The sequence below is a fragment of the Lissotriton helveticus genome, chromosome 5_1 (assembly GCF_964261635.1).
Source record: "Lissotriton helveticus chromosome 5_1, aLisHel1.1, whole genome shotgun sequence".
Classification (NCBI taxonomy): domain Eukaryota; kingdom Metazoa; phylum Chordata; class Amphibia; order Caudata; family Salamandridae; genus Lissotriton; species Lissotriton helveticus.
Window position 1 is genome coordinate 437,448,278 of NC_136065.1, and position 233,858 is coordinate 437,682,135.

The 233,858-nt window shown below is 44.2% G+C and overlaps 1 protein-coding gene and 1 pseudogene across 2 annotated transcripts; one reads left to right on the plus strand and one right to left on the minus strand.

Annotated features, from left to right (window-relative positions):
- Window positions 1-15,959: 15,959 nt before the first annotated feature.
- On the minus strand, window positions 15,960-20,163 carry LOC144754623 (WW domain-binding protein 2 pseudogene; annotated as a pseudogene). The gene has a single exon (XR_013594752.1). The product of XR_013594752.1 is annotated as a WW domain-binding protein 2 pseudogene (transcript).
- Window positions 20,164-20,768: 605 nt separating this feature from the next.
- On the plus strand, window positions 20,769-211,296 carry LOC144754622 (inositol 2-dehydrogenase-like). The gene is made up of 10 exons (XM_078642640.1): window positions 20,769-20,975; window positions 30,059-31,058; window positions 80,301-80,906; window positions 99,016-99,086; window positions 103,221-103,329; window positions 109,846-109,976; window positions 149,211-149,318; window positions 154,499-154,617; window positions 183,335-183,491; window positions 210,338-211,296. Exons 2-10 carry the CDS (start codon window positions 30,814-30,816, stop codon window positions 210,484-210,486), a joined length of 1,695 nt encoding a protein of 564 aa, XP_078498766.1. The 5' UTR covers window positions 20,769-20,975; window positions 30,059-30,813; the 3' UTR covers window positions 210,487-211,296.
- The last annotated feature ends 22,562 nt before the right edge of the window (window positions 211,297-233,858 follow it).

The window sequence follows — 233,858 nt, forward strand, 5'->3', positions numbered from 1 at the left end:
CACCAAAGCTTCCTTCATGGCTTGGACCGGGGGGCGCCTGCCTAACATGGTCAAGTCATTACCTCCCAGGTGGATTATGAGCATGTCAGACCCCTGGGTTCCCCAGACATCACTTGACGCAATTTAGTCCTGAGGTTTGCCCATCACATGCCTGAAAAACCCATCCACGTGGGAAAAGCCATGGCTCCAGTTCCTCATCTTAGCCCGTTGTGCCGTCCTTATGACGAAGGTGTGGCTGATGGCCCAGACTCCGACCCCTAGCAAGACAATAAGCAAAATGGGAAATGTGTCAAACTTGTTTTAATAAATGGAAGCCAACACCATCACATCGTTAGTACACACTGCAACCTACAACACATCTGTTAAGTCAGCCAGCGAACACAGCAACTTCCCTGACATGCCAAATGAATACTTGTGCACAAGACAGAACACTACAAACCTATTTACACAGCGTGTGCTACAGAAAGCCCTCTGCGTGTCGCAACTTTCATTGGACATGCTCGTCTGAAGTTCTCCCACCTTGAATGGGTTGCCCCATTCGAAGGTCTAATGTATAGCTTGTAGCAGTCTGACTCTCCCGGGCCAGTTTGTTTATGCTGTCAGTGGGGAGACCTGCTTTGTGGGCTGTGGTACCTGCTCCTATCCTAAAGATATAGGTGGGAAAATGTTTGGTTGTATGGCCCGCCAGGCACAGGCAAGACACCATAACCTGGCTGAACTGGTGGCAGGTGAGCGGGTGCCGTCCACATGGCATAACAAATAGGTCTCTGCGGGGGGCCAGATCACCAAATGTGCTCTGACCAGTGCCACCGGGCAGTAAACTGATTCACCCAGGGTGGGCAGCCCATTGGTCGTGCTCAGCCTCCTTTCATCAGTCTTGGAGCTGCGAACCTTTATCTTCAATGACCCTTCTCTGACTGAGATGTCATCCAGGGCCAAGGCATGCAAGCTGATGCCCCCTTTTGACCTGGCAACCAGTTTCCCGCACCTGAATGCCTCAAAGAAAGCTAATGCAAAGACTGTCGAGAAAAGGGCCTCTTTGTAGCTGAATACGTGCCACTGTGTACCCTCTTCAATATGTCCTTCAAGATGTGGAATTCAATGTTGGCTCAACTGTCTGCTTTTCTGTGCTCAGAGTGCCACTAGCCCTTCAAGGCAGCTCTGAGGGGCAAAGCAGTGGTAGGGTCTCGGAGACCTTGTAGCTTGGCCTGGTAGGCCACTGTCGCGAGGTGACTTGGTACCCAGGAATGGTTCTTTACTTCCTCCCTAGCCGATAAAACAAATTCCTGTACCTTTGTCACCAGCAAGGGGGGGGGGGGTGCTACTGTCACTGCTAAGGGACACATTCGTGAATGTGCTGACATAGTTCCTGTACCCAACCCGCATTCCAGGGCCAAGCGACAGCTCACTCAGGCTGGCAAGCTGCAGGTTCTTTGCAGGAGATGCCAGAAGAGTGGCGGGAAAGGTGCCATGGAGATGTTCGCCTGCGCCATGCAGCCTGGAAACTTTGCCACTGGAATCGAAAAAGACCATCAGCTGCATTATTTTTGTCACCTTCTCTGCATTCCTATATAAGCAACATTTCACCAGCTCCCTCAACAAACTCAGTACCATGGGGCAGGAGGCAAAGTGCGAGTTGATGGCCTGCACCACAGCCATGTTGTCAGACCAGAAAATGACCCTTCTGTCAGCTAGGTCAGTGGGTCACAATTGGAGAATGGCCACAATGGGGAACAGTTCTAACACAATAATGTTTGCTGTCACCTTCCCCTTGCGTCAGGTTTTGGGTCATTTCTGGGCACACCATTCTTTTTCAAATATGATACCAAACTCTCTCTACCTCATGGATTTGTGAATAGGGACAGTTCAGGACTCGATGCCCAGGTGCCCCTCCACACCAGAGACCCATGGAATTTTCTTAGGAACTGAGCCTGCATTAGTAGGTCTTCCTTCAGCCGTTTGTGGACTCTTACTCGATGGTGTACAGTTCAGGACTCGATGCCCAGGTGCCCCTCCACACCAGAGACCCATGGAATTTTCTTAGGAACTGAGCCTGCATTAGTAGGTCTTCCGTCAGCCGTTTGTGGACTCTTACTCGATGGTGTTTTCGGGTGATCTTTGAGGTTGCCTAGGTCAATCTCCTGGCAAAGACCTTCCCAGACGGAGTGACTCTAGCTGCAAAATTCAGTTTACCCAGCAGCCCTTAGATGGCACTTAAGGTTGCCTTCTCCTTTGCCAAAACCATTTCTATATCAGCCAGCAAAGCTCGGACTTTCTATTCAGGGAGCCTAGGCCCACCCCTGACCATGTCAGGTCTATACCTACATAATTCAGTGTTGTGGCGGGACCTCCGTTTTTTCGGGAGCAGATGAACCCCCCAGTTCCCTGACTAGCTTGTGGAAAGCATGCAAGAAAGACCCACTGTTGGTTTTGCCCACTCTGCTTATGAACAAGAAATAATCTAGGTAGTGCATGGGCCAGCCCTTTGAATGTGCTGTGGCCAACGTGCAATCCAGGAAAGTGCTGAAGGCCTAAAAGAAGGGGCATGAAACAGAGCAACCCATGAGCATACATTTGTCAAAGTAGAATTCCTCCTGCCCACCTGAGGAGATTGAAACAACTAATGTGGATTAGGAACAGCTAAAACGCTGAGTCAATATCCGCTTTGGCCAACATGGCCCCTTCCCCTGCCCTCTTTACCAGGTCCACTGCCTCATCAAATGGTTTGTATGATACCTAACAGGCATCGATGTCTAGCCAATCGTTAACAGTCTCTCTCATGGTAAGACAGGTGGTGGATCAATCGAAATTTGCCTGGCTCCTTCTGTTGGACTACATCTAGTGGTAAAACTACAAAGTCACGGAAAGGGGGGGGCGGAAATGGGCCTGCCCCTCACCCCAGGCCTAGTTCCTCGTGCTGCTTCTCTTCCACTATCAGTGGTTGCTCAAGGGTGGACTTCAGGTTCCAAGCACTGAGCACTCCTGCTTACCATGGACCCGGTGTAATGGATGGTGAAACCCTACAATAACACCTTTGCGAATTGACCCATCTCATTAGGGCTCAGGTACTGCCTCATCCAGTGACATTTGGCCAGCAGATTAATGGGGAGGGTCCCCTGCTTAATAGGGATGGGGTGGATCATGTGGGCCTTTTGGGGTTCTCTTGCGAGGTGAAGCGGAGTGTGCGGGCCCCACATTTTGAATAGCTGTGGCCAAATTTTCATGCTTTTTCCCAGGAGCCTGCATTAGAGAGCCTGCATGTGCCCCAAGTGAACCTTCTGAAGAAACCTTTTTGCCCAGCATCCCCCCTTTTGGCACCCCAAAAGGGCAGCTTGAATGCTCGATCTGAGCCTGGTTGGTGGGCTTTTAAAAGAGGCCTGTCCCTGAGCGGCCTTGTTGTAGACATCTTTCTGCGTGGGAATGAATTTCCCTATATACTCCATCCATAGCTGAACCTCCTTCTGGTCCCAGTCTAGGTCAGGGCACATGGCCATCTTCTTCCTGAATTCCCTATCATAATAAAACCAACCAATCCCCCCACTCTAGACTGCCTCGCTGAGTATTGTCCTAGAATACTGCCGGGCCTTGATCAGGGTGCTTTTCCATGACTAACGCTGACAAAATGGAAAAGGCCTCTAGTGATTTGTCTGGCCATGTCCGCCCTTCTTCTTGTCCCCTCCCTCTGGCCTCTACCCCATACATGCTGTGGATGAGAAGTGTGAGTATGTCGATAAATTCCCACCTCCTCATGCCTTCATTCGCTGCTACAGGTACCTGTCAAGCTAGCGAACACCAGCCTGATACCAATGGTGCGATGGTTATGAGGGGCGTGGAGCTCGCGTGGGGTCTCGAGGCAACCTGCCCTGCTGTCTGGCTGGGCGGTGGGCAGGGTCTTGGTACAGATACTGCTGCCCTCTGTTCCGAGGGGACCACTGCAGGGGTGGGCGCACCTGCTCCATTTGTCGGATTTTGGTGGGGGGGCCTGTTTGGCGTTGCCCTCTGCATGGGGTGGCGCACCCAGCCTGCCACTAACACTGGGGCAGCCTGTCAGGGTTATGGGACATTCTTTGAGTTGGGACATGTGGTGGTGTTGCTGGTTGGCCCGCCTGGTCGTGCAAGCTGGCTGGTAAACGTCGAAGAACCTTGCTCCACCTCGGAAACAAGGGGACAAATGAGCCAGGTTAACCACAGCAGGCAATTGCTCTTCCACCATGCTAATAAGACCCCAGTTATCGTCCGCAAGCCAAGGCCTTCCCGCCTGTGTGATCTGGTCCCACCTGACGTGTCAATGGCACCTCCCCTAACTTGATTACCTGTCCCAATGACTTACCTTTCCACTCTTACTCCTCCACCATGGGTGCAAAGAGGCTGTGTGGCTCATGAACGATCTCTATCTTGTTTGTCACGATACCCAGTGAGACCCTACCCACAATGAATCCTGGTGCATGGAACGGGTGCACCTGTGAAGAACTATGGGAGAAAATTATACATTAGCGCGCCGCAACTTGATAAAGGATGAATTGAGAAACAAGAGAACAGTAGCACAGTGCCACCCGGTGGCCCACATGATTCCTAGCACTGGGAAGACACACGCTGGCGGGTAACTAACGGGTTACTCTCTAAACAATTAACCCCCTGAAGCCGTTCCGGTCTGTGAGCTCATAGTATTCAGACAACCGTTTATCCCACCCGCCCCTTGGCTGCCCCTTCCAGCATTCGACATTAATCACCCTTTTGCAAGGTGGCCCAATATTTCAAACCTTCATGAAATTAATTACCATTGCAACCGGGGCTCACAGAAAAGAGCAGAGGTGTTTCCGCACACACTATGTTGGAGTGATAAGGCACATACCATTGTTGCCCCTCAGTGGCATCTTACCTCACGCGTGCTCCCTCTGGGGTCCCTTTAACCTTTTGCCTTCGAGCACAGATATCTAGTAGGTTGTACCACCTTCACTGCACAACCATTGAAAGAGCAGGAAATGAACACTTAACATCGAGAGTTAGCGTGTAAGAACTTCACTGCTAGGCCGCTGTGGCTACTCTAAGGACCCCACAAGCACATAGCGAACCACCAACATTCATCTGCCAAGGTGCCCCAGCCACCCACCTCCTTGCCAGCATAAAGGTAGGCAACAGAGCAGACCGGCATCACTCCAACACCAGCTTCTTAATTCATACATAAAACCATGCCAGGAGCACTACACACATTTTTAGGACGAGCCGGCGTGGGCTGCGCGCATGCGCAGTCTCGCTGGCGAGATTTTATGTTTTTGGTGATCCTTCCATTACGGGTTTAAGCTCGCCCCTCGTTCCCATTGGCCGGCGTCACCGTTTATGCTAAACGGTGGCCAGCCATTGGGAAAGAGCATACTGTGACGTAGACTTTTCTCTTTTTCTGCCGTCCCACTTGGACGGCCTGGCCTGCCTTCCTTCTGGCGTAAAAGGTTTCTTATCTTTATGGGGCCAAACACATGGCCCCATAAAGATAAGAAACCTTTTACTTCAGACTGAAAGCAGGCCGAGGCCGTCCAAGTAGGACGGCAGAAAAACAGAAAAGTCTACGTCATGGCGAGCGCTTGTTCAGTTTGACAGCAAATTGGCAAATTGGGAGCAGTCCTTAAACAAGATAAGACAACGTTTCAGAAGCAGTGCTCCCCGTGCTCTGCTCAGCTATCACCGGCAATCCAGTGCCCAAATAAACTGAAAACCTGCCCATCTTCTTTCATTGACTCCTGGTAATCGAGCCGGGTGTTTGGTGGCGTGGCCGTGGGCACATGCATTAGAAGTCTCCTTTGCAAACCTCCAACATTTTACTGTTTTCACAATCCACGCTATTGTGGCCCGACTGCCGTCGCATGCACACAGTACCCATTCAGATGCACTGTTGGCGGGGGCACGCCCAGCTTACCTGGTCGGATACGCTAATCCAGGATATTCGTTATCTGCAGACCTTTAATTGAGCTTTTCATCCGACACCTCCGGTGGAAGCACATGCCAATAAGCCTAACAGGAACCATTCCGAAGATAAGCCATGAAATCAGATGCACCGCGCGCATCTGTCTGCGGTGCTCTTAACGGGTGATAACGCTGCACTCATGCAAATGAATGAGCAAAGCCACTGGCATCCTGCCGGCACTCTCGTGCTGCCCGGAAGAAATGAGCTTGCGCCCGCCGCCATCCAGTGTGCCTGGACCCTGTTGAAGAAGGACGTGCCCCCCGAAGGAAAGGGGCCCTACTGTGCCTCTGATCGCGCGCCGCCTTAATCCCCCAAGTGCCCCTATTAACAACTTTTCTAGTGTTTATAGGGGCACACAGTACTCCGTCCTGGCTCTTTGCGTTTGCTCAAGGTGTGGTGGGAGGGCCGGCGGTGTCAGATTGAGCCCTTCACCCCTGTATCGGTTTCCTGTGCTGGCCCTCTGTCCTTTAACCCTCTCCCCCCACATGTTCCTCTCTAGGACTGCCAGCGCAGAGCCTGCGGGAAACATGAACCAGCACCAGAGAATGGACGCAGTTGGGACAGACAAAGAACTCAGGGACTTGCTGGACTTCAGCATGGTAAGCATTTTTTAATCGCCCAACTGACAGCTCTCGATGTGCAGGGCACGGTGTTTGCGCGTCCACATTATTGGATGGGAGGGGGCATTTCCTCTGACCCCTTTTCACGAATCCTAGCGGCTCGAAGGCTTATGTTGTGCTTCCCACCTTTACTCCATAGCACCAGTCAGACTGAAATATTGCAGTCAGCATCCTTGGTCTAGAGTGTAGAATAACAACATCACTACAGATGTTAGTTAATCGATCACAACTTGTAAATAAGTCTAAATTGCAAGTTGTCATACTTTAAAACGGACAGAAGTAGGATGACTTGTTACCGATATAGTTTTACGTTTGCTTCCAGAGTTGTATGTTGTATTTTTGTAATTATCAATGACGTTTGTAACGAGTAAAACGCGTAAGTGTTTTGGGTGAAATAACTCTGTATAATGCGAGCCCGCTGGTGAAAAAAACAGAGGCCCGGATTTGCAAATCTTTGAAGCAACACTGGTTGGAAATGTGCGATATCAATGTCGGCTCTGGGATACTTCTTTTCACTTCACAGATATGTCAACACTCTGGCAAATTTAATATATCTTGTGGCCGCATTGGTGTAAAGAAAATAATGCGCAGTGGTCAAGGTTTTTGTGACGGTTGTATGTAAACCTCTGGGTAAGAACATTGTGTAGGAGTGGGAATCCTAGGAAGGCTCATCCATACCCGGTACAGTTACTTGAGTCAGGTAATGTTTTACCAGTAAATGCTCCCTAGTTGACTTGTCTCATCTAGTTGACCTTGTTTTACATGTTGCATGCATCTGTTCCTGTCCACATCACGGTTAGTCTTTTTCTTCTCAGGGGCCTAACGCAAGTGGTACGGGGGCCCACAGCCCTCATGGTCCCCCTTTCTACCCAAGGGTAGGAGTAGCTGTGTGGGGGTTTGCAACATTCTGCAGAGGCGAGCATCCTGTTTCGTTAAGATACTGTTTGTCCTGTTTTCCTCTCCCACTCATCTTCTAGAATAGTTTATTCCGCCCCCATCAGCGCATGCTTTTAGTGTTGTATTTGTGTACTCATCAGACACCATCTAAACCACCAACTGATGGGGGCCGGTCTCATTTACATTAATAACACAAGGCGAGGATAAGTCTTTGTTGTTACTGTTAATTTTTTAAGCGTAGCCCAGCGCCCGCTTGTTATTTCAGTCGTCCTCAGCCGTTGCCTCGCCATAGAAAAAGCAATCTGTTGCTATGATAACTAAAATAAGCAAACATGAACAATCTGCTGGCTAACAGGAGTTTGCTGTGCTGAAATCTCTCCGAGCTCGACGCTCATTGCGATGGCCTGCTCTTAGAAGGAAACCAGACATTTCCTAAAACAGACGCTCTTTGCAGCAAGGAGCCTCGCAAAATGTTCAGGGGACATTGCTTTGACCCTAGGAGTGCAATTCACAGATACCTGCAGACCAGCACTGCAGGTCAAAGGACTGGAGGCAAAAGCAGCTGAGCTAACATATGGCTTGTGCAAACTACATCATAAGCTGGTAAGCCACTCGACGGAGGGGATCAGACAAGTTATGCAAGCATAGCTAATGCCTACACTTAGCTATGGCCACCTTGTCTTCCCTGGTCTGCTGACCAAAAAATTGGAGGGCCTATACACAATGGCGTATAGAAAAGTCTTCAAGCTCCCTCACACGACCAGGCGTTCACTGATCCGATTGGAGTTTAACATCACAGCAATGGACATCGAATGCAAAAGAGACATAGTCAAACTCCAACACAATGTAATCAATGCTTGCCCAGGTACAATCAGGGCTGCCCTACAGGTGGTCTTTTTAGATAACAACAGTCGTTGGGCGAGGTATCTCTTGATTGCCAAACAAACATTGGGTCTAACAATCGAACCTTCTACAGATACACCACTAACAAAGTATAGCTTAAAGATTCTGATAAAAAAGTGCGGCAAGAGCATCTCGAGGCAACAAGACCTTGAACGGATCAGGCCAGTCCTAGGCACAGAAGGCCTTAGTAACTCACATGAAAGTACTACGTCAACCCTACCTAAAAGCAGGTCTTGGAAGGCAAGCTTTACAAAATGTTATGAGAGTGAGGCACTTAACTTTGCCTATACAAGTCTACAGAGCCCACTGGAAAAACTGGTCATCAAGTGGCTACGGCTGTTGTCTGTGTCAACATCCTACATAATTTGCGGAACATGTCATTTGCTGTTGCCCAGCTTTGCTGCACCCAAGGCGCTTGTATCTAAGAACTATATTTTTATGCCACGGTGTTAGATCATGTAAGCAGGCTCTAAGGCACATCTACACCACCACAGTCCCAATGGAACTGGCACTAATTGGGAAGTTTTATGCTGCTGCTGGAATGCTCATACGTTCAGACAGACAAGTGACAGTTTTATAAATCAGGCTCCAAGCACTATTGACACTCGATATCACTTATAACTGTACTTTCAATAATATACATGCGTATTCTAACTTTTGGTTGGAATCGAATGCCCCAGAGCAGTTTTTGCACACCCCTCGTTTGACAACCTCTGTATGTGTTGCGTTTTTTTCATATCCCTGCATTTTAAATTTGTTTTATTCCTCAGATTTTATGGATTTTATTATTACCTTTTCTAAACATGCACTTTCTGCCATTTTTGTAAAAGATTTTAATTAATCATACAATAAAGAGTATTCATTGCTTTGACCCTACCTTTAAAAAAAAGCACTTGTTGCTGGATTGCATTCACTTTTGGGTTAATTTTTTTATTAATGGCTTTTGTATTTACTTTACAAGTATCATAAAAAATGTTTAGCAACCTATAATGTATTGTTATACGTTTGGTGCTTCTTGGAAATGGCGTTTTTTTATTGTTGAATGTGCAATTCTGGTTGTTGCGTATATTTCAGCGATGCACAGCAAAAGGTAGGTATTTTTGCTGGAACGCATTTACTTTGGCAGATTTAGTGGTGCAACAGAAGTTTTGCAGTAATGGTAGTTCAAGAATACTTACAATTAACAGCTACTTTCCCGTATTCAACCGTTTACTTCACTGGTACGCCGGCCAGTGCTCTGTCATGAAGCACCCTAATCCATACTAATATTATAAAGAGAGAGCCCAAACCTTTGAGGCGGGTAATCTCAGTAACCACAGCACCAATCACGACACCCAATACAGCGTTGGAAAGGGCAGTTGCAGCAGAAGGACAGCCGGCCACCATATATTTTTTTGCAGAGTTTTATATAGCGCGAACTTGACCCAAACTGAATCAGGTATCAGAGCACTTTACATAGCACCAGTTATGTTACATGAGGACACACATTCATTTTTGTTAGGCACGGGGAGACTAAGTGATTTGCCCAGAATCACAAGATGTTTGGCGTCGTTACCAAGACTCGAACCCAGATCCCCAGGTCCGAGGTCGAGCGCCTTAGCCGTTAGGCCAACTCCTCTATACATTTAAAAGGTAAAAGAACCGTGCCAGCAAAGTAGTCCCTTGTGGGCCAGTCTGCGTTGTGCTGGGGGCGTGTGGTACAGCCATCACATCGTGGGCTGTGGGCTTGTGCTGGGGGCGTGACAAACGCTAGGGGCGTGTGTCCGCCCTTCATGCCATGTGAGTCGTACATACAAGCGCCAATTACATTGCTGCGCAGCAACAAGGGGCACGTTGGGGGTGTGACACGCTGGGGGCGTGTGTCCGGCCTTCATGCCATGTGAACGCAATTGCACCGCATCAAGGGGCATGCTGGGGGCGTGTGCTACGTTCCGCCCTTCATGCCATGTGGGTCGTACATTAATCAGAAGATTGTCTGCTATGGCCGTGTGCTGGGGGCGTGACAAACACGTTCACCTGGAGGCCTGGTAAGTAACGTTACTGCAGCCTCTCCTGCGCGCTGTTACTGCTCTCATTCAACGAAATTACACGCGCCTGCTACCATCAACCAGGGCTCTAGCCGGGCTCAGGCGGCGGATCAGTACACTAATTACACGTGCCTGATAACATCAACCAGGGCTGCAGCTGGGCCTCAAGCAGGGGAACACGCGCCTGCTAACATCAAACAGGCCTGCATCTGGGCCTCAAGCGGGGGAACACGCAAATGAGCGTGCCTTCGGGGACAATTACTGCAGCCTCTCCTACTCGCTGTCACTCAACTCTCTCATTAAACGGATTTACCCGCGGCTGATAACTCTCTCATTCAACGACATTACACGTGCCTGCTAACATCAACCGGGGCTGTAGCCGGGCTCAGGCGGCGGATCACTACACCAATTACACGCGCCTGCTAACATCAACCAGGGCTGCAGCTGGGCCTTCTCCGTCCCTATTCTAATGAAACAAAAGATTTTGTCTACAGCGAGATTTTAAAATAAATTGCCCTTGCCAAATACACACATTCTATTTCATACCCAGACAACGTCGGGACGGGCTGCTAGTTACACATAAAGACACTCTGTGCTGGGATACCATGTCAATGGACACTGCTTAGCTTTCACGGCGCTTTGTTCTCCGGTGGTTTTCCTTTTAATACGCACACACAAGTGTATGTTTATTAATTTGTTTAGCTGCTTACTTTCGCTCAGCACTTACATAGCCCTAGCTATAACACACAGTGCCGTGATACCATTTCACTGGGCTTACTCACCTCTCCTCCTTTTTGTTTTTTTCAATTCTATGTGTAATCGTTGTAATAAGAAGTGGCCCAATTTGTACAGCGCTTGCATCACATCTGGCACTGCTGTGCTTTTCAAAGCGCTTTGTTCTGCGGTAGATTTACTTTTTTAAGAAGCACACATCAGCAAATCTTTTTGAAATTGTATAGATGCCGCAGAACACTGCTAAGCTTTTCACGGCGCTTTGTTCTCCCACAGTCAACTGCAACTGTATACAATTGGGTTGTATGTTTAAAGCTGTAATAAATGTTCTGTGCGGCAATATCATTTCACCGGACAGTACAGATCTTTTCACAAAGCTTTGTTTTCCGGTAAGTTTGCCCTTTTAAATGCGCATACACGAGCATATGTTTTATACACTGCTGAGCTTTTCACGCGCTTTGTTTTATGGTAAGTTTTTAAAGATGCTCACACACGAGCATATGTATTTTGTATTGTTTAGGTGCCGCTGTTTGGCCACACCCCTTTAAGAGACACCCCAGTTTTTTCATTCCACTCAAAGACCTGCTTAGGACCATAAGGTAACATACAAAAAAGTGAGAGACAAGGGGGAAGCAGCGCACATAGGCTCATATACGTGCAGATTCCTTCAGTTTATCAGCCTCCCAATGTCAGTAAACTTAACAATGCTATATCTAATCACTCTGCCAAGTCTCAAGGGGTGCGTGTGTTTCTCAGCATGTGCATGCATGTGTGCCCGTTTGTAGTGCACTTTCTATGAAGGTCTGAATGCGTGGGTCAACAGGGAGTAAAAAAAATTGTCATTTACAACACCATTACTGGATTAGTGCTTAACTAAGGGAAAAAAAAAACATTTACAATGCCAATAGCAAAAAACAATGTAATTGCGAGACCACTTGCATTGTAAATGATTGTTTGTTTTTTGCAGGGGAGACAAGATGCCTGCCAAAAAGTGCTCACCACTGAATGCTTGTTGTCGCTGGGAGAGTGTCAAAGAGGATGAGGGGCTGTGGCAACCTGGTATATATGACACACTGCAGCCCCTCCCCCCAAAGGAGCGCCTTGCCTCGGAAGAGCTCACCTTGACCTCGGGGCAGGCTGGTTGTAGCCCTCCAACTTTTTGGACCCCCCCCCCCAAATCAGATGGTCTTTAGAGGGGGAGGGGAGCAGACTGTGGGGCATAGGGATGCCCCTACCAGCCGAGGTGGTCCGCCCCGGGAAGCCCCTGTGGCACCAGAGCACGCATATAGCTGCGTCTGCAGCTGTGCCTACGTTGCCCGGTCATTCTTCTTTCCCTCCGGATAACTGGAAACTCAGGCCGAATAAGAAAATCTGGCGGCAGTTTTCAACAATTACATGAGCTTTGGGCAATTTGCAAAATCTACAAGGAGTGAAGGGAACGTTGTACAAGAACTCAGAGCGCGCTACTCTTGGCGATAAGAACATATTAATACACGGCATATTACTAACTATACAGTCTACCGGCAACGTTACTCATTTATATCACCTAGGAACAATTAAATACTGCTTCATCTCTGTCTGCATATATAGAACCTGTTGCTTGCCTATCACATGTTTCATCTTTTACAGTTTATCTTCTGGAAACCGAATAAAGATTATTTTACTTGATTTGAATGTCATCTATACTACTATTATAAAGCGAGAACTGGGAACCTTTGAGGCGGGTAAACTCCAGAAGTACAGCACCAATATACCGTTGGAAAGGGGAGTTTGAGGAGATGGACATAGGCTATATATCTGGCCACCATATACATTTACAAAGGTCAAACAACATTAGGGGTAAAGTAGTCCCTTGTGGGCGTTGGCGTGGGAGTGTGAGTTCAGAGACGTATGCAGCCTCACAACGTTGTCCGCGTAGAAAAAGGTGGGCATGTGCGTTCACAGGCGCATGCAGCCTGACAACGTTGTCCGGGTAAAAAAACATTGAGGTGGGCGTGTGGGTGGGCGTGTGTTCAGAGACCACAATGCACATGCCCACACACAAGAATGCTAAACAGCACGCACACCTCACGACGTGCACTAACGCTAATCTCACTGTGATGAGATTAGCGTTAGTACACGTCGTGACGTCTGCATGCCCTTCAACGTTGTTGTGTGTGTGCGTCTGCATTGTAAAATGCCTACTTCATTGTAAAGCGCGGAGGGGGGTGAAGTACAAAGGTAAAAGACGACGTGCAATATCTTTGGTGAACAACGCCTCTACCACATTATACAATTTCTAGAAACAAACAAACACCATTGCACACATTCTCTTTATTCCCCGGACAACGTCGGGACGGGCTGCTAGTCTTCTATAAAGATGTGAAAATTGTACCATTTCAAAACAGCCACATACATAAATATTACATTGTAGCCGGCATGTTTAAACAAAGTAACCCTGAAAACATTAAACAGCACCCCTAGGGGTGCCGTTTAATATGTTTTCAGGGTTACTTTGTATAAACATGCCGGCTACAATGTGAGAATTATGTACGTGGCTGTTTAGAAATGGTACATATGTAACATTAACCTCATATTCCCATAGGTGAGCTGAAATAAAGCAATTGGACAAAATATACAAAATTAGCACATGCCATATAATCAGGCAATCCCACATTGCCAATCAATGGCTCCTCAGTACCATCTCCCACACCAATTTTACGTATTAGCCCAAAAGGGGACTACATCTAAGAATCCTGAAGGGGACACAACAAACCAACATAATGTACATCAAATATTCTACCACCCCGACATCTCTAACTTCTCATGAAAACCATCCTTTTCTTCATCTATCATACTATTATGACATATCAGCACATAAAAAAAAAAATCAAACAAGTATTCCAACCAAAAGGAAAAAAACAAAACAAAAAAAACACACAAAACATCACAACACAGCGAGTGCCCTTTTTAGGTCTCGCCTAGGCAGCACTTGTGCTGTCTCTGCGAGACATTCTGTATTCGGGACATGGGCTTTAAAAGCTTCACCCATTTTCAAGGACTGCCCTGGTTACATATGTTGTTACTCAGTGCTTGTGAGCACTATTTCAGTCTTTAAGCTGGAGCACTCGAGACCAGTGCTCGTGAATTACAGAGCTCTGTTGTAAACAGGGCTATAAATTTTGCTCTTATCTTGCCACCTTTGCTGTGCTTCAAAGACTGAGATCTGTTCTGGCTGCAGTTGCCTCCTCCTCCTCCCTCCTGCTTTTTAAATGCACGGACTGGCGTCATGGTCCCTCCCTTCCTATGGTTGCTGCCGCCTCCGTCTCAGACCCCAACAAGCATTTGCAATGCAATAGGTCTCATATTTGAGAGAGTTTGATCTATTGGCATTGTAAATAACAATGCCTTTTATTTATGCATTTTGAAATCCTGCAAGCGCTGCGTGAACACGCACTTTGTACTTCTAGTCGTTGCTTACGAGAAGCAAGTCCGGCACTAACTGAGCCTCTTTTATGGTCAGCCTTGCTTCTCATAAGCAAGGACTAAAGTACAAAGAGCATGTTTACGCACCACTTTCAGGTTTTCAAAAGACATAAAAGGCATTGTCATTTACAATGCCAATAGATCGAACTCTCACAAATGTGAGATCTTTTGCATTGCAAATACTTGTTTCTCCAGGCTGCCATTATTAGCAAAAAAGAAGAGTGGATGTAGGTGGTGGGGCTGAACACAGCCACAAAGAAGGAAGGGCAGTTTTACAAGGTTAACCATAGGCAAGCAGACTCAGCAACAAAAAAAACCATAGCTGGAACTAATACACTAAATATAAGACTAGAATGCCCACAGAGAAGGTAACTGCGAAGGTAGAAACAAGCAGATAATCATGAATTGCAACACTAGCTGTGAGGAAGCAAGAATGTAAGATCACAAGTAGTAACAAAAGCACTCTCCATGTAGGCAGTTGAAAGAAGACCAACTGCAGACACTACGCAAGCCAAAGTCAGACCTTCCAGCTCCTGCTGACATGAGGTGAATATGTTTCAAAGCAGAGCATCAGAAATCAATTAAGGCCTTCTTCTAAATGTGATACTCAATTAATACAAGAGTGCAACAAACAACTGCAACCAATGCCGGAATGGAAAATAAGTAGCCAGCTTCAAATCTTGGCATGTTTCAAATCATTGTTTAAGGTAAAGCATCTCCTAGTGAGGACCACAGGCAGTTTAGAGTGGCAGCCGGATGATAACATTCTGACACTCAGCATAGGAATCCATACTGGAATAGTATTGTTACTAAGAGGTTAGTCATGAATGTAAGAATTAGGAGTAGCAAACCTGGTGATATGCTTCAGTCAAAAATTGAAGGATAATAATGTCAGGTCCCCAAGCACACAACTGTCACTTTATAAAGGTCACATTTAACAAGACCTGCTTTTTCAGCCAACAGCACAAAGCATGCTGGAACTTATAGATCAATATTTATAAGGAGACTAGTTAACTCACAAAATACTGTAAAGTTAGCTTACAGATGGAAAAAAAACAGGAAAGGAGTCAATTACATCAGATAATCAAATTACCAACAACACGTTATGGCTCATGCCATAAACTGGAAACACAGACACATCCTCAGAAGCTCTACACATTGAACATGTAACAAAATGTAGATCAATTAGGAAGCAATTTTGAAATGAAATTGATTCTCCTGCTTATTCTACTGTGATTTTCCAAAGAAAGTGATTATTTAGAATGGTTTATATAAAAAAATTAACACGAATGTATTAAAATGAGAATATACTGCAGTTCTTTTAACAGTAAACAAGGGCATAAAATGTACCAGTCATTTTACACGTTTTTTGTATTGCTTTATTGAAGGAGAAAATTCAGTGCCAAATTTTGATTAATGGTTCCTTACATGTCCATAAGCACATCAGTGTGCAAAAAACGTCAAAATGTAGTATTCCATGTATTATGCTTCCAACAAGCACATTCAATTGTTCTTGCATCAAAGATTAACTGTGGTCTACTCAATATCCACAAAGGTAAATAAGTAAACATGATCTATTGCTGTGCTTCAATACAAAAGAAAAGATTATGTGGAAAATATATAAAAGATACGTTTCGGTATTGGGATGGAGATGCTTTCACACCAACTGATCTGGCCAGTAAGATCCAGATTCAACTAATATGACTCAACATGTCAAACCAGGTCACACTTTTGCCTACGTTGGTGCTCTGCGAGCCCCATATAAAAAATTGGCCTTTCTTCTCTATCTGTACACCCACAGATTAAAACACAGTGCCAGGCCTAACAAGGTTTAAAGAAGAAACACTGCATGTTGAAAGACTAAATAAATCTAGTAAATGAACGACACAGCGTCTAAATCATATGAAGCATACCCACTTGCCCCAAACAGATTCCTCTAATGAACGGTTACCTTTTGTCATATCTCCCAAAATAAATGTGTTTACAACTAGATTTTATACGGTTTATTATATTTCCATACAAATTTCGTCACGCACAGTTTATAGGCTCAGCAGACAAAACTAGGTCTACTCATACAGAGTAATCTGCATCGAATACTGTTCTTGCTGTGCAAAATATACAAACCAGGTGAAGAAAACTGCTGTATTTGATGCTGCCATTTCTAAATGAAAAAAATATATATTACGTGTATTCTCAGTTCTCATGTATAGAAATTGAAAAGTGGGTGCTTCATATAAACTCAAAAAACGTTGCTCTACAAGCAATTTAATCAAAGATTCTCGTTGCATCAGAGTAAAAACATACATCTATACGAAAATCGTGCTACCCAATTTTTTAAAAGTTTATTTATTTAGCATGCTATAATTGGAAATTCTAATAAAATGTAAAAACTATATGTCATAAGTTTTTTTCTCCATTTAATGTCTTCAAAAGCTACCCATACAATGTTCCAGTTGCCCTTTACATTCAAATGTGGGCATGAGAAAGTAGTCTAGTACTAAGGTAGAAAGGATGCTACTGTAAACTTGTATCTTCCCCTCCACAAACAATGATTAGTCAGCCTACCTACAGGAACTATCTTGGATTATCATTTGCCCAGAGAATCGCTTCTGCTGGTTATAGAAAGGAAATGTAATTCTGTACAAACCAGCCAATAAACACAATTCTAATATCCATTTGTAAAGGAGAAATGGAAAAAACAAAAACATGACCACCGATTTGAACAAATCCCCTCTTCTCCTTCATCCTGTCACAAATCACGGATTACATTTTCCAGAACTGAAAAACAAAAGAAAGGAAACCGTGCCTACATTATTTTAGGGTGCAGTCTCTTACGTCAACCAGTGGGTACAACCCCGATCCAGAATCGTTTTGTTTTTGGCTTGAAATCTAATAACAATCACACTGTGATAGCACAGAAAGCTGTGATTCAAGAAGCAGCCAGGTTGCTTTAAGTGTGGCTTAACGCTGTTCAGAAAACAGTCACACCATTGACACAATGGAAAAAACACAGAACCTTGTATAGAAATGGCAAAGAAGAGGCCACCAATGCGACTACACATTGGTCAAAAGTGTTTTTTAATGACGCACCTACTGGAATCCCACGCAATGATTACCGACTCGACCAATGAAGAATTTCATAAAACAGGGATGCACCATCTTTCAGTCGCGCACAGATTTCCAAAAATACTCAGGAATACTACTGTTCTGATAGCATCAGTTAAAGAAATAGCTGCAAACAGGCAGTCAGGAGAGTATTAAAGAGCTTGGTCTAACAGTTTATCATGTGTACATTAAAATCACATAAGCCATACTGGCTACACTTATATCTTGCTATGGTTACAATAGAATGTAATAATTTGGTTTCTTGCTTACAAAGTCCACTCATTAACTTGTGTATTGTCCAAACCCTTCTATTTCAGCCTGTGGTCAGAAGAGGTCATGGTGCCCCGAAGTGGTAAGAAAAATCCGTAGAAGCAGGAATGATCAAGTACTCTCTTTCTCCCGATGGAAGGTGGGATGGCGTGTAGGGGGTACAAAGGAGCAGATTGCATTTATAATACTCAATAAGACAGGCGGAGTTGGGAGAGGGGGGCGGGGTTCAGGTTGTATCTATTTGCTGTAAATTGTAGATAGCAGACGAGACTAGGCATTGGAGTACCTGAAAGGAGGGAGGCAGTTAGAAGAAAAAAAATCTTACTAGGCTAACTTGTTTGTGCATTCCCAAATATGTTTTTCAATGTATTGCAACCGTTGGGTACTAAAGGGTGGTAAATAAAGTTCTCACTATTGCGCTTTATTGTCTTTGACACTGAAAAAACCTCTTACGGATGAGGAATAATCAGATTTATACATTAACATATTAGTGCTTCTACAAGTTGAAGACATTTCTCAGGCCTACTTTTACTGAAGAAGCAAAACCATCAATAGGACATTTTACTTGACTTCTCTCAGTTAGAACATAAATGGATCAGAAAAGGAATAAACAACATCTGTAACAAGTACAGCGCAAAAGCTCCCATCCACACCACCCCAACGTAACAGATGGTCGCCTGCCTTTATAGAGTCTAAGAGGTAAACTGTTTTAGGAAAGAAGAGGAGATCCAGAAGCAGCAGAGGAGACTTCAGTTGTTCTTCTTTTCATTTGGGGAGTATGGGGGTGGCTGATCCATGGGCAGATAGACATTGTGTGGGTTGGCAGGATTGTAGTATGCACTGCCTGCTGCCTCTACTGCTTTGCTACCACCTGGCATTCCGGGCTCCATCCATGTGTTGGGGGCTGGTGGTGCTGATGGATTTGTGGAAGGAGGGCCAGGATAAGGAGGTGGTGGTGCCATAAACATGGGGTTGAACTCAGGTGGTGGGGGGTACATTCCTGCCGGCGGTGCATATGGGTATCCCATGGCCTGAGGGGCAGGCCCATACCCATTCATGGCTGGTGGGGCATATGCATAAGACCCATTGAGAGGCTGGGCAGGGTAGCCTCCTGGAGCTGGTGCATAACCTCCTGGTGCAGAAGCGTAATTTCCTGGCGCTGGTGCATAACTTCCTGGTGCTGGTGCATAACTTCCTGGTGTTGGTGCATAACCTCCTGGGACAGGCGTGTAGCCATAGTTGGTAGTGGGTGCTCGAGGGCCTCTGGGTGCGTTGGTGGCCATTTTGAACATGAGTTGACCAAACTCGATGGCTCCCCCGCTGTTGAAAGTCATCTTGAAAGTAGCCTGCCCTTCCCAACCACCTCCTGCCTCGGCGAGGATGGTCCCCTTGATGTGATTGGCAGCGAATACCGGTTGCTCGATAGAGCACCCTTTCACCAAGTAAAATGGCATCATGAAAGAGAGCATAGGGTCCTTCCCCTTCGTCACAAATATCATTCTGTAAGGGGTGAGGAAGAGGGTGCCCTTCTTTGTACCCTTAAACAGGTCGGCCTTGTGTGCCATGTCGCTGAAGGTAAGCTCGACATCTTTGCATTGCTTAAGCACGCTCTCCCCATTCTCCACTATTACTCCTCCGTTTTGGGAATGATTCCTGTTCACCGCCATCGTTTAGGTGCAGAAAAGTTATAAACCAGTCAAAAGATTGCGACGATGGGATTCAACGGGCCTTGGCGAGCTGGCCCTTCCTTGGGTAACTCAACTTTTCCAAACACTTTGAAAAGTTTAACTTAATTGTCTTAATAGCGTTAGATTTTGGCCCAGAATCAAGGACAGTCGTAGATCTGTCAAAGGCAACGAACTCCTTCTATTGATATACACGGCCCGTATGTCCACAACTGAGTCAGGCACTCTATACGTACAGCCAGGAAATGCAGAGGGCTGCTCCGTTTCGCTTGCAGGGTAATTGTATCCGGCCAACACAAATTATACAACCCTTTGCTATACGTTTTCTGCTTCCGGTAGACGGTGAAGGTGGCTGTATTTCGACTGTACACCAATGTTCATGCGAGACCAAACCCCGGCCTGTCTCGGATTTCTTTGCTCGCCCGTCACTCGTTACTGTCAGCCACGTACCGAGAATCACACCACAAGCTGTCAGCTGAGCCTACGCGTTCCGTTAAAAACAAGTTGAGCCCGCCTCCCGTCGACGAAGAAAGGGGACTGCCAATGTATTCCGTCAACAGCGATAAATGTGTTATTTTGAGTATTTTCCAAACACCTAGAAAATTAAAACTGTGAACACATCTCACAGCATGGACCTGCTTTTTTATATTAAGAAGTGCACTTTTGCTGCACACGAAGCTGAATGTTACTATGACAGTCGCGTTACTGGTTCCTGGGGAGCTGGGTTCGAGCCTCAGCTCAATATCCTGGGGTTTGGAGCAAGTCTCTTAATTTTCCCGTGCCTGCAAAGATGAACTGTCCTCGTGTAATGTAAAGTGTGCACAGATAAAGCGTTCCACTATCTTCGGGTCGAGTGAATACTGTATAAAACTGCATTAATAATAAATGCCCAGTCGACACCAAACCCTCAAGTCATACTAAGATGGCTGCCACTTTTACCGTATGGGGACAGCAGACAGGCTTTTGTGAAAACACTAACGACGGCCAGCGAGTTCAACCTTTCCTGTACATTGGCCGACAATCTATGTTGTGTTCCTTTGTTTCTGCGCAGTCTAGTCGTTGTCGCTTCCGCCAGAATATATGTCCCTGTCATCCATTAGTTTCCGGTTCCGGGATTGGAAACTAGGGATTTTTGTATATGAAGGGGTTTTCTCAAGGGGTCTTTACTAGCTGGAAATAAGGTATTCTCAGTGGGGGATGCAGAAAGGGAATCACGGGGGAGCGAGGATTTTCTGGGCAACAGAGAGTCGGTGTTGCCTCATCTGGAAAATGCGAAAAGGACCACATTAAAAAAAGAAGCAGGGGCAAGAGGGTAAGATGACAGATAAGACATTAGTTCTTGTAGCGCTTGCGTAAGCAAAGAGGACATCAGAGCTCCGACCATATAAAGTCATCAGATGACTTTTCTCACGATAGCGTGATGCTCCATTTCTGGGTCCATTTATTATTGGAGTTTTAGTACTGGTTCATTTAAGTTGATCCAACTGAAAAACATGCCTGTAAACCATGCTTTGTAAACGAAAAGCCCAAAGGTGATTACTGTGTCCTTTGTAATGATCACTCCAGCACCGTTAGTAGGCGAGTCTCAATATGATTTATAGGAACGCATCGTCTATGATGTCGAGCACAGACGTTTTAGTGATATGGCTTGAGAGAAATATTGATAGTTGTTTAATAGGCTGTTTTAATGAATTATATGATTTGGAAGTCTAGATGTAAACACACCTGCAATATTTTAGCTACAAAAGTAGACCAGTGATAGGACGAAAAATATTGCTGTGGTGACGGTCAGATTTAGCGTTATTGAATAGCCGTAATTTACCTCTTTAGTGAGATGTGAACAATGCCTTGGTCTATAGAAATGTGTACTGACAGAATAAGTGTTGTCCTAGGGGCAAAGTGAATGGGTGGAGTTCTTTGAAGGGAGGAAAGGGCAGAGCACACTTATACAGGTTGGGGTCATATAACACACTTAGGGAAAGGTGTAAAGTGGGATAAGAGAAAGAATGCCAAGAGGAAGTGATAACCCCTAGAAGAAGTCAAAGTGCTAAAACAGGAAGGGGTTATTGGGTCCAGATGTATTGTGCACTCCTTCATATATATGAGGACTTATTTAAGGTGTTTACTTGTCCTTTGCAATGGGAGACCCTTCCCCATTAATTATAAAACTGAAGAAAGTGCCAGAGCAAGCAGCGGTGTTTATAATCTTTTTCTGATCCTTTTTTATTGAATCCAGTGTACTTCGTAAAAAACTCTTTTCTCTTCAGAGTTATTCAAATATGTACTACATCACTGAGAGCAATAGTGTTGTAATCTTCTGATGTTGTTTATGTCCATTATGGAGTGTGGAGTGCTGTGCCTAGTGTGTTCCACATTCCAAGTAGTTGTTCATAGTTCCGCACTTTGGCAGTTGCAGATTTTTAGTACAGCCACCAACACATATTTTGCCCCCAAAAATGGCTTTTCAGCCTTGGGCTTCCTCAGGGCTGTTGCGTCAGTTGTAATTTACAGGGTTCACATGCATGTGAAGTGTACATGTTTACCGCAAGGCCATGAAACATGCTAACAAAAGTCAGGTGAAAAGACAAACATCATGCACAATTTGCAGGGTTAATATGCATGTAAGAAATACATGTTTGCAACACCACCAAATGACAATAATGAGCAAATCGTCAATGATTCAAAAGAATTCAACAAAATAGAGACAGCGCAAGTAAGTATAGAGAAAGAGCAAGGAAGAAAAGGGGAAAAGAAAAAAAGAAAAAGAGAAAAGAGAAAAAAAGGAAGGAGAGATAAGCAAAAAAGGAAGGCAAATAGCATATTTCATAACATCCATGTGTTTAAGTGATAATATACATAAAAATGTGAAAGAGAGTGTGAGCAGTGCTTAGTGCTGCCTGTCTGAGACTCACTGTGTGACGTTTAGAAGTTTCCCTCGTCTTCATTGCATGATTTTTGCTCGCGAGAAAGTGTCACTCATAATCGCTGAAATGTCACTCATAATTTTACTGAAATTATGAAAATGTCACACATGGCAATCTGAAACCTTGGCAGCAATGCCACCACAGATATGACATGGTGGAGGGAAGCCTAGCTCGCACCAAGAGCACAGACCTCCAACACCAGACTAATGATACCCTTCAAACCTCAGCAGATGTGAAGTCGAGCAAAGGGGCACTCTCTGTGCGTAATGCGAGGTGCCCCCGGCGGCAGTCCATGCCACCTCCGAGGGCGGGGAGGTAAGTCATGGTCCCTGATGGGCCGAAGCATGGGGCAGGGGAGAGGATACGGGGACACTTAAGACAGCACCACAAAAAACACAAACCATACAGTGGCACCCACTGCGCATTCCAATGCTGGCAGGGCCCTCCCTGGTGCGGGTGCCAGGGCACACGGGCTAGTAAACAACACAAGACAGGTACCTGGCTCCGGGCATCACCAGCCTTTTCATCCAAATTCGCCCTCAAAGGCATCTCTAATGGGTGGCAAAGGTACACACACCTGGCTTGGCTTAGAGAGTACATGGAGGTGACCACTGTCACCTTGGCGTGGCTTCCCACAAGACATGGCACTCCTGAACTACAGCCGAACCAATCAGGGTTTTAGATTTCCTTTAAAGTCTTGGAATCCACTGGGCACTGCCAGGACCACCAAGGAGAGTGCCATACTTTGGGGGCTAAAGCTGGCAGAGACAAAGATTGACACGCCAATGACAACGGTGCCAACTATCACTCAGAGTGCACCCGACTCCCCATTCCGTGCAGATTCACACGGCCACGCAGCTCGCACCAATGGGGCACTTCCTGTCTGGGTGCCACGCAGCCTGGCGCCTGGGAAGGCCAATGTAATCAAATGCATTTTTAGAGCTTACTGTTGAAAGAAAGAAATGTCCTTGAGAATTATTTTATACTCTTGCATATTCATTCATGACATTACAAGTTATTGAATTCTGTAGCCTGAGTCAGCCTCACTGTGTGATTGATATGGCTTTGACGGAGACAGCTGCTATCTGTTACATTGTAACAGGTTCATTATAGTAAAAAATAAGCATTTGCAATGCAATAGGTCTCGCATTAACGAGAGATTAAGCTACTGGCATTGTAAATGACAATGCCTTTTATATATTTGTTTTTAAAACCAAGTCGTAAATAAAGGCATTGTAATTTACAATGCCAATAGCTCAAACTTTCGCAAATGCGAAACCTATTGCATTGCAAATGCTTGTTTGAAAATTGGGACAATGATTGAAGTAGCCCAGGAGGTTGGAGGGACCACCCTAACTACAGTGTTTAATGTGTGCTTCAAAACCGGGGCCCAAGTATCAATGTTACTCATATAAAGATCAGGTGGGGTCCCATCAGTCTCTGGTGCCAAAATATTAGTCCTACTCAATATACCCTTTCTCACTTCATCCATTGTGAACACAAGATTCAAGATCCGTTCGAAGGGCTAAGAAACCACTAAGTGTGCCATGTCAAACCCAGTTATATACCCCTTCAAAATGAGAGACTCAACTGTCAGCAGCGATGTGGTACATTAAGAAGGGTGCATCATCTGAGGCAAAGTACAGTTTATTAATAATAATCCAGAATTTGCACTGTTCTTTAAACAGCTAGAGTCAAGCAAATTGTCCCAAGCTGCATCCCTAATAGCGTTCTTTCTCCTGCAAACTTCAAGCGTGTATTTTTTCTGACATATCACAAACTTAACTAAACTCTGGGTTGTCTTTTAAAGTCCCTTTTAAATCCCTGGACACTTGGGAGCATGTTCTGTTGAACCATTTGATCCGGCCTCAGGCTTGGTTTATACAGGGAGATTAATAGCCTCTGAGAATGTGCGTGCAATGATGGAAAAGGCACCCAAAACCTCACCTTGTCTAGATTGTCTAAGCAGTTCTAAAGCTCATTTGCAGAACTAGTGAACAGATTTTGTCTGAGGCGCTCGAATGATACCCGAGTTCACATCAACCTTTTACCTTGACTGGCTGGCTTCAAAACACCGCCAGTCCTATAAATATTCGTTTTTCCTCTGTCCCCAACAAAAATATATACAGATAGGATTATGATCACTAAATAGGCTACAGTCAATTCTAAAGTCTCAGATCTTGAGATAGATAGGGGATGATAGAAAGACAAAATATATAATTGAAGCACACCCTCTAACCTATGAAAGTAGGATTAACCTCCACCAAATTGGAGTGAACAAGTTTATCAAGCAAGAAGGAGTAATTCTACTAATTTAAGATACAATTTAGGAGGTTCTCTTGTGAGGTGTGTCTCATGTGTAAACCCTTCAGAAGCAAACATTTATGAAGTCCGGACTTCTAGCGTAGATTAGTTACGTTATTTTGTTACTTGAAGAAATGAGGAACACCCCACCAGGAGCAGCCACCCTGCTGCTCAGCCCATACCCAGCTGACACAGACATCCAACATTCCATCCATTCAACATTCCGCACCACTTTCATTCTGACTGAGCAGCAGGTAAACATAAATTACAACACATCTCCCTTCTTTACGGGGAGCAAATGCATTGTGAAACAAAATAAATGAAACAATTAAAATAAAGACAAAATGGCAAATTACATATAAACATGTCGCCAATAAATTGGATACAATGCATTAGTTAAATAAGAAAAACTGTCCAAGTGTAAATATTTAAAGACCAAGAAAAAACAATGCAACACAAAAATACATGCAAAACTAAGCATAAATAAATACATGAAAGAATACACTACAAACCAATGAATACATAGAAAAAACATCACATCTCTTACCCATTTAAAGAAGAAGCAACGTCACATCACAACAACATCACTTCTTAAACACCATCCATCCAACATCACATCACGTCACTTACTCATTCAAGCAACCATCCAACAAACCAAACCCCACATGGCACGGATCATGTCAGTTGGCCAGACCGTCACGAAGAGCAACACAGGGGGAGCAAACCTGAATGCGGTACATAAAGGAACAACACAACGTAAAAGCACACTACACATCAGCAAACCAACACTCTCATGACACTGCTACACGCACTCAACAACATAATATGGTGGCACATTACACACTCGCCAACTAACATACCAATCAAAACATAGTCACATTCCTTACCCACAAAGGGTAATTCAAACACTAAGCCAATGAGTAACTTATACACACAGCCTCATCCACTAACAAATATGTAGTAATGAGTGACTTAACAGAACACAGCCATCTCATACACGACTCAAACCGATGAATGACTTAAAACTTCACAGCCACCTCATACACAACATTAATAGTGGTTCATATTCTGGGACCTTTGTCCCCACCCATTTCCAATTATGGGACTTGGCTCTCTGTCGTGGTTCAAATTTTGAGACACTTTGTCCCCTTCCAATTCTGGCTCCATGGCCAACTTCTGGGATTGCTATCCAGGTTTTGGGCTCACTCTGGACACTAGCTACTAGAATCCCTGCCGTGCCACATGGCTTGCGGTTTATGCATGCAGCTCAACTTTGTGCAGCAGCTGGCTGTGATGTGAAAAAGGATAACGTCACAAAGAACTCATGGAAGACTGCAGGAGGCAGGTAATGTGGCGCGTGCAGACAATGGTTCGTGCCTCTGTTAAAAAAAAAAAAAATAACAGATCAACTGGCACTGCTGGCAGAAGGGCTCAAAGGGCCCCAAACAATAATAGACGTAGACTGTCTAACCTCCGACATCGTGGTTCACAACAAAAAGAAATACAACTTCTTCAGCAGAGCCAGTCGGGTTATCCAATGGCTGTTGGCTTCTAAGTTTGAATTGCTTGCCTACCAACCTCTGCTTACTTTTTAAATGTAACGCTTCACACGAGTGCCGGTTTCCTTCAACACACATTGCTGGTGCCAATTCCCAAGCACCAGTTGTTGCTGGCAATTCAACTCAGTAGGGTGACTCGCGACTGTAGTAAGGCCAGCAGGGCAGGAGTAACATTTCCTGGGACTTCATCCTTGCCCCCGATTCAAGGTGTGAACCATCGCATTGTTTAACAATACACACTGGGGCCCGGTTTTTGCCCCCAAACAGCATGTGTCAACAGTAAACACCGGGGTTCGATCACTGCTCCCGAACACACTTCTGAAGGTGTACATCTTTACAGTGTCCCACACTGATACATGGTGGGTACTCCACACCGGGGCCGATCCTTGCCCCCGATTCACAGTCAACACTGAGGCCTGATTATTTAGCCCCGAACATACTTCAACTATTCACCCTGGGACTAGTAATTTTGCCCTTGATACGCACAGCGGGATATGGCATGTTTGGGTAATGGGGCGACCGATGGCAGGGTCACTGGTGGGGTTCAGGTGCCAGACAGCCTTACATACATGTTTTTAATTTCCATTTACCTTGTGGCTTCAAAGGGCTACATTTTTCTGTTTCCATCAAGTTTCTGTTAGGTTGTTTTCAATTTCCTTCACGTTGCACACGTGGATTCTTCTTCAAAATCATCGCCGAATGTTGTAATCTGAAGCAAGTCCGGACTTCTAGCGTATATTAGTTACATTCTTTTATTAAGTTGTTACATGAAGAAATGAGGAAAACCCCACCAGGAGCAGCCGGCCTGCTGCTCAGCCCATACCCAACTGACACTCACAGGCATCCAACATTCCATCCATCCAACATTCCACGCCACACTCATTCTGGCTGAGCAGCAGGTAAACATAAGTTACAACAGAGGCCTATCAAGATGAATCTAAGTGGTTCTTACACATGTGGCAATTAGAATTATCTGCCATGATTATGTGTGTTTCCACTCGTTTTGTCCCCCCTAGTTTGCATAGAAAGGAATCTAGGATATATAAATTATGCATGTCTTGTTGAGATTTTTTGTCATTGTAAACATTTGGCAGCATAATTTTTGGGGCGTCCACAAAGAAAAGTAATAATGCTTGGAGAGTAGAGACCCCTGCGGGGAGTTCTTCAATATCTCCTTGTGTTGCAAGAGACACAAAAATAACCAAGCCACTCTTGGACCGATTTGACCTGAACTGGATTGGCAAGATGGAATAAAGATCAACTTGAACCCCTCCAGATAGCTATTAGTGGTGGCCCATGTCTTTTGTAAACAAATCACCCCAAATTGCTTCACATAGTTAAGCTAGTTCACATCATTGAGTTTCGCTGCAAGGCCCGCAGCATTCCAATTTAGTAGTTTAAAACATTGCAATGTGTTGTAATTGGGTCTACTTGTACAGGCTCACTGGGTTCCTGAACAGAGCTGCATGTTAGATTGTGCTGGCTAAGCCAATCACAAGAGTCCAGGGGACAAATGGGAGCAAATCTGTTAAAGACATTCAGTTCAAAAGGATCCATAACTCCGCTGTGTTATCCAGGAGGGTGCTGAGTGGTAGACTGGCTTTGTCCATAACCTGCCAATTCTGGCCTGTAAAAATAACTCCACGGCAGTGCCAATTTGTAGGTGCTTTTGTTCAGACTAATGAATGCAAGAACATGCGCAACAACATGGGGTCTATTGAAGTTAATGATCACACAATCTCCAGAGAAGGTTTTCATATAATTACCAATCGATTTGACTCTTCTCGCCATGTTAATCCAATCACCTGTAAATACTGCCAGGGAGGAATAAGAAACCAACCAGTGAGTAATTTTGTTTTTTAAGTTGTGTATGGCTCTCGGCAGTGTTATTCTGTAGCGGTGGCACATTGCCTAGCACCACCACATAGGGAGTTGCCTAAGGGGGAAGGTTGATAGTAGCCTCAGGGAGCAATGTGAGCTTCAAGTTCCATTAGCAAGGAGCATGTCCTTTTATGTTAACCCTTGCAAAGGTGGTTGTGGGCAAATTACATTTGCGCCCCTGTCCTGTAAAATTCCCATCTTCTCTCCATAGGTCTTAAGATCTGAATGCCAGGGTTGAATGCCTGATTAGGTAATAAACCTGAAGCCTCCCCCAACTGCCCTCATGGGACATTTGTTTCCAGGGCATGATCCTTCTTTCTCAACTCATCACGAGCCGCCATCTTGCCTATCAGTGGCTGAACAGGATAACTCGGGGCAGACCTTGCTTTGTCTTCGGCCAGTTGTTCAATAGTTCCAAGATGAATGAGGATGGCCTCTAAGTGATTTTCCATTAGGTTTTCAATTTTCAGATCAAATGTATCCAAATGCCCTGAATTCATAAGAGCACCCAGAGACTCCAGGTTAAGAGGAGGATAGGTAATAGTGTGCTTTGTTCCGAGGCCAAACCTCTCTCTTTTTTTCCTCTTAGCCGGGAGTATGTGTTCAGGAGTGGTCTGCTCCTGTAACGTGAATAGGTTTGAGGAGAACGAGTGGATTATTGCCCGAGTCTGTGTAATACCTGTAATAACAGGTGCGCTAGTGAGATCCAACTCTATAGTGCCCTCATAGCAATCAGTAGTGACAGTTATATTAGCATTATCGATAGTAGAGGTTGACAGATGCTTGGTATTTTTATAACTACCATGGGCAGGTAAGGCAAATTCTCTTCGGCTTTAAACAGCTCTTCATTGAGTGGTCCCATTGCAGATGGCAAGTAAGATAAGATGGAGGACTTATCGTGAGCATATTTTGAGATAGCCCTCTCTTTCCCCGATGAGAGTTCGGGCAGATCTGTTTTCTTCCGTATACCCTTCATGTGGGACTCTTAATGGCCTGTCCAAAACAAACCAAATGAAAGAGGGTGAGCCTGGTCTGGGCTTGTCCGGTGCGTGGATGGCCTGGTCTCTTGCCTGGGCCCGCGCCTGGGCGCATTCCACGTGCTGCGGTGACAAAGCGTGCCACAAGTGCTGCAGGCCTGTAGCCCCTCCTCCTGGGCAGCACAATGCTCTCCGGAGGTTGAAGTCCCCCCCTGCAGCTCCTCCAGCATGCGGCAGGCACCAGCTTCCATTCCTGGGAACCAGAAGACTTTTGCTCAAACACCAGCTTATTCATTTGACAAAATTGAATGATCCTTGGTGAAATGCATTATCTTTCTGCTTCCAAGTTTCCTATTTCTTTCAAAATTTGGAAGTGGCAAGCAGGAATTCAATTTGCAGGCTTGTGCAATACATAAAAATGCATTCTCTCACAAATTGAGAATTAGTGGTAGCTGGACATGTAGAGCACTTTCAGGCAGTGGACTTCTGAGGAATAAACTATACACAGAAACACAGTGCAGAGTGTGTTTGTACTTGGTGGTGCGGTGCATAGGAAGTTAATAAAGGGGTAGTGCTCCCTACTTTGGAAATGTCATCATTGATATAGGATATCATAATAAGAAAGCTAAAAAAAAAGGTAATACATTACAAGAGTCGGGACCTCGATTTGAAGGAAACAATAACAAATCTGGGCAAGAAATGTAAAGAAATTAGTGGGCATGAATATTGACGATTTATTTTTCTTTTCAGAAATCCAACCTTCATCCTTGCAGAGATGAAAAGCAAATGACCTTACATCACGGAATATGAAGTAAAAGAAGTGAGAATGGTCGTGTTTCATGTTCACCTGTTCACGAACAAAATATTGGTTGGTAACGAAATACTTAACTGGACATCAACAGAAAAAGCTAATTCAAGAAAGCAAAGGAATAGAAAAAAATAATTTACATTCAGCAGATGCTTATATTTTATTTTATCATTTCTGTTTTGTGCGTCCCATCAGAAACGAAACACTGGTAAAAATCTCAGGAGAACTGTACCAGATGAACCGAATTTATAGAGCCAGTTTAAGAAAACCCACATTCATGCTCAAATTACATAGTTGTACCAGAGTAGTTTTCAGAACTGAAATATTGGGTTTCTGCAATAGTCCTATTTACGTTATCTTAAGGGAGCACACACGCTAATGAACAAAGTTTCCCACATTGAAAGAGAAGTTCATGCTAATTACAAATCACTTAACTAGAAGCCAAAAGTATATCATTGAATTGAAGAGAGGAAAGAATCATTTTTTATACGACAGAAGGATTTTGCCCTCTATTAAAAGTACAGAATATCACAGGGAACACAACATACTTAAAGAAGGACGACATATGAGACTTAAAATGCATGACCTATTCTTCAAAACCACTTAATCCTGTTTGAAGTGTCCTGAGACTTGTGGTACTGAATCATCTTCAAACTAGCTCTGGTGTAAAGGGCAACCAGAACTGCTGCTTTCTACAATGGGGAGGAAGAAGAAGACTCTGCATGATTATGCGGCGGAGTTCACTGACCTAGTCGTGAAAAGGCACCTGATAGAGCTTAAGGAGACAGGTGAAACATCGGTTGTAGAGACCCTTTACTGTAAATCCTGCGAGTTGCCCATGAGAGTGAGGAGGGACCGGATTCTCGAGCATCTTGCGTCTGGAAGGCATTACAGAAATCGGCGACTTATAAAACAACATGGGAGCCGGGGCTCTGTTATGTTGTAAGTACATGTTTCATGTCTATACATGTATGTGTGAGGGGATGGGTGGTTTGGCGATGAACACCATGGTTAACAAGCGCAGTCAAAGCCAGTCAATTTGACGTGTGTATAGTGTGTGCACACAGACATACAACACCCTCAAACGCGGGAATACATAACACATGCAGGCATATTTTCAGACCAAGAAACATATCTGAAGACAACAATGTGCACACAGACCAATCCCCGTACAGCGACACAGGAGCAATAACAGGGGGGATTTAGGTGCAGCCTTTTGAATGGGAATACTTTCCTCAGAAGAAAGCGATATTGGGTAGTCGACTGAGGCAACTGTTGGCCAGGAGGAAGCAGGCAAGAATATTGACGAAGAATGGAGCTATTAATCAAGTGGAGAACCCAACAGTATGTTTAACCAGGGTTTGATGGAAAGTCATGAGCGGTAGACTATTGGGAAAATGCCTGGGTGGCCAAGACACCCATGTCTTCAAACTATTAGACAGTGGCTCACAGATAGTCTGATGTAACGGAGAAGTTGCTAGAAAGGACTCTCTAAGGCACACATTGAGAGATATAGGGGCATATGTATCAAGCCCTTTTCCCATTCGCAAACGGGCCGATTCTCAAAATCGGCCCGTTTGCGAACGGGAAAAGGCCTTTTGGGATGTATCATCCCAAAAGTGTATAGCAAATTAGAGAATCGCAAAATTTGTGATTCTCTATTCTGCGATTACATTTAAGTAATCGCAAATTGCGATTCCTTAAATGCAATGTATGAAGCGCCTAAGTTGTGCGAATTTGGCATAAGAAATCTCAAATTACCCCAACTGATAGTTGGTGGAAATTGGCGAATTCTTTGAAAAAAACACTTTTTTGCTTTTTTCAAAGTGCCATGTGCCTTAGGGCATGTATGTGCGCCACATATGCACACATGCATATTTCAGGGGTGCAACAGGGTGTCCTTTGGACACCCTGGCACCCTTGAAATTGCATTCTTAATTTGCGATTCTCAAGTTGCGAATCGCAAATTGAGAATGTCTTCCCGTTTATTCCTAAGGGCCTCCTAGCCCATAGGAATGAATGGGAAGGTATTCCTTAATTGCGATTCGCAATTTGCGAATCGCAATCAAGAAATGCCAAGAAATCGCAAAATATTTGCGAATTATTTATTACATCCCGTTTTGCGATTCTCTAAAAATCTCTATTTGAGAATCGCAGTGACGGTATTTGATACATATGCCCCATACTGAAGAACAGACAGGAAATGGGATGGACTGTGTGTGGATGTGGATGAAGGTTTCTTGTCCACTTACATTTAGGCTCTGTGCTGATTAAATCAATGCGTATTTGGAGGAACAATTATTTTATATGCCCAAGCAATCTTTGGCCTCTACTTGGCGAAAACACTTCTTGAGGGTGACTAAGTACTTCAGTCTTCATATCTCATCACTCCTGCTCTTTTTGCAACGACAACCTGTTGCTAACAATGCAGTGCTTTCTGTATGGCCATCTTGTCATTGGCCTCTTGCTACATTCATACAAATGTACCACTACAATGCAGTACTGTCCTTTTATTATTACTAAAATGACAAAACAGTTAGGTTTGACACATTTTTCCATCAAGTGAGAAAACCGTATATCTCGTGACCTTTCCTTTCAAAAATCATTGTGCAAACATTGGTTATTGGAAGAAACCAGGATTACAATTGCCAGAGTGTACTGCTTGGTTAAATGAAAGGATTGGACAAAACTATGTTGTGCAGCCTACACGGAGCAAGTTTACTAGAGATTTATTTATTTTCATTTTCCTGCTTTCAATCAAATTAAATGTGTCTTGACATTTCACAACAAGTTGCTCTTTGTTTATATCATTTGCATCAGGCCAACAATTAAAACAGCAAAAATCCTCGCCTCTGTGTCCTTAATAGAATTGAAAATTCTTATTGCGAATGCTAGAAATTGTTTTACTCTATGTGCGTGCACCTTTAACTGAAACTGTTCATGTCTTCGTGTGTTTTGTGCTGTCTTCACATGCCAGATGAGAAAGCCATAGCGTAAACAGGGGACTGCCCTGTATGCTAAAGTACCGCAGGTTTAATATTAAGTTACGCAGTGTTTCCTATGGTTTAGTTAAAAACATTCTACTAATTCAGAATACATAAATGTTTGACCAAATTGAATTAATGACACCAACAGCACTCAGTTATGAGTCGTACTTGAAATATTTGATCAAAAATATGTAAGTCCAAAAATATTAAATAACGTGCAGTGCACATGATTTGCAAAAGTATTAACTAAGGGACACCTATTGGTGTAGGGACCGGCCGCCAGCAGTCCGGGGTCCCGTACCACCAATTAGGATGCGACCGCCACCCTGGCGGTCCCATTCCGTATTGTCAAAATGGCAGTGGGTGCTGCTGTGAGCAGCACCTGCCGCAATGCCAGAAAAGTTGTGCATTGCCATGCACAACGTGGCTGGCACTGTGCAGCCCCCAAAGCAATTCCCGCATGCCTTTCTATGGTGGCATTGCCGCCATGGAATGTCCCTCAACGCCAGGCATCTTAATATGGATGGACGATTGCCGACCGACAGAAATGCGGCTGATGGACTTTCCGTTCACCTCGGTTCCCCCGCCATGGTAATATGGCGGTCGGGCGGGAAGTTATGGCGGGGGGATCTCCACCGCCCGACCAGCTGTGGCGATCCGCACGCCATCTGGTGAAACAACAAACCAACTCAGACAAAGAAATATTAGCTGGTACATGTAATCATTAGTCAGGGCAGAGGTATAGTGGCTAATTGCGCATGTTTAATAGTTTATTTCTGGGACCAGCCAAGGTTCAAGTTTGTTGACGTTTTGACCCTCAATTGTAGTTGAAAGTGGCATCTCCAAAAAAGATGCAACTGTAACCCGGTTTGTTTACATGCTGACCCTCAAATTTAGTTGAAAGTGGGGTCTCCAAGAAAGATGCACCTGTATTCCAATTTGTTTTCATACCAACATAACGGGCAATCAAAAGGGCCCACCCCAATCTTCGAAAGAATTCTTGCTGGAGCTCCGAGTTTGGATAATTTCATCAACTGTGCCTTAACGTGCCTTCTTCACTTTTGACTTCCACCATCAAATGATACCATGTTCTGTTTGTCTGTAAATAAGTTAGGATGAAGACTCCATTTTCAATTAAACTTTTCTTTTAAACATTCAAAAGAAATTGAGTAGTACTTATTTTTTGTTTTCGGTTTCAGTAGCATTGATTGAGAAAATAATGTAAATTTCTGGTTGTTTCCACATAGATTTTTTTCATCGAGGAAAAAAAAAAAAAAAATCTGCAGGTTTTCTCAAAAAAAAAATCCAATTGAAAAGTAGTTTAAAGAAAGCATTACAGTACACGAGAATCCTAATATTTTTCTCTTAACACTACTAACTGGTAGCAAGCAAAATTTAGTCCTTGCCCTGCAATAAATTATTTTATTCACATTTAAGTTTTATCCATGTATACTTTGAAAACAACCCACTTCATGCGGATGTCTTTAAAGTCAGAATAACTTGGGACTGCTAATTGTCTGTATATTTTTTTGTTTGTTCCAATAGCCTGGCGCTTGTATCAAAGCATAATTATAACCAGCATTACACAGGGGTAGAGTCACAATTCTGTAGGTATTCTAGCTGTCAAAGACTAGACGCTGTGAAAGTCTGTAAAAGTGAATTTATGACTGCACAAGGAAAGGGCAACTCACCTTACAGACCATATTGGTACCCTTGACTTAACAGTAAACCTGAAAGGAGGCACGTACCTCTTTAAGAGGGTCCCAATTAGGACGAAAAAGCCACAAGGGTGAGAAACATCCTGGTGATTTTGTAGAACTTGATCCAAGAAAAATATTAATGCAGAAGTAGATAAGCAAGGCACCAAACTCTTCCTGACACCAGAGCAGAGAAAAATAGCCAAGCATGACGTCCAGGAGAGCATTGAAAGAGTATTGTAACTGCAAGATGAAAAAATAGCAAGTAGGTAATTAACACAACTGACAAGCGCAATGTAGATGGATTATCTTTCCACTGAATCAAGAATTGCAGAACGCTTCGAAACATCTGAGATTCACAGATTTCTTGAGCCTCATGTTCTGGTTGTTCCTATGTCATGGTTGACTGTTCAGATACAGATCATTAACATCTGGCTTTAGTTGATAAGTATGAGGAAAAAATATTCTTCATAGTATGAGGTAACTTAAGAGAAAGGACACAGGATAAAACTGATGAGTAAAAACAAATGGACAAATTGGTATAGTCAGGATTTGATTGGCAGAAAATGAACTGGAAGGAAACGAGGATAGCCAACCATTTGCTTCAGGGACAAAAGGATAAGACGTTGATTTGCAGAATGGTCATTCATTTTTAGTTTAGAACGGCGTCCAGTTTCAGTAACCATTTGTCTTTATAAATCGGCTCATGTGATAAGGTGGTGTGGGAAACAGGATCAATGTATGGAGATTGTGAAACTGTTCGAATGAAAACCTTGCTTATAGAGAAAAGTTAGAACCTTGGTAGCACAGTGAGTTGTATTGTTAAAAAAAGTCTGCTATTGGTTGATAGGAAGCCCAGCTATCTTGAGTTCCTTTATATTAACATAGTGTATATTTTCCCAAATTTTGATTAATTTACTTTTTGCCCATCAGACCGAGGATGATAACCAGAGCTTCTTCAGTTCCTAATGCTTTACAAAGAAGCTTCCAACAACGTGAAAAGGTTCCTCTTCCAGAAATAATGGCTTGAATTAATCCTCGAAGACGAAAAATGTCTGTCAGTCTCAAAATATACTGAGCCATTTCTTCTGCTTTAGGCAACTTGTGTAAAGGAGAAAAATTTACTATCTTTGAGAAAGTGTCTAATGTAACTGTTGGCTTGCTATCTCTTAATCTGTGTGATAGCAGTGCCCGGTTTGGGGTCAGGGATCATGCTTTCCTCATAAGTAAATGAGGCAATGTGTCTCCAAGCATTAAATTCAGAACAGCATTTCAAACATATAGTCAATAAATAAGGAAGGAAAGACTGACTCAAAAAATGAGTTCAAGGTCAAAAATATAGAAAAACCATGAAGGTTTATTACACTATTAAAGGCAGTCCACAGACAATTTGAGGCTCATTTAGTTCAATAAATAAGTGATAAGGCATAGAAATAATTTACCATTAAGACATTAAACAATTTAAAATAGATGCAGGGCTGAACTGCAAAATCAGTTAAAAAAACGACTAAGTGCAGGTTATGCAACAAATCAACTGAAAATCGAGTAGACTTCTTTAACCCCTTCGACGCTCATGACGAGCTGGGCTCGTCATGGCGTAGCCTCCTCGCACGCTCATGACGAGCCCAGCTCGTCACGTAACATGCGCTTTCGCAAAACCCAGCGTACGGGCGGAATTCCGCCCGCACGCATGCGGTTAAGGCTTATAAAGGAGACTTAAAGTTCTGTCTCACCCCCAAATGTGAGGGTCTTATATACAATTTTATAGCATAGAAAGCAATGAAAACTGAAATGTAAACATGGCTCGAGTAAAAGTATTCACATATTAAATCACACTTAAGTATTAAAAACATCATATTACACTACCATCCTAACACCATTTCACTACATGAATATTGATTTACCCTTTCTGACCTATTGTCATCTGGAGGTGTCGGAACAAACCACCTACATAAACAATAAAAAGAGTCATAAATACATACAGTACTGTGTGCTGGCAGGAAGAGCCTTGGAAAGTATATAAAGGCTTCCTCCAGAGAGTTCTTGGAGGACAATATGTCATACAAAATAAACATTACACATTTTGCTATGTGTGGTGTCAGTGAGAAATATAAACACACAGTGAATATGATTAGATCAGCAGCCATGTTGTACAAGATGGATCAAGGCCTAGTTGGGCTCTAGTTAATCATAGGCTATAAAATACACCTATAAATATCCTAGCATTTGTGTTTCAATTGCAAATAACTCATATTAATATGCATTTATTTTTAGAGAAAACTCCAACATAACCATTATTACATTATAAAATCTATAGAGCTCATATGCCAGAGTTCAAGATTTATTGGTAATGGTTGCAAATAAATAAAGGCTTGGAGTGTGAACATTTATGTTGTGCACAAATTGGGCAGGCAATTACTTATTCTTGAACATCAGAATCGACAGTTTGCCACCAAAAACTTAAATTAAATCCCTTGTATCCTTAGCTCTTTATAGACCAGAAATTTCTGAATCATGACTCCTCACGCGAAGTTGCTGACCTTTTGGTGGAACAATAAGGGCTTTTTCACTCAAATGTAACTCATTCTGCTGAAGAAGTCTTGAGATGAAGATCTTTTAATTCTTGTAGATCCATTTGTTCTTGAGCTATCATAATTCCTTGTAAATCAGACTGAACAATATCATCCACATGAACAGAAGAAATCACAGGATCATCATAGGTGAGCAATGACTTTGGATAACGATTGTCAAAAGATTCTTAGTACGAGAAATTAAGTAATTGTAAAATTGAACTCTGCGAAGAGAAATACCCATCCATATTGCAATTATTTCTGCACTGAAGATTTTGTAAACCCTCAGTTTCCGATGATCATTTTAAACAGTTCTCTAGTGCAACTTAGAAGATGTCATCACTCAATAGCAGCCATTTTCATGGCTAAAAGCTCTCTTCATTGTGTGAAAAAACGTTAGAAAAATAAAAGATAGGATGTTCTTGTCCATCATCATCTTGTCTTTGTAACAACATTGCACTTACAGCTCCTTCTGGGGCATCTGTTCCTTTTTTTTTTATCGTTATTGAATTTTTACTCTTTTATTCCCAGTACCCAATCACCACCCCCAACCTACATAAGGATGAAAATACGGTATCATTCTAAAATTTAAAAAAGTCAGAAACTGGAAATAAGTAAACAAGTCAAACATTGTTCCAAAATTTACACCCTTCACAATTCATGTATACAGTTAGACTTCATTCTGTATACCCCTTAGACATTTCGCATACATATATTAAATGTACATCATTTCCCTTCCTTTTACTTTATCTAAGTGGCAAGGGGCTTCCAAATGTTGCTCCCTTTCTTTCTCACCCCATGGCCCTTACGCGCATAAATGCATTTTTCAAGTTTATAGGCTGCGAGCAACCTGGCCAACCATTGTTGATAGGAGAGGGGATTTGTATCCAGCCATGCTGAAGCAATACACAGCCGGAAGATAGTCATAGCCATACTCATCAGCCCCCTGCCTTCATCAGCCGTGCCACTTTCATTAATTCCCAGAAAAATTAGAGCCGGCGTTATAGTTGTTTCTATTCCCAGTTCTTCTCGTAAAAAACCTTCAATCTGCCCAATTACCCCCGTAAGAGCGTTGCAAGTTGCAAACACATGAATAATATCGGCCTTAAATAGGAACAACACAGGCATTGGGTTCCTTCCCTCTACCCCACTTGGCAATCCGATCTGGTGTGTAGTAGAGGAAAAAATATGTTTTATAGAATTAAACCTGTAGCTTGGAAGACATTAGAACATCCTGAGCTACTGAAATGGCATGATGAACAGCATCTACCAGAATGTTTAGCTTGTTTTCCCATTTTTCTGCAGTTTTGTCCATATCATCTGCCTTGAGTGTATTCAGTAAGTTGTACACTATGCCAATACGGGGAGGGACCACCTGCTGCAGTTTTTCTACTAGCTGGTTCTTTTTAGCCTCTTCTCTTTTCATTGTTTTCAGCAGGTAGTTCCTTATTTGGAGAAACTAAAAAAATAATTTATGCGTTAAACTGAACTTCCCCTTTGAGCTCCTAAAAAAATGTAAAGCCCTGAGTTGTATAAACGCATCCTATGTTAATAATCACCCTCTGGGCCCAGTTTACTATCCAATAATCGCCGAAGATCCCAGGGAGATTTTCATTATTCTGGAGAGGTGTAAAAGCATTTAGTTTCCCAATTCCTAATAGTCTTCGGATAGGAGCCCAGGTCTGAAAGGCATCTAGAAGAGTCTTGAATCTGACCCTTTTGTAGTATCGTAGCTCAAGTCGCCGCCATAGACATCCCCAGGCCTCCACCCCGATCAATAATTCATAGATAGGTGGACAAGTCAAGATACTTCCCTGGGGGCAGTCCCAAAGTTGTATTGAATAGTGTATCAAACAGGTGGCCCAATAGTCTGGCCTCAAATTGGCAAGGGCCAGTCCACCCCACTCTTTAGGAAGTGTTAAATACTTGACTGCTCTTCTTGGCTTGGTGTATGACCAAATTAATTGTGAGAACAAGTTCTCTAATGTTTTAAACCAGAGGGTGGGGATGATGAATGGAATGGCTCTCATTAGATGTAACATTTTAGGGAACCATATAGAGTCCGATGCATAGTATCCAGCTTACATGGTGTGGCTTTTGATTTCTTTAATACTGAGTTTAGATTCTCATTGACCACAGCATCAATATTTGCCCAAATAACTACTCCTAAATACGTTGCACTCTGCACTATTCTGTAATCATTCAGTCTACTAAATTCATTGACAATTATTTGTTTTTTCTTTATTCAGCGAATACCCAGACAGTTCCCCAAATATTGATGCTTCATCTATCATTTTGAAAGCAACGTCAGGATTAGCTGTGGCCATGGCCATGTCATCGGCATATGCCAGGATCTTAAAACTGTGACCGTGCAAAATTATTGGTGATTTATTTGATTTCTGATTTAATTTTAGTAAAAACGGATTTATATAGAGCGCAAAAAAGTAGCAGGGAGCATGAGCATCCCTGTCGTGTTCCCCTTGTAATCGTCACCCTCTCTGTTAGTTCTCCGTTTATCCCTACCCTTGCTACCAGGTTATCATAAAGGGCTTTTACAGCCCCAATAAAGTTAGGGCCTATTCCCTTGCCAGCCATTACTGCCCAGAGAAAGTGCCAGGAGACCCTATCGAAGGCTTTTTCCGCATCCAGCAGAATCGCTGCCATAGGGTCTCCTGACACCTGCCTTGCATCAAACAGTGTGATTAGCCTCCAAATATGATCCGTGGTGCTTCTACCCGGAAGGAATCCATGCTGCAAATGGATCACCATACCCGTCAATTAAGGAGGGCAAGCAGGCTGCTAGCGTTTTTGCGTGTATCTTGGTTTCACAGTTCATTAATGTGATTGGGCGGTAAGGACCTAATTCCTCTACTGGTTTTTATTTTGTTGGGGGGGATACTACAATGTTTGCCCTAAAGCAGTTTTTAGATACTGTCCTACTGCCTGTTGTTTTGGGGATTCTGAGCCAACTATTTCCTCCTGAAATAGACTTTGATAAAACCCATCACAGGCCACCCTTCTTGTAGACATATAATGTCTATAATAGGTGCATTTTCCCATCCTCGTCTGCCTGCAGTAGATCCCACTTTCCAGACTTATCCAGCCTTACACCCTTCTGTACAAAACCCCCTTCCGAATCCCTCCCCCCTAACTCCCACCCCACCCAAAACATGAGTAATCAGGCCAAGCCTGAGCGATGGCAAGTGCTCAATCCCCTGCCCCACAGCCTCCCCACCCAATCCGTGGCAAAAAAACCAAACCTTTTTTTCTTTATTCCCTTTCTTTTTTTCCCTTTTTTTCTTTTTCTCCCTTTTTTTCTTTTTCTCCCTTTTTTTCTTTTTCTTTTCCATCCTCCATTTCCTTTTTTCATAAAGCCTACCACCCCAGGCGCATTAGATAAAGCTAAAGATAAGACTTGTATGCCCTACCCAGGCAAGACATTTAGCTTGTACCTCTACCTTACCCCATGCCCTAACTGACCCATCTGAGTCCACCTGCTTGCCCCCTATGTTTTGTTTGCGCTGGCCCCTGGTTAAATACTAGATAGATATTCCTGGGCCTGGATCTTGTAGACAAGGCTACAGATATGCCCCTTAAACACTGTTTTTAGTCTAGCCGGATTCTGGAGGTAGGCTTCGGCCCCAATTTGCTGGAATGGATTGATGAGCTGCCTCAGGCGCCATCTTCGTTCCATGGTAGCGTGCCGAAGTACGGTCTAACAAAAAAAGAAACTTTTTCAAATGTCTTCTGTGAATTGGGGCCAGCCTTATCGTAAATTATTTGACTCAATAGAAAAATTGAGAAGAAAACCAGCATTGCTCTAGGTTTCTCAGACTCTCTTTGTGTGTTGGAAACCTATGCGCTTTCTGAACCTCCATTTCCCAATCCCATTTGGTCAAGTCCGGAAAAGCACCTCTCAGCAACTGCACCACATACTCTCTCGGGTGGCTTCCCTCCACCCCTCTGGTATTCCCAAGAATCGTAAGTTGTTCTGCCTCTGACGGTTGTCCTGATCCTCAAGTTTGGATATAGCATCTGCAAGTGCTGCTCCTTGGAATGTATTTTCCACTTTCAAAGTCTCCACTTGAGCCTCCAGTAACTCCGCCCATCCTTCCACCATAACTAGTCGTTCCGTGATCTCTCCACAGGCCTTACTTATTTTACAGATTCCCCCTTGCCCTTTTTTTGAGGCGATCCTAGCCCGGCGGCTCTCATTTCTATTCTCTTCTTGCATCTGTTTTAATGATGAGAATATAGTGGTTAGTGAGGGCTCCTGATTTCCTGTAGGTGTTCCAGCCGCTTCTCCTGAAACGACAATTGGGCTAGAGTAGTCCCATTTCATTTGTTGGCGGCTGCTCTCAGACCTGTTCTTCCTTCTCCTGGTCTTGGCCTTTTTTCTTGAAGATTTCTTTCTCTGGGTGAGCTGTGAATCATCCATGGAGCTGTTGGAGTCTGAAGTGTCATCCTTACTTGATGAGAGGCTTTCCTGTTTGGAGGAGTATGTATCTTCAGTGAGGGAGAATAAGTATTCACCCCTTGCTGCGTCTGGAGACAAGGGGCTCAAGCGTCTTTCACTGCATTTACCAAGCTCCAACAGACTTTTGATTTTGCCTTTGTCTATTTTAGTTAGTGTGGTTTATCCCTCCTTTTTTTTCTCCTCACTCTCACCCGCATCCACCACCTCCGCTACAATATTGTCAGTAGGGTGAGTGCCTACCCGTGCTCCATTCGACAAGCATCCACCTTGGTCTTCCCCTTGTCTGTAATTTTTGCTGGCCTCTCCTGGCTGGTTGTTTTCCTGTTTGTCTTCTGCCTCAAATGGGGAGGGGAATTATGTAGATTTCCTGTGGGGTGTCACTTTTTCCACACCCCCTGTTACCACTGCTGCAAACATAGTCTTAATCAGGGGCTGCGACTCCTCCACTGGATGCCCCATCGCGGGTGGACTTTTCCCATATTGTTTCTTGTTCCCACGCAGCTTAGGCTTACCTGGGCCTTCTTTCTCTTTGTCCTTTACCTGCTGCTAGCAAGGCTCTCCTGTCATCCCGATAGCGCTCCATGCGTTCCATGCGTTGTTCCACTGACTGCGGTTCCAGTGGTGCATGCTGCAAGAGCGCGTGCTTTGCCTCTGCCGGATCGTCCTGCCATCCTCTGCGCCTGTATCCAGTGAGTTGGCCTTTCTGCTGAAACCGCTTGCCTTCCTCCAAGGATTTCTACGAGGATCCGGAGCACGACTCGACAAACTGCCTTCCAGCACGTCCACGGCAAGAGAGGTCTCCTTGCTATCTTCGAGTCACGGATCTTCGGGGGAAAGGGGCAGCGCGACCTGGCAGGTAGGTTAAACCATCGCCATCTTCACTCCTTGGGGCATCTGTTTCCATGATAAATTTCATTGAAATAACATGATGACATAAAATTGATGCTTGGAGAAACCTCTTTGAGTGTATTAGTTGCCCTTTGAACTTGACCATGCCAGCTAAAATCTCTTTTAATTTTTTTAGAACATGAGTGATGTCACTGGGTATTTCTGCAAAGTTCTTTATAAATTCATGATAAAAATGTGTACATCTAAGACAGTCTTGAGACTGCTTTACATAAGTAGGTGAAGGACATTCCAAAATAGATGATAACTTCTTTTGATACTTGAAAAGGCTAGAAGCATTCGGTCTGAATCCAAGATACTCCCTCTCTTCCTTTTCTGATTCACCCTTTGTAGGTATTTAAGACCATGTTGGAGAGTTGATAACAGTATCTTTACACGTTCTTGATGTTCTTCAAGAGTCTTAGAGAACACAAAATGTTATCCAGATAAAGAACGCAAACTGGTTCAGAACACCAGAAAATATTGAATCCATAAAGCGTTGAAAAATAGCAGGAGCATTGCACAAGCCAAAACGCATTACACAATATTTTAAATGTTCATATGTAGTGTGGAAAGTCGTTTTCCACCCATCACTCACTTTTATACAGAGAAATTAATCATTGTGAAAGAAATTTGATTTCCAGAAAAGCCCATAGAAGTCTGACACATGTTTAATGCAAAAATAGCTGAAACTAGCAAGCCTTGATTGGACAACCCTTAGCCTGTTCTATTGCACAGTGCAAACAGACAACTGTTAACTTCAGTTGTGCCCACAGTGAGGTGCCCACAGTATGTTGCCCACAGCCACCTAATTCAGAATGCTCCATAGAGAGGCATTAACACGAAGAGTCACATGTAGCAAGTCATGAGAGTATTTCAATTAGAATGCTTTTATCAAAGATCGATTGTACTGATTAAATCTTTATTTGATCATTAATGAACATTTCATCAAGGAACATACAAGCAACATGGTTTGCTCTTCGAAAGGAGATTCTTCAGGACTGTAAATTAAAAAAACCAAAATATCTTTTAATTGGGTAGTAAAAACAAATCCGTATAAACAATAACACTACACAATTTAAAAAAAGGCACAATAAGCTTGTCCCAATTATATCCACATACCGCATGACCAAACCGCAGTCACCACATTAACCCCTTCAGTGCTAATGACAAGGGTAACTCGTCATGGAGTTTCCATTGATTTCAATGGAAAGTCAATGGAACCCCTCGCACACCCCTTAGCAGCCAAGTGGTTAAAGAAAAGAGCACTCAACACAACAAACACCCTCCTATTACTTCGCAAGTCTTTTTATATCGCTCTAGTTACATATAATGGGGTTCTGTCCATACAAGTAGGAAATCTAAAGAAAAAGGGAGAACAATGTCAAACAGAGCACTGACATAAATGTACAGCTCATATTTCCTACACTATGGCAGTTCTTCTATAATCTTACACATTTCCTCTAGTATGGTACAATGTCATGAGAACCATTGGTTATAAAATGCATCCTCTCTTCTTCTACCAAATTAAGCAACGGCATACTTAATGTTTCTACCTGTATCTGCAATAATTCTTTCTACATGCTGTCTCAATGCATATTGTTGGGCTCAGTTAAACCTACACGTTATAGTTGAAGCATTTTTACCTAATACTAACCATAACGGGTGTGTCAAATCATCATGAGTCAGGTTCTTGAGTGTAAAGTGCATGTGTCTGTAAAATAAAAATAGATCATACTCAGTCAGCATATGGCGCGTCTACAATCCCACATAGTTATCCATATCTTGAGCAATTCTCAAACAGTTACAGCCCCTGTGAAGCTGTCCCAGGTATCTACCATTTTAAAAGTTGTTGTCTGAAATTCCTTAAGTTGGCCAGGAGATCAAATAAAGCAATCCAATCCTTTAACATAACTTCCCATGTTGTGTCTCCTCCAATACAAAAAGGAAGAGTAAGACAATTGGAAAAGAAAGGCTCAATTGAATGCACTCCATTCCCTACTTTAACAAATCTAATTCAGCTACTTCAACACTGGCCACCTTAATGGACAGGCCACATGTTTACTCGCACACCACTTTTATAGAAGCATCAGTGCTCACAAACAAACTACAGAGTGTTTCACAATAGTAAGTACCAAAACTTACTAAAATGAGTGAGGCTAAGAAAATGGACATAAGGTTCCTTATTATGAAAACCTATTTCTGTATATTGCAAGTTAGTATTTAATAGATATAACTTGAGCACTAATCCCCATATTGGTAAGGCTGAACACACTTAAATGGACGCCTCATAAGTCAATCACATCAGCCCATCAACACTACCTAAGATAAAATCATTTGAATCTGTTGGGCACCATCTCGAAGTCCTGTCAACTAAACAGAAAGATGAAAAGAACACTTGTTACAAATGGGGACAACCATCATGTACCCACGACTACAACCTACAAACCACCCGATTTTTATCATCAAATGTCTTTAAAGAAAAACATTAGAAACCGGGTCAACCTTACTACCACCCTCAGCCAACATATCTACAATTTCAAAGCCTTGAACACATTTAGCAGTGCAAAATACTGATGTATTATCTTGTGAATTCTATAGTGAAGAGAAAAGGAAAGGGGAAAACAACACACACAATTGGTCACCAGCACCTGTAGGAACTGAATGCTTGTTGTGGTGCAACATACCTGATATACACATATCGACCAATTACAAGACAGTTACATCACACCTACCTGACTCTCAAACAAATGTCTACCTGACTAAGGAAATATAGTAGCCATCTTGCAGTGGGTCCAAAGGGGAAAACTTACCATTAAAACAGGTTCATCCTAATATCCTCGGGTCCATGTCATGACCAAAGTACCCTGTACGCCTAACCATACCAAAGCATTCGGTGTATTCTGAAATTCGCACTGAACATGCATCATGTCGTTTTTGAAACCACAAGTTTTTATTAGTTTGCTGTCCAAGACCAATACGGTCCACTTATAAGTTTAACTGTAAAGCAGGGTAACACCCTTCACTAATAACGGCAGCTATCTCATATGTATCTACAGAAATCACACTGTCCCATTTTTCACTAATTTTAGCACAGTGCTGTTGAACCTTCATACCATAACAATAACTTTCATATGATTATCGCCATGTCACTACATATTGCCACCAATGCCACTAAATGCGTATAAGTGAAAACTGTTGCAGTTGTATTCGGTCTGTATGCCAAAATGTGACTGCTTTACTAATACATAGTAAAAACAAACCTATCCCACCTCATCTACGAACGACTCATACTGCCAGCATTATCCAGACATAAGGGACTTGAGGCCAATCTAACATTGCACTTACTAAAGTTATATTATTCACTAGATATTGATATACTAGTGCTAATTAACTTCATATCTCTTGGCTTATATTCCCCATATGTAGCATTTATGTTTTGTCTGCGGCTCATACCGTTAAAACCTGAGACCCATATTTAGTTTTCTTACCCCATCATAAGGTCAGAAAATGGGACGGATTTCCAAAATGATAGGGCAAGTAGGCTGTCACAAACTAACACAGAAAAACAAGACCCACAAGACAAATCATAAGTCATTGAGAACCAAATGCAGAGAACTTTACTCATATAGAAAATAGTGAAATTCTTTGTCTGTACTTAGTCCTTGTTCAACAGACCTCAGTTTTCTTATCCACTGGTCCTTGGCCTGCCACAACCGGAGGCTTCTTTCTTCTCCTTTCTGATCTAACTTTATACATTAGATGCCATAGAAACTGACACTTGTATGATTTTTGGAGGATTGACATGCATGTGCTAATAATGCGTATAATGTATTCTTATTTTTACATGCTCTCAAGTATTCTTGAATCCCTACCTTTATTTGGCGTGTGGTACTGACAGAGTGTATTTTATCATACTGCGGAGCAGATAAACCACTAAGCCAATGTATATAGGAATCAATATTTTATACGGTTTGTTCATTAAAATATAACCTCTATATTTAGTTCTCTCCTAGCTTGCATACCGAACAACTCCCACATTGTAAAAGCCTTTTGGTATGCAAGCCAGCAGCCAAGCTGTGTCTCCAAGGGTGGTGTAAAACCTGGGCTTATAATTACTTTTGTTGTTTTCACTCTGCGATAAGTCACCAAAGGCTTGTCAGTGATAATCCAAGTCAGGAGTTGTCCTCAGTAAATCATAGTGTTTATTTAGGATTCTATAAATTTCCTGACTATTGTTATATCTGGTAATAAAGGCCTGCCTATCATGTAGTTATTTCTTATTGTGCACTGCCATAGTGCCATGCCTTAACACTGTTTTAAGTGTGTTCTCAGCAGACCTCCTAATCTTGGTATCCCTTTGCCGCTAGGCGAGTCATAGTTGTTGCTAAATTCTGTTAAAATTTGTGTTCCTCACTACAGTTCCGTCTAACCCTAATCATTTTTCCATATGGTGTATCATTTTTTTATTTTTATTTTACATTTGACGGATGCGCACTGCTGTAGTGAAGTATACTGTTTCACCCAGTAGGTTTGCGGAAAAGATTACAATGTGCTTTGTTATGCAATATAAAAAACTCCACATCAAGAAAGGGTATTTTAGTTTAACTCATTTCGATTGGCAATTTCACATTAAAGGGGTTGTTGTTAAAAAAAACAATAGTATACCGACATCTCTTGTTCGGTGCGTGTCCAGACCAGAAAATGTCATCAACATACCAACCTCAGTAATGGACTACTGTGTCCAATGCTTAACCTCTTTACTCCATGTATGCCCCTTCTAATACCAACTCCTAAATACATTGGCATAAGAAGGGGCAAACCTAGAGGCCATTGCTTTGTGTTGAAGTTGCTGAAACCACTCATTACTATACATAAAGTAATTATTGTCCAAAATCAGCTCAACCCTCTCCAATAACAGAGTTGTGATCATATAGGTTGGCTGTTGTTGTTGTAGATAATAATCCACTGCAAGCATTCTAATTTTATTTTAATGGTGGTATAGAGACTTTCTACATCCAAAGATACAACCAAAGTCTTGCATTCAGGATCCCAAACTAGAGCTCCAAACGTAGCCAGATGTCCATGTTTCCTGAATGTAAGATAGTTAATTTAGTGACCAGATGTTTGAGGAACACATCAATAAACTGTTATAGACGTTCCATAATAGAAGCATTACCTAAATTATTGGCCACCTAGGGGAAACGAGGGTCCCTTGTGGATCTTTAGTAGCAGACAAATGCAAGGTTATTGTGGCTGTCAAGTTTATGAATATAAAATTCAGTGTCGGTGTCAGATAGTAACCCAACCCCGCAAAAATAGGTCACATGCATCAAAACTAGTGCAATTTGCAATTACATCGAACCAGCACTCCGTCATTTGATCAGTTTGAGAACATTACCCAAAAATCTATACATTTTCAAGCTACTTTTATACAATTCTTCTCAATGTATTAAGCGGAGGACCGAATATGTGATCAAATGGAAACTCCAGACAGACACTAACGAGCAGGTGCCTGGCTTTTCTTGTGAGAAGACCTTGAGAGAAAGATGCAACAAACTATGGTAAGAAGCTGACTTCACAAAATCTGTGGTTCCTGCTTGGCTATGACAACTTCAGAATGACTCTAACCTTACTTAAACAGTCAGGCTAAATGTTCAATATAAGGATAACAAGATGGGAGTGCATTGAAAATGATCATTTTAAGCTCTAACCGTGATTCCAGCTTATATAAAAGCAAATTCACAAGTGTTATTACAAACCACAGAGCATACATAAAGTTGCATTCTCATAAATGTCTTGGAAAAAATTAAGTTTGGTGAAGATATGTGCTCCTTAAACTGGCTCTAGAATGTCCTTTTTGAGAGGTAAAGGATAATAACCCCTAATTGTAATCTGATTTAAACCTCAATAGTAAATTCAAGATCTACAATCTTTATTTCTTTGGTACAAAAAAAGAAAGATGCCGTTTAGCAAACTCTACTGTAAGTTAGCCTTTAGTAGCTGCTTCTATTATTCAAACAAGGACCCGAAAGCAACAATAGCATCTGGTTCAGTTGCTATGGTACAATCCTAATCCATATGAGGGGGAATTGAACAGACTTTGGACTTGGCAAAAACTGGAGAAGTAATGTGGTACTGAACTGGCTTTGAATAAAATTGTTCTAACAGACAAGATGATATACAGATTATGGCTAATTAAACAAGAATTAGGAGAGGCAAAAATGTAAAAGGAAATAACCCTGGTATGAAGATCAACTCGGGCCTACAACAACAAATAAACCTCTCAAAATAGACCTGAAGGTAATGAAACCATCAACAGTTTTAATCACTTAAGGATTCATCCTAACTCTGTCAGGATTATTATTCTTAGTTGTCCAATCCAGATCAATTAACATTTGACGGGCATCACTATAAAGCAATGCAGATTCATTAACAACGTTCCCCTTTTCCATTCTCAAGCTGATTGGCAAAAAAAAAACTAATGATTCTCAGTACTGTTCATGAAGGTCATATATAAGGAATTCAATGAACTCAGATGCTCCGTCCATCACCACCCCCTTTTGTACCACCAGAAAATGAATTAGGACATTGCAAACAAATCAACTCATCCTAAATCACTTCTTTCAAACCTTATTGAAATAGTCATTTGATTTCTTTCAACCGATTTAATTTCAGGTGCTTATTGATGAAATCGAGTCACAGAAGCTAAAACATTCTGCCTTGCTGAGTATCATACAATGTTTCCTCAGCGATAGGCTCCAGATCAGGACATTCAGACATATTCTTAAGTGCAAGCTAAAAGAGATTACAAGTGTCCCATCAAGCATCCAAAGTTGTTACTAGAAGAGTTTCCCAGGCTAAAGCAGGTCCAGTACCGAGCCTTTATTCGTTTTTGCATTTGTCACCCCGAGTGGGACGGGTATGCTCAGACGTGAGTCCCATGCTCTCCATGCCACTGGAATCAAGCTATCCTGGCTGATGAGGGCTGAAAGCCCGAAACCGGTCCTAGGATGCATGTTTGCAGTCCAGGGAGGACCTGGCTTGGCAGTTCGGGCAGGACTGTTCCCAATGGGGCACAGGGACAAGACTGATTTGCATATGGCTGGGTTCAAACTGGAATGGCAAGGTGAGTAAAAAAACGATAGATTTAGACCCAGAACTCTGTACTGGGGTGAATGTATGACATTGTTCTGCATTCTGTCCATCAACTGTTGTTTCTGCATTTGTCACACCGAGTGCGAGACGGGTATGCTCAGACGTGAGTCCTGTGCTCTCCATGCCACTGGAATCAAGCTATCCTGGCTGATGAGGGCTGAAAGCCCGAAACCGGCCCTAGGATGCTTGTTTCCAGTCTAGGGAGGACCTGGCTTGGCAGTTCGGGCTGGACCGTTCCCATGGGGCACAGGGTCAAGACTGATTTGCATATGGCTGGGTTCAAACTGCAATGGCATGGTGAGCAAAAATACGATGGATTTAGACCCAGATCTCTGTACTGGGGTGAATGTATGACATTGTTCTGCATTCTGTCCATCAACTGTTGTTTTTGCATTTGTCCCCCCGAGTGGGACGGGTATGCTCAGACGTGAGTCCCGTGCTCTCCATGCCACTGGAATCAAGCTATCCTGGCTGATGAGACCTCAAAGCCCGAAACCGGCCCTAGGATGCTTGTTTCCAGTCCATGGAGGACCTGGCTTGGCAGTTCGAGCAAAAAAACGATGAATTTAGGCCCAGATGTCTGTACTTGGGTGAATGTATGACATTGTTCTGCATTCTGTTCATCAACTGTTGTTTTTGCATTTATTCGCTCTTAGTCATACTGTGCAGGGTGGAAAGCAAAATGTGCTCAAATAGAATAGAAAAATTCTCTTAATTTCACAGGTGCTTGAATGAACTACTGGGATAATTAATACAAAGGCTGAATTTTCAAGGCATGCTGTGGTTAGTCTTGCGCTAGTACCTTGGATGGGCCAAACACATCATGAAACCTGTGGAGTTTTTATCAGTTCAGTCTTTGAAGGATGGACATTGTGAAGGTCTGTCTGTCAAGTTTTCTTCTTGAGTGCCTGAAGAAAGTGCACCTCCTGCCATTATTGATTGTGCCAACTTGCACTATTATTACATGTGAAATGAGTTCAGCATTTCCTTAGGGGGGCCCTAGTTAGGAAGTAAAAAGCTAGAAGGGCAAAAACCATACATCTTGATGTTTTTGAGTGAAGATAAAGATTATTGCAGACATAAATAAGCAAGGCACCAACCGCTGCCTGAGATCAGGGCAGAGAGAAGAGCCAAGCCAGACATCCAGTAGAATATCCAAAGGGAAGTCTGGCTACCAGCAACAAAAATCATGGGCAAAAATAGTAGCAAGTGACAGTAAGTGAGATGGAAAATAAAGGAATACAGGAATTGCATCTATCACTTGTTAAAGCTTCCGTCCTATATGGGTCTAGCGGGAATCATATCACAGGAAAGGTACAACTTCGTCTTTGGGGAAGGCACACAGTAATCCCTGGATAGATCACCCTCTTGGAAAAGTCATTTTATAACACTCCGCCATGCTCTTTTCTTACAGACATGGCATTGACTAGGCATTCAAAGAAGAAAACCATGTTTGACATTTTTTTATTTTTTTATTATCCATTGCCTAACACTGCAGTCCGGCCATTGGTCATTGTGTTTTCTCAATTCTTTGGCAACTCCTCTGTATTCCAATTTAAAATTCAATTGTTGACAATATGTGGCTATAATGCTTTTTATATAACATGAGAAAAATGTAGAACTCTACATAATTATTTACCATTGGAATTTCAGCCCAACTACAGAGCTAGTATGGTGGAGGCAGCAGCCGCGGCATCAGGCTGTTTCCTGCACAGATGCTACCCCCTTCTTTCTATGTACTGCTTAGCTTGTATCTTCGCTTCTGCATAGGCGACGGCCAATGCAGGATTCTGCATGGGTATTATCACCTGCAGATCTCTACTTGTTTCATGATCATCCATACTGCTCATTCCTCACCCTCGACATGCTCTTTACTGGCGGTGTTTGCATGTGCCACTGAATTGTCCAAAAGAATGCAATGTAGTAGACCCCTGTTCCACTCTCCATCCCTGTGCTTGGAGTTAGAGCCCTGAGGCGGATGCAGAGTCTCTTGGGAGCTGTATCTGCTGACACAAAATGGCACAAAGCTGCTGGCATTTGTGTGGTTTTCATTCTTTGGTGGCATGGTTTCATGTTAGGCCCAGCAGTTGCTGAAGGCAATATCACAGGGCAGACTCAGTTGAGTAGTTACAAGAAACAGCAGGTTAGTGTGATTTTTATAAAATTAAATTTTCTTAAATAAACACAGTTCAATCCCGGCACCCATCCACAACTTGTTCACCTCTTTACAAACACCAACCAATGTCCTGACAATTTTAGTTCCCTTCTCCAGCTTTTGGGTCTGTGGTTTCTGTGTGCCTCCTCTGTCCCTGGCATCCGCACCCAAACCGACTGTTACATCATAATTTGATTGTATTGTCAATAAACAATTATACTGCTATTTCTTCCTTTCCCCACCCCGCTGTTTCCTGCGCTCTTTGGTACCTCCTAGAACATTAGATTCTGTAGATTCCAAAAGGAGCATTAATATGATAATCTGTTGATTCCTACCAGCAGTGAGCTGTAAAAAAAAAAGCATCTCCCTCATCTGAAGCTTGCAGTGGACTTTTTTTTTACATCAGAACGTTTCAAAATTGGCGGCTAGTGAAGGGCTAGGTAGCGATCGCTACTATGATCGGCTGCGTCAACAGTAGTCATTGTCAGCTGGTTTTGAAGACAGCAGCTGAGTTCAGAACAAGATACCACGTGGTATCAGGAAAGTGTGAGGTGGGTGCTTTCTGCTTTGGCTCCATCCACGTTCATGAGGAGAGTTGAGGATCTACAGGTACGAAGCGCTTGCTCGCCGGAATTGATTCTTGATTGTTCCGGCTCCAACGCACTTGCACAACATTTTCCTCAGTAGAGCGGCAATCCAACCCTCACTCACATTCAGCAGCCACCTTTGTTTCTCCCATTGAATTCTTATTGGATGGTACGTTTCAGCAGAAGTGCAGCCATTTCAAAATGTAAAATTCTTTTCCACAGCACAAGGAGAGTTTGTAAAAACCAATTGCACCGAACTTTGACATCAGTTACTCATTAGTTAAAGGAAAATAAATAATAATGAGACTGTTTATCTGCACCTGCTGTCTTCGTACCTGCCTCAGTTATGAGAAGTGGCACTGTTGTCCCTGGTGTACTTTCTACCTCTTTGCTCAAACCACATAGTATTAGTATATACTCATTCCCAGACCTTTATACTAGGCATAATGCATTTTGATCCACTTCACAAATATCCACCAGTTGAGTGGAAAAGGTGGAAGGCAGAATGAACTACCTACCTCTCAGCTATAGATGCAGACAAAATGTCATAGAAAGGAAAACATTTATTTTACTTCGACTGTTAGTGTCAAAAGGCTAAGACATTTTCAGATCTTTACCCAAAGTTCAATCATCCAATTAAGAAGAGGACTAAGATTAATTTCATGAAGCTATGCCGAGACTGGAATTTAGATTCCAACCAAGTACTACCTTAGAGAGGGATCACTTCTATAGTAGGAGACAAAGAGATAATGAATGTTTTGATGAGTTTCTTATAGCCCTACGAAGCCTTTCTTATACCTGCAATTTCGGTTAAAAACAGATGAAATGATCAGAGTTCAATTAACAGTAAATATAAATGTGGGAAAGATACAAGAACATCTGTGGGTCATGGGAGACCCGTCTCTGGAAGAAGTAATAAAATCCGCAAAAGCCATTGAACAGTCTGTGTCCTGTGTGATGGACTTAAATGTGGTCACAGAACAGAAGAAGGAAGTAGAAGTATGTTACATGGAAAAGAATAGTAAATCAATAAAAGTTACATTAACAAAGACAAGAAGACTAGAAAGAGGATAGAATGTTACAGGTGTTGAAGCACGTCTCATGGTGCTAACTTCAAAGGATGTCAGCCAAGCAAAGAAAGTAGTGTCTATCATTGAAGAAGACGCTTTGCGTCTGCAAGAATGCCAAACTAGGTGGTAGTGCGAAGGTTGCCCAAATAACAGAAGAAGGTACAATAATTTGGCAACAGGATGTGAGGAATATAATATCAATGTATTACTGATGATCCGCCCAGATGGTGAGGACAATAACATGAAAAAGTTTAAACCACCTAAAAGCATGCTCCAATTAATGGAACATGAATTATCACTCCTAGCTGGTTTGGAGTCACCATTTACTAGATGTCTTTGACGTAACATGGCCAAACGAACGTATATAACTGAACCCAAGAGACATCCGGGCAGTAACATTTGATGGGAACTTGATCATTCTGCATTGATACCTCTGCACCAAGGTGGCTTTCAAAGACATATCCGCTAACATAAAAATCTACATTGCCAGTTCAGCTGTTTGTGTATTAGGTTGGAAAGAACAAAAACTCTTGAAAATAGTCCTGAATCCATGTGCAGCTGACCCGGTCATGGTCATCACTGAAGAGGATACTGGAACTTATGTCTTCAACTCGTTTCCAAAGGTTTTTAGTGATAAGATTGGAAAGTTCAAAGGTTTTATCCATCACATAAAAGTAAAGAAAACTCCATGCCTGCAAAGTAGAGAATGAGAAATGTACATTTCAGTGCGAGGAACATTTTACAGAAACTCTTACAGATATTACAGAAAGATGATATCATTGAAGAAATAGAACACTCTGATTGGATTTCTCCTGTTGTTTTGACAAAAATGGCGACATGAAAATATATGTGGATTTAGGAGCAGTCCATGCTTGCATTATTGCAGATAGTCATCCTCTGCCAAGGATCAATGATCTTCTTTCAATGCTGAATGGAGGAACCATTTTCACCACCTTGGACATGCATAATGCTTACCACCAGATTGAGCTGTCGACAAAATCCTGTCACCTTACAGCATTTATCCTCCCACTTTGGATGTATCAGTACAAAATAATGCCCTTTGGCCTATCATCTGCAGTCAGTGATTCAGGGAATGATGTTCCACCTGTTCAAAAACGTAGAAGCCAATTTACGATATTTTCAAGACAACATGCTGATCTTCACAAAAACGAAACAAGAACACACAGACATACTCAGTGAAGTATGTGATAGGCTGAAGAAGACTGGGCTGGTCAAGTGCAACGTTTTCCACAGAAAGTAGAGTATTTAGGTAATCTAATATAAAAAAAACAGAGTCAAGCACAAGCAGTCATTGGTAGATGCTATTCGTCAGGCGCCACCACCAGATGAAAAAGAGAAACTGAGATCCTTTGCTGGACTATGTGAACATTTAGCAAATTTGTCAAAAGCTTTGCTATCCTGATGAAACCTTTGCACAAATTCTTAAGGAAAGATGCTGAATATGAGTGGGAGAAAAACAACAAAGGACTTTTGTGAACATAAAGAAACAAATAGCAGAAGCCCCCACGTTGCAACCATTCATCGAAGGGTAATGGTGCATCATATTGGAGGACACTTGTGCTTATGGGCTGGGCAGTGTTTGCTCCCGGAAGTCGAGGATCAGTTTGTGGACAGTGGCATATGCCTCCAGAACACTAAGCAAAACAGAAAGGATGTATTATATGATTAAAAGAGAACTGCTTGCATGTATCTGGGCCTGTGATCATTTTAGACACTACGTATGGGGCAATAGCTTTGCATTTCAAACAGACCACAACCCGCTGGTACAAATATTTTCGCTGGGTGGTGGGGGTACATCCACAGCATGGGTTGCCAGGTTTTGCTCAAAATTACAAGAGTACAATTTCGAAGTTACCCATGTACCTGGTAAATGCAACCAACCTGCCAATTGTTTAGCTAGACTTCCTCTAGACGGACCTTCTGATTCATGTTCCTCTCTTGTTGATAAGGAACTCATGGCATATATTGGTGGCATATGCAGAGAATATAGTGAAGGAGTGAAAGAGAGTGAATGGGTCTTAGAAAATGCTAAGGATAAAGAACTTAAACTAGTAAGAGAGTATATACTCGGGGGATGGCCTTCTTCAAAATCCTTGAAAGGCACATTGCATTTGTTCTCTCAAATTGTGTCTGAATTTAGTGTTGTCACTGATTTGGTCTTTAAAAATAAGAAATGCTTTCTCCCTAAGGATATACGGGAGAGTTTATTGAAAGTTGGTCACCAGGACCACATGGGAATGTCTAGATTAAAAAATGTGTTCAGAGAATATTATTAGTGGCCAGGTATGGATATTGAGGGAGAGCGTGCAATTAGAACATGCAAGGTTGCTCCTTTGAAAAGTGTGACCTGGCCCTCTATTGCCTGGAGACAATTGGGCGTAGATATTTCAGGTCAAAAGCCTACCATTAAACATGCAGTATGCGTATGCCAGTGGTGCTTGTGGGCTACCACTCCAAATGGCCTGAAGTCAAATTCACAGACAGGATCGCAACATCCGTAGTGCCATAGTTTTTTAATGGAAGTGTTCAGTAGGAAAGGGTTCCCCAAAACATAGGTCACGGACAATGGTTTCCAACTGTGTGCTAGAAAAATCACTGAGTTCCAGCAATACCTCACACAGCCTTATACGATTCCCAATGCAATGGGCAGGTGGAATGTTTCAATAGATACCTGTAAGAAAGCCTTCACCTAGCTCTTACAGGTAGAGAACCATATATTTTGCTCAACCGTAAAAGGTTGTCAGCATACAGAATTTTACCTGATTCTGTCACTGGGGTATCCCTATTCTGTTTGTTGAAGGGAAGATGCTCAACTTCAAATCTTTGTCTATGGTGGTTAAAAACCAAATTTCTCTATGTTGGTTATTTTTGCACCAAACAAATTGTTTGCCATACAAAACAACATTTCTAATTCCCAAAGGAGAACTGTACATAGTTCTACATCAATAAACTTCCAAGTGGAAGACCTAGTCAGAGTACGCATTCCCAGGAGACCAGTAAAGGGAATGAACAAATACTATAGGCCAATGAAAGTTGTCAAAGTCAATGGGAAGAGTATTATAACCCAAGATGTTAGATGCTGGAATAACAAAAGAGTGTCAAAATGTAATTCTGACTTTGCCACTGGGGGCAGAGCTACCTTGCGACTAAGATGGCCGCTTGAGCCCGGCTCTTTGCAACGCCGTTCAGGAATCCTTTAAATATCCTACAGTACTCCTCCTGGTGAACACCCCATAACCAAGAAATCGTCGTCAGAAAGTGCCCGGATTCCGAAGAGCCGTTCAGACTTGAAATCCGCCGCCCGCAACTGCAGCTGCGACACGGCGAGGTGTGGAGTTTGGTGGGCTGTGAAGCACCGGTCTCCAGTGAAGGCTGTGGCGGGACGACGTCACTCGACGTGCTCGGCTCGGCTAGCACTGACGGTGCGTGCTGCGGGAGGAAGCCACGGCCCAGGATGGACTGGTGTGGCAAGAAGTGGCGTTAGCAGGAGAGATCGGTGCTGCCGTCCGTAAGTGCCTAGGGAAGACCACGTGTGCTGCTGTGGCTGGTCGGGCACCCTGTGAGACAGCGCAGAGGAGTTGACGCCCCCGGCGGCAGGGGCCCCTGCTGCAGAGACCGCGCTCGCTGATTGAAAGCGGGAGGGCGGCGCGGTGGTGGTAAGGAAGTGTGCGCTGGAGAAGCTCGCGGGCTAGCCATGCCGGGAGGCTTGAAGTTCCCGGCGGGGCACTGACCGGGTGGCGGTGGCCTACAGTCGCACATACGCTGTCCACAGAGATTCCTCGCCTGCCGCCCCGGGATCAGCGGACTAAGCACTGGGATCGCGCCCCGCAGCGCTCCATGGAGGTGCTGGATCCGGGTGTGTGGGGCAGAGACTGGTGGTGGCGAGCAGGGCTCACTGCATAGACACCACTCCCTGGGGGCCCCCACTGTAAGCGGGTGCACAGCATAGAAGAGCAGGCACAGACGGGCGTGCTCAGAAGCCCGGCGCAGGGGCGAGTTTACACAGTGATGGTCCATGCCTGCGAGGTGTTTAGAGGAGGAAGCACTGAAGATTGCTGGCCCACCCTGGCAATATCCGCACGTGTGCACTCACCTGCACGACACACCAACGGTCACTGTGGAACCCACCGAACTGCGGGAGGCGAGTAACGACAGAAGACACTACTGCGCAGGTAGACATAGCTGCGGGGATGCGGCCTAGCGCATATAGCTTACGCAAGTCCAGCCAGGCATGGGGAAGAGTCTCGGGGAACCCCGCTCCAAGCAGTACAACACCACAGAGGCAATGGGCAGGGGGGACAAAACCCAGTCCAAACTCTCATTTGACCAGAAGAGGTCAAAATCGCTCGATGCGGCTTCGGGCGAGGACACAGACCACAACCTCCTCTGAGTGATGACCCGGACACAGACATACGAAACAATGGGAAATCTCTGCAGAGCGGCATCGCAGCGCTGGGCACCAAAATGGACGCTCTAACATACAGAATGGCGGAACGTCTTGATAAGCACATGGAACGACTCGACATGTCAGAAAGATGCCTCACAGAGGTGGAAGAAGCGCACACCCCCCTTGACTCGGACCATAAACAGCTTGGGAAGGCGTTATGTGCACTGCAAGATAAAACGGAGGACTTGGAATCGCGTTCACTCAGATGCAACCTGCGAATCACGGGATTGCCGGAAACGACCGCCACGGGCAACATGGAGCAGTTCGTGGAGAAGCTGTTGGTGACCTTGGTGGGTGACAGAGTCTTTTCTACGATGTTTGTGGTGGATAGGGTGCACCGCTCCCTGGAGCCCCGGCCGCCGGTGGGTGGTCCACCGAGGCCGATCATCTCTAAGCTTCTGAACTACCGCGACCGAGATGCGTCGCTCCGCATAGTCCGAGAAAAGAAGTTCTGAGATACGAGGGCTCTGAACTGTCGCTATACCCAGACTTCACCGCCTGTGTCCAGGAGGCACGCAGACACTTTGTTCCCCTGAAGAAATAGCTGCGAGATCTGGGTGGGATTAGGCCATGCTGTATCCTGCAAAACTGAGAGTAAATAGACAGGGACGTTCGCACATCTTTACTGAGCCCAAAGCGCTGCAGCAGGCAATCAAAAGCTGGGCGAAGGAACACCGCAGCAGTCCGGAGAGGAGCCAACTGGACGTGGCGGCAGGCAGTGTGCTGGGTGACCAGGACTGACTCAGACAGGCTATGAGTATACGATGAGTAAGAGGGGAATGGCGGGTTGGGGTGGGAGGGGAGGTTGATGTTTGGAGGTTCCTATGTGCAGCTTCCCAGTCGCTAATATGGGGTTGGAGATCCCGGTGACCTGCGAGGGACTACTACGCCGGGAGAGAAGAGATATGGTCTGGGTTGTGTATTTGGCAGCTTAGTGTATATGAACAGAGATACTGGGGTGCTGGTGTTCCCAGCATTCGTGTACCATTACATTGGGGGATCTCATCCCGTGGGTCTGGAGGAACGAGCAGACGTACGGTCGAGTACGATCCATTGGGGGATACTGTTCACTATGTCTAACGGCGATTGTGTGAAAGGGGTAGGTAATGTGTGCATTGTTTAGCACTAGAGTTTGAAAGACGGAGCTACCTCTGCCCACGAGTGCCTTGCACACTGGTTTTCTTTGGGGAGGGGTTCGAGGGGAGGAGGGGGAAGAGGGGGCGGTTTTTGGAGTGTCTTACGACCGAGTTGGGGGAGGTCTACTGTGGGTGGAGGGGGGAGGATGCTATGGGGGCAGTTAGTAGAATGGGGTGGAGGGGGATTTCTTTTTAGATTATTACCTTTGGTGCACCACACATGTACTCGCAATGTAACATGGCACACGATTCGGACAGACATCAGTGATGATGGCACGTGACGCAGGCGACACTCGTAACCCGATAGACTCTATGCGAGCCATGTCATGGAATGTTAGAGGTCTCAACGACCACCGCAAACTGCGGAAGGTGGTAAACTACCTGAACAAACAGAATGTGGATGTGGGCCTACTACAAGTGACCCACCTCCCACAATTGATCCCCATGCTTCGTAGTAGGGGGCTGCAGGGGAGCATTAACTCAGCGGGCTTTACTTCACACGCCAGGGGGGTACTGACTTGGGTCAACCCCAGATCGCCTTTCAAGCTGGTGCTGCTGCACGCGGATGTAGAGGGGCATTATGTGATTTCCAATTGCCTGTGACGGGCCTCAACTTAACCATAGTGAATGTATACGGTCCCAACTATGATTGCCCTGAGTTCTTTTCGGCGTTGGCTGACACCACCAAACAGTACTGTAACACGCAGTTTCTATGGGGAGGTGACTTCAACTTGAAACGTAACCCAGAGCTAGACAGGTCAGCTGGCCCCCCCAGAAAGCTGGTGGCAGCGGCGCGAATGCTGGGCAGCATTATGGTCCATATGGACCTCAGTGATGTTTGGCGAGTTTGTAATAGCGACAGGGGAGGCTTTACACACTACTCAGCTTTCCACAATATTCACACACGTATTGACTACTGGCTAGCATCCTCTCCCTTGCTTGATCAGGTCCGCCACTGTGTGGTACTCCCACGAACACTCTCCGACCACTCCCCACTGTTGTTGGTACTGACCACTCCGAAGACCACTATACCGCCATTCACGCGGCGTTTCCCCCCCTATTCTTTGCTGGATCTGATATTCAAAGAGGATCTAGCAGAAGCCATAGAATCGTTCTTTGATATAAATGTGGGCTCCGTAGACAGCTTCCAAACAGTCTAGGAGGCATTTAAACTATACATAAAAGGCATTGCAATGTCCAAACATTCAGGGGTACTCAAAGCCATCAGGAAGAGGTTATCGGACCTAGAGCAGCGGCTGAAAGACCTGGAGTGACAACGGGTCGCGGGAGGGAGCGAAGACCTAGAAACAGAAATTAAGACCTTGTTAGACGAACACCATGACGCAGCAGACCGTGAAGTGAAGCACATGGGCAAATATGCAACGGCACGTACCTACGGTGAAGGTGACAGGCCGGGTTCGGTGCTTGCCCGGATTATGAAGCCGAGGTGTGGTAAGACGCAGATCACGGAGATTAGGTCCGCGGAGGGCACGGTTTTAACGGACAAATTAGATATTGCAAATCGCTTCAAACAATTTTACTCGGAGTTGTACACCTCCCGGCTGGGAGGGGCGGATGAGCAGATACTTGATTACCTGGAGCATATCAAGCTGCCGGTCCTCTCAGATACACACAGGGAGTTCTTAATGCACCCTATCGAAAAGGACGAAATTGCGGAGGCGCTGGCGGGTATGAAGGCCAAGAGTGCACCGCAGACCGACGGTCTGACGGTGACTTTCTATAAAACCTTTCTGGACCTACTGCTCCCACACCTATCTTCCCTATTTGACGATATGTGCATCACTGGTACTATGCCACCTTCGATGAGGGTGGCTTTGTTGGTTGCCATTCCCAAGCAGGGAAAGCCCCCCCGAAGAGTGCGGCTCGTATCGCCCCCTGTCTCTGCTCAATGTTGACACCAAGATTTATGCTAAGGTTCTAGCTAATAGGTTGGCCCTTCTCTCCGCTGACTTAGTGGCTCCTGAACAGGCCGGATTTATTCCGAAAAGAAATCTTACGTATAACGTGCGTGAGGACGGTGTTTGGCACTATGCAGCACGTGAAGCATGATCATGAGGCGATAGCGGTATTCCTCGTATGGAAAAGGCCTTCGACTCGGTGGAGTGGGCCTTCATGCAGCAGGTGCTGACGAGAATGGGACTGGGGACGGTTTATTTACAGCTAATAGGGGTATTATACCATCGTCCCACGGCGCGCATTCGCCTAGACGATTTAGTCACGGAGCCAATCTCCATCTCTAGGGGAACCAGACCAGGTTGCCCCCTGTCACCCCTACTATATGCCCTGGTGTTAGAGCCGTTGGCATGTGAGTTGCGCGAGTACCATGGTAATAAAGGAATTGGGTTTCCGACGTACAGGAATGTCGTGTCAACCTACGCAGATGACACACTGCTGTATGTGCGCGACCCGGAAAACAACTTAACATCAGTCATTAGAGAGGTTGTACATTTTGGTGCGCTGTCGGGGCTGAAAGTTAACTGGGCAAAGTCGATTGTATTCCCCCTCACCCCAATCACGACGGAATTTGAAATGGAGTACCCATTACAATGGTCCACTGTCTCCATTCGGTATTTGGGCATTAAACTACATACAAACTTGGAGACGGTGTTCAGGGAGAACTACGGCACTGCCATAGACAAACTTGAGGATGACATGGAGTTATGGTCTAGACTTCCCCTGTCCTTAATGGGCCGCATCTCAATTATGAAAATGGTGGTCTTGCCCAGGATGCTATTCCTTTTCATGAACATCCCAATAGTATTGCCCCGCACCTTCTTCCACAGGCTCCACCAGTCCATGATAAAATTAGAGTGGGCGGGTAAGCAAGCGAGAATGCAGTGGAAGGTCATTACGCTTCCATATCATATGGGCGGATTGGGTGCCCCGGATTTTGAACTATATTATAGAGTAGTGCAGGGGGCCCAAGTCCACTCCTGGATTCATGGGGGGGCAGATGTCCCGTTTCTTCAGATGGAACGACTGTTCGCAGACCCTTATTCGCTCCCAGCTATGATATTCGAGCCAGTAGACTGTAGAACGAGCATGTTAGACTCGATTAATTTGACCCGACACGCCTGGCACTGTATTCTGCAACAACAGGCGGCCGCATTGCTCTACTGACCATACATGCCGATTGAATGGACACTGTGGTTGGGTCCATGCAGGCACAAGGAGGTAATGCAGGCACTACGTGCAATGTCGATAGTAACGACATGTGATCGATTCCATGAGGGGATGGTGAAGACATGGCAACAGGTTGAAGAAACAGCGGGTACAAACACTATGCTAGGTAGATTCTGGTTCCACAGAGTACGCAGGGCATTGTGCAAACTGCTGAGGGAAGACTTAGCAGAGCCCCCTGAGGTGAGGGAACTAACTCACGTGATCAGGACTGCTTCCCCACACAAGATGATTATGGCTTTATACAAGTTAACCATGTCGCACAGGGAACACAGATACACAGCGGCCTGGCTAGCCTGGCAAAAGGACTTGCAGATTTCAATAGATGACACCATGTGGTCATACTGCTGCCTGAACACCAGAAAGATCTCACTCCACGGCAGGCACCGGCTCATACACTTTAAGTATATTAACAGGACTTACTATACCTCAGAATGGCTCTCCAGGTACAGCCTACGTGAAGAGGCAAATTGTGAGAGATGCCAAGCTCCATCGGCAGACTTTCTGCATTTAGCGTGGCTATGCCCCGGGATCCAGGCCTATTGGGAGGGAATTTTTTGAGAATTGGCAGTGATAGAGATGGAACTTTCCTCAGAACCTGCAATGGTATTGCTAGGATACACCAAAAAGCTACCCAAGGCTGTAAGACGGATGGTTGATATGGGGCTCCTTATGGCCAAAAGCAGAGTAGCATTGTGTTGGATGAAAGGCCCAGTGCTGACACTCAGGCAATGGTCGCACAACATGCTATACTGCTGTACACAATCGGAAAACTACAATGAGTTGCTCCCCCCCCTGTAGCCATTCAAAAAACGTTTGGGGACTATATACAACGTACAGGCTGGGAAAGGCTGAGGACTGGTGCAGGAGGAGGAAATGGTCACTGAGGAGGCGGGGTCTCATGACGAAGACCCGGAGAGTGGAGCAGAGGCTTCCTGAAGGAAGGTAATTTTCAACTGCCACATGGTGTCCAACCTCATTCGGTGTACTACTGAATATAGTCAGAAGGAGGTGGGCAGGGTGAAGTGTTGGGGCTTGGGTGTGGTCTGGAGTTTTTCATGAGAACAGGTTATACCACCGCTAGGCATTGTGGGTAGTAGGGGTTGTTTAGACAGTGGAATGCACAGGAGCAGTTAACGGTGGCTGATCAGCTTAGACCTTGCTGATAGGGGTTCGCAGGTTAAAATCAGTGTTTTATACATTGCTCGCCGCCTGCCCGTTTGAGTTGCTGGTACACAGGCTGTGTAAGGCTATCACTGACAGTGGGTTGCTGGCTGGCAGGCCGGGTGTGTGTTTCGGTGTACCAAAGTATGTTTATTTCGTGCACAGCTGTATCTAAAATTCTTTACATATAAAGCTGGAAAAAAAAAGAAAGAATTCTGACTTGGACACTCAGGGGGATAAAGGTGGCTCACAGTCTTATGGGAAGAGGGATTTATTACATTCCCAGTTGCCTCTACATCTGTCAAGCAACTCTGTTCCAAGTTCAGCCAGACCTGTAATTTCCTCAGATAATATGTCCACAAAGGAACAGCGTCGGGTAGCTTCAGAAGGTAATGCTTTTACCATAGCAGAAAGTGTAACGTGTGACCCACAAAACAGAATCCCATCTTTGAAATTTCTTCAGGATTGATAAAGTTCTCGTGCCTCATAAAGGGAGGAGATGTGTTATAATGTGATTGTGTTGTTGTTAAACACTTGTCCTATTTGTTCTCCCCCCCTCCCCATTCCCTGCGCTTCTTGGTACCTCCTAGAACGTTAAAATGATAATCTGTTGATGCCAACCAGCAATAAGATGTAATAAAAGTGTCTCCCTCATCTGAAGCTTGCAGTTGCCTTATTTTACATCAGAATATAACACTGACCCCTCAAGAGTACGAACTATGCATTAAGGCTGTGGTCCGGGGTAGTGAGTAACCCGAGTGAGTAGTACAGAACAGGTGAGCCAAGTAGTACCTATACTATCAACTTATTATGGATGAATCTTATTAAAAATGGGACTGCTTAATATGGTAGTTGCCAGTTGGTTGTTTTCTGTGTCTTCTTTACTCTTCAGCTGTCTCCTATTAAGCCAATCCTCGATTGTTTTCCTAGTGAGTAAGCACTAGGTGTTTAGTTATGTCATATTTGTTTTAGCGCACCAGGTGGAGAACCTTCCATCTTTCATTGCGCTGCATATTGAGACTAGCAGTTTGACAGTTGTAAGTTCACACTGTCTAATGCTTGGCTTCTGTAGCGTTATTCTTGTCACTCTGCACAGCATTTTGAGATTTTGAGTACAAATCACTTTCTCTCTGACCCCCTACTTTGAAACAATTGTGTCAACCAACATCTGTCTTCTTCTAGTAATGATTGAGTGGTGCATTTTACTTCATTGTGGGCTTACTGATAACTGTGCTCTCCATGAAACCAATATCTAGGGAATGCTTTCACTTTTTTGGCCTAGTGCCTTCCGTGTACTCGGTTCCTAGCAGGCACCTTTTAGTAGTTACAGCATTGTGCAATTTCGGTGGTTGTGTTAAGTGTAAATAAATGTGTACTTTCTCTTCGCATGTCCTCTTCTGCATATTTAATTTGTCCGCAGTGTCCCCACTGTCTTTATTCACAAACTATGATACCTCAATTCTTTTCTTTGAACATTTACAAAAGCATTTTGTGACGCTTTATTGTAGTCATGTAAAAGAAGCCGAGACCTTAAACGTGTGCACTGGTATTAATTTTAATGCGGCCATGTTGGAATTGTGTTTTAATCCGATCAACCCATTTCCCAATTTGCCTTCAAAGAGGCGTTCTTCAAATGAAAAAAAGGGGTCTGCAGATGATTTATGTGCAGGTCGAAACTTACCAGGTGTATTTCATAATTGAGTGTTCATTCTTTTTATTTTTAAACCCACTAGTTACCTTTTAATTGTCCTCTTGGTTTTGTTAATCTAATCATGGACTTTAAAAGCTTAAATTTAATAGCGTTGTGTTACATTGCTTTAGCAGAACGCTAACGATATTCATTTCAAATTGACCGTGTATATTTGTTTAATAGTAAAGACGGCTGTTGGAATTGCAGCAGTTTTGTGATACATTTTCGCTACTACCATTTACCATGTGTGTGGAACGAGAGATGTGCGTTAATATCCCGTGGACACATTTCCTTGTCTTCCTCACCACTGCATAGATGTTCATGGTACCTTGGTAACCTGTCTTTGGGGTTGTTGATATTCTATTTTTCTTGCTATATTGCAATAGCTTCTGTTTGTGCATCATCGGATTTGTCATTTTCCCACAATTCAGTTTTTAAATTGTTGTTTAGTGTGCTGTAGAATACATTTAATTATTATTATTATTATTTTTTAATTATTATTGAATTTTCAAGAAAAAGAAACAAACAGCGAAAAGAAAAGAAAAAAAAAAGAACAGGCATAGGCATTCACAAATTATATACCATATTACAAAATATAAATAGATGAATAATATATATAAATACATTATGTGAAAAGAACAATAGAAAGAAAAGGAAGAAAAAGCAAAAGGGGAAAAGAAAAGAGCGAAGTGAGAGCGATTATTCAAGGGAGTTATTGCAGAGGTGCATGTGAAGAGAGATAAGTTGTAAAAGGTAACGATTTATTTTTTTGGGAGAGAGTGAGAGAAGAAACAGGAGCAAATCTATGTTCATCACAAATAAAATTCCACCAAGTCATTGAAGAAATTTTGGAATTATCCTTCCAAGATGATAAAGTAACTTTGAATGCTAATGCAATAAAGAGGTCAAATAGCAAGGAGATAGAAGAGGAGTCCTCAACATCGGGAGAGGAAGAGCCTAGAAAAACATTTTGTAATGATAGAGGAACATCACAGTGCAAAATTTTCATACAAATGGTCCAAACAGATTTCCAAAATATCAATACATTAGAACATTCAAAAAGTTGATGACACAAAGCGCCAGTAGCATTAGAGCAGGACCAACATAATGGAGAAGAGGAAGGGGAAAACTTGGAAATAGAAACAGGTGTAATAACAGCTCTATTAAAAATAAAATACAAAGATTGGGCTATACGAGCAGCAGCAGAAACTTTAAATAATTTAGACCAAAATGTGTCCCAATCCGAAATGGAAAGAGAAACGGACAAATCAGTTTCCCATGCAATTTCAATAGGTGATTTAGGTCTTTCAGTAATGTGTAAGGACAATAATTTGTAATATATATAAATACATTATGTGAAAAGAACAATAGAAAGAAAAGGAAGAAAAAGCAAAAGGGGAAAAGAAAAGAGCGAAGTGAGAGCGATTATTCAAGGGAGTTATTGCAGAGGTGCATGTGAAGAGAGATAAGTTGTAAAAGGTAACGATTTATTTTTTTGGGAGAGAGTGAGAGAAGAAACAGGAGCAAATCTATGTTCATCACAAATAAAATTCCACCAAGTCATTGAAGAAATTTGGGAATTATCCTTCCAAGATGATAAAGTAACTTTGAATGCTAATGCAATAAAGAGGTCAAATAGCAAGGAGATAGAAGAGGAGTCCTCAACATCGGGAGAGGAAGAGCCTAGAAAAACATTTTGTAATGATAGAGGAACATCACAGTGCAAAATTTTCATACAAATGGTCCAAACAGATTTCCAAAATATCAATACATTAGAACATTCAAAAAGTTGATGACACAAAGCGCCAGTAGCATTAGAGCAGGACCAACATAATGGAGAAGAGGAAGGGGAAAACTTGGAAATAGAAACAGGTGTAATAACAGCTCTATTAAAAATAAAATACAAAGATTGGGTTATACGAGCAGCAGCAGAAACTTTAAATAATTTAGACCAAAATGTGTCCCAATCCGAAATGGAAAGAGAAACGGACAAATCAGTTTCCCATGCAATTTCAATAGGTGATTTAGGTCTTTCAGTAATGTGTAAGGACAATAATTTGTAAACAAGAGCTGCTTTAGGTCTTTGTATCTGAAATAAACTATATAATGGAGTAGGTGGAGTAAGAGAGGGTGTATCAACAGGAATGTCAAAAGAAGCAAGCTGAAATTGCAAAGCATCTAAGATTACAGTATATTCATTGAAGCAAGAGCTAGGTAAGTGAAACCGTGATTGCAACTCATGGAATGGAATGACACAGTTATGGTGTATTCATTGGTGCACAAAGATAATTCCCTTCTCCTTCCAATATTTGTAATAAAAGGATTTACCATTATATTTGAGAAATGTATTGTACCAAATGGTAGAGGACAAAAACATTGAAATGGAGTTAGACCACAGGTGAGAGTATCGTATATTATTTTAAAATAGGGTTATTAGAAGTAAAAGTACAATTTGACATATACACTACATTCTGAAAAGAGAATTCCTTTAGTAATGAACGCTCAAAAGCAATACATCTAGGAATAGGAATATCAGTGAAATCATAGGCTAAAGCAAATGATTGCTTAATTAAAAAGGCCGAATGATAAGCTTTAAAATTAGGGAAACGTACACCACCTTCAGATTTAGGGCGAGTAAGTTTCGTAAGAGCAATGCCTGGGTGTTTTTTTATTCCATAAAAATTGTGAACAAACGGAGTTAATTTGGGAAAAATATGACATGGGAATGCGAATAGGTAACATAGATATTGTATTTAAGACATGCGGAACAATCATCATTTTACTGGTGTCTAACCTACCCCACCAAGAGAGATGTAGGGGAGACCAGGTAAGGAGCAGTGATTGGATTTTAGTGAGTAAAACATTAAACGTATATTTAATTGTTTTAGATAAGGAAGCAGAGAAGCAAATACCAAGGTATTTAATTTTAGTGGGGCACCACGCAAAATTAGTACCAGAAAACATATATTGGTAGCACAAAGAATTCAGATGTAAAACTTCTGTCTTAGAGAGGTTCAATTTATATCCAGAAACACTGGAATACAACCGAACCTCATCCAGGTAGGGAAGTAAGGGGATTAGACATATAAACTAATATATCATCAGCAAATGCCGATATCTTGGTTTCTATAGTATTACATGAGAAACCAAAAATATGAGCATTAATACGAATGCGCTCAAGAAATGGTTTGAGACATAAGACAAATGACAGGGGAGAAAGGGGGCATCCCTGACGTGTACCTCTAGATAAAGAAAAAGATTTTTAAAAAGTGAATATTTACAAAAATACTTGCTCGCGGGTAGGAGTATAATAGTTTGACACAGGAAATAAATGTAGGTCCAAAGCCGAACCATTGTAGAGTCTTAAACATAAATTGCCAATTGATACGATCAAAAGCCTTTTCGGCATCCAAGGATAACGCTGCAAGGGGGAATTTAAATTGTTTGCCATAGCAAATGATATTTGCAAACAATCTAGCATTGTCAGTTGCTAACATGCTCTTTACAAAGCCAACTTGATCAGTCTTAATTAACAACGGAATAATATGTTCGAGACGAGAAGCCAGAATCATAGCAAATATTTTACAATCATAGTTGATCAATGATATAGGTCTGTAATTTTTACAAAGGGAGTGATCGTTGTCTGGTTTAGAGATGATAATTATTAAAGCATCCATAAAAGAGCCAGAAGCTTTAGCATCATCAATAAAGGAATTGAAAAGTTGTAAGAGTTTGGGGACAAAAATGGAGGCAAAAGTAGAGTAAAATTCAACGGAGAGACCATCAGGTCCTGCAGCTTTTGATTTTTTCAGAGATTTCATGGCATTAGTAATCTCCTGGGAAGTAACTTTACTCTCAAGTGAGTGAAATTCATTAGGCAAAGAAGGGGTCCCGAAAGAAGGTATCTAAATTTTGAGTAGAGGGATTTGTATCATCAGTGTAAAGTGACTGATGATATTGTTGATGTTTTTCAAAAATACTGTCATCTGAAGTCACTAAGGTGTTAGTAGAGCCATTTAGGATGGGTCCAATATTTTTACGCTCAGGGTTGACTTTTAAATAATTGGCTAACATTTTACCCACTTTATTTTGGCCTCCCTGATACTTAGATTTAACTTTAAGAAGAATATTGCATGCTTCGATAGTTGCGAGTTTGTTAAGTTCAGCTTTGGCTTTAATCAACTCATGAAGGGATGAGGAGGATTTGGACGTAAAATATGTATGCTCCAATAGTTTAAGGTGTTGTAATTGATCTGCATACTTTTTCTGATTGATTTTCTTTTTCCTTGAAACATATGAAATAGTAAAAGCATGGAAAGATGCCTGTAATGCATCCCAATTATTGGGAAAGGAAGTGTCTAATGGGTTATTAAACGTGAACATTTAATTAATAAAAGTAGTGGCTTCTTTAATGAAAATAGAGTCAGATAATAGAAAGTTATTAAGTTTCCAAAGACGTAATTTTGGGGAATTAATGGATAGGTCTAGAACAGAGTGAACTGGTGCATGATAGGAAATGAAAATAGAGAAAATTTCTGAAGATTGAATGGAAGGAAGTAGGGACCTGCTAACCAAAATATAATCAATCCTGGAACGAGTTTGATGAGCAGTGGAAAAAAAAGTATACTCAAGAGAATCAGGATTGCAAGTTTTCTAAACATCATATAAGGAGCGAGAGGCAATGGCCGACTGGAATGCTTTGTGGGATTTATCAGGATTAAATTTACATTTAGATTGTCGGTCAGAAAAGGGATCAATCCGTTGGTTAAAATCACCAGCAATAATAATGTTAGGGCAATCAATGGAGGTGAGCAAAGTTTTAATGTCATTCCAAAATGTAGGATCTGATTTTACTGGGCCATATATGTTCAGCAAAACCAGCGTTTTGTTTTGTATAACAACCCTGGCCATTGCCAAACGTCCATCATCATCATTTTGTGTAGATACAATTTACACAGACAATGACTTATGAAATAATATAGCAACACCTCCTTTTTTACCAGAAGCAGGGGAGTACACAACTTGGCCCACCCATTGTCTCTTTAGTTTGAGCGATTCAGCTTCATTACAATATGTCTCTTGGCAAAAAGATACCTGGGAATTAAGTTTCGATAAGTGAGAGAGTACCTTTTGTCTCTTGACTGGATGTCCAAGACCATGAACGTTCCACGTTACAAACTTACACATGATGGAGGGAAGGGAGGGTGATACAATAAATGTTGATACACATCAGAGATACGTCTAAAAAAGAAATGACACCACATATAAGATACGTAAAGGAAATATGTTTCATGAAAACAAACATTACTGAGAAGCACATGCCACATATTTAACATAATCAAGAAAAAGAGACAGATGAACATAAACAAGGGGAAAGACAAAAAAGAAAAAAGGAGCGAGAACAGAAAAAAGAGAAGATAGATCAAGGAATAGAGTCCAGATCTATAATTAAGTGACAAAAACACATGCATGGAGCGTGACTGCTCAAGCGAGAGATGACGCGACAGGTAGAAAGATAAAAGTGATAGATTAATAAACAGCCATAATGAACAAGATATACCAACAAGGCAACAAGAATGCTAAGGATTATAGGAAGCACCACCAGCTGAACCTGAAGAAATGCTCTGGAAGAATGACCTCAACCTAGTGGGACCATCAAATGAGTAATTTTACATAAGCAAGGATGAAGGATACCATATTAAATGTTCAATTGTCTCCATTTGAAGACGAAGAGCCAAGAATTCTTTTCTTCTAGCATTAGTAGCATTCGATAAGTCTTGAGATATGAAGATGTTGTGACCAGACTATTTGAGGTGACGTTTCAATTTGGCTGCTGAGAGGACTCGCATTAAGTCAATAAATTCCAAAAATAACATAATGATTCCTCTAGGTTTGGAGGCATGAAGTTGAACACGACCAAGTCTATGAGCACGCTGAATAGTTAATGAAGGCTCAGGTGGAAGGTCCAAAAGTTCTGGTAAAACATTTTTGAGGAAAAGAAGCAAATCTGGACCTTCAAGTTTTTCTGGTAGGCCATAAAGATGTAAATTATTGCGTCTATTACGATTTTCAAGGTCTTCTGTGTGAAGTTTTAGACGGTGAATTTCCTGCTCCAAAACCGGAATTTTAGTAGAGACGTCATGAAGATTACTGATGCGTTGCTCCGTATCCAACACTTTAGCTTCCATACTAATCCACCTTTCCTCTATTTGTTAAAGCTTCTCATTAGTCGTGGGCATAAAAGACTTAAGGCCTCGTACTTCATCCAAAATAATATCAAGTACAGGATTCTGAGAGGATAGAATGGGAGAAGGAGGATAATTTTTGGCTCGCTTAGCTTTGGTACCAGAAGACGATGCTCTGACAGAGAGTGGAGCTTCATGCGCCATCTTGGAATAATGAGGAGAACGAGACGCAATTTTCAATGAAGATTTCAATCTCCCCATATGCCTAAACGCCTCAATAAAGAGTGATGCTGCAGAAAAACTAGACCAAACAAAGGACATAACCCTCCGTCAGCATTGTAGTAATTGTTAATTGGCAATAAATTCAAGGCATCGTGGAAAATATAAAAGTAAAAGCCAGAACGCAGGAGGCTAGGAAGGATGACCAATATGCAGATAGAGAGCATATCAAATCAGGTTATGTTCATTAAAGTGGCAAAAAGATGAGATAAAAACAAAAAGAGGCAAGCATAAGCATAACCATGCAGGCTGAGGGCAATAATATCTTATGTTAGTGCCAGGCAGCAAAATCCATGGTAGAAGAAAGCAGGGCAGCGTTCATTTAAAAAAAATAATAATAATGAAGTAAAAACGGACAAAAAAACGTTGCTGAGCGTTATTGCATTGAAACTCCGGTTTACCTGAAGCTGCGTGAGTCGGGCGGTCTACACAAAATGGCGGCCGCCGCTCACATCAGTGATGGAAGAATTGCCGCTGCTGCCACAAGCTCGCTGTTCTCCCAGGCGGTGTCAGAGCAGTTGTAATCACTGCTCCGACCCTTTAGCCACGATAATCCATCATCGTAGTTGCTGCAAAGAGGCAAAATCGGGCTGAAAGAACAATCAGAGCTCCGCGGACGCACGGAACTCACGAAAGAGCCACCATCTGCCAGCGGCGCGAGACCACGCCCCAAACATTTAATTTATATTGGGAGTTGGGAGGTTACCTTTGGGATGGGTAGGGTCATGTGGGTTTCCTTAGGTGACAAACTAAACAATGGATGTCTATGGCTGGTAACCTTCTGAGGTTTGCAAGGCTTAGTAGTATTAATAGGAAATTATTTTTTGAACTGGAGTTTTGTGAAGAGCGCCAACAAGACTCATACCTGTAATATGCACTGTAGTGCCATTATTGTGTCACTTCGAACTTCTTCACTAATGTACTACCTAGTAAATGTGATGTTTAGAAGGTTGTCATTAGAGAAGCATTGTCTAGACCAGGATTGGATGTTAACGCTGGGATTTTTGTTCAGATGTTTCTTTAATCACACAAAGTGCATTGAGTTTGATATTAGATACCACTGGAAAGGACATTGTCAAAACTACAGGACAAGCTTCTGAAGTATATCATGAGAAGAGACTTGATCTGTGTGCTCACCTGCTTCTCAAAAAAGACATTGACAAAGTCATCAAGTCGAGATTATGTTTGTAATATATGCCTATGGTTAAATAGCCAATATATACCGAAGCCTCTTCTAGCAGAATCCTAGATCTATGAAGGTCACCAAGATTCAGAAAGCTCTCTGGGGAAATGGTGGAAATTCGGTGTAGAAATGCACTTAGCGTGCCATAACCTTGCACTGTTGTTAACCCCTTAACAAGGTCAAATGTGAAAGTGCTTCTTCATTGATTAGCTATTTAACCACATGCATAGCATACATCACAAACATGACTTGTTGATTTTGACACTACCTATTTGTGAGAATTTGGGTGTATTATATGGTTTGGCTGTGCGCCCTTACAGTGGAATACACTCACAAAAACTATCTTGGGTCCAGTCAGGCTCTTTTGCACAACCTTAAGCTCAAATCTGGGTAGCTATGGCTTCGAGCAGCAAGGCTTGAACAAAGGAACTAGTATAAAGCATTTAACAGTACCTAACAACGAAATAGTCACACAACATGAAAGAAATACAACACCAATTTATAAAAACAGATTACATATTCCAAGACGAGCAAAATCCACTGGAGGGTTCCGGTAATTAACTTTGTTAAAGAAAACGTAATTTTTAATCCAATTGTAAACAAGTATTGCTAACTACAAAGTTTGTAAACTTTTGAAAAATTTGTAAAAGTTAGTTTTACTACTCCATCCCGGCTTGAACGACCTAATCCAACAGGGAGATGGTCTGGAGGGGTCAATGGGGTTGATTTGGACAGTTACCTTGCCACCAAAGACTTTTCCAGTCCAGTTCCAAACTTAACAGCAGGACCACCATAGACTTCAGTAGAGTGGTCCTAATTCTGCGGATGCAGAAATGAAGATGCTAAAGGATGCTTTAGGTGCTGTGCAGTTGACGCCGGGTGGGGGGGGGGGCTTTGCGGTTATTCCTTAAACCACGGGTCAGGTGGGGCACCTTTGGCCAAAGAGGTCAGGGTCCCTCGAAATCCTCTTTGGGACCATAGAAGGCCAGAAGTGGCTGGGGAACCGGTCTCTGTCTACAACAGACCCAGCAATATCCTTTGGTGAGGGTGGCCAATTTGGACTCAGACGGCACTCCCAGGTCTGCCTTACTATGGTACAACTTTTGTCCATTGAGCATCAGTCTCTTGGGATGCCCAGCTTCAGCTACTAGCAAATCTTCTGTAGTGGCTACCAGCTTGCCAACTTAGGCTACTTCAGTTGTGCTGACCCTGATGTGAGTTCCAGGGGTCAGTCCATTGTTCTTTTGAGTCACTCCTTTGGTCTGGGGTTTGACTTTTCCCCAAGACAGAAGCCACAGGCACAGTCTTCTCTTGGCTAGCCAAAGGTGCAGCAGGTGCAGTCCAGCTAATGGTGCAGACCCTCTATGTGCAGTCCAGGAGGCAGCAGGCCAGTCCTTCGGTACTTGTTACAGTTCCAACATGATCTAAGGGTGCCATATATATTTCAGAAAGTACCCTGGGGAGGTCATGTTGTCACTGGCCAATGGACTACCGGGACCCCTCCCTCTGGGATACAACTTTCTGGCTGTGTGTGGCATCTGACAATCCTAGAGTGCACTATGCGATCCACTCTCAAGATGTCGGGACCCTTCCTTGGATGTTTGATATTTGATATTTATGACGTTTTTATAGCGCCTGAATCACCCTGTCAGGAGTATCTCTGTGCTGGGGCAGCGTGCTTCAGTCAGACAAACACACCTCAGAAGAAATAGGTTTTTAACAGTTTCCTGAAATGTAGGAGGTTCTGGCATTCACGTAGTTGGCAGGGAAGTTCGTTCCAGAGAGTAGGGATACGGTGAGTAAACGCGCTTTCTCCCATGCAAGCTTTTTTTAATTCTCGGGGTGCAGAGAAGTAACTTAGATCCTGACCGGAGGGGCCTAGATGGTAAATACCTTGACAGTTTGTCAGACAACTGTACTGATATATGGCTTCCCCTATCAGAGGGGAAGACTCCTCTGCGCACTGCTTTAAAGACCAAGTCTTAGTGTTTCATTTCTGGACCCTTATCTAGGGTTTCTGCAACGATCAATTAGCCAGTGAATGTAAGGTTGCTTCACTTCTGTGTTTATTTCTTTTCATTCAATGCATGGTATAACTCATTTCATGGTTATAGTACATGGTACATCCTCATGTCGACCAAAATTATATCACGTGTCCCAATGCATTTCGGGCTTTCTGGCAGCCCTTCATCAGGGGATTACTTTGGGTCTGTGAGCGCTGTCGCGTCCGTCCGTGAGGATGCAGGCGGCACGCAAGCACTACACCTCAGGAGTACACGCGTACTATCCAGCGGTGCCAGTTCCGCCCATTAAATTAGTTTGTCAGACAAGTAAGGGGGTCCCAGCCCGTTGAGAGCTTTGAAAACGGTACAACAGATCTTGAATTTCACTCGTTTTCTCACAGGGAGCCAGTGGAGTTTATTTAGAAGCGGTATCGAGGCTGTTCTGGGAGGGGCAGTCACTACTAATCGGGCCGCAGTGTTATGGGCTACTTGCAATTTGTCCACTGAGGCCTCGTTGGCCGAAGCCAACAATGCATTGCAGTAGTCCAGTCGGCTTGGCACTAGAGCTTTCATCAGTGTTTTTCGTGTGGGAGGTGGCAAAAGAGGGAACACTCTTCTAAGGAGACTGAGTATATGAAAGCATGTTCCTGCGGTGGTAGTGGGGTGTGCTTGGAGTGTAAGTTTCTGGTTAATGCGAATTCCCAGATTCTTAACCACTGTTTTCGGGGTGGGGTCCGGGCCCAGTTCCTCCGGCCACCAACTGGGTGACCAGCTTATTGCCGCACCTCCAAACAACATAATTTCTGATTTCTCGGCATTCAGTTGAAGGAAGTTGGCCCTCATCCATGCAACAATGGTCTTTAAGCCTTCTGAAAAGGTGAGTTGGATGTTATGGCTGGTTTTATCAAAAGAGAGTAAGAGCTGGGTGTTGTCCGCATAGGAAATGGGGCTGAACCCTAGGGTCTTCATTCCATTGGCCAAGGAAGTGACATATATTTTAAAAATGGTAGAGCTCAGACATGAACCCTGGGGTACTCCCTTGGTTACTTTGGTGGTCTTGGATCTGAAAGTGCCCATAGTGACTGTCTGAGTTCTATCTGTTAGAAAGTCTGCCAGCTATTTAAATCCAGCCGCTTGGACACCGATGCCCTGAAATCTCTCCAGTAGGATTTGGTTCGAGATGGTGTCAAATGCCGCCGATAGGTCAAGCAGCACTAAGAGCTTGGTTGCCCCCACTTGTGGGACACACGTCCATAGGAAAAATGGTTTGGGCCCTGGTCTCCCCTCTATGTCTCTGTCTCTAGCTCGCCTACCTGAACAAAAACGCAGCCTCTCAGGGGTGTGACCTCCATTTGCCCACCAAAGGCAGCTTCGCCTTTGAAGCTCGCCTTCTAGTCTAATGCTCTCAGTGGCTTCCTGCGAAGGGGAAGCAACACCTTGCACTGTAGCAGGTGCTATTGTTTCTAAGCCTGGGAGTGATTAACACTACTCCCTAGGCAGACAGACACTGTCTAGTGGCCAGTGACAGTGTGAGGCTACTGGACAAACTGGGCCATATAGTGGCAACTTTCTAAATGTTGCATTTCATTAACAGTTACATTAATTTCGGCTTGGGCACGAAGTCGGCTTGAATGCCACCATTCATCTGATACCTTGCAGTACCCAGCTAGATAGGTAACCCTGTTATTCAATAGAACTACTATCCCTTCCACAGCAAAACAGCAATTTAGAAGTGTTGCTGTTAAAACATATTTAAAAATGCATGTCCTGCTTAATAAAGTACTGTTTTCTGCCTTAGAGCTCAATAGGGCTTTATTAGGGGAGACATACACATATTGCTAAGGGAAGTGGGGGATTTGCCATTAGTTTAACTGGCAAAGTAGAACTAGTAGTGTTCCCACTGCCCTTCCAGTCTGCTGTGGCAGGCTTGGAGGCATTTTATACAATGTCACACACAGGTTGGTATAAGCATTGCTGCAGCCCTGAGTGGACACTCTGTGCCCTGGGTACCATATTCTAGGGACTTATAAATAAGCCAGTTCTTGCCAATTAGAGATAGCCAATTCAACATACACTTTGTAATGGGTTAGAACACTGGCACTGAGGTCTGGTTAGCAGGCCTTATTGCATTCAGTCAAAAAACAGAAGCTGGTAGTCCAAATAGGGGCAAAATCTGTGGGGGAGGACAAAAACGTGCATAAAAGCCTGTTTCCTTATACTTTTTGAGAATCCGATAAACAAACAGACCCAGTATGTTCTCATGATGTTTTTATGCACAAAGAACATATACTTCAGATGCTTGCCCTGTAGTTTTGACAATCTGATTTCCAGTGTATCTAGTCTTAAACTAAATGCACTGTGTGTGATAAACATCTGAACAAAAATCAGTTTATCGAATCCATTCCTGGTGTAGACAGTGCTTCTCTTTTGACAATCTTCTAAACATCACATTTCTTAGTAGTACACAATGTCCTTGATGATTTGTACTTTAGGGAGTTTAACATCAGTCTAAAATCAAACCTTCTGCGTTATCACACTTGGTGAGATCGCCTCGGGCAGATGGAAATTAATAACTAAAGAGCCATCACAGCTATAAATGTCATCACAGTGATTTTACTTAGCTTTGTTGCAACCACAGACCGAAAACTGCAAGCCTGAAAAAAAAGAAATTGAACGGTCCCTTAGATGTCACTGGCATCAGGGAAAGAGTTCACTTGTTATTTCATTTTTTCTCGTATTCATACCGCACGTGATGATTTGCTTTGTAATACTTCTTAAAAATGTGAAAATCAAACGCAAGTGAAATAAATTTCATGATTTATTAGGTCTGGCTGCAGCCAACCTTAGCTGTTGTTCGAAGCTCATGTCATCAACATCAAAAGCATGCATCAAGAGAGGTGCCCGGGATCGCCCATCTCCACAATGGCTTGTAAAAACTGTCACTCATATTTTGGATCCGGTTAGAGGAATATTTTATTCTCATTATTTTGTATTAGCTATTTGGTGTGTTAGTCTGATTGCTTAAAGAATGTTTCCTGTTGCGTTGCATGAACGATGAAAGGAAGTGTTTCGTAAAAGTGTTTTCACAATCCTGTTGATGATGCACCAACAGTGATTTTGCACCTAAATGTTATTTTCTTTCTAAATGTTGTTGTACCAAGTGCTGTTTTGTACCTTAAGGTGTCAACCAAATTTCCTGAGTAATGCTCTGTAGTTGCCTTTTACAGCTGTTCCTTTTTGAATCTTCTTCTCAGGCCAACACACTCCACGTTTTTTGATTGATCTTTTTCTGGCTATCAAATGTAAAACAGAGAGAACTTCGTATCAGCCCAGACTCCAGGACAAGAAGCCCTGATAGCCAACCTTGACACTTTAATCCGTGACTGATACCATAGAATCAAATAGGGTTCTCTTAAAACTAGCCTACCGTTTTTTTGATTTATAATCTATACCAATGGTTCTTAACTTGTGGTCCGTGGATCCCTTGAGGTCCACAAAGCCTACTCAGGGGGTCCGTGACTGCTTTCACAATAAAATAATATAAACAGATTATTAAAGTGTGTCTAAAAAAAGAAGCAAAATAAGCAACTGAAAATTTTAAAACGTTCAGTAAATGTGAAGGAATTTGAAATTGGAGGCTTACATCTGAGTTATTATCCTCAGATTGATTTGTGGGGGCACTGAAAGTACTTGAAACAGAATATAGTATAGACGATGAGTAGTGTCAAATGAATTTAGAAAAGCACCAACTTTCCTAGTGATTTATTTTAATTGTATATTTGTTTGTTAATTAAATTGAATATTTAATCATTTATGTATTTGAAGGTTTTGTCTGTATTTTGTGTGTTTTGTTATATGGTTCCAATCATTGAAAGTACTTAAGCAGGGTCCCCGACTTCAGTAATGACTCACTGGAAGGCCCAGATGCCAATAAGGATTCAGTGGGGGGTCCCTGAGTTCCAGTAATAATTAGGTGGGGTTCCACAGAAGTCGAAAGGTTAAGAACTACAGCTCTATACTGTTTCCTCTTTCCCCCCCAAATAACAAAAACCCTTACAAAAAAAGGTTTCAGATTACTATCTGATTACCAAGAAGTTACACTCCCCCCTTTGTCAAAATGGGAAGGTCATGAGCCAGTCCTCACATTATGGACAGGGGAGTTAAGTTTCATGTCATGCCATCTCTCCTAACTACAAGGCCATTAGTACTTCTGTTCTCTCTTTTATTTTCCATCACCCACACCCCCTTTTGTGAGTGAATTGAGACATCATAAGGCCCCATAATTCAACATAGTCTGGGCTATAATCTGAAACAGAGCCACTCCTACACAGACTGAAATAATGTGAAGGACCAAACCCACAGCCCTCCTGGTAGCCACTACCACCTCCCTGATACAAACGCTTTCTGTCATGTGAACTCTTGGCCTACTCCAGCTACACCAAAACAGCACAAAAAACTGATTTACCATACAAGGGTTTGATCGCCTGTAAGGTCACTTTTTATTGACCAGAGCACAAATTCACGATCCACTACTACCCAAGATGAACTAGTTGGATCCCCTCCCTGACATGATACAAATTGGTCAAATCACACTATCCATCTCTTACACTCAAGCATTCTCCTCCAGAGACTGCTGTTTTGAAAAGATCATGAGCATGCACACCAACCCAAACCTTCCCAAGCATTCCTCCACAGACATTACCTCGAGCACACAGAATACTCCTTGATCACAGATTTTAAAACATGCCAGTACCACATTCTCCAGAGTTAGACACCCTAACCACAGTAAAAGATCAGTCTGCCAAGCAACCGTAGAAGATTCACCTCCTTTCTATTCAGTGACCCCTCTCCATATCACATCAATGCAGATCTCTTGTACTGTAAGTCTGCGGTCTCCAATGCAGCTTCTTATCTGCCACCATCCAGCGATCTTGCAGAATGTGACGTCTATTTCTCGGCAATCTTGGAAAACAATCATTCACTGCTCAGCCTGACACCCCCACTTTGCTCTTTAAAATCTAACTTCAATTGAATAGAAATAAATTTTCCTTCATTAACTGTTTTGTTAGGTAGAGAACTGGTAATGATAAACACTTAAGTTATTAAATGCTGGGTCTCTAAAATTCATCTTTTGTTCATGGTTTGTGTGTTTTTTTAATGAAATTGGGCTTTATGAAATGTAGAAACTTGTACTCTTACTCCTGCTATGCAGATATCTGTAAAATGTTTGAAGACTCACAACATAATTTCCCATCCTAAGTGATTGCTTTTCCATTTTTTTACTCCCAGATCATCTTGTTCGGACCTTGATAACAGTCTGTCATTCCAGTTTGACCCATCGACTTTGCTTTCTCAGCCTTCGTATATGCTGTCATCCAATCCATGTAGTGGCAGTAGTACTGCTAGCACCAGTCATAACATGACCTCCTCGCCACCATCATATCCCCACCAACCTGTGCTTCCTGTTCACCACCCTAGTGCCATTAGCTCCACCACCAATGCTGTATCCTCCAGAGAAGACCAAGTGCCCTCTACATCTAGCAGTCATCCACCAGCATTCAGTTCCCACCAAGTTCGAAATCAACAGCTTCCTCCTAAACCGACTAATCAAAGACATACGGTTTCAGAAGCATCTAATAGCGTTGTGTCTGGCAATGCTGTGAGCCGATATAACAATGGTGCTTCTTCTGCAAACACAGTTGGCCTTGCCATATTTGCTGTGGGCCATGGCAGCACAGCACTGCTTCAAAGCTTGACAGAGGAAGTAGGCTGTCGGTTGCTATATATAGTTGATGACCATTTGCCTGATGTAGAAGAGGCATTCAGCTCGGAATTCCTGGCAAACACAAGAGTGGTACGAGAGCAAGACATGGACATTGTACTGAATGATCAACGGTATGTCCTGTAATATATAAATGTGAAATGTTGAAAATCAAAATGCATACAGCATGTCTGTGTTCGAATGTGATGGCAGACTGAAGTGCTAAAATACATAACTTGGGTGATTTGTCTCATTTGTCTATATACACACACTGTTATAAACATGACAAAACCTGTAATTGATGAAAGGAAACTTTGCTGTCTCTTAATTATTCACACAGATACACATGCACTCATTCTCATATTCAGTACTGATTCCTAGAACATCATTATTTTGCTATTACCTATACCACATAGGTAATTTATTCATGTGAATATAAATACATCTCTTGAGTGCTCACTGAGCAGAAGCATGGGGTGCTTTCGCTGCATTCGGAAGTGAAAGAATAAGGTAGTTCAAATCTCATTAAATTCTAACAAATATAGTTGATTGGTATGATTACACTCAGTGGCCTAGCACGGCAGTCTGGATCCTGAGAACTGCTCCAGGAATGTAGATACCACATACCAAGTTGACACAGTTAGTTTTGTTTCTCTAGGCACTCCCCAAAAATAATTTCCAAGGTGATCTTGCTGCAGAAGTAATATATTGTTAAAAAAATTCTTTAATAAATATTTGAAAGTTTTTTTCTGTTTTCCATAAATTTAAAAAAAATTTACCAGATGTTCGTCTCAGTAACATATAACCAACAATTGTATTGCAGGTATGCCGCTTATGTTGAAACTTCAAAGCATACTGGAGTGCAATTTCAGGATGCCAGCACTTCCCACAGTGTTTCCGCAGATGCCGCCAGATTGGATTTCTGACCTTAATTTGAGTATTTATGTCAAATGAAATTGCATTCCTTTATGCTTTGAAGTTTTAACATAAACCTTGATTATGCCTGTGGAATCGATGTTTCCTGTATATGTGACTGAGTGGAACATTAGTGACTAATGAGTGGAACATTGTTGTAAATGCACAAAAGTAAAACAACATTTTAAGAAATTAATTTTATGGATGACTAGAAAAAAAGTTAAATCAATCGATCAATAAGGGGGTTTAAAGCGCGCTACTCACCTGTGAGGGTCTCAAGGCGCTGGGGGGAGGGAGGGGCGCCTCTGGTCATCCAAAGAGCCAGGTCTTGAGGCTCTTCCTGAAGGTGTGCAAAGTAGGGGAGAGTCTGATGTTGACTGGGAATTCGAGAGGCTTTGACTGCAATGTAGGAGAAGGCTCTTCCACCCGCTCTGGTTCTGCGGATGCGCAGGGTTTCTGCTAGGATGAGGTCGGCGGAGCAGAGGTTCCTTTTGGGTACGTGGAAGAAGACTCATTCTTTGAGGTATTTGGGTCCGATGTTGTGGGTGTTTTGTAGGCGTGGGTGAGTAGCTTGAAGGTTACTCTTATCGAAGGGCAGACAGTGGAGGTCTCGCAGGTGTTGGGTGATGTGCTCATGTCGTGGGATGCCGAGGACGAGTCTGGCCGCGGTGTTCTGGATGGTCTGGATTTTGTGTAGCAGGGAACCATATTCCTCGCCTAATTAATACTGGTTATTATATTTGACAAGTGCCTCGAGAAATCAAAGTGTGAATATAGTTAAAGACACTAAGGGGGGCATCTGGTGCAGTGAGACTTTCTGCACCAGGCTGATTCTCTATATTTGAACGCACCAGGTCCTATTAAGCGTAGAAGAAGTAATCACCTGGGAGAGAGAGTGTTTTGCAACAAAAAATGTTTCGCTATATTTTTAATACCATAGACTACTGTTTGGATAAATCGCTGATATACCACTAATCTTATCAGGACCAGCACCTGACCCTTCCCTTTAACGCCATGGGACAAGGTGACAAATGTCTAAACTTTGGTGTGTACCTCTTTGGCATACCAGTGAAAACTGCTGTAGATGAAAGGATAGATAATTAATAATGATAAATAATTACACTGTTTTGCTGCCACAGACTCGGCCTTCTGGGGCGGCTAATGGGACTCATACATTCTTCCCAGTGAAAGATGGTTGTATAGTACCGATAGATTGGCACAAGATCATGATATTGCAAATGTCCTGCAGATCATCACTTTTTATTTTTTCAATCGTATATCAAACGCACACACTCGGAAAAGGATGATGTTATTGTCTTATTGTATTTTCAAAATAGTAAACATCAGGAAGACCTAATTAGAATGACTTCAAACAGATTGAGAGTGTAGGGCTATCTCCAACAAATGCAGTTTATGAGAAGGGGAAAAAGAATACTGCTGAGTGAAAGCATTCAAAAAGTTAGTTGACGGTATCAAAAGTGAAAGGATGCAATTGCAGGTAGATTCCTGTAATGTACATGGGAAATGACGGGGAAACAACGTTACACCGCGTTCGTTACAACGCATGCTTTTACCCCGCATGCCGTTGCAACGAAAATGGCTTGCTGCAGGGGGTAAAAGGTGTTGGATTAAGCTCCAACACCTTTCCTACTGTTGCACTGACTGGAGTTGGAATAGTAAATTATACTATTCCAACATCCAGCGCACCCCCCAACAGCAAGTTGGAGTAAAAAATTGCATTGCAACGGCATGCGCAGTAAAAGCATGCATTGTAACGTCATACAACCGGAATGAAGAGACTCTCTGTGGTAGTGGTAAAATAGTGATCACGCTATAGCAAGCTCTTTACTGCTGTGGGAGCTTTTCTGCATTTGACATTTCATAAAAGCTCATCCCTCAGGTGGTATTATGTATGTCTTAACTTAACTCATATAGTAGTAATGGGTTTGCATGAGAGACCATTTGAAATGAATGACCTGCCACAGATAATACATTTCTTCTTACAGCTGTACATGATGTTCGACTTTTAGATCGATACGCTAATTTTTTATCTAGCATTCTCTCCTCATTCTAGGCTTTTGATACTTCCTTTATAAGATGCTTCCCTTATAAGATCTGGCTGAATTACATTCTTCCTTCTTCATGCGTTGTTTCAGAATCTGACCACTCATACCAACGCTGTTGTTGGAATTAACCCCATGTTAGATCTGCCTTCAACTTTATGTTCAGGCAGCAGGACAGCATTCTTCCTGTCCTTTTAACAAGCTTTGGAGAGCATAATTTAGTGTATGGGAGCGATTAAGCTACAGACTTTGGAATCTGGGCATCTGGGTTCAAACTTGGTTCCAGCGCTTGACAGGAAATTGTGTGCTTCTTGGGAACTCCTGTTGTCTCCATTTGCCTACTATTGTAATCATCTGTAAAATGTATTACAGTTGTTAGTGAAATGTAAAGTCATTGTTAAAATCAAATATGCACAACCCTAATTGATGTATGTGATCCCAAACAGCTCTGTTGAAACCTAGGTAGGTTCACACTGTATAAATTGCAAATACAAACCTATGGAATGAAGCAGCCAGCACTGAATGCCCCCTTGGTAAGAGTGAGGAAGCAGCCGTGGCAAGGTTAAAACATGTGTATTATCTTTAACTAGGAACAGTATGAGAGCCTAATTGTTATGGGCTGTTCTGGTATGTACGCATGTACGATTCTGCTTTCATTTGAAGTACTGGCTACCATATTGATTGATGCAAACAATAGAACAAAATAGCAGATTCTGATTGACAACAAGAGACCTGCACATATGCATATGCTTAAAATGTACCTTCTATAGATTGATTTTTATTGAATTTGCATTTTCGGATAACATTTCGAATCCTAAGTGTAGTCTTTGAATCACTCACGGGCGCATATCCAGTGGTAAAAGTAAAGTGCTCTTTTCATCATGTCTATCACCACTTTAACAGCTAACTGACAGGCCCATCCCCGTCTTAAGGAGCTACCCCTTGGTCCAGTTTCATATTGCAGACTATCTCATTCCCTTTGTGTATTTGAATTTTCCTACAGCATGTTACTTATTGGTTTACCAATCTCCTAGTGGTGGTTACTCGTCTGATTTAGCTTCAATGGCCAGCAAGATACCTTCCCATGCAGGCACCGATTCACCTTTAGCACCTCTTCCTCTGTCGCCTGAAGAGCACTTAGTGCCTCCGTGCCCCATTTCCTTACTTCTTGCAGCCAATTTTTGGCAATTTCCATCCCATTGGTATATTCCTTTTGCATAAAATGTACTTAGGGCAGCGGGAATTCTGCCAGATTTCTTTAAGTCATTAGTATTTTCCAAGAGGTGAAAATGAGGGTTCCTTCGGGCGAATCATGGAAGTTGGTGCTTCGAATGTTGTGGACACCGACACAATTGGACGTTTGTAGAAATTCACAAAACAGTGCAATGATCTTTCGGGCATATATTACATTACAAACCACTCATCGTTAATGTAGAGATATGTGTTTCAACAGCCTTAAGCACCTTACATTCAGTGAAGGTAAAAAAGGAAAATGTATGTCGATTTGCATCTTTATCCTCATACTCTGCCTGATGATGTTACACTATATGGACAATAAGCAGGTGTTGGGACATGCTTTTATTCCAAGTAAATCTATGAAAATCAGAGTCTGGGGTGAGCAGAGGATAGTCAACACACATTTCAAGGGCCTTGAATTACTTTTGTGGTTGTGTTAAAAATGAGCCTGGGGGAACCATTTACCTATGTTAATATAGCAAATGCAGCATATTGCCAATACAGACTTTACAATTATAAGACCTATCTATAAAAGAACAGGATTATTTAGAATGGTTAAGCAGATTATTATTAAGCTTCATGTTAGGCCTAAGAGTGGTTCCATGGGGGCTCAGCAAACTTGGTTGTTTGATAAGAAAGCACACTAAACTAACATCTTTTAAGTTTAAAAAAGTAAAGTTTATTGAGGTATAATCATCAGAAGAGAAAAAAAAAGAGTGAGCAAATACAACAAAAGGTATACATACAATATGATATGAAAACATAAGATTATACAAGAAAGCATGGTTACATCATTTGATAAGAGCGTGGAAAAAGGAGTGGAGAAAAATACAGAATTATGAAACAGGTCTGGTTACTCATTAAAGATACAACAACATATTACTAATAAATATATTCAACAATGCTGATATCAGAAAATAGAATGTCAAGGAGGTTTTAAGACTTCCTGTGCAGAACTGGCAAGTGCATGGGAAATTTTAGCATGACAATCAAGAAACTTCGTAACTGGAGACCATATTTGTGAACGTTTTACAGCAAGAGATAGAGAGTATACATAAGCTGTGTCCAATCTATTGTTGTGACAAACCGCATACCACCAAGCCTGGAAAGATAAATCAGATAGGGATTTCCAGTGTTTGGTAATCTGCTGAAATGCAACTCCCAAAAGTAAGTGCAAAATGTGCATGTTTATATGAGAATGAGACCAATCATCAGAGAGGGAGCCCAAAAATATTTTAGAAAGTGAGAGGGGTATCGGTGAGTTAAAAATGGAGGCAATCTGTCTCCAGACACCTGTCCAAAAGTTGTGTACATAAGAGCAGGTAAAAAGCATATGTTTTAAATCAGCATGACCAGCAGGTATTAGGAGTATCGGCATTTATCTTGTGAAGAAGGGCAGGGGGAAAAAGTAATCTGTTGTATATAAAGAAAAGCGTTTGTGTGGCTGCCCTAGAGGATTCTCATATCTTGAGGCAAATTTTGTTCCATAAAAGGAGGGGAAAAGTTACATCCAAATAACGTTCCCAATCTAGTTCCACTTTAGTTTTGTCTCTAGGAGATTTTGAATTGCGTAGACCAGTATATATGCTTGATGTTTTAGGACATGTTCTGAGAAATTCACGGGAAATATTAAGAGAGGAGTTGGACACAACGGGAGTGTGAGCAGTTTGAGCAATAACTAGGCTTAATGCCGTGGCGAGCAATTGATATTTATTGCTAAATGAGAGAGGAAAATCAAGAATAATTTTGGCCTGGGAAAAAGACAAGATTACATCATTATGGATAAGTTGATTAACCAGATAAGACCCTTTTGCCTCCAAGATTTCTAATATATGGGTTTGACATTAACCAGTATGTGTTTATTATGCCAAATAGTGGATTGTAAAAATGAATCATTGTCAATGCAAGTGCCCGATATAAGTGGACTTAATAGTTTATTAGTGTATTGAAAAATAGAGTTAAAAAGTTTTTGAGGTTTCCGAGTAAATGATAAATATTCCCGAAAAGAAAAGGGGGTACGAAATGAACGCTCGAGTTCAGGAGAGTCAGATGAAAGGTCAAACAGCCAGTGAGATGATTGATGTAAAATGCAGGCTTTATGATAAGTAGGAAAATCAGGGAAATTGACACCACCTTCCAGTTTAGGACGAATACGTTTTGATAATGACATGCGGGCCACCTTTTTATTCCGAAGAAAAGATGAGAGTAGGGAATTAATTTTTTTGCAAAACGTTTGAGGTATGGCAAATGGGATATTAGAAATGGTAAAAAGAACACTTGGGGCTAACATCATTTTTATTGTATCCAATCTTCTCCACCAAGAAAGATATAAATGGTGTCATTTGTCTACCAAGGAGGATATTTTCAAAGAACGTTTATCAAGATTAATGGAGATTGAAGATTAAATTGAGGTGGAGAAGTACATACCGAAATATTTGATATTATGGATATTCCATTTAAAATTGGCAGTTTGGAAATTACCTTTAAAAGTGAATTTAGTCAAGGGTAAAATGTTGCACTTATTATTGAGTTTATAGCCGGAAACAGTAGAGTAGGCCTTTGTTTCTTGAAGGAAACTGGGAAGGGAAGATAGGGGTTGTGAGAGAAATAACAGGATGTCATCTGCATAGGCAATTTAAAATGAGAGTCTCCAGAAATAAATCCAAAGATAGCTGGATTTTGGCAAATCTTTGATTTAAAAAAGTTTGAGGGCCAAATTGAATAAAAAGGGGGATAGGGGAGAACCCTGTCTAACACCTCTACCCAAGGCATAATAAGAGGAGGTAAGACCATTTGCAACAATTGCCGCATTAGGAGAGGAATATAAAAGAGAAATTAGGTTAATGATTTTAGGCCCAAAACCAAACCATTTAAGAGTTAAAAAAATAAAAGGCCAAGAAACTCTGTCAAATGCCTTTTCTGCATCTAAAGCAATGGCTGCTAGAGATTCAGAAGCGTGAGATGAAAGGATGTCAAAGAACAAGTGTGTGTTATCAGTTGGGTTTCAACCTTTCACAAAACCCAATTGCTCTCTACCCAAGTGACTAGGGAGAAATGATTCTCATCGAATGGCCAGGGATTTTGAAAAAAATTATAATCAATATTCACTAATGAAGTGGGTCTGTAATTTTTACAGAAACAGGAGTCTTTATCCTCTTTGGGTATAAGGCAAATTAGGGCTTCCAAAAAGGAACCTGAGGAGATTCCTATGTGTGAAAAAGAAAGTAATAACTTTTGTAATTTAGGGAGAAGTAACTCGGAAAAATGGAGAAAAAACTCAACCGTTAAACCGTCAGGTCCTGGGGCTTTGTCCTTTTTAAGTGTGAATAACGCACTGTGTAATTCTTTTAAAGAAATATCAGACTCCAATAGATCAAAATTTAAGGAGGTATCAAAGTATTTGTTAATGGAGGAGTGATGTTCTGAAATGGAGCTATCTGCAGGCGAGGAAACAGGAGTATATAGAGATTCGTAAAAGCTGTAAAATTCTTGCAAAATCTCAGAATCTTTGTATTTGGGTAAATGTTGGTCATCAAGTATCGATTCAATGTTGAACTTATGTTTTTTAACTTTAAGATAATCTGCCAGCATGTTCCCAGATTTATTTTCAGCTAAGCAATCATCTGACCTAATAGTATGGTAGGAATATTCTAATATCTTTATCGATGAGAAATGGTCTGTAGCTTTTTTGCGGGCAGTCTGGCATTTTTGGAGACAAAATTGATAATAAAATCATGAGCTGTAGCTTTAAAGGCATCCCAAACCATGTGAAAAGGGAGAGCATCTGATTCATTACATTGAAAATATTCTTTAAAAAAAAAGTAAAAGGTGGAGGTAAATGCAGAATCAAGCAACAATGAGTTATTAAATCGCCCAACGTCAGGGGGCAGAAGATGTATGAAGTATGTCTAATGAAATAGACACAAGGACATGGTCAGAAATCAGTATAGAACCAATTTCTGCAGACAGTATGGATTAAGTGATATTATGAGAAATAAAAATGGGATCTATACGTGATTGTGTTTTATGAACTGGTGAAAAGTAAGTGTATTCCCTCAGGTAGGATGACCTAATCGCCAAGCAACTGTTAGGTGTCTATGTTGAAAGGAGTGTAGAAATGATTTATGTGATTTAGAGGGTATGATGGAGGTTACAGAGTTTCGGTCGATAAAGGGATCTATAATCTGATTTTCATGAGAATATAACATCAATTTTTGTTCAAGATGAGACCAAAAAAGGGAGTCATTCGTAGTAGGTGCATAAATATTGAGTAAAGAGAGAGGAACCTTCCCAATCAATAAATCTGTAAATAACCAACGACCCACATCATCATTTCCTTGAGAGACAAGTTTGACATGGAGAGATTTATGACACAATGTAATAACAAAAGAAGAGTCACCACCCAATCTCTTTTCAATTTCAGGGATTCAGATTCTGTAAGGTGTGATTCTTGAATCATTGCAATGTCTGCTTTCAATTTACATAGGTGCGTTTAATCGGTGAGTGCAGACATCGGACATTCCAAGTAACAATATTTAATGACATAAACGAATAATTTAAAGAATTATTTGAACTAGACCAGTCAATAGAATAACTGGATATAAAGAAGACCACAACATTATGTAAATGAGTAAAGATGTAACATGGAGAATAGAAAGAGTAAAAACAGAGAAAATTCAAAGAGTGTAGAATTTGAGAAAAGCCAAATAGTTAAATGAGATTTCAAGCGAGGAAAGGGAGAAGTTAGAAAAGGAGATAAGGCAACATAAGGTAAGAGGAGTAGAAAAAAAAAGAACAAACACATACCCATGAAAATCCAAATATGAGGGTGGGGGGTGAAACCACATGGAAGAACGGTGTATCCAGATCTCACGGAGGGAGGCACAGGGACGACTGGATATTACATGGTACGAGACAAGAGGATATACATGCAACGAGGATGCCTACAGGAGAAAATACATATGATTGAACTGCGAAATGGGAACACAACAAACATAAGATATCAGAACAACAAGAAACAAAAATGATTTAAGAGAACAGAGTATAGAACTTGAAGATATGGGAGATAGAGAGAACAACCTTTGGTTATATTTATAGTCCCTGAAAAAAGCAAAGGTTACAGAGATGTTATAGTTAGTCTCACATTTCACTCGCACAATGCCTGTGAAATTCAGAAGTTATAGTAACCTGAGCTAACTATAACTTATGTCCCCGCAATGCACTGTGTATGTTCTCACATATTACTTAATCGAAGAGAACCACGTCCTGGACAATCTCCCAATCTGGCTTCAGAAGCAACCCCAGCACCGAGATTGCACACCTCGCCTCCACCTACAACATCAGTTAGTTCCTCGACCAAGGCAAAACTGCAGCCCTCATCCTACTGGACCTCTCGTCCGCCTTTGATATCGTCTTCCAATGCACCCTAATCAGGAGAGTCCACTACGCCGGCATCTGCAACAATGCCCTGTACTGGATCCACTACCTCCTTAATGGCTGAACACAGCGAGTCAGACAACCTCCGTTTCTCTCAGAAACTACACAGATCAACTGCTCCTCCCTGAGGCCCACACTCTTTAAATTCTACATGGCCCGCTATGTGGCCAGAGTCAGAAATTATGAACTCAACATTGTCTCCTACGCCTTCGGCAGCTAGCTGATGCTCTCCCTCACCCACGAACCCACAGCTGCCAGAATCAGCTTTCACATCGGGATGAAGGCCGTTGCCACCTGGATGAAAGAGAGCTGCCTCAAACTCAACTCAGACAAGACTGAAGTATTCATCCTGGGACCCGGCCCCTGAGCCTGGGATGACTCCTGGTGGGCCGCCAGCCTGGGAACCCCTCCCACCCCCACGGACCACACACGCAACCTTGGCATCATACTGGACTCCTCGCTCACAATGAACTGCCAGATCAACACTGTATCCTCATCCTGCTTCGACACACTCTGTCTGCTTCGAAAGAAATTCAGATGGATACCAACAGAATCCAGAAAGACGGTCGCCCACGCACTCATCACCAGCAGACTCGGCTACGGCAACACACTCTATGCCGGCATCACCCAGAAACAGTTCAGAAAACGACAGAACGTTCAAAACGCCACAGCCAGACTGCTCCTCGACATCCCTCGCCTCAGCTACATCACTGAACTCCTTCCCGTCTCCACTGCCTCCGAGTCAACAGGAGAATCACCTTCAAGCTCCTCACACATGCCTACAAAGCTCTCCACAACGTAGAACCAGCATATCTGAACCACCGCCTCTCATTCCACATACCCGCCAGACAACGTCGCTCCGCCCAACTTGCCCTGGCCACCGTCCCACAAATCCACAAGACCAGAACTGGAGGAAGATCATTCTACATCACCGCAAAGACCTTGAACACCTTGCCCCTCCATCTCAGGCAATCCCCATCACTGACCCAATTCAGAAAGAATCTCAAGACCTGACACTTCTACTGAGCCTTTACGCTCAAACGGATCAGCAGCCCCCACAGCACTTTGAGACCCTCACATGTGAGTAGCCGCGCTATACAAACTTCTGATTGACTCACTGATGACATCTCAAATGAATTCACTGATGACATCATCCACTGAGAGTGCGTTTTTAAACATTTATGAGTGTAAAACATATATACCAAGGTAGAGCTACAAAAGTTAAAATAGTATACTTTTCATACTACTAATGAGTGATCCTATTTTTAACATATATTATGTAGGTGGCTTTGTGACTGTGTTTATCCATGTGTGAGTGGGTGTCTGAGTGCTTGTATGGGTGACTGTTTTAGCGAGTGATTGGGTGTGTCAATGGGTGAGTGACTGGCTGTGTGAGTGGTTGTAGGGTGGGTGAATGGGTGTGTAAGTGACTGTATAGGTGAGTGAGTGGGTGTCTGAATGGCTGTATGATTGAGTGACTGGCTGTATGGGTGAGTAAGTGGCTGTTTGAGTGGATATTTGGTTAAGTGAGTTGGTGTACGAGTGGCTGTATTGTAGAGTGTGTGTGAATGGATTTATGGTGAGTGAGCGGATATGTGAGTGCTTATAAGGATGTGTGGATGGGTATATAACTGGTTGTGTGAGTGCTTGTATGGATGAGTGAGGTGCTGTGTTGAGAGGCTATATGGGTGAGGGAGCGGGTGTGTGAGTACCTGTATGGGTGAGTGTGTGACCGAGTGGACCTATGGATGAGTGAGTAGGTTTATGAGTACTTGTATGGGTCTCTGAATGGGTATGTAAGTGTTTGTGTGGGTGTGTGTGTATGATATGCTGTATAGGGGTGAGAGTGGTACTGTGGCTGTTGTCATCAGTGATGTCATTTGAGATGCCATCAGTGATGTCACAGACCATTTCTTGAGTCATGTATTATGTGCGGTCATAAGCAGTGTATTGCCGGGGCGTAAGTTATAGTTAGTTCAGGTAACTATAACTCCTGAATTTCACTTTCACAATCTGAGCCTAACTAATTGTAACCTTTGGTATTTTTCAGTGAATTTCTATTCCATTTCTTAACTATAACGTCCCTGCAAACTTTGTTTTTTTCAACATCAGGGCATACAATTCCGCTCAGTTTGCAGATTTCGGCAATTCTGCGTTCCGCAGAGAATGCGGAATTACCGATAAACTTAGCAGTTGCAACAGAACGGTATTTTTTGTCTGTTGGCACGCTTGTCATGTAATTTCTCGCATGTGCACATGACAAGACTTGACTGCCGGTCTCCAGCATCCGGGTAACCGTCTGCAGCCAAAGGGGAATTCATCCCCCAACCAGTATTACACCATGAAGCCCCTTCGCAAAGTGGACGAGGTCTCAGCAGTCCCACTGTGGAGGACTTACTTGTCACAACAATAAGGATTCTTGATCCCCAACGACCCTCGGCAGCCAAAGGCAGTTCATCCCTCTACCAGTAATGCGTCAGGAGGCTCCTATGCAAAGTGTTTGTAAAAGGGGGCTGGCCTCCAACTTCTCAGCAATCCGGCTGTGGGGGACTTACTTGACGAACCAAAAGGGGGTTTTGGCCCCTGCAACCACGTTTCAGCAATCTGTCTGTAGGAGACTTACTTATCTCAATAATAGGTTCTTGGCCCCAAATGACCCTCAGCAGCTAAGGGGAGTTTATCCCCCTAACAGAAGTACGCCAGGAGGCCCCTGTGCAGAGTGGTTGAGAAAGGGAGCGGGGCCTCGACGATTTCTCAGAAGTCCGGCTGTGTAGGACTTATCGCAACAATAGAGCTTCTTGGCCCCCAACGACCCTCAGCAGCCAAGAAGACTTAATCTCCCAATCAGAAGCTCGCCAGGAGGCCCCTTTGCAGAGTGGCTGACAAAAGGGGGTGGGACCTCCTGCGATATCTCAGGCATTCATTACCAAATAGGGGAGGGTCCCACGCAGCCCACTTCATTGTGCTGATTTCTGACCCGGTGACCCCATCCCCTGCGACCAGGCCTTTAAAAAAAAAAATCTAATACAGAAAGGGAGCAGTGCGGACCGCTCCCCCGGCTGATTTCGTCCCCAGGGGGCCCATCACCTGGAACCCAGCCTTGAAAAAAATATATATTTTAATACAGGAGGGGGCCGTCCGGCCATGGTTCTCTGGGTACCCCCAGGGCATGAAGTCTGCATTGGTACCACAGGGGGTACCTCGCTCTGCGAGAGCTAATGTGATCAGGAGATTTCAGAAGGGGACTTGAAGCCCCGCTCATCATTTTCATTGGTCGCGTCAGCGTTTATGCGAAACGCGGGCTTCCCATTGAAAAGGATGCTTTTTAGTCACCGCCCTGTCTCTCTTTTGGACGACGTATCAGGACTGGGTCTCAGCTTTACGGCTGTCGTGAAGGAATTTCTTATCTAAAGGGGGTGTGTTATATAAACAAGCCGTGAAGCAAAGGATCCAGGCCGGATGGGCCATCCAAAAAGGAGACAGGGCGGTAGCATAATGACGACAGTTTCCCCTTTCTTCTGTTTCTCTTACACTCTCACAGCAGTGCATTTTTATCTTTTATTGATGACACGGCGTACCTTCAGTGATGCCACTCTCTTCGCTGAGTTTATTTTTGCATCAAGCTTTCACTTAAAGTGAAAGCGCGATGCAAATGTAAACAAGCGGTTGCCTTTCGCAATGTCGAGAACTTGTTTTATTTAACTTCCACTCTGACAGCAGTGAATTTTTATCTTTTATCGATGTCACGGCATATCTTCAGTGGTGCCACTTTTTTCCGCTGTGACAAAATCATGAGAGCATGTGATAAATTTGTTGATAAACATTTCCTCTCCATGGGTAATGTGAATTCCCTACGATTTTGACTGTTCTTGCAGGCTTTTCACCTGCCACACTTGTGGAAACCCCTTTGTCCACTCAGCCAACCACCTCCCCGACTGTGTGTGTTCACATAGCTATGTACAAGATGGTCTTTTCAAAGATTTTGACTAATGATATGTGACCTGAGGGTATGGTGACATGATGTTCCCAATAATTTGATCTGACCAGACCAGGTGCCAATTTTTGGTAATAATTTATCCTAATGTACCTGATTAGTTATTGTACGTGATGATCAGTCTCACTGTGTGTGGATCTTGTGTTTTCTTCTCTTTCTGGTAGGCCTTCTTGAAGACTTGGTATGGGTACCCTCTTGCTCGGACTCGGAAGTGTGGTTATGCACGCTTGTTTAGCCCGTAGGAGCTCTCTATACGGGATACTCCACTTCAGCTTATTCGGGTGATGGCTACTGGCGTGGAGAATTCTATTGCCTGCCTATCTCTTTGTGGAAAAGACTAGTTTGTATCTTGCTATCGATTACCTTGACCGAGACGTCAAGGTAATCCATTTCCGTTTCATGTATTTTGTTAGTGAATGACAAATTCAGGACCTTTCCTAATATTTATATATATATATATATATATATATATATATATATATATATATATATATATATATATATATATATATTTAGCATCAAAGGTTCCTTTTCACAGGAAAACACCGCACTCCAACAGAGTTTTATCTTTCAACGATTTATTTAGTGCAATTCAACACCATAAACCACCACCAACGCGTTTCAACTGATCCACAGTCTTGCTCACGGTATGTGAGTCCTTCATTACTTTCACTATTTAAAGATTCCCAACATGTCATTTAAGAGGCGTTGTGGGAGCTATAGTTACAAAACCATATACAAGTTACCAATTTCGACAAAAAGAGTGATTATTTACAGTGCAGATTGATTTTCTTATTGACTAGATTCCATGTCAGTATTCCATATTATTCCATAAGAAGGGGCAGTTCAGTACACATTACTAGCTTTTTCCAATTTAAATAGGGTTTTGGCCGATTCAAATTATAAAGGAACTTCTAGCAACTTTGCTAAACAGTGCAGCTCTCACGTCCCGTGCACCTTGGCTTGTCTGGTGGAGGCGGATGCTGCTGCGCAAGCCCAGTAAGTGGCTGCTTTAATATTCAATTTTCAGGTATATTGTCTTCCCTTAACGCACAAAGGTGAATTCAGGAGCGCCTGTACATTAAGGACTGAACCCCCCCCCCTTCTTAGATTCTTAGTTAAATACCGCTTTCAACTCTTTACCGGTTGTAGTTTGGGGGAAGTCATAGGCCGGCGCCCTTTGAAGTGGTTCACAGCCTCCATATAACACAATCTCACCTGAGGTCATTGGGTATTTTATAGATTGGATCTCATTACTTACTATGTCTCACTACTACTTAGGGATTGACCAAATCCCTCGTTTCGCAGTTCTGTTTGTAATCCGTTTGGAGAGGAGGTATTAGTTGAGAACTACTTGGAGCTCGGTAACTTCTCAAAGGTAAAATTAAGACTGCTTTTTATTTTAATTTTTTATAAAGCTGGCCTCACTTTTGTCCATTTTTTACTTCATTTTTACTGCTTTATTTAACAAGCATTAAAAATGCAATAGGTCTCGCCTTTCATTAAGTTAAAGCTATTTGCCTTGCTATACAATACCATTAGCAAAGCAAATGGCTTTAACTTAATCAAAGGCGAGACCTATTGCATTTTTAATGCTTGTTTGATTTGATTAACCAGACTCTTACTTGGTGAATCACATAGGGATTTAGCTTTTCTGAATGTAAGGGAAGGATATTCTCCTACATATTCTCTCAAATCATCATCACTCCTCAAAACTTCCCAGAATTTTTTCAGACTTTTCCTGAGCTCCTAAGCTTGACTGTTTTACTTGTTGATGAATCTAATGGGCTCTTTTTCTTTCTTGTCTTTGTTCTTGGGAATAAGCAACTCATGTTGCTTGAGTTTATCAACCTTAGAAGTGGCTTGATTAATGATGGCTTTGCTGTAACCTCATGCTCGAAATATCTGAGTCATAGTGTCTTTTTCTGTTTGATAACTCTCCTCGGTACTGAAGTTCCTTTTGGCCCTAAGTAACTCACCAAAAGGAATGCGGCAAATTAAATTTGTGGGGTGGCAACTATTAGCGTGTAACAGGCTATTACCAGCCGTGGTTTTCCTAAATAGTTTGCTTGTTATTCTCTCGTCCTGGATCTCCAACTTTAGGTCCAGGAATTCAATGGTGTTGGTATTGGTTTCACTTGTGAAATGCAAGTTCAGTGAGTTATTGTTCCGAGAGGTCACAAACTCCTGTGCCTGGGTTTCAGTCCCTCTCCAGGTGCAGAAGATGTCATCAATGTACCTCACTCAGAGGACGACTTGGTCAATGAATTGTCTGGCATTACTGACAACTTGCTTCACCCACCAGCCGAGGTAAAGTCCTGCAAAGCTAGGGGTGAAACAAGTTCCCATCACCGTTCCCTGGGTCTGTCTATACATCTTGTTGTCAAACAAAAAGAAATTGTTTTTGAGGCATATCTGGACCGTCTCTAAGAGCGTTTCTGTATGGGGAAGGAAAGACAAAGATCTTCCCTTCCGAAATTATATACAGGCATCAATGCCCAGATCTTGTGAAATACACGTGTACAGACTACTCACGTCTATACTCATAAGTAAGTAGTTCCTGTCCCAGGTGATATCATTAATGATTCTAAGAAAATCACCTGTATCTTTAACGAATGATGGCAAAGATTGGACAAGTGGCTGCAAAAAGTGATCCACGTACTTTCCTCATATTTATATATATATAATGTGTGTAGATAAAAAATGGGGGGCTTTTGGAACCTCCACAAAAATGTGCGTGCCACTATCCCGGGAGCCACAGGAAACCAATACCCATATGCACCCTAAAACTGAGGTGTCATTAAGTAAAAAATGTATGTGTGTGTGTGCACGTGTGTGTATATATACATATATAGATGTGTGTGTGTGTATATATATATGTGTGCATGTGTATATATGTGTGTGTGTGTATATATATATATATATATATATATATATATATATATATATATATATAAATGTATATATTATAGAGGATAGAGGGCCTTTGAGTCAGCTCTTTAATGTGGTTGGTCTGTGTGGAGTGTGCCATTCATGCTCAGGATCCAGCCAAGACCACTTGCTTCATGGGGTAATGGTTCAGGTCACATCAGTCCTGTGTTCTCTTGATATGTGAATGACTCAATTTTTTAATCACTTGTGTACATCATTCTAAAAATGATTACTCTTCAGTGTCTGTGCGGGTTGGCCAGTTTTCAAGTTTTCAATTTTTTCTCTTTTTATAGTTCCCTTTTCATTTTTTTGCTTCTCTTTCTTTGAAAGTTTTTTAAAAGGATACTACAGCTTTCCAGGCAGTACTAATGGGTTGCTTGATTGCCACTCATTTCATCTTCAATGTTTTGCATCCCAGGTGATCTTTTCCTCTAAACCAGGAGACCATTATGGAATGCTTTTGCCCATAGCCTATCATTGTTTTACCTTTCCAACATGGCCAATACATTTGATCTAAATATGGCCACCATGCTGGAACTTTAAAAACTACACTATTTACTATACCTCTGCAAGTTGGGAACCCACTGCTGTGTTTAGTTTTGTTCTTTGCAAGCATGTGCCCACCCTGGATCGACAGTTGCATGTTTTCTTTATTCAACTTGTGTTCTTTTTATCTCACAACTTTTGTTGAGTTTGTGTTTGTTTTTATTGTGGTTGTGTCAATGGTAGCATGAAGTAATGAGTTAGTGGACACAAAATGCATTATTGCCTGTCAAGCCAGACCTATTGGCATTAGCAATGCTTCTTGGTAATGCTGTAGTTTAACGAGGATGGAAAAATAAGCGTGTTTTGTGCCTTTAGCATCTTGCTAGTGGTAATGTCCTTGTTATTCTGAACAAATGCTATAATAAGCAGTGCACCCATGCTTAGTCGATAGTTAAAATTATGATTGCACTTCCCAGAGCAGATAATATCCGGGGTCTTGACGTTCTATGTTTAAAACATGGTTTTTGGTGTACCAGAAAAGGTTCAGCAGCAAATCTCAATCAATTCTACGAATCTTTTATTTCATCCATTTACTTGATTTACTGTCACTTAAATTATGAACAGTATTTGCACTGCATGTGCTTTCACAAGGCTCCTGTTATGAATATCTTAAATGTAATATATAGTTTCATGAACTTGTACTGCTCAACCTTTTCTGTGCAGCCATTGTTAACCTATGTACAACTCACCTGTGATCTGACATTTTGCATACACGAGAGAAAGTCAAGGTCCCAGTTTCCTTTTTGTTAAATTCTTACTTTGTTAGTAAGCTGCAATTCTGGAGACCTACGTTAAAGTCTCTTGTGTGTATGGGCATTGTGACTGCATAGTCCGCTTTTAAAACTGATGTCCTGTTTGGCTTTGCCCCACCATTGTACAGATGCTTCCAAAGGCTATGTGGAAGGTTTGCCTCTCAGCAGAAGGACAGAAGACATTAAAAGAAAAATACTACACCTCTCTGGTTCGAATGTAGTGAAATAGCCAACAATTTTTGATCTCTGGAACAGAGTTTGACATTTTAAAGCAAATTGTTTAGCTTCTTGGCTTAATACAGGGAATGTATACCTAAATCTCAAACCAGGGTCTATATATCACAACGTTTTTTTTTGTTATTATTTTCAGAGTCTCTGGAGTACTTGTTTGTTCTCCTCCAGAAGTGGCTGCTGATATAGTGATCGATGCTTTAAGAGCCGGTAAGGGATATCAATGCACAATAGATAAATGTATTTATAACACTCCACATCCCCCTTTTCCACTGAGGGTGGCTTTAATTCATGTTGTGGCTTATTAAATTGCAAATTACAATCACAGCAGATCCTACACCCAATTAATAATGTGATTCTTGCTTATAAAAAAAATTACCAACAATCCAACATGTTTTCTAAAAACGTGTGACATTCCTATAAAGCTTATATGAAAAGCTATCTCTGGAATCATGCATTTAAGCAATGTGATCCCTGATCAGCTCAAGTCTTTTAAATCTAATTTCGTGAAGAACAATTTTAGCTTGCCCGATGTCCTAGTTCTGTTTTTCCTTCAGTACTATGGTTGTCAAATTGTAAGGTTTCAGATAGATTGTATTGTGGAAGACAACATTTTTATAAATGTTTATTGTATGAATGCAAATTTACCTTCTATTGCTAACATTTGTTTTCTGGAACTTAATACTCTCTGGGTGTGAAGGGCACTGAGCAGGAAACGCTTGGGTGCATGCTTGTGTTGTTGCAGACTTGATGTTTAAAACATACTTTAATTGTTGCCACAGGCCATTCACTCTGTGCCCAGGTCGGTATTGGAGAGAAGCTCAACAAAGCTTAGATTATAGAGCCATAACTCAGATACCCAGATTCTCAATAAGAAAGAATCTGGATTGCTGAGAAGCTGCTCAATCAAAAGTCATGACCAGAACAGAAACACGAAGGTCTTGTATCTAGAAGTAATTGGTTGAAGAATCCTTTTGCTGATCAAGGGACATCCACTGATGTCATGCAGGGCTTGATGGAATGTCCTCGGAAACCATCATGGTTGGAGGATACTGAGCTCCTAGAGAGCTTTTTAAAGCCAAAAATCCAACAAAAAAAGTATGGGTCTGAAAACATTTGTATCAAGAAAGTATTCAAGTTTTACTAACCGTTTAGAGCAACTACTGGTCCTTTTGTGCTCTTTCTGCCATGTGACCGGAAGAAGAAACTAGACACAGGCAGCCTGATTCATGAAACGAAAATCGGCTCGCAAAGGGCCAGATTCTGAGAATCTGGCCCTTTGCGAGCGCAATTATTGCATTTGGGATTCATCATCCCAAATGCAATATTCGCTATTACAGAATTCGCTATTGTGCGAAGAATTGCATTTAAGGAATCTCTATTAGAGATTCCTTAAATGCAATTCATCAACCAATTTTAAATTGCAAATTCGCAATTTCGGGCCGCTATTTACCGAGAGGTCAGACCTCTCGGTAAATAGCAAAAACTTAGGAAAATGCTTTTAAAAGCATTTTTCTAAGTTGCATGTTGCACACACACATGTCCTTTGGACATGTGTGTGCGCAACACCTGTTCCAATTTGCATTTAAGGGGTGCTACAGGGTGTCCTTTGGACACCCCTGGCACCCTTTAAATCGCTATCTTATTTGCGAGTAGCAAATTGCTACTCGCAAATAAGGAATACTCCCCATTCATTCCTATGGGCCTTTTGGCCCATAGGAATGAATGGGGAGTTATTCCTTATTTGCGAGTAGCAATTTGCTACTCGCAAATAAGGAATGTGTAGGAATCGCTATTAATTTAGCAATTCCTACATGAATACCGTTTTGCGAGTCTCTAATAGCGATTCCTTATGAATCTCTATTAGAGACTCGCAAAACGGTACCTTGATGAATCAGGCTGATAGTCCCTTGTCGTTTGTCACAATCAGTATAAGATAAATCTGTGCCTCTCATTTCCTTTTCATTAGCTTCTTGTTTGAACTTCAGGTCGAGATAGGTTGAATCTAATAGGAGTGTAATGTTTGTCAAGCGGTTAGTGGTCTAATATGTCCTTCCAATGTAAAAAAAACATATACATGTCTGTGTTTTCGTTTCAGTCACTCAACATCTTATTTTCTTCCCCAATTGTGTATTATCTCAGGAACTCACATAAATGGCAATGCCAAGAAGTTTATTTTTAGCATCTGCTACAGATAGGTAAAGCTATCTGTTACTGAGCGCAAATGTCATTCTTACAGAGGGTTATAGCATTTCATGGATGGTTACATAATTACAAGCTGGCCCCGATAAAGAGCTGTGTAGAGCAAAATTACTGTATGGAATTCTGCTCTGCATATCTATGCGCGGGCCAGGGTTCCAGCACCCAGAAAATGCAGATACAGGACCCAATTTTGTCAGCTAGAAATTCCAGCTAGTAAAATCGCGTGAGGAAAGGTCTTCATTGCAACCCAGATCCGTTCCAAGGCCCCTCCTCTACCCACAGTCCAGGCCCAGGGAAGCTTGTAATGCTCCCTTATGTCCAGCGACCCCTTTCCTTCCACCCGTATCCCCACTGCCCCGCACACAAGCTCTTTCAGATGCTTACCACGTTCAGTGTACTAATTTGCCAAAAAAGAACTGGGCAGGGGACTCTTAACAGCCGCACCAATTCTATGATCCTGTGTAAGAAAGTGTCAGCTTAATTAATCTCTATCCATGAGCGCACCCTACAAGCTCCTGTTGCCACGATGCAACCTTCCATTTAAAGACATGATTCAATTCAAGATAGCGATGCACCACAACAATGATTATTTTGAAGACAGAAAGTCACTCAGCCAGATGCATCAACCTAAAAACCAGTCGCAAACGGGCAGATTATCAGAATCTGCCCCTTTGCGACCGGAATTTTTGCATTTGGGATGCATCATCCCAAATGCAAAAATCGCAATTAAGATAACTCTAAATTGAGATTCCTTAAATTACGATTGCATTTAAGGAATCCCAAATTGAGATTCCTTAAATGCAGTGCATCAAACAAAAAAAAAATAGCGATTTCGCAAATAGGAGTAGCAAATTACCATGAAGTTGAACTTAAGGGTAATTTGCAAAAACATTGAAAAATGCACTAAAGTGCATTTTTCAAAGTTCCATTTTACACACACACATGCCCTTAGGGCATGTGTGTGTGCAAGATGTACCCATATGCAGATTTCAGGGGTGCAACAGGGTGTCCTTTGGACACCCCTGCACCCTTGAAATTGCATTCTCAATTTGCGATTCGCTAATTGCTAATCGCAAATTGAGAATGTCTTCCCATTCATTCCTATGGGCCTCTAGGCCCATAGGAATGAATAGGGGGGTATTCCTTAATTGCGATTCTCAATTTGCGAGTCGCAATTAAGGAAAGTGTAGGAATCGCTATTTTGATAGCGATTCCTACATGCATAGGCTTTTGCGATTCCTAAATAGCGATTCCTTAAAAATCGCTATTTAGGAATCGCAATTCCATCTGTTGATGCATCTGGCTGACTATTTCTAATACAGAATATAATCAATCCTTCAATTTCTTTTCTTTCTCAAACGTTTCACATGTTACAGCAGAGACAGTCAACACATTTTGTTCATAACTATGGACTTCTTCAGGGCACATTCAATCAAATGATCAAAACCGTTCCATGATGGTAAAGTCTTTGATTCAGCTTACAATGGTCAAAATCAGTGTGCAGGAGATGGGACAGATCCGCCTCGTATTGGATACTCAATTGTAATAAATCCTTTAATTCTCCATGTGCTGGAACTATTAGACCACATCTGTAGATCACCATAAAAAAAAATCAATGCTTGGAAGATTAGAGCCAATGGACGTTCTGATAGGTGTTGAGAGCCTCAAGCATAAGGGTTCCTCTTGCCCCACCAGGCCCAATGGAAAAAAGATTTCACGTGAATTTGGGCCTTTCTTTCTTCAAAATATTCATTGTTGTGTTGTGCCTCTATCTTTAATTGAATCACGTTCAGTATACTGGCTGTAGAAAAACAGATCCATTCCGCTACTCTCTTTACGTTGTGGTGTAACTTGTAATTGTAGGAATTCTATTTGGAGATTCCATCAGGTATTTACAATTCTGATCCCCCAAAATATCCACATATGATCCCACATTAACTTAATAGAAGGGTACTGGGTCGTTGACTTTACATTATGGCTATCATGTGACAAATTGGTAACTACAATATCACATGCACGGAGTATTAATGGTTCGCTGTGCTCTACTTTGTATTACAGGCATACATTTAGTACGAAGCCAGCTGCATTAGCATTTTCTTAAAATTGTTTTAGGTTGTGATCACTTTATTTTCTTTTTCTTAGGAAAAGGAGTGCTTTGTGAGAAGCTCCCCAGTTTGGACAGACAGACAGCTGAAGTTTGCTTTGATGAAGCAGATAGAAGTGGCAAGCCATTAGTCTGTGGATTCTACAAGTAAGGCACGGTGTACCATCATTAAATGTTTTTACATTATTTTAATATATATTCCGTTAATCAAAACTGTATAATTATTTTTCACTCCCCCATGAACGCAACTTTATTTTTTTTAATTCCATTGTGCTCCAATAGACTTTTTTATGATTTTGTTAAGGACTCCCTGAGCATTTGTGCACCCTAATTCTGATGTACAATTTTCCAAACAAATACTGATCATCCAGTAAAATAATACAGTACAATATTACAATATTGCTCATCGATGTTTTGCTTTTTTGACTACCTGGTTTTTGGACTTTTAGTGAAAGAGTCTAGCTAACTTAGTCTTTTCCACTGTAAGCTCTTATAACGGATTGGGAGTGCTAACCACCAGTGTGCGCCTTAAGGTCCACTGCTACACAGCTAGGGTAAGTGGCTCTGGGCTGATTGCAGGTGTATATGTGTGCATGTGTGCGCACACATGTACCGGCTGAACATGTTAGACTACAGTCTAACTCAGGCCATTATCTGTGCAAAGCTAGCCTTTCAGAAAGGAGACCCTTCATGGATTAATACTGATCTGGTGAGACCTTAAAATATGTGTAAGCATTGACAGAGCAAGTTTATACATCTCTAGTGCTTTGCTGAAGTATGTAGTGTACTTAATGTATTATGTAATATGGATGAAATCGGTAAACAGCGTTTACAACGCAACTTTTACCATGCACTACCTTTACCACGCAACTTTTACAATGCAAGTCGTTACAACGACTTGCGCTGGGGGGTGCTGTAGGATAGGGAATAGTTTAATTTACTATCCAAAACCTTCCCTACTATCCACGAGGACTGGAGTTGGAATAGTAAATTAAACTATTCACTATCCACCGCCCCCCAACGCAAGTCGTTGTAACGACTTGCGTTCTAAAAGTTGCGTGGTAAAGGCATGCGTAGTAACGACATACATCAGATGAAATCTGCATCAAAGCACAGTTTTGTCATAGTCAGGCCGAGAGCCTTTGTTGAAACACCAATAGTATGGTAAATCAGCATACCAAATGCACATCTTAGTTTCCACATATCTGCATTCCCTATGGCACTTCAGGATTTGTAATTGTTTTCTGACTCAGTTCCTAATGAGATCACCAGGCTGGGCCACGTTAATTATTCTTCTGGCCAGCTGGAGGCTCAAGGGCCTATTACACCATTAGGCTAGCCAGTAATTAGCCCCTCTTCTCCTATAGGAGAGGGTGAGGACGAATCTCTATTTGCTAATTACTTTTCTCAATGGTCCTGGCCAGGGAAGGCTCAATTTCACGGAAGGAAAACAGAGCATCCAGACATCTGGAGCCATTCATAAGATGGGCTGCCTTTTGAGTTATGGAGGGAAAGTACCTGGCAACCGTAGAAGTTAGGGGTAGGGCTTAGGCTCTCGGAGAATGTCTCTGAGCAGACCATTTGATGACCCCATCTCAGAAATAACTAAAATGCTGGGCAGATATGAAGTGATGATGTGTTACCTTGGGACTGAACAGAGATGCCTAGCTTCAGGAACTTTTCACCCCGGCTCATAAACTCCTGCGCAAGAGAGATACGTTTGAAAATAGTCTAGTCCTGGGACAAGCGATGCTGGAGTAATGCCCAGCTGGAAGAAAGAATATACCTGATCCCTACTGCAAAGATGGACTCAAGTACATCTGATTTCAGTTGGCACCCAGGGAGTAGGGTTTGGTTCTACTAGGCCAGTGAAGCTGGCCTCCCTACACCCTCTGGCGAACAATACAGGGATGGAACTTTTGTAAGGCCTGGTCTTGCAGGTGTGTAACCTCCAGAAGGAGGAGGCGTTCAGCTCCTGCTGACACACAGTTGCCGCTCTAGTGGCCAGGAAGCCATAAGACCTGGTGAGTACAGGCCTACAGGGCACTTTACCTTGAGGGCCCTAGAGGCACAGCCATGAAAGACCCTGGTCCAGGAGAGGTGACCTGGGCACAAACAGGAGACAGTTCCTGTGGCAGGAGGGAGCACAGAAGGAGCAAAATCCTATACTAATGTAAACATTAAGTGGCCAGGAGGCCTAATAAACTACTCCTGGTGGCTAGGGCTAGTCACTAGGAGTAAAACAACACCAAGGTAGTCAAAAACTGCTCAACAGGGGCAGAGAAAGCAAAGAAAAAAAGAATAGTGGGCCCCTGAGGGACTACGTTTGCTAGGGACGTCTTTCACCCTGCTTTCCAAAAGCTTGAAGGCGTGAGATGACTACAACAAGCTCAGTCTCACCTCATAGACGTAACGCAGAGGAATCCATAAGTCATTTACAGGCGGAACATCTTTGCTCACAATCAATACCAGTAACCAGTTTCAAAACTGCATTGAACAACCTGACACGCAAAGTCCTATGTAGAGGACAAGAATTCAATTGCATAATGAAACCACTCCTACCAAATAATAACAAGCATTGGCATAGCCAATCGGTCTCGCCTTTGGGACCTTATAAGTGTTTAGTTATCCAGCACAATATCCTTGGTGCAACAACATCAAGTGTTGCATGGCTAAACACTTATAAGGTCCCAAAGGCAAGACCAATTGGCTATGCCAATGCTTGTTTTGGTTGGCACAGGACATTAAGTGATTTGCCCTGAGGCTCGAACCATTGGTTTTCCGGCTCCAAAGTCAACAGTCTAGTCGTGAGACCACTCAGTCGAGTAATAACACCAGCCTCGCTCAGAATAGCAGTGAATACTGTTAAGTGAAAAACCGAGAGGGTTAAAAAGAGATCATGCAATTCAGAGATGGAGAGTCCGCCGAGGAGGTCAATGGTATCAAGGAGAAAGACTCGGAAGAGACTCCAAGAGTAAAACCGCTCTCTCCGAAGCCCCAAGGAACCTCGTGCCCGAAGAGAATGATGCAATGCAAAGATAAGAGAAATAATGACTAGTGCTACCAGGTTCAGACCTCCTTGGTTCCTGGACACCATCTCCCTGGGGCCCAAAGGATGGTACAGGCCAAATAGCCGAGAAGTATGCTGGGCACTTCCCCCGCTCTCCTTGCCAGTGTCTGGGGGAGGCGGGCTTGCCCAACACAAAGACTGCCTCCTGCACTTTTTACCCTACTTCTGCTTACACTTGGGCAGGAAGGCAGAAATGCAAGCCAGATCCCATATGGCACACAGCCAGTTCTACACATGTGGGGGGGCCGGCAGGGACCAAGGAGACAGTACGGCTCCCCAGCATCCTGCATCAAGACAACCAGCAGGTTCCTGACTGGGGCCAGACACCCTTGTTGTAAAAGAAAGAAATGTTAAAATCACAGCTGTTGGGCGGGGGAATTCCTCATAAGGCCACACAACCCAAATAGCTGAGTGAAGTGCCCCATAAGCCTTTGTAAGCGGTCGTACATTTTCAAACGTTCTCCCTTTGATGCCCCCAGAAAGAGCAAGAACCGCATCAACGGAAAAAAACGTTTTGTGGGGCTGCAACCCCCCCAAACACCCTTTTTGTTTTTATAAATATTCTCTAAAGTCACCCAGGTCTAAGGATGCATGACCTGGAGAGCTGTTCCATTGTTGTCATGCACTCTTGGGCTATCACCCATAGTTGTTGAAATACGGCTACACCTAGTGGCGGCTGATAAGGCTGGGTCGCAGCAGGTATGAAAATAGAAGAAAGACTTATACATTTATTTTATTGAAATTTGTAATGTTTTATTTACAATCACAAAGTTAAAACTGAATTCTTTTTTTTTTTAATGAAGGTCACTGAAATGTTTTGAAATGATGTATTGACAATCACAACGTTAACAGTGAGCCTTCTCGTGTCCTAATAATTGTCATTACAGGATGAAACCACCCTAAGTGATTTTTTAGGTCTCGCGACCTATCAATGCGCATGCGCATTGAGCGGAGCGAGATATAAAGGGGCTTAAACAGAGGTTACCGAGATCGGGCGATTCCATGCAGTGCCCGTGAAAGCTCGCTCAATGCGCATGTGCATTGCCATAAAAAGCGCGTGCACAGACACCAGCCCCCCTCCCACAGTCATCCCCCAGCGTGCACTGTGCCAACAAGCCTTTGAAGTGAAGCTTAGCTTCACTTCAAAGGTATCCGCTACCCCCGCCCCCTGCTTCACACTTTGGCGATATAAAATGGTCCTTCATCTATTGGAATGCAATTACTCCAAAGAAGGCAGAACGCTAAGTCAACCAGCCTTTAACACCTCACTCTGTCTACCACACTCTCTCCCGCCTTCTTCTCCTGCCATCATCTCTCTCCCGCTCTCTCTCTCTCTCCATCCCCCTCTCTTCCGTCTTCATTTGCTTTTCTCTCCCGCTTTCTTTTGTTCTACCTCTATTTATTTATTTTTCTTTCTCCAGCTCTCTCTCTCCTCCATCTTCATCTCCGTGTCTTTTTTCCGCTTCCATGACCGTAATTTGTATTATTTATTTTTATTTAGACTTTATTGCAACAAACCCTAAACTTGTCTACAATAATATTTACACTTTAAGAGGAGCGCCAAATAAACGGGAATCTGCAGTAAAATGCTCTCACAGAGCCTTGATAAACAATTTCATATCAGACTGAGAAAAACTGGCTCTTCCCTGACGGGCTTTCCATCGCGTCCCCCACTCAGCCTCGGCGTGTGATAAACAATGTCACATCAGACTGAGAAAAAAACTGTCTCTTCCCTGCCAGTCTTTTCATCGCGTCCCCCCCACAGCCTCGGCGTCGTTGGTGGTGTCCAGACAATACTTACTGGGGCAGTAAGAAGGCTGATCCACTCACATGTCTCCACTTTTAAAGTGCCTCGTCTTAAACTGGCTGCCAAGATAGCTCAGTGGGCTGTGTGCCCCATCCGGATATGTACTTCTAACCTGCAGGTGAACTTTACATCGAAGTATGGCTGACTCTGCAGGTCATGCTTCCAACGTCGACACAATGTACAGTTTTATGTACACAACCCTTTCAAAATAGGCATTAAAATCAATATACACTGAAAGAACGCATTCATTAAATACATGTTTCCATTATAAAGGAAAAGAGTAAAAAAAATATTTAACCTAATACAAGTTTTCACAAGCACTTTAAGAATGCAAAACTCTCATGACTGCGCCACAGGCTTGCTATTAAAGCTATTTTTTTAAATTAATCTTACCCTTCAAGCATTATTCTAAAAACTTTGTGGGCCAATTTCTTCAAAAAAGTATAGTTTATGGAAAGTGCTTTAATTTAATAAAATAAAATTTTGATTTCTGAACATAGCCAAATACAAGACATTGAAACATTAAACAAGCATTGGCATAGCCAATCGGTCTCGCTTTTGGAACCTTATAAGTATTTACTTATGCAGCAGAATATCCTTGGTGCAACAACATGAACTGTTGCATGGCTAAACACTTATAAGGTCCCAAAGGCGAGACCTATTGGCTATGCCAATGCTTGTGTTATGTTGCATAGGTTTATTGTGACCCATTGTTTCTGTTATTAATGTGATGACACCGTGACAAAGGCAGTAGGGCTATCTTTTGGTAACTACAACCCATTATGTTGTGCCTAATGTACAGTAGATATAAGGTTCAGGGCTCACTAGGGGTGAAACCTGGTAGTATGTTCTCACCATAAGCACTTCCACCTGCCCTCGCCTATATGTTTGCAATTAAATACATTAACTTGAGTATTGTGTTCATAATAAAGTGCTTTTTTCTTTTTTTTTAAAAAAGCCCTGAATGAATAATGATTTATTGGGTGTTGTTTGTTGCTTGACGGGTAATTGCCCACACTGTCACCACCTCTCCAGAGTGAGCCTTTTACTTCTCTATCTCGCTACCCTGAGAGGGAAGGGTACTTGGTTCCCAGTAAACAAGCGGTTACGGACTTATTGCTTGAGATAGACAGTCATCCTTCCCAACTCATAACTACTTTCTTAGAGCTACACATCTGCAAATAATCTATTTAGCGCCAAAGGTTTTAGACTAGAATGTTTCTGTGTTAAGTGTAGGCATGCAGATGAAATGCATGAACGTTCATATTGTACCTTTCTTAGTGTCACATTCTGAATTGTGGATAATAGATAAAGCTTAAATCCCAATGAAGGATTCCTGTTTCCTATTAAAACAGCAATTTACACAGTGAGTGACAGCATTTTGCATGTGCTCACGTGCACATCCACTAAAATGCAGTCTATGTCGGTGCCAGGGATTGTAGGACAATCTTTGCATTAATTTCTGCTTTCTTTTCATGTTTTTTAAAATGTATTTTTGTGAAAGTAATACTTGTATTGACTATTGCACGTTTGCTAAAAAACGAAAAAAATTGCAGACTTGCTAAGGCCACAAGTTAGCTTTGCCAATGCTTGTTTGATGTTAGTAGTGGGCGTGGACTTCATTAAGCCTAGTCCAAGGATGATCTAATATAATGAGCCTTCTAATTTCTGAAAGCTTTTGACACAGAGAAGCACTGTTCAGTGTCCTTTACCTGTTAATTCTGAAGGTGCTTGATTAGTGAGTAGTACTTTTAATTGTTCTTGCGTCTGCTGTGTGTTTTTACAGGCGATTTGACCCAGCCTTGCAGTTCTTACGCAAGAAAGTCCACGACAACCGAGCGCTGGGGCAGATTCATCGAATATCCACAGTCAGTCATATATTTCCAGCAGCTTCTGTTACATCTCTGAAAAAGTCAGGTACATAATTTAGAAGGTGCTCCAAACTTTAGGGCTCTTTAGGTGATAAAACATGAGAGCTGGGCAGACAGTGATTGTATTCTTGCTGTGAGTTTATACAACTTACCATTATTGCATTTATTGTTAACTATAATAAATGGGGGTCCAGCTTAGTAAATTCATCCCACTGACTTGCGGTGTAACATTTCTACATTGCAATTACAGACTGTGTCTTCCTGCAGTGAAGTACATTGTATAGGTGGTCATCCATTTTTGACTACTGCCCTTATTGGAATCTGACTTCAAGAGGGGATCATTACTTCATATGTTGTACTTTATAATTTCACAATAATGCTCTGAAATCATCTATGTAAGAAATGCTGAACAAAATCCTGCTTCAGATAAGGTAATACTTAAGCCGGGGTGGTGGGTGACAGGAGTGAGATCCATTTGAGGAAGTAGAGACCAAGAATATTTCAGATTGGATAAGTGAGCCCTTGCACTGTTCATCTCATTTTCAAATTGGTCCTGAGGATGAGTGGGATGTAATGTGCATGCTCTGGATTAAAGAAGACTAAATGCAGAACCAAGAAATGTAACAGGACGTTCCCTGGGAAGGTCAGGCTGGTAATTGAGCCTATACTGTTGTGCAGGATGTGATAAGATTTAATTGAGAGTGTTCCTGGCAGAATTAGTGACTCTTAATATGGGAAGCAGCGAGGAAGGTATAGACCTGTAGGCTTTAAAGAGGGTGTTATAGCACAAGAATTTAATGGAATGAATCACTAGATTTGGGAGCTGGAACATCGGGGTTAGAGATAATAAAATGGGATATGTTTTGTGAGTTGATAAAGGGAGATGGGTTTTGTGATATTAGTTGTCCTCATTTTTGCTTAGCGCACTCCCTGGCAGCGCTCCGTTACAGGCAGTTCCTGAGGATTTTAAAACTTCCCGTTTTGCATCTTGTTTATTTCTTTGTTAGCGCAAACTATTTTCCCCTGATTTTAGAATTACCTGGCCCCGCTTACCTCCACGCTGCCACCCTTACTTGCACCATAATAGCGGAAGCACCGCATTTCGCGGGTCCCTCGCCAGTGTCTCGACGGCGGCCATATTGCTTGAGGGGTGAGTTTTAGCGCGGTCTAGTCCTCACTTAGGAGGCGCGACCATTTAAACTGGAGGCAAATCTTAGGCGCGCTCTCATTTTTGCTTAGCGCACTCCCTGGCAGCGCTCCGTTACAGGCAGTTCCTGAGGATTTTAAAACTTCCCGTTTTGCATCTTGTTTATTTCTTTGTTAGCGCAAACTATTTTCCCCTGATTTTAGAATTACCTGGCCCCGCTTACCTCCACGCTGCCACCCTTACTTGCACCATAATAGCGGAAGCACCGCATTTCGCGGGTCCCTCGCCAGTGTCTCGACGGCGGCCATATTGCTTGAGGGGTGAGTTTTAGCGCGGTCTAGTCCTCACTTAGGAGGCGCGACCATTTAAACTGGAGGCAAATCTTAGGCGCGCTCTCATTTTTGCTTAGCGCACTCCCTGGCAGCGCTCCGTTACAGGCAGTTCCTGAGGATTTTAAAACTTCCCGTTTTGCATCTTGTTTATTTCTTTGTTAGCGCAAACTATTTTCCCCTGATTTTAGAATTACCTGGCCCCGCTTACCTCCACGCTGCCACCCTTACTTGCACCATAATAGCGGAAGCACCGCATTTCGCGGGTCCCTCGCCAGTGTCTCGACGGCGGCCATATTGCTTGAGGGGTGAGTTTTAGCGCGGTCTAGTCCTCACTTAGGAGGCGCGACCATTTAAACTGGAGGCAAATCTTAGGCGCGCTCTCATTTTTGCTTAGCGCACTCCCTGGCAGCGCTCCGTTACAGGCAGTTCCTGAGGATTTTAAAACTTCCCGTTTTGCATCTTGTTTATTTCTTTGTTAGCGCAAACTATTTTCCCCTGATTTTAGAATTACCTGGCCCCGCTTACCTCCACGCTGCCACCCTTACTTGCACCATAATAGCGGAAGCACCGCATTTCGCGGGTCCCTCGCCAGTGTCTCGACGGCGGCCATATTGCTTGAGGGGTGAGTTTTAGCGCGGTCTAGTCCTCACTTAGGAGGCGCGACCATTTAAACTGGAGGCAAATCTTAGGCGCGCTCTCATTTTTGCTTAGCGCACTCCCTGGCAGCGCTCCGTTACAGGCAGTTCCTGAGGATTTTAAAACTTCCCGTTTTGCATCTTGTTTATTTCTTTGTTAGCGCAAACTATTTTCCCCTGATTTTAGAATTACCTGGCCCCGCTTACCTCCACGCTGCCACCCTTACTTGCACCATAATAGCGGAAGCACCGCATTTCGCGGGTCCCTCGCCAGTGTCTCGACGGCGGCCATATTGCTTGAGGGGTGAGTTTTAGCGCGGTCTAGTCCTCACTTAGGAGGCGCGACCATTTAAACTGGAGGCAAATCTTAGGCGCGCTCTCATTTTTGCTTAGCGCACTCCCTGGCAGCGCTCCGTTACAGGCAGTTCCTGAGGATTTTAAAACTTCCCGTTTTGCATCTTGTTTATTTCTTTGTTAGCGCAAACTATTTTCCCCTGATTTTAGAATTACCTGGCCCCGCTTACCTCCACGCTGCCACCCTTACTTGCACCATAATAGCGGAAGCACCGCATTTCGCGGGTCCCTCGCCAGTGTCTCGACGGCGGCCATATTGCTTGAGGGGTGAGTTTTAGCGCGGTCTAGTCCTCACTTAGGAGGCGCGACCATTTAAACTGGAGGCAAATCTTAGGCGCGCTCTCATTTTTGCTTAGCGCACTCCCTGGCAGCGCTCCGTTACAGGCAGTTCCTGAGGATTTTAAAACTTCCCGTTTTGCATCTTGTTTATTTCTTTGTTAGCGCAAACTATTTTCCCCTGATTTTAGAATTACCTGGCCCCGCTTACCTCCACGCTGCCACCCTTACTTGCACCATAATAGCGGAAGCACCGCATTTCGCGGGTCCCTCGCCAGTGTCTCGACGGCGGCCATATTGCTTGAGGGGTGAGTTTTAGCGCGGTCTAGTCCTCACTTAGGAGGCGCGACCATTTAAACTGGAGGCAAATCTTAGGCGCGCTCTCATTTTTGCTTAGCGCACTCCCTGGCAGCGCTCCGTTACAGGCAGTTCCTGAGGATTTTAAAACTTCCCGTTTTGCATCTTGTTTATTTCTTTGTTAGCGCAAACTATTTTCCCCTGATTTTAGAATTACCTGGCCCCGCTTACCTCCACGCTGCCACCCTTACTTGCACCATAATAGCGGAAGCACCGCATTTCGCGGGTCCCTCGCCAGTGTCTCGACGGCGGCCATATTGCTTGAGGGGTGAGTTTTAGCGCGGTCTAGTCCTCACTTAGGAGGCGCGACCATTTAAACTGGAGGCAAATCTTAGGCGCGCTCTCATTTTTGCTTAGCGCACTCCCTGGCAGCGCTCCGTTACAGGCAGTTCCTGAGGATTTTAAAACTTCCCGTTTTGCATCTTGTTTATTTCTTTGTTAGCGCAAACTATTTTCCCCTGATTTTAGAATTACCTGGCCCCGCTTACCTCCACGCTGCCACCCTTACTTGCACCATAATAGCGGAAGCACCGCATTTCGCGGGTCCCTCGCCAGTGTCTCGACGGCGGCCATATTGCTTGAGGGGTGAGTTTTAGCGCGGTCTAGTCCTCACTTAGGAGGCGCGACCATTTAAACTGGAGCCATGCTTACGCGCAGCGTAATCGCGCAGCAGGATCGCCTGACTTCCGCCGGAGTTACGCCTGAGTTCAGCCCGTCTGCGCCCGTCCGCGCTGAGGACGGGCTGCAGGCCGGGCTGGACTCGGCTGCTACCCCTCTTTCCCCCTCCGATCCTAGCAGACAATACTCGAGGGTCTACCTCCTTTCACTTAAACCGCGCTTGCTGTCTTGTGCTCATCGTTTTTCACCAGAAGGGATTCTATATGCCCGATGTTGCAGGGCCTGTCTCTCCTCTTTTAATTTTGTTTCCAACGATCCGCCCACGTTCTTGCCCCTTCCTACCTGTCCACCCACCTCTCTAAGAAATGGCTTTCTCATTAATGCGCGCTCACTGGTCAAGCACAATGTAGCTTTTCATGACTTCGTTGATGCTCGTCAACCGGATTGGGTGTTCATTACTGAGACTTGGACATCCGACACCTCTGGCCATGACTTATTGATGGCCATTCCCGATGGCTATTCTCTGCACAGGCAGGATAGACTGCTCCGCAGAGGTGGAGGGATTGCTATTCTTGTGAGATCCTCTCTCCCATGTAGCATTAAGCCTCTATCCGGGCCCCAAGATCGCTTTGAAGCCTTCTATTTCTGTATTGCCTGTGCCCCTTCGGCATCTTTTACAGGGATCTTGATATACAGGCCTCCTGGCCTTAGATCGGGTTTCCCTGCGGACCTATTGAGAATCCTGGAACCCTATTTTGGTAAGCCGTGTCTTACCATCTTGGGTGACTTAAATTTCCATCTTGAGGACACCAATTCAAAAGACACTACATCTCTGGTTGAGTCACTTGGAGCTTGTGATCTTAAACAACATGTGAGCAGTCCTACTCACACGGCTGGTCATATATTGGATGGGGTGTTTTCCAACGATCCTAGATTATCGACTGGCCTTCCTCTTCCACTGGTCTGGACTGACCACTTTGCCGTCCCGTTGCAATTTATTCTTCCTGCCCCTAGTTTTGCCAATCTGACGACTTCCTCTCATACACTCAGGAGAAATGTTGTACATTGATTCTTCAAGTAATATGGTTGTCTTTTGTCGTAGTCCTTTCTTTGTGTTTTCTTGTTCTCTCTCTACCACAATGCCTATGTATGTTCTGACTTCTACCTGGAGAATTCCACTAGTGTCAGTTGGTGGTCTGGTCAGCTGGCGAGGCTTGTGCTCGGCTGTGTCCTACATTAAATCTATATGTAACCAACATGAAGTATCCTGTCATCTGTTCGCATCAACTATACAACATTTTGGCGACGTTTTCTGCTGACCAGACCCGGGAAGAAACCATCAAACACAGCCTCAGCTACACCTCGCTAAAAGAACCCACAACGGTCAACTTATCTACTGCCAGTAACATTGTCAGAGGAAGCTTGAAACCAGATGATTGAGGAAAAACTCAAAGGAATTTAAAGCAACAAAAGAATTGTGAGTACATTACTCATTTCTGGCAGTACGGCGCAATTTTAACTGTGGCAAGTAGTAAGCTGTAGGAAAATAAAAGCGGTGGTGTAACCAGAAACTTTGAAGCGCAGTAAAAAAAAAAAAGTAAGAAACCAGCCGCAAGCATTTGTAGCGCCTCGAGATTTTAAGAAACCTGTCTAAAGTGGCAACTAAAGTTGAACTAAACTACACCTCAAATAGCTGCAGTTAAAACCACGTACAGAAGCAACTGACAAGGCTGTGAAACTCTTATCAAAATTAAAAGGAACTAGTAACTGCAGGTAATCCGTCCAATGAATTTCTCCTGTAATATTATAAATGAAGTGTTAGACACGGGAAACAGCACAGATTCAAACGAAGTACTTTTGAATGCAAACCAGCTGCTAAATATAAACGAGAGAATCGGATAAACGGAAACATGCTGCCATAAACGAGTGAACAATACACTAAATCGGAGAAAGGGAAAAGAAGCTACACTCAAGTTTTTTTACCGTGAGTTTGACACCCAGTTAAATGTTTGTTGACTGAGAGTACCGGTTGACTGTGGTTCTGTGTGTCTGTCTCCACGCTGATCTGGTCTTCACCATGGCACTCTCTCTAATGATGACGTGTTCGAATCTCCGTGGGACTCAGCGGAGAACCAGCCTGTTCTAAGAGGTCGTCATGACAGAGTCATTATAGTCTGTGGACGAAGCCTGGGTACATCATCACGGCAGCGTGTGACGTTTTTATGCGACGTAAAGCAGCCATTTTGTAACTCCACGCATTGTGTTCTCATGGCAACTGGTTTCGTGAACATAACGCAACGCAATCCAGGAGCAGCATGTAGTGCTGCTTCAACTGAACTGACAACAATATCTTGGTGTCTAGCCTGCTCTCAACGTGACGCCAACAGAGGGGAAAACGGTCACGAGCATACTGAATGTTGTTCAGATGGTGAGAGAAGCGGAAAGGTTGCTGTTTTGTTTAGGTATGATGCGTGTCAGAAATCATAAACACGTGGAGAAATTAGGTTTTGTCAGTTTCACGCTGAATGGAGGAATATTAATTTCAATGTGTAGTTGAATACAGTTTTGGTGTCAATTCATTAACGATAGTGCCATCTTGTGGTCTTATTTAGTATTTTTGTTGGATTTAAGATCCGAGCAAGACATTTTCCACTGCAGTTTTGTGAGTAGTACAATGCAGCGCAGAATTGTACCTGAAGTCAAAAAAAATAAATAAATAAACACAGAGAACCTATTGACAAATGCACGACTAATAACTTTTAACAGATACCGCAGGAAGAAAGTGTTTATGAATCAGAAAGGTGCCTTAGAACTAGAATGGAGTCTGTTTACCTAGAGGAGGGGAATAAAGACTTTTCCAACATATTCTCCAGCTGACATATGTCCAATAACTAACAGTGTACAGAATCTACAGGAAGTAATTAATCTATCAGAAGCGCGTTTGTTGACTCTTCCACAGCTAACACTTGTCATCGGAAAACTAGTACAAAAGTGTTCTGAAGAAGCAAGAAGTCAGAGGTAAAAGATACAGGACTGGACAAACGTCGTTGCTAAAGGCAAAGTATGGACTGTGGTTGTGCTAGAGGAGACATGGTTGTCCCGGAACAAGGAGCGGAATGTCTCAGTCCAAAGATTGAGTGCATGGACAGTAAGTCCACAACAGGGACAAAAGTCCCAGGGAAGACTCTAGACATGATGTTCACAATGGGGACAAAGGTCCCAGGTGAGAGTCTAGACAGTAAGTCCACAGCGGGGACAAAGGTCCCAGGGGAGACTCTAGACATGATGTTCACAATGGGGACAAAGGTCCCAGGTGAGAGTCTGGACAGTAAGTCCACAACGGGGACAAAGGTTGGTAAGTCCATAACGGAGGACGAAAGTCCCAAATGAGAGACTCTGGTCAGCAAGTTGTAAGTGAGTCTCTGGACTGTAGGTCTACAATGTTGACGAAGAAGAGACTCTGGTCAGCAAATTGTAAGTGAGTCTCCAGAGACTCTGGTCAGCAAATTGTAAGTGAGTCTCTAGACTGTAAGTCCACAACGTTGATGAAGAATCCAGGTTAGTTACAGAGAAAGGTCGATATGTGTTTCGGGACCGGAAAGAGACATGAATTTCAGTGTCTAGCTGTGAGAGGACAAAGTTTACCGTCAAGTGTCCGGGACTGAAATTGTACTGATGGTGACTTCAAAACTTAGTTAAATCTGAATTGGGACTGTGAGTCCTGGAGCATGTCACTGAAGCAAGGTGAGGATTCTGTGTCGGAACGAATCCAAGAGGTAAATTTGAGACTGAAGAGTTTCAAGATTTTCCAGGTCTAAGGATTGATGACAGCGAATTGTTACAGAGAGGTTCTGAGAAGAACCAGGACTACGAGCTGTTGTGTCTTGTTGTTAGGCAGCTCATTAGCTTGTATTTTGGGGGTCAATGTGGAAAGTGTGTGGCTGTTCTTTCCCATGGTGGTGTCTTTTACCCAATAGTGTACCCTTCTTTGGGGAGGGGGTGGGGCCAGTTGGTACCCATGGTATACTCTATGTAGGGTGTGTTGGAGTATAAATTCTAAAGTGTGAACCTTGTACAACGTTTGTTGTAGCTTATGTTTTGGGGGTCATTGTGGAAAGTGTGTGGCTGTTCTTTCCCATGGCGGTGTCTTTTACCCAATGGTGTACCCTTCTTTGGGGAGGGTGTGGGGCCAGTCGGTACCCATGGTGTACTCTATGTAGGGCATGTTAGAGTATAAATTCCAAGGTGTGAACCTTGTGCAACGTTTGTTGTCACCCTGTTTTGTTGTGTTGTTGGTGGTTAGGTCACCGAGTTTGTTAGTAAATGTTGCATTATTGTGAGAGGTCAACACCAGGTGTGTGATGACGGTTTCAACAGGTCTCTTCTCCTTTTGTATTCTTTATTATGAGGTTGCACTGATATTTGGTGTCTCATTCTAATCTGAAGGGCCATTTCCTCCGTTGTACTCTGTCTAGGAGGGCTTATGTGTTTTCCCTGGTTGGAGTTAACCTTTTGAGTGTTTTGGGGGTCAGTGTGGAAAGTGTTTTGAGAGCTGTTGTGGCTCTACTTTCCTGTGCCGGTGTCTTTTACCCAATGGTGTACCCTTCTATGAGGAGGGTGTGGGGCCAGTCAGTACCCATGACATACCCTATGTAGGGCATGTTTGTGTATAAGTTCCAGGGTGTGAACCCTGTGCAACCTGTGTGAGTTGTTGTTGTTGTACTTTCCTATGGTGGTGTTTTTACCCATTGGTGTACTCTTCTTTGGGGAGAGGGTGGGGCCTGTTGGTACCCATGGCATGCTGTAGGTTTAGTTTCAGGGTTTGTACTCTGTGTTGTACCCTTCTTTGGAGCAATAGTGTTGGAAGTTAGTCAATCTTCAGGTTAACCATCCTGTGCTGTCGTGTGGTGTAGCCTACTTTGGAGGGTGTAGAGTTGGTGAGTAATCAATACCTATATTAGTTCTCCAGTTGTCTGGATTAGTTTTTCTGAAATGGGTTGTAGGGTTAGTGCTGCTCTTATTAGTCATTGCCCATGTCAGTTCCCTGGTTGTCTATACTGAGGTGTACCCTGTTTAAGGAAAGTTGTGTTATTTACCAGGTTTGGTTCCTTATGTTGTTCCTTATTTTGAGGGGTCATGATTACACTGCCTGTGTGTCCGTAAAAAGGGAACTTTTGGGTTTCTTTAACTTTCTTGGGGTATGTTGTGTTTCTCCCAATTTCTAAGGGAGGGGATGGAGTGTATTGATATTTCGGACTTATCCTGTTATTGTACAACATGGAGTAGGTGTTGTTTGAGTGTTTTGTTTCATCTAAGAGTTTCATTTCATTCTGTGTCTCTGAATACTCTTTTGTCTTTGTGGTTGTCGTTGCAGTCTTTTGCATTGTAATCTTTGTTTCCTTTATTTCTTTTCTTTTCTATAAAGGAGGGAGATGTGTTGTACATTGATTCTTCAAGTAATATGGTTGTCTTTTGTCGTAGTCCTTTCTTTGTGTTTTCTTGTTCTCTCTCTACCACAATGCCTATGTATGTTCTGACTTCTACCTGGAGAATTCCACTAGTGTCAGTTGGTGGTCTGGTCAGCTGGCGAGGCTTGTGCTCGGCTGTGTCCTACATTAAATCTATATGTAACCAACATGAAGTATCCTGTCATCTGTTCGCATCAACAATACAACAAGAAACTTGAGGAATGTTACGGACAAAGCTCTTGTTCCCTTTGTCTCTTCCACTCACTCTCTTGCTGGTAAGGATGCAGGTGAGGCAGCCGCTGATCTAACGAACTCCATAGTCAGTGCTGTTGATAGGCTGGCCCCTGCTTCGCTGCGATATGTAGCAAGGCGAAAGCCTACCGCTCCCTGGTTCTCCAGCCAGCTGAGACTTTTGAGGCAGGGATGTAGGTGTACCGAGAGAAAGTGGAGGAAATCATGGGATCCTAGGGACCGAGAGGCCCACAAGTCTGCACTGCGGGAGTATAAATTGAGAGTGGTAAAGGAGAAGCAGGACTACTTTGCTAATCTGACCAGCTCTCTTTCTTCTCCGGGGGAACTGTTTAAAATCGCTGATTCATTATGTTCCCTCCAACTCCCTGATCCTGTAGTCCATTCACAGGAACTGTGCAATAAGATTTCTGCTTTTTTCCATAAGAAGATTTTTGATATCCATGCCTCATTGGATGTCGAACGCCTTTTATTGGATCGGAGTATCTATACGGAGCTGTCTAGTCTTGATTCTTTCAGTAGGGATACTGCTAGTCCATCTCTATCGGAATTCCCCCCCCTGTCGTTGGAGGAGCTGGGTCTCCTGCTGGATAGAACCAAGTCTTCTTCTCCTATGGATCCTCTACCTCTTAAAAAGCTCAAAGAGTGTAGAAGCAGTCTTCTTCCTTCCATGCTCATGGTTATGAACAAATCCATCTCCCAGGGCTCTTTTCCAACGGTATGGAAGAAGGCCATCGTGAAGCCTCTCCTCAAGAAATCATCCCTTGACCCTGGCCTTTTAAAAAACTTTAGGCCAATCTCCCTTCTTCCGGCACCTGCAAAGATATTGGAAGTACATCTAAATTCTCATCTGTCCGCCTTTCTTGATCAATCCGGATATTTGGATAACACACAGCATGGTTTCAGGAAACACCACAGCACAGAGTCTGCTCTGACTCTTGTGGCCGACAAGATCCGTCGGCAAGTGGACTCTGGCCAATCCACTGTCTTGGTTTTACTTGATCTCTCGGCCGCATTCGATACCCTGTCTCCCGCCATTTTAACATCTCGGCTTAGGGAGGCAGGGGTCGAGGGATCGGCTTTGAGTCTTCTAAACTCCTTTCTTTTAGAAAGAGAGCAGAGAGTGATGCTTGGGAACTACCTCTCCCCTGCCGAGTCTTTGCAATGTGGGGTGCCACAAGGGTCGGCTTTAAGCCCGACCCTGTTTAACATCTATGTGGCCCCCCTTGCTAGACTTATAAGATCGCAGGGGATGGAGGTAGTGTCCTACGCTGATGACACTCAAATCATGGTGTCTCTGGCTCATTCCTCTGTGGTGACATCTGCCTTGAGCTTCAGGGTATGCATGCAGTTGGTGGCAGACTGGATGACTGTTAATTCCCTGAGGCTCAATGGCGAAAAAACAGAGGTACTGGTTTTTGGAAAGAACCAGGATGTCTGGTCGAGCGAGTGGTGGCCTTCGTCTCTTGGCACCTGCCCCTCTCCCTCCCAATCAGCCAGAAATCTAGGTGTGATATTTGACACCTCACTCTCTATGTCCCTTCAAGTAAACAGGACCGTGGCCACTTGCTGGGGTGTGATTAGAACTCTAAATAGAATCCGTGAATATCTTTCTCCCCAAGCTCGGAAACAAATTGCAGTCGCTCTTGTTGGCTCCAGGCTGGATTATTGCAATTCCCTGTATATGGAGTCCAACAAGAGCCTTGTACATCGACTGCAAATTGTGCAGAACGCGGCTGCACGTTTTGTATTGGCCCTTCCTAAGGTGGCTTCGGCGACTAAAGCCAGGAAAGATCTTCACTGGCTTCCAGTGCAGCACAGAATTTCTTTTAAAATTCTTTGCATGACTTACAGAGCATTGGCGGAGGGATCAATGAGTGGGATTAGTTCCTTGCTCGCTCGCTATGTCCCAGTTAGAGGCCTTCGATCCGCTGAATTGCTCCAACTTGTCGTGCCAAGGGTCAGGCTGGCAAGATGGGGAGCTAGGGCCTTTTCAGTGGTGGCCCCTCAGCTCTGGAATTCGATTCCCATTGAGCTTAAGAGGTTGCCATCTATTGAGTTGTTCAAAAAGGAGCTAAAGACATGGTTCTTTAGGAAGTCTTATCTCTAACTGAACGTTCCCTGGAGTGATAAGCTGTGTTTTGATGTTAGGCGCCTTGACGCCCATGGGGCAAAGTATGCGCAGAATAAAAACATTTTCATTTTCATTCATTTTCATTTTCAGGGATGAAGATTGATTTATTGAACAGGGTGATTAATTTGTTGTGGGCCATATCTGGGCTGAGAGGTAGTCTGGTGTCAAACGGAGAAGTTTCCGAAAAAGTACAGGTTGTAAATTAATAAATCTTTCCTTAGAGGGAGGAACAGGATGTTGCCCGGAGCCGCTGAGGAGACTGATGGAATAATTTCTGTATTGTTAAGGGTTTATGTCAAGTGCAATGAGAGATTGTTCTGGATGTGGTGGCTATAGAGGAGGTTTGCAGTGGTAGCAGTTTTGATGAAAAGATTATGATGTCCAGAAGGAATGAGATGTAAGAAAGCAGCGTAGTTCGGCAGTACAAAAGAGAAAATTGATGATTTGCTGAAGACATTTGTGATTTTACTGTGCTGTTCTGCAAAATGTGTGTGGTGAAAGTCAAGTAGGGAATGTCTGTGAATGATATCTTTTAAAATGAGGAATGGAGGTTTCAAAAATTAAATGTACAAAATATAGACCGATAGTATTGAAGGACAGTTTGAGAATAACCTGGATATAGTGTAGACGTTTTTGCAAGTGGTAGCTGAACCCACATTACCATATATCAAAAGCACACATAAAGGACAAAGTTAATAGTAGGTTTCTATGATTGACCATTCCTGTGATTGTACTGCTGTCCAAGATCATGAGAGTAAATATGATACCAGGTGGTTGTATGCAGTGAGTATGATAAACTTGGATACACGTTTATGCATTCTCTGTAAACTGTAGCCTTAAAATGTACAACCACTGAAGTGTAAAAACTATTTGGGGAGACAGAGATTGATCCCTTTGAAGGCCAGCCATTCGAGGATTCTATAGAATCAAGGAAGTCAGTTCTATGAAGTTATTGGGAGGATGGTGAGGTCCACTGATTTTTTTCTATGTGAGAAATGGCATCTACATAACATTATAGTGCTAATTACTCATTGTTTGCTTTCGATTTAATCATATCCCTCACCGAGAGTTTAATGAAAATGGATGGTCTAAATCCACAAATAAACAAAATAAAGGTATTCTTCAGCTGTATCTGAACCTATAGCACATGGACACAGATTGTCCTTTCTTAAACAGAGCAGTACTTCACTGCAGTACAATTCAGCGCTACTGGTAAGGAAACTTGTTAACATCACACAGTCCGAATTATGCAGGAATTAATTTTAACATCTAATTATGTTAAATCAACGTACTCCACCTCCTCAGGGCTCTGAAATTCATTTTAAGTTAGAACTCCTGAGTTGCATCCCAGAGGGATGAAGGCGTGGGACTCAGAACAACTGTGACGTTAATAAGACACACCAAAAGTTGATAGAGTGCGTACAAGAGTGGACATAACAATCCTAGATTGGCTCCCTTTTGTTCTTTTTGCCTCCAGGGCAGATACAGGCTGTTTAGGTTATGCTCTAGATATCCATTGTATAATACAGGGTGGCAGTGCAACTATTTTGACACTTGCACAAGAAAATTCAACTAGAACCCACTTTCTCGTAGAGAGCAATGTGCCTTCGCCTAAGAATGGTAGCCTGGGTGAGTGTGAGAAGGAAATATGTTCTGCCTCTAAAAAAAGGCTAGGGAAATTGAATATTGCAGGAATTAAAATGAAATTATCTGATAACAAATGGTGCCAAATCAGTGATGAACATCATGTTTGCCTCTTTCAGGAGACGTGGGCTACTAACTAAATGTATAGACTAGGCTTCAATACAGTTAGAATACAGGCCTAAAAATCTAAGGCGGGCAGACCGTTGGGTGGGCTGATTATATGGGTAAAATCATCTCTTGATTGCTTAATCAAGGAAATCGGCACAGCCTCACCATTAATCAAGGAAATTGGCACAGCCTCACCAGACCTATTAAGATTCAGATGGATACCTAAACGAAGGCATCCTTATCTCTTAGTAAATATTTATAATAGAAGTACTCTGCGAAATAAAGATCCCCAACTTTGAAACTATGAGTAGAATTTTAAACCTCTATTGGGCAAGGCATTACATCACTGTAACTATGTATTTTAACATATATATTTTAAAACCTGGTTCGAGCCCTATGCCCCCATGTTAGATTTGATTAAGGATGAAGACGAGATAAGTGGTATACCACCTTTATCTAAGCCTGGGCGAAAGAACATGAGTTTGGCCGCTCTACAAATAATAGACCTTGCATTATCCATCTGACCTATGTACCAAATCGACTTTCAGGAGAGGTGATGCAAGAGTAAGTTGATTACATTATGATCGACCTTAAAATATGACTTGAAATGGCCAACATGAAGGTCATTGAAAGAACAGAAAGTGACCATGACCCACTCCTGTTAGAATTAAAGGGATTTCCATATCCGAGATTTCATCTGTCCAGATCCATTTCCCCCTGAATCAATACTGCTAAATAATAATGGATGAAATGTAAAATGTGTGAATATAAATAATTCTGCAAATGTTATGTAAGCAATTTATAAAATATTTGTTTTGGCATTTTCCCATTTAGAGGATCAAGCTTGCACAACTATACCAAATTTTGGCCGCTCATGGAGAACTATTTTCCAAACTGAAGCAACTCTTCCAGGAAGATATTAAAAATCACAAGCATATACCCAGATCACATGAGAGGTTTTATCATGACTGTTAAGATGCAAAGACTGCATTTATCAAGGCAATAAAAAACAAGGGAAGGGCCAGCATTATAGAATGCAGACGAATGTAAAATATTCATCCAATCCTAGAGGTTAAGTCGGAAATTAAAATCTGGGAAAATTTGCTGGAGTCGGCCAAGGCACAAAATAGCATGGGGTTTTGGCACTTAGTGACCTCCGGGGGGGGGGGGGGAGGGGGGGGGGGTAAGGATTACTCTCACTCAGACTTCCAACCACGGGAGTGGATAGATTATTTTTTAATGCTTTGTTTCCATTTGAAAGTAATACCGCAGACATCTCGTCCATCATATACAGGGAAAATGAGGGAGACAACGAGAGAGGGTGATGCTTACAGTAGAAAAAACCCTAAATGTGATATATGCCCAAAAATCTGGTAAAGCCCCTGGCTTTGGCATGATTCCATCAGATTTGTATTGCTCATAACCAGTGATATGGGGACAGTACATAAATAAATTATCTAACTCCATAGCTGCCGGAGCCCTAATTCCTAACTCTTGAAAAGAAGCAAAAACTATACCGATCTTCAACAAGAACACTAGAAATACTCCTTCTAACTATCGTTGAATAAGCCTCATCAATAAAATTCGATACATTCAAAAGAGTCATAGTAAGCAAATCCTTATTAGTCTTTGGGAGTGGATATCTAAGAATAATGTGCTTACTCATTTTCAAGCTGACTTTAAAGCAAATATTAGTAAGTTAGACCAGGTCTAACGTTTCCTAACTATAAAATGGAATATAGTAGATATAGGACGTGGCAGCCTAAATGTCTCTTTTGTGGACCTGCGGGTCGCTCTCTACTTAGTACTGAGGGGGAAGCTTTGGGAGGACTAAATAATAAATTGTTTTTAATGTTTTATATGTAGCTTTAAGGCTATGATTACCGAAATAAAGTCTTTGATTGATTGACTTTTAACATATCAGAAATGATCAAGAAGAGGTTTAAGATCCAGGATAACAGTCCACCTTTGTTGGATCGAAGAGAACCAAGCATTAAAATTGCTAATTCTCCGTAGAATTCTATAATTATTCTTTGCTTCAATGATTGACCACTCCACATATTTTTTTCTTCAGCTGAAAACCAGCATTCAGTGTTGACTTTGGGGGGAGGAGTAATGTGTAAAATGGAAGCGGTGACCCAAGTGCTCTGACTAAAGATTATGCAGAATACTGGTTTGAAATATTAGACCAGCATTCACACTGTGAGCTGAAAAACAGGTGTGGTCTTTTGATACTTAAAGCTGGGATAGTCCAGGGAGGAGACATTAGGCACAATATCAACTAGCTCAAAAGATGAAGATGATGGTGCTAATGTAGCACAAATTCGTATGGTATAGACAGGGAGCACTGGCAAGCAAGAATTTGGTCCTGTGCTATCATCGAGAAAATGCACGATACATGTGTTTTTGGTCTGAGAGCCACCACCTTTGGCTTAATCTTACAAATGAAGTCGTTATCAGCAGCCATTTCTGTTGTTCGTGTCTATAGAAAATCCAGTTTCTTGATTAACATCCATTTACTCAACCATCTGTGATTTAAGGACGGCTGCCAGATGCAGTAAGAACATCTTGATTGTGGAGGTAACCACCAAAATTGTTTGGTTGCTCTATCCTATTTATTAAGTTGTTGTTCTGCTTTCTGTGATTGATCAGTTTGCCATTTGCATAGCTCAAGTTTCTGCAGAAATGTAGTTGCTCAGATGGTAAAGAGCTTTTTTACCATTTGTTTCTTAATGTTCTTGTCAACTATAGTATTGCTTTATCTGCTAAGTCAGCATTTAGTTCTGTGCCTTCCTTGACATGTATACAGTGTATGTGGATTTCTCTGATTACTTGTCTCACAGCTGCTATCTTTTGTGGGCTGTTTTTTTTTATTGTGCCATTGTCTCAATTTTATTCCTTTAGGCCAATTGATGGTAACGGTTATTGATTGTCAGTGTCAATGTGCTGCTCAACAGACTGGAATTTTTTGAACGGTTACCACTCAACACTGCGCCAAAGGCAAGACTATCTTCATGTGTTTGAGCAGAGGCCAGTTGGTGGGAGAAGTTTTTTTCCAAGCACCAAAGTTTATCAAACCTCATATATATCTACTCGGTAAGCCGCCGTAGACAATTGTGTTTTTCTAGGAATTCGGAGTGATGATTGAGACCTGCCCTCCCCTAGGCTTTATTGCCAATCAACTGAGCTGTGCAGTGCATTAAACATTCCGACATACTCTAATTGGAATGCTGCTAAGGCTGTTCTGTCCATTAATCAATATGCGTTCCTTCGAATAGAATATAACTTGGAGTTGTTCTTTATCACCAAAAGTTTGCTTCAAGAATTCTCCAGTCATAGCTAAAATATTCCAAATATTCGACCAGGTCTCATGCTTCTCAATTAATTGGGGGAAATTGCTCGTGTTCCCAGTGGTGGGATGGAAGCAGTTAGACCAATTACCACTAACGCTGAGAGTGGAACACCTAATAATGAAGTACCTGGGAATGTAGATTATGAGAGATGCAAAATCTAATGCCCGGGCCAACCTCGACCCTTTATTACAAAACCTTGAGCGTGACGTCAAACGTTGGATTACTCTACCCCTATTGTTAGGCTGGACAGCCATGTTGAAATTGGTTGCCCTACCACGATTGGTGTATGTTTTACAGAACTGCCCATACAAATTGCCCAATGCGTTCTTTCCATGTTTTGATAGCTCACTGAGAAAACTGCTTTGGGTTGAAGGGCAACCATGCATTTTCATACGGACACTACAGCGAGCCAAATACAACGGCGGTTTAGCATTGCCAAATCCCCGTAAGAATTATGAGGTAGCACAGAACGCAATAGTTAATACCTGGGTGTACTTAGACAAGGATGACCCAGCAGTACAGGTAGGCAGATAGGGAATGGGTCCTAAAACATTCATGCATGTGCTGGCCTAGAAGCCTGGGCATGTCCGGATAAGGTCATGGTGAGAGATATGTGGAATGGCCTTTTGAGGGAGATGGGATGGGATAAGAGATTGACACCGAGCACACCACTTTGGGAAGGAACTAGACTGAAGCAAATGGGCGCACTGCGGGGGTACTTGGGGTGGATAGGATAGGCCTCAGCACACAAGCCGATGTATGGGACGCCAACGGAGTGGTTTCATTCGTACATCTCCAGAAGGAGTATGAGATGCCACCCAAGCAGTGGTTCAAATATAGGCAACTTAGACATGCTCTGTCCAGCAGCATTGACTTGGATGAAGAAACCAGGCAAGAATCCCCTTTAGAAAGGAGATTGCTGGAGGGGCAGGTTCAACACAAATTGATATCGATGACCTATGGCACACTGATGTGTAACACTCAGAGCCCATTGAGACGCCTCAAGGCTAAGTGGGAAGGGTACCTGGCGGAAGTAGATGAGGACTGGCAGGAGGCTTTGAACTTCCTTGCAGAAGGGATCATTAAAGCTAGCTTTAAACTGATTCAACTCAAGGTACTAAATAGGACGTACTACACTTGGATACTACTTTGTCAGATGGGAAGACCTCGAATCTCCTATGCCTTAGGAAATGTGGACCTTTTTCAACACCTGGTGGGACTATCCAGCGAAACACCCAATCTTTGGAGGAACCCTTGACCTCACCCCCCGCAGGGCTCTCCTAAGTGCATGGAAACCCTCAGACCTTACCAAATATCAGAAGATATTCGTTAACATGGGATATAAGAAAGCAAACAGAATATTGCACTGAAATGGGGAAGGACACCATCCTTCATAGAATGGAAGAGGGGCATGACACGATGTAAGATCATAGAATAAGTGATCTATAAAGATAGAGGTAGCAAAAAGAAATCCGAGGAAATCTGGGGACCATGGGAAGCCGGGTTTGATAGGGTATGCCCATTACTGATAGTGTGAGAAGCAAACAGGTGAGGACACACATGTGGGATTAGGACACAATTTAGAATGAGAACACGTACCAGTGAACACAACAACCCTCAAGTTGGGTGGAATAGACGGGGATTACAGGAGGTGGAAGCATCACATGGTAAGAAAATGATTCTATCGATGTAAATTGTGGTGTAAATACGCTCTTCAATGTTATGCTTTAAAAATAAAAGAATTCTACAGTCCACATTTAATTGGCATCTCTGCAAGGTACACAAAACCATCATCATAATTGATATGGCATCCAAGAAGGAGGAACAGTAATAGGTAAAGAGCAGCTCAGCTGTTTGGTATACCTCAGTTTGGATGGTCAGAATTAATCAATCTCCTGCTCAGCCTTGCATGACAACAACTTCATTAAATGTGGTGCAAGTTCCTGCTTTTTTCATTTCACCAGAACAATGATTTTCTGATCTCTCGACCAACGTGAGCAAAACGCAACGTGGAAAGACGTTCTAATAACATGTATTTGTATAGCAGTCTTAAACTAATTCATATAGGGCTATGTGATTCTAATTAAGGATGAACTAGCATAACATGTAATTAGCTCAAGTACAATGACAACTTAAATGTGTTCTCTTGTGAAGCCTTAGCATGAGACACTGTTCCACATCTGATTTTGTGCATTCGGCTGTAGAAACAATTCCCATCGATGTAGTAAGTCACATCACAAAATTGGGGAAAGTACTTTACTCAGTTCACCCAATTTTAAATTAACTTTTGAATTCATCTTAGGTCATATAATAACATGGAGGAATGTAAAAAATACATATTTCATGTAAACAATTAAATTTTTTATATTTCATGTCAAATAATAAAGCTAATATTCTGTTTTAGAGTGAATGACTGAGTAAGAGGGATGATCTCACTATATTGAAGTATAAACAGCTGATCTTAAATTTCAGTTCTACAAGTGACTTCCTGCTGTAAGTGTAGACGCCTTACACATTAGGTTGGGATCAGGATATTCCCAATCGATTGTAACTGTTATAAATACAATTCAAAACCTTCCTCAAAGAGTTGTTAAAGAAACTAACTTAACTAGTTAATAATATCTGCCTTGCATTAAAATCTCAGTCCGAATAGCTGTGTGCTGTTTTCTATCCCCAGATGATTGCCATGGTTCTGTCCTTTGATGCAGCAGGCGTGAACACTGTACTCTTCTGCTAGTTCGTTCAAACATCATTGGAAGTTCAATCTTACTACACACCATGATTGAGTGATTCCGGGAACAAATATCACCATCAAAAGAAAATAACTAAAATTGTTTCCGATACGAAAAATAAAAGATGCACACAGGTGTCATTTAAGAGCGAGTGTTTTCAGCTACACTAAACGTGCAGTTGAAAGTGTGATACATTTAGATCTGCTCTGAAATTGCAATTGAAAATAGGATCAGCACGTCTAATACAGAAATAGATACAGTCTTCGGCGAGGAGGGATGACGAGTTTTGAGAGAGAATTCTGCTGCTCATATTTTGAGTCCACCATGTTGATGCTCTGTGTGGAAGGGTTCTTTGCATATACATGTTCACATGCATAGTATGAAAGGCTTAGACTGGCTTTCCACTCAGTCAAAAACACCTGCCCCTAGAGTTCAGTGGCCTAAAATCCAAAACATTGTTAAACACTGATGTGATGGCAGATTTTGCATTGGGTACTGAAACTATTTAAAAGTAAACCTTAGCCGGCTCCTTCCATAATATGGAGTCTTACCTTTTCTAAGTGACTTCATCAAGCTTTTTAGGTCTCCCCTAGGCATCACGCATGTGCTGCTCTAGGAGGGCCTTTAGCCATCTGTCTTCACTTTTCAAGCACTCGTGCTTGTCGCGGCGTTCACCTTGTGGGAGTGAGCAGCGGCGCTCCACAAGCACAAGTGCAGTGCTTGAAAAGTGAAAACTGCTCTCCCAAGCACGTGAGCACGCTCCCCACTCGCGGGACGCTGCAGCTGCTTTCACTTTTGCCGCCACTTGGCTGCCAGCTGCTTTCACTTTTGCCGCCACTTGGCGGACCCCTTTCATTCCATTATCTTGCATCGTTGCCAGACCATTTTTATATTTAATGGCATTTTATCAGTAAGTGTTTGGCTGAAAATAATGCACTCGCAGAGTTAAATATCACTGATCCTGCAACATACTTTACATGCCTCGTGGTTCTGTTCGCTCGGAATTGCATGCTGTGTGTAAGGTAGAGAAACGCGTTCACGATACACACGCTGCTTATTTTCTATAACTTTAGCTTCATTAGCCTGCTCCATCATGGCAGTACGCAGTAAGTCTTGCTCATGCGCAAATACTCACTGTTCTTTGGTGCCCAGCTTTGAAGGTAAGAACGTGCCATCCGAGTCGAGCTCCGGCTCTTCACTTGCACTCATATTGGACGGAAGCGTGGATATGGTAGATAGGAAATTTATGGGGCAAATCACGGACTGATCTATACGGAAGAGCCAAGGAAGCGCCTACCTTAGAATACCGGAAATGGATTCGTAGTACGGTGCTGTAGTCCCTCCTCTGTGTTAATGCAGCAAATTGGGCCATTCTCCTGCTAGCTGTGTACTACCATATATCATTATAAAGCCCAAATGTTTATTAGTGGTTATTCAGAATCTTTCGATGCGGGCATCATAGAACTTTCTGACATGTTCAGATCCAAAGACACAAATATCTGCTGTTGTGACAGATAGAAGTATGAAAATTAGGTAATTATGAATGAAATTATTTGAAACTATGAAGTTTTCATGTCTTTAATTAAGAAGCTAATTACTGGTGAAGGTGAAAAGAATACAAAACAAGCATGGGCATAGCCAATAGGTCTCGCCTTTGGGACATTATAAGTGATTAGCCATACAACAGTTGATGTTGCACCAAGGATATTGTGCGGTATGATTAAATACTAATAAGGTCCCAAAGGTGAGACCTATTGTCTATGCCAATTCTTGTTGCATTAGTATTTGAGCACTAGAGAAGGTGAAGTAGATGCAGACATGCACATGGAGGCATTACAATCAGAAATGCATCTAATTTCAGAATGTACGCAGTCATCTTCTTGTGTACAAAGATCCAGAGGTCATCATCCCACAGATATGTGACGCAATGCAAGAGGCAGGGCAGTACTCTGGGTTTGCCCTGAAAAGAACAAAATCTGTGGTATGTCCCATAAAACCAACAGGGAAGGATAAATATTCCTATTGGTACCAAACCATCCACTTTTTGGGGGGTATATATGAGCAGATACCCAATGGAGACCAAGCAAGTAAATGTGATTCCCTTGTTGGCTAGACTGCAAGACTCCGTATATAGGCGGCTTAAATACTGTAGATCCTTGATGGGGCGAATTGACCTGACAAGAATGAGTATGACCCCCTTCCTACTATACATAAAACACAGTATGTCAATGTTAATGCCAGAATCATGGTTTAAGAGTTGTGCAATTGACACTTAAAATGCTACTGTTTTCATGGGAGCAGGGTGGCATTTGAGTACCAGATTACCATAAATGCTATGTTGCCACACTGTCTCGTAACATGGTTTCATCGCTTTCTGAGGTACAACAAAATGTAACTGCGAGGTTGGTTGCAGATTTATTTCACTCTATAAAATGAAATACCCTGTCACTGTTGTTCAAATCCGAGATGAGACATTGTGGCAACGATACGTACAATATGGTCGAAAGCCACCAAAATGAAAGATTACCAAATGATGCCACAACTGCCTAATGGCAAACCACATTATAACCAGATTAAGGATGGAGAGACCCCCACAAAACTAGGGGATGCGGACCAAAGTGGCAGATTAACGATCTGTGCAGTCTTCTGCACTCACTGGAAATATGTAATACAGATTTTCTGGAATAGGCACACCTAACTGCAAATATTAGAACAACCTGAATGAATGATGTTACCATCAGAACCTATCAAACACCTTTTAAACATATATGCTTTAATTAAGGGCGAAGTTTCATTTCTGAGCTATATTGCCACAGTAGATCCTGGCATGAACGGAACTTCTTTGAAGGCGGATATGGTCCTTGTGAATGAGATGTATGACATCACTCACCGTGATGTTAACCAATGACTGAAGGGGGCTAAGCCATTGCACCATGCTGTGTGCTGCAGTGCCAGGGAGGGAGAAAAATGTGAATGACACATCAAGAGAACAATGGATGAAGAGGGCTGGTTGAAAGCTCCTATAAGAATAATATATAAAATGTTAGCAAAATCAGAAGATATTGTTTAATAATAGTGGTAAGCAGATCATAAAATGCATAGCAGTGAGGCAGGTATTGGCAAAGTGGGACATCACAACAGGATGGAAACACCCACTGACCCTGTGCTCCCTCCAAGGATCGATGGCATATGATTGAATGGTGTCAGAGAGTTAAAACAGACGTTCCCGGAAGCAAATACTGTGTAGCACCAGGAAGCAGATGTATGAGATATGGCCTCTCTGCTGCCCTGACAGGTTTAATGATACGCTGCCGTGAAAAATGTATATGTCACCCTGAGATTTAGTAAATGCATTTTATGAGTAATGGAACCAATGCGAATTAATAATCTTTTCACATTTAAGCTGCAAAAAAACTGAAGAACTGGCTTTGTGTTCATGATCTTTGAACTGGCGGCTCCTGACCATAGCAGTATTTCAGCCATAATATTTAAGTAACATCGGTAATTCACAGCTCTTAGAACATGTGCCAGTAAACATTTTTAAATTACATTGTTATTACAGCGAAGAAAACAGCCAGGCAATGATATAAAACAAATGTTTCCTTCAACCATCTCCGTGACGAGGGATGTGTGCCCTTATATCACTCCTTTTTAAGATGGGTGGTTATAAGGGTGCACACGACCCCTGATTTTGAGCTGGGTGAAGACAGTTATGGATGCCATCCTATGCATTCTATAATACAGCATGGTAGTTCACTAGTAGAACTCTAGAGAAGTTATCGGCGAGCCGTGCACCATGAATAAACAAAACAAAAATTCACCTGCAGCACCATGAGCACACGTGGAAAAAAGTGAGAATACTTCAAAAATAGGTTCCATAGTTGCGGGTCTTCTTTTCCCATTTGCTCTCGGTTCCCGGGTACTCCATATCCACTTTGTCTTTAGTAGTTTAAGGTTTTTCAGACCTGACTCCCAGTTAATCCCTGCCTTCTCCTACCAAACAGATTACCTGGCTTTTGTCATTTTTTATGGAAATCAAGGCAAAAGGAAATGCCCATCTTTACTAAATTTGTCTTTTACTGAGATACACTGTGATTTCATTGGGGCTCTCCTGCGAGATACCTTGGTATAGCTGTAATGTGCAGTCCTCAAAGATAAACGTTCGCTAGAAGTGTGTTACCTTGAATATTTCATCATTTGTCTCAAGCAGTTTAATTTTGCTCTTATGTCTCTTGGTCTTCTCCCTGGCTCCACTGACAGGAGACCCTCTCTTTGCTCTCACATAATGGCAATGTATTCGGGGCCCTGGTCCTTCACAACTTGCTTGAATAGCCATTCACAGAAGGCCTCCACACTTGCCCTTTCCATAGCTTCCCTCTCTTTGTGTATTACAATATTGTCCATTCAGGAGCAGTCCTCAAGATTTTCACATCTTCTTTTCACTTCCTCTAGGTCCTCTGATATTACCTAATCCCACTATGGCTTGCATCTCCCTGGATAACCTGCCACAAAGGCCTGCATCTCTATCTTGACTGCCGGCAGCTGTTACATCAATGTGGAGGCCAATTTGTCCCACACATCTGCTGGACATGCTAGTAGGTCACCCGTAGTGAGCAGTGTAGGGTCGCTTCTTTCTGGGTAGCCATGTCAAGGACCTGGGATTGAGTCTTTTGTTTCCAGAGAGCTTCCGCTGCTCCGTATTCTTGATGTACCAGAAGGACCTGAGGTCAGGCTGGGCCTTAACTCGCTCTGCATTCTTCAACTTTCCCCATAGCCAGCCCTACAGTGTGGCCTCCCAGATCAGGAAGTAGCACTTTTAGGGGCTCAAAAGAATATTTCCCCTTGGTCTTGTGGGGACACCGGTATGTGCCCCCTTTCAATGAAATACCTTTCAAGAGGCAGTCTTCATCCTTAACAGAGGGTACATCATCGAAACCTCCCTGCTCCCAGTACCCCCCAAGGCTACGCAGTGCAGTCTGTTAAAAGTTTGGAAAAACAGGAGTACAATCCCTCAAATAAGGTAGAAGATGATGGCTCACCGCTCTGTGACCAATGCCAAGCCACATATTGGGGTAAAGTCGTACAGACCTGTGTCAGCACGGGGCTTCTCCTACAGTTTTGCCTGTTATACTGCTTTTCCACGGTTGACTGCCAACCTCGCTGTCTGTGGTCTGCCGGAGTATTTATGCTTGGGCCCACTCCTGATATTGCAGACCTCTCTCTGCTGTTTCTGTTGACATGTGCCATCCTTGGCTGCTTCATAGGCTGTATCATTCTGTGCAGCATTCAAGATGGCTGCCCAGGCGGGGATCCGAATCTGGGCTCCCTTCACTTCATTCACAACTTGCAGCTCTACCCCAGGCGGGTCTGAACTCCTTCGCATCATACGGCCGTACTTACTGGTTTGTACCTCAATAAATCCCTAATTTTCTCGTGGTCAGAGTAGGAACCCTCCACTAGAGCATCTTTATTGCTCCAGGCCTCATATTAGTTTCATATAAAAATGCCTGCAACATTGAGTAAGACCACATGGAGCCACTAATATGGAGTATTTTATGATCCCTCTTGCAGTCAAATAATCTTAATGTATTCAATATATTTCAGATCCTTATCTCTTTTCTTGAAATTTAGGACTGGTTTTGTCTCAGGATAATTTTCTAAATGCAACTTTACAGCAACCTGGAATATAGTGAGGCCTGGATTTAAGAAGATTAAGGGCCCGATGTAGGTAATCCCAGATTACCGATTCTTAAATACCGAATCATACCGATTCGCTATTTAAGAACAGGCAAATGGGATGTAGGTAATTTTTCTTAAATAATTACCGAATCGGTAAGTTTCGGTAATTACCGAATCGGTATTTACCGATTCGGTAATTGCCATTTATTCCTATGGGCCTCGTGGTCCATAGGAATGAATGTCAATTACCGAATCGGTAAATACCGATTCGGTAAATGGGGGAAACATTGAAGGGTGGCAGGGTGTCACTTTGACACCCTGTTGCACCCCTCAAATGTGTATGGGTGCACATGTTGCAGACATACATGCCCTAAAGGCATGTATGTCTGCAACATGGCACTGTTGATAAAGCAAAGAAAATGCTTTTTCTAAGGTTTTCATTATTTACCACCAACTTCTAGTTGGTGGTAAATAACGAATCCTAAGATGGGAAAAGCACTCATTTGAGTGCTCCCTACATTTCAGATTCGGTAATTTACCGATTCGGTATTTTTAAGAATCGGTAAATTACCGAATCTGAAATGAAGCCACCTACATATGAAAAGCCTAATTCCGGTCGGTAACGGCCGAAATTAGGTATTTTGGCCGTTACCGACCGGAATTACGCTTCCTACATCTGGCCCTAAAAGAAGTGCCAAATGTGGTTTTTTTGTTTTTTTTTAATGAAGGCGTTTCACTGTAAACCCTGATTTCTGAATGGTCACATTCACTGACTGTCTGAGCTTTTGTGTCAAAGGGAATTATTTGTATTTTTAAATGACATGGCAAGTCATTGCATAGCGAGAGAATAAAGCTAACTGACAGGCCTCTTGATAGGCTGCTTACTGCCTCAGATTCCCTACCTGATCTTGGTTGGTCTCAATCAAGATGCTGTGCAGTGTGGCTAAAACATTGACAATGCCAAGAGGTCTCATAGGTGACACCAATTGGCTTGACAATGCTTTCTACGCTTGAGAGCAGAGAAGAGGTATTGAGACTTCCTTACAAAATAAAATCCAGTTCACCAAAAGGCATGTGCATGAAGTCAGTCCTACAAGCTTGTGCTCTAATTATTACTCATAGACTTACAGAGATTACTTTTGGGTCAGCTCTTGCTGGATAGAAAGCTGTGGCAATTACCCGTGCTTAAAACGTCGCCTTGGAAAGCCCCATTAATCAAAATTACCATCCCACCACATATCTTGCCCAGGCAAGGCAATGGCTTGTCTGGAAGAATCCGTTATTCTGCACCCTTGAAGCTTAATTTGCACTGAAATTGAGGCATTGAAAGCACCCTAGCAAAAGCTGTAAAAAAGCTATAGAATTATTAAGGACCATTTTTGATGACAGTGATGTGGTGGCAAACTCTTAAAGCGTTGTGCGATCATTTAGTGCCTCCCACCATTCCATTATATTCACTGCAGTCAGAGAGGACAGTATATCCGGGATCCTGTCAGTCTGGTTGATATGGTTTCTTACAGGCCACAGTCTTTATCTTTACTTACCCCCTTCTTGAACTAAAACCCATTGTGGCTGTCTCACAGGACTAATTGCTGCTACCATGTTCTTCACGATGTATGTAGGACCTGTGGCAAATCTTATAAGATTGTTTGGCTGCTTTTCAATTTCCAGTGCAGATGATGATTAAACCATTTTTATTGGGTTTTATCAACTATAGACATTTAACAGTTGTAGCAGGATAAGAACAAGAATATGTGGCGTTCTTATATAGACATTAACAATTGTAGCAAAGAAGAAGCAGGCAACACTCTTTAGGCACATTTCACTTATAGTACACGAAAGAAACCAAGGTTCAGTGCCTGCACAAACAATAGGCTAGGAGTGAATTCTACCGGCTCATACTGATGTAAAATGACAGAACCATTCAGCTACATGCTGCCATGTCAAATTGTCTCCATATATGTCCTAAAAGGATGAGGGCACCCAATGAATGATAGGGTTGGGTTGCAAAACTTGGAAAAAGGAACTATGGGGATGCACGAGCGATAATAGTGTAATACTGCGAAACAGAGTTTGGGGGTTCATGTAGCGTGTGTGAACTCTGTCATATTGTGATGGAGAGGGAGGGTAGCCAGGGAACTAAGACCTGTAAATGTATCAGGGTGAGGGAGGGAGGATCTCTTCAGCCAGGTACTTGTACTGTGTAAGCATAGTGTCCCAGGCAGCAGCAATAGGATGTTGGCTATACGACCGGCCTCATCCCAATACAGTGCAGAGGTTTTTGCTTCTCCCCATCTAAGTAGTGCCGTAGGCCATATAAAGAGAGCCGGGAGTGGGGTGGGGTGTTGGGCCTTCCATTGTGTAGTTAAGAGATGCTTGGCCAACAGGAGGGCGAGATTGGTGAATTGCATCCATACCCTGTGATTTTTTGACTGTGGAAAATACCTAGAGCAGTAGCCTCCCTTGAATTTAATGTGGTGGTTTCTGTGACCGTGCTCAATGAAGCATGTCCCAAAAACTTGCTATTTTCCGTATTCCAGGTAGTATTCTGTTCGAACTGTTATTCATAATGTTCTTCATGTATTTTAATGTCGTGGTATGAGTGCGAAGTAATTATCGTGTTTATTATGTATTGTATTGTGTCCAGATTATAGTTCAGTCATGCCACTCTTTTCAAAACTGCGTCAGTTAAAAACCAGAAAGGGTCTGCTAGAAGAAGCAGTTCCTGTCCCGCCTAGGGACAGTCCAGGTCATTTCATGTATCAGAAGCATGGCATAAGCGCCATATTGTATCTAGATTTATGGGTAGAGTATACCAAACAGTTAGAAGAAAAGTATAGATGGCCCGTATCGGGTACATGGGATGCCGAGTGCATCATGAGAGTAGAAGAAGCATTATGGAAAAAGAAAGCCAGACAGTCACAGAAAGATGCCATCGAGTTATGGCGCAAAGAATCTCATAAAAGAACCGAAAAAGAAATCAGAAAGTCAGAATTAAGTAGAGAATCCTTAGAACGAGCCCAAGAAAGGGAATTAATCGAGATAGGTGAACGAGTCAAAACCGAACAGTCAGAAAGACAGAGGCATGCCCTTATTAAGGGTATGTATCCTCTTCTTGCCGAGGGCTTGCCAAAAGCAACCCCGGAGGCATCCAGTAATTTCCCGCCACCATTAGTTCCGACCAAGCTACGTCACAAACCGACCGCAGATGATATTTTCATTTCGTCCTATTTGGACGACACAGTCCCAGAATATGCAAATCCTGTTCCTACTCCGCCAGTCCCTGTAAATCAGGCACTTCCCGCTCCTCCAGACACCGGAGTACCTGTTACGGTACCCCCGGTCCAGCCCGCCATACAAGTCCAGCCTACATTTCCATTTCCCACTCTGCCAGGACGAAGAGCATCAGTAGACGACTCTAGTTTAGGGGCCGCAGGGGGAGGTCCTCCTCAAACCCCGCCGCCACCACAAGCGTTTAACGTTAGCCGAATTACATGCACAAGCGTCACAGCGTACGCCCAGGTATCAGTCTGTTGCAGAAATAAGAAAAGCCCTTACCGAATGTGGCTATGATCCAGTCCCAGGCGAGGATAGTATGGTTTTGTATTCATTACGCGTGAGAAAGGTGACCGAGTATCTAGTCACCCTACCAGATATGAAAGAAGATCTAGACAGAATATATCGTTTCATCCGTACAGGGAATGATCCAGAAAGTATTAGTGAAGTCATGTGCCAAAGAAAAGTTGAAGTCCAGCTCATGATATTAAAGTTTCTGATTAATTGTCTAATAAGGGAACAAGATTATCCGACCAAAGATCGAGCCGAAATGAAAATCCTGACAAGGTGGAGTGATAATATAGCCGAGGGTAAGCACAGAACCATCAGTAGTATAGAGAGTATGTACAAGAAGATTCGTAAAGAAATAATAAGGGTACACGAACAACGTAAAGAAGCACAAGTAAGCGAGAAAGAAAATGACTCTTCTACAGAAGAGGTAGAGGACGAGAATCCCGACAGAATAGCGTATGTAGGAAAATCTAGATTTCCAGATCGCCATTTGCGCCTAGAACACAAGTCAATTTTTCATCATCCAGCACCAGAACAAGGTTCTCTGGAACAAGTATTTCAAGCTACCGATCACATACTGAAATCACGAATCGGTTATAGCGAGTTAAGTACCATGCATGAACAAGAACTAGTCCGATCAGCAGTCCGATGGATTACTGATTCTACCACTTTTCCAGACGAAATAGTGGCACAAATGTTTCTGAAAATGCCCCCAGCCGAGCAGCGACTGGTGGGTATGTATATGATCCAGCACCTCATTACATTGTATGAGGGTCAACATTCAGATCCAGGTCCGTTACACGATGTCCTGAACGAGTTACTCCAGTACAAATGGAAAGGTTTAGGTACTGATTTAATTAGTGTCATTCTAGAACAGCGCCACAAATATAGTATGTTTTTGAACCCGCATTTTGTTCATGTCTCACCCCCAGAAAGTAAACCCTTTTACATAGACAGACAGAATCCATTACGAGAAGTGCATCCAGTTAAGACAGAGGGTGGTGAAATGCAACGAGTGTTTGTTTACACCCCGATCACAAAGATGGAACTCTTAGAGATGAAAAAGTTAATTCCCTGTCATGATAAAGATCCAGCAGGGTTCCACCGAGAATTAAAAGACATGCTCCGTATGGGAGAATACACGTATCCAGATATTATTAAAATGTTAAAAGTCTTGTTGCCCGCAGGGGTATATGAGAAACTCAAAGAAAAAGAATGGGAAGTGGGAGAGAAAAAGATCGATTGGGCAGTCCTAGAAGCTGAAGACAAGGCACGAGTACCAGGTACCGGTCTTGGAGATAAATGTAAAGAATTACCAGAATTATTAATACAAGTTTTACCCAGATTATTGACAACTAGAAAGGAAGACTGGGATGCAATCTCAGCCTGTAAACAGAAACAAGACGAAGATATTAGTGATTTTTATTCTAGATTCGAGAAATGTTTTAGTATCAACAGTGGCCTCAAGACAAGTAGCGAGTCATACCCTCATCTTTTTGTTACTAAATTAGTCGAGAATTCAAGTCCACAAATTAAAAAACGAGTTTTGAAAGTCGAAAGTACCTGGCAAGCTAATACCCCGTCCCAAATGCTCCAGATGCTTCAATACCACCAGAATAGAATCAGAGAAGAGCAAGATCACGAGAGAAAACGTATGAAAGACACGAAAATGAAAGTACTAGTTGCACAATCCGTTCCTCAAGACAGTCAGAAAAGGGGTCCAAATCAAGCCAGTCATCCTGCAGCTCCCGTTAAAGGGAACTGCAATTATTGTAAACAGCCAGGTCATTTTATAAACGAGTGTGCAGTTCTGAAACACAATATAGCTACCGGTAAGACTAAAGAAAGACCACGTCCGCCGAGACAAGAACAAGTTACACAGACTCCTCAGTCACAGAATGCACCACAGACAGTTACAGCACAGCAGCCTATCGCTGCAACACAGCATGTTACACAACAGATGTACCAGTATGCACAGTCTGAGTATCCAGAGTATCAACCGTATTCATGAAACAGCCTAGAGAGGGAGGTAGGCTTGCCTCTCATCGAGATACCTGTAGATCAAGAAGGTCCCTATGTTCACAGTCAAGTATTAGGGAAAGACAGAAAGTTTTTGATTGATACAGGGGCAAGTAGGACCACCATCAGTCACGCCGAAGTTCCAGGGGCTCCGCTCTCAGGCTCAAGAAATGTTTCCCTTGGATTTTCAGGAAAGCCTATTGTAAATGAAATATCAAAGCCAATTACTCTAGAAGTAGGTCCATTGTCCCGCACTACTGATCTGTTACTTACTAAGTCATGTCCAGAAAATCTATTAGGCATTAAAACACTGAAAGAGTTAGGTGCAGTTATATGCTGTTCCCCAGAGGGAATACGACTGTTCCTACGTGACTTCAAGGGTCACTATGTATTACGAGATTTTGATCCAAGATTGTCTAATGTTCCGCAGCATCTATGGGCGCAAGGTCCAACTGATGTCGGCTTTATGCAAATCACACCCCATCGTGTGACTCTCAAGCCAGGTGTAGTGTTACCACGAATAAGACAGTACAGATTGCCACCTGAGGCTGTAGCAGCCTTATCCAAAATTATTGACGAGCTCATGGCTCAAGGAGTAGTTGTAGAAACTGACTCCAATGTATGCAATTCTCCGATCATTCCAGTCATGAAACGTACTGATCCGAATGCACCTCCAGTATATCGTTTAGTGATTGATCTCCGAGAACTTAATAAATGTATTATTCCCCAGTACCCAGTTGTCCCAGATATCTCTTCCCTATTGACAGCCATTGATTCCGAAGCCTCATTTTTTACAGTCATAGACCTCAAGAACGCATTTTTCAGTGTCCCCATTCATCCAGACAGCCAGTTTCTTTTCGGATTTTGTTTAAATGGAAGGAGCTATATGTTCACACGCGCTCCTCAAGGTTTCACAGAAAGTCCTAGTATTTACAGTCAAGCACTCAAGAGACAACTAGACAACATTCACATGCCAACTGACACTGCCCTGCTCCAGTATGTCGATGATCTCCTGATCACAGCCCGTTCTGAACGTGCTTGCGAGCGAGCATCCCTTACAGTCTTGTATTTCCTAGCCGAGATGGGACACAAGGTGTCCCCTTCGAAGCTTCAATTCTGTGTCCAGCAAGTGGTCTACTTAGGACACTTACTGTCCAAGAGGGGGAGGCAGTTGACACCAGACCGAATCCAGTTAATAGCGAGTCTTCCTCAGCCCAAGACCCAGAAGGAGGTACGTGCTTTTATTGGCCTTACTTCTTATTGCAGACAATGGATTCCTCAGTATGCATTTCTAGCCAAGCCACTGATACAGTTAACGACACAGGAGGAAGCCGTATCGACTGTCCTCCCTTGGACATCTGAACATACACTTAGTTTCAATGAGTTAAAGAGGGCCCTATGCCGAGCTCCAGTTCTGGCAACACCGAACTACAGTAAGCCTTTTACACTTTTCGTCACTGAACGTGAAGGTACAGCATTATCTGTCCTCACACAAGATCAAGCAGGACAGTACAAGCCCTGTGCTTATTTTTCGAGCACATTAGATCCTGTAGCCCAGGCTCTGCCTGCGTGCCTCAAGTCAGTTGCAGCCACAGCACTAGCTATCAGACAAAGTGATTCCATAGTATTAGGACACTCCCTGACAGTACAAGTTCCACACTCCATGGAAGTTCTTTTAAACCGAACACAAACTCAGCACTTGACAATTGCACGTTTAACAGGTTATGAATTGACACTGTTCCAGCCACACATAGAGATCAGACGCTGCAACGTTTTAAATCCTGCTACACTGTTACCATCAGTTACTTCGAATTCTGCCACACACGATTGTGTGGAAGTAGTTAACATCATGACAAAGCCAAGACAAGATCTGACAGATATTCCATTACCAGACCCCGACCTGACACTTTATGTGGATGGTTCATGCATGAGAACTAGTACAGGAGAACTAGTAGCCGCGTATGCAGTAACTACTGACACTGAAGTTATAGAGACACACCGTATTGACACCCTGTCTGCTCAAGCAGCGGAGCTAGTTGCTCTGACTCAAGCCTGCATTCACGCCAAGAACCTGAAAGTTAATGTCTACACAGATTCACGTTATGCATTTGGAGTCGTACACGACTTCGGAGTGCTCTGGCAGGAGAGAGGTTTCATGACTTCTCATGGAACCAAGATTCAGCATGGTCTCCTCATTCAGGCTCTGTTAGATGCCATACATTTACCGACATCCATTGCTATCATGAAGTGCAAAGCACATACGAAAGTTACTGACATTATTTCCCAGGGTAATGATCTAGCAGATCGCACAGCCAAGCTTACAGCTCAGACACCAGACATTCCAGTAAATAAGACACCGACATACACTCCAGATCCGACTACATGCATGACAGTTAAAGACCCTACTCAAGATGTCATAGATATCCAGTTACATGCTACTCCCGATGAAATCAAGAAATGGTCCGAACAAGGAGGGGTACAGACAGATCAAGGATGGTTAACAAAGGGTAGAACCACATGGTTTCTCCCCGACTCTATGGTTCAAGTCATTATTAATACCGCACATAGTCCAGCACATTTAGGAGAAAAAGCCATGTTAGACAGTATCCAGAATATTTGGTTCAACAAGCATTTACGAGCTGCAGCCAAGCAGAAAGTCCGTACCTGTATGATATGTTGTCAGTTTAATCCAGGCAAAAGTGTCCCGGTGGAACAAGGTGGATTCCAGCCCCCTGACCACCCTTTTGAAGTCCTTCAGATGGATTACATTCAGATGGAGCGATGTCGAGGTTTCAAGTATGTCCTTGTAGTTGTATGCGCTTTGTCCAGGTGGACGGAGGCATATCCAGTCCCAGATTACACAGCCGCGACCACTGCCAAGCAGTTGGTTCGTGAGTTCTTCCCCCGTTATGGACTCCCTAGAGTCGTATATTCTGACAACGGCCAGCCATTCTCATCTGAACTTATGAAGCACGTTTCCCTTTTGTTAGGGTACCAGTGGAAGTTTCATTGTGTACGCCATCCTGAAGCAGCCGGTCTCGTAGAGAGACATAACCAGACCCTGAAAATCCGAATTGCAAAGGTTTGTCAAGAGAAAGGTGTAGACTGGCTAGTAGCTCTGCCAGTTGCTCTGTTCTATATGCGCATGGTCGCACATTCCAGATCAGGTCTGTCCCCGTACGAGGTCGTATTCGGCCGCCCCCCTAACATGTGGGGTACTCCTAGACCCCGAAGTATTACCGATGTTTCAAGTAATATGCTGACAGATTACCTAGCTTCCTTGATGTCTGCCCTCAACTCTTGTCGTTCACAGGTTGCTGCCGCATTTCCAGACAATACCGAGGTGGCACCGCATGAAATCGTTCCCGGATCCATGGTCCTAGTGCGAAATTTCGACCGTTCAAGTCCACTGGAGCCTCGCTGGAAGGAGCCCCGACAGGTCCTCCTGGCCACCCGTACAGCCGTGAAGTTGGAGGGACGCAAAGGCTGGGTGCACCTTTCGCATATTAAAAAATTTAATGGACTGGCACCTGTCTCAAAGAACATTTCCCAGGATTCTAAAGACTGCCAAAGTACTATTCTTAAGGACTGTCCCGCAAAAGACAATGTTACTGCACCCTCCCTGTTAGAGAAAGCTCCGCAACAGGAGTATAAACTCAAGTTAAGGTCTAGTAAAATAAGTCAGCCAGTTTGATTGTCTAAGTCCTCCCCTAGGTGAAACGGTTAGACCGGTTTCTGACATGTATAAAATAGACCCCCATAGTGAGAGAGTTTGTCAAAACTCAATTCGATGTATCGTTTTTCTATGTTTCATATTAGTTCTCAGCATTATGGTTTCCGGCACCAGTTATGCATTTTACCTGTATTTTCCCGTTTCTCATGTAAATAAGTCTTCCAATGCTACAGTAGAGCACACGTTTAGTGATCTACCTCCTCATGAACTCTCTTACCGCCTCGCTATGCGTAATAATTCTTTCATCCGCATGTTACATTATTCACACCAGACCAGCAATGCCACTAATTGTTGGGTGTGTGGTCGACTCCCCCCTTTCCAGACCCCGAAGGGAGTTCTGCCACTCTTTCCTTATCCATTTTCACATAATGGTTCGTGTGGAGCATGGTCCACGTTAACGTCATCCTCAACAGATATGTCTTTTCTTAACAGTACATGTTTTCCAGACAAGCAAGGTCTTCCCCACAGAACAGGGTTAGATCTAGAAAACGAAGTTTACAATCTAGGTAATTATTCTTCGAATTTCATGGTCCTGAATGTTCAGTCTGATTCCACTCCAGACTTACCTGCTATTTCAGTACTACCAGTCAAAGGCGAATTATGTGTTAGAAATAATGGTTCCGTACATGTAGGACATAGCGATTGTACTACTATTGTCAAGTATAGTGACAGTGGGAAATCTATTTTCAAAGCTTCACGTCATTCTTATTTTATTTGTGGTCAGACCGCATATGTTCGTCTGCCCCTCGATTGGGAGGGAACCTGTTACATTGCCTTCCTACTGCCACCTGTTTTCCTAGCCCCATCTGATTATCACAGAAACACACATCTAGTACACATTAGACATAGAAGGGAGATCGAGTCCCCCATTGTCGATTATACTGAAACTGCTCTAGAACAGTATACAGATTTCAATAGAGGTTTCTTCTTCTTTATAGGACCTATCCAGAATAGTAAGTTAATCCGTAGGTTAACCAGAACCCTTGAAGCAGTAGTCAATGAGACTGCCTCTGCCCTAGGTAACTTAACCGAAGAGCAATCTGCTATGAGATTTGTCGTTTTACAGAATCGTCTCGTCCTTGACGTCATATTGGCCGATAGGGGCGGGGCCTGTAGAGTCATCGGATCCAGTTGCTGCATTTTCATTCCAAATAACGCGCCGTCTGTTTATTCAGCTATAACCAGACTCCATAAAATTGCCCATCTGTTACACCAAGACCCAGGCACCTGGACATGGTCCGGTTGGTTCTGGAATATAATTTCCGCTTGGGGATGGAAAGTCTTGTCTTTTCTAGGTATTGCAGTAGCGATCATATTCAGCTGCTGCCTCTGTATACAATGTGGCCCTGCGATTTGCGGCATTTGTGCTACCTCTTGTATTCCTAGTCCCAAGCCCCGTTCTAAAACCCGTTCCAGGATAATTCGAGACGAGCAAATGATACTGTATGAAATGATAGATGGTATCATAAATATTGATGTTTCCTGATGGAAACGTAGTGACAAGGAGGGAATGTGGAAAAGTAAATTTTGCCATGTTCTGTGTCCCTACGCGTCCTCCATCATATATTATCTGTGCATGATTGATATGCATATGTATTCCCCATTTTCGATTAAAGACGCAATTACAGTTGTGTCCACCTCTAGTATGCCAATTTCCAGTTCTCGTGAATACTACGAATATCAGGCCTATGTAAAGTTACGTTGCCACGTTTCTCAGTGTGCACGTTATTCCATTGTAAAGTCCCCGTTTCTAGGCCTCAAAAGGGCCCGGACACCAGATTCAGCTCCTGTCTCCTGAAGCCTCACTGAGGAGCGATACAGCCCCCACCTGTATCCTCGACCCTTCACTTACTTCCTGCCTCGCAGTGCCCGGCTCAGCCTGGCTCTGCCTCTGAGTCTGCCAAGAGTATGTTATGATTCCAGTTATCAGTTCAGTCCTCCTTCTCTGCATTCCTAAGCTACTGAATCGCATCAATAGTTTCCGTCATTGTCTAGCCTTTACGTCTCCATGTAAGAGAAATACTGCATTTAATGGTCATTTAATATTCTTCATCACGCACTACATGTAGAATAATGCATGCTCCAGTCTTAGAGTCCGTTAGCCTCTCCCCTCCTGACTCTTAGTTCATATCAACATGTTCTCTAAACATCAGATACTAGATACTGTTTAGGTACATGTCGCCCTGACTCTCCAGACTTCAGTCTCTGCTCCTAGCATAGAGTTCGTAGCCCCCAGCTTCTCCTAGTAACACGTCATTGCCAGTTTGCGCGCACCATTAGGTCAGAGGTCCCGGCTCCTTAGGTAGCCCCCTCCATGTTTCCGCCCCATTCATGACATATTCTGTTACGTTTGCATCACATGTCTATGTATACGCCTCTGTTACACCTACTTTCACCCTTATCTTTCGCGACTGCTATTGACCACACCCACTGCTCCGCCTATCGTATGTATTGTAATGCAACTGTTTTAGTATATATATTCGTGTATTGTTATTAAATGTTACGCCGATCCCGATTCTGCCCCCGGCAGTGCTGCCATCCTATTCCTGTGCAGGTTGTCCTGTTCCTGTCCTTTATGCTGTAATAAACCTGCAAACTCCTACTACCTCGAATCCTGACTCTTATTTTATTGAGCTATCTGTTATTGCTAAGTCCAGACAAACCTAGATCCGGTATTATTTATTTATATACCACAATACGACCGGCCTCATCCCAATACAGTGCAGAGGTTTTTGCTTCTCCCCATCTAAGTAGTGCCGTAGGCCATATAAAGAGAGCCGGGAGTGGGGTGGGGTGTTGGGCCTTCCATTGTGTAGTTAAGAGATGCTTGGCCAACAGGAGGGCGAGATTGGTGAATTGCATCCATACCCTGTGATTTTTTGACTGTGGAAAATACCTAGAGCAGTAGCCTCCCTTGAATTTAATGTGGTGGTTTCTGTGACCGTGCTCAATGAAGCATGTCCCAAAAACTTGCTATTTTAGGGCAGGACCAGAGCATGTGCCAGAAGTCAGCAACTTGGGTAAAACATCTAGGACAAGGGGGATTTGCTGTGAGGGACATTAGATTTAATCGAGAGGGTGTAAGGTAAGCCTTGTGAAGGATCATATGTTGGATATTTTTAAATGAGCGTTCCTCAAAACAGTTTTAGGGGACTACAGGGCTCTAGACCACTCAGTGTTGTGAAGATGTCTTGTTAAGTCCTCCACCCAGAGGCGACAAAGGTGAACCAAAGAGATGTCAGCGTGTTCCCTAATTGCTTTGTATAACCATGTGATGAGATGTCGACCTCCCATCAGGTAAAGAGTATGTATCACTGCATGGGTGTGCGGTTGTTCATGCAGTGCTCCCCATAATGAATGGAGTGCCACCAGCAATTTCCCTAATGTTGGTAACTCTTCCGGGGGAATATTACAGTGCAGATAAACAACTTAGTGTGGTTTGTCATCTAATATGTAGATATACATCCTAATTGAGTGTTGAAAGAGCCTCTCTTATCTGAAATTAAATGTCAACAAAAAGGAGCTTCTGCTGGCTAGCATACTGCCTGGCCTTCCCTGCTCTGAGCACCTCCACAGTTTTCCAACAGTTTAGATCAAATCCCTTGGAGTCCCTATGCATGAGGATCTCTTCTTTAAAGCTCAAATTAACTGTGTTTTCCTTAAATTGTTAATGTACTTTATAATTCTAGAAAGATTCTTCTATTTTTTCAGACAGAACTTCATACTTCATACTAAGATGGGCTTTGCATGTGCTGTCTCAAATCAACTGCTGTAATATTCTGTACTTTAGTTGTCCAAATTGGCACTTACCAAGCTGCAGAGCATTCAGATCAGGCCAGCTATGGCCAAATACCTGTCTGCTACTGGTATGATTACTCTTTTCTACGTGTTTTTTTTTTCTTAACTCGACTTTAAGGCCCTGCATTTGGACTTCCTTATCTTACTACGAGTCCCTCGGATTAGACACTTGGTGTGCGTGGACGCACCCTAGGGCTTCTGGGCCCTGTGCCTTAGCACAACCTTCGAATTCAGATTTGAGGTCTTCACGATCATTTAGCTTTTGGAAAAACTCTTAAAACTATCTTATTAGATGAAGCTTACAGCCCATTTGTGATCCCTTCTACTGTTTTATGTATGGTCAGGTTTAGTTTAGTCCGTTCTGTCAGGGCCAGATGCTTCTGGGGTGAGCATGTGCACTATATCAATAATAAATCAAATTATATGAAGTATGTTGTGCATTGTGGCTGTCTTTTCCCCCTTTTCTTTGTTCAAGTTCTGATACTGCCCTAATTGTAGGCCTAATTATATGATGTGATGAATCTTTTGTGGGGTGTATCCTTTGTTAAGCTATTTGGATGGCCAGTTAGACCAGAGCATGGCACATACTCTTGCCCATTGTGGGGGTCTTCATGTATTGCTTAAGAGGAGTTTGCTTAAATTGCTTTGTAAGTATAAGGCCTGTCTTCAGTCATCACTTTCTGTCTTTGATAGTATCTGTGGTACAGATAAATTCAAAACCTCTTGTAATGCAAGTTGTGATATAATGTTTATTTCAGTGGAGCAGGCTCCAAGGTAGAAACTTGTATCACTGTAGTGCTCACAACTTCAAGCGCTGGTACTGTGTATAATTCATGAAAAAGGTATAAAAAAGACCACAAACCTACCAATGATGACACAGCGGTGGCCTCCTGGAAGTATACTGATTATGTACTAATACTGTGTCATTGCTGGATGGTCAATATCAATTAAAAAGGGCAATAAACATTTTTTTTAAAGAAAGAACACAAAACATATTCATTTGAACATAAATTGAAAATTGGTGAACCCAGCTGATCTCTCCTACACCACTCACACTGTCTCTTTTTTTAACTACAGGTGGGATTTTCTATGATGCTGCTATACATGACATTGATTTTATCAGTTGGCTGCTTGGTGAGAGAGCACCGGACACAATATTTTCACTGGGACATGCCTTCTGCGTTGGTGAGCTTCTAGGCTGTGCATTATTTCAGAGATATTAGTTGTTTATAATATCTGTTACTTTCAAAATCCCAACATGTCACTGTTTTCCTATGTATGAACGATCAAGTTCTTTTTTTGGCTGAATGATTATTGGACGGAAATTCATCTTGTGGGTATTATGAATGAGTTAGTTTCTCAGTCTATTACAATTTTTCATGTTTCTGTATTTCTGTGCCTCTTTGTAGGAAGGTAGATCCCTGACTATGGTTGCCCCCAACTTTTTGCCTGGTGTTTTGCTGGTTTTCTGACTTAGTTGACCTGGGGCCCTGCTATTCAGGACCCCAGGCCTACTGCTCTCTCTGTAACATGGATTCCATGTACCTTAGGTACATATCTAATTGGATACTGAGTCACCTTATCAGTCCCTGTACAGAGTACCTTAGGTGCCCAGGGCATAGGTGTACCCAGGGCCTACCAGGGGCTGAAGCATGTATTATGCCACCCCTGGCTGGCCATCCAAAACTGACACAACTGGCTGCTTGACAGCTGGGGCAAGGTGGTGTAATCACCCCTTGCTTTAGATATAGTATACCTATATCTAACCCTAAAATGGACACACAGATCTCCTATCAGTCACTCCTATGGCAGGCCTTGACAATCCTGAAGGCAGAGTGCTTGGAATCGTGTGAGATAGTACTCTGGCATGAGCTGAGCCTGTCTGCGGCTTTCGGGATCCATCCCTTAGCCGTTTCCATGATATCGCATACCATATACTCTTAAGTGCATTATAATCCTCGCGGTTATATGCCAACTCTGGTATCGCTTTATCAAAACATGTCGAGTAAGGTGTCATACGAATTGGAATACTAACCCCTCGCCAATTCTGGCGACGGGGTTAGCATTCCACCCTTCTAGAGGGACACGACATGTATGTAACCTGTAACCCCGGTTAAAGTCAGACAGAGCCTTAGCTCCACAAAATGGATGCTGCCACCGAGACACAAGTCTGCCCTCCTGCTGCTGGGAGTCCCCCCAGCCCAGGAGGCAAGGACAAAGGGTTTCCTGCCAGGGGCGGTGCCAGCACCGTCCCAGACAGGATTTTGTGTATTCTAGGTAGGCAGGGCTTTAGAGGAAGGTGACTGCAAGTGGCACCCCGGTGCTCACTGTGCATAGGCCGGCTGGCACCAGTTCCAGGGGCACTCCAGCCCCTGGCCTGGGGAAAGCCCACCAAAGGAGAGGGGTGTAACCACCCCCCTCCTAGTCCCACCCATAGGGCAGGACTTAGTCGCGTGCCAGCCCCTTTTTGCAGGATAAAGGTAGGAACTGGCCCCCTTCCAGATCAGATCATCTTTGAATCCTGAAACTACTTTCTGCAAGAAGGAACTCAAGACTCTTCTCAAGATTTCTCCCTTGTGACTAAGGAGTAGTCACCCTGCAGCAGCAGGCACCAACCAAGTATCGCGGTTTGTTGCCAGTCTCTCCTTCGGATCAAGACTGCTCCAGCACGACGAGAACCGGCTTCCCTGGCACCTCTGACCTCAACCTACATCATCAGCCCAGCTGTGATCCGTGGGTGCGACGAGACCTCGAGGGACCGGCCATCTTCAGAACTGCACGACGCTTGTCCAGCACGACCCCCGAGTGACCCTCGACTGAGTGCTTTGGGGTAAGAGAAGCCCCGACCCTGAGCAGCTCCAGCACCGAAGTTCAGCCCCCCTGCATCCACGAGATCTGCGTGGGGCCCTTCTGCTCTTTGCTGCCAACCGCGTTGTCCATGTCGCTTGCCCGTTGGCTAGTGACCCCTTCACGACGCTCCACGACGACAACTACTGCTGGTCTGGTTGCTCCAGACTAGCCCTTGCTCCCCTCCAACAGAGGAGCACCCTGGACCCTCCTGGTCCACTCAAGACGCCATTTTAGGTCCACCGCGTGGGCCTTGCATTTGCCAAGACTTGTTGCCCAATCCTGGGTCCAGCGACGTCGACAGCAAGAACCTTCGTGGGACAGCTCGCACCTCCATCCTGGTCGCCGACAACGCCTCCTGGTCCGAGAGACTGCAGAGCCCAGCAGCGCCCACTCACCTGGCTGAGGTGACTTCGTCCGGTGCCATCCTGGTGCCCACTCAAATCACTGGCTAGTGATTCAGAACTTGGTCCCCTCTGCTTACAGGTTTCTTCTTCCCTGATCCAGGCTTGGATCACTCCGAACTTTCTTCACTGGCCGCCTGCCAGCAACTCTTTCTTCAGGCTCCTGGATCTTCAACGAGGGTTTCCGACGCAACTTCAACCCTATGCAGCCGCAGCCCCTGGGCTAGGTAACCTGAGTACTCCGGTGCTCCAGCATAGTCCAACACCCTAAGTGTTCGGATCCACTCTTGTTTTCGACCCACCTAGTCGGGTTCGCCCGAGAACAGTAACTTTGCAACTGCTAGCCTCCATAGACTTTTTCCCGCCTTACGCGTGAGAGTTCCCACTCTGCACACGACGTCCACAGGCCTCCTGCATCTAATCCCAGTGTTTAGAATTGTAGGCCTAGCGATTCCTGAGTCTAGAAAAGTATTACTTACCTGCTAGCAAGTTCGCATTCCACTTACTGTGTATATGGTTTTTCGTGCCCCTAGGGCATTTGTGTAAATTGTGCGACTTAAAGTATTTTCTTAAGAGTTTTGTTATGTGCTTAGCTCCCTGACTCATAAAGAGTTCAGGGTAGTCTTGTTATAAATAAATATCTGTTTATTTTCATAACAACTTGTGTGGTGTCCTTTCACTTGGTGTTCAAGGGGTAATGTGATGGTAAAACAGCTGGCTTAACACGCCCTCTAGAGTCTTAGCCTTAGACTGCTCGTATCCATGCTACTAGGATAGCTGGTCTATAAGGTTGACTTACAACCAATCATCAATAAGGGTTGTTTGGACTGATACAGAGTGCTCACTAGTGAAGAAAGTTCGGAGTGATCCAAGCTTGGATCAGGGAAGAAGAAACCTGTAAGCAGAGGGGACCAAGTTCTGAATCACTAGCCAGTGATTTGAGTGGGCACCAGGATGGCACCGGACGAAGTCACCTCAGCCAGGTGAGTGGGCGCTGCTGGGCTCTGCAGTCTCTCGGACCAGGAGGCGTTGTCTGCGACCAGGATGGAGGTGCGAGCTGTCCCACGAAGGTTCTTGCTGTCGACGTCGCTGGACCCAGGATTGGGCAACAAGTCTTGGCAAATGCAAGGCCCACGCGGTGGACCTAAAATGGCGTCTTGAGTGGACCAGGAGGGTCCAGGGTGCTCCTCTGTTGGAGGGGAGCAAGGGCTAGTCTGGAGCAACCAGACCAGCAGTAGTTGTCGTCGTGGAGCGTCGTGAAGGGGTCACTAGCCAACGGGCAAGCGACCTGGACAACGCGGTTGGCAGCAAAGAGCAGAAGGGCCCCACGCAGATCTCGTGGATGCAGGGGGGCTGAACTTCGGTGCTGGAGCTGCTCAGGGTCGGGGCTTCTCTTACCCCAAAGCACTCAGTCGAGGGTCACTCGGGGGTCGTGCTGGACAAGCGTCGTGCAGTTCTGAAGATGGCCGGTCCCTCGAGGTCTCGTCGCACCCACGGATCACAGCTGGGCTGATGATGTAGGTTGAGGTCAGAGGTGCCAGGGAAGCCGGTTCTCGTCGTGCTGGAGCAGTCTTGATCCGAAGGAGAGACTGGCAACAAACCGCGATACTTGGTTGGTGCCTGCTGCTGCAGGGTGACTACTCCTTAGTCACAAGGGAGAAATCTTGAGAAGAGTCTTGAGTTCCTTCTTGCAGAAAGTAGTTTCAGGATTCAAAGATGATCTGATCTGGAAGGGGGCCAGTTCCTACCTTTATCCTGCAAAAAGGGGCTGGCACGCGACTAAGTCCTGCCCTATGGGTGGGACTAGGAGGGGGGTGGTTACACCCCTCTCCTTTGGTGGGCTTTCCCCAGGCCAGGGGCTGGAGTGCCCCTGCAACTGGTTCCAGCCGGCCTATGCACAGTGAGCACCGGGGTGCCACTTGCAGTCACCTTCCTCTAAAGCCCCGCCTACCTAGAATACACAAAATCCTGTCTGGGACGGTGCTGGCACCGCCCCTGGCAGGAAACCCTTTGTCCTTGCCTCCTGGGCTGGGAGGACTCCCAGCAGCAGGAGGGCAGACTTGTGTCTCGGTGGCAGCATCCATTTTGTGGAGCTAAGGCTCTGTCTGACTTTAACCGGGGTTACAGGTTACATACATGTCGTGTCCCTCTAGAAGGGTGGAATGCTAACCCCGTCGCCAGAATTGGCGAGGGGTTAGTATTCCAATTCGTATGACACCTTACTCGACATGTTTTGATAAAGCGATACCAGAGTTGGCATATAACCGCGAGGATTATAATGCACTTAAGAGTATATGGTATGCGATATCATGGAAACGGCTAAGGGATGGATCCCGAAAGCCGCAGACAGGCTCAGCTCATGCCAGAGCACTATCTCACACGATTCCAAGCACTCTGCCTTCAGGATTGTCAAGGCCTGCCATAGGAGTGACTGATAGGAGATCTGTGTGTCCATTTTAGGGTTAGATATAGGTATACTATATCTAAAGCAAGGGGTGATTACACCACCTTGCCCCAGCTGTCAAGCAGCCAGTTGTGTCAGTTTTGGATGGCCAGCCAGGGGTGGCATAATACATGCTTCAGCCCCTGGTAGGCCCTGGGTACACCTATGCCCTGGGCACCTAAGGTACTCTGTACAGGGACTGATAAGGTGACTCAGTATCCAATTAGATATGTACCTAAGGTACATGGAATCCATTTTACAGAGAGAGCAGTAGGCCTGGGGTCCTGAATAGCAGGGCCCCAGGTCAACTAAGTCAGAAAACCAGCAAAACACCAGGCAAAAAGTTGGGGGCAACCATAGTCAGGGATCTACCTTCCTACACTCTTAACCTGTATTTACAGAGGTTTTCCCGGCTCGAATGCACCCCCCTCCCCACACTGCACGTCTTCTATTGTCTTGTTCAATATAAGGGAGTAAGCAATGTATGAACTGCACATACTTAATCAGTACACTTGTGCTAAACATGTCATGATTGTCCTAATCTGACACATTACTCACCCCAGTTGCTTTTGATGGGGTAGTTTGACTGGCTCAGAACTTTTTTCCACCCTATTTCCATGTTAGTTTTTGAGAGTTGACTTCTGCATTTACTTTCCTCTTTTGCTTCACAGACATTGCCTCTCTGAAGGATGCAGACACAGTTGCGATTAGTATGAAGTTTTCAAGCGGAGCCATTGTTACCCTCGACATCAGTCAACACTGCACCAGAAGTTGTGACCAGAGATTAGAGGTACTCAATAGTGTACTCTTGACCCCAATCTGCAAGGCATGCTCAAGACATTAGGGTTCTATTTCCGCCTGCCATGTCTCTGTCTTTCTCATAACATGCTCCTCAACAGCCCTGCTCTCCAAACACTCTCCAACTGACAAGTGTCTCAGTATGACACATGGTGACAGCACTCTTTACTTGTTCCCTGCAGTGAAGTGGTCGTATTAAATGGTGAATATTAAGATGAGGTAGAAACACTTCGAAAGAGTGGGGTTTCCAGCTTGTGTGTGAATGCTTTTCAGAAGATCATTTACCTAAAGGACTTGTATATCTACGGAAGTTGAATGCTGCTGAACTGTAAAGCGCTCTGACACCCAGGCTTGGGCCTTGCTCGCGCTATAGAATACACTGAATAAATAAATACATTTAAGGTTTTTTAAAACCTTCCCAGGACTTATTAACTGGCTCCAGAGGACTTTGGTTTTGTTGTGGGGCACAATACTGGTTGGCTTCCCAGTAAGTGCCTGGCACGATGAAGTAGGCAGAGCCCCACAACCTAGTCCCTTTAAGACTCCCATTTCCTCCTCCTCTGCACCATCTCATGGTGGAAATTATCCCAGTGTTGGCAGGTCTGCATGCATTTCATTATTCCTATTTACCGATTTAACTGTGGTTTTATTCAGGGTTTATTTATCTGATGTTAAAGTATTAACTAAAGTAATATAGCCATGTGTATACATGGCACGGCATGACTATCAAACTATACCTATTGAACCCTGTGGTTTGGCTGTTGGGGAGGGAGGTGAGTGCGGAACCCATTTCAGCACATGGATACATATTTGACTCCTAATACAGGAAAACACAGTGACAAATCAGCAATCTTTGTGTCGACCTGAATGATACAAGTGTCAGATCTGTAAATGTTCTTCTATCATCCTGCTGTGTTCTTGCTAAAAAATCAGTGTTTTGACATTTCTTGTTTTTTAGTAACTATCTAATTCTTACTCACTTGAACTGAACAATCTATTATTCACTTGCAAATTGAAATACGGACTCAAGCTTGTACCTGCTTATAGCTGATCTCATCCTCTTGATGTCATTTTGAGTGATTTTATTACAGCAAATCATGAAATAGAAGCAAAGTAAAGTTTGAAAAAGACAGTTGGGAACTAAGTGGATAAAAATCTAGGTACAGTGGAATTGGAGAATAAATGATTGCAGAGTTTGCTGTAGATAACAAGAGAATGAGTAAACATGAGTGGTATTAACTAGGAAAATACAGACCTTGGTGTAGCTCATTGTATGGCAGAATGAAAGGTACAAAAAGTATGTTGAACTGTTAGGAACATAATAGTGGTGGGAACAGCCGATAAAACAGAGGTGATGGAGTTTGGGCAGGGCCGATCCCTGTGGAAGGACTCCTGGTGGCCGGTTGAGGCTGGGGAATGCCCGTACCCTGTCTCTAAGGTCAGAAACCTCTGAGTCATCTTCGATGACCAGCTGAATTTTTCTGCCCAAATTAACAGTCTCACTTCCTCTTGCTTCTTTTTATTAAAAACCCTGAGAAGATGTTTTCCATTTATCTCACAATAACTGCAAAAGACAGTGGAGGTGGCTCTCTTCCTGTCCAAACTGGCCTACTGCAATGCCCTTTTTCTAGGCATTGATAAGACCCAGATGAGGAAACGGCAGTCTTTACAGAATGCTGCAGCACGATTACTATTACACATACCTAAAGGACCATCAACCTCGGCAGGAATTAAGTCACTGCTCTGGCTTCCTAGCCAGCAGTGCGTGGAATTTAAGGCCTTATGCCTGGTACGCAAGGCACTTTACAGTGGTGGTGCCGAGGATATCCCAAAAATGTTCCTACCTTACACCCCCTCTCGAGCTATTAGATCTGCAAAGTTGGGCCTTATCCAGATTACTAAAATTAAGCGGGCAAGATGGGGTGGCAGGACTTGATCCAACTGTGCGGAAAAGCTATTGAACAAAATGCCAATGGCCATGAGATTTCAATCTAATCGGCAGCTCTTTAGGAAGGGTTTGAAAACATGGCTGTTTACCTCCACCTAGTCCTCCTGGTAATACTGGCCGTACTCCTTTTCACATACACTAGCGCCAAGACGCCATGGCAATCGAGCGCTCTATAAACATAAATCCTATCCTATCCTAGCAGTAAACTGGTTGAACGCTGCGATGCCAATATTTATGTAGAAAATGAGCAGAGAACTGTAAAGGTAAATCATTAAGAGAAGGGATAAAGAGTTGTAAGAATAAGATAGACTATGAAAAGGCATGTGCAGTGGTGGAAGTGTGAGTAAATGGTAGTGGCGAGGCGTTGAGAGTGGTTAGGTTTCTGAGTCAACAGTATTTTCATGAGATGGTATTAGACTGAACAGAAACGGGTAGTGTAAAGCGATAGGACTTTGCACAGCACCATACAATAGAAGCCTGAGCACAGGAGATAATAAAGATGGAAATTTGTTCTTTCTCTAACTTTGTATTTCTGATGTTCCGAACAGTTGTTTTAACCATGATCTGCTACTGGAGATGGAATACCAAAATCAGCCCAGACATGTTTATAAAGAATTTGTGTTGAAAACGACAATAATTAACATTAATAACAAAAAACAGCTAATTCATGCTTTTGGCATTTTTATGGTACAGTTATGCTATGTATTAAAACATTGTGAACTTTTCAGTTCCCTTTCTTCAAAAGTGGGACCTGTACAGTTCGGTGACAGGATATTGTCCATTTATATATGTCCTCCTTTGGGAGGACTCTACTCACCAATAACAGCATAACAATTCATGTTATGCTGCCGATGTACATCTGTACCCATATCACCTTCAATGAACACAGCACCTATAAAGACTAGTGTTGACCAGCTCTGTGAAGCTTCCTTAAAGAAAGTGAAACCATTTATCTGAGAAAGCGACTCCGGAATGTCTTTTTATGCCTTTTTACTCTTGAATCTTTATGCCCTGCCCCACATCTTCCCAGACTCCACAATAACTCCCTTAGGGGCATCCTACATTCTTCTGCATGCCTCATCAATGGCCTGAAGAAATATGACCACATCATTCCCAGCATGATGAAAATCCCCTGGCACCTTTGCCTGCCTACACTATCTTTAAAAGCAGCTCACCATCTACAGAGCCATCACAAGTGGTATAATAAATGCTGCTAAGGATGTAGCACACAAGAGCAGAAGCAGAAAAGCACATTAGGTGACCCAGAGATCATTTGTGAACCCCAAATTCAGGGAGGCCTATAGCCAATATCCCAATCTTCGGGTTCAAAGTTCCAATTGACAGCAATAACAAACCTTTCTTCCAAGCAAATATACCTGAAAAAAGTAAGAAGATGACTCGAGCCATTGTCAGCAAGTAGAAACATCTAACCAACAAAAAGCAATGACTTGTACCTTTCCTCTGAAATTTTGAGCACCCAAGTGGAGGAATGTCAGTCACAATCTTCTACAGTAGAAAGAGAAAATAAAGGTACCCAGTTGTGAGAAGTTGGCCTGATATATGATGTTTCCAGTTCTGGAACCACCTTGTATCAGTCCAAACAATCCCTTATGGTGTCTGGTTGTAAGTCAACCTTATTAGACAAGCTATCCTAGGGGTAGCATGGACTAAGCAGCCTAAAGGCTTAACTTAAGAGGTTGTGTTAAGCGAGCTGTTTTACCACATACAATCCTGTAATATCAAATGAAAGGACACCACACAAGTATATATTATAAAAATATATGTATTTATTACTAAAAACAATCCCCAGTATTCTTTATGAATAAAGGGGCACAAGCGTTAAATCAAAAGCACAGTATAACATACAAAGTTGCACAATTTTGGATGAGGCCGAGGGGCCACTCAAACCATATACTAAAAAAATGGTATAAGAGGGACCATTCGATCAGTGGTTAGGGCCTAGGGAATCGCTGGGAGCAGTCGGGACAAGCAATGCTGAAGTCGGGAAAAGCCCGCGGGATTCGGGTGCAGTGCAGAAAGTGCACGCATGCATCAATGTTAACCAATGGTGCGTAAAAGTTACAAAGTTAAAGTTTAAGGACACTTCCGCTGAACCTAGAGGAACAAAACTTAAGACACAGACCCTAGAGGTGTGTACCAGTGTGGGAACACCGGCGTTGCAATGTTACCTCACCCACAGGAAGTGGGTGCACAGGGTCGAAGTTGAGTCGGGTTTCGTCACGCAGGCTCTTGGTGCTTGGAGCTGAAAGGGCTGCAGGTGAGGTGAAGGAGAAGTGTCCGGTGGAGTCCAAGGGTGGACTCAAGTCGAAAAGTACCTGAAAGCAGAGGGGACAGAGTCTGGGTCACTCAGCAGTGACCAGGGTGGAACCAGGACGGAACCAGGCAATGTCGGGCGCAATAAGGTGGTTGTCGAGGAGCTTCTCTCCGCTGTCACGTGGGCTCTGGGGCATCTACGAAGTCCAGGAGCAGGTCACGATCTGTCCCACGCAGGCTCTCGCCGTCGGCGCTGTCGGCTTCAAGATTGGAGCAAACAACACTTGGCAAAAGCAATCCACGCGGAACTGGAAGATTGCTTCTCACTCGGACCAGGAGGGTCAGAGTGGGGGCTCCTTTTCAGGGGAGCTGGTGCAAATCTGGAGCAACCAGAATCGCAAGTCGAATTTCAAGTTTCGTCGGTACAGGGGCCACAAGCCAGCTGGCAAGTGACCGGACCAACGCGTTGAGCCAAATGAAGCAGAAGGGCCCCACGCAGCACTCATCGAGTGTGGAGGGCTGAACTTCGGTGCAAGAGTGGCTCAGGGTTGGGGCTTCTCAAACCCCGTTGTACAGCTTCGAGGGTCACTCGTGGGCTGCACGGTCAGCGGCTCGTGGTCTTTTCAAGATGGCGTGCCCCACGCTTCCGGTCGCCTCCACGGGTCTCAGCTCTGCAGGGACTGTGGATCGGGCTGTTAGAAGGCAGGCAAGCTTGATCTCGTCGATCTCTGTCGCTCGAGTTCCGGCGGGAACTGCAACAAAGCAGACGTCGAGGGCTGGATGGTGCCTGTTTGCACAGGGTGGTCACTCCTTGACCACAAGGGAGATTCTTCAGTCTTCTACGTTGAGTAGGATGTCGAAGGGTCCAGAGTTTCGTTTCTTATGTTTCATCAGGATAATCTGAAGTGCATTGGCACTGCTCCCACTCTTATTCGAATCTGGGGGGCTGGATTACCTGCTAGGTCCCCTCCTATGGGTGGGACCCAGGAAGTGGGTGGATACACCCCCTTCCTTTGATCCAGGCCGCGCTGGCACGAGGGCTGGAGTGCCCCAGAACCTGTTTGACCGGATTATGCAAGGGGCAGCCTTGTGCTCCCCATGCAGTGTCTGGTTTCTTTCAAACCTCCCTGCTACAATCCACTATCTCCTGTCTGGGGGGTTGTAACACCGCCCTGCGACAGGAAACCCTTTGTCCAGGCCCCTTGGGCTGAGTTTCGGTCAGCTTCAGGGGGTCAGACTTGTGTCTGTGGCAGAAGCATCCATTTTGTGGATCTGAGGCCCTTTTAGAAATTAACCGCATTTAAGTAAAGTAACATGTCTTACCCCTCTAGAGGGGTGGAATGCTATCCCCGTCGCCAGAACTGGCGAGGGGATAGTATTCCAAATCGTATGACACCTTACACGACATGTTTTGATAAAGCCAAACCAGAGTTGCTATATAACCGCGAGGATTATAATGCACTTAAGAGTATATGGTATGGCATTATCCTGAAACAGCTTAGGGATTTGTTCCCGACGGCTGCAGACAGGCTCAGCTCATGCTAGAGCTCCATCTCACATTAAACCACGCACTCTGCCTCCAGGATTGATAAGGCCTTCCATAGGAGTGACTCACAGGTTTATATGTGTCCAGATATAGGTTTAGATATAGGTATACTATATCTAAGCAAGAGGTGATTACACCACCTTGCCACAGCTGAGTGATCAGCCAGTTGTGTCAATTTAAGAACCAGCCAGGGGTGGCAAAAGATATGCTGCAGCCCCTGGTAGGCCTTGGTGGCACCTATGCCCTGAGCACCTATAGTGCATGGTACAGGGGCTGACAAGGAGTCCGTTTCCAATTATGGTATGTACCTAGGGTACATGGAATCCATTTTACAGAGAGAGCAGATAGCCTGGGGCCCTGATTAGCAGGGAACCAGGCCAACTAAGTCAAAAACCAGCTAAACACAAGGCAGAAAATGTGGAGTAACCATAGTCAGGTAGCCACCTTCCTACATAACCCCCCCCCACCCAAACGAAAGGAGATAAGGCTATCCTTGGCCAGGTAAGCCTATATTGCCTGAGTGGCCATATAAGGAAGTACCTGCACTAGCATGGGTACCCCCTGTCTCATGGTCCACTAAGCAGTCCCTCACCCTTGGGGTATTAGAGGGTCTCCACCATAGGGAATCACTACCTTGGGTGTGTTTATGCAAAGTCAAAGGCTGGTTTGGATATGGAGTATTGAAGTGAGGCTCCACTAATTTAGGGCTCAGCTTCCTCCAATTATCTTCCACCATGTGTGCCTTTCTTTCTTCAGCTGAGTTGCTCTGTGCTCTCAGGGTCAACCTCTGGCTACCTAAAGCTGGAGGCTGGGTCCCTCTGTTTGGTTTGCTGGAGGGACAGTTCAGGTTTGGGCCCTTTGGGTCCCAGGTTTGGCTGTGCCCAACAGAATCCATTTGTGGGAGGTCCCTAACTACTTTTAAGGGGGCTCCCTCAGGAGTTTTTAAAGTTTTCACCTCACTGGGGCTACTAGTTTTGGTGCCCCTAATCTGTTGATGGGGGTGCTTTATTTGACAGGGGGCCCTCTGGGTCTCACTGTCCTTCTTGTCCTCTGCAGCCCTGGGCTGACTAAGGCAAGGTAGAGAGGGGCAGGTTACCTGCTCCAGACTGGGTCCCACCTGAGAAGGGTCCACTGACATCAGAGGCTCTGTCAGGCTAGGCCTAACCACCTCTGGGGCAGTTCCTTCATCAGGGGTAAGATCAGTTCCCTGAGGAGGCTGATCCTTTCCTAAAGTCTGGTGAGGGGGAGATTTCTCATCCTCCTCTGTGCTCTCAGTTTGTGTGGAGTTATCCATCATTTCAGGTTTCACAACACACATATCAGTTTGAGTTTGGGCTGTGGCCATCACAGCCCCACCAACCTTTTCAGGAGGGGACTCAGTTTGGGTTTCTGCTGTTATCATAACAGCTTTGCTATTCTGTTCAGGAAGAGCTTTTGCTAAAGATGGGGCAGAGAGTTGCTCAGCCCTACCAACCTTTTCAGGGAGGACATCTTGAATTGGGGCTGTAGCCATTACAGCCCCACTAACCTTTCCATTGGAATTTACCATTCTAGAATGGGTTTCCTGTTCAACCTCAGCCCAGGCTGAGATTTCTAAATCATTACAAAGTAGGCAGTCTACAGGCAAGTTTGATGACACTGCCACTCTCTTTGGGCCAGTGACACCTCCCCAGCTGAGACTTACTACTGCCATGGGATGATTTGTTTGGATTCCATCAATGTTTGTTACCTGGTATGTGGCACCTGGTAAAAGTTGCTTAGAGGGGACACTACAGTCAGCCACCATGGTGATGCTAGCCCCTGTATCTCTAAAGGCTTCAACTTTCAAACCATTGATGATGGGTTTTTGTCTATATTTGCTCAAAGTATTTGGGCAATCAGAGAAGTTGGCAAACCCCATGCCAGTCTCATAAACAAGATTATTGGGTGATGGGGACCTGGATAGGCCAGGGTCCACCTGTGCTCCAAAAGTAAACCCACTCAGATTCCTGGGTGTGCTCCCACTTCCTGGGGGATTACTGCGGACAGTAACAGGAGGTGTTGGAACTGGCTTTGGAGGTATATTCTCTTTATTGTTATTCTTGGGACAACAGTTGTCTGTTTTGTAATGCCCAACCTGTTTACAGGCATAACAATAAGGCTTTTTCTCAGTTGAGGAAGTGTCTTGGGACCCACCCCGTTCTTGGAGTTTTGGGGCCCTGGGGAAGTATTTTCTTTACTTTTATCCCCACCCTTATCTTGAGGCTTGGTAGACTCCTTCTTCTGGTTACTGTCCCGATTCTTAGGCCTAATCCTGGTTCTGACCCATTTATCTGCCCTCTTTCCCAATTCTTGGGGAGAGGTCAAATCTGAGTCCACCAGGTGCTGGTGTAAGAGCTGGTTCTGACAATTACTTAGGATCTGCTCCCTCATAATCAAATTATACAATCCTGTAAAGTCATGTACTTTGCTGCCATGTAGCCAACCCTCCAGAGCCTTAGTAGCACAATCTACAAAATCAGTCCAGTCCTGAGTCTGTGTCTTCTGGGTATCTCTGATCCTTAACCTGTACTGTTCAGTGGTTAAGCCAAACCCATCTATCAGAACACTCTTCAGGACTTGGTAATTGTTTGCATCCTCATGTCTAACAGTGAGGAGCTTATCTCTCCCTTTCTCTGAAAAGGAGTACCATAAGATTGCTGCCCACTGTTCCTCAGGAACCTGCTGTACCATGCAGGCTCTTTCAAGAGCAGTTATCCATTTGTGGATGTCATCCCCTTCCTTGTAGGGGGGCACAATCTTTGTCAGGTTTCTACTATCATAGGACCTGGGTTTCTCTTTAGGAATATTGCTGCCACCAGTGGCATCTAAGCCACACATTTTCTGTTCTCTTGCCAAGGCAAGTCTAGCTTGAGCCAGGGCTACCTCCTCCCTATCTATCTGGAGTTTGACAGCCCTCATTCTTGCCTCATGCTCTTTTTTCTGAGAGGGAGTCATTCCTCTCTGAGATTCTCTTGAGGCACTAGAAATATGAGAGTCCCCTGATGGAGATCTCACTCTTCTGTTGCCTGGGAGAATGCTCTGGTGGGATCTGGGGAGGTGCTGGCCCTCTCCATTTCCCAGTAGGTTTAAGTTGGCCTGGTTAAGCCTGGCAACTACAACCTGGTTAACCCCTTGATCCTGATCTTCAGGGTCGTCTAACTCTGAGTCCTCCTCCTCTTCTACCTCCTCATCTTCCTCCTCTGGGGTGGTCTCAGTGGCTGGGGGGTTCACTCCATCTCCTGATTCTAAGGGAACTGCATTTGCCTTTTCCAAGTCATCCTGTTCTAGAATGGCTATCAGGGAAGGACTGGTGGGACTTCTGCCCCTTTTTAACCCTCTTGAGATGCACAAGGCAACCAAGTCTTTGTGGGTTAGTTTGTCATAGCTGGAAGTTGCCTGGGTAAGGTCAACTGTCACAGGAACAGACCCTGAGGCTTTTCCTGTGTCAGACGTGACTCTAGTGTGGTGTAAGTGATGCACCTACCTACACTAAGTGATTCCCTACTGTACCTTGCTAGTGAGTTGTAGTCAGGGTGTGCTAATCCCTTTAATCTACAACTACTAAGTTCAGTAGAACTTAAATATGCTAAGCTTTTGATTTATATGTACCTAGAGGTACTTGATGTGATCTTTCAATTTGATAAAAAGATTGCAATGGTAAAACAAACAGCCAGCTCAAATCCGCACCGCTGCTCACCAATGTGAGAAGTTGGCCTGATATATGATGTTTCCAGTTCTGGAACCACCTTGTATCAGTCCAAACAATCCCTTATGGTGTCTGGTTGTAAGTCAACCTTATTAGACAAGCTATCCTAGGGGTAGCATGGACTAAGCAGTCTAAAGGCTTAACTTAAGAGGTCGTGTTAAGCGAGCTGTTTTACCACATACAATCCTGTAATATCAAATGAAAGGACACCACACAAGTATATATTATAAAAATATATGTATTTATTACTAAAAACAATCCCCAGTATTCTTTATGAATAAAGGGGCACAAGCGTTAAATCAAAAGCACAGTATAACATACAAAGTTGCACAATTTTGGATGAGGGCGAGGGGCCACTCAAACCATATACTAAAAAAATGGTATAAGAGGGGCCATTCGATCAGTGGTTAGGCCTAGGGCCTAGGGAATCGCTGGGAGCAGTCGGGACAAGCAATGCTGAAGTCGGGAAAAGCCCGCGGGATTCGGGTGCAGTGCAGAAAGTGCACGCATGCATCAATGTTAACCAATGGTGCGTAAAAGTTACAAAGTTAAAGTTTAAGGACACTTCTGCTGAACCTAGAGGAACAAAACTTAAGACACAGACCCTAGAGGTGTGTACCAGTGTGGGAACACCGGCGTTGCAATGTTACCTCACCCACAGGAAGTGGGTGCACAGGGTCGAAGTTGAGTCGGGTTTCGTCACGCAGGCTCTTGGTGCTTGGAGCTGAAAGGGCTGCAGGCGAGGTGAAGGAGAAGTGTCCGGTGGAGTCCAAGGGTGGACTCAAGTCGAAAAGTACCTGAAAGCAGAGGGGACAGAGTCTGGGTCACTCAGCAGTGACCAGGGTGGAACCAGGACGGAACCAGGCAATGTCGGGCGCAATCAGGTAGTTGTCGAGGAGCTTCTCTCCGCTGTCACGTGGGCTCTGGGGCATCTACGAAGTCCAGGAGCAGGTCACGATCTGTCCCACGCAGGCTCTCGCCGTCGGCGCTGTCGGCTTCAAGATTGGAGCAAACAACACTTGGCAAAAGCAATCCACGCGGAACTGGAAGATTGCTTCTCACTCGGACCAGGAGGGTCAGAGTGGGGGCTCCTTTTCAGGGGAGCTGGTGCAAATCTGGAGCAACCAGAATCGCAAGTCGAATTTCAAGTTTCGTCGGTACAGGGGCCACAAGCCAGCTGGCAAGTGACCGGACCAACGCGTTGAGCCAAATGAAGCAGAAGGGCCCCACGCAGCACTCGTCGAGTGTGGAGGGCTGAACTTCGGTGCAAGAGTGGCTCAGGGTTGGGGCTTCTCAAACCCCGTTGTACAGCTTCGAGGGTCACTCGTGGGCTGCACGGTCAGCGTCTCGTGGTCTTTTCAAGATGGCGTGCCCCACGCTTCCGGTCGTCTCCACGGGTCTCAGCTCTGCAGGGACTGTGGATCGGGCTGTTAGAAGGCAGGCAAGCTTGATCTCGTCGATCTCTGTCGCTCGAGTTCCGGCGAGAACTGCAACAAAGCAGACGTCGAGGCCTGGATGGTGCCTGTTTGCACAGGGTGGTCACTCCTTGACCACAAGGGAGATTCTTCAGTCTTCTACGTTGAGTAGGATGTCGAAGGGTCCAGAGTTTCGTTTCTTATGTTTCATCAGGATAATCTGAAGTGCATTGGCACTGCTCCCACTCTTATTCGAATCTGGGGGGCTGGATTACCTGCTAGGTCCCCTCCTATGGGTGGGACCCAGGAAGTGGGTGGATACACCCCCTTCCTTTGATCCAGGCCGCGCTGGCACGAGGGCTGGAGTGCCCCAGAACCCGTTTGACCGGATTATGCAAGGGGCAGCCTTGTGCTCCCCATGCAGTGTCTGGTTTCTTTCAAACCTCCCTGCTACAATCCACTATCTCCTGTCTGGGGGGTTGTAACACCGCCCTGCGACAGGAAACCCTTTGTCCAGGCCCCTTGGGCTGAGTTTCGGTCAGCTTCAGGGGGTCAGACTTGTGTCTGTGGCAGAAGCATCCATTTTGTGGATCTGAGGCCCTTTTAGAAATTAACCGCATTTAAGTAAAGTAACATGTCTTACCCCTCTAGAGGGGTGGAATGCTATCCCCGTCGCCAGAACTGGCGAGGGGATAGTATTCCAAATCGTATGACACCTTACACGACATGTTTTGATAAAGCCAAACCAGAGTTGCTATATAACCGCGAGGATTATAATGCACTTAAGAGTATATGGTATGGCATTATCCTGAAACAGCTTAGGGATTTGTTCCCGACGGCTGCAGACAGGCTCAGCTCATGCTAGAGCTCCATCTCACATTAAAGCACGCACTCTGCCTCCAGGATTGATAAGGCGTTCCATAGGAGTGACTCACAGGTTTATATGTGTCCAGATATAGGTTTAGATATAGGTATACTATATCTAAGCAAGAGGTGATTACACCACCTTGCCCCAGCTGAGTGATCAGCCAGTTGTGTCAATTTAAGAACCAGCCAGGGGTGGCAAAAGATATGCTGCAGCCCCTGGTAGGCCTTGGTGGCACCTATGCCCTGAGCACCTATAGTGCATGGTACAGGGGCTGACAAGGAGTCCATTTCCAATTATGGTATGTACCTAGGGTACATGGAATCCATTTTACAGAGAGAGCAGATAGCCTGGGGCCCTGATTAGCAGGGAACCAGGCCAACTAAGTCAAAAACCAGCTAAACACAAGGCAAAAAATTTGGGGTAACCATAGTCGGGTAGCCACCTTCCTACACCAGTGTAATATTGTGTTGGTGGGTTTTATATTCAGCTTCAAAATTGCACCATCAAATATTGCTTCTCAAGAGTCATCCAGACCGCCCGGTTGAAGAGGTTCACCTACTAATAGCAAAATATGTGAATAATAAAGTTCCCAAAGCAGCGAATGGATTTTACTTTCTGGTAGAAAACAAGAGATAATTACGATATAGTCTTGATATAAAAACCATGACCAAATTAAAAAAAGGGAACTGATATGCTCCATAGATCTTTAGGATATTTACTTTCACATTCTTGTCACAAAGAAATATCTGGGGTTTTGAGATTTGTCGTCAATAGTCAGGAACTGCAGTAAAGGTTCCATTCCTTTGGTATGAAATCAGCTCCATGTGCCTTTTCCAAATGTGTAGCTCTACTAGGAGCCTGTCACGAAAATTAAGTTCTTTGTCCCATTTCTGGACTGGATTCTCAAGTTAAATTCATGCCAGAAAGTCCAACGCGATTTTCAGAGAACATTCATTAGTCCTCCAACATATGGGCTTCAAATGGTAAACCACAACAAAGCAACCTCCCGTGCAGTTCAGAGAATAAAAACGACTTCGGACTGGATTGGTTGAAAGGGTCTCCTGGTACAATGTGGTCCTCAAACTGATAATAGATGGATTTCATTCATACTGGGCCGTCATGAGATCTCATCAAGAACAATAAAAAGATCACTGGTGCCAGAGATTGAGTGACTAGGAGGACAAGCTGGCATTTATGTACAATATGTGTCCTATAATTCTGCGTGAAGTTCCAGGTAAAGAACTTGCATGTGGAGAAACCCATTGAGGAGTGTATTCCTGTTCAATCACTAATAATGAGTGCTTCTATGACAATTTGGAGATCCCAAGAGGACTTCATGATCCAAGAAGCCTTATCACCGGTTTAAAAGACTTAACACAATAGTGAGGAACGGTCATCATTTCTGTCGCCCATAAAGGTAAACTCTTCTCACTTTTGCAGATGATAGCATCATGTATTAATCAAACAAAGAACGAAAAATGAGATGCAAACCCTCTTGAAGGAGGTTTAAACAATCTTGCTATGGCTGCAGGCCAGGGTCTGCAGCTTGCAACAATTCACCTTGCAAGTCTGAAATATGTGAGAGTAGATTTCTCCCAGAAGACCCCAAATGCGAGATTGAGGTCAGTATCCAGAAGATTCTTCGGACAGTGCTTATTTCAGGAGTTGGAGCACTTCACTTATATGAAATCAGAAAAATGATGATAACTTTTATCTAGGAAACCGGTTAGTGTGCCCTTCTGATCGAATGAGGAGGCATTTTTATTTTAATTTACCCTCCATTTCTTTTCTAAAACTGTCCTCCTCAGATTGAAAGAGTCCACAGTTGGGACAATCCTGATGGCCCTGACGTGATCCCATTAGCGTTAGTTACTAGACTTGATTAACCATGTGGTAAAGGAGCTCATGAGGTCATTCCATTTTGTTTCCCTCCAAATGAATCACATGAATGGCCGACTGGTGTTCATTTTGACAACTCCTTGAGTTGTAAGGCTATTGGAGAAGACTTGAGTTAGATAAATCCCTACAATTGTGTTTGAACAGTTAGCATGGCCATGATAGAGAGATGTATCGGTGTAGCTCATGGTGTGAAGTCCTGCTTACTCCTCATAATTGCTGTGACCTTCAGATGCTCTCAGTTTGCTCTCCATTCTTTTGTTGATTGATCAGGCAACCAACACAGGAGTCAAATGAATGGAAGTCTGCCTGGCTCATGCTCGCTTGATAGTTGAAGCCACTGTCACTGTCATGGGGACCCAGCAGGGATCTGACTACAGGCACTGAATTATGGACATCAAAGAGCATCTAGGTTTAGTAAGGAATCCATTGACAACACCAACAGAGTGAAGTCGCTGGAGAAACTTGAGAGTTGGGAGAAGCTGTATGGCCCACAGCAAACACTCATGCTGGTGTGAAGAGCTAGTTTATACTCAGTCCTCACAAGGTGAGCATTTCTGTCCTATGGTACAAGGCAGAGCAATGAAACCTCTGACACAAATTGGTTTAATCAAGGGTGGATGTTTGCTAAATGTGGGTGAAGGGAGCATATATGTTGTGACCTTCCGGAACCATGGTCCTACCTTCCATATTTTTCTCCCTAAATATTACCATATCCTGTGGACTTTCCCTCCCCTAATCACTCACATGCAGCAACAAATTATCAGGTCTGTCTTTCAACTCCCATATTGTTCATCAAAACCCTTAAAAAGCTTACAACACTTATGCGCATCACCTGCTCCCACATTATCCACATAACATTTTGAAGGTACAACATTCCTTAAGATTGGTATGGCACTAGTGACTACCACAATGTTTTGCCAACTATTGAACTTTTTGGGAATTTGCCCATTACCTTAGTTTCTGCTCCTTTTTCACTTTCTTTTATGTGATCAACTTTCACCCCAACATTCTTTGTTACCCCTTGTCTCCCCAGTTCATAGACACACATCATTGGGTGCTCAATTCTCTTATTCGATTCTATTATCTGTTGTAGCAAGAGATTATCTTTAAGCCATGAGTTACACCATTGAACCAGAAGAGGATAATGCCTTCTGTCTGGAAGCGGGGCTGATAAGGATCACTGTGCGGAGGAAGGGCTACAGTGTTTTGATATTACTGCATGATCTGAGGAGCACGCCAAGCACTCTTCCTCGTGAAATCTTGGTGAATCCTCCCTCTATTTCAGGAGCTAGAGAATGTGGGGTCTTCCCCGGCAGGGAGTGGTGTGCTCAACCACAGCAATTCTTATGGTTTCCCTTGGTCACAGCAGTTATTGCGTCCCTGATCTGGCATGATAGCAACCTCACTGCCTCAGAAAGGTCAATAAAGGTTGCGCTATTTGTTTCCATGCTCTCACTCACTCCAGGCGAGGATTTTGTGTTTTCTCCTTTTTCCCAATTCAAGAGTTTGACCAGATGATCTTTGTACCTTCCTTGCCAAATTCAATATTCAGATAGTCTTCCTGTGTAATACCTTTTCTTGTTTCTGTCTCCTTTATATTTAAAGTAGAAAAAGGCTTCTTGCACTGCCATACTATGCAGTTGAAGTGTATTTTTTCGACGTGTTCTTGTGTCTGTGCAAGTCTTTCTCTTGCACCAGTTTGCTTGATCTCTTCCTTGTCTGTTCCTTGGAGAACTGTCCTGAAGCGCTGTTTTTATACATTTTTGCTCCTCATCTCAACCATGGCTGGCCAGTTAGTACAGTGGACTGGGAAAATGTGATTTGAGAAAGAGACATACTGTCTCAGTATAATACTGGTAGGGGTCAATCGAAATGTAAGCGCGCCAGGACCCTACAGCCATGTCAGTTTCACAGTTGCTCAATCACAGACCCTTATGTACTATTTGGATGGTGCTTGCCATTAGCCAGATTCCACCATTGCTATTACCAGCGGTTGACCTTAAGAAAAAGGACAAACGTGATAAACCGAAGAGAGTGCGACATGGCTTCATAATCATTGGAACTGGGGGGGGGGGGGGAAACCCAGCTCTAATTAATGAGACCAATCGAGTTTCAACCAGAAAGCTCTTTTTTCACGTTTACCACCCCTGGAAAGATCAAATTTCGATATATGAAGCATGGAAGAACTCCAGTCTTGCAATGTCGGAGGGGAGGCCTCTTTCCAACGCCTGCAGATCTCCCGTCGAGCCACCAGCATTGAGTAGAACAAAAGGTTGTTGTTTGCACTACGTTTTTTGTCCATTACTCCAAAAATTGCAAGGCATAGATCTATTTTCACAGTGGTGCCTATGGAAGATGTTAATTTATTGCTTATTGATTGCCAAAAAGATGTTAAATGTGGGCAGTCATAAAACATATGAGCATCTGAGACTGCGACCTGACCACAACGGGGGCAAACCACTGGTGTACCTGATGAGAATTTGGACAGCCTCTGGGGGGAATAATAAGCCCTATGAAGGGTAAAAAAGTGGTTTCTTCGCAGCCAGGCAGGTTTAACTATGTCCCAGAGAACGTTACAAGATGTTAGCCCTAATTCATTCACATTTACTGCAGGAAATAGAGAACCCCACAACTGATCCGGAAGGTGAAATGTTCTGTCTATCTCTTCTAAGATCAAATTGTAAAAGTGGGAAACCTCTTCAGGTTTTGGAGCGTTTTCAAGTAAGCAAGATTCTAATTGACTGCTGTCTCCCAAAGGTCTTTGTAAGCGACGTGCAGGAGCTGATTTTTGTGCTTGCGCCCAACTTGAGATCTGAAGGAATTTGAGTCTAGAGAGATTAGGGCCTACCTTACTAACTAGATGTTCCCAGGTAAGCATTTCCCCCTCGAAAAACAAATCTCCCCAGGTTAAAATTCCAGCATCTTTTAGTGGGCTTGTCAATGCATCTTTAGTCCAGCCCGGAGGAGCAGGAAGATCCCATATAGGAGAACCGTTAGAATGGTAACCTATTTTGGTAGTAGTTCTAAGGTTATACCAAGTTCTCGCTAGACCTTGCAATATCTTTAACTTAATTTTCTTTAAAAATTTTGGGTCTCCAAACTTAAATAGAAAACCCATCTGGTTTAAACCTTCACATTTTAATAATGTTGAGAACATAGAGCCAATACCCTGATTTGGTGGAGTTTTAAGTAGTATTCGGGCATGTGTCAGCTGGAAGGCCCAAGCATAGATCTGAATGTCTGGGCCGGCCAAACCCCCTCCCTACGACGCCTTAATTTATTCCAGGAAATTCTTGCAGTTTTGTTCCTCCATATAAATGAAGTGATGTCACTCTGCAACTTTGCTATCATTTTTTTATCAAAGTAAAGTGGTAAACTGTTGAAAATAAAGGTCAACCTAGGTAAAATAGACATCTTAACTAAGTTGGATCGTCCTAGGAGCGTTAATGGAAGATGTCTCCAAGAATTCATTAGTTTCCTAATATCTTTAGCCACCAGAGTAAAATTTGTATGGGCAATCTGATTAATATCCTTTAGGATTTTTATGCCTAAATATCTCAAGCTGTCGCAAGGTTGTACTGGAAGTAGCACTGTTGTGGTATTCCATGCCATAATCTCCGTCTTTGTGGCGTTGACTTCATAGCCAGAGATATTACCAAATTGTTGTGCTAAATTGATGACTGCCGAAAACGCTGTGCTGATATCTGAGGTTAAGATCATGAGATCGTCGGCATACAAAGATACTTTTTTTTCCCAATCTCTATATCTAAATGGAGCGATGTTACTATCTTCACGGATTAATTGGGCTAATGGCTCTATATAGATATCAAAGAGCAGGGGCGAAAGCGGGCAACCCTGCCGGGTGCCCCTTGTGATGGTAAAAGGTTCCGACAGTCCACCGTTAACCAAGACCGAGGCCGATGGATTATGATATAGTAATTCCACCGCTCTGCGGAAGGCCAGGCCCACGCTGAATTTTTCCAAGGCCCCCGACAGGTATTTCCAATTGACCCTGTCGAAGGCCTTGGCTGCGTCCAGAGTAAGAATAGCCAAGGGTAATGATGAATTAGTTGCCATGTCAATTGCGCCTATAAGGTCATATATCAGCTCGTAAAGTTGGCGACCTTTAACAAAGCCCTTTTGGTTAGAATGTAGGACTGAGGGGGCTACCTGCCCCAATCGCCTGGCTAGTACTGACGCGAAGATTTTGTAATCAGCGTTTAGGACTGAAATTGGACGATACGAGCCGCAGGCGGTGGATGCTTTGCCTGGTTTCAGATTACCGTGATGGAAGATTTATTCCATGATGATGGGGGTAAATCACCATCTACCAGAATTTGATTAAATAGTATGGTAAGAAAAGGAGTGATATCAACTGCAATATGTTTGTATATCTCTGCCGGAAGGCCATCCGGGCCCGCCGCCTTTCCAGATTTACTGTTTGATATAGCAGATGATACCTCTTCAACCGTAATAGGATGATCTAACAAATTCGCTTGCTCTGTAGAGAGTACTGGTAGTGAAATTTTATTGAGCCAATTTCCTACATCAATAGAGGTGATGTTATTGTCCTCTCGATATATAGCCTGGAAAAAATCTTTGAAAGCTGACCTTATTTCTGGGTCCGAAGATGCTGTACCGGAGTCAGTAATTATAGACGCGATAATATTTCGAGTCTGATCTGTTCTAGACTACCAGGCTAGTAATTTGCCCGCCCCTTCACCAAATTCAAAATTAGCTAATTTACTGGCTTCCCACCTTTGCAAAATATGCTGATTTAATGCAGAAGCCAGTTGCCCTTTAAGCTTCATCAGCTCCTCCTGCTTAGCATGTGTGACATGATCTAAGCAATTGTTTAAATTTTCTAATTCTGATTGGGCTGTTGATATGCTGGCCTCTAACAGTGTAACCGCTTGGGTATATTGTTTTTTACGAAACAAAGTTTTGTTCTTAATAACCCCTCTCAAGGAACATTTAAATGCGTCCCATACTGAACTTGAGCACACCGAACCTATGTTAATTTTAAAGAATTCTTGCGTCTCCACCTTAACATATTCCAAATCTTCGGGGGATGTAAGAAAAGATCTGTCGATTGACCACGACCTTGTCGGGGTTTGAGACTGCAATTCAAGGTCTAAGAGTACCGCCGAATGGTCGGACAGGTGAGATGGTAGATAGGTTATATTCCTAACTGATTTATCCAAACATTTATTTACCAATATAAGATCGATCCTAGATCTGTGACGGTACTTATAGTTTCTGAAGGAAAAGCCGGATTTCTGACCCGACCTTACCCTCCAAATATCAATAAATCCGTATTGATGCATATTTTTAATTAAAAGATCTCTAGATTTAGAATGAGCCAGTTGTCGACTAGAAGGAGATTTATCTAGCAATGGATCAAGCACGATGTTAAAGTCTCCCGCTATTATCATGGGTTCTGGAAAATGTAGAAGCTCGGAGAACAACGTAGCCAGGGCAGATGGATCATCACGGTTAGGCCCATAGTAACCAACCAACGTAAGGCTTGTCTCCCCTATCATGACAGCCATGATTGCCCACCTACCATAAGGATCGACCTTCTGCTTCAAAAGTCTTGTTGTGACAGTTTTTTTTAAACAGAATAGCAACCCCTCTTGTATTAACTGTCTGAGATGTAGTGACTGATAAATCTACCCATCTGTTCTTTTTTACCAAATCCAATACTTCAGCTTCAACCAGATGTGTCTCCTGGAGAATAATGACCTGCGCATCAAAGTCATGGATGTATTGTACAATTGTGTTGGCTCTAGGTTTGGTGCGCAGGCCATTAACATTCCAGGAGAGAATCTTAATGGTACTCATAGCTGGCATATCTGATGGCGTATCTAATGATAATGATTAGGAGTCCAGCCAACACATGCCCCTTAGTACCACTAAAATAAGCAAAATTCGTGCATTGCCCATTTATCAAGTTATCGACCGCCATATTAGAGATGAGAAGCTTTTTATCTTTTATTACCCTTACCCTTTCCCACGTGAAACACCTCCCCCCCTCCCCTGAGGAACCCCTGACTAACCAACCGGAACAGATCCGGTACGTGATACCCCTGATACTCTATCCAGGCTCAAGCGAGGCGTTCGAATTTAGAGTGTTAGAGGACTAAATATGTCTAATTTCAATCGAGCCATTAATGGCCACTCTTCAATTTGAATAAATACCATTTAACTGGTATCTCTATAGGGTTTTATAGGGGGTAGAATATGAAATCTCGTGCTCCTTGTGATTTTGCTATTGCAATTTTTTTTCTTTTTTTTTTTTTTAGAACATTGCGTGAAGTTAAAGTGATTCCTTGTTTTTTTATTCTTCCCCTTTTTTTAAAAAATATTTTTTTTTCTTTTCCCTCCCCACCGTCTACTTTCTGAGTTAAACTATTATATTTGTCTTCTATTAGAAAAGTTAATGCTGAGCTGAGACTTTTACATATTCATATTCATTCATAGATGAACTCTATAACCAGCTAAGTGAGGAAAACCCTCAAACTTCTCAGCCTAAAACAAAGACTAACGTCAGTTTTTAGATGTGCCCAAACTTAACAATAATTCATCTGCTGCTTGGACTGTGCGAACGTTAAACATTTTGTTATTCAGCATGATCTTCAAGGCCGCAGGAAAACTCAACTGGACAGATGCTCCCAGCTTTCTGAATGCCTCCATCCTCCGACCCAGTTCCCACTGTCTATCAATGGTTGTCCTTGACAGATCAGAGCGCACTTGAAAGGAAAAACCTTCACCAGTCAAAGATTTTTGTTTTAGGGCCAAATTTAGAATGTGATCCTTCAGTTGAAACGTGTGAAAGTTTACTAGGATCTTGCGGGGCTTTTCACGCTGCAAATTACGCCTGAAAGGGTCCCTGTGGATTTGTTGAATGTCCAGACTGAGCTCCTCCTCTGTATACTTTAAATTTAAAGATTTTATCAGGAGTTGGATTATATATGTCTTAATATTAGAACCTTCGTTTGTTTCTGGTACATTCAGGATGCGAATATTACATCGCCTAGCATTATTTTCAAGCACCTCTATTCTTTCAGCCAATACAGTATCCTCTCTTTTTAGCTTCGCTATTTCCTCCTTAGCATTGTCTAATTCTATGGACATTACTGCTGTTGTTTCTTCTAAGGCACCCGTCCTTGAAAAGAGCCCGTCAATGTTACTGTCCAATGATTCACAGTAAGACCTAATCGCTCTCTGGATTTTAGATGATTCCTCAAATCCTCGTTTAATGTCAGCTGTCAAGTTAGAAAACATAGTTAAAACTGAAGAGAGATCAAAAGATGCAGTGGAAACATTGACTTCTGGTGGCAATTGTACTTCAGAACTGAAAGGAAAGGAGGTCTGAGTTAATTGCAGTATAGTGCTCTGAGTATTCTGGTCTAGAGTTGGAGGAACCTCAAGTATTCGGAGCCGGTCATCTGACTCTAGTGCCTGACTTGCGTTTGTTACATGATAGTTGCATCTTTCAGGGAAAGCAGAGTCTTCCAATCCTGTGCTACTAGAAGGAACGGCAGGAATTTTGTGATTTAAAGAGGTGATCGCACTATCGCTGCCATTACTGTCATTAGTGTCAGCAGGATTTTCTAGCATAGTGCCTGGCCGTATGTTATCACTGTTTAGAGAGACAGATGCCATATTGCCAACTATTTTTGGACTAACGGTTATCTCTGAAGATACTCTGGTAGAGAGATGGCTACTCTGTACAAGGCTCAGAACCTGGGGTATTGCCTTAAAGTAAGAACGCAGAGAGGGTGTTATCTTTGAACCTGAATCCAAGACCGATTTTACCGCCTTGGATTTCTTGGATCGTTTAGGTTTAGCCTCCGCTGAGAGGTAAGAAGAGGACTTAGTGGGTGTATTATTAGTACCACCAGTTATACCACTGGATTTAGTGGATATTGCACTGAATGGAATTACTAATTTAGGACCTGCTACGGTATTGTCACAGTCCTCCTGCCTTGTGACCTGCGTAGACTCCCAAACTGAGGCGGAAAACAAGTTAGGATTATCTGAATTTGCCCCCCCGCTCGGCTATAATGTACACTCACTGCTTTAACTGGTTTTCGTCCTCTGCGACCCTTCCTAGCTATTACTGGGGTCGATTTTGTAGCCAACTCAGGCTGAATCGGGGTTCGATTTCTAAGAAAGTAAGGGTTTTTTACACTGCTCATACACCGCTTTGAAGCCACTAGCACCGAACTTGGACCTTCCTTGAGCACAACAGAACCCACCGTGGGACTCACAGACTGAGCCCTGAACTGATTCACATGCAATTCCTCTAGCAGATGAGCAGTCACCTCCTCCTCCCTCCCTTGGCCCCCCTTCACCTCGTTCGCAGACTGAACAGACGAGACAGAGCCTTCTGTCGCCTCCAACCGTGCAGGGGCCGGCGCCTGGGGGCTCTCGATCGTGATACTGTTTTCAGCCGTCACTGCCTGGCGTCCTTCTTTGACAGCAACCACAGAAAGAGTGTCTCTGGATAGGGAGCGAGCTTGCCTCCCACGGCGGTGCTCCAGGGCGGCGCGATTCCACTTCCAAGGCACTGGCAACAAAGGGATCTCTGACCGCAGAGCAGACCAAGCCGGCAGCGGGAAAGTGGCACTCAGGTGAGCGGAGACCGAGTCGGAGCAGAACACGCCCCCGGTGAGCAGAAGCATGGAGAGCATGGAAAGTAACAGAAGAGCGAGCTAACGGCTCCAAGTTTTCGGTGAGTAACTCCGGCTCTAATGATGGATGATTACACACAAAAAAAGGAGGCTGTAACAAGATAACAGCACACTTTAAACGAGCTTGTACATGAATATAGCCCTCAACAAGAAGTAAAAAGCCAAACGCCCCACGAGAGCCCAGAGCGGGGTATCGCGGCGGCTAGCCTGCTGCCGCCATGTTACTCCACCCAAAACACTTGCTGCTGGAGTACATTGTCCCTAGCTTGGACACCGCAAATCAAAGAAGTAAGGAGCATTCCTCGATCCACACATTAACATCATGACCCGCTACACTCCTTTGAATAACTATAATGCGACATAGATTGATCACATCACCTTTTATCCATTAAGCACCAAAATTGCAAGTTGTGGCCAACCTGCATTGATGCTGCCCTGCAGCACCCTCACCAGTCCTCTTAGTGTGCACCTCTGTGGTCTCTATCAAGAACTGTACTCTGCTATCTCTCTTTCAACAAACACATACACTCTCTCACACTCTCTCTTTGTCTCTCTCTCTCTCTACCTCTCTCTTCCACTCTCTCTCTCACACCCAACAAACTTATACCAATTATCCCATTGTGCCACTGCAAAAGAAGTTCCATCACAGATGCCAGAAACCACAAAACTGCAGGTGTATTCTGAATGCCTCATGCCAAAATGGATATGCAATACCATTAATGTTTATACCTTTGCATTCATACTCTGATTTACTGGTGTTTTCCCTAGAAGTTTACCAGTCCTGTCTATTTCAGAAATACTAAATTCATTGGCACACTCACATTTTCAGCACAATGGTCAAGAGCCTTTATTTTAATTGAGCAGCAAATATGAAAATTGTACAGTAAAATACAATTTGGCTCTAGTGTCAATTGTTATAGTGTGCAGTACACTGATTGCCTGCATTATGTGTCTTGAAACTCAGCAGCCCATGGCCTCCACTGCTCACTTTGCTACTGGATTCAAGCTAGCCTAACTGATGAGGGATGTTACCCCGAAACCAGTACCAGGATGTTTGTTTCTGGTCCAGGGAAGACCTGGCTTGGCAGTTCGGGCTGGGCTGTTCCCATGAGGAACAGGGTCAAGACTGATTTGCATATGGCTGGGTCTGAACTGGGGTGGCAGAGTGAGCTAACTAACGACTATTGATTTAACCCAGATCTAATAGTGACTGGGGTGAGTGTCTGAAATGTTTCAGCGCTCCGTCCCTCAACCTATTCTGTTTGAACTCATATAAACCATTTCAGTTCTCCCCCTTATAGAAGTCTACTGTCTTGTCAACTCAAAAAGTCCCTCTGCTCACTCCAACGTATACCAAAAACTATTTTTCATCAGCCAGGATTTGATCTTCATTGGGAATGCTTCAACTATCAAACAGAATGGTATCATCAACACTCTTCTTTCAGTGATTCCATTGTGGAAGACATCTGGTCTGAAATGTCCTCTTCTTTGATCCCTCAGTTGACCAGACTTTAGAGAGCAACTTCCTTTTATCAATGACAAATAAACATCTTCATTGAGGTGGGGCTTGGAAGTCCAAGATGGCAGACCTGATGCTCTAAAGCTCTAAGCCTCATTGTGTGTAAAGATTTGGAATCCAGTGGATTGAGGCACCATCCTACCCCCTCTCATACTGTGGTTCTCCCCATAATCGTTCTGGGAAAGGGTCGTGCACCGCCTGAGGTTGAAGAATTTTTTACCGTGCTTACATGGGAATCACTCCCCTCCTGGAGTGTAAACGTTTAAACTACAAGTCGCACACCTATTGGTCCATAAGCGTGTCTCCCATGGCACCAGTGTTGGATGTGCTGTACTCTTACAGCTTTGTTATAACAAAGAAGACTTCGTACAAATGTTTCAAATGTTCAAAAAAATCTGTATTTCAATCACTTTTCTTATTTCTTTTCATATAGCAACAATCCTTTTAGTTCCAATGCATTTCGGTGTTTACATACACCATCAGGGAACGTCTACAAATAAACAAAAAATATGTACATTGTATCAATCTATGTGATATACTTGTTCATTAACGCGCAGTTAATCGTTTATGCTAGTCTGGCTTTAGAAGCTTGCTCAATCCCCCTTAAAACAAAAATAATCGGCGTGCGTTACACTAATGTTTTACGGTGGTTCTAATCGGCCCCAGCTATTAAACCGGATTATCTCTACTTGTTTCTCTGGAACTGGAAACGCTAAGTTTCAACTATCCCATTTAACCCTCTATCAACGGATGGGGGCCCCTTCTCTGTTACCGCGTGAAATTCACTCTTGGCGTGTATGTGTCCGCCATCGCTCACCTTCGTTGCTGAAAAGTGTATCCCGCTACGCTGCGCGGGGTCCTGCTGCTATTGCGCTCTCACTGCTGGGAAAAATCAACTGATGCCGCGTACCTGACGCATGCGCTATAGATTAAACTGGCGTTTTTTTTTAAAATGAGTCGCTTTTTTTCAATCGAAGAAAACTTTAACATTCAATGACTCCTCAAACTGAAACCAATATAAACGTCGAGGTTAATCAGGACTCCTAATCGTGTTATTCTTATACATGTTAATACTGCTATAGACTGAATATCAATCGTATTACATATGAAAGTACATTAAATCATAGATAGCATGTAAATTCAGTTCTGTCATTTAAACCATTTGGCTTAAGGCTGCAAAGATAATAAATCCAATGATTTTCTCTCTTTAATAGATTTTTTTTGTTCATGGCCCCTTCTTTTCTCGGTATCACTTCCAATACGCAAGCTCTCAATTGGTTCAAGTTGTGGCGTTTCTCTACAAAATGTGTCGCTACTGTGGATTTTGATGAGTGAGTTCGAATATTGCTTTTGTGTTCGGTTAATCTCACTTTTAGTTTTCTTTCCGTGTGTCCACGTAAACACTTCCACAAGGGCATTTTAATAGATATACCACATTGGTGGTATCGCATGTAGCGTTGACTTTGAGGGGTATTTTGTGTCCTTTCATGGGGTGACTAATGTTTGTCCCCTTAATGATGTTGTGACAATTCGCACAATTTAAGCATGGAACCGTTCCTTTATATATCTGGTGCTGGGTTGCCTGTTTAGATTTCTTCAGTAATTCTCCAATGTTTTTTCCTCTCGAATGTGCAAATAAGGGTTCTTGATCAAATATACCGTTAAAGTCTGATTCCATTTTTACTACTTGCCAATTCTTGTTCTCCCCATAATCCCCATGGATTGAACCACAATTGTGAGGAACTAGCGACTCCCCTCCAGGGGCTGACGGAGCCCTAAGACCAACAGGAGTGTGCATTCGGAGGGGAATGGCCGCGAGCAAAGTTGTGCTTTGTGCCTTACTGCCCCACCCATCAAATCCCTCACTTCACCGCACTCTCCTGGTACTGATGAGGACGAGGGACCCGAGCCTGACTGATTGAGACCAGACTGCAGTCCACAGAGGCCTCCTGCATGTGAGGAAAGCATGGTTGGTGCAGCCATACCTGCTTGGGCCAACCCTGTAAGGCACTGATGTGCTGTGCAGAGTGTGCCACAGGAGGTGAGCCTGGGTGATGTGGTCGGGAACGACAACATGGACACTCCCCCCGTGCCACTGATGACACAGGACCTGAAGACTATTGTCCCAGAGCAAGGCAGGCGGAGACTTTCCGCTGGGACAAGGAGGTCCATCAGACCCTTAGGAAGGATGCTGGCTGAGCTGGGGCGAGCCCCAATGGTGAATATCGGCCTGTTCTGCGCCAGAGGGAGTGCAGCCAGGATCCTCCATGGGGCTGACTCTGCGCTCTCACCTCACATGCTGCCGCAACAGCCCTGTGAATGAGGTAAAAGCCCCAGTTGTGCAAGTGCAGACCAAGGCCTACTGCCCTTGCCAGGATTGACTGCCTGAGATCCCCCATGGTGAAAAGCTACACTGGTGACCAGTAAGGAGTGTGAAGGTGAGAGGGACTTGCAGGGGGGCTGCATGTGACTGAGCTGCAAAGGAGACTGCGTGGGGTACATAACAAGGGCATCCAGACAGGGCACAAGCCGTGAGATACCCACAGGACACTCTCTCCACACACACACACACACCCCATTTCTCACCGGATGCTGAGACCCCTCTGCTAGAAGCAGGGCACCACTGGAAGCAACCCCAGCAAGAAAGTTAGCCACTAAAACATAGACCCATGCCACACTACTTTGTCCCAATATTCGTAGAGTGGCAGAAATAATGCCCTATCCTGTGGAGACTCAAAAAGTTCTATAATAGATTATCAGGCACTGTTTTGCATCACTTGTCACTCAAACAAATCACTTTCTCATTTAATTTACAAATAAAATAGGAGAAATATGTTTAAAGAAATATTTGACAAGAGGTGAGTTTTTGGCCAGTTGAATTGCCCACTTACAATGCATATGAACTCAATGTCATGGATCTGATGAAGAAAAACAGTGCACATAAGTGTCTTGGCACTGAAGGCTAATAAGTGCTGCAACCTTTTTGCTGTGTGTTTGGAATTCTGCAGTTTAGGCGTGGAGAATCAACATAACCACCATGTTTTATATCAGAAAACAAGTAGTCGAAGATCTCTTCCATCAAAGCTGCATTCAGTGAATCCATACCATGAAGAATCGGTGCAGCATGAGGAAAGAACATACTGCAGGGTTAATATTATTCATTCACAAAACCCTGCTATTTCAAAGATGTGCTCATCACTAATAGAGCTACAACACATCGTAGATAACAAAGATAATCCTGTCTGACCCGACGTCCTAACTGTAATGACTCCTGTGATGAGAACAAAAAACAGTCAGTCATTATCCCAGTCCCTTTATTGAACTGTGAGATGCCTTACCAATTCCTGGGAACTGCTTTCACAACTCACATTTTCCTTGCTTTAGGTGTCTTGGAAAATGGTTCTCTCTTCTGACCTGTATTCTAAAAATATATGGAGCAGATGTGATTTAGTTCTATCAATAATGAAAAAAACCTTTGAACATCACACCTTTGGTTTAACTGTTAGACAGTTCAGTAAAAGATATTAGAAGATCTAATTTCGTATTTCGGGCCTATTCAGAAACTCGCTGCAGCGTCAAGTGAACATGTCTTGTCCCTGGCAGCTGGATGATCAGCAACTTTGGCAAGCCTTCAACAGCTGCTCTTGGATCGGGTTGCAGTGAATGAGCACAAGCATTGCTACCCTCCGGCCTTTACCATCAGGCTTTGGGAACCCAGGAGAAGGCATGTTCAATGAAATGGTCTGGAATCTTTACTTGAGCCTCTCCTCCTGTCCTCGTAATTGCCATAAGAAAGCTAATTGTCATTTCCCTGTATGCAGTGAATGAGGGCAAGTAGCAGTGCCAGCCTTTACCATCTGACATTGGAAACTGGAGACCGAGGAGAAGTCATTTTTAATGAAATGGTCAGGAATCTTTGCTTACACCTTTCCTCCCATGCCCTTGATTGCTTTCCAAGATGATAGCGAGATAAAAGCTAATCGACATTTCTTCAAATAGAGCATGACAGTTCTGGTGCATGAATCGCCCGGCATTCTCCATAGGAAAGCCTTCAGTTTCAGAGAGGCATTTACTTTTACTGGATGTACAAATGTGCATCCAGGAAATCAGATCAGACTAGATGTAGATGTGGGTGGGAGGAGGGGGAAGTGGATGTGTGGGGTGAAGGTGATGTTTCATAGCTTCTCATGCAGCCCTGTCTCCTACCCTGTGATGATATAGATTCGCTCGTTCAACAACTTATGCACTTCTACAGAGGAAAATGACCTCTGCAAAGACAGGAGATCTGTGCCTCTACTCCTTATTGGTGGCATCGAAGACCTAATCAGTGCAGTGATTATTATGTTATTAAATGTGAGTTTAAACATAACATGTTTACCAGAGCCTTCCAGTCTCCTAGCTGGAATGTAATTCTTAGCATTTAATCAATTAAAAGTACTACATTTGAAAATCTGTAGTTAAAGATTTTCTATAGAGAATTCACATGCAGCAGAAGATGTAAGTTTAACAGTTGGCAAAGCTTATGTTTGAGAATCTTAAAAAAATACAAATAATTTTGGTGTCCATGAGTACAGTAAGTTTTCCAGCAGTGTATCTTTCATAGTCTTGTGTGCTTTAATTGCTCCCCATTACCAGTATTAGTCTGCACAGCACCTATTGATAAATAAAACATACGAATTTATGAAAATTGCTAATGCTGGAGATCTGCTTATACAGGTAAGTAACTCTTAAGTACTGTGACCTTATGTAACAGCCTCAATTTTTAGAGTGCTCCTCAGCTGATCAATAAGTATTTGCTTTTGTTTCCTTTACAGGTCCATGGTTCCCAAGGATCCTTGCGGGTGGATAATCAGAACCCATTGGGAATTAGTGAACATGGGACCTCTGTGTCCATATGCTCCCAGACACAAACAATCCGATTCCGGGAAGCCTACAGGGAACTATTTCAGCACTTTCTCCGAACTCTCAAAGGTTAGAAATATTATGTAACCCTCTTAGTTGCTTTTCAGAATGGCTGTTTCTCTTCATGCCCTTGTATTTTTGTAATCGCTTCTTTTATATATCTCCTAGTATTTCTGCTTAAAGCCACTGCAAGATGCTTTGCAGCAATTTTGCTTTATAATTCACGTAGTTTTATCATTTAATGAGAACATATAGCTGAGCTTCAGGGAAGGATTTGTACTAATTAAATCACAAGAGTAAAAAAAATTCCATGGATTTTGTCCAGTTGTGACTTGTGATTAAGATAGCAATCCTTTGTGCCCACTTTAGGAACCTCTCTCAAACTGTGTGGATGGGTGAGAAAGAGGCGTAGCCAGGGTTGTGTGAGAGAGGATGTAACATACATGTCAACTTATGGAAGCGGGAGAGAGGAAGATTTTGAAAAATAAATTGGTGGAATTTATTTTCCCTTTTGAAGTGTAATGAAGTGCAGGTAGTGTTAGGCTAAAACAAAGATATTTTGGCTTTAAAAATCAGGATTCTTTCATCTGACTCTGTTTTTGGCATTTATGGGTTAATTAGTTTCCAGTTCACTTGTAAATGGTGTACTCATCCAGCATTGCTCAGCTACTTGCCCCAGTAGTCTAGTGATGTATGTGCAGGCTTGGGTGAGAACAGCTCACAAGTCTTTTGAAGTCTGAGTGATGCGACAGTGCTCGAAAGGATGGATGTATATAATTAGGATTCAGGTTATCCATACGCCAAGGATATGTAGATAATCGGGTTTCTGGTACTCGATACATCAAGGATAATGCTCCTATGCTTTTGCTGGTCTCTTTGTGGGGTTAGTGGAGGTTGGGCCCATACTTCAAGAAGTACTGGTCTCTGAAAGATTACTTCCCAATAGGATATTGAGTGTATTTCAGGAAGATTTTGTGTATTAGTTTTCTTGCATATTAAGAGACCTGCTGAATGCTCTATTGTAGCAGTCTCCGTACCCAGTCCATTATTATTTTGGGTAGATGACATTGCAGAATTCCAGTTATGCCCTAACTAGTACCGTTAGGAGCTCCTACAGGCACAAACCAAGTTTTAGTCCAACACTCCAATTCCTAAGGACCTATGCTATCTTCCAGTGAAGAAAATAACGTTTTACTTTAGGATCATATGTATAACCCGGAAAGCTCAATGCTATACTCACCCAATCTTATTAACTTTAAGAAATAGGCCAAGGGCACCCACTATACTGCCCCTACCGCCCAGCTTCTCCAGAACGTACTTGGAAGCTTCAAAAAGTCATAATTAAGGTAGTTTTTTGTTGTGACAGAAAAGTCTCTTGCATGGTGATAAATACGTATCCATGCCTTGTGATATCTGGATCCCTGGTAATGATTTTTGGTCATGAGCGAACACAGATCATGCGTTTGCGCTATGAGCTATGACTGTCTGATGGATTGCGGTCTGCTTAGACTGGCAGAGGGGACCAGAGCGCTACCTTCAAGTGGTGGAAGGCTACTACTTTCATCCGGAGCTAAGTAGCACATTCACAGTGGTGGCAGCATATCGTGTTTTTATTTTTCAGTGATCAGTAGAGTGAACAGGTTTGGTTTTACCAGTGTCATAGGAGTGTCTCCTCCTAGCCCACTCTGGTAAATTTCTGATGCGGTGTGCCTAACTCACCCTTGACATGCACTGGGTTGTGTGCTGTGCTGGGATGCATGGGTGCCTGTGGAACGGTACAGTGCATCGGGAAATGCGTGCACAGTTGCATTTGCATACTGCGAAACCTGTGTGCCTGTAAAAAGGTACAGTGCATCAAAGAATAGAGCTTGGTTGCGAAGCTAAATTTATTTTCTCCTGAGGCGGAAGCCGGGAGACGCTAGGATTGTTATTTTAAAACTGTACTTTGTTTGTGTTCGACTGTGGTTTTTACCTACCTACCTCCCGCTCCTGGGCTTTTCACCATTGCTCTTGACATCCTGGGCATTCCCGCGCAGCAGATTACATAGCTGCAGCGGGCTACACCTTCTTTGCCGCCATCCCCTTGAGGCCACTGGCCACGCCCACCATCTATCGGCCACGCCCCCCCGCCGAAGGCTTTTAAATCGCGCTGAATGCGAGCGCAAGCTAGAAGCTAAATTTATTTTCTCCTGAGGCGGAAGCCGGGAGAAGCTAGGATTGTTATTTTAAAACTGTACTTTGTTTGTGTTCGACTGTGGTTTTTACCTACCTACCTCCCGCTCCTGGGCTTTTCACCATTGCTCTTGACATCCTGGGCATTCCCGCGCAGCAGATTACATAGCTGCAGCGGGCTACACCTTCTTTGCCGCCATCCCCTTGAGGCCACTGGCCACGCCCACCATCTATCGGCCACGACTCCCGCCGAAGGCTTTTAAATCGTGCTGAATGCGAGCGAGAGCTAGAAGCTAAATTTATTTTCTCCTGAGGCGGAAGCCGGGAGACGCTAGGATTGTTATTTTAAAACTGTACTTTGTTTGTGTTCAACTGTGGTTTTTACCTACCTACCTCCCGCTCCTGGGCTTTTCACCATTGCTCTTGACATCCTGGGCATTCCCGCGCAGCAGATTACATAGCTGCAGCGGGCTACACCTTCTTTGCCGCCATCCCCTTGAGGCCACTGGCCACGCCCACCATCTATCGGCCACGACTCCCGCCGAAGGCTTTTAAATCGTGCTGAATGCGAGCGAGAGCTAGAAGCTAAATTTATTTTCTCCTGAGGCGGAAGCCGGGAGACGCTAGGATTGTTATTTTAAAACTGTACTTTGTTTGTGTTCAACTGTGGTTTTTACCTACCTACCTCCCGCTCCTGGGCTTTTCACCATTGCTCTTGACATCCTGGGCATTCCCGCGCAGCAGATTACATAGCTGCAGCGGGCTACACCTTCTTTGCCGCCATCCCCTTGAGGCCACTGGCCACGCCCACCATCTATCGGCCACGCCCCCCCGCCAAAGGCTTTTAAATTGCGCTGAATGCGAGCGCGAGCTAGAAGCTAAATTTATTTTCTCCTGAGGCAGAAGCCGGGAGACGCTAGGATTGTTATTTTAAAACTGTACTTTGTTTGTGTTCGACTGTGGTTTTTACCTACCTACCTCCCGCTCCTGGGCTTTTCACCATTGCTCTTGACATCCTGGGCATTGCCGCGCAGCAGATTACATAGCTGCAGCGGGCTACACCTTCTTTGCCGCCATCCCCTTGAGGCCACTGGCCATGCCCCCCCTGCCTCTCTCCCTACAAACAATGTGTATTTCCCGTCCACGCAGCGGACGGGCGCAGCGGGTGCGCCGTCAAAGCGCCGAAGGCGCGCCAAGGGCAAGTCCGTCTGCGCCCGTCCGCGACCGACAGGGACCAGGGGCCACGAATTCTGCCCCATCCATCACCTACACACCAGCTCAACTTCTTCCCTTAAACTCGGCCCGCTCCATTACTTCGTCCCTGTCTACGCATATTGCGGCTTTGGGCATTTCTGTCCCTTCCATTCCCTTGTCTGAACCTGTATTGCTCTCTCCCCAGCTACAGCCTCTCCCTGTTTCCCCCTCTTCCTCTCCGCCTACCATGGCCACTGCCTGCCTGCTAAATACTAGATCAGCAGGCAAGCACCAGTACGAGCTCTTTAACCTACTGGACACCGACGCTCCAGACTTCTTGTTTCTCACTGAGACTTGGTTTGCGGCTGACTCTCTCCCTGATCTGTTGTCCGCCCTCCCCGATTCGTACTACGCCCTTAGGGCGGACCGCCCTGCTGGTAAGGCCGGCGGGGGAGTGGCGATGATTATTCGCTCCCATTTGCAGTTTCAGCTTCTCCCCATTCTCCCATACCCGGCATAGATTTTTTGGTTGCTCGCTCAGTCAACCTTTTAGCTCCCATCACAATAGTTCTAATGTATCGTCCCCCTCAGAATATGCCTAGTTTTGTGCCTATCTTACAAGAATTACTGGCCACACTCGTGGTCAATAACTCCTCAGTGCTCCTTCTTGGAGATTTTAATTATTGGGCAGGTGATCCAAAAGAGGACCTGTCCTCAAAAGATTTTTCAGCTACTCTCCAATGTCTCAACTTTCTCTCTCACCTCCACTCCCCTACCCATATTCACGGCCATACCTTAGATCAGGTGTGGTCAGCCAGTTGTGCTATTCTTCCCCCTACAGCCGTCCCCTGCACCTGGTCTGATCATTTTTTGATTTCATTTCTCATTGAGCTTGGAGCCCAAAAAAACCCCCTTTTATCTAAGAATATTACAGCTCGCAACTGGAATCGGGTTGATCTCAACCTTCTTTGTTCTTCTCTAAATGCTTCTCCTCCTGATCTAGGGACTCTCTCTCCTGATCTTCAAGTAGACGCTGTGAATCAGTGGTTGTCCTCCGCCTGTGATCGCGTTGCCCCCCTTAGAAAAGTCAAGATCTGCCGCCCGCATGACGCCCAAAAATGGTTCACAGATGATTTGAAAGCCCTTAAATTGGACCTCAGAAGATCAGAACGCCATTGGAGACGCAATTACTGCCCTTCTTTGCGAGCCAAATACAAGCTTCTTTTGATGAACTACAAGAAGGCTATTCTCACGGCCAAAACTACATATTTTTCTGAGAGACTATCTTTATCAGCAAATAAACCTAAGGAAATCTTTTCTATAGTCCGCAACTTAGTTGCTTCGGACAGAGTCAACTCCAATCCCGTTCCTTCTCAAGCTCTTTGTTTGTCTCTTAACGACTTCTTTCTAGAGAAGATCGCGAAGATCAAATCTAACATTCCTCCAACAAATTTACCCCCTCTCTCCCCTCCTTGCCGCCTTTGCCCCGTTCGCTCTTTGAGCAGTTCCCACCCATTTCTCTAAATACCTTTCTGGCTCTTCTCCGGAAAGTAAAGTCAGGCTCCCCAGCTGACTGTGCTCCAGCTCATATTCTAAGGGAGCTTCTCACTCATTGTCCTGATCCCTTTCTCTCTCTCCTCAACTCTTCTATTTCCTCAGGTCTAGTCCCGCAATTTTTCAAAGCTGCAATAGTCCGCCCCATTCTTAAAAAGCCTGGTGCAGACCCCTCCCTTCCTTCCAATTTCAGACCCATTTCCCTTCTCCCTTACCTTGGAAAGATATTGGAGAGCTATACCACCTCCTGTCTCTCCTCCTTTATTGAGGATAACCATCTCTTGGCCTCCCACCAAGCGGGTTTCCGCCCAGTCCACTCTACAGAGTCAGTGGTCCTGTCCGTCCTAGACGAGCTCAAGAGTAAGGCGGATTCCAACTTGCCTCAAGCTTTGGTGCTCCTTGATTTGTCCGCCGCGTTTGACACGGTCGACCATTCCATCCTTCTCGATCGTGTCGGCGCGGCGGGCGTTCGGGGCACCGCTCTCTCTTGGCTCGCCTCCTTTCTAAACGGGCGGACACAGGCTGTCCACCTCTCCGGCTATATTGCACCTACCCGCCTGGTCCCCTGTGGGGTCCCCCAAGGTTCCTCCCTGTCCCCTCTTCTCTTTAATCTTTATATTCGCCCCCTTATTCTTTCTCTCCTTGACATGGGGGTCTCCGTATACAACTATGCAGATGACCTCCAGCTTGTCTTCGACCTCTCGTCCCCTCTGCACTCTCTACCTAAATTTCATTCCACTCTTGTTTTCATCTCGGAGTGGATGAACCGCAACCAACTTAAGCTCAATCTGGACAATACGGAGTTGGTCCTGACCGGCCATTCCATCTTCCCTTGGTCGTCTGCCTTTTGGCCCTCCACCTTTGGCCTTCCGCCCATACCAGCGGCCTCTGCAAAGACCTTGGGCATTAAAGTTAGTGGGGACCTCTCCATGCATGCCCAGATTGGCTCCGTCGTCTCCTCATGTTTCCTTTCCCTCCGTATTATTCGGAAAGTGTCCCGTTTTTTTTCCACCGAAGCCCTCAAACTGATCATGCTAGCAATGATTCTGTCCCGTCTTGATTACGGGATTAGTCTCTATGCGGGCATTCCGGCTTACGAACTACGCCGATTGCAAGCCATTCAGAACCAGGCTGCCCGAATTGTTCACCGCCTGCCCAAATCTTCCCACATTACGCCTGTCTTGAAATCTCTTCATTGGCTTCCCATCTGCTAGAGATCTCTCTTTAAACTGGGATGCTTGGCCTTCCTGGCCCGCACTCGTATTGCCCCAGCCTTCAACAATTCACTCATCATCCCCTATACCCCCATCCGTGCCCTCCGTTCTTCCAACCAATTTCTCCTTAATGTCCCTCGGTTTCGCAAATCCAAAACAGGAGGCACCAGGTTCTCGGTATTAGCCCCCCATTTCTGGAACAGCCTCCTCTTGTCAATCAGGTCTATCCCAACCTTCCTCCTATTTCGTAAAGCCCTCAAGACATATTTATTTTCCATAGCGTACTCCGGCTGATCTCCTCTTGGCATCTTCTATCCCTTTCTTTAGCTTCTATTCTCAGTGCCAGGAAGCCGCTTGGTCGCAGTGCGCTTTATTAAGAACTTTCCTCATTTCATTGTGTGTGCAGGATATGTGTGGGCCTGTCATCCAGTGCCACATGAAGTAGATAGCCCATGGTGCTGCGTGAGCTTGCAGGGATGTACAGATGCCCAGGCAAGTGTACCGTACATGGAAGGCGGCATGTGTTTGTTTGCAATGGACACAGCACCTCGAAGACACTAGGTTCCATTTTGGGAGTCCCAGGGCTTGCTTGAGGAGCAGAGAGATTTGTGGATTGTTTCTTTCCTGAGAGCTGAGTGGGACTATCATTTGAAGAGCTAGGTTGTACAGTTCTCATGAATAGCGACTCTTTGGTTCTGAAAGGTCGTCACTCGTCAAAGGGTCCTTGACACATCTGAGGAAGCAGATGGGGCTATTGGAGAATCACAAAGAGTAAAGCTGGGGCCATTTCACTTTGAGGCACATATCACTGAGTCTGACAGGTGTGTACCTCAAGTTACTCCCATGGTTTGTGTTCAGGGCTATCACAATTGGAGACTGTCCTGCTCTGATAGGCTGCTTTCTGGAGGAAGAGAGCAACTAAGGAGTGGGCACTTCATAAGTGGAAAAAACCCTGAACAACAACTTCAGACAGAGACACTAAATCACAAGGATTATAAAAACAAGAGCTCAAGACAAATTGTCAAACTGAAGCGAGATATCAGTGTGGAGAAGCTCAGCAAAAGTACTGCCTATTGTTACTGGGACTAGGAACTACGGGTCTGCCAGTCTACCATGCTGGGTGAGAGGACATCACACAGGAGAATCAAGAATACTCGCAGGGTGCCTGAGGCACCAGCTTTTGCCTGACCCAAGACCAGTGGGCCTTGTGAGGAGAAGATAGCCTGGAGGTAGCGAGGTCTAGTCGGGGTGTTAACAAGAGGATCCTGGGACGGAATGAGAGATTCTGGTCTGACCCCTGCATGTGAGGTGAGGGCTGTGGAGAGAACTGGACCGCTGCACCGATCAGGCTTTCTGCCCATGTGCGTTGTGCTAAGCCCTGATACCTGGAGTGAGTCCCTGCTTAGAGAAATGGTTGCAGCTCTGTTGCCTTATTGTCAGGGACCCGAGGAGGAGGGCCGTAGCCTGCTAGGAAGGGATCACGGAGAAGACGAAGGGCCTTCTCCCTGTATGAGCTGCGAAGACTTCCCTGCATTTCAGGAGGATATTGTAGTCCAGAAAGAGGGCTGTAGTTTGAGGACAGCATGCCCCCGTAATTGCCTAGCGGGTTGTGACTTGTGGAGCTGGAACAAAGTTTTACCTACTGAGGCCAGGATCAACCAAGACCGCACCCAGACGGAAAAGAAGACTGACTGTCGGATCGAGAAGCACAATGGACATCTGCCACCGTAGCTGCAGATGCCAGAGCTTTGCTCACCGCAGGGCCAGAAGCATGCACCCGGGGACTCTGGAACACTATTCCAGCAAATGTGGGTAAGACCGGCACCGGGCCATGAGCAAATTTGTAATGAATGACACACCCAGGCGCGAGGTACACATGGACTGTTTTGCTAAAAGCGTTTGTAGAACGTCTAAAACTTCAACTCTCTAGAGGGACCTAGTTTGGAATGTGAATGGGGAATTACCACCATTCGTAGTGTTGAAGTGGAACAGGAGCTGACCCAAGTAACGTTAGTGGGCCTGCCTTAGGAAGACTATACATTGTTTGAAGTATGTTGTATTGTACATTGCATTAGTAGGTAGACACTCCTTTTACATATAAGCCTGTGTTTGACTGGGCAATCATTTATTGGGGTTGTTGGGTGTATTCTGAGCTGTGAGTCTATCCTCTTGTTACATCTGCCTCCTCCTCAAAAAGCTTTGGACTGCTTGACCCCAGCCAGCACTGAAAGTCAGGTGCTGAAGCAGTACTTGGCCCAGTTGCTAAGAGTCCTTAATAGGCCTGGCCCCGGGACATTCGAGTATAATGCCTCAGCCACCACGGTTGAACCCAGTAGCTCCTGCTTGGCCCGTTGTCCCATGAAAGGGAATCTGACAATATTCAATTGTATTAGAGAGAAAGTGATGGCAATTGAAAGCCCAGTAGGCACTGCCGAGTTCACACACTTACAGATCTTATGTGAACCTCAAATTCCATTTATGGATTGCCCACAAAACATCTGGAAGTAAATGAATGAAGGAATATAAATATTCTTATCTGATAGAGACTTCTAGCTGCAGATTTCTTTGAATTTACCAGGCGCCAGGGTGGATCCAGAAACTTTTGCTGAAGCAATATCCCTTGCGTGCACCCTCGGGTGGCCCGTTTGGCTCTGCGTGCCGTGGTCGCCATCGGTTATGATGTTGCAGTCACCTACATAGGCGCCACCCAGGCGTGCTAGCGTCGGTTCTTTTCTTTCCGTGCCAGATAAGCACCGATCTGGGAAGAGCTTTCCTCTGTCACTTTTTGACGGGCCTCTTTTTTTTTACTTTTGTCGACTTTGGAAAAAACTCAAATTAGTGTGCGAGGATGTCTTTGAGGAAGACAAGGTTTACGCCATGCGGTGCTTGTTACTCCATGATGTCAGTTACCTACCCCCACCTCGTCTGTCTCTGGTTTCCCGAGCGTGACCACGATTCGAAGTAGTGCTCGGACTGTCGGGCTATGGCTCCAAAGGCCTTGCGGGAGCAGGCTATGCAGCTCCGTGCGGCCCGGCAGTCAACACCATCCAGAGAGAAACTATGCGGAGGTCCCAGTCCTGATTGAAGAAGAGGAGGTCGCGGGACCGCTCCCGGAGCCCCAAGTCCTCGTCCTTCCACTCAAGGTCTTCGGGACACTTGGGGAAGAGGCACAAGAAAAAGAAGAAATCCAAGCCGACTTCATCTTCACCTCGACTGCCGTGCGTCGACGATCGAGGTAAGGAGCACCAACATGCTAAGTGACGGTTCTGCGGAGCCAGAGCCAGGGTCGACTTTGTGCCTTACTCTCTTTCTGGGAGCCGAAGGGACCCCTGCTCAAATTCAAGGATTTTACAAGGCCATGTGCCACGTCTTTGAGCGTGTTGACCCATCTGGTGAGCCCACGGGCCCCACAGGGTCAGAAGGGGCCCCATTGGGTTTGATGCCGTCAGCTCTGGCCACGGTGCCAGTGGGGCCATATGGATCCGATCCCGGATCCGAGTCGATGCCGGTCGAGTCATCGTGACATCCTCCAGCGGCGGACCTGAAGTCTGTGCTGCCGGTGCCCACTAGTGGTGCCAGCCCCATCCTTATCCCCGGCGACACGGAGTCGGAACAGCATCGTTCGATGCTGATTGAACTCAGGGGTTCTATGTTGTCGTCTGAACACTTTGAAGACGTTTTAGGCTCAGGAGAGGAAAGGGAAAGGTCTGTGTACCTATTGGAACACCAGGATGTCTTTGCAGAGTAGATGGACTGGTATCGGGAACTTGGGGAAGCCAGTGGACTGGACATTTCCCCAGATACTGGCATGCTCTCTCAGCCAAATCTCACTGACGTGATCCAGAACTCGGACGGAAATGCTAGGGTTCTGCAGTGGTGGTTGACGAACCACAATTGGGTCAACAGCAGACCACTTTCCCTTCCCCAACCAGGACTCACAGTTGCGACAGATGGGTCACTTCTGGGATGGGGTGGCCATCTGGGAGAGGTGGAGATCAGGGGACACGGAACTCCGGCGGAGTCGGAGCGCCACATCAATTTGCTAGAGCTTCAAGTGATTTGGTTGGCATTGAAGATGTTTCTTCCCTATGTCAAGGGGAAGTTAGTGTAGGTGTTCACGGACAACACCACCGCCATGTGGTGCTGCAACAAACATGGCGGGGTGGGGTCGTGGACCCTTTGTCGAGAGGCCATGTGTCTCTGAACATGGCTGGAACAGCAGGGCATAGCCCTGGTGGTTCAACACCTGGCAGGCTCTCTGAACGCTAGGGCAGACAAACTCAGCTGTCGATACCTAGTGAATCACGAATGGCGTCTCCATTTGGAGGTGTCGCGAGGTCTCTTTCAGCAGTGCTGAGATCCTTGGTTAGATCTGTTCGCCTCCGAAGAGAACGCGCAGTGTCAGCAATACTGCTCGCTGCAGTTTTCAAGACGGCTATCTCTTGGCAACGCCTTTCGTCGCTAGTGGAGCTCAGGCCTGCTGTACGCCTCTCCGCCCATACCACTCCTGCCCAGGTTTCTGAAGATAAGGAGCGACCGGGTTCAAGTCATTCTTATTGCTCTGGACTGGGCGAGGAGAGTCTAGTATCCAGAGCTTCTGAAAGTGAGCATCGATCCTCCGATCAGGCTGCCGCTTCAGGAGGATCTTCTTTCACAGCAGCAGGGGAGGGTCCTCCACCCGAACCGGCCATCTCTGCTCATCCATGCCTGGAGATTGAGTTGCAGCAGTTCAACGCTTTTGACCTTCCTCCTGAGGTATGCACCATTATCTTAGTGGCCAGGCGGCCCTCCACTAAGACGGTATACGCTTGCCGGTGGTAGAAATTTGTATAATATTGTACAGAAAGGTCTATTGACGTTCTTTCTGCTTCTCTATCCACTGTTCTTCTATTCACTCTAAACCTTGCCCAGCAGGGCTCTGCTTTGGCAAATCTCAAGGGTAATCTTTCTGCTCTATCTGCTTTTTTTGCAGCTCTCAGACCAACCCTCTCTTTTTAGGTCACTGATTGTAAATAGATTTTTGAAGGGGCTGGCTTACTTGTTTCTGCCCACACCCTTTGCTATGCCGCAGCTGGACCGTAATTTGGTCCACACTTATCTTATGTGTGCTCCCTTTGAGCCTTTATATAACTGTCCCCTCCGGCTGCTTACCATCAAGCAAGCATTTCTAGTGGCGATAACATCTGCCCGAAGGGTGAGTGAGTTGCAGGTGCTATCTTATACGCCTCCCTACATGATGTATTTTCCAGACAACATGGTGCTTCGCACCCGTTCTTCATTTTTGCTAAAGGTTGTGACCCAATTCCATCTAGGTCAATCCATCACGCTGCCCACCTTCTTTGCTTCCATGCATCCCTCTAAGGAAGAGGAGCGTCTTCACTGTCTGGACACAAAAATAGCGTTGTCGTTCTACCTTGACCACACTAAAGAGTTCCGGGTGGACGACCAACTCTGTGTGGTGTACATGGGAGCTAAGAAGGGGTGGGTAGTGCAGAAAAGGACCATCTCTTGCTGGGTCGTTCTCTGCATTAAGATCTGGTAAGCCCTGGCTAAGAAGCAGCCCCCTGAGGAATTAAGGGCACATTCAACCAGAGAAAAGGCTGCGACCAGGGCCTTGGTTCAGGATGTCCCAGTCTTAGACATCTGTCAGACAGCAACGTGGGCATCTTTGCACACGTTTGCCAAGCACTACTGCTGGACAGTCAGGTACTCAGGGATGGGTATATTGCCCCTTGGGTCCTGCAGACTGTACTAGTGTAAGGTATTGGTCCGCAACCGACCGCCGGGATGGTATGGCTTGGGTATCGATTTTAAAGGTAAGTTATCTTCAGCTAGAAGTCTCTAGCAGATGAACAAGTTACTTACCTTCGGTAACGCATTATCTAGTAGAGACTCGAACTGCAGATTCCTTACAGCCCCACCCATGCCTTCCCGCTTTGCGGACTGATTGTGCTAGGGCTACTCTCCCCTTTTCAGGGCCCTAGTTTTGCACATAACTGTCAGTTACTTTGTGGCTCTGTGCTTCTGGCATGGAAAAAACGAAAAATACTAAGTTCCGCATGCCTAGGTGGCGCCTATATAGGTGACTGCGATGTCATAACCGACGCCGCAAACGTCACGCGGAGCCGAAGGGAGCTACCCGACGGTGAGCGCAATGGGTATTGTTCGAGCAAATGTTTCCGGATCCAGCATGACACCTGGGAAATTCAAAGGTAAGCAATCTGCAGATAGATAGAGTCTCTACCAAATAATGCGTTACCGAAGGTAAGAAGCTTGTTCTATTGAATTGTTAACAAAAAACATGTTAATAGGCTCTCAAATGCAGTAGTAAAAAAACGTATTATGTGATTTGGCCCAGACCATTACATCGAAAGCTGAAAAAAAGGTTGGCTCCTGCTATAGCGAAGGTGCGTCACCGCCTCCTGCCAGCAGCAGCTGCTGCAAAGCTGTGAAAATAAAACGATAATAATACATGTTTATTATCGTTTTATTTTTCTCCTACTCTGTAGTCTTGGGGATGGTGCCACGGGATGACAGGCACTGAGGAGGAGTGGTGGGCACTGCCTTCAGCGCGCATGACGGTTTGGCCAAACCATCATGTGCACTGAAGCTGTCTCCAACCTGAGCTGCGTTGCTGCGTTGGAGACAGTAGGCACAGGCTCACAGTCTCCCTGTGAGCACAAATCGAGGGCACGCAGGCCAATCCTGATGCTGCTGTCATGCTGTGAGAGCAGGATCAAGATTGCCGCAGGACAGCATGGTAGCCTGTGCCTGCATACAGTGGAACCAGAAGAGCGACGATGCAGCTGGATACAGGAACGTTTCTTTTTTTTCCAACTTAATTTTTAGTTTTAGAAAAACGTGCGTTGCGAGGACCCCAATTCTTTCGGTTTCATACTTTTTATATTTCCTTAGCCCTTATAGTAAACTGTCACCTTTGCAAAGTAAAGGAAAAGAGACTGGTGTTACTCACCCATTACTGAGTTATGCTCATAAGAGTTAGTTGTGCTTAGAATCCGACAAATCAGTCAGAGAATCACTTTATCTTGCAGGTTTACTGATCCAGTAACTATTAACCTCTAAACTTGGCTTCCGGAGTAGCATGCTACTCACTGCAAAGCGCTTCAACGCCTCGGCATTGAAGCGCTTGCCTGCACTAACGTTGGTATTTTATAATGATTAGACTTTATTATGTGCTAGTCTTCATAAAATCATGTGAGTATGAATTATTATCACAAAAAGAATACCCCAGATAGTAAAAAGTAAGATAAAAAATAATACTGAGACAGAAATAAGAGTGAAAAGTTTAACACACATATCTAATGTAATAGTCCAATAACCCTAGTTGCCTTACAGCATTGTATTAGTATTTTTATTATTTGCTGAGTCAGTAAAAATTCTACATACCTTTAAGCCAGAAAGCATCAAATTGATTCCCCGTTTGACAACATATCTACTGGCATCTGGTCATCTTTCTGCCCCGCTCCAATTGCTAGGGGGTTTTACATCTATATATTCCCATAATAAGTCTGTGAAGCAATTGGGGGCTAATGCACTCAAAAACTGCAAATGCAAAGTAGAATTGGAAAAAAGCTTCTTGAGCCAGAGCAGCAGATCTTGTTGCATTTTTTAACTCCACCAGCTCTTAACTTACAAGATCAACCTGCAGAAGTTTCTTGCAACTACGGCAAACACTCAGTAGAAGTTGGAAAAATCACTTTCTCGTGTAAGTGATATGAACATAAAAATATGTAGCAGTTTTGTGCAAACACTGGAAGCTTGCACAACATAAAGCAGAAAGCCTTACCTTAATAATGGAAGAGGTGTGGCGCCGCGGCCAGGGCGACTGACGCTGGAATCTGGGGATCAGGGTTCGATCCCCGGCTCCGGCGGCAGGTTAGCCCAGCACCATGTGACTCTGGGCAATAGTATGCTTAATCTTCCCGACAGCCCCCAGCGCCTAGAGACCCTAACGGGTGATTGTGCGCTATACAAATGTGGATTATTATTATTATTATTATTAATAGAGGCTTAAAATCTAGCCCGAGCACCATTATGCTATGTGAACCTATCTCGCTGTTCCATCCAGTACACACTCATGGACTATGTTAGCCTACATCAAGGCCTCTACTGCATATTAACATTATCACATAAAGCAGAATTGCTTACACTCTGCAAGCAACTGTATTTTGGTGGATGTTTAACCAGGAATAATTCTTCACCGTGAACTAGTATAAACTTGACAACTAAGCCCACTACATGGTTGTGTAAGAAGCCATAGCTGGAGCCCCGTCGGTAGACGTGAAACGCCTTGCACTGAATGCCCTTCTACGTGAACTGCCACCTTACTTTTCAGGTATAGCAAGGTGCTATCTGGCCTATTATTCTGGTCTGTGGAGAGAAAAGCCACATTCACAGATACATCATTCAGCTTTTTAAAAAGCAACAACCTTACCTAATAGAGAACATGCTTGGGTCCGATTTTAGATCATCCATCTGTTTGCAGTTTTTCTGCGTCTGTGTTTAGTCTCTCAAAAATGGTGTAGCAGGAGCAATGCATTGATGATTTTTGCTTTTTACCCTGGGCCCAGCTAGCCAATAAATTAGATTTTCCTACTTTTTGTGTCGATTATTACCATACAATTGGCCCTAGTTTGCTACAGTTCAGCCTGCACTTTATTCTGTGGGATTGCTATGAAAGTCTTGTTATCATTACATTTATGTTTTGCCAATATGTCATTATTGCTGGAAGTAGTTATTGCTGGGGCAGCTGAGTCCCAGCTGAAACTTACATCCTTTGGTGTGTCATCATTTGTCACTCCCAAGCTTGTTTCTCTTCTGTAAGACCCATAGGAGCCGTGATGCCTGTTTTGCCTACAAAATCTTTGGATGGCAAGTTAAACAAAGAGCATTTTCTTTATAACTTATTGTTTACTTCCTCGTTGTCACTGAAAAAACCTAAGTTGGTAGTGGAAAAGGAGGTTAAATTAGCTTCAAAAGTAACTGTGGAAGGCGAAAAGGGTATTGGGATCGTTAAATGATTTGACATGCTTGGGAATCTCCTTTTCTGTGAGTCAGCACTAATAAGATATACACTGTGGCATTACTCTTCCCTATCCTGACCTACAGCATTGATACTTTCCCACTCATCTTTTTATTCCTTGTGGGTAAGGGAGGGAAATCTAGTTTAATACTGCTACGTAGGGTGATAATGTGTACTACTATGATATACTTGTGCATGTGGAATATCTTGACCCTTTATTTGTGACTGTTTTTCTTGATTAGGGGTAACTGTGGGTGGGGGGGATTGATGTTATAGTTTTATTGTACTAATTTAAGTAGACTTAAGATATGTATGAAATATACAGTAGTTGGAATATGGTTGAATGTTTGTGGATGCATGTCATATGAGATATAGTTATATCACTTTTAATCTTTAAATTATAGTTAAATGGGTATTTCTCCTTTTAACCGATATTTTAATCTATTTACTATAATTATCTGTGTACCTTTTTAAAGCAAATAACTGTATTTGTAGTGCATATCATTTATGATCTGTATGTCTCCGTTTGAGTGGAGATAGCGAGCTTACACGCACTCTGCATCATTTCCGGGTTGGGGAGGACCTACAGGGTTGGCAGTCTAGCTGCTACCTGAATATTTAAACTCATGGCTGCCCCCGACGAGCAGCGGACTCATGCAGTGGGCACGCCACAAGCAAGCCTATCTGTATCCGTCCGCACCCATCCGTCACCAGGAGCCAGGACCCCTGCATCTTTCAGGTTAGACATTGAGTATAGGCAGAAACACACTTATTCGGCAATGGAACTCCTTGAAGTTAGATGCTTATGTAATACTCATTGTATCAAAAGCCGCTATGGCTTTCCTGGGGCCTTGTCTAATATGGAAAGACCTTTCTCTTGCAGACATGCCAATTTCAAAGTATGGAGCTGTGGCAGAAGTCCGCGGCTCGACTCACCTCTGATTAAGTAGCTAGGATTTATACACTAGATACTTCCCCTCCCTCCTACAAATTTCCTGCCTACCAGACCCGCTCAGGTGTGGAAATGCTTTTTGAGCAATGTTAGATCTCTGCCTAAGCATGCTACTGAAGTCTGGGTTTTACTTACCTCAGAAAAACGTGACCTTTGGTTTCTTAGCGAGATGTGGCTCAAACCAAGCTCCCCCCTCCTCCATTACTGTGGCACTCCCTGAGCTTTACAACTTCCAAAAGTTGGATAGGGAGCATATTTATTGTCCCATTACTGCTAGAAAGGCACCCTTGTATACCGCCCCCTGGACCCCTCCATGACTTTTCGCTCCAATTGATGGAATTGATTGCTCACCATGCCATTTCCACCAAACATTTCCTTTTGTTCGGGGATTTTAATATACACAGTGAAATTGCTTCTAATCCGGACACCTCTCTGTTCCTGACTGATTTGGCCACTATAGGACAGGAAAAGATTAACAACGCTCCAACTCACTTAGCAGGAGATACGCTCAATCTTATTTCGACCAACTCAAATATTTATTGTGAGGCTCCTGTTCCTCTTATATTGTCAGACCACTCCCTAAGTGAATTCCAAATCCGTGGGCCCAAGGCGAACCCTGCCCCCTCCAATGTTCCCAACAGTTTCAGAAGACAGTGGCACAAAATGACACCTGACACCTTTATGAATACATTTTCGGTAAATATAAATTGGGAATCAAGGAATATTGACTATTGTTTAACTGGCTGTCATACTACAGTAAAATCAGCTATAGATAGCCTGGCCCCACTGAAACTGCAATTTAATACTGCCCAATGCCCACATGCAGCCAAGTTTTCACAGGAACTGCGTAAAGAGAAGTCCCTTTGCAAAAAAATTGGCGAGACGTTGGAGTCACTCCCATGACCAGAATGATAAGGATATCTATAAGACCTCTATAGCTCTTTATAATAAGATCTTAAAAAATGCCCGCTGAGCTCATATTGCCTCACAACTTAACCAGGCAGGGAATTCTCCTAAAGTATAATATCAAATCCTCAAATCTTTTACTAACCCAACAATGAAATTCTTCCATCTCAAGAACTTTGCGAAGAGATCGCCAATCATTTTGAACATAAAATCAATCTCATCTGTGACAAATTCACTGAAAGTAGGAGCCCCTCAAATTAAATTTTGAACCTTTGTCCTCTTACCTTGACCAATGGTCATCTCTTGGATAGTTTTACTCCACTCACAGTAGATACAGTTGAGACATTGTTGAAAACAGCCAAATCCGGATCACCTATGGACATAATTCCAGCTAGAATCTCTCCCTACTGCACAAACAGCTGGCTCCCTCTATCTGTTCAATACTAAATCTCTCTTTGAGGGACGGTCAGCTTCCACCAGAGTAGAAGGCCTCACAAATAATCCCCATCGGAAAGCAGGCTAATGCCCCAGTAGCAGACCTATCTAACTACTGCCCGTTCTCTCCTTTGCCTCTTCTGAGTAAACTTTCAGAAAAACACATCAACAAACTACTCTCAGAGTTTATAAATCCACTGGATGACTTTTTTTTTTTTTTTTTTTTTTTTGGTTAAAAACTTTTATTGAGCAATCAGATAAGAAGTACAACGATGGGCCTACAACCACACGGGCTGGCCGCTAATGCGCAAAGCACAACATAGGAAGCCAGTAATCACGTACGCGGCTAGGCACAGATCATAGAATAAGTATTGCTCAAAGCGTAGAACAGGACACAACCATTTTCTATATGAAACATAAAATTAAGAATAACGAACTCCAAACAAGGCGAATGCAGCAATGAAGTCAGCCCAGATGGCAGAGGGGAAGGCCACTAATCAGGAGACAAAAGTAAAGCAATGAGATTCGGCAAGGCCGGGGGGGGGGGAGGGGGACAGCGGGGAGGACAGGAAAATCCTAAAACAGAATGAAAAGTTTTCGGGAACGTCAGCCTAGGGAGACAGGGTAACATCGGAAGTGTCAACCAAGGGAGGGGTGCAAATTTCTCCACGATAAGCATTCCACTGACCCCAAATTTTCGTCCACGCCCTGGGTCTGCCCCTAGCCACATAGACAGTCTTCTCTCGGAACATGGACCAGTCCATGTTATCCTCCCACACCGAAACGTCGGGAGGTCTGGATGCGCCCCAGAGCTGCGCAATGTCCCGCTTCGCGACCATGTACCCTAAGGTCGCCCATCTGGTCTGGGCCACAGAGTAATCAGTGGGTTCCCACACGTTCAACAGACATCGTCGGGCCTCAGGCCGCAGGGTAACACCAGTCACAACAGACATCACCTCAAGCACAGCAATCCAGTAGGCCGCTACCACCGGGCACCCCCAAAGTATATGCAAAAATGTAGCACTCATCCCACAACCACGCTTACATAAGCCATCCGGGGAAAAGCCCATTACAACCAGACGCAGACCAGTTACATACACCCGGTGGAGGATCTTAAGCTGCACCAAACGAAGACGGGCGGGAATGGCGACCTCTTTTGGAGAAGAGAGTGCCGACTGCCAATCCTCGTCATCTAATTCCAATCCGTCACCGACCCACATTTCCCTAAGTCGGACCAATAAATCAGCGTGATTATTAATTAATTTCTTGTAAATAAGGGAGATAGTGCTATCGGGCAGGTGCCCATCTAGTATGCGATCCTCAAGGGGGGAGGACTCGGGCAGGGCCACATCAGGAGTCAGAACTGAGGTCAGGGCATGTCGGACCTGTAGATATCGAAAAAACTCTCTATCACTCAAGTCGTATTCCGCCTGAAGGGCCTGGAAAGACTTCACGCTACCCTTCACACAGACATCACCCACCTTACAGATCCCAATCATATCCCAGCGATCAAAGCCCTTAGTAGACCAGAGACACCCCAAACGTTCAGAAGCATAAAGCGGAGTCGCCATTGTGAGTCTATTCTCCCATCCCAAACTAACATTGGCTGCTCGCCACACATTGACCGCGATCTTGGACGGGCCCATAAGATGGCGCCCGGCTGATCTAGAATAAAGCGCTCTATTAAAGTCCCCTCCCGGTAGCTGGAATCTATCCATCTCAAAGGCCGGATCCCGACCCGGGGAATACATCGCGTGGTTGATGGCAGACAGCTGAGCAGCCCAGTAATATCTCTTGATGTCGGGGAGCGCCATGCCCCCGTCATACCAAGGGATGGTAAGTTTCTCTAGGGCGATACGCGGACGCCCGTCCCAGATCAGTTGCCTTTGAAGACTCTCGATCTCTCGGAAATAGGAAGCGGGAATGTCGTCATAAGAATTTTGAAGCGCATAGAGGAACCGCGGCAAGGACATCATTTTAAAAAGGGCCGCCCTGCCCAGAGGAGACAGGGGTAGCTTGCGCCAACGGGCAACATCCAGTCGCAATCTAAGAAGCGGGGGGAGGAGATTACGCTCGAACCGGAGTGAGGAGTCCAGTGTAATAAAAATCCCCAAATACGTAAAGCCAGACTGGACCACCTGGATAGGAAATCTGTCCGGCAAAGGGGGCAAAACGCCCGAAAGGACATACACACAAGACTTAGCCCAATTAATAACTAGGCCTGAGTTGGCACCAAACGAAGTAAGCACGTCAAACAAAACATTTAAAGATTTACGCGGGGAAGTAAGATATAGAAGAATGTCATCCGCGTAAAGGGAGACGCGGTCCTCAAAATCCGGTGACCAACTGATCCCCTTGAGTGAAGGCTCCCATCGAAGCCACGCAGCTAACGGTTCCAGGGCAAGCGCGAAAAGCAGTGGAGACAAAGGGCAGCCCTGACGGGTCCCCCTACCAAGACAGAAGGGGACAGAAACTCTACCATTTACCACTACCTGTGCCAAGGGTTCAGCGTATAACAACTTCACCCAACCAATAAACTCAGGTCCAAAACCAAATTTTTCAAGAGCTGCCCAAAGATAGGGCCACTCTATCGTGTCAAAAGCCATCGAGGCGTCGAGCGAAGCCAAAATGGCCGGCTCTGTCAGAAGCCCCGCCCTCGCAACAGCACCGTGAAGACGACGTAGGTTAAGAGCCGTGTTGCGATGTGGGATAAATCCGGATTGATCCGGATGAACCAAGCCACTAATGACCGTCAAGAGGCGGGACGCCAGGAGCTTAGCCAGGACCTTGGGCTCAACATTTAACAGGGAAATGGGCCTATAAGACGAACAAAGGTCCCGCGGTTTACCGTCTTTGGGAATTACGACTATCGTAGCCAAACGCTGATCATACGGGAGAATACCCCGCTCCCGGGACTCCAAAAACATGGCACGAAGATGGGGCGCCACCCCGTCAGGGCGTAACTTGTACAGTTCAATTGGCAACCCATTCGGGCCCAAAGCTTTGCCCGAACGGAGTGAGCGAATGGCAGTCGCTATCTCGTCCGTAGTAAAAGGGGACTCCAAAAAAACACGGTCTAAGTCGGAAACACTAGGCAAAGCTATATCGTGCAGCAAAAGGCGAGAGTCAGCAACATCCCGTCCAGACACAGGGGTATAAACCACACGAAAGTACTCCGCAAAACATTCAACTATTACAATCGGGTCAGTCACTCTCACACCATTCGAAGACTGAATCACAGGTACCACACGATTCGCCCTCTCTTTCTTATCCAACCATGCCAATAATTTACCCGCTTTGTCCCCCACATCATACAAACGACCCTGTTGCTCCCGGAACATCAGTTTAGCCGCATCTGTGACCAAAGACCTATAAGCAAATTGTTTCAGACCCAGGGCGTGGAGTTTATCCGGAGTAACATCCGATTCTAGGTCAGCCTCCCTCTCAGTAATCTCCCTCTCAAGGTCCACCACCTCCCGATTCCTCGCTTTCTTGGATTCAGCAATAAGGGAAAGGGCCTGCCCACGAAGCACTGTCTTAAAGGCCTCCCACAGGGATACCGCAGAGGAGACGGAACCCTCGTTGTCCAAAAAGTAATCGTCCAAAGACTTAGTCAAAAGGGTACGGGTCTCAGGGGAGGTAAGGTACCAAGGGTTGATTGGAGCCACCCGGCCCGCCGCCTCCACCCCCAGCTCAAAACAAAGCCAGAGCGGAGAATGATCGGAGATGCCCCGGGGGAGGTGCCTAATCTCACGCACCGCCGGCGACTGGGCTGCGGGCATCAGGAAATAATCCAGACGAGACAGACTCCCATGAGCCCCGGAGTGGAAAGTGTATTGAAGCTGAGTAGGATGCATAAGCCTCCAGCAATCCACCAAGCCAAACGTTTCCAGAAACCCACCCAGCCACAGCTGGGCCGAAGGCGTATCCCTAGGGGGGTGACGATCGTGTAGACCGGAGAACACAGAATTAAAGTCACCTGCAATGAAGAGAGTACTATCAGGGAGGTTCAACAACACACGGCCCAAGTCGGAAAAGGTTGAAGTTTGTAGGCCGGGGGGCACATAAACAGCAAATAGGGAGAGGGTACGACCCTCATAACGACCCACGAGGACAGCGTAGCGCCCTCGATCATCAAGGATCACATCATCAATAGCTAGGGGGAGGGAAGCCCGAACAAGGATACCCACCCCCCTGGAACCCGTGGTAAACCCCGAATGTGCGGCGAGGCGATAGCCCCACCTATTCATTGCACGACAAGTGTTGCCCACCAAATGAGTCTCCTGTAGAAAAACAATATCTGGAGACAAGCGTCGTAGACATCGCAACACCACACCCCGCTTAATACGATCCCCCAGACCATTAACATTCCACGAAACAAACCTCAATCCGCTACCCCCCATCCCACACAGCAACGCCGAGACCCCTCTCCAATGAGCATGACATAATAAACATCAGTAGCAAGATAGAACCGCCTAGAGAACATAACACACAAACATCGAACTTCCCATCCACCCACCCCCCAACAATCAAGAAAACACCCCCCACCCTGCACCCCTGCAAAATGCTAAAAAGCCATCCCAACATGCAGTGTGCCTGTCGCCCAAGAACCCCTATTCTACAAAAAGACCCCGGAGGAGGAAAGGCTCTGGCCCACCCGCCACCCCGAGCAAGACAGAGAACGAGGAGAAAAAAAAACAAACAGAAGAGGCACTTAGGCATAGACTCCCAGAAGAAGTCACTCTATATGAGGTCCCAGGTGTAGACGAATTGTTCAGCTCTCAACACCACCCTCAGCACCACCCGGGTGGGCGGCGGACTCAGTCGTAGGAGTTCGGTCAGGCAGCGAGTCCAGCCAGTCATTCACAGAATCAGGCCGATCAAAGAAAAAGGTTCGGTCATTGTACTCAACACGCAGCCTGGTCGGAAAAAGCATAGCGTAGCATAATCCCATATCCCGGAGACGTTTCTTGACACCACGGAAGCCCATACGCTGTCTTTGGACCTGTTGAGAAAAGTCCGGATAAAAGTTCACTGTGGCGTTCGCAAAGGCCACTGGACCCTTCACACGCGAGGCCTGCAGGATAGCGTCCCGATCTCTGTAATGGAAGAGTTTCGCAACAATAGGCCTCAGCGGGGCGCCCGGCTTACCCTGGCCCCCCGGGACACGATGGGCACGCTCCACTGCGAAAAATTTACTCAGTCCAGACGGAGAGAGGTAGTTCTGAATCAGGTCCTCAACCAGGAGATCAACAGAGTGAGGTTCTGAATTCTCCGGAACGCCATCCAAGCGCACATTACAGCGACGTGCCCTGTTCTCAAAGTCCTCCAAGCGCCGGGTCATGAAATCGTTCACCCTGCGGAGATTGCCAATCTCCGTTTGTATCTCCGAGACATCTGCCGTGAGGCTGGATGACTTGAGATCCAATGACTTCACCTTCTCATTGGTTTTAGACAGGTCGGCCCGAATCAAGTTCACATCAATGGCCACGGTGTCGATTTTGTGGGCCAAGGCTTCATATTGTTGGCCTATCGCCTCCTTCATGCCAGAAATGGCGCCCATGATGTCCTGTAAGGACGGCTCCGTTGACGCGTCCACAACGTGGTCGGCCGCAATTGGGCCAGGCAGGGCAGCTCCGGGGGACCCCTTCGAATGGGTGTAACGGTCCATAACGTTAGACTGGACCGGGCCCCCACGCAGGGGCGTCTTGGTCTTCCGAGTCTCTCGGTCCCCTCTGCCCGCCATGTCGGAAACTGCGTCACCAGGAGGGTTACCAGGCTCGACGGAATGGCGACAGGAGAGTAGGGCGTCAGGGCCAACTAGCAGCTGCAGGGGTACCACTAGGATAGGACCAGCCAGAAGGAGAAAAAGCCAGCCACAGGCCCGACAGCCGTCTCGCGCCCCGGACATCAGCCCAGGCCAGACACCCCTGCCAGATGTCTCAGTCTGAGGCAGAATCGAAACCGAAACTTAAGAGGGGGACCCACAAGTCGATCCCCCTGCCGCTGTTGTTCAACTCCAAGACGGCCACAGAGCCTCACCCAGTCCCGGGCGGACCTCGAGGGCGGATCACGAAAGTTCGAAACACCGTATCTTCGTCACCCCGGGTCCAAATCAAATTCCAAAAGTTCCAGGAAGATCAGCCCAGCGTCCTCTACACAAATCCTCGTGAAGAGTCAGGATATGTTCAGGATATCATGCCGGGAGTGGCGGGGGTCCGGAGAGCGCTGTGCTCACGCGGCCATCTCGGATGCCCGCCAAGCTCCTCCGCCCACTGGATGACTTTATCCTTCATAGTCTGGATTCAGACCAATGTACAGCACGGAGTCTGTATTGATTGCTGTCACAGACAATATAAGACACTCCCTTGACAACAGCCAGGCATTACTGTTGGTGCTTCTGGATCTGTCAGCAGCTTTCAACCCAGGAGACTTAAAGAAATCTGGATTTGTGGACAAGCCCTTATATGGTTCTTGGGTTTCCTAACGAATGTATGACGTTACAAAGCATTCATTTACAACACATGCCTTTACAACGCAGTTTTTACACCACAACATCCCTTACAATGCATACATTTACATTGCATGCCATTACAACACATTTTTAAAGTGTTGGATAGTGTAGGGGTTAAAAAAAATACTATTCAAATTCCAGGGGGTGCAACAGTAGGGTAAGTGTTGGATAGTGTTGGGGTAAAAATTACTATTCTAACTCCAGGGGCTGCAACAGTAGAGTAAGTGTTGGATAGTGTAGGGGTACTATGCGTTGAAATGGTATGCGTTGTAATGACATGCAATGTAATGCCTGCGTTGTTGTGGCATGCGTTGTAAAGGATGTTGAGATATAATGACTGCCTGGTAAATGTAGTGCGATGTGATTACCGCGTTGTAAAGGTTGTTTCCCTTTTCCAAACCCAATGGCCACAGACAATCAATCTTGGTTCCTTCTGCTCTCGAACTATGGGGCTTTACAAAGGAGTGCCTCAGGGATCTTGCCTCAGTCCCAACTTATTCAATATCTATGTGGCACCTCTGGCGAAACCACTCAGAAAACTAGACTTTACCCAGATTTCATATGCTGATGACACCCAGCTCTAACTATCATTTGATAAAAACTCTGAATACTCAGGCCTCTTTCTCAGAAGGAATGACAGCAATTGCTGCTTGGATGACGGATAAAGTTCTCCAGTTAAATACTGGAAACTGAGATCAGGCTCTTTGGTGACACTTCTTTGTTTTAGTCTCCTGAGTGGTGGGTGCCTGAGCTAGGTGTTGCCCCTGTCCCTAAGACAGTGGTCTAGAACCTGGACATCGGTCTGGACCACAAACTTACGATGAAAGATCAGGTGGCAACCACTGTAGGCTCATGCTTCCATATGTTAAGCCTACTGTGCAAAGTATTTCCTTTTGTTCCTCTCTCTGTGCTTTAAACACTTGTTCAGACACTGGTGATAAGCCGCCTAGATTTCTGTAATGTCCTCCTGATTGCGGCAAGTGATTCCTAACTAAACAGACTTTAGGTAGTTCAAAAAACCGCAGCCTGTCTCCTTAAGAACTTACCAGCCAGAACAGCCTCCCTCCCCCTCTTACTACATCTACATTTTCTACCGATACGTAAGAGGGTTAGGTTTAAGATATGTTGCATTGTGCACAATGCTTTGAACTGTAAAGGACCTGGTTACCTAGCTGAAAAACTCATCCAATATCAGCCAAATAGATCCGTTCGATCGGGAGAAAAATCTCTGCTCCTCATTCCCCGTTTTAAGAAATCTCGCATAGGTGGAAAAGCTTTCTTCTACTTAGCCCCCTACTACTTCCGATTCATCTTCGTAAAAGCTCAGAATATCTTTCATTTAGAATACTTCTTAAGACTGAGTTCTTCTGAGTTGTCCTCGCCTGGTCTGTACTGAAAGCTGTACCTCCTACAGCGCGGAGATACCCCTTAGGGGGCGATTTGGGTGCTTTATAAGTAAATAAAATAAATATTATATGCCTGTCAATATTGCACTTGGGTCTATTTAATTAAACTAATAAAAATTATTTAAACTAACTTAATTTGCTAACACTGGATTATCAAATATTGAAATGAATATAAATTCCCAATTGTTCTTTTAACAGACAGACAGTGTGGTATGACCACTTCGTCCACAATGCATGTTTCTCTGTTATGCCACAATCACTCCAAACCTGCCGTGTTCTGGGTTTTAATCTACTGACTGTCCAGCTACAGCCATTTACAGATTGAATGGAGAGGACAGTCAATATAATAATGACTTTGCCCACTGTCAGCACTTCACTTTCCTCATGGGCCTTTAGGATATGCATGAGCGAGCTTAAATATGTGGGGGGCATAAAAAGGAAAGTTCAGATTAAGCAGCAAAAAGTTCACCTCCAAAGGTAAAGTGCACTAATGTGTAATAAAAACAGAGATGCCACACCTGTGGTATTTCGATGTTAAAACTACTGACTAACTAATGAGAGCACTCACTGTGCAAATAGCTCCACCAACTTTCAACTCTTCATTGCCACATGGAAGTGCAAGAGCAGACTTTCATGCTGTGGGTACAAAGGGAGTACAAAGCTGCAAGTTCAGTTTAAGCAGAAAACCTTTCACAAAGGTAATTTTCATTTGTTCGTAATAAAATAGAGATGCTACTCCTGTGGTGTGAAGTTTTTAAACAGCTTAATGTCCATTTTGTGCTATGCTTTATACATACTAATGTCAATATTTTTCCAAACCTTGTATCCGCTTAGCGTTAGCTCCCTGGCCCTTGTCTGATTTTAAAGGTTATCTCCTAAAGACATTATGTTTTGGACAGAGATTTTAATTTTATCAGCTCATTTGTCTTTTTATTGCACTCGAAAAGGCTAATCCTTTGCCAATCAGCCACGCTTCGCGTTTCTGTAGTTTTACTAAAACCGAGTCATCTAACTTTCTATCATGTTCCAAACAGACACTTTCCCAAAATTTGAAAGCATACTCGAGAAGATAAGATCAAGTAAATAGTTAGGATGACTCTATAAGAGAATGTCTTGTTGACACAAAATCGTCCTTTCACATCCTGCCTTCAGGTCCTTCAGCTGAAATGAATTCACAGGCCCGCTTATAGAATAAGGCCTTGGTTTGTTGAGTAAGCGTCTTTATTCTCCAAACTGCCAGGAGGCAAATCCTCACTCAACTAGCAAAAAAAGTACATTAATGACATTTGACAAGTACATCCATATGGTCAGAATCTGGAAGACCTTGTACTGCCAATCCTCTGTGCTGTGTGTGTGCACATTATTTCCTAAATACGAACTGTGGACGGGTTAGCATATGTTACATGTGATATGTATAGAAAATAGTCAAAATTCCCTTGGGCGCATGCAATTTTTAAAATTATTTTTTTATCTGCCGGCACAAAGTGATATACCTGTAATAAGTGACAATACATTTCTTTTACAGGAAAAGAGCAGCCAATGGTTACCAAAGAGCAGTTCCTCTGGGCATTACAGGTGGCTGCAGGGGCTGAGCAATCCTGGCAAAATGGAACGGCTGTTGACCTGCGCAATGAGGCCGTGGATGTGGCGATAATCAAGACTGAAATACTGTAATGTGGGCTTAGTAGGATTATATGATGGATTCCCAAATTATGCTGCACATGATTTTATCATGTGATGTATCACAGGATTACGGAGTACTTTTTTATATTAAATATTTGTTTTCCACTTCGATTTATCCAAGGAGGTAGAGATGCTTCTTTCAACCAATGTACGTTTAACATCCTATTTATGTATGTGTATATATATATATTTCATGTTCCCTTGGCTTCCATAAATTAAGGCATGTTCATGGCTTCATTTATTCCATTAATTATATATTTGTGGCAGGTTCGGTCAGTGCATCTGATTTATTTCAGACAAAGGCCCTTACTGTGAGTGGCCCATATAATCCCTTTGTTTCCCTCCCTTGGATTTATGAATACCAAGGGATGGTAATTTCAGAGGGACAGCATAACGGGATTAGGAATTTTAGGGAAATATGTGGAAATCTGATTCATAGTATGGAGTTTGGTAATGATAGCCTAAGAAGTTCCTTTAACGCTATTGTAGGTCAAATAAATTATTTGTGGTTAAAGGTTCTACTTGTTTGAGCCTATTGCAATATGCAAATGTAATGCAAAATGAATTTATTCAGTCTTATAACCGGATAGAAATTTGCTGTGTATCTCATGCATTGAGCTGAATCTAGAGGTGCAATCAATGATAGGAGCTCATGGTGCACACTGCACTTGTTTCAGTTTATAATCTTGTAGTGAAATTCCTATCCCTAGAGATGAGACTGTCTTCACAAAAAAAGTCTGTGTCTTTATTATCCACAATTGATAAAAAATTCTATTAAAGTTTGTTCTTCATTGTTGAAAAGCACACGTATAACATTTAGGATGCATGGTTGTATGACGATTAATTACAAACCGAATGAGTCAGTTGAGATAGTTTGTGGTTTTAACTGTGCGGCATCAAAAACAGGCTCTTTTTTCCCATTGAACGAGTGCAAATTATGTCAAATCACAAACAAGATATTTCTGCCATCTGGAATGTAATGTCGGATTTGCCTGTTTTTTCTTTACCTAGACAATCATTTTAAGGCAAACTCAATAATAAATGTCAGCCAGCCATTTAAAATGGAAGTAAGAGAAGCCCTTTTCATTAATATCTCACAAAATGGCAGGAGTATTGCTGTTAAAAACGAGCAGTTTGCACTGTATGTTTTTAACTATATTCAGCTCGCATTACACATAATTAACGAGTCTTATTTTGAAAAAGTCTAGTGTACCAGAAAAGTTTACAGTGCATGAAGACATAGTTTTCATTGTAATTTAAAATTATCAAAAGGATATGTTTCACAAAGGTTTCTCCGCCATGGTGCAGTCTGGCTTCTTAAATCCCCTTTCCTTAACATAAGTAATTAATCTACTGTAGATGTGGAGTTTTTATACCACAGGGGCTACTTTCAGCCTTTCATTATTATTAACTAATCTGTGGTTACAGCAAGAAATAATTCTCCTGCGGGAGTGTATCTAACACTAAGCATGTAGTACATACAACACAAGTTGTACACATTAAAATGTTAATGTATTAACATGTAGTAGAACCTTTTTCACATTCCATTCAGCAGAAGATCTGTGATTGGTGAAAAGTCGGTGATCCTTTCAAAAAAAGTAATATAAGGAACTAACTTGCTACATATAGCACTTAAGTAATGGAGAGACCAAAATATTGCACTGTAATTCTCATAACATTGCTTATCATGCCCAATTTAGCATAACTAAATTGTGGATTGTAGAAGTTAATAAAACAAGCAATGTACTGCGTGTTTCACAAAATCTTAACTACCTATGTATGTCAGCTTAGGCCAGTAGCCCTCTGGCAATACTCCCGAATATGTGCAATCGACAAATGCATGTGTTCACTTAAATCCGTACAGCAAAACTAATATGCTGTTTCTAACCTCCATTTACTGATTTCGAAACCTATGTCGCACATTCCCCTAGACCAGCCCTGTGCCTACTACATTGGTAGGTAGGTAGGTAGGTAAGTATACTTGTAAAGCGCACTGTTACTCCATCTCGGAGTGTCCTGGCGCTGTATACCGCTGGGGAACCCGTCCTGGCTTTCCCTGTGAGATGGTCCCTCCTGGGCACCTCCAAGGTGAAGCCAGGCATCCCCGGCGCTGATGGGGCCGTTGTGGAGATTAAGCAAGCTATTGCCCAGAGTTGTAGGGGTAAAAGTCTTTTCAGCTCATTCTCCTGAAGATAGTTTTCTACTGCGAACCTTCCCTCACCTAGCAATTTGTGGTGAATATACCCAATATATATATATATATATATATATATATATATATATATATATATATATATATATATATATATATATATATATATATATATATATATATATATATATTGGACTGTGTGATCTCTTCTGGATAATGTACCTTCTATAGATCCTTTGCATTCTCACTGTCATAGGTGTACATTTCAGCTGTGCCTTCTTTCTCCTTAACCCATCAAAAGAGAGATAAAGCAAACACCACTTCTCTGTGGGCTCTATTTCAGATGAACAGTTTGATGGTCAGAGTCTGTAATGCATTCAGAGTTAATGTTGTTTAATGCAAAGACCATATTGCTCGTATCGCATGGAGGAAGTGGGATCTGATTCCCAACTGCAAGCTGCCACCTTGTGCGTTGGCTGTCTTTATGACCTTTAGTTTGATTGTAGACATCCTACAAAGCCAAGATAGTGCTGCATGCAAGTGTATACATATGTTCTCGGAAACGGTTTTTATACCTCTTTGGAGGTAAAATGTTTGTATGAAAAGGCTTTCAGATTTTAGAATTGATTCCAATTTTACACTTAAAAGTACAATTTTTACATTTAAAAGTGGTGTTCCTTCTACCCAGTGTTCTTCCAAGACTTCTGTGCTCCAGGCTATTTCATAAGTTCTACTTTACATTCCTATACCTGATGCCTTTTCCATGAAATAGTGATTTGAAGAACCTAACTCCATTAAGAGCACTCAAACGTGCTCTGAAATGTATTTCTCAATATAAAATACAATTATAATAAAACAGTTTTATTTATGCTTTGTAACCTTTTTAATTGAAGCACAAGAGAAAAAGTAACTGTTATTCTCCTTTTTGAAAGTTGCTTTGTTACAAGGTGGGACTTCTTTTTATGAGGTGAAAGATGATGTTGCTACTTTACCTGATTCTGTGCCTCATCACAACAGGAAGTCTTGCCTCCGGTAAATGAGAAGTCCTTTCTTTTTAACTAGTTTCTGCCATCAGGAAATGTTGAGCTTCTAGGTAAGTACTGTTTAGCTTTCACAAGTATTCAAAAAATGGCATGGAAAGACCGTGGCATCTGGCCTCTACAAGTCTTTCAGTTGATTCTCCCCTTAAAACATTTGATATTTTCATCCAAATCCACATACTGGAAAGAGGGAGTTCATCAACAAGTGATTTGATCATGAAGCATGCAGGCAGTAGTACATGAAAGCAGAGTGACAAACCGTTCAAGCCTTAGCAATCTCCCCACTATTTATCTATGTCGTACCTGCTACAGGGTTTATGGTGGTGATGTTGGAGATTTAAATACTTGTCCACTGAAAATAGTATGACACTGGTAATTCAAATTCAAATCACAAAGTCTACTTAATGACCATCACTTAAACTGGGCATAGTGATTTTTGGCAGCAAAGCATTTTCATTAATGTTGGAGCTTGGTTCAAATTTACTTAAAAGTGCCTTTTTTCCTAACCGGTAAGGCAGGTTATTTATACCTTTGTAGTTCTGTATTAATGCCATAAATGTTTTGTAAATTTAACATTATATTTTCAACTGTTTCACGATTAACTGATATGCTAATATTCAAAATATTTTTTCCTCCTAAAAAGTGTCTTTTTAATGTATGGTAACCAACGAATCCAAATGAAATAAATAGTAATGCTTATGGACTTTTAGGTGAACACAATCTTTTGTGGCATTTGTTTAAAAATGAGTGAATCTGTCACATTCTTGGTTGTCAGAAAGAAATAACTGTAGAATCTTTTTATATTTCTGTTCTTTTAATTAAATATTGATAAACTGTATGACACCAAAGGCAGCTCCTCAATAAAGGACAGCTACTATTTTTCTGTTTGTTTGTAACTTGTCATTGATTTGCTTTCGGCTCTTGGTTTATGATGTTAAATTCCTCTTATGTGAATGCAATAGCATAAATAATGATTAACGCTTGTGGGTGAAAAGGCATTATTGATCAATGGTATACTTGTATGTAGGAGTGGCTTTAAGCCAATTACAAAATTTCAACAAAAAAAGAAAATCAATCATAGTGGAAGATAACAACGCTGGCTTTGAAAGATGCCTTTGATGTATTCTTGTGGGATATACGTTTCTTTGAAGGTATTACATTAGGATACATTCTGCCCCATCTCCAGCCTACTAACTAATAAACTCTTTCTAATAGATACTCCTTCATATACATTCATCAACATGAACCTTGTTCTAAGGCTGCTGACTGCATCCAGAAATGTTCAACTATGTCAACTTGCCATCACCAGCTAGTGTTGTCTCTGGCTCTCCCTTGGATATTGTTACTGTCACCCCACAGTGTGAAATAGCAGGTCCACAAAGGCATCAAAGGTGCCATCTGCTCTACAATATTGGATCATTCATAGATTCTCATGATTGAATCATTCCTGTCGTTGAGCTGGGAGTTCCACAGTAGAAATAGTGAGCAGTACAGTTGTGGAACTTGTGGAGAAAACAGGCTCCAATGTGAGGACCCCCACAAGGTGTGTATAAATTGCCTTCATCCAATACATAAGGCAAGGGACTAAAATCTGAAGAACTTTTTTACCCAAATCTCTCAGACAGACACGCACAACTGTTATGGCTTCAATTGTCAAATCTGATGTAAGTCTTCTGAGGAACAGTGTGAAGGCACCTCCAGGTCAGCAGGAAAAATCACAAAAAAAGTACTCATTCACCCTGAGTGTCTTTCAAAAGTAACATCTGAGGGATAATCTTCAGACTCTGAAGAACCACCAAAAAAGGGTATGCACAGGCATTAGACTGGATATGGAAAGTTTTTTGAGCAGTCCACTTGCGTGCCGGCGGATGGCGCATTCGGCTCCACTTGGTGTTGTCTGCGCTGGAAATGACATGTGTGGAGCCTATATAGGCAAAGAACTGAGTGCGCTACATAAGAGTAGGCGCATCCCTGTGGTGGGCACACTTGTTCTGGTTCTCTGTGTAGTTAACACGGTAGATTCCAAAGGATTTTAATGAATAGGTTCCAAATGTAGAATTCAAAAAGTTTATTCAAGAATTTTCATTTTCTAAATTTCTTTTTTCATTTCAACATGATTGATAAATGATCGATTCAATCAATATTAGGCTGGCTCCGATGCATTTCGGACTAACCAAGTCCTTTATCAAGGAGCTCTGCAACAGAAAAATAACCCAAATCAAAGATACGGCTTGACGCGTAAACGTGATGTACATAGTAAAGCAATGGTGAATAGGTGATACAACCGCGTGCTGCCCACTGTGATGGTAACATGCTAAAACGGGGAAAATGCTGGACGTGTTCAAGCGTACAAGAGTAACTGAGGGTTGAACCAAACGGGTGCAAGTCGGAATACAAAGGATAAACAAAGGATAAACATTGGCAGTTGGTGCAGAAGGTTAAAAAACGTGCGGGAAAGGAAAACGTTTTCGAAAGTGTGCGCAAGCAAAGGGTCAATGGGGAACGTGAAAGTTACGGAGGGGATGGTGGAAAGTAACAAACAAATTAATGTTTTTTCTCATGAGCCTATATAGGCGCCACAACCAGAGTGCTGACCTCAGTTCCTTCTATGCACCGCCATCAGCACAGTTCCAGATCGAGCACCCACTTGACATATAGTCAATCCACTATTTGTCTGCGTCCACACTATGTCATAAGTTGTACACATATGCAAATAATTGGAAACAGATACAGTATATTTCAAAGAACTAGTACATACTATGTTTTATCTCTGTACAGAAAATGCTCCCAATGGCTTCCATTGCCTATATGAATACTGTAAAATGCTGCATAGAAGAAAAAAAATGTAAACAGTTGTTGATATTGTTGAGTTATTGACTATGAGGATGAGAATTATCAGATATTAGATTTTATTGTGTTTTTTAAGTTTTCTAATCCTTTATTTTTTTCAAAGATTAAGTCTTCCTAGAGTAGCCAACGCGTTTCATCCCATCTCGGGACTTCTTCAGGGCTTGGTCATAAACAATGGATTCCTTTCTGTGATGCATCGTCTCTTGTTAACCAATTCATGGAATTTATTGGCCTTCTTGTTAAAGATGATGGTTGTCAATCCAAGAATTTCAATGGGATTCGTCAGAAGAGATTCAGGCCAATGTCGGCCACCTCATCTAGTGCTCGCGGTAATCAGTGGAGACGAGCTGTCTCCGTTTGGCTACTCTTGGAAGACTTAAAGTTTTCGAAAGAATAAAGGATTTGAACTCTTAAAAACACGTTTCCATGAAACCATTTGTGACTTATCTAAATGTGAAAGACTAATCTTGAAGCAAAATTAAAATTATTGGATAGAGTGGGTGCTGATCATCCTGTTGCTATTGTGGATATAATGATAGGCACTTTAAATAATGTAAAAAACATACCTTTTTTTTTATACATAAAGGAGACAGTAATAATTGATAACTCAGTTCAAATAGTGGGAAGGTAATTTGTTCGGTGCCTCCTGAGTGACTTAATGATTTGTGCATGTGGAGTGGAGCACAAAAGGGAAATTCGCTTGTTTGATTGGTCTTTCTACCCGGTCCCTTTTGGGTTTATAAGGATGACTCTTTTATTTTTCCAGAGTAATTTGTTGAATTGTGCACACTTACTGGATCCAGTGTTTCTGTTTATATTTAAGCAGTTCCACAAGAGAAATAATTGTGAACACATTTCAGGGTTCTGCTAGAGCAGGTTCTTTTAGATCCAAGCCGTCAGATCCTTGGCTCGGCTTTCTGTAAATTGGGTACATCGACCACTATTAGTGGAATGCTTTTATGGCCTCTTTGTTAGAGGTAATCTCCTACAATCAAACAAAACTACACACACACCCAGCGTCAGTCAGCCACTCATGTGGTAAGGCAGCAGGCAGGCTCTCAGTGAATACTGCATGGAGCACAAAACTTCAAGTGAAACTGCTGCATTGTAAACTACAAGTCACAGAGCAGAGTTACCCCTAGTATTGCGCTCCGGACAGCAGTCAGTTAGATGGAAGACAGCTTGCCATACAGGTGAGTAATAGCAGGCTGACTGGCATGCATTGCCATAAAAAAAGAATGCCAACTTGCAGCGCAGACAGCTTGATGCAAATGTTAATGTTCCATGTGATCCTCACGGGTTTTAAAAAAACAAAAGAGCAGGCGCATATGCGGAATAGAAAACACTCACCAATAAAAAGTGCTTAATAAATGGAGGCGGCAACACCCAAATGCACCCTACGAATTCCAGCCCCTCCCACCTTGATTCTGCTAGCTCCCTGCTCGCTATGATCTCTCATGCGGTTTGTGACTATGTAACTACGCTCTATGGGCCACAGTATCAGCACTCAATGACAGCAAAATCAAGGGAACTTAAAAGTAGGCCATACCCTGAACCCAACGTAATTGCTCTGGTTTATCTATCGAGGGTGAAGTAACACTCGCCTGTGCATGCGTAGTTAGACTCCAGGGCACAGAAAATCTTGTGTATCTTTTAATATGGAGCAGAGCAGCCATCATTTAGCTGAGCTGCTCACGTGCTCCCACCTTCCTCCTCCCCTCTCCTGAATAGTAGGGCCCCACCCAACACACCCTCACACACCAGCCGTGGCTGCTGGTTTTAAATCTTTTTGTGCCTGTCACAGGCAAATGTCTGTGACAGACCCGCACTTGGTGTGCCTGTGATGCCTGGAGAGGGACCTTGACTCCAAGACCTGCCCAGATTGTAAAACCATGAATACAAAAGCCATCTTTCAGTGGGCAGTGAAGCTTCTGGCCGTTCAACACATGACTCCTGAACGCACCAGGTCCCATATATAAGGGAGGTCCTGGGACCGCTCTTGAAGTCACGGACATCATTGCAATCGTAGACTTCTTCAGGTATGTCCCATAGAAGAAATCCGAGAAGTTGAAGCATTCCTCGACTTCCCCGCGCTGGTTTCATTCATCTATCGAGTCATGGGGACAATGCCACAAGTCCAGGCTCACTCCCAGTAACTCCTGTGCCTTAGCCCAGTTCCGCTCTGTGCTTCCCAGAATTTCTTTTAGAATTTTGAGCCTCATTTCTGGATGGCCAGACCCCTCTGGAGCCAATGGGTTCAGGAGGGATTCCTACTTGGTTTCTGCTGCAGCCTCCATCTTTGCCACCAGTCTGTCCCTCAGGATATGGGTGGATCCAGATTGGCCCTAGCTGCGACTTTTCAACCTCCTCCAGAGACTTTTCCAGTGGCTTCCTTCTCAGTGCTGCAAACAAAACTTGTTGTGATTCCAGTCTTCGATAGGGAGCTGGACCAACAGCAAACAAGAGCTGTTTGGGTGGCGACACGGCCTGAATTGGAGATAGACCCCTATTTTCCTGAATGCCCCACTGGGGAGCATGAATGATAGGGTATCTGTGTGTCCCTATTGTTATTCTGACCCCCTAGTAGAATCCATGGGCAACAACAACAGATAAAAAGACTTGCCTGATGGCAATGGTATGGATACCTCAACAGACACTGGTCTCCTCTCTCGTCCCAAGGTGTCTGCGGAGGATGGAGCCTCTTTTGCTATGGTGGTCCTGAGGGCGGCTGAGGTCCTGGACCTGACGCTGCAAGCAGTAGAGGTCAAGACCAACGTCTTGATAGAGGTGCTTCAGCCTTGGGTATCTGCCTCAGAACCCCTACTCCCCTTCAATAAAGCCCTCACTGATGTCCTGCTCGGGGCTTGGGCCAAGTCCTGCACAGGCACTCCAGTGTGCAGGACCATCGTTGCCACCATCACCCTGTTCCCAGGGTCCCAGACTTCTTCACCCAGCACCCCGCCCCTGAGAGCCTGGTGGTCAAGGCCTTGACCTCCAAAATGAATCCTGGCATGATCCCTAACACACCACCGGACAGGGAATTCAAGAGACTGGTCGGCTTTGGGAAGAAGGTTTTTTCTTCTGCAGTCAGTGAGGATTGCGTGCTTATTGGGCTGATATTTCCATACTATATGGGATTCAGTTGTGCAAAAGCTGAGCATGGTCTCAGAGGAGGCCCAAGCTATACTCTCCTAAGTTATTGCTGTTGGTAGAGATGCAGTGAAGTTCACTATCAGATTCAGATTGGATACGACAGGCTTGTTCGGGCAGAGCCATTGCTTCCACAGTGGTGCTTCGACATCACAGCATCCCTTATGGACATGCCCTTCGATGGCACTTTCCGTTTTGGTGACAAGGTGGATTCAGCGCTTGAGCATTTTAAAGATAGTAGGGCCAACGCTAGGTCATTTGGGCTCATGATGGCCCTGCGGCAGTCGGGTTTCGCCATCCACTTCTTCCTTCACTCTGGAAGGGGTTATCAGCTACATCCTTTCCCCCTAGCCACTATCAGAAGGCACCTCAGTCTTTTAGTGACTGTGAACACTGCTCCAACAGACCTTGTGGAAACCAAGGCCAGAGGTCTATCCAATCTGCACCTTACTCCTGCGGCAGCAACTGCCACCTTCAAAAAGGCCCTCACACCATCATGGGAAACTGGTTGTTGGCAGGATTTTCTTTCACCTGCCCCAATGGCAAGAGATTACATCAGACAAATGGATACTTGGATGCATTGTCCAACTGGGTTAGACTCTATCTTTCCAACAGACCCTGCCACCTTTGCGACAATCCACTGATTGGCTGACGGGGGACTACCTTTCGCTCTTGTGACAGGAAGTGCTGGCTCTTTGAGAGGATGCCAGCATCAGAAACAAGTTGTGTTTGTTCTTCCCGCTACTTTCTTGTGCCGAAAAGGTTGGAGTCCTCCGCCCTATAGTAGATTTACACCCCCCAACTATTTCCCCAAAAAAGGAAAAGTTCTAGATGCTCACTCTAGCCCAGGTTCTTTCTGCCCTCGCCCCTCCAAACTGGATGATAGCGTTGGACTTGCAGGTTGCCTACTTCCATATCCCCATTTTGCCTTCCCATAGGCATTGCCTACTGTTCATGGTGGGGTACAAGCATTATCAATCAATCAATCAATCAGAGTACTTTTAGAGCATGCTACTTACCCGTGAGGTTCCCAAGGCGCTGAGGGGAGGGGGGGTGCTGCTACAGCTCGAAGAGCCAGGTCTTGAGGAGTCTTCTGAAGGCGAGTAGGACTTGGGTCTTTCGTATGTGGGTTGGGAGGGTGTTCCAGGTCTTGGCGGCGAGGTAGGAGAAGGATCTGCGCCCGAGGTCGTTCGTTGGATGGGGGGACAGCAGCGAGTGCGAGGCTGGCAGAGCAGAGCTGGCGGGTGGGGGTGTTGAAGCGGAGTCTGCTGTTCAGGTAGGCTGGTCCGGCGTTGTGGAGTGCTTTGTGTGCGTGGGTGAGGAGCTTGAAGGGGATCCTCTTGTCGACAGGGAGCCAGTGTAGGTCTCTCAGGTGGGGGGTGATGTGGATGCGGCAGGGGACGTTGACGATCAGTCGGGCAGAGGCGTTTTGGATGCGTTGTAGTAGTCGTAGGTGTTTGGCTGGCATTCCTGCATAGAGTGCGTTGCCGTAGTCCAGTCTGCTGCTGACGAGGGCCTGTGTAACCGTTTTTTTTGTTTCGGTCGGAATCCACTTGTAGATCCTGCGGAGCATGCGGAGGGTGTTGTAGCAGGAGGAGGAGATGGCGTTGACCTGCTTAGACATGGAGAGGGAGGAGTCGAGGATGACTCCTAGGTTGCGTGCATGGTCGGTGGGTGTTGGTGCTGTTCCCATTGTGGTCGGCCACCAGGAGTCGTCCCATGCTGAGGGGGTGGGTCCGACGATGAGGACCTCCGTCTTGTCAGAGTTCAGCTTCAGACGGCTGCTCCTCATCCAGTCAGCGACAGCCTTCATTCCCTCGTAAAGGTTGGTTTTGGCAGTGTGTGGGTCCTTGGTGAGGGAGAGGATGAGCTGGGTGTTGTCGGCGTAGGAGATGATGTTGAGGTCGTGATGGAGGGCCACTTGTGCAAGGGGGGCCATGAAGATGTTAAACAGAGTCGGGCTGAGGGATGAGCCCTGGGGGACGCCACAGAGGATTTTGGTGGCTTCGGATTGGAAGGGTGGGAGGCAGACGCTCTGTGTTCTGCCGGAGAGGAAGGACGTGGTATGGTCAAGGGACTTCTCTTGGATTCTGGCTTCTAGGAGGTCTGTCTTTAGAGTGGGATGGCAGACCGTGTTGAAGGCGGCCAACAGGTCCAAGAGGATGAGGGCTGATGTTTCGCCGTTGTCTGGTTGGCACCTGATGTCGTCTGTGGCCGCGATGAGGGCTGTCTCGGTGCTGTGGTTTCGTCTGAATCCAGATTGGGATGGGTCAAGGATGTTGTTGTCTTCCATGTGGCGGACCAGTTGCATGTTGACGATTTTTTCGATGACCTTTGCCGGGAACGGGAGCAGGGAGATGGGCCGGAAGTTCTTGAGGTCCTTTGGGTCCGCCTTGGGCTTCTTGAGGAGGGCGTTGATTTCGGCGTGCCTCCAGCTTTCTGGGAATGTCGCTGTTTTGAAGGAGATGTTGATGACCTTCCGTAGTTGGGGTGCGATGGCTACATCTGCTTTGTTGAATACGTGGTGTGGGCACGGGTCTGACGGAGACCCTGAGTGGATGGAGTTCATGACCTTGCGTGTCTCGTCGTCGTTGACTTTGGACCAGGAGGTCAGGCGGATGGCGCTGGTGGTGTTCACAGGGGAGGTGGAGTCTGGCGTAGTCGGGGCGGTCGTGGTGTTGAAGCTGTCGTGGATGTCAGCGATCTTGCAATGGAAGAAGATGGCTAGAGAGTCACACAGTTCTTGTGAGGGCGGGATGTCATGGGTGTTGGCGCTGGGGTTAGAAAGTTCCTTTACGATGCAGAAGAGCTCTTTGCTGTCGTGTGCGTTGTTATCCAGGCGGTCTTTGAAGGAGGATCTCTTGGCTAGTCTGATGAGGTGGTGATGTCTGCGGGTGGCGTCCTTGTGGGCTGCGTGGTTGTCGGGTGTGCGTTCGTGGAGCCATATTTTCTCCAGTTTCCGGCATGCACGTTTGGAAGTCTGGAGTTCGTCGGTGAACCAGGTGGCTCTCTGTAGGAAGGTGGATACCTGACTATGGTTACCCCAGATTTTTTGCCTTGTGTTTAGCTGGTTTTTGACTTAGTTGGCCTGGGATCCTGCTAATCAGGGCCCCAGGCTATCTGATCTCTCTGTAAAATGGACTCCATGTACCTTAGGTACATAACTAATTGGATATTGGGTCACCTTATGAGCCCCTGTATAGTGTACTATAGGTACCCAGGGCATAGGTGCACCCAAGGCCTACCAGGGGCTGCAGCATATCTTTTGCCACCCCTGGCTGGCCATCCAAACTGACACAACTGGCTGATCACTCAGCTGGGGCAAGGTCGTGTAATCACCCCTTGCTTAGATATAGTATTCCTATGTCTAACCTTATATCTGGATACATATGCACCTATAAGTCACTTCTATGGCAGGCCTTAACAATCCTGAAGGCAGAGTGCTTGGTTTTATGTGAGATGGTGCTCTAGCATGAGCTGAGCCTGTCTGCAGCTTTCGGAACCATGACCGTGTAGCTGTTCTAGGATATTGCTATACCATATACTCTTAAGTGCATTATGTACCTCGCGGTCCGATGCTAACTTTGGTTTCGCTTTATCAAAACATCTTGTGTAAGGTGTCATACGCTTTGGAATACTACCCCCTCGCCAGTCCTGGCGACGGGGGTAGCTTTCCACCCTTCTAGAAGGAGAAGACATGTTACTTCCATTAATCCCGGTTAAAGTTAACCAGAGCCTAAGCATCACAAAATGGATTCTGCTGCCACAGACACAAGTCTGACCTCCTGCTGCTGGGAGTCCTTCCAGTGAGGGAGGCTTGGACAATAGGTTTCCTGTCACAGGGAGGTGCTAGCACCACCCCAGATAGGCTATAGTGTATTGGGGCAGGGAGGGCTGAATGAAATGAGACACTGTCTGGGACACACAAGGTGTCCCATGCATAGTCCAGTCCAAACCGGTGCTGGGGCACTCCAGACCCAGCTCTGGCACGAAACTGGACAAAGGGAAAGGGGTGTAACCACCCCCTTCCTGGATCCCACCCATAGGAGGGACCTAGCAGGTTATCCAGCCCCTAGATTTGGTATATAGGTAGGAGCTGAGTCCCAAGACTTTAGATATATCCTGACTGAAACTCTGATATGAAACTCTGGACCTTCGACATCCTACTCAACGTAGAAGACTGAAGAATCTCCCTTGTGGTCAAGGAGTGACCACCCTGTGCAAGCTGGCACCATCAAACGCTCAACGGTTTGCTTTGTCGTTGCTTCCGCTGGAGCTCGAACACAGAGTCTGACAAGACCCGGACTTCCAGACTTCCTTCAGCCCGATCCACAGCCACAGCAAAGCTGAGACCCATGGAGGCGACGAAAGACGTGGGACCGGCCATCTTGGAAAGCCAGCGAATTGCTTTCCGTGCAACTTCTGAGGAAGCCTCGAAGTTGTGCATTGGGGATTGAGAAGCCCCAGCACCGAGCACCAACTGCACCGAAGATCACCTCTCCACACTCACCGAGTGCTGCATGGGGCCCTTTTGCATTATCCTGCTCGACGCTTCTGTCCGGTCACTTGCCCGTTGGCTAGTGGCCTCTACGACGACGAAACCTTGAATTTCAAACGCTGGTCTGGTTGCTCCAGACTGGCCCTTGCTCCCCTGAAAAGGAGCAGCCCATCAGACCTTGCTGATCTGATCCAGAAGCCATCTTCGATTCCTGCGTGGGTTGCATTTGCCAAGGCCTGTTGATTCCGAATCGAGAACCGACACCGCCAACAGCGGTAGCCTTCGTGGGACAGTCCTTGCCCAGCTCCTGGTCGTCGGCGACACCACCTGGTCCATGTGGCAGCGGAGACAAGCTTCACGACAGCACCTGATTGCATCCCAACATCGCCTGGTTCCTTCCTGGTCACTGGCTAGTGACCCAGACTCTGTCCCCTCTGCTTTCAGGTACTCTTCATCCTCGATCCGCCCTTGAAACCAACAGGACTCTTCTCTCCTGGTCGCCTGCAGCATCTTTTCTCCAAGGCTCCATAGAACTCCACGACGAAACCCGACACACTTTGACACCTATGCACCCGCTTCCTGTGGGTGAGGTAACGCGAGTACTGCGGTGCTCCTGTAAAGATTAACTCTCCTAGTGTCCTAGTTTCCAGTGGTTAGCTTCTAGTCCGGTCAGAAGACTCCTAAACCTTTAACTTTCTAACTTTTACGCAGCCATTGAATTCTATGTGTGCACACGTGTGCATTTAGACACTGCACCCTAATTACTGTTAGTCCAGTGTAGCCCCAGCGATTCCCAAGGCCCTAGGCCTTACCATTGTTCGTGACGTGGTTCTTATACCACTATTTTAGTATATGGTTTAGCGGGCCACCAGGGCCTATCCATATTTGTGCAACTTTTGTATGTTATATTAAGTTACTTGTTATGCGCTTGTGCTCCTGTTCTCATAAAGAGTTCAGAGGGTTGTTTTAGAAATAAATACATATATATTTTGAATATATAACCTGTGTGGTGTCCTTTCATTTGGTATTAAAAGGATTGCATATGGTAAAACAGCTGGCTTCACATGCCCTCTTGAGTTTAGCCTAAGACTGCTTTTGTCCATGCTACCCCTAGGATAACTGGTCTATAAAGTTGACTTTACAACCATAACCCTAAGGGTTGTTTGGACTGGTGCAAGGTGCTCACTAGAATAGTTAACATCATATACCAGGCCAACTTCTTACACTCTCTTGCTGGCGTGCCTGTTGGAGGGTTTCTTGAGCGGGATGAGGGTGTTGGCGCAGTCGTCGATCCACTGTCTGAGGTTGCGGGCTGCGGTGTCTGGGTTGGTGGGGTCGGTGGGTGGGTTCTGGGCGAGGGTGGTGATCAGCTAGTCTTCGGTGACTTTGCCCCAGCAGCGGTGAGGCAGCTTTTGGGTGCGGTGGTGCGTGGTTGGTTTCTTGAAGGTGAAATGGATGCAGTGGTGGTTGTTCCAGTGGAGTTTGGTGGTGTGGTCGAAGGCGACGTGAGTGCTTGTGGAGAAGACGGGGTCCAGAGTGTGGCCGGCAGTGTGGGTGGGTGCGGTGACGAGTTGTCTGAGGCCGAGGTTGGCGAGGTTGTTGATCATGGTGGCGGAGTTAGCATTGTTGTTGTTCTTGAGGTGGAAGTTCAGGTCCCCGAGGAGTATGTAGTCCCTGGAGGCGAGTGCGTGGGGGCTGGCGAGGTCGGCGATGGAGTCGCTGAACTGAGCCCGGGGTCGGGGGGGTCTGTAGATGAGTGTTCCTCTGAGGGTGGTGTTAGGGTCGGTGTGGATCGGAAGTGTAGGTGTTCGGCGGTGTTGAGGGTGTCATCTGCGTGGCTGGCGACCTTGAGGGTGGACTTGTGGACAATGGCTATTCCTCCTCCGGTTCCGTTTGCGCGATCCCTGTGGGTGATCTTGTAGCCGTCCGGGATGGTTATGGCTATGTCAGGCGCCGAAGAGTCGTCCACCAGGTCTCGGTCAGGAAGGCAACGTCTGGGGCGGAGGTGTCCAGCAGATCCCAGAGCTCGACAGCGTGTATGCGTGTTGAGGAGTATGCAGCGGAGGTGGTTGGGTCCAGTTCTTGGAGGTTTGGTGGTTCGCAGGTGAAGTTGCAGGTGTGGCAGGAGAAGGGTCCGTGGGTCAGTTTCGGAGTGGCCTGGAAGCAGGTGTGGTTTAGGCCGGCGTTAAGTGCGTGGAGGCTGCTGGCATCGTAGTGGAGTCTGGTGTTGTGGCGTTCGCGGGGTCCAGGGGTTCTGGCACTAGGCGCGGTCCAGGTGCGGACGGGCGCAGACGGGCTTGCCTTAGGCGCGCCTTCGGTGCGCCAGTGGTGCGCCCGCTGCGCGTGTCTGCTGCGCGGCTGTGCAGCTGCCATCATTTTAAGGGGAGGTGGGAGGGAGGAGCAGGTGGGAGGCAGGGGTTAACGAATGGGCACGGGGCGGGGCCGTAGGGGCAGTAGCGGCGGGAACAGCGATCAGGGGCACGGGGGCCAGGAAAGACAGCGCCCAGGAATGGGCAGCAGAGACCGAGGGTGCAAGGCTCTGGTGGAGCTGAGCTGCAGCGGTGGGGGGGAAAGACCTACCTGGCAAGGTCAGGGGTCGGGCACAATCAGGGGAGCAGAAGGCAAGAAAAACGAGTGCAATCAGGGGAGCAGAAGGCAAGAAAAACGAATGCAATCAGGGGAGCAGAAGGCAAGAAAACGGGCACAGATAAGAATGCAGGCACAGGGAGTAGACAGGCAACAGCGGTCACAGACACCAGAAGACAGTATGGGCAGTACAGGGAAGACAGACAGACAGCGACAGTGATACAAACCTAAGGCCTACCACTGGCCACCAGGGATGAGGCGCTGGTGGTAGCCTGCGGGTGGAGGAGGGCCTCAACTTCTACAGCAGCAGCAGCTGGGGCAGGACACACAGGCGGAGCTGTGTGGTGGGGCAGCGACCTACCAGCAAGGTCAAGGGTCGCTCCCCCAGTTCATTGTGCTCCCCTTTGGCCTTACCAGCGCCCCTCAGTTGTTCACCAAGGTGATAGCCTTGATTGCAGCACATCTGCAGAGGTCGGGGTTCCAAACTTCTTCAGAGTCGACGGCTGACTATTGAAGGCGAGCCAGACTGCAGCAGACCTCCTATATTTTCTGGCATTCACTAAAAACGTGTTGAAATCACACCTGACTCCCTCTCAGACGCTCCTTTTCATCAGAACAGTTCTAGATACAGTGCACTTTCGGGCTATCCTCCGGATTGGTGAGTCCAGGATGTTCGGGCTACGATTTCAATGTTTCAGCCTCTCGCCCAGATTTTGGTGGGATTGACTCTGAGGCTGCTGGGTCTCATGGCCTCCTGGATCTTGCTAGTGAAGCATTCCCAATGGCATTTGCTGGCTACGCAGTGGGACCTGAAGTCCCAGTAGATGCAGCATCAGGAGAATCTCTCTGACCTGGTCCAAATATCTGAGGGAACTGCAAAAGACCTGCAGTGGTAGCTGACAAATCGTGATGGGGTCAGGAGCAGACCCCTCTCCCTTCCACACCCAGAGCTCACAGTAGTGATGGATGCGTCACTTGTGGGTTGAGGGTGCCATCTGAGAGGAAGAAATCAGAGGACTCTGGTCTTTGGTAGAATCTCAGCTCCGCAAAAACCTATTGGAATGGAGAGAGATTCTCCTGACAATAAAAGCCTTTCTTCCTTCCATCAAGGGAAGGTTAGTTCAGGTGTTCAAGGACAACACCACTGCCATGTGGCATTGGAATAAGCAGGGCAGGGTGGGGTTGTCGACCCTGTGTCAAGAGGTTGTGTGTCTCTGGGCATTTTCCTGGTGGTGCAATATCTGACGGGTTCTCTGAACACCAGAGGGGGCAAGCTTCGCCATCTATGCCTCACGGACCACAAATGGTGACTCAATCCAGAGGTAGTGCAAGGTCGCTTCAGAAATTTGGGAGAACTTTGGTTAGAGCAATTTGCCAGTCACTGAGAATGTGCAATGTCAGCCCTTCTGTATACTGGTGTTTCCAAGGGAGCTCTTGCTCAGAGACGCATTTAGTCTTGAGTGCAGGTCAGTGCTCCTATACACCTTCCTATCAATACTACTTCTGCCCCCAGTTCTCAAGAAGATCAGGACTGACTGGGACCAAGCCATCTTGGTGTCTCTGAATTGGGCATGGAGAGTATGGTATCCCAAACTCATGAGCATGTCTTCCAATCAGGGTGCTCCTACGAGAGGATGTCCTATCCCAGCAGCGGGGGAGGTTCCTGTACCCGAACCTACACACTCTTCATCTACAATGTGTGGAGATTAAGCTGTGACAGTTTAGAGCTTTTGACCTCCCTTCAGAAGTATGTTATGTCATTCTGGCTGCGAGGCGTTCCTTATCAAAAATTAATGTGCCTGCCAAAGGAACAAATTTGTGGGTTGGTGTGCTGCCAAGTCCAAAGATCCTCTGGCTCCATCCTTGTCTGAAGTCCTCTTGTTTATTTTATCTGTTGCCAGGCAAAACCTAGCTTTGGACACAGTTAAAGCTTACCTTTCAGCCATCTAAACTTTGTGCGGTTGCAGGATAAAAATCTCCCTTTTCAAGTCACCTACTGTGACTCGTTTCCTGAAGTATGAACACTTTTTCACCCTACTCCTTTCTTTGTGCACCAATGAGATATTAATTTAGTTGTCACCTTTTTAATGTCCTTTAAAAAAATAGTGCTCACAGACTGTAAATAAAACATACCAAGCAACAACATATGTAACAGGGGCAGTCCTCATGGGAGGTTACAACAGGAGAAAAGGAGGAACTAAGGAGGGACTACTAAGCCTATTCACATATCAACAGCCACCATTTTCAAAGGACAGTAACACAAGCCAATAGAAAAGATGGGTGGAAATGGGCAGAGTTAAAGTCCATACCTGAAAACAGCATGTCTCGAAGAGACAGCACCAGCACTGCCTAGGCGAGACATAAAAGGAACACGATTTAGGGTGACAAGTAACAACAGTTTGCAATCGCAGTCAGTATAATCCAAAGATCACTGAGGCGCCAAGTATTCAATCGATAGCAGCACATGAAATAAAGCTGCAACCACTTCAAGGTTTCCATGACTAGATTAGTACTCCAGCAGCAGGAATGTTCAGATGTCACCACAACCTCTGCAATCCACACATACCCTTCATTGGATCCTTTATAATATTGAGTCATCCATGACTCAGTACCATGGGATTCTTAATTTGTTTCTACAAAGGACGTCACTTGTTTGTCTTTCAGAAGGTCCTTTATAGTCTCCCTGTTATTGCACAGGGGGCAGCCGGCAGTCCCGTCATGTTACAGTCTTATTAGTGGATGGAAGGAAGTCGTATTGCTCTAATGCCAGTAGAGAGTTTGACTCTTCTCTCCAATATACTTCTGCATGGTGTGGTCACTATAAGGAAACAATCTTCTCTGCTTTAACAGGTCACATATATTCATCCCACCACCACATCCTTCCTTGCCTATTAGAAGTCATCCAGAGATAGACTTCATCCTCCCTCCTTTAGTTGTAGCAAATCACCTACATCCAGTCTCTCACTGCATCCCTCTCTATCTGTAGCAGTTTTCCTATAGCTAATCGTCCACCATCATCCTTCCATGACATTAGCATATCTTCTATAGCCAAACTACAGCCACTGTCTTACCCTGATTGTACCCAACCCATACTTTCACCAGCATCCTTCCCGGGCAGTGGTAGGTCACCATTAACCGGCCACAACCCACATCCTTCCCTGGTTAGATCGTTTCTTGGCTGTAGGATGTCACCCAAAGCCCGCGCTCGATTAGCATTTTTCTCTGTCAGTAAGAGGTAACTACAGCCACCATCCACCAGTATCCTTCCTTGGTTTTATCGTGTAACTCTTAGGCAGCCTTCCACCGACATCTTTCCTTGGCTGTAGCATGTCATCCCTAGCCAGTCATTCGCTGTTGTACTTTTCTGATGTTAGCAGCTTGCCATTGCCAGCCTACAATTTGGATTTAGTACATCACCTATAGTCAGGCTATAGCCAACATCTTTCCTTGGCTGTAGCATATCAGCCACAGCCAGACTACCACCAGCATCTTTCCCTGGCTACTTCGGCCTCCTTTTCTTTCTGTAGCAGGTCACCATTGTTACACTGTGTTGCGGCCACTCATGGTCATTACAGTGGCGGCTCCTCCGCTAAGGCAGAGGAGCATCGCCCCACTGCCTTGGAGCAACAAAAGAAAGGAAACTAGTTATTATCATTTTATTTTGTCCTCCCGCTGCTGCAGCTTGCATGAGGGAGTGGGGCAGGGCGGAAGAGCAGGGGAGGAGTGGTACAACCCTCCAAGTGCGCATTGACTCCAGCCGCCCAAACCAGTCATGCGCACTTTCCCCTTTCTCCATGCCGGCTGCATTACAGCCTGCATGGTGAACATGCCCACCCCTACTGACCCTGGCTGATCGCCTTGTCACGGTGATCAGACCAATCTCAATGCTGCATTGCAGCATTGCGATTGGCTGCGGGGAGCGTGGGAGCCCTGGTGCTTCCTGCTTCTTGTTTCTCAAGCCAGAAAGAGGATGCAGGAGAGGGGCCCGCCCCACTGCTGCTTCCAGGCAGAAGCCACAACTGGGATATTAGTCTCCCTAGCTTTAACAGCAGCCGCACTACAAGACAAGTCTTACTTCTACTGCGTAGTTTACCCTGAACACAGCACGCAACTAGGAAATCGAGCCATGACAAGATGCCACCAGGGGAACAGGGTCTTTTACCAGAAAGTGACGTAGGATACTGTTAACACTAGATCACTATACACCATCAATGCAGCTTGCAGAAAACCTTAAAGAGGCATCTTGTAGTGTAGAGTTATGTTTGCATGATAATCTAGAATACTCATTCCTTGAACATCCCACACCAAAACAGTGGCATGATCTTCTGTAGGGCCACTTGGGAGACTACTATAGAAGGTGAGTAGCTAATGAATGAAGTGTGTTATAACACTAAATGAGCTCATCTCTTTCACAGTGATCTTCCCTTCATACTGCACTGGTTTCTCTCTGATCTTTGTTTCACTATTGTTTGAATTGTTTGTTCTTGGGTGGAATATTGATTTCGTGTGCTTCTTTAAAGGGTTTTCAGATTTTTTTCATCTTTCTCCTCTCTATCAAGGTGCCTTCCCTTCTGGGTTCCTGGAAGTTGTTTTGATTTGGCACCTAAGTTTGCCTCACATTGTTGTTTACACCATGCCAGAGAAGTGTCAGTAGAAGGTTGCACTTATCCTTCTGAATTATGGCAGATGAAGAGAAAAGCAGATGAAAGGCCACACTATGATAACTATAGTCAGAAATCTACTTGCACCCTTGGCTGCCTGTAGCATTTAAACTATAGCTCCATGACCCTGCTCTGACTGTATCATGTTACTTATAGTCAGCTTTCCACAATACACTTTCCTGCTTGTAACAAGCCATCCATATTCTGCCTACTATCAGCACCTATCCCAAACTGAAGCAGGTCACCCATATGTTTTGATTGAGCTACTTCCATTATTATCCACACACAGTTTTTCTATTCACTAGTATCACAGGGATTTAATTTAAAGTTTATAGATTTTACAAATGACTTGTCCTTGTCCTATGGTTCTTTTACGTGCCATTTTGACAGCCATGATGCCTTATATAAATAGATTTAGAGATGGCATTCAGAGAAGATCACCAGGTTCTTCAAAATTTGAGTGGAAGGTTTTATCACACTTTCGGTTTTTCTGAACCCTATGTGTAATATTAGGTGACAGATTTGAAATTAAACACTTAGATTAAGCATATGTGTCATGATTTTCTTGAACAAGGTACATACTGAATCAACCCAATTAGTTTCCACAGTGTTAAAATGCGCACCGCTAAAGGCAGGCATGAACTTCTCTAGGGTTATCGGGGAGTCACCTTTAAATACCAAAGAAGTAAATCTAAAGTTCAGTTTGCCATGTTGAGGTCTCGCCTAGCGTTGCAGCGCGCATGCGCTGTTGCTCTGTGAACTATGGCATATCTGTAAGTATTGTCCCATTAGGCTGTTCCTATACATCTAGCATCCCCGGCCTTTCCAGACAGCCAGAAGCAAGAGGTCCATGAGTAGACACACTTGGTGTTGATACCACCCCTACCTGCAACAGATGCTTGCCACCTTCGGAATTGGATGCTAATGATTGACTCTCTCAAACATAAAGAACACTAAGCGAGAAAAAGAGTCTGAGAAGGGCCCCCGCCTGCCTCTGAAGTAACTACACAACACAATAATGGGGTGGTGTCCTTTATATCAGAAGCATCCGGAGAGAAATGCCAGAAGCAAAGTATATGATTCAATTGGTTTTTATGTTAAGAACACTATTATGTTTGTGTGTCTCCTACTGAGATTGGCAATTCCAAGAGTTGGAGGTGGTGGGCTCACTCGCATACTGTGACATGCTTCATCATAGGCTGCCTCGTCCCACCCTGGCAGGATAATACCACCAGGGTGGGCTCAACCTCCGGTTGGGCTATCCCGAACGAGTTCTTAGATATTCGTATTCTTTTCTGGCTAACAGGAATTCAATTACTCGCTAAAAATACTCTGGAGGTCATGTAACCAGTTGGCATACAGGAGTCTCGTTCATTGTCAGAATTAACCAGACAAATGGCTCCACCAACTAAGAACGGCCATGCATGACCACCCACAGAATCGAAAAAGAGCTATCAATCTGTCAATCCTATCTGTGTCCAGGGAGGGCAAGACTTCTCCATGCTAACTAGTTACGTGACCCAAGTATATTTTTAGCTAGTAAATGGACTCCTGTTATCCAGAAAATAATAAGAATATCTAAGAACTCCCCCAGGATAGCCAAAACTGAGGTTGAGTTCGACCTGGTGGTTTTATCCTACCACGGTTGGACGAGGTGGCCTATGATGAAGCATGTCACATTTCCCTCCAGATTCTTCCAATATAAAGGACATCACACCATTATTGTGTTGTATATGACTCTCTCAAACCCCAGACCAAGATAGGGTGCCTGGTACAATGAGAGACATGGTAGCAGGAAGTAATTCCAATGCTTCATCACGCATTGAAATAGGTGATTTTCCACATCCATTCTTGATGTCTGTAGTTCCCTCTCTGATAATATGTCTCAATCTTCTGCAGTTGATAGTCAGCCTTCTCCTGTTGTTGTTGCTCCTAGCATATCCTCCAGCACTGCGTCCTCATCTAATGTTGAATCTTTTTTAAAAGTTGGCTCATAGAACCTCGCTGGTATTAAGAACAAACTGGTTTGCACAGACTCGGTTACCTTTGTGGACCATTTTGATATATGCATGTTCCAGGAAACCTGGGCTGCCACCTCACAGTTTCAGTCTGGGTTTGCTGATTTTGACCAATCTGCCTTTTTCTTTGGCAAAGGATGAACATTGGGGGCCTTGCAATATGGAACAAAACCACCTTGGTCTGTATTACCAAAGTAATTGATTTAGGCTCTCCAAATGTATTGTCTGTAATTTTGCAATTTGCTGTTGGGGTCTCGTTATGTGTGTTTAATGTTTATTGCAGATATGAAGGTAATAAGTCCAATCTAGCTGCCATCGATATAATCAATGCCCATTTTCCATCTCGTTCAGTACATTTTTACAGAATTGTTGCTGGTGATCTTCATTGCAAGCTTGAACTTCTTGGCA

Bases quoted from the DNA above. Each gene is read 5' to 3' on its own strand.
- LOC144754622 (XM_078642640.1), top strand. From the start codon at position 30,814: ATGGGGAGGAAGAAGAAGACTCTGCATGATTATGCGGCGGAGTTCACT. The intron at 99,087-103,220 runs GTAAGGGATATC...TCTTTTTCTTAG, and splicing joins GATCGATGCTTTAAGAGCCG to GAAAAGGAGTGCTTTGTGAG. The intron at 183,492-210,337 runs GTTAGAAATATT...TTTCTTTTACAG, and splicing joins CTTTCTCCGAACTCTCAAAG to GAAAAGAGCAGCCAATGGTT.